Genomic DNA, 260606 nt, shown 5'->3' with positions numbered 1-260606 from the left:
CTGACCCTCTCCATCTCTGATCCTCCAATGAGGAGTGGCTCCTGGACCTCTGGTTTCCTTCTCCTGAAGTCTGTAATATTTTATTTTCAATGCTCTATAACTGTATGTTAAGGGGAAAGAGGCTCCTGCCTTGTCCGTTATTTCATTGTCAATGTCAGCTGGCCAAGATGCAAGATTGCCTCGTGCGAAGCCGCTGCAAAATCAGTTTAGCAAATTTGATTGTGTTGAACAAAGGGAAATCTTGCATTCCTCGAACATTTTAATTTGACAGGCAGTGAGACACCCGCTTTTTTGTAATTAAAAAAATCCAGCCAACACCGTAATGTGGGAAATCCCTGTTTGCACCTCACATGATTGATTTTGGGATTGTATATTGAATGTTATATTTGCATTAACTCTTGAAGTTCATCGTTTTTACTCTCATATAAATCCGATCTGTGATAGATGTCACTCTGAGGGAGCCTCTCTGACTCGTATGTTTTGGTCTTGTCCTCTTCTGGAAAAACTTTGGAAAGATATTTTTGATACATTCTCTACAGTTTTGCACGTTGATTTGCAACCTCACCCAATCACTGCAATTTTTGGCTTACCAATGATTGATCTGCCCTCTGCAGCTCGGCAGATGATTGCATTTGCTACTGTAATGGATAGAAGATCTATTTTATTGAATTGGAAATTCTCCATCAAACAGTGGGAAGGAACCTTTATGGTCTCACCTCAGAAAGTCCATATCTTGGCCTAACATTGCATTGGAATGTGGCAGCACTGACAGTTCTGCAAATTATAGACATAGGAGATTCTGCAGATGCTGGAAATTTGGAGCAACACACAGACAAACACATAATGCTGGAGGATCTCGGAAGGTCAGACAGCATCAGGAGAGGGAAAAGGACTCATGTATTATCTGGCAGCTTACACTCCTCCCTACCACCTTATTCTGCCTTCCTTCTCCTTTCCTTGACGAGTCTCGGCCCGAAACAGCAGCTGTTCACTCCTCTCTCTAGATGCTTCCTGACCTGCTGAGTTGTTTTCCAGCATTCTGTGTGCGTTGCTCTTGGTACCCCACCGGGGTGTCAGCTCGGATTATTAGGTCAACCACGCTTGGAATGGGCTGCCTGCTCAGGACGAAGGTTTATCTGGATGTTTGATCTCATGATCTCTACCGATGTTATTTTGATTCCTATTTAGCAGATTAGATCCTCTTTAATTTAATGGCTTTGCTGTGCTCTGCCAAAATTACAAAGTACATTTATTGTCGAAGTTGGTACACTTTATACAACCTTGGGATTCCTTACAGGTAGCCACAAAACAAAACAAAAAAGAACCTATTTTTAAAAAGATGACTGTCAAACAGGTGTCACGAAGGCACAATTGAGAGCATCCTGACTGGCTGCATCACTGCCTGGTATGGGAACTGAACCTCCCTCAAACACAGGACTCTGCAGAGAGTGGTGCGGACAGCCCAGCGCATCTGTAGTTGTGAACTTCCCATGATTCAGGTGTGTAAAAAGGGCCCGTAGGATCATTGGGGACCCAAGTCGTCCCAAGCACAATCTATTCCAGCTGCTACCATCTGGGAAGTGGTACCGTAGCATAAAGGCCAGGACCGACAGGCTCCGGGACAGCTTCTCCCACCAGGCCATCAGACTGATGAACTCACGCTGACTGAGTGCACATTATATTACATTCACTTTTCTATTTATTATAAATTACTATGATTGCACATTGCACATTTAGATGAAGATGTAACATCAAGATTTTTACTCCTCAAGTATGTGAAGGATGTAAAAAATAAAGTCAATTCAATTCATCCAATGTGCAGAGAGAGAGAAAAAAAACAAAATGTGCAAACAGTAAAAATAAGCGAACAGCATTCAGAACAGAAGGTCACGAAAGTGAACACCCAAGTTGGTGATTCTACTGTGGATTTACTGAGTATTCCCACAAGAAATGTGACAGCATGGTAGTGTAGTGGTTAGCACGATGATTTATGTTACAGGCGACCCCAGGTTCCATTCCTGCCACTGTCTGCAAGAAGTTTATACATTCTCTCCATAACTGCATGGGTTTCCTCTGGGTGCTCAAGTTTCCTCCCACAGTCCAAAGACGTACCAGTTGGTAGGTTAATTGGTCATTGTAAATTGGGGGATTACAGGCAGCATGGCTCAAAGGGCCAGAGGGCCTATTCCATGCTGAATCTCAATAAATAAATTAAAAATTTAAATGAATCTCAGAGTTCTATATCATGACATATATGTACTTTGGCAATAAATTTATTTTGAACTTTGAACCTATGCACTAACTCACTTTCAAGGAATATACAGCTCAATGTTATTTATTTACGTCCTCTATTATTTGCAAGATTTGACTTCCTTTGCCCATTGGTTGTTTGTCAGTCGTTGTTTACGTATAGATTTTCATAAATTTTATTGCATTTTTTATTTTCCTGTGAATGCCTGCAAGAAAATGAATCTAGAGGTAGTATATGGTGGCGTACACGTACCTTGATCATAAACTTACATTGAACTTTGAACTTTGAATGTGATGCCTCATTTTGAATACAACTCTGTGGGAGTTAATGTAACTTGTTCCTGGCAGTCTCGTCTTTAGAATTTATTCCACTATTTGTGTTCTTCCTCTTAGAAATCAAACAGTCTCCCTTCTAACGTGAATGGAATTTTTAAAAATTGTGAATCTTGCAACCAAAGTAATATCTGTAGCCACTCCAGCAGATCATCGCTTTCTTCATTTTCACTTTGGAAGAACTTGCTGCAAGTTTTTGATTACTATATCAAAATCAAAGTAATTTATTATCAAAGTACCTATGTGTCACCATGCACAACCCAGAGATCCATTTTCTTGCAAGCATTTACAGGAAAATAAGGAAATACAACAGAATTTATGAAAAGCTACATGCAACCAAGGACTGATAAACAACCAATGTGCAAATAAAAACAAGTAAATAAATAATACTGAGAACATGAGTTGTAGAGCCCTTGAAAGTGAGTCCATAGGTTGTGGAGTTATTTCAGAGTTGAGGAGAGTGAAGTCATCCATGCCAGTTCAAGAGCCTGATGGTGATAGGGCATTAGCTGTTCCTGAACCTGGTGGTGTGGGACCTAAGACTCCTTAACATCCTGCCCAATGGTAATAATGAGAAAAGAGCATGGCCTGGATGGTGGGGGCCCTTGATAGTGGATGCTACTCTCTTGGTGCAGTGAAATCTATCGAATGTTGAAAGGCCTCGATAGAGTGGATGTGGAGAGGATTTTACCTATGGTGGGGGAGTCTATGACCGGCCTCAGAATTGAGGGATGTCCATTTAGAACTGTGGAATTCGTTGCCACAGGTGGCTGTGGAGGCCAATTCATTGGGTAATTTTTTAAGGTAGAGGTTGACAGATCCTTGATTAGTCCGGGCATGAAAGGTTATGGTGAGAAGGCAGGATATTGGGGCTGAAGGGGAAATGGATCAGCCATGATGAAATGGTGGAGCAGACTCGATGGGCCGAGTGGCCTAATTCTGCCCCTATATCTTATGGTCACACATTGTAAATGTGCTCGGTAGTGGGGAGGGCTTTGCCTACGAAGAACTGGAGGGTATCCACCACCTTTTATTGACTTCACCGTCCTTGGGAAATGTTTTTTTTCCCAGACTATGCCATAATGCAACCAGTCAGGATACTCTCCGGTGTGCATGTATAGAAATTTGTCAAAGTTTTAGAAAGATATCAGTCAGGAAGAGTGGGGGTCCAACCACACCATCCCGGACAAAGTAATTCACATGCCTGGCAACTCGTTCCCTGCACCAACTTTGGCTACAGTCCGTACCATCTCCAGAATGTACTACAGAGCTTGAGGACATGCCCAAACGTACATCACCAAAAAGCGAAAAACAACAGGTGCTTGGGAATGCTACCATCTACAAGCTCTCCTCCATGTCCTATGTCATTCTGATATGGAAATCTATAGCACTTCCTTCCTTTGGCCTAAATCCTGGGAATCCTGACCCCATTTCCATATCAGAATGATGGAACGAAGGAATTGAGGTGACAGTAACTTCCATATTATCTACACCAACAAAATCAGTGACTACGTTGTTGAGGGTTGGCAGTACGACAAGAACACGATGAGTATCTTTGACTTTACGCTTCTTGTTTGCGACCTAAGTGTCACAAAATGCAAATATTATTCAAATTGTTGGGAACTTCTTCAGTCAGTGGGTGGCGCCCTAGCTGGCAGGTGAGAGCCATGGCCCTCCTCCCTCCCTTTCTCCCATGGTCCACTCTGCCCTCCTATCAGATTCCTTCTTCAAAGTTCCAAGTTCAAAGTAACTTATATTATCAGAGCACATACATGTCACCACATACAGCCCTGAGATTCTTTTTCCTGCGGGCATACTTAGCAGATCTATAGAACAGTAACTGTAAATAGGATCGATGAAAGAGCAAGAGCATAGAGGACAACACGCTCTGCAAGTGCAAAAATAAATAAATTGCAATAAACAACGAGAGCATGAAATAACAAGATAGAGAGTCTTTAAAGTGAGATCATTGGTTGTGGGAACATCTCAATACATGAGTGTAGTTATCCACTTTCGTTCAAGAGCCTGATGGTTGAGGCCTATCACCACCCAGCTTCTAACTTCATCCCCCCCCCCCATCCCCCATCCACGTGGCTTCACCTAGCTGGTCCAACTTCCCCTTCCCCCACTTTCTTATTCTGGAATCTTCCCCCTCGTTTCAGGTCCTGATGAAGGGTCTTGGACTGAAACGTTGACTGGTTATTGATTTCTATAAATGCTGTCTGACCTGCTGAGTTCCTCCAGTATATCTTCTGTGCCTCCAAGGATTCCAGCAATACACAGAAGTAAACCATTGAAAGTGTCTACATTTAAACCACGACCTTAGCTTCTGAATTATTACTTGACACCAAGGCTCCCTTCTTACTATCTCTTCTCACCACCTGCCCATCAGCTCCCTCTGGTGCCCCTCCTCCTTCCCTTTCTCCCATGGTCCACTGTCCTCTCCTGTCAGATTCCTTCTTCTTTAGCCCTTTACCTTTTTCAGCTATCACCACCCAGCCTCTCACTTCATCAGCCCCCTCTCCCTGATCACCTGACATTAATTGTCTCCTTCCCTCACACCTTATCCTACACCCCTCTTCATTTTGTATGCATCCATCAAATCTCCACTCATTCTCCTATGCTCCAGGAGGGAGAAACAGTCCTAACCTATTCAATCACGTCCTAAAAGTCAGGTATGTATGGGATGTCTGTAACTTGCCCCTCACCTGGTCTCACCTACCACCTACAAGAGAAAATCTGTAGTTGCTGGAAATCAAAAGCAATGCACACAAAATGCTGTAAGAACACTTCTCCAGCCTTTTATCTCCTTCACCAATCAATTTTCCAGCTCTTTATTTCACCCCCTCGTCCCAGTCCCAGTTTCTGCCACCTGCCACTCTTCACCACCTCCACCCCTGCCTTCTTATTCTGACCTCTCATGTCCTGATGAAGGGACTCAGCCTGAAATGCTGACTGCTTACTCTTTTCCATGGATGCTGCCTGGCCTGCTGAGTTCTTCTCCCCATAGCTTTGACACTCTTAATAATAGTCAAGAACCTATCAACGTTCGTTTTAATTGTACCCAATAACTTGGCCTCCACAGTCACCTGTGGAACTGAACTCCACTGATTCACCACTCCCTGCCTCATCTCTGTTCTGAAGTGATATCCTTCTATATTGAATCTGTGCCCCCTGGTCATAGATTCTTCCACTACAGGAAATATTCTCTCCACGTCCATTCTGTCTGAGCCTGTCCAAATTTGGTAGGTTTCAATGTGATCTCCTCTCATTCTTCTAGACTCTGGTAACTACAGGTCCAGAGCCATCAGACTCTTCTCATACATTGATCCTGTCACCCTGGGAACATTCTCTTCTGGACACTCTCCAATGCCAGCACGTCCTTTCTTAGCTTATGGGGTCAGAAACTGCTCACAATACTCCAAAAGTGGTCCGACCAATGCCTTAGAAAGTCTCAGCATTACATTCTTGCACTTGCATTCTCATCCGTTCAAAATGACTAGTAACATGGCATTTTCCTTCCTAACTGTGAACTCAACCTGCAAATTAACATTCAGGGGTGGGGGAGAGGGAAGAAAAGAACGTTGGATTGAACGGAAAGTCCAGAAGGAGTCCAGCTTTCCTTTGTTATACAAGCATGAAATAATGGAAGGAGGAGGAAAACTTCCTTCTTGCTTACTCGAGCAGTTCCTGACTTTAACGAGAAGATGCATAGGTTTACCTAATAAAGTGGCCACTGATTATAATCCTCCTTGTCTTCATCCTAAAAGTCTAACACCCTCTCACTGTCCAACTCTATGTCCCCATCGTGAGAGGTGGAAATGGGTAAGGCTGGCCAACAGTGCTCTGGCGAAACTGTACAGGCCTATCCTCTGTACAGTGGATACAATGAAATACAGAAATATTGATGAACTCCAACCATACCATCAACTTTGGACAATGGAGATGGGAGGCCATCAATGGCCTATGTTTCACTGGGAACTAAGGGCCCAGGAAGAAGAAGAAGAAGAAGAAGAAGAAGAAGAAGAAGAAGAAGAAGAAGAAGAGATTGAGATATAGTGGAATTGCAATCCTTGGTTTGAGTCCTCTCGGCACAGAGGAAAATCCTTCCTGTGGTCCAACCTGTCAGAATCATGTTCCCATGTTAGGAAATGAGGAACATTAGAAATTGGAATAGGCCAACTGTTCCCTTGAGCTTGTCCTTTCATTCAGTCTGACAGCTGTCTAATTAATTCATCTAGGCTCTCACCGATTATCACTGATTTATATACATAGAATGTTTTCCACTCAAATGCCAATGCCCTTAAATGGAAATTCCTACAAAAAGTACTGGATATGTTCGAGTCCATCATGGGTAAAGCCCGTCCCACCATTGAGCCCATCTACATGAGACGTTGTCACAGGAAAGCAGCATCCATTATCAGGGATCCCACCCCTCAGGACATGCTCTTTTCTCACTGCTGCCATTAGGAAGAAGGTACAAGAGCCTCAGGACTTGCGCCACCAGGTTCAGAAATAGTTATTACCCCTCAAGCATCTGCTTCTTGAACCAATGAGGATAACTTCCCTCAGGTTCATAGAAATGTTCCCAAAACCAACGAGCTAATTTCAAGAACTCTTCATCTCATGTTCTCAATATTTATTGCTGATTTATTTATTATTATTATTTATTTATTTTGGTATTTGCACAGTTTGTTGTCTTTTGCACACTGGTGGAATGCCCAAGTTGGTGCAGTCTTTTATTGATTCTGTTATGGTTATTATTCTATTATGGATTTATTGATTATGCCCACAAGAAAATGTATCTCAGGATGACATGTATATGTACTTCGATAATAAATTTGCTTTGAACCTTTTGAACTTTGAACAGTACAACACAATTTAAGCCCTTGAACCCATGATGTTGTCCTGACCTTTTAACCTTCTCAAAAATCAATCTAGCACTTCCCTCCCACATAACCCTCTATTTTTCTATCACCCATGTGCCTATCTAAGAGTCTCAAATGTCCCTGGTGTACCTGCCTCTATCACCACCTCCCGGCAGCACGTTTTACAGAGTCACCACTCTCTGTGTAAAAAAACCTATCTCTGACATGTCCCCTCTATGGTGGTTCTCTGTCATATCCAACAATGAACAAGGACTTCAGTTCTGAACGCTCTTTGCTTGCTTTTACTCTTTGTACAATTTGGGCTTTTTTTCTCTGCACATTGGGTGTCGGACAGTTTTCTTTTTAATATATCCTGTTGGGTTTCTTTGATTCGTGGCTGCCTGTACGGAGACAAATCTCGCAGTTGTATAATGTGTAGGTACTTTGATAATAAATGTACTTTGAACTTTGAATCTCTAAACTGTCTCCAAAGTATCTGCCCCTGCTACCACTCCTGACAACTCGGACCACACACCCGCCACTCACTGTGTGGAAAAAAACTCTGATTCATCCTCTGCACTTTCCTGCAATCACCTAAAAATTATGCCCTCTTAGCCATTTCTGCTCTGTGAAAAAGTCTCTGGCTGTCCACTGTATCTATGCCTCCTATCAACTTATACCCCTCTATTAAGTGACCTCTCATCCTCCTTCATTACAAAGAGGAAAACCCCACTTCGCTCAACCTTTCCTCATAAGACATGCTCTCTAAACCAGGCATAATCCTGGTAAATCTTCTCTGTTCTCTCTCCAAAGCTTCCACATCCTTCCTGGGGTTTTTGCTCAGTGCTGTACATCCAGATATGATGCTTTCCATAAAAAATGATGGGGGTCAACAGGGACGTGTGGAAGTACAGGTACTGCTGAGCATTCCTGGCCTTGGTGTCTACGTGATTGGACCAGGGCAAGCACTGGTGGCATTTAACGAACAACACTCATTTGCGATGGTATTAAATACAGTCCTGTGCAAAGTCTCCAGTGCATTTATATAGCTAGGGTGCCTAAGACTTTTGCACAGTCCTACAGTAACTTTATGTATTGCACTGTATTGCTGCTGCAAGAAAAAATAAATTTCATGACAGATGTGAGTGATGATAAACCTGATTCTGATATGGGTCTCTATTGTGGACTGAGAGTGGGAAGGGGGCAGGGAGAGGGGAATCATGGTTGGGAAAAGGGGAAGGGAGAGGGGAGGGAGCGGGAAGCACCAGAGAGACATTCTGTGATGATCAATAAACCAGTTGTTTGGAGTCAAGTTATCTTCCCTGGTGTCTCAAGGCTGGGTGTGTCTGTACCTGTGCTAACCTCCTCCCACTCCAGCATTCCCTCTCTGCCCCCTGTTTCACCCCCCACCCTCACCATCCCAACATACTTCGCTCCTGCCAGGTTTACAAACTCACTCTCCAATCCACGTTGACAAATGCAGTACTGTGCAAAAGTCTTAGGCACCCCAACTATATTTAAGTACTTTATACACACACACACACACACACACACACACACACACACACACACACACACACACACACACACACACACACACACACACACACACACACACACACACACACACACCTTTCATAGGCAGGGACCTTCCTCCGGGAGCAGTGGATGAGAGAAAGGGAGGGAGAGAGAGACCATCATAAGTGGACACCTTCCTCCGACAGCATCGAGCGAGAGGCTGCTAGACAGCGCTGAACACCCTCTTACCTTCCATTCTCACCTCGATAATTTCAATCTTCCTCGACTCTTTAATTAGTGAGATCGGTGAGAAGCGAAGTCAATCATGGGCTTGTGCCCTGTCTCCGGGCCACACACTCCATTCCAAACCTCACAGAGCCCCCTTTGGAGATCACTCAATTGGACCGGTAACGCACCGCCAAAAAATGTAGATCACAGGCTCCAACAGCAGCAGAACCACTTTTGAAAGAAAGAAATGTGAAAGAAGTAGTCTCATGAACCGTCTGAAGGATGTTGTCCTTGATTACGTTGGTTTGCCAGCACCATCTTCCCCAGCCAGGCCGCCATCTGTATTTGCACAGATTGCCTTCTTTTACACACTGTTTATTTGTCAGAATTCATTTGTTTTTCACAGATTCCATTGTGTTAGTTCAAATGCCTGCAAGAAGATGAAAGTCAAGGTCGTATGTGGTGGCATACCCGGCTGCTGGTGTAGTGGGATCAGCACTGGACTTCGAGGCAAGTGGTCCCGGGTTCGAATCCGGCCGGCTCCTTGCACGTGCAGGGTTCTCAGATTATTAACTGTTAACTGCATATGTAAAATGGCTTCGCTGTAGCGTTATAATGAAATGGCTTCTTTGTATGTAACTGATGAGGTATTGCTCTGTTTAGTTGAAATGTTTGGGTTATAATTATTGATAGCGGAGCAACTAACCAATGGTAGCAATGTTGTTTTATCTGTACGTGTGGGAACCTGGAGTCAGTACGCGGGTTTTTTGGGAGGAGAACCAAAGAGGACAGACATGCTGGACCCGCTCTGGTCGACCACCGAGGTTGGTCCCAGGCGGTGAGTTGAGGAGGTCGGAGAAGATCAAATGGTAGACAGAAGGCTTCGATAATTGAGCTCCAATGGTTGAGCACGAACTGATTGAACTCTGATAAGTTTTGGCACCCTTTTCTTTCTTTTTATATTGTATCGCTATTAATTACCTAGTTCCAGTAAGATTTATAAAGTGTAATCTGTAAAACGTACATTGTGTGCTGTCTGATATTGTATCAGACAATATACAATATATTGTATATTGGAGGGGCGGCTGGATTCTGTGATGGGCCGAGCTTCATCTACAACTCTCTGCAGCTATTTGTTGCCAGGAAGAGAGCATTTCCCAGCACCTATCAGCTTGTACTCCTTCATCTCCACCCACCATCTTATTTTAGCTTCTTTCCCCATCCTTTCCTGTCCTGCAGAAGGGATCAAAACATTGACTGTTTATTCCTCTCCATAGATGCTGCCTGACCTGCTGAGTTCCTCCAGCATTTTACGTGCGTTGTTTTGTTTACCATTCACCCATTTAGGTCAATTGGTAAATTGGTTTATGGCTGTCACATGTACTGAAATACTTACTCACGTAGCCAGCTGGTGGTGTAGTGGCATCAGCACCGGACTTCGAGGCGAGTGGTCCCGGGTTCGAATCCAGCCAGCTCCTTGCGCGCTTTCCACCCGTGCTGGGTTGAGCGTCGAGCGAGCAACTCGATCTTGTTAAAAACAGACCAATACCACGGAAAATGTTGCTCAATACGCTGTGGAGCACGAGAAGGAACAACAGCAGCAACTTAATTATTTACTGCCCATTTAGGCCGCTGGCATTTAGGGCAGCAATGAAGGTCCTCCATCTCTGGTGGCATTCAGGGGCTTCCCTCATCATGTCAGTAGCTTCCTCCTGGTTTTCATTACCGTCAGTCATCCGAGTCCTGGGTGGAGACTCAGGAATACCGTCGCACTCAGACGTAGGATTCTTCATTGCTGTTTCTGTAACAACTTCTGTAACGACCTGTCAGGGTTGTTATCTCTGGACTGAAACCCTGAAACTGGAGGACCGGTGGACCACTCTGAGTCTGGCCTCTACCCTTTGACCTGTTTGGCCTGGGTGACCCTACCAAGAGCCAAAGCATAAAGCCCTGACTCCAGCCAGCGTAGCTCTCTGGGTCACTGAGGCACGCAAGTTTCCAAACCCTACGACGAAGTTGTGGTCTTCTTGGAGGCTGTATTGAAGTAGAATAAAAAAACATTGTTTTGCATACCGTTCATGCGCATCATTACAGTACAACAGCGCATGAAGGTAGTGCGTGGAAAACATTAACAGAACTCAGAATAAAGTGTTAAAGTTATGGAGAACGTGCAATGCAGGGTGACAGTAAAGTGCAGAGCCATCATGAGGTACATGATGAAAGTATTCACCCCCTTTGGAAGTTTTCATGTTTTGTTTTACAACATTGAATCACAGTGGATTTAATTTGGCTTTTTTGACACTGATCAATAGAAAACAGCTCCTCTGTTCCAAAGTGAAACCAGATCTCTACAAAGTGATCTAAATGAATTACAAATATAAAACACAAAATAGTTGATCGCTTAAGTATTCACCCACTTTGATACGCCACAGCAAATCATCACTGGTGCAGCCAATTGGTTTTCGAAGTCGCAGAGTTAGTTAAATAGAGATCACCTGCATGCAGTCAAGGTGTTTCAATTGATTGTAGTAAAAATACACCTGGATCTGGAAGATCCAACTGGAGGTGAGTCAGTACCCTGGCAAAAACTACACCATGAAGACAAAAGAACACTCCAAGTAACTCTACGAAAAGGTTATTGAAAAGCACAAGTCAGGAGATGGATACAAGATAACTTCCAAGTTACTGAATATCTCTTGGAGTACAGTTAAGTCAATCATCAAGAAATGGAAAGAATATGGACCAGCTGTAAATCTGCCTAGAGCAGGCCGTCCTCAAAAACTGAGTGACCGTGCAAGAAGGGGACTTAGAGAGGGAGACCTTCAAGAGACCTATGACTACTCTGGAGGAGTTACAAGCTTCAGTGGCTGAGATGGGAGAGACTGCACATACAACAACTGTTGCCCGGGTGCTTCACCAGTCGCAGCTTTATGGGAGAGTGGCAAAGAGAAAGCCACTGTTGAAAAAAAAAACTTTCATGAAATTTTGCCTCAAAAGTTTGTCAGAGGGCACGTGGGAGACTCTGAAGTCAGCTGGAAGAAACCAAAATTGAACTTTTTGGCCATCAGGCTAAACACTGTGGCATAAGCCAAACACCGCACATCATCAAAAACACATTATCCCTACTGTGAAGCCTGGTGGATGCATCATGCTGTGGATATGTTTCGCTGCAGCAGGCCCTGGAAGGCTTGTGAAGGTGGAGGGTAAAATGAATGCAGCAAGATACAGGGATATCCTGGAAGAAAATCTGATGCAGTCTGCAAGATAACTGCAACTTGGGAGAAGGTTTGTTTTCCAGCAAGACAATGACCCCAAGCATAAAGCCAAAGCTACACAGGAATAGCTTAAAAACAACAAAGCTAATGTACTGTGGTGGCCAAGTCAGAGTCCAGACCTCAATCTAATTGAGAACTTGTGGCTGGACCTGAAAAGGGCTGTTCACTCATGATCCCCATGCAATCTGACAGAGCTTGAACAGCTTTGTAAAGAAGAGCAGGAGAAAATTGCAGTGTCCGGATATACAAAGCTATCCACACAGACTCAAAGCTGTAATCGCTGCTAAAGGTGCATCTGCTAAATTCCCACTTGAAGGGGGCTGAACAATTATGCAATCAATTATTTTGTGTTTAATAATTGTAATAAACTTCAACCAATTTGTAGAAAGTTGTTTTCACTTTGACATAAAAGAGTCTTTTCTGTTGATCAGTGTCAAAAATGCCAAATTAAATCCACTGTGATTCAATGTTGTAAAACAATAAAACATGAAAACTTCCGGGGGGGGGGGGGGGGGGCTGAATACTTTTTCTAGGCCCTGTAGATTGTGAGGCACAGTGTCCATTTTATTGTAGTAAGGACTGTTCAATGTCTTATAACAGCGGGATAAAAGCCGTTCTGAGACTGGTGCGATGTGCTTTCAGGCCAAACCAAGCACCCGCCAGCTTGTACTCCATCCCCTCCCCCCCCCCCACCTTTTTATTCTGGCCTCTTAACCCCCCACCCCCCTTTCCAGTCCTGAGGAAGGTTCTCAGCCTGAAGCGTTGACTGTATTCTCCCTTTTACTTCCTTTGCGGAGTATGCCCACAGGAAAAAGAATCTCAGGGTTGTATGTGGTGACGTGTATGTACCCTGATAATAAATTTTACTCAGAACCTTTGAACCTCTCGGTAGGTGCTGCCTGGCCTGCTGAACCCCTCCAGCGTTTTGTGTGTGTTACCCCCTCCCTGCAGTTGTTTCTAGGCACTGGGCTGGGGATACAGTGCCCTCTGGTGTTCAGTCTCTGCAAATGAAGCCATCACCTTTGCAGAGGGCATTAAATGTTGCTCACAATGATTGTTGATTATCTTTACTTGTTATACAAGTACATGGAAAGATCAAAACATGTGTGCCAACCACCATACAGTCCAAGGATGTGTGAATAAATATATGTTTTCCATTTTGCAGTGTACCAGAGCCTTAGGACTGACACCACCAGGTTCAGGAACAGTTCCTACCCCTCAGGCATTAGGCTTTCGAACAAAGGGGGTAACTTCACTCACTTTCACTCGCCCCGTCAGAGAGGGAACAATGGACCAATGGGCATGGGTAAGCTATCAGTCAATAAGTAGTGCCAACAGGAGCCGTTGCACTAAATAAACTGTTTAACCATGAGCTCAATTAACTGATTAGAAAGGCTGGCTCTGTTATAGGGGTCAAACTGGACCCTCTGGAGGCTGTGGTAGAACAAAGGACCCCACGAAAAATCCTGGCAATTCTGGAAAATGTTTCTCACCCTCTGCATGCCGCCTTGGCTGAACAGAGGAGCACTTTCAGTAATAGACTGAGACAACTGCGCTGCTCCAAAGAGCGCTGTATGAGTTCATTCTTACCCTCGGCCATTAGGCTCTGTAATGAGTCAACCTATAGCCGGGGAAGTGATGACCCCCTCCTGTTTGAGGTAACTTATTTTTTATTCTTTCTACTTCTTCTCAGATATTTAGATACCTATGTACTTGTAATGCTACTGTATCACTGTAATTTCCTTTGGGATCAATGGAGCATTTATCCATCTATCTATTGTTGGCATACTATGTTGGCACTGGATTGTGTAGCAACACTTGTGGGCTGCCCCAGTATATGCTCAGATCGTGCTGGTTGTTAATGCAAATGCCACATTTCGCTGTATGTTTTGATGGGCATGTGATTAACATATAAATATAATGGTAATGCACAGGACTCCACACACGATGAAAAAGCCCTAGGCAAGGGTGCCTAAGATTTCTGCACAAACTCTACTTGCCAACATGGAGCAGAGAGTGAGTCTGTAAATCTGGCGGGAGCAAAGGATGTTTGGAATTGCGAGGGCAGAGTGCCACGGGGTGTGTGGAAGGTGGCAAAGAAGGAGTGCCAGGGGTGGTGGGGGTGGGGTGATACAGGTGCAGACACACCCAGCCCTGAGACACCAGATACAATTGTTTTATTGATTATCACAGAATGCCTCTCAAGTGGCTCCTGCTCCCTCCCCTGTCCCCACCCCTTTTCCCAACCAAGATTCCCCTCTCCCTGCTCCCTTCCCACTCTCAGTCCACAATAAAGACCCATATCAGAATCAGGTTTATCATCAGTCACATACGTCATGATTTTTTTTTGCGGCAGCAGTACAGTGCAATGCATAAAATTACTACAGTACCGTGCAAAACTCTTAGGCACCCGAGCTATGTACATATGCCTAAGACTTCTGCAAATTACTGTACATGCAGGCAACACTTCAGACTGGGATGAAACCGAGCACAGGTTCTTCACACCCAACTGAAAGAGACAGACACAATGTCAGCTTAACCCACGATCGCACCTTCAACAGTGCGGCATTCTCTCTGCATGGTTTCAAACCCGTAATTCTCTGACTGACAGCACTAACCAGCAAAACCAAATCTGACACCGCGTTCCAGCTCCAAATCTCAGAAAATCGGAATCAAATTTGGAGTTAGAATCAAGCTTATTATCACTGATATGTCAAGAAATTTGTTGGTTTCCTTGTGGCAGCAGTACAGTGCAATATATAAAATTACTGTAGTACTGTGCCTAAAACTTTTACACAGTACTATATGTTTGGAATAAACATATATTGTCTGCAAGAAGGGTCAGAGCTGTCTCTATTTCCTGATGAGACTGAGGTCCTTTAACATCTGCCAGACGATGCTGAGGATGTTCTATGAGTCTGTGGTGGCCAGTGCTATCATGTTTGCTGTTGTGTACTGGGGCAGCAGGCTGAGGGTAGCAGACACCAACAGAATCGACAAACTCAATCGTAAGGCCAGTGATGTTGTGGGGGTGGAACTGGACTCTCTGACGGTGGTGTCTGAAAAGATGCTGTCCAAGTTGCATGCCATCTTGGACAATGACTCCCATCCACTCCATAATGTACTGGTTAGGCACAGGAGTACATTCAGCCAGAGACTCATTCCACCGAGATGTAACACTGAGCGTCATGGGAAGTCATTCCTACCTGTGGTCATCAAACTTTACAACTCCTCCCTCGGAGTGTCAGACACCCTGAGCCAATAGGCTGGTCCTGGACTTATTTCCACTTGGCATAATTTACTTATTATTATTTAATTATTTCTGGTTTCATATTGCTATATTTCTACACTATTCTTGGTTGGTGTGACTGTAACGAAACCCAATTTCCCTTGGGATCAATAAAGTATGTCTGTCTGTCTGTCTGTAAATGCACTGTTGGTTATATGAAGACCAAAAAAACAGGAATCGGCGATAAGGTTAGTGGTCAGATAATGGGGTAAAATGTTTTTGGGATGCGGATAGAAACTGAAGCACCTAGGGAAGGGTGAACAATCAAACTCCACACAGTAAGCGTTTATATTGAGAACATGAGAGGAAAAGTTCTTGGAAAGTGAGTCCATCGGTTGTGGGAACGTTTCAATGACGGGGCAAGTGAAGTTGAGTGAAGTTATGCCTCTTGGTTCGAAGACCTGATGATACTAAAAAGAAAAAAAAAATCTGTTGCTGGAATTGTCCATAAAGTGGGGGCACCTGAATTCAATCTCCAGCCGTCGACCTACGACAATGTCAGATACTGCTGAAGGACGGGGAAATGTCTGTGCAATGTTATAGAAAGGATGTGGAAGCTTTCAAGAGAGTGCTGTTGGGCCTCTGTTATTTACTGATCCTTGGGTTCAAGAATGGCGAGCAGTCTTAATTCTTAGTAATTGTCTATCTTAAAGTACAAACAGAGATACAAATACCAAGCAAGTTAAATAAAAAGCCAAGAAACAAAGCGGAGATCAGTGAACAGCAAAGATGGTCCCTCTGAAGTCTCAATTAACTTTATAATAGAGATAAAAGAAATTCCTCAGATAAGGATAAAGCAATCACCGGTTGCACAATTACATAACGAGGGTAATATGCCAACACTCAGCCAGTGAAAAATTAAAAAGGTGATAAACCGTCAGTTTAACTGCAATACTGCTTTCTGCCCATAGGTGGGGCTGAACCACCACATACTGTGAAAAATATGAGTTTGTTAAAAAAGTCCAAATGATTAAAACTACTATTTTGCTCTTATGTCAATTCATCTATTAACTTATAAAAAGTAATTTTTTTAAAAAAACAGTGTTTTCCAACAATGCAGAGGAGACTTACTAGGATGCTGCCTGGATTAAGGAAGGTGTCTTACGAGGAAAGGTTGAGTGAGCTAGGACTTTTCTCCTTGGAGTGAAGGAAGGTGGGAGGTGTTTAAGATTATAAGAGCGTGGACAGAGTGGGCAGCCAGTACCATTTCCCCAGGAATGGCCAATACCAGATGACATCTGAGTGGAGAAAGCTTAGGGAAGACGTCAGAGGTCGGTTCTTGAAGTGGTTGGTGTTTGGAGTACACTGCCGGGGTAGTGATGGAGGCTGATTCAATAGGGATGTTTAAGGGACTCTTGGATAGGCACAAGGATGTAAGGTAAGTGGAGGGCTATGGGCTGTGTTGGAGGGAGGCGTTAGATTGATCGTAGAGGAGGTTCATTTACTCAGCAGAACAAAGCGCTCATATTGACCTGTGCTGTTCTATGTTGGAGCATAACACCCTAAACCCATAAGACGTAGGAGCAGAATTCGGCCATCAAATCAACAATGCCACTCAATCATGGCTGATTTATTATCCTTATAAGGTTTGTTCTCCTCCCTTCTTCCCGTAATTTCTGACACCCTTACTAACGAACATTTCAACCTTTGCTTTAAAAATACCCAATGACTTGGCCTCCACAGCCATCTGTGGCAAAGAATTCCACAGATTCACCACCCTCTGACTGAAGTTCTTCCTCATGTCTGCGCTTAAAGGACATTTTTCTACTCCGAGGCTGTGCCCCCCCGGTCTTTGACTCGCTGCTTTCAGAAACGTCCTCTTCACATCCACTCTATCTACAACACTGTGCAAAAGTCTTAGGCGCACCTACATAGCTAGGTTGCCTAAGGCTTATGCACTGTACTGCATTTGTCATGGAGTGGAGAGTGAGTTTATAAATCTGGGGAGAGCAATGGGCGTTGGGAATGGCGATGATGGACTGCCGCGGGAGGGGTCTGGGACAGGTGGCAGAGAAGGAGTGCTGGGGTGGGGGATAGTGCGGGTGCAGACACACCCGGCCCTGAGCCACCAGGCCAGGTCATTTGATTCCAACCAATCGGTTTATTGATCATTACAGAATGTCTCTCTGGTGCTTCCCGCTCCCTTCCCCTTTTCCCAACCATGATTCCCCTCTCCCTGTCCACTTCCCACACACAGTCCACAACAGAGATCCATACCAGAACTGGGTTTATCATCACTCACATATGTCATGATTCTTTTTTCGCAGTAGCAAGAGTACAGTGCAATACATAAAATTACTGCAGTACTGTGCAAAAGTCTTAGGCCACCCTAGCTACGCATACGTTTTGTGGCAGGGACGTTTGCACAGTACTGTAGGCCTTTCCGTATTCAGTAGGCTTCAGTGAGATCCGCCCTCGTTCTTCTAAATTCCTGTGAGTGCAGGCCTGGGGCCCTCAGTAGCTCCTCCATGTTCTCTGTGTATGTGACAGGAATGGAAGATTTGGCAGCCGGTTATACTGAGCTATTCCCGAGCTCGCGTTGTCAGTGTGCTCGCCATCCTGTCTCAGACGCAAGCGTACGCACATCAGAGTGGAGAGAACCGACCGGCAAACAGTACGCTCCCTCAAAATGAACAAATAACTCGTAACTCCGACTATAGGTACAATTAAATCATTGTACTGTAAGAATGCAAGCTCTTCCTTGTGAAAGGAAACTGATTAGTAATGTTTGATTTGGATTAAAACTGTGGTAGCTCTCACACTATCGAGTACACCCACGTATGATTGAGATAAAGGGAATGTGGCCCTTCAGTAGATTATTTTTTGTAACGTGAACAAAGTTACCAGAGAGACACTGAAGCTAGTGGATATAGAAGTTGTTTTATTCAACAAAAACGAGCAGCAGGCATCATATTGAGACACTCTCGGAGGAAGATGCCTCCTCGACTCAATATTGCATGACATTTTATATGCTAAAGATCAAAGGTAACAGCCGGACAATTCTATAGTTACAATGCATCTACAATGCTTCCTTTGAATTACATATAGTTTTCAAACAACTCCTTCTTTGCACCCACACTCCAGACACCCAAAATGAATGTTAATCAGCATTTACCAGTTTGCAATCAACTCCAGACTGCATTTGAAATTCAATCTACAATCCACGTTCATGTCTGAATGTTGGTCGCTGGGGAAGTTAATATGTGCTGTATACCCTAACTCCAGAATATGCCCTAACAGGTTCATGGGCTATCCATGATTCGACAGCCTCCTGGTGTTCTTCCCAACTGCAGAGAGCCGATGTGATGGAGAAACTCTGGTGGAATAAACTGCTGAGACCCTCTGTCACGGCTGGAAAGAAAAGGGAGGAGGCTAGGCTACCTCCAGCTGAGGAAATAAATTGAGGAATTGTCAAAGACTGTTGCATGTGAAAGAGAACTGACAAATATCACCTCCCAAAGAAGTATTTCAGAATCAGGTTTAATATCACCAGCATATGTCCTAAAATTTGTTGTCTTTGTGGCAACAATACATAATAAAAACTGAATTATTTATGTATATAATAGTTAAACATAGTTAAATGAAAAAAGGAGTGAGGAAAGCTAAAGTTTCGGCACAGACTAGAAGGGCCAAGATGGCCTATTTCCGTGCTATAATTGTTATTTGGTTGTATGGAAGTGTTTATGGGTTCAATGTCCATTCAGAAATCAGATAACAGAGGGGAAGAAGCTGTTCCTGATTTGTTGAGTGTCTCCCTTCTGTACCTTCTTCCTGATGGTAGTGATGAGAACATGACACGTCCTGGGTGATCCCCTCTGCCGTCAAAATTGGACAATGAACCCATGAATACTACTTCACTATTTGTTTTGTACTCATCGTCATTATGTGCCCAGTCGTATGATGGTGACTTTCCTGCAGAAGTGGTTTGCCATTGTCTTCTTCTGGGCAGTGTCCTTACAAGACGGGTGACCCCCCAGCCATTATCAATACCCTTCAGAGATTGTCTGCCTGGCGTCGGTGGTCACATAACCAGGACTTGTGATATGCACCAGCTGCTCAAACGACCGTCCACCACCTACTACCGGGACTTCACGTGACCCTGATCGGAGCGACTAAGCAGGTGCTACACCTCCCCCAAGGGTGACCTGCAGGTTAGCGGAGGGAACAATCGCCTTACACCTCCTTTGGTAGAGACACATCTCCACTCTGCCACATTTTTGCACTAGTTATTTGATTTACAAGTGTTTCTTCGTACAATTATAGTTTTTTTTTAAAAAAAGTATTATATATTGCAATGTGTCGCAGTGGTTGCTGGCAGTACTGGACCCAGGTGCGGAGGAATGGCAGACTCTGTCATGGTGAGCACTGGCAACATCTGAACCCAGGAGCGGAGGAATGTTAGACTCTCCATGAAGAGACAGAAACGAGATTAGACATAGGGATACCAACAGAGCTTCGGAGGCACCGAGTGACACCGTGAGACAAATCATCTCACCAAGGACACCGACACAGTGCTAAACAAGAGTCTCCATGATCATAGAATGTGGGAAACCCATATCAGTGACAACTAACTTGACAAGATTTAACAGGAAGCACAAGGGCTTAACGTCTCTCATTATGAGAACAATTAGCACACACAGGTGCTCAAGAAACCTATAGCCCAACGGCCTACAGCAAGCTGCAGAGGCCACAGGGCTCACGATGGCAACGTATTGCTGCCACAAGGCAAATTTCGTGACATTTGCCGGTGATATTAAACCTGATTCCGATACCCCCTTGTGGAGTCGGATCCTGGATTTCCTCAGTTGTAGACCCCAGTCAGTCCAGATTGGCAGAAAATATCTCCTCGACAATCTCCATCAGCACAGGAGCACCACGGGGATGTGTACTTGGCCCCCTGCTCTACTCACTTTACACCTGTGACTGTGTGGCTAAGGGTAGCTCCAAAACCACGTACAAGTTTGCTGATGACGCCACTGTTGTGGGCCGTATCAAAGGGGGTGATGAATCATCATAAAGGAGGGAGATTGAAAACTTGGCTGAGTGGTGTCATAACAGCAACCTCTCACTCAATGTCAATAAAATCAAGGAACTGATTGTAGGCTTCAGGAGAGGGTAATCAGAGGTCCATGAGCCAGTAATCATCGAGGGATCAGAGGTGCAGAGGGTCAGTAACTTTAAATTCCTGGGTGTCTCTATTTCAGAGGACCTGTCCTGGACAGTAATATAAATACAATTGAAAAGAAAGCACAACAGTGCCTCTACTTCCTCAGGAGTCTGCGGAGTTTCGGCACGTCATCGAAAACCTTGGCAAACTTTTATAGATGTGTGGTGGAAAGTGTGCTGACTGGTGTCATTATGGCCTGGCATGGGAACACCAATGCCTTTGAGTGGAACATTCTACAAAAGGTAGTGGATTTGGCCCAGTCCATCACGGGTAAAGCCCACCCAACCATTGAGCACCTCTACATGAAACACTGTCGTAGGGAAACTGCATCCATCATCAGAGATCCCCACCACCCAGGACCTGCTCTCTTCCCACTGCTGTCATCAGGTAGAAGGTACAGGAGCCTCAGGACTCGCACCACCAGGTTCAAGAACAGTTACCACCCCTCAACCATCAGGCTCTGGAACAAAAGGGGATAACTACACTCATTTAAGGACTCTTTCATCTTGTTATTTCATGCTCGTTATTTATTGCTATTTATTTATTTCTGCATTTGCAGAGTTTGTTTACATTTAACAGTTCCCGATGTTTACAGTTTATAGTTACTGTTCTATAGATTTGCCAAGTATGCCCGCAGAGAAAAGATTCTCAGGGTTTCATGCGGTGTGTACTCCAGTAAATTTTACTTTGAACTCTGTTTCAGTATTTCTAATCAAAAATGGGAAGTGTGTTCAATCTTGACTGCAGAAGACAAACAAGGCTTGGGCAAATTGTTTTACTCTGAGTAAATAGAAGGCGTTCTTTGAAAAGTTTATCAGAGCAGATATGCGAAATTCTTTGCTCAATTATAGCTTTGATTTCTTAGAGGATGTTTGCTGAGGCTTTTTAAGGCATTGGTCACACCACTTTTGAAGTACTGTGAGCATTTTTGAGCCCATATTTAAGAAAGGATATGCTGGCATGGAGGAGGGTCCAGAGGAGTTTATTGAGAATGATCCCAGGAATGAAAGGTTTAACATATATAAATCCCTGGCTCCTGGTTCATATCTTTACTGTTTTGCTGTATGTATTTCATTCTGTTCAGTTTTCAGCTTGTTTGGGTGACTGTTGAAGATAAGAGATGGGAGAAATGTGTACCATCCAGTTAGGATGGTCGGATTAAGGGGAGGTTTCACTGGTGAGAGACACTAACGTTGGGCTTGAGGCTTTTGTTTGGGGGGAGATGGAGAGAGAAGACACCGGGGAGAACCAGTCATAGCATATGATCTGGTGGGATACCCGTTTGTTCGAGATGGATTGCGAGCAACGTTCAGAAGGTGGCGTGTGCTTTCACGTTGACCGAGGTCCCAGCACGTGAGTGACAGAGAAGTTCAAGATGAGCTCCAACTGGTGCACGTTTGACTGTTGAACTAGAATATGGACCCTTTTCTTTTTGTTATTCTTTACTAACCCTTTAGTTAAGATTCATAAATATAACTCCTTTAATCGTATGCAGTGTACTGTCTGTTATTTCGTGGCACTGACTTGTAACAGGGAAGCAAATTACACAGCACCCACACAAACCGGGGTTTGGGGTGGGATCGAGTGCGCCTCAGTCTCGAAAGTTCTTCCCTAGATTCACACAGCCGAGGAGACCAGGGTGTTTCCCGTATGATTGATGGCTCTGGGCCCGTACTCACTGGAGTTTATAAGAATGAGGAGGGATCTCATTGAAATATTGAATATAGAAATAATGGGAGCATTTAGGAGTCAGAATACAAAGACATTCCTTTAGAACAGAGATGCAGTAATGAGGAGGAACCTCTTCAGCCAGAGGGTGCTGAATCTGTGGGATTCGTTGCCACAGACAGCTCTGGAGGCAAAGTCATTGGGTATATTGAAAGCAGAGATTGATAGGTCGTTGATTAGTCAGGGCATCAAAGCTTACAGGGAGGAAGCAGGAGAATAAGGTTGAGAAGGATAAGAAGTCAGCTATGATAGAATGGTGGAACAGAGTTGATGGGCCAAATGGCCTACTTCTGCTCCTATCTCTGCCCCCAGCACAGTTGGCACAAATAACACATTTTCCTGTATGTTTCGATGTACACATGTGACAAATAAATCTTTTCTCTCATAATTTTTTTTAAAAACCTCTATCAGGTCTCCCCTCTGCCTCCAATACTCTCGGGAGAACAACCCAAGTTTGTCCAACCTCTCCTTATAGCTCTGCCCTCTAATGCAGGCAGTATCCTGGTGAACCTCTTCTGCAACCTCCCCAGAGTCACCACATCCTTCCTCTAATGGGGTGACCAGAACCCCACGTAATACTCCAAGTGTGGTCTGATTACTCTTTTACGCGGCTGCAGCGTAAGACCATAAGGCATAGAAGCAGAGTTAGGCTATTCAGCCCATCAAGTCTGTCCCACCTTCCATTAAAGCTGATCCATTTCCCTCTCGGCCCCAATCTCCTACCTTCTCCCTGTAACCTTTCACACCCCGACGAATCAAGAACCGATCAACCTTCACCTTAAATATACTCAATGACTTGGCCTCCACAGTCACCTGTGGCAACGAATTCCACAGATTCACCACCCTCTGGCTAAAGAAATTCCTCCTCATCTCCGTTCTAAAGCGACACCCCGTGACTTTCTTACTCTTAATCTCTTCTTTCTTTTTCTACCTTTTTATTAAATATTTCAAAAACAAATACATAGCAGTCATAATTGTACAAAAGGAGTGGGATTACATTGTTGGTAATTAACACATGTGAGTAAAAACTATAGGTAACACCAATATAATTGACCTCCCAAACTCTTAACATAAACAAGATACAAGGAAATAAAAAGAGGGGAAAAAACCCCAAACTGAAAAATCAAAATCAAACTAAACTAAACAGAACTAAGACTAAACAAAGCTGGGCTATTCTATTATATACTCTTAATCTCATCACTCTTACCAGTGCAGGTCAACATCCCACACATGCACAAAGTGCTGGAGGTGACTCAGCAGGTCAGGCAGCATCTACAGAGAGGAATAAACAGCCAGCGTTTTGGGCCATACCCTTAATCAGGACTCCTGGTCTCCACAGATGCTGCCTGACCTGCTGAGTTCCTCCAGCATTTAGTGTGTGTGTTCAATTTAATATCAGAAAAAGTATACAGTATACAACCTGAAATTCTCACTCTTCGCAAACATCCATGAAACAAAAAAAAACCTTAGAAAAATAGAGGGCTATGGGTAACCCTAGGTAATTTCTAGAATGAGTACACGTTCGGCACGGCATCGAGGGCCATAGGGCCTGTATTGTGATGTAGGTTTTTCTATGTTTCTAAAGAGTGACAGAAAACGTTAGAACCCAAAGACCCCCCCCCCCCCCCATGCACCGGTAGCAGCAAAAGCATTAACCCTTGCCCCACTTGCTCCAGCAAAGGCATCAGCCCCACCCCACCCCCTAACACCCACCATGCAAGCAACAGCAAAGCCTCCCAAGAGAGCATAGAGTCCATCAAAAACTACTATCCATAACCCAACACTTTGGCATCTCAGACAGGCTGTCTCCCTCATTCACTAACGATGGAGAGGGAGAGGGAGATGCGCAGGTTGACCGTGTGGTTAAAAAGGCATACAGGCCTTCATCGACCGTGGGACTGAATTCAAGAACCAAGAGCTACATAGGACACTGGTCAGACCCCACTTGGAGTACTGTGCTCAATTCTGGTCGCCTCACTACAGGAAGGATGTGGAGACTATAGAAAGGGTGCAGCGGAGGTTTACAAGGATGTTGCCTGAATTGGGGAGCATGCCTTATGAAAATAGGTTGAGTAAACCCGGTCTTTTCTCCTTGGAGCGACGGAGGATGAGAGGTGACCTGATAGAGGTGTATAAGATGATGAGAGGCATTGATCATGTGGATAGTCAGAGGCTTTTTCCCAGGACTGAAATGGCTAACACGAGAGGGCACATTTTTAAGGTGCTTGGAAGCAGGTACAGAGGAGATGTCAGGGGTAAGTTTTTTACGCAGAGAGTGGTGAGTGCGTGGAATGGACTGCCAGCGACAGTGCTGGAGGTGGATACAATAGGGTCTTTTTAGAGACTCCTGGATAGGTACATGGAGCTTAGAAAAGTGGAGGGCTATGGGTAACCTGAGGTAATTTCTAAAGTAATACATGTTCAGCACAGCATTGTGGGCCGAAGGGCCTGTATTGTGCTGTAGATTTTCTATGTTTCTATTTCGCTCTTGCCACAAGTGGCTCACTATTTCAACGTTACGGTCTACTGCATCACTTGTGTGAGTTGCTCCGGATTGCAAGCGTCTGTAGATTAAGCATGCCATACTCCTTCTTTACCACGTTAATGACTTCCGTAATCACTTCCAGTGAATGACGGACCTGGACCCCAGGATCTCTCTATACCTCAGTGCTCCATCATGAGAATTAATTCAAATACTTCTAAAATAAAACCACGGTTAACGTGAACCATTTCTGGCGAGGAAAATATTTGAGATTTTTTTTAAATAGTGAAAACTGTAATCTGTGATTTGCAACATCCAAACAACAGAAAACCTGCAGATGCTGGAAATGAAAGCAACACACACGAAATGCTGGGGAAACTCAGCAGGCCGGGCAGCATCTATGGAAAAGAGTAAACGGTCGACGTTTCAGGCCGAGGCCCTTCTTCAGAACTGGAAAGGAAGGGGGGGGAAGGTGCCAGAATAAAAAGGTTGGGGGGGTGGGGAAGGAGGGGAGCTAGAAGGTGTTAGGTGGGAAAGATCAAGGGCTGGGAAAGAAGGAATCTGACAGGAGAGGCGAGTGGACGATGGGAGAAAGGAAAGGAGGAGGGGACTTGGGGCAGGGAGTGATAGCAGGTGGGAAGAGGTAAAAGGTCAGAGTGTGGAATAGAGGAGGGGGGGGTGAGATTTTGTTCACCAGAAGGAGAGATCGATGTTCATGTCCTCAGGTTGGAGGGGACCCCGATGGAATATATGGTGTTGCTCCTCCACCCTGAGGGTGACCTCAAATATCTATACTCTGAGTTAGAGCCGGTATCATGCTCTGGAAAGCACTCGAGTCTCGATATTAAAATGGCAAAGGGCCAACAATTCCTATCTGGACTACATCTTAGTAAGAAAATGCTGAACGTGCTGAACAGGATCACGTGACTAGTGTGTTAACACCTCGGATGTGGACCAGGTCCGCCACAGTGCAAATCCATAAGGGCCCCCCCATACACAATGCCAGTCCGATGGTTTCCACGTCAAATACTGCTTGACGTGAATCAGAATCAGGTTTATGATCACCGACATATGTTGTGAAGTTTGTCAATGAGTAGTGCAAAATAGAAATAAAGAAGTATTGAGGTAGTGTTCATGGGTTCAATGTCCGTTCAGAAATCGGACGGCAGAGGGGAAGAAGCTGTTCCTGAATCGTTGGGAGAGGATGTGCCCTTTTCTCATTGCTGGCATCAAGAGGAGGTACAGGAGCCTGAAGGCACACACTCAGCGATTCAGGAAGAGCTTCTTCCCCTCTGCCATCCAATTTCTGAATCGACATTGAACCCACGAACACTACCTCACTATTTGTTTTCTCCCTTTTGCCACTACTTATTTAATTTAACTTTTTAAATATATATACTTACTGTAAATTACAGTTTATTACAGCTGAGTAACTCTGGCATTCTGTGTGTTGTTCTGGATTTCCAGCGTCTTCTGCTTCAGAAGATACCAGGGCACAGAGAGAGAACAGGGCCATATATTATCTGGATATGATAAACACAACAGATTCTGAGAGGCTGGAAATCTTGAGCAACACACCCGAAATGCTGGAGGAACTCAGCAAGCCTCCATAGACGCTGCCTGACTTGCTGAGTTCCTCCAGCAATCTGTGAGGACTACTTAAATCATTCTCCCATTGAGTCAGCAAGCATTTAATAGATTGAATCTCTCTGTGGGTCTATGACGTGACAGACATACAACAGACTGCTGGAGGAATTCAATGAATTCTTTTGTTCCAGATTCCAGCATCTGGGCGGCACGATAACGTCGTGGTTAGAACTCTGTATGTTCTCCCCATGACCGCATGGGTTTCCTCCCACAGTCCAAAGACGTACCGGTTGGTAGGTTAATTGGTCATTGCAAATTGGCCTGTGACTAGATTAAGATTAAATTGGGGACTGCTGGGCAGTGAGGCTCGAAGTGCCAGGAAGGCCTATCCCATGCCTTATCTCAATAAGCAAATAAACTAAGACTTGGTTGAAGTGAATTAGCTGTAGTTCAGCTTCAGGCTTCTGTCCCTCCCACTCAGTGGTAGCTGTGAGAAGGTGATATGGCCCACATGGTGGGGATCTTTGATGATAGATGGTGCCTTCATGAGGTAGCACCTCCTGTAGATACTAGCATTAGTGGGCAGGATGTGCCCATGATGTATTGGGCAGGATCCATGACTCTGTGCAGCTTCAAATGTTCCTGAACATTCAATTGTCATTACCGGACCATGAAACAACCAGGTGGGAGTATTTCAAAAGCAGAAAGAACCAAAATTCCTGGGTTTCTGAAGTTCAAGGTCAATTTATTATCAAAGTACATGTATGTCACCATATTGTCACAACCACGGATTCGGCAGCACAGCAAATATGGCAGATGCATTCGTGAATATGAAGGTGACGGTATTTAACTCCATTCTTTTCGTCGTCGTGCTGGTTGAGAATTGAGCAAAGCACAGCAACGCTTTGCTGCCTGCTTGCATTCGGCCTTGCCTGAGAAATTGGACTGTCGGGTCAACGGATTCTGAAGACTAGCAGTATTCGTTTGATATTTAGTTATTCCTTTCAGCTGCAGTGTAGGCTTCGTTTTCCATTTGAGAGTTTTAGTTGATGGCCCCATTTGACCTAGTGTTTATTGTTTTCTTTTCCCTCTAACTCCGTTCACATTAAAGTCTGTGAATTATTGACCCACTTCAGCGTCTCTCACTCCGCACTTGGGCCAAATCTGAACATAGTGTCACATACACAACCCAAAGATTCATTTTCTTGCAGGCATACTAAATAAATCTCTAGAATGATAACCATAACAAAATCAATGACAGTCCGCCCAACTAAGGTGTTCAACTAGAGCTTAGATTATGACAAACTGTGCAGATACAAAAAGAAGAAATAATATTAATAAATATTGAGAACATGAGGTGAAGAATGCATGCATAGTTTGTGGGAATAATTCAATGATGGGGCAAGTAAAGTTGAATAAAACTATCCTGATTTGTTCCAAGAGCCTGATGGTTGAGGGGTAATAACTGTTCCTGAACCTGGTGGTGTGAGTCCTGAAGCTCCTGTACCTTTGTCCTGATGGCAGCAGCGAGAAGGGATGGTGGGGGTCCCTGATGATGGATGGTTCTTTCCCATGACAGAGTTTTATGTAAATGGGCTCAGTGGTTGGGCTGGCTTTACCCGTGAAGAACTGGGGCATACACACTACTTTTCGTAGGATTGTCCATGTTTTTCTGGACGTGAAGGACTCTTCATATCGAGAGGGGAAAGAAGCAAATGCAGAGAGACAGAGAGTGTGGGCGGTGAGTCCAGAAGTAGTTCTGGACAATCTGAACCATTACTGAATGATTTTTTCCCCCAATGTTTAGATCAGAACACTCACGCTTCAGGAAATCCTTTCACACACCATCTCCAGCAAGATTGAAGAGAACAAATAAAGTGAGAATCAGTGGAAATTAAGGGTCTTTGGGGCAAAATACTAGCTTGTGTTCTTTTCCAGTTTTAACTTGAATCCTTCGTACCCAATAGGAAATGAAAGTGCCATTTTTGCTTTCCACCAGCAGGTGGGGCCATCTTCATCTGTCAACAGCCAACATAATTAGCACTCAGATTTCCACCATCCGCATTTTTTCATAAAATTTGTGCGCACAGATTCGTACTTTTAGGCATCTTAGGCTTTTTCCTTGGTGTGGATTCTTGCTTCAGCCAAGGGAGTTGCTTGTCGTCCAAAGTTAGCGAGAAATTCCCTCCTAGAGGACCACGAACTTGTGGGGTTTGGAGGCTTGCTGCCTTGATGACCTGGTGAGCTCCATTGGCTGGAGTCAGGGCTTTATGCTTTGACCCATGTCAAACAGGTCAAAGGGTAGAGGCCAGACTAACAGTGGTTCACCGGTCCTCCAGGTTCTGGGGTTCAACCCAGGGTCAAACAAAATTGTTATGGAAACGGCAATAAAGAGTCCTTCAACATCTGAGTGGCCAAGGGAGAACAGAGATGGAGGACATTCATTGCTGCCCTAAACGCCAGTGGTATAACAGGCAGTAAGTAAGGACAGCATGAATACAGGCCTTTTAGCCCATTTGGTTCATGCTGACAGGCGTGCTTGCCCAGCCTAGTCAATATTCCCTGCATTCAGGACATATCCCTCAAAGCCCCACCCAACTGCATACCTATCCAAGTGTTTCTTAGCTAATACCACTTCCTCTGACAGCTCATTCCATTTCTCTCCACCCTCTGCAGGAAAAGGTTGCCCCTCGGGTCTCTTTGCCTGACCCCATGCCTGGTTTCGGACTCCCATACCATGAGGAAAATAATCAGAATTGGGTTTAATACCACCGGCACCGATCGTGAAATTTGTTAACTTTGTGGCAGCAATACAATGCAATGCATAATAATAGAGAAAAATGTGAAATACAGTATATATATATAATATTTAAATTAAATAAGTAGTGCAAAAATAAAAAAGGAGTGAGGTAGTATTCATGGGTTTCATGTCCTTTCAGAAATCAGATGGCAGAGGAGAAGAAGCTGTTCCTGAATCGTTGAGTGTGTGTCTTCAGGCTTCTGTATCTCCTACCTGATGGTAGCAATGAGAAGAGGGCATGTCCTGAGAGACGCGGGTCCTTCATGATGGATGCTGCCTTTTTGAGGCATTGCTCCTTTAAGATGTCTTAGATATGAAGGAGGCTTGTTCCTACGATGGGGCTGGCTAAGCTTACAACTTTGCACAGTTTACTTCATTCCTGTGCAGTAGCCCCAGACCACCACCCCACCTTACCAGACGGTGATGCGGCCAGCTAGAATGCTCTTCATGGTACATCTGTAGAAATATGCAAGTGTTTTTGGGAACACACCGGATCACCTCAGACTCCTAATGAAATATAGCCACCATCCTACTTCTTTTGTAGCTGCATCGATATGTCAGGCCCAGGACAGATCCTCAATTGGAATTGCTCACTCTCTCCATTTCTGATCCCTCTGTGAGGACTGATGTGTGTTCCCTCATCTTACCCTTTCTGAAGAGTGTTACTATACCTCCCCCACCATTTTATTCTGGCATCTTTTTCCATCCATCTCAGTCGTGAAGGAGGGTCTGGGCCTGAAACATCAGCTGTTTATTCATTTCCAAAGATCCTGCCGTATCGGCTGAGTTCCTCCAGCGTGCGGGGGGAGAGGGGTGTGTGTGTGTGTGTGTGTGTGTGTGTGTGTGTGTGTGTGTGTGTGTGTGTGTGTGTGTGTGTGTGTGTGTGTGTGTGTGTGTGTGTGTGTGTGTGTGTGTGTGTGTGTGTGTGTGTGTGTGTGTGTGTGTGTGTGTGTGTTTTGCTTTGGATTTCCAGCATCTACAGAATCTCTCGTGTAAACGAAGCAACCAGTCAAGATACTTTTCTAAGCAAGAAAGAACCAAAATATCTGAGTCCCCAAAGCTCAAAGTAAATTTATTATCGAAGTATGTATATGTCACCATGTACAACCCTGATATTCAATGTCTTGTGGACATAATAAATCTATAGAATAATAACCATAACAGAATAAGTTGAAGAGCTCACAATTACCCAGAATTCAACATGTTGTTGGATCAAACCAACACACACAAAATGCCGGAGGAACTCAGCAGGCCAGGTAGCATCTATGGAGAAGAGTAGTCGATGCTTCAGGCCGAGACCCTTTGGCAGGACTTTGTTGAATTGTTTCATTGGTTACTATTCCTGAAAAGTGTACAGTACAACTTTAATGTTCAAGGTACGAACAATAGATCGATTTAAGTTCATACTTATAAGATGGTTAAAATGTAACGTAAGCCCTTTGGGTCAGTGCACCATTCTACTCTGGCATTGTGGAGACACAAGGTACCTCATAGGTTGGAACCTATACCTGGAATAACGTATTAAATACTGGAAGAAGTTCAGGCAGCATCCATAGAGGGAAATGGACATTCAACATTCTTAGGTCAAGACCTTTCATTTGAACTTAGTATATATGGTGTTATTATCCAACTTAATGGATGCCAGAAACACTTAGCAGGAGTAACACACAAAATGCTGGAGGTATTCAGCAGGTCCGGCAGCATCTGTGAAGGGAACATAGAATATAGATCAGTACAGCACAGGCCATTCAGCCCACAATGTTGTGCTGAACCAGCTAAAAAACAAATCATAAACAACCAGACACTAATCCCTCCTACCTACACAATGTCTGTATCTCTTCATCTTCCCTATATCCATGTGCTGATCCAACAGTCTCTTAAAAGCCTCTAATGTATTTGCCTCTACCACCGTACCAGGCTGCTCATTCCAGACATCCACAACTCTCTGGGTAAAAAACTTAACCCTCCAATCCCCCTTGAACCTACCTCCTCCCACCTTCAATGCATGCCCTCTAGTATCAGAGACTTCAACCTTGGGAAACAGATACTCACTGTCCACTCTATCTAGGCCTCTCATAATCTTATAAACCTCTATCAGATTTCCCCTCAGCCTCCACCGCTCCAGAGAAAACAACCCAAGTTTATCCAGCCTCTCGTGATAGCACATGCTCTCTAAACCAGTCAGCATCCTGGTAAACCTCTTCTGCACCCTCTCCAAAGTCTCAACATCCCTCCTATAGTGGGGTGACCAGAACTGTGTGCAATATTTCAGATGTGGCCTTACCTGAGTTTTACAAAGTTGCAACATAACCTCCTGTCTTATGAACTCAATGCCTTGACTAAATGGACATTCAACTAACTTCATTTGAACTTAGTATATACATTTCTAATATCCTTCTTAACGGATGTCAGAACCTTTCAGCAGGAGGAACACACAAAATGCTGGAGGAGCTCAGCAGATCAGGAAGCGTCTGCGGAAAAGAGTAAGCAGTTGACGTTCTGGGCTGAGATCCTTCTCCTGGACTGAGAAGGGCGAGGATGCCAGAATAAAAAAAGGATGGGGTGGAGGGGAAAGAGCCAGCTGGAAGGGGATAGGCGAAGCCAGGTGGCTGGGAAAGGTCAAGGGCTGGAGAAGAAGTGGAATTTAGAAAGTCAGGTAGCATAGTGGAGGGGAACAAACTGGCTAAGAGCCTCCATCAGGACTGGAAAAAAAGGAGGGAGAAGCCAGGAAGAGAAGGTTGGAAAAAAAAAAGTAGCAGGAGAATTTATCTGCTTCTCAAAGTAACTCCTGCATTCCTTTTATCTCAGTATCTCTCGTTCTACTACCTGTTACACCGTTGGTGTTCAGGGCAGCAATGTAGGTCCTCCATCTGGCAGTGCTCTGGGCTTCCTTCATCCTGTCAGCTCGGCTTTCACTACTGTCAGCCATGCAAGTTCCAGGTGGAGACTCAGGAATACCGTCACACTCAGATGTAGAGGGTTCTTATTGCTGTCTCCATAACAATTTTGTTTGACCAGTCAGGGTTGTTAGCCCTGAACTGGACCTCCAGACCTGGAGGATCAGTGGACCACTCTTAGTCTGACCTCTACCCTTTGACCTGTTTGGCATGGGTGACCCTACCAAGAGCCAAAGCATGAAGCCCTGACTCCAGCCAACACAGCTCTCCAGGTCATTGAGGCACACAAGCCTCCAAACCCTAAAATTGAGGATTTGTCTAAGTATTCTTCATGATAAATTTCTATACCATTTTAAAAGCGGATTGCCATCTGCACAGGTGCAATGAGAAGCTTACCTGAGACATCACAGACACATAGCTTCAGATAAGCAGTATTCACAAGAAAAAAAACATAAATTATCTTCAATTTGTAAAATAAGAAACACAGTTGGAACAAAAAAAAATCCAAGTACATTTTAGTGCAAAGTCACCAAAGCCATCTATTATAAAGGAAACTAACTAACAGCAGATTATTATATTCTCCTTCCAAGGCGCACAAAATGCTGGAGGAACTCAGCAGGTCAGGCAGCATCTGTGGAAAAGAATAAATAATTGTCGTTTTGGGCCGACACCCTTCTTCAGGACTGAGAGGGAAGGGAGACGATGCCAAAATTGAAAGGTGGGAGGAGGGGAAGGAGGACGAGCTAGAAGGTGATAGGTGAAATCAGGTGGGTGGCTGGAATAAAAAGAGTCTGATAGGAGAGGAGGGTGGACCATAGAAGAAAGGGAAGGACGAGGGGACCCAGGGGGAGGTAATAGGCAGGTGAGAAGAAGGAAAAAGAGAAATAGAGGAAGGAGGGTGCAGGAAATTGTGTTCACTGGAAGGAGACATTGATATTCATGCCATCAGGCTGCTGGCTACCCAAACAGAATATGAGGTGTTGCTCCACCACCCTGAGGGTGCCCTCATCGTGGCACAAAGGGAGGCCGTGGATCAACAGTCGGAATGGGAATGGGAATTAAGATGCTGGGCCACCAGAAAGTCCTGCTTGTGGCGGATGGTGCGGAGGTGATCCACGAATCTGTCCCAACAACGTCATTTTTTATACAACACACACAAAACGCTTGAGGAACTCAGCAGGTCAGGCAGAATCCACGGAGAGGAACGTACAGTCGACCTCTTTCGGGCCGAGCGAAGCTTCCACCCCCGTCTCCCGCCATTTTAACTGAATTTTACCGGAGAATCATTGAAAGCATCCTGACCAGCTGCATCTCCGTCTGGTATGGGGTGACAGAGCATCGGACTGGAAGTCCCTACAAATGACTGTGAGAATGACCAAGAGGTTCATAGGAATCTCCCTACCAACCATTAAGGACATTTATCAGGAGTGCTGCGTATGCAGGGCCTTCAGTATTCCCAAGGATCCCACCCATCCTTCCAGCATCCTATTTGACTTTCTACCATCAGGCAGGAGACTCCGATGCATAAAGACAAGAACGGTCAGGATGGGAACAGCTTCTTCCCTCAGGCCATTAGGATTCTGAACTCCCTGCCACATCGTACTCAAAATGTCACCGGATAATTTGTTCTGCACCCTACAATATTTACTGTATGCATTGTACTTTGTTTATTTATGTGTAATTCACTTGTAGGTTTAATTCTCACTTTCTTAAGTTATTGTGTGTTATATGTGTGTTATGTGTGCTTTACAGCCTGGTCCAGAGAAACCGCTAACGCTCAAACAGTGACTTTTTTTTTAAAAAAACTTTACCTTCTCCATCCAAGTTCAATATATGAATGCCACCATCTTATACCCACAGTACCCTGCCACCCCTCCTGAGCCTGTGCATGCCAACCTAATACTTACAGAGCCCAAATGAACAGAACTCAACAGAAATGTTGTCTCATTTAGTGATGTACATGTATACAGTTAAATGGAAATAAACTTGACTTGATTTGACCTGTGACTCTTCATCAGGGTCCTGATCGGTTCTTGATCAGTTTACTGCCATTCGTATGTACCACCAAACAAAACAATGTTCCTCCATAAGACCATAAGATATAGGGGCTGATTCAGGCCATTTGGCCCATGGAGTCTACTCTGCCATTCCATCAAGGCTGATCCATTTCCCTCTCAGCCCCAATCTCCTGCTTTCTCTCTGTATCCCTTCATTCCCTGACTAATCAAAAATCTATCAACTTCTCCCTTAAATACACATAAAGACGGTCTCCACAGCTGCCCGTGGCAACGAATTCCACAGAACCACTAGTCTCTGGCTAAAGAAATTCCTCCTCATCTCCGTTCTAAAAGGACGCCCCTCTATTCTGAGGCTGTGTCCCCCTGTCTTAGACCCACCCCCCCCCACCACAGGAAACATCCTCTCCACTTCCACTCTGTCAAGGTCTTTCACCATTCCTTCAGACCAAGATGCACAACACAGTACAGATAACTCACACACAACACAGAAAGTAATATTACCACAAATAAAGTAACAAATAATAAGGTACTTGGTGCTATTGATTCCAGCCGCATCATGTAATCATAATGATTTTTCATGCCACTCTCTGTAAACTCTAGAGACTGTGGTGAGTGAAAATCTCAGGAGATCAGCAGTTTCTGAGATACTCAAACCGCCCCATCTGGCACCAACTATCATTCCACAGTCAAAGTCACTTAGATCGTATTTCTTTCCACCCATTCTGACATTTGGTCTGAACAACAACTGAACCTCTTGACCATGTCTGCATGCTTTTATGCATTGAGCTGCTGCCACGTGATTGGCTGATTGGATATTTGCATCGACGAGCAGGTGTAACTAAGAAAGAGGTCACCGAGTGTAGGTAGGGCAATCCATCAACCCAGGTGAGTGTCAGGTAGGGCATCAGCCGTCCTCTCAGCTGAGAGAGAGAGATCCAGCGGCATTCTCTGCGACCAGGGACAATCCCTCTGACTCCACCACCACCACAAAGCAACTGAGGACACCAGACTTCATCACCTAACACTAGTAATCTATAAAGTCATCCAGTCATAAAGCAGTACAGCACAGAGACAGGCCCTTCGGCCCGTTTACTCCATGCCGAAAACCATTTAAACTGCCTAATCCCAACGACCTGCACCAGATCCATAACCCTAATCCACGAAGCTATCCAAACTTCTCTCAAACGTTGAAATGGAACTCGCATTTCCTGCAACGTTTTGAAACTATTCCATTGATCGTGCGTGGAGATGACTTGGGCACTTACTGCGTTTCTGAGACAAACCCGCCACCAGAGATGTTTCCAAACCTTTAGTTTTTAACCAGCTAATGAACACTCGTAGCTCCAACTATACAATAATTCGCACAGTATGATATAACCCAAATTAAAGCTGAAAAACAAACATCTGGAAATCTGAAACAACTAATCCGAAATGCAGTTTTGCTTAATTTGGAGCAGGAAAAATGAGGGATTTTTCTTCCCCCCCCCCCCCCAAACCCAAGATGATTGACGCGGTGAGCGGCCTCTTGCAGGGCGCGTCATGGCTTTGTGTGACCAATCGGGAGGTGATCTTGGGAGGAGGCGGGGCGGGACGTCCAAGAGTTTGCCGGAGATCTGGCCGGCGAATATCGGTCGGATGTGTCTCCTCTCCCGGACAACATGTCAGTGCCCTTGAACTTGCTGCGCTTCCTGGTCTTATCAGCTGCTCCGAGCCTGACAGCTTTAAGGCAGAACCTCGTACAAGGACAGCAAGGTAAGCGTGCGTGCACTCAGAAGTTGCGTGCAGAAAGAAAAATAGTTTTGTCTTGTTTTACTGTAGCCTACTTAGAAATCAAGCTGTTTCCAAAACGATTCATGGTGAAACTCTTGACTTTTCTTGCACTTTCATGGTTATTAAGAGTATGTTGTTCAAAGGACGCACAAACACCTTAAAGCCGATTAATAATTAACCGGTTAACCGGCGCTTTACACCAGAGCTGTGCGTTAAAAGTTGTGAATTCGGCGGCTGAAAGCCGGCTTAGCGCCCGTCAGAGTTGCAGCCCAGTGGCGGGGTGAGTGTAAAATATCAGCACCGGTCATAACACACGCCGGAATTTTCCAAAGGAGTCTCCAGACTTTCGGAGCTCATAGCCGGGTTGGACCACGGCTGAAATCGAACTAAGACCCCGGCGATCGGTTCTGCGAGTTGGCAGGCTCTTTTGAAAAACTGCGGGGCGTGTGTTATTACCGGAGTCGCTTTCTGCACTCACCCTGTCAGTAGGTTGCGTGAATCAATTCCTGGTTTTGCTGGTGTTATTGCGGGATACCCGGTTGTAAAATAAAAAATTAGCTTGAGAAATGTCGTTCTCGAGTTGGAGTGAGATTCCGCGCGGGGCTCGAACCGCCGCTCGATATGGACACTACACTCCTCCGAGAATGATGCTCTAACCCTGAGTGACGCGGGCAAAGTGCTGGAGGGGACTCCGCAGGTCAGGCAGCATCTATGGAAAAGAGACTTAATCAGGAGTGAGACGGAATTAAAAGGTGGGGGAGGAGGTCAGCTGAAGGGTGATGGGTGAGGCCAGGTGGGAGGGAAAGTTAAAGGACTGGAGAGGAAGGACTCTGATAGGAGAGGAGAGTGGACCATAGGAGGAAGGAGGGGGACCAGGGAGGTGAGAGGAGGTAAAAGGCCAGAGTGGGAAATAGAGGGAGTGTGTGGAGGAGATTTCTTTATGGAAGGGGAAATCACTATTCATGCCATCAGACTGGAGGGTTCTCAGGCCATTCTGACTTTTTATTACTTCTCACCTCCCCTCTGGGTCGTCTCCTCCTTCCCTTTCTCCTATGGTCCACCCTCCTCTCCAATCAGATTCCTTCCTCTCCAGCCCTTGACCTTGCCCTCTCCACACCCACCTGGCTTCACCTATCACCTTTCAGCTAGCTCCTTCCCCTCCCCCCACCTTTTTATTCTCGCATCTTCCCTCCCCCCCCCCCCCCCCCACCCACCGGCTTCCTTTCCAGTCCTGAGGAAGGGTCTCCGCCTGAATCATGGACTGTTTATTCATTTCCGCAGATCCTGCCTGACCAGCAGAGTTCCTCCAGCATTTTGTCTGTGTTGAGTAAACAGGCTACAGGATTGAGAGTGGGGGGGGGGGGACACAGAATAAGAAAGTAAGGGGGGGAGGAGGAAAGATTGAATAGGTTAGGACTTTATTGCTCAGAAAGTAGATTGAGAGGAGATTTGATAAAGGTATACAAAATTATGAGGGGTATAGACAGAGTAAATGCAAGCAGGCTTTTTCCACTGAGGTTGGGTGGGACTGCAACTAGAGGTCATGGGTTAAGGGTGAAAAGTTTAAGCCGAAACTACTTCACTCCGAGTGTGGGACCAGATGCCAGCACAGGTGGTGCACATGAGCTCAATTTCAAAGTTTTAAGATGAGTTTGGACAGGTACATGGATAGGAGGGTTATGGAGGGCTCTGGTCCCAGTGCAGGTCAGTGGGAGTCGGCTTTTTTTTAACGGTTTGACACAGACTAGATGGGCTGAAGGTCCTGTTTCTGTGCTGTACTGTTCCATGATTCTGAGTACAAGGTGGAAGGTGATGAGTGAGACCAGGCGAGGGGGAAGATGTTTGGGTGGCTGTAACCATGATTTCCACAAGTTGTTAACACTTTTCCTGGGAGTTGGCAGCTTAATTGGTCATTGTAAATTGTTCCATGATTAGGCTAGGATTAAGTCCTGCCCTACTTGCTTTACACTTTGGCTGTGAGGTTAAGCACGGCTCCAATGCCTTATTTAAGTTTGCTGATGACACCGCTGTCACAGGCTGAATCAACATTGGTGATGAATCAGCTTATAGGAGGGAGATTGAACATCTGGCTGAGTGGTGCCACAACAACCACCTCTTGCTCAAAGTCAGCCAGACCAAAGAGCTGATTATTGACTTCAGGTGGAGGAAACCAGAGGTCCATGAGCCTGTCCTCACCAGCATGCCACTTAGAACTTTGACCAGCATTGACCTGAGCAGATTGTACATTCTTCCTGTAACCTCTATGGTTTCCTCCAGGTGTCAAAGTAATTTTACATTGAAAGTATATATTCAGCTTGACATCTAAAACTTTGACAAACTTTTATAGACGTGTGGTGGAGAGTATATTGACTGGTTGCATTACAGCCTGGTATGGAAACACAAGTGCCCTTGATTGGAAAATCCTTCAAAAAGTAGTGATAAGGCCCAGTTCATCACAGGATGTATTCTATTCTCACTGCTGCCACCAGGAAGAAGGTACAGGAGCCTCAGTAGCAGTACCTCTATTCCATCTGGGTAGCCTCCAACCTGATGGCATGAATATCAATTTCTCCTTCAGGTAAAACAAGCCCCACCCATCCCCTTCCCATCTTCTATTCCCCACCCTGACCTTTAAGTTCTTCTCACCTACCTTTCACTTGCCCCTGGATCCCCCCCTCCCCTTTCTGCTATGGTCCTCTCTCCTCTCCTATCAGTTTCCTTCGTCTCCAGCCCTTGACCTTTCCCATCCACCTGGCTTCACCTATCACCTTCTGCCTATTGTCCTTACCCGCCCCCCTCATTTTTTATTGTCTTCTTCCCCCTTCCTTCTCAGTCCTGAAGAAGGGTCTCAGCTCGAAACCTTGACTGCTCATTCATTTCCATAGATACTGTTGAGTTCCTCCAGCATTTTGCGCTGTTGCGATGTATTACCTGTCTTATAACATCTCATTGAGACACTTGAGCCATTCATCAAGGGATGTGATAGGTGCTGTATAAATGGAGGTTTCTCTTGGTAGGGTTTTGACCAGGTGGGGAGTTGTCAATGAATGTAATATCGCAAATTTTGGTCATTTTTTCTGGAAATACTTAACGAATATTGTATGGCCTAGAGAAAGTGGACCTGCAGAGGATGTTTCCAATAGTAGGAGAATCTAAGACGAGAGGGTACAGCCTCAAAACAGAAGTACGTTGCTTTCAAACAGATGAGTAGGAATTTCCTTACCTAGAGGATGGTGAATCTGTGGAATTGATTGTGACAGCTGGCTGTGGAGGCCAGGTCGTTGAATATATTTAAAGCAAATGTTGATGGGTTGTTGATTAGTATGGGCATCAAAAGTTGCAGGGAGAAGGCAGGAGAACGGGGTTGAGAGGGAAAATAAGTCAGCCACGATGGAGTGGTGGAACAGACTCGATGGGCTGAATGGCCTGATTCTGCTCCTATGTCATGAGATGTCATGGTCAATCTTGTCCATGCGTGAGCCGAGTTTTCAATACTTTTTTTATTAAACAAAATATACTTTATTCAAAAATAAAATTATATACAATAAACCATTCAATGACTTTCAATCCCTTACAACTGTTTCCATTGCTGTCTTTACATTTTCATACTTTTCACCACCCACGTGGCACTCTGTTATTCCATATTTACATACACTTGTTTAGGGGCAAACACCCCGCCCCCTACCCTTCAACTCCCCCAGGAAAAGGACCCTAGACTGTGGTCCTTCCCCACCGGGCCCTTGCGGTGGCTGCATTGAGTTTGAGTGCGTCTCTCAGCACGTACTCCTGCAGCCGAGAATGTGCCAGTCGGCAGCATTCCCCCACGGACATCTCCGTGTGCTGGTAGACCATCAAGTTTCGGGCCAACTTAAGAGCGTCTTTGACCGAGTTGATGATCTGCCAGCTGCACCGGATGTTGATCTACGGGAACAGCCCGTAGGTCAGAGAGTCCTCTGTCACGCAGCTGCTGGGGATGAACCTCGACACTGTCCCTTCCATCCTCCTCCACACCTTCTCCGCGAACCCACAGAGTGCAAAGAGGTGGGTCACCGACTCCTCCTCACTGCAGTCCTCCCGTGGGCAGACGGGTGTGGAGACTACGTTCCGGGCGTACAAGAGGGATTGGACTGGGAGGGCCCCTCTCACCGCCAGCCAGGCGAGGTCTTGGTGCCTGTTGGTGAGGTCAGGCAATGAGGCATTTTGCCAGATGAACTGAGTTTTCAATACAGGCGCCATGTTGTGCTGGTCATTCCAGCTCCCAGGGTACAGATGTTGATGATTATTGGGCATAATTCAGACCTGCCCTTGCCAAAAAGTATTTGCATCTCAAATTAGCACAAGCGTTCCCAACCTTTTTTATTCTATGCACTCTGACTGTTAACTGAGTGATCCACTGCTAACACAGTGGACTAATTCTGCTCGATGTCTTATGGAAATGTTGCTTTGAAATTTCATGCTATGCCTTGGAATGCAGTTCTACATTTCTGTTGGGGAATTTCCTGACACTGCAAAGTTGCAGAGAATTACAACTTATAAAAACAATTGTCCTCCTGCTTTACTGAACTCTAAATATTATATTGTGAACACTTGCTCTGCCGTGCCTCCAGCTATTCTTTACAAAATTAACTATATATCCTACTGTCATTAAACCAATGAAAACACCTTTCCTTTGTATAGTGCCTGTTACATCCTCCGCCGACTGTTTGAGTTGGCAATTGCCTTTTTGAAGACTGGGCTTTTTATCATTCTAACCTGGGAATCCGCTCACTGCAGATAAGCCAGGATGTAAACTCAGTGGTTAGCACAACGCTTTACAGTGGCAGTAACCTGGGTCCGTTTCCTGATCTGCCTGTGAGGAGTTTGATTGATTTCCCTGTGACCGTGTGTGTTTCCTCAGGGTGCTCTGGTTTCCTCCCATGGTTCAAAGATGTACTGGTTGATGGGTTAATTTGTCATTGAATCTGAGCCTAATAACATGACAATTTACAATCAGGGGATTGCTGGGCAGCATGATCCATAGGTCTTGAAGGGCCTGTTTCACGCAGTGTCTCATGGTAGTCTCATGGTTAATGGTTGGGGTCCATGGCATAAAAATGGTTGGGAACCCCCTGCTCTGGAGTTTACAGAGAATGGTGTGAGAAACAAAAACAAAAATCCAGTGGATGGTAACACCTTGTTAATGAGAGATGTCAGAGGAGAATGGCCAGACTGGTTCAAGCTGACGGGAAGGGTGACAGTAATTCAGATAACCACATGTCACAACAGTGAAGAGCATCTCTGAACACACAACGTCAGACTTTGAAGTGGATGGGCCACAGCAGAAGACCACAAACATAAACTTTGAGGCCACTTTCTTAGGTGCAGGAGGTACTTGAGTGTATGAAGAGAGAGCTTGTCATAGAATTAACTCGTGTTTGACATAATCATAGTAAGAAATAGAATTGTTGCAATTCAAATCTTTATTATTATTTATTCTTTTTTTACAAAGCAGCACAGCATATCATAGAGCAGATACAGTACAGCATATTTACACAGCCATCCCATGACAGGAAAAATGGCATTTGCATTTTAATAGATTATCAAAGTTCACAGTTCAAAGTAAATGTATTAACATGGTACCTATATGTCACCATGTGCTAGCCTGAGATTAATTTTCTTGCAGGCATTCACAGTAGAATAAAGAAATACAATAGAATCAAAGAAAAGCTACACACAAACTGACAATGAATATGCAAAAGAAGACGAACTCTGAAAACATTTAAAAATTAATAGTAATATTGAGAACACAAGTTGCATAGTGAGTCCGTGGGTTGGGGAATCCGTTCAGAGTTGAGGTGAGTGAAGTTATCCGCGCAGTTTCAGGAGCCGGATGATTGAAGGGTGGTAACTCTTCTTGAAGCTCATGGTCTGGGACCTGAGGCTTCTGTACCTCCTTCCCAATGGCAGCAGTGTGAAGAGAACGTGGACTTGATAGTGGAGGTCTTTGATGAATGGATGCTGCTTTATTGTGAATGCTCTCCTTGTAGTGCCAACAGTACAAAGATAGGTGAAGAGGCATCTAGTTTTGAGGAAGCAGGGAGTCTGCAGAAACACTTAGATTGGGAGAACAAGGAAAAATATAGTGCAGGGAAGTGTACGGTCATGCACTTTGGCAGAAGGAATAAAAGCATAGACTATTTTCTAAATGGGGAGAAAAGTTCAGAAATCAGAGGTACAAAGGGATGTGTGCAGGCTTCCTTAAAGGTTAACGTACTGAGAACGAGGAAAGACCTGAGGTGATCGATTTAAGTGCTGGGCCAATTTGGAAAGGTTGGGTCGTGGCCATATTGAAATGATGGGGCTGGGTTTCGAGAGCAAAGTACAGCTCGAGGTTTGGACAATTTAAGAGCCAGTCCAGATTTTAAAAATTTAGGTCGTCAGGGCCGGTTCAGGTCACTGCTCCACAAGATTTACTTGTCTCCCCGCTGAACTGAGGTTGTGGCCTGCAACTGGTGGGCTCTTGAATCATCTGGAGTGATGACTGGCTTTGTGGCTGTGGACTCACTTTCATGAACTTCAGTTCTGAATGTTACTTGCTTACTTTTCTTATTTGCGCAATTATTTTTCTTCACATTGTGTGTTTGATGGTCTTTTATTCATCAGTTGTATTTGGGATTTTTTTTTGTGGCTGCCTGTAAGGAGACGAATCTCAAGATTGTATAAAGTATACGTGGTTTGATAATAAATGTACTTTGAACATTGCAAGAGGACTAGAATATAAAAGCAAGGATCTAATGCTTTATGGCTCAGATCGCTGAGAGTATTGTGAGCAGCTTTGAGCCCCTTATTAAAGAAAGTATGTGCTAGCACTGGAGAGGTTCAGGAGAACGATCCTGGGACTGAAAGGGTTAATGTATGAGGTGCATTTGATAGCCCTAGGCAAGTATATAGTGGAATTCAGAAGAATGAAGAGGGAGGAAATCTCATTGAAACCCATCGAATATTAGAGAGGACGTGGAAAGAATGTTTCCCACAGAGGGGGAGTCTAGGACCAAAGGGAGGAACCTCAGGATAGAAAGACCACTTGAGGACAAAGATGAGGAGAAATTTCTTCGGCCAGCGGGTGGTGAATCTCTGGAATTTATTGTCACAGTCGCCTGCAGAGAACAAGTCATTGGGTATATTTAAAGCGCAGGTGGATCGGTCCTTAATCAGTATGGACGTCAAAGGTTACAGGGCAAGGCCAAGAGAATGGGGTTGAGAGGGATGATAAATCGGTCGTGATGGAATAGCAGATCAGAGGCTCAATGGCTGAATTTTGCTCCTATGTCTTATGATCTTGTGTGCCCAGTGATGGGGAGGGCTTTGCCTGTCCTGGACTGGGAAGTGTCTGCTACAAATTTTTTGGTACTGATGCAGCTACAAAGAAGGCGCGACAGTGGCTGTGTCTCATTAGGAGTTTCAATAGATATGGTATGTCACCGTAGACACTCTCAAATTTGTACAGGTGTATCGCGGAGAGCATTCTAACTTGCTGCATCACTGACTTGTACGCGGAGGCTACCGCACAGGATCGGCGAAAACAACAGAGAGTTGTAAAATTAGTCAGCTCCATCATGGGTTCTAGCCTCTGTAGTATCCAGGGCATCTTCAAGGGGCGGTGCCTCAAAATGGTGGCGTCCATCATTAAGGATCCCCATCACCTAGGGCATGCCCTCTTCTCACTGTTACCATCAGGAAGAAGGTACAGAAGCCCGAAGGCACACACTCAGTGATTTAGGGATGCCTTCTTTTCTACTGCCTACTGATTTGTGAATGGACATTGAACCTATTAACACTACTCACTACTTTTATAATTCTATTTTTGCACTACTTACTTTAACTTTTTAGTATTTACTGTAATTCAGTTTTTTCTCTATTATTACGTATTGCGTCGTACTGCTGCCGCAAAGTCAACAAATTTCATGACATATGCCGGTGGTCTGATTCTGGTGAGTATAGTCAGTAACCAAATTGCAGTGACAGGGTTGAAATTACTTCCTGTCTCCATTATTTATTGCAATCTGCACTCTCCCACTCACCGAGGCGGGCTTATTCATTACTGTGTGTGGGTGTTAGGCAGCTATACGACGCCAGATTTTGCAAGACGAATGGCAGTGATACACGATCACTGCAGTATCAAGAAGTGACTGCCAGCCACTGGCTGCAGTTTAAATTGTCCACTGAACGTTCTCTCGTTGACCAGTCCCGCATCGGTACTTACAGTTCTGGTCAGTAAGCTGCAGAACCTGAGCCTCTGTACCTCCCCCCGCAACAGGATCCTCGGCTTCCTAGCTGGAAGACCACAATCTGTGTGGATGAGAAATAACCTCTCCACTTTGCTGACGGTCAACACTGGCGCACCTCAAAGATGTGTGCTTAGTCCACTGATCTTCTCCGTCTATACCTACGACTGCATGGCTAGGCACAGCTCAAATGCCATCTGCAAATTTGATGATAATACAACCATTGTTGGCAGAATCTCAGATGGTGATGCGGAGGCGTATAAGAGCGAGATGTATCAGCTGGTTGACTGGCGTCACAGCGACAACCTTGAACTTGAGGTCAGTAAGACCAAAGAACTGATTGTGGACTTCAGAAAGGGTAAGTCGAGGGATCATACACCAGCCCTCATAGAGGGATCAGAAGTGGAAGGGGTGAACAGCTTCAAGTTCCTGAGTTCCTGACCCAACATATTGACTAAGAAGGCACGACAGTGACTATGTTTCATTCGGAGTTTGAGGAAGATTTGGTATGTCACCAAAAACATTGCAAAATTTCTACAGATGTACCGTGGGGAGCATTCTAACTGGCTGCATTGCCGTCTGGTATGGGGTGGGGTGGGGTGGGCGGGGGTGGAGGGGCTACTGCACAGGATCAAAATAAGCTGCAGAGAGTTGTAAACTCACTCAGCTCCATCATGGACACCAGCTTCCGTAGTATCCAGAATATCGTCAAGGAGCGATACCTTGAAAAGGCGGCATCCATCGTTAAGGACCCCCATCACCCAGGACATGCCCTCTTCCCATTGCTACCATCAGGAAGGAGGCACAGAAGCCTGAAGGCACACTCTCAATGATTCAGGAACAGCTTCTTCCCCTCTGCCATCTGGTTACTGAATGGACATTGAACCCATGAACACCACCTCACCATTTAAAAAAAATTTCTAGTTTTGCACTACTTATTTAATTTAACTATTTAATATACATAATTACTGTAAATTCAGTTCTTTTTTTCTCTATTATTACATATTGAATTGCACTGCTACCCCAAAATCAACAAATTTCATGACATATGCTGGTGATCTGAATCCGGTGGGTATAATCAGTAACCAAATTGCAGTGACAGGGTTGAAATTACTTCCTGTGTCCATTATTTATTGCCATCTGTACTCTTCCACTCTCGGAGGTGGGCTTATTCATTACTGTACGTGGGTGTTAGGCAGCTGTACGACGCCAGACTTTGCAAGACAAATAGCAGTGATACACGACACTGCAGTTTCAAGAAGTGACTGCCGCCCACTGGTGTTCTCTCGTTGACCAGTCCCACATCGGTACTTCACATCTGCTTGAGGCTGACTGCATTCGAAAAGATCATCTTGGATTCCTGTAGTACCTCACACAGGCCAGTTTGAAAACATCCACGCTCACTCACCCCCATCTTTCTGCCACCGTAATAGTGATAGAGTCCCTCTTGCCCTTGCCTACCACCCTATCAGCCTCTGCATCCAACATATTACCCTTCGCAACTTCCAATATCTCCAAAGGGATCCTGCCACTGAGTATATCTTTACCTCCTCCCCGCTCTCTGCTTTCTGCAGCAACGCTCCCACCCCGATTCCATTCATTCCTCCCCACTAATCTCCCTGCAAACGGCCCAAGTGCTACAGCTGCCCGTGCACCACCTCCATCGCTTCCATTCAGGGCCCCAAACAGTCCTTCCAGGTGAAGTGGACCTGCTCGGGCTGACTATTGTCTCCAGCGCTCCCGATGCGGCCTACTCTACATCGTAAGACCCATCGTAAATCTGGGGACCGCTTCATTAAGCACCTCCACACCATCTGCCACTGGGCTCTGTGTCAGGATGAGGTCACCTTCAGGATGGAGGAGCAATACCTTCTATTCCAACTAGATACCCTCCAACCTAATGGCATGAATATCAATTGGTTCTTCTGGTATACAAATTTCCCACCCCCTCCCATTCCCTACTCTGACTTTTTTCCTTCTTCTCACCTGCCTATTACTTCCCCCTGGGTCCCCTCCTCCTTCCCTTTCTCCAACGGTCCTCTCTCCTCTCCTTCCTTTCCACCCTTTATCTTTCTCACCCACCAATCATCTTTGAGCTAGACTCTTCTTTTTCTCCCCCCATCATTTTATCAATGCATCTTCCCCCTTCCTTTCCAGAAGGGTCTCAGTCCAAAATGTCGACTGTTTGTTCATTTCCATAGATGCTGCCTTTCTTGCTTGTGTTCCTCCAGCATTTGTGTGTGCCACTTAGAAAACGTAGAGTGTAACACTATGGACACACACACACACACACACACACACACACACACACACACACACACACACAAACACACACACACACACACTCACTCACTCACTCACTCACTCACTCACTCACTCACTCACTCACCCACTCACCCACTCACCCACCCACCCACCCACCCACCCACCCAACCAACCAACCAAGCAACCAACCAACCAACCAAGTCAGGCAGCATCCACAGAAAGATATTTCAGGCCGAGACCCTTCATCAGGAAAATGTTCTGTAGCCAGAGAGGTACTTTTGTCGCGATGCAAGAAGAATGGCAGCTCAGCTGCCGTGCCATTTAAGCTAGCCTGGATGCTGAGCACAGTCCTGAGGCTCTCTTTGTCCAGTTCTCCTGATATTCCTCCTCGCTCCTCATAAGTAGACAATAGGTGCAGGAGTAGGCCCTACGAACCAGCACCACCATTCACTGTGATCACGGCTGATCATCCACAATCAGTACCCCGTTCCTGCCTTCTCCCCATAAGTAGAATATCTGTCCATGTATGTTTAAAATGTAACTACATGGATGAAGGTGGGTTTGAGACAAATAGTTATCCTTTCTGAAGATATACAAATAAGGACAATGTCCAAGAATATGGAAAGTGCAATGTGAAAATTCCTGTAAGACAGGGTTTCTGACGTTTTTAATGCCATGGACTAAAACCATTAAGCAAGGGGTCCATGGACCCTTGGTTGTGAACCCCTTCTGTAGGATTTGTTTAAAATCCTCTGGCACAGGAGTCATACTTTCAGACAGAGGAAGATCATTCGGCCCTAAATGCAAGGAAGAAGATGGCGCCCGCGAACAACGTGACCTGGAACAACATCCTCCAGACGGTTTACAAAACTACTTCTTCCACTTATTTAATGTGTAATGCTCCCATTCACATGGTTCATATTTTTTCTCTGTTATGCTGTTCCATTCTGTGCAAGCTGCTTGTTTGGGTTACTGTTGAAGATGAGAGATGGGAGAATTGTGTACCGTCTAATTAGGATGACCAGATTAAGGGGAGGTTTCTCTGGTGAGGGTCACTAAGGTTGGGCTTGGGGCATTTTTGAGGGAGAAGAAAGAAGACCCCAGAGAGAAGAGGTTGTAGGAGTCGACCTGGCATGGGGCCGTGATCCAATGAAGCCTGGGGAGATCAAAGGAGGATCGGTGAAGGGATCCTTTCCAACTTGTGCACATGGAAACCATTAAAGTGGGCCCTTTTGCTTTGACTTTACTAACCCTTTAGTCAAATTAAGAATTATTATTAAGCTAAATCTTTTGTATGCGGTGTACTGTCTGTTATTTTGCGGTACTTATTTGTAACAGGGGGAACGAATCACGCAGCATCCACACAAACGGGGTTTTGGAGGGCTTACGCTTCAGTATCCCATGTTTGGCGGGGCCAGAGATTGTCTTCCCTAGATAACGCAGCTGACGGAACCAGGGTGTTTCATAAGTCCTTTTTTTTTCTCTTTCAAATATCACTCATCGGAGCCGGTGATCTACACCTTGGTGGTGTGTGTTTTCGGGCAGGTTGAGAGAACTGACACTTTGATGTCTCCAAGGGTGTTTGTTGAGGTTTCGGGTGAAGCGTGCGGCCTGGAGGCCAAGAAGCCTGAAGAGGGGAACATGAGCTCAAGATCAATTCCATTTCTCGTCGATGAAGATTGAAATCATTGAGGCAAACAAGTGTAGAGCACCGTTCGCCAGCCTCTCGCTCGCTGCTGCCAGAGGAAGGTGTTTGCGTGCAACCGTCTCCCTTCCCCCTCGCTTAATGCTGGCAGCGGATTGTGCTGGAGTCCTGGGTCTTGGACAAGGTTTAACCGACACGGTTTGTGGATTGGACTCTACTTCACATTATGACATGTTTCTGGTCGCTCCATTTATTTGGTGCTATTTTGGGCTATTCTGATCGTGTTGGCCTGCTGATAACCAATGGCACAGAGCTAGACTGAAATGAACTGAGTGTACCTGGACTCTTCCAATTTTGTGTTTCATATTCTGTGTTTTTCTCTCTCTCTCTCTCTGCCATTTGTACGATTTTGGGTTTTTTTGTGAGTGGGGGAGGGGTTTGATTTTCTTTGGGCGGGTTCCATGCTTTTCTTTGTTTCGTGGTTGTCTGTGGGAAGTCAAATTTCAGGGTTATTTAGTGCGTACATACTTTCATGATAAATCTACTGCACCTTGAATCTTGTAGCATTAGATGTTTTGAAACTGGGAGGAAGACCTGACTGGAAACTAGGGATGCACATTAAATGCTGACTTTTTCAACTGAACTCCTCTGTGGCAATATCAATAAAGTAGGTCTCGCTACAGGCCTTCAACCTGAGGGCATAAACATCAATCCTGGATCCCACTCAACCCCATACATTTCCCTTCTCACCACGTCCTCTGATGCCACTGACCAATCAGGATATGATCAATTTCCACCTTAAATATATTCATGGAGAGGATGTGATGGAGTGAGGGGGAGAGAGAGACACACACACACACACCCTTTCGATGTAAGACCCCACTCTATATTACATTTTATGTGCTAAAGATCAAAGGGCATTCCATATTTACAATTTACAATCCACACACAAGCATTACACCTCCCGCTTCACACCCAGATGACGAATTTAAATCAACATTGTCTGGTCTTCCAATTAACTCTGTTCACAACACAAAAACACAACTGCAGATGCTGCGGATCAAGGAATACGTACACAACGCTGGAAGAACTCAGCAGGTCAGGCAGCATCCGTGAGAAAAGAGTAGCCAACGTTTCGGGCCGAGACCCTTCATCAGGAATGGGGGGGAAGAGAGGGCTGAAGCCCAGTAATAGAGATGGGGAGGGGGTAGGGCCTAGAGGCGCCAGGTGGAAAACCAATCAGAGGAAAGATAAAGGGGGGAGGGGATAAGCATGAAAGAACTGTAGAGATAAAGAAGCAGAAAGTTGAAAGGGGAGAGAGGCAGAGAGGGACCTGGGATAGGGGGAGGGGGAGAGAAATACTGGAAATTGGAGAATTCAATGTTCATACCACCAGGCTGGAGGCTACCCAGACGGTAGATGAGGTGTTGCTCCTCCAACCTGAGTTTGGCCTCATCATGGCAGTAGAGGAGGCCATGTATAGACATATTTAGATGGGAATGAGAGGCAGAGTTGAAGTGGGTGGCAACCGGAGGTCCTGTCTATTGTGACGGACGGAGCATAGGTGCTCAACGAAGCGGTCTCCCAATCTGCGTCAGGTCTCGCTGATGTAGAGGAGGCCACACCGGGAGCACCGGATGCAATAGATGACTCCAGCAGACTCGCAGGTGAAGTGTTGCCTCACCTGGAAGGACTGTTTGGGGCCTGGAATGGTGGAAAGGGGGGAGGTGTGGGGACAGGTGTAGCATTTGCGCTTGCAGGGATAAGTGCCAGGTGGGAGTTCTGTGGGGAGGGACGTGTGGACCAGGTAGTCGCGGAGGGAACGATCCCTGCAAAAAGCTGAGAGGGGTAGGGAGGGAAAGATGTGCTGGGTGGTGGGGTCCTGTTGAAGGTGGCAGAAGTTGCAGAGGATAATGTGTTGGATCCGGAGGCTGGTGGGGTGGTAGGTGAGGACAAGGGGAACCCTGTCCCTGTTGTGGTGACGGGAGGATGGGTTAAGGGCTGAAGTGCGGGAGGTGGAGGAGATGCGGGTGAGGGCATCTTTGATGACGCCAGAAGGGAAACCATGATCCTGAAAGAAAGGACATTTGAGAAGTCCTGGAATGGAAAGCCTCATCCTGGTAGCAGATGCGATGGAGACGGAGGAACTGGGAATAGGGAATGGCATTTTTGCATTGGGCAGGGTGGGAAGAGGTATAGTCAAGATAGTTATGGGAGTCAGTGGGTTTATAGAAGATGTCAGTGGATAGTCTGTCTCCAGAGATGGAGACCGAGAGATCAAGAAAGGGGAGAGATGTGTCCGAGATGGACCAAGTGAATTTAAGGGCTGGGTGAAAGTTAGAAGCAAAGTTGATGAAATTGACGAGCTCAGCATGGGTGCAGGAAGCAGCACCAATGTAGTCGTCAATGTAGCGGAGGAAAAGTTGGGGAGTGGTGCCGGTATAGATTTGGAACATAGACTGTTCCACATAACCCACAAAGAGGCAGGCATAGCTGGGGCCCATGCGAGTGCCCATGGCTACACCCTTGATCTGGAGAAAGTGGGAAGAACCAAAGGAGAAGTTATTGAGAGTTAGAACAAGCTCCGCCAACCGGAGGAGTGTGGTGGTGCTGGGCAACTGGTGGGGTCTGTTATCCAAAAAGTAGCGGAGGGCTTTGAGGCCTTCTTGATGGGGGATGGAGGTGTATAAGGATTGAACATCCATGGTAAAAATGAAGCGGTCGGGGCCGGGGAATTGGATGTTATTGATGAGGTGAAGGTAATAACTCTGTTCACAGTTATTAGGAACCCATTGTTCAGAGCTGCGTTTTACTTTTAATCCACAGTTTACATTCAGATCTAAAGACTGGTGGCTGAAGTTATTTGCTATCCGTGCTAACCCCAAAAAAACGCTCTAACAAAAAGTATAGGGGGGGATATCAGAGGGAAACCTTTCATTCAAAGTGCTGGTTGCATGGACCGCTCTGCCAGGTGATAGAGGCCGATACATTAGGAATATTTAAGAGAGTCAGATAGCCACCTGGATGATAGAAAAATGGCAGGTCACTGTCTGTGGGAGGTGTGTTACATGGAAGCAGGTTCACAAGTTTGGTAGGTGAGACAGAGAACACTGACTAAAATAATCATTTATTTACAATAGTAAAATGTTTGACCAAATATCTAAGTCTCCCCCCCCCCCCCCCCCCCCCCCCACCCCATGAAGTTCAGAACTAAATGTTCAACAAGCAGATACCTGGCTAAAATTGTGCACGTCTTTTTTGGTCTGGAGCATACCTTCCCAATGGATTTATGTAGTGTGCCTTGGAAACAAAGGAAGGAGAGAGCAAGCTATTTTATACCGCCAAGGCACCTGGAACCAGAACTTGGTGCTGTGGCACACAAGCCAACCAATAGGAAAGGGCCACTGCCATTCCAAACAGACCAATCAACAACTGACACAGCGGAAGAGGCTTCCGACTGGCAAATTAAGATGCACCTGCCGACGGGTCTCGGCCCAAAATGTCAACTGTTTACTCTTTTCCATAGCTGCTGCTGCCTGGCCCTGCTGAGTTCCTCCAGCATTTTGTGTCTGTTACTTGGACTTGAGGGTAAGGATGATAATGGATTGTCCCCACCACCCAGGCCATGCTCTGTTCTTGCTGCTGCCGTCAGGTGGAAGGTGCAGGAGCCTCAGGACTCGCACCACCAGGTTCAAGAACAGTTACTACCCCTCAACCATCAGGCTCTTGAACAAAAGGGGAAAACTACACTCATCTATTGAGATGCTCCCACAACCAATAACCTCATTATAAGGACTCTTTATCTTGTCATTTCATGCTCTTGTTATCTATTGCTATTTTATTTATAGTGGCATTTGCACAATTTGTTGTCTTCTATGCTCTTGGTCTTTCATTGATCCTGTTTACAGTTACTATTCTATAGAGTTGCTGAATATGCCTGCAGGAAAAAGAAATTCAGGGTTGTATGTGGTGACATGTATGTACTCTAATAAATTTTACTTTGAACTTTGAGTAGGTTGGAACATAGTGGGCTGAAGAGACGCACAGTGCTGCCATGCTCTACGTTCTGTGCTGTGTACCTTCAATGAAACTGCAAACGCCTTTGAGTCATCAAGTTTGTAATTAAATGAAAGGCTTCCCTCTTTCCCATGGCAAGTTCACCATAATGAATGAAATGTTTTCAATTCAAAATTTTGAAAAGGCTTTTTAGAAAAAAAATGACAAAGCAGTTTGAAAGCCTCCAGATTAACGGGGGCCGATGAAGATTCGAATGAACAATGCATGAAAATAATCTTTCTAAAGTATTGCTTAACAACATGTACTTTACAGGTAATTAGCAGATTTTTCTGCTTCAGTTCTTATTGCAACTCAACTGTTGCCAAGCAGATCTAAAACATGTATATCCTGAAATAAGTACCCCAGGCAACCAGCATTCTTTCAAATCTATTTTCCTCAATACCTTAAAGGGAATTGGCTCACCGTCATCTTAAAGGTGCACAAGTTCAGACTGACCTGACCAATGTGTTCAAAACGCCGGAGGAACTTGGCAGGCCAGGCAGCATCTAGGAAAAGAGTACAGTCAACGTTTTGGGCCGAGACCCTTCAGCAGGACTGATCTGACCATTTTGTTTCATTAAAGAAAGCTAAAGCTATAGCAGGTGCACAAATAGCAGCCGCGCATGCTAGACGGAACCTCCACCTCTATCAAGTCACCTCTCGTCCTCCTACACTCCAAAGAGGAAAGCCCTGGCTCACTCAACGTATCCTCATAAGATGTGCTCTCTCATCCGGGAAACATCCCGGTAAATCTCCTCTCACCATCTAAGGCTTCCTCGTCCTTCCTATAATGAGGCAGCCAGAACTGAGCACCTTATTCCAAGTTATTGTATCGCAAACATGAGAAAATCTGCAGATGCTGGAAATCTGATGCAACACACACACACACACGAAATTCTGGAGGAACTGCTGACTTCCTCCTGCATTTTGTGCGTTTTGCCTCCCAAGTCATTGTTCAAGGTGACCTGGGTGTCCTTGTGCACAAATCTCTGTAGGTTGAGGTTCAAAAGTTCATTTCTTGTCAAGGTATACAACTCTGCAGCTCTTCTTCTCCGGATAGCCATGAAACCAAGTCAAGTCAAGTTGCTTTTTATTGTCATTTCGACCATAACTGCTGGTACAGTACACAGTAAAAATGAGACAACGTTTTTCAGGACCATGGTGCTACATGAACAATGCAAAACCTACACTGAACTATGTAAACCAAGAAAGGAAAGAATGGGAGCACGATCATCAGCCCCCAAATCTTCCTTCCCTGCACAAGAAAATGAACAAAAATGGAACAGGCACATCAACATCTAAATTCTCTTCCCCCGCACACAAAAATCGAGAAGAATCAGGTGAAAAGCACAGAAAATTTTTAAAAGAAGCTACAAGACTGAACAAAAAAAATCTATAGTCCAAGTCCATATCCAAATCACAGAAAACCTGGGTAACGGTCTCTGGGGTCAGCGACTGGCCTTTCCCTCTCTGGCAGTGTGCAATCTCCCCTCCCCCCCCCCCCCCCCCCCCCCACCGGCGATCAAAAGTCAGTCTCCCCCTTTCTGGTAGCTGAGCACTTTAGAGCAATTTCCCCCCACGATCTAGAGGCTGCCTGCCTTTTGAATGTGCAGGTCCAGCAAGCAATTGTGAAGGCAAATGGACCTTTGAACTTATTAAGGAGGAATTAAGTACAACAGTGTAGACATTCTTGCTATAGTTGTATAGGGTCCCTGTGACCATTTCCTCGATCCAGCTGACCAATGTGCATTGCTGATCACCCTTCACCAAGCCAGAGGCATTGAGGCCAATAACAGAAATCCAATAGAGCAGTGGGTCCCAACCCGGCATCAAAGTATGTATAAATTATGGAACCTTGAGATTTGTCTGCTTACAGGCGGTCACAAAGCAAGAAACCCAATTTTTTTTTTAAAAAGACCAACACCTAATGTGCAGAGAAAAAGAAAAAAGAACAAATCATTGCAAACAATAAAAGTAAGCAATGGCATTCCAAACCAAATTGAGTCCATTGACCCGGATCCCGGAGCAGCCAGGGTAGGCCCACAGCCTCGATTTTAGTTAATCACACAGCGGGGTAAAGCGCGTAGCAGCAGGAGGAGTTTCGCAGACTCAGCGCTGCGGAGAGAGGAGTGGGCATCGCGGAGGAGCGAGCGGAATCGGCCCGGCCCTTGCCACTGGTCCCGACACCCTGCCTTTTCAGTACACCTGGGCCAGCATTTAAATCGTCCTAACACCGGATCATGAAGAGTGCTAGGAGCCGGGGCATCGCCATAGCAACGCGCTCTGGGCCTAGACCTTGCCACCCAGCCCACAGACCCTTTGATTAATGCTATTGGTCCACGACATACGAAAAAGGTTGGGGGCCCCTCCAACAGAGGGAAGCTCTGATATCTTGGCTCAGCGGGTTGCTGGCTAGACTACAACGTTCAGCTTGCCGACTATCACTTTCTCTTGATGTTTACATGCATAAGGAGCACATTGACTTCATCACCAGTAGCGTCGACCAGAATAAGACTAACTGGATTGGACCTGAATATGATTCAACCTTCGGTGCCAATTGTGCAAGTGTTTAAATTCCTGTGTGTGCAGAGGGGTGGGGGGTTGGGGGTGAAGGCAAAAGGGAGAGGAGTGGGTCATTTGGTTAAGATACTTCCTGGCACTAAGCAACTCTTTCATTTACATTCTGTCTGTAGGTCCTTGTTGAAAGAATAATTCATAGTGAGACGCCGGCTTGCTGAACACAAGTGAACACTGGACTCCTTGTTAAATTGGGAAATGTACCGAATTATTAATTAATGCAAACACAGAGCTATTTACAGTTTATCAGCGGGCAGATAGTCCTGCATTATTTACTCAATAAATCTGTGAGGGGGGTGCAGGATAAGGCTTTCAGAGAAGTGTACAAGATCCTGGACTTTATCAATGGAGCCACAGAGAACAACTCCAGGAAGTGATGAGGGGGCACAGGGGGGAGGGGACTAACTGGATTTAACGCAAGAAGCAGTGGGAGGCGTTGGCCATTTGGCCCTCTTCTGTCAGCCGATAACTTCACGATTGATCTTTTGCCTCAAGGACACTTTTATGCATTAAATCAATATTTCCTGATGCCCTTAAGTACAAAAAAAATTCTATTCACCTATTGACAAAAAAGGTTTAGCCTAAACTTTAGAGAGAGAAAAAGGAGGGCCCTTCGAATAACTCAAAGTACATTTATTATCAAAGTGCGTATAAATGATACAACCTTGAGATTTGTCTGCTTATAAACAGCCTCAAAGCAAGAATCCCAAAAGAACCCAATTTTAAAAAAAGACGAAACTCCCAATGCACAGAGAAAGAGGGGAAAAGAAATGCAAATCCTGCTAATAATAAAAGCAAGCAGCAGTATTCTGAACCAAATGGTGTCCATGGCAGCCGGAGTAGGCCCAAAGCCTCAGCCTCAGTTCATCATTTAGTGGGTCAAATCGCTGCAAAGCTCACAGACACTAAGTGCGGACACAAAGTAAACTGCAGATGCTGTGGTCAAATCAAGACGTACAAAAAAGCTGGATGAACTCAGCAGGTCGGGCAGCATCCGTTGAAAGAAGCAGTCAACGTTTTGGGTCCAGACCCTTTGTGAGTCCTGACGAAGGGTCTCGACCCGAAACGTTGACTGCTTCTTTCAACGGATGCTGCCCGACCTGCTGAGTTCATCCAGCTTTTTTGTACACTAAGTGCGGAGCAGCCTCACCACCTCAGCTCTCCTCTTCCATTTCCCAATCTGGCCTCTTGCCTCTCCTCCTCACATGCCTATAACCTCACCCTGGTGCCCTTTCTCCTTCCCTTTCTCCAATGGTCCCCCTCCTCTCCTATCAGATTCCTTCCTCTCCAGCCCTTTACCTTTCCCGCCCACCTGGCTTCACCTATCGCCTTCCAGCTTGCCACAATGTTCAGCAGAACAGTACAAGCAAGATGAAAGCAGAACAAGACGGCAACACAAGCCCCTTTCCCACCCATTCTCTCACCCTCACACATACACACCTCCAACCCCTGTCAGACCATCTCCGGTACTCTAGTCCTTGACTCCAGCCTCTCACTATTGCAGATTCCTGACCCTGACCTGGACTCTCAGACACTGGGCCTCTGACCACTGATTGAAACTCCAGGCCTCAACCTCTACCAGTACTTTCCTTTCTCCCATGGGTCCACTCTTCTGTCCTATCAGAATCCTTCCACTTCAAAGGAACACACCCAAAATGCTGGAGGAACTCAGCAGGTCAGGCAGCATCTATGGAAATGAATAAACAGTTGATGAAAGCTTGTGAAGCAATACATTTGGCACCTGCTTGGCTCAGGAGCTGCCGGAAGGATGTTCAATGGCGTCAAGCCGCCTTAGGGGCTTCAGTCTGGATTTGCTTTCTGGGTTTACTCCCATAGCCTTCGGCTTTCCTGAGGCTGCCCACAAGGCAGAGGGGCTATTTAAGCACAGCCGGGGAATCTGGTTCACGAGCACCAGGACGAGTCCACACTCCAGTGGGCCTGCGTGCTCTGTCTGTAGGGGCCAGACCTCCTCCCCATCCTCTGGTGTTCAGCCTGAGTCTGAAAGGAGTTCAGTTTCCTTGTGCCGCCATTACAGAGGCACTACATGAGGCTTGCTGTCGGAGAGGCAGAGAGGGGCTTACACATTCAGCTCTCCTGATAGGTAGGTTCCTGATTAGCCAGGGCATCAAAGGGTATGGGGTGAAAGCAGTGGAGTGTGAATGACTGGAAGAATTGGATCAGTGCATGATTGAATGGCGGAGCAGACTCGATGGGCCGAATGGCCCACTTCCGCTCCTATATCTTATGGTCCTTTTCACAAGATAGCTAGCCAGCGGTGGAAGCTGAAAGTGAGAGCGACAAGCAGTGCCCACTACACTACCACACTAGACACATCACAGCAACCATTCTGACACACCTGTAATTGGTGTGACCTCCGTTATATTCGGGTCAGGGTGGCAGAGGCATCTTTGTCAAACGGACAGGAAATTTAGTAAGAGAAATACAAACACCCGCAGGAGTTATGGAAGAGGCGTAGCAACTGGTTAATTCAAAAGATAACCAAGCTACAGAAAAAAAACTTATCACGTGTAACCGCTTCACAGTAATCAAACAGAAAGTAGGTGCTGATTTACAGTGGGAGGCCCCTGAGGAGATTTGCTTTGGAAACTGACAAGGAAACCTCTTCTATTGTGTTAGATGTTTTGTAACTTCAAAAGAGGATGCAGGGAGTCCAAAATGTGAGTCTAACTTTGGGTTTCCTTTAAGTGAGGCAAGTACATACCACGTGGTAGTGTCATGACATATGCAATTCAAATATTCTTACATGTAACCCATAATTAAGTGACGAAGGATGCTTAATGAACCAAGATAAATACAAGATTACTCAAATATTGAAATACTGAATACACATTAGATTGCAATCAGGTTTATCTGTGAAATATGCTGTGGAATTTGTTGTTTTCTGACAGTAGTACAGTGCAAGACAAAGTTTTTAAAAATAAGGAGTGCAAAATGCAAATACTGAGGGTGGGTTCATGGACTCGTAAGTTGTTAAGAAATCTGTTGGCAGAGGGGAAGAAGCTGTTCCTAAGATGTTGAGTCTGGGTCATCTGTGCCTCATCCCTGGTGGCAATAGCAGGAAGAGGGTTCCGTCTCAGGTGGTGAGGGTCTTTTAATGCTGGACACCACCTTCTTGAGAATCCTTTATATAGGCATCCGTTAGTCTCGTGAGACCATGGATTTGCGCCTTGGAAGGTTTCCAGGACGCAGGCCTGAGCAGGGTTGTATGGGAGACCGGCAGTTGCCCAAGCTGCAAGCCTTCCCCTCTCCACGCCACCGATGTTGTCCAAGGGAAGGGCGCTAGGACCCAAGCAGCTTGGCACCGGTGTCGTAGCGGAGCCTCAAGTGCCTTGCTCAAGGACACAACACGCTGCCTCAGCTGAGGCCCGAACAAGTGACCTTCAGATCACTAGAACGATGCCTTATCCACTAGGCCACGCACCAACACTTGAGCAACCACCTCTTGAAGATGTCCTCGATGGTAGACTGTGTTGTGCCCTTGAGGGAGCCGGCTGACTCTACAATCCTCTGCAGCCCCTTATGATCCTGTGCATGGGAACCTCGAGGCGGTGATGCAACCGATCAGTGAGTTCTCCACCAAGCACCGAACCAAAGTTCAAAGTGGTTGGCATCTGTCTGTTTCAAAGGACAATGGGTGATGATCATCATCACAAGCCTGGGCAGAAGGCGCGGAGATCTTGAGATGCCCCAGTCATCACGATCCCCCTCTTGGCCTCACTAGTGCCATCCAAAGGAACCAGGAGCTGCCGAAAGGATGTTCAATGACATTCAGCCGCCTGAGGGGCTCCGCTCCGGATTTGCTGTCTGGGTTTACTCCCGTAGCCTTGGTCTCTCCCCGAGGCTGCCCACAAGGCAGTGGGCCTACTTACCCATAGCTGGGGTTCAAAGTAAATTTATTGTAAAAGTTGCCATATACTACCCTGATATTTATTTTCTTGCAGGCATTCACAGTAGAACAATGAAATTTATTTGTACAGTGATAGAGCATGGAGCAGGTCTTCAACCCCTTCAAGCAACTCCAAACCAGATTAAATACAGGACTACTCACAGTGACTGATTAACCTGCCGATATATCTTAGTATTGTAGGAGGAAGCTAGAGGGGCTGGAGAAAACACTCACATTCTACAGCAAGGACGTAAAGAGTCTCCTTGCAGGAACTGAACTCTGAACTCTACACAGCCTTGAGATTCATCTCCTTACAGGCAGCCACAAAACAAGAAACCCAAAAGGACTTGTTTTTTTAAAAAAAGAAGGACCAACAAGCACCCAATGTGTAGAGAGAGAGAGAGAGAAGTAAACTACAAATTATTGCAAGCCATAAAAGCAAGCAAGCAGCATTCAGAATGAAAGGGAGTCCACAGGCATGAAGCCCAGAGCAGCAGGAGCAGGCCCACAGCCTCGGCCTCAGTTTAACGAAGAACAAATTAAACATCACAGAACAATGAGCGGAACTGGCTCAACCCTCGCCTCTCGTCCTGACACCCTGCCTTTTCAATTCATCCAGTCCAGTGTTTAAGTCATCCGAGCTCTAAGGGTTGTTCCTTGCTCTAAGACCTGGGCCCCACCGCGTCGGCATGCTCTAGGCCTGGACCCCTCAGCCATGTTCCAGGCCATGCCCGACATTTCCAAATCGGCTCAGTGCTTAGATTGATCAGGCCTTGTTCTCGGTTTAGATAGACGGGCTCTTAAACTTATCCGCTCCGACTTTTCTGCACTCCACGTGTCCCGACTCCGTCTGAAACTTGCTCCAACCGTGTCTCCTTGACCTCACTCTGAGTTTGCGTCGCACCCGCACACCTCGGCACCCTCCCCTGCTTACCTCTTCATTGTTTGGGGTGATTGCTTACCACAATTTACCACCTCCACTCTATCCAGGCTTTTCAACATCCGATAGGTTTCAATGAGGTCACCCCTCATTCTTCTGAATTCCAGTGAGTAGAGGCCCAGAAACATCAAATGCTTCTCATCTGACGAGCCCTTCAATCCTGCAATCAGTTTTGTGAAACTCCAATAACAGCACATCCTTCTTTAGATAAGGGGCCCAAAACTGCTCACAATACTCCCAGTGAGGGCCTTGCTGGTGCTTTATAAAGTCCCAACATTACATCCTTTTATATTCTGGTCCTCTCATAATGAATGCTAACATAGCATTCGCCTTCCTCCCACAACCCTGACTGGTCAAATAAAATTGTTATGGAAACAGCAATGAAGAATCCTTCTACATCTGAGTGTGACGGTATTCCTGAGTCTCCACGCAGGACTTGCATGACTGACAGTGAAAACCGAGAGGAAGCTACTGACACGATGAACCCTGCCTGAGATGGAGGACCTTTATTGCTGCCCTAAACGCCGGTGGCGTAACAGGCAGCAAGTCAGTTCCTTCAGGCCTGTGAGAGTTACGTGTCTCCAGTTCCCTTTTGAAAAAGAAAAGCAAACTACTGTTTGCCCGGATTTAGCCCTATAAACTTCTATCCATGTTATTCCTGAAGGATGTCACCGAATTGTGAATTTTTCTGACAGTCCGGTAGTTTCTTGTTTACTATCAAGAGGCAAACTCTTTAAAGTTCAAAGTACATTTATTATTAAAGTATGTACAGTATGCATTATACAACCTTAGATTTGTTGAAAGAGGTGTAGAGGGACTTGGGAGTCCTCGTGCAAGACTCCCAGAAGGTTAATTCACGGGTTGTAAACACAAAGTACAGTGCAGATGCTGTGGTCAAATCAACACGTACAAACAAGCTGGATGAACTCAGCAGGTCAGGCAGCATCAGTTGAAATGAGCAGTCAATGTTTCGGGCCGAGACCCTTCATCAGGACTCGGGTTGAGTCTGTGGTAATGAAGGCAAATGCAATGTTGGCACTTTTTTTTTTTGTAATTTATTTTTTTATTGAAGCTCATCATCAAACAAACATTTCTATAAGATGTATTTCAGACATTGTACATATATATCATATAATCATATGAGTATATATGAATAGAATATAAAAGCAAGGAGATAATGCTGAGCCTTTATAAGACACTAGTCAGGTTACACTTGGAGTATTGTCAACAGTTTTGGGCCTCTTATCTGAGAAAGGATGTATTGTCATTGGAGAGGGTCCAGAAGAGGTTCACAAGGATGATTCCAGGAATGATGAGATTAACTTATGAGAAGCATCTGGCAGCTTTGGGCCTGTACTCACTGGAATTTAGTAGAATGCATGGGGATCTCATTGAAACCCACTGAATATTGAAAGGGCTAAATAGAGTGGATGTGGAGAGGATGTTTCTTATGATGGGGGTATCTAGAACTAGAGGGCACAGCCTCAAAATTGAGGGGTGACCTTTTAGAACAGAAGTAAGGAGGGTTTTGTTTTAGTCAGAGAGTGGTGAATCTGTGGAATGCTCTGCCACAGACTGCAGTGGAGGCCAAGTCCATGGGTATATTTAAAGCAGAAGTTGATAGATTCCTGATTGGACGGGGCATCAAGGGATATGTTGAGAGGGCAGGTGTATGGGGTTGAAGGGGACCCAGGATCTGCTATGATGAAATGGCGGAGCAGGCTCGATGGGCTGAATGGCCTAATTCTGCTCCTATGTCTTCTGGTCTCCTTGCAGGCGGCCACGAAACAAGAAATCCAAAAGAACACGTTTTTTTTTTAAAAAGAGCAACAAACACCCAATGTGTGGAGACAGAAAGAAAACAATTATTGCAAACCATAAAAGCAAACAACATTCAGAATGAAAGTGAGTCTATAGACACAAAGCCCAGAGCAGGCCCACAGCCTCAGGCTCAGTTCATCACACAGTGGGGCACAAAATGTCATGAGGCCTGCAGGCCAACAGCCTTAGCCTCAGTGCAGTGAAGAGTGAAGCAGTGAGCCGAACTGGCTCAAACCGGCCTCTGGTCCCGACACCCTGCCTTTTCAATCCATCTGGCCTGACATTTAACTTGTCCAAACATCAGGTCATTCCTCACTCGAAGACCCGGCCTCCCTCCCGTCGATATGCTCTGGGACTAGACACCACCAACACCACCACCACCTTTCCAATTGGCCCGGCACTTAGACGGCTCTGGGTTTAGGTGGACGGGCTCCAAAACTCCTCCGTTCCACACACTCCGACTCCATTTCGGAATTGCTACGACCTTGCTCGCACTCGCCTGCTTCAAGTCAGCCTGGCCTTCGCTCACCTCTTCATTGTTTGCAGTGATGTTTTTTTAAATAGTTTTCATAGTTTTTTTTAACAGTAAATGTGTTATTAATGAAGTATTCAATTGTAATTCCTATTTTGAGAATCGCCAGTAATTTGTCTCCTGCCTTCAGCAGCGCCATCTCTTTTTTTAAAAAATGAATTTAATTACTTAAATTTAAATTTCCTGGCTGTCTTATAGAAGTTTGAAATTTTGTCTGGATCAGTGAACCAGAACTCTGGTGACTTGACCACTTTGTACCTGTGTCCCCGATTTCGGAGGGGGGGGGGGCGGTGTGTGTCCAGCATTTGCAGACTTCCTTGTGTTTTTAATTTGTCATTGCTGCCTAGACAGCTATTGCCTGTTTAAATAGTAAAGACTTGTCACCTTGTCTAAATCGTTCTAATCAAGACTCTATCTGACATTTCCTGGAGCCTTATTGTCCTCCGTTCATCCCTTTGCAGGTGACGGCTGTGGGCACACAGTTATTGGCCCTGAAAGTGGCACTTTAACTTCCAAGGGCTACCCTGGAACTTACCCGAATCACACCTCATGCAGATGGGAGTTGGATGTCGGTCTGGGGAAGAGTATCATGTTGATGTTTGGCGACTTGGACATCGAGAACACAGAGGACTGCTCATCTAATTCCGTGCGAATCTATGCTTTGGCGACCAACGACAGCTATGGTAAGTCGAGACGAAACAACTTGTAAGATAAAATGAAGTCTCCATATAAGTAGCGTAGCAGTTAGCACAACGCTTTACGGTACCGGGGGGCGACCTAGGTTCAATTCCCGCCGCTGCCTGTGAGGAGTTTGTACGTTCTCCCCGTGACCGTGTGGGTTTCCTCCAGGTGCTCCGCTTTGCTCCCACAGACCAAAGACAAACCGGTTGCTAGGTTAATTGGTCATTGTACATTTTCCCCTGATTAGGCTAGGATTAAATCGGGGGAATGCTGTGCAATGTGGCTCAAAGGGCTTATTTAGTGATGTATCTCAACAAATGATTTTTAAACGCTTAAAATATTAATATCCCACAAAAGGAAGCAAGTGTAACCTGTGAGATGAAATGCTTCTACTGCTTGATGCCCAGGAAGTCTCAAACCCTCTTGATTTTGGAAAAACAAGAGCCTCTGATGCCGATGATGAGGCTATAATTCTCAAGCCAGACAGCATTAAAATTGGCCCTTTAATTCAGGTCAAGATTTATTGGGAGGGCTAGGCCTCAAGCTGGGGTGTCGCCTGTTAACAGCCCCCAGGAGAGTGGCGTCAAAGCCGGTGCACTCCACCGGGGCAGTGTGGAGCAGTGTCCAGGCTAGAGTCAGTTCTTCCCCCCCCCACCCCAGTGTTCACTCAGCAGCTGATGATGGTATCCGCCTGTCTTGAAGGACAATGGATAGCACCACTGGAGTGAACTCTCCAGGACACCAGCCTGAGCGGAAGGTATGGAGATCCTGAGATGCCCAGTCAAGATCTCCAAATCAGCCTCACCAGTGTAATCCAAAGGAAAGTGAAGCAATACGTTTGGCTGCAGCTTGGCTGCAGGAGCTGCCAGGAAGATGCTCAGCCATCTTAGGATCTCCACTCCAGATTTCCTGTCTGGGTTTACTCCCGTAGCCTTCGTCTCTCCCGAGGCTACCCATAAAGCAATGGGGATTACTCGGCACGAAGACCAGCAGTATCGTGGTCGACTGCCGATTTCTGCGGCATTCATGACCCAGGATCCAGACTAATTTCTTTTTATGGGCTGAGTTTTGCTGATATCTTGCGAGTGCTTACCATCTTGTATTGGAACTGTGTTTTACACCTTGATCCTGGAGTAACGCTCTCTTGTTTGGCTGTATTCTTGTGGGGTTGAATGACAACTAAACTTGAATAGAATTTAATTCCTTTGCTCGGGAGTGTGCGTACTCCCCATAGCTGATGAATCTCGACCTTTGCGTTACAAAAACACAATAAGGAGCATCTGATATGGAAAAATTCATTCACTCGTCAGGCGGTGAACTTTTGGAATTCTTTACCTTAGGTGGAGATTGTTAGATTTCTAGATATTAGCAGAAACGGGGACATGGGACAAGTAACTGGTGTCAGGGACAGATGATCTTGATGATTGAAAGAACTGACTCAATGGGCTGTACGGCCTCCTACATTCTTTAAATGTCCCAGGTAGGAAACCAGTCTGCTTTGCACCCATCTGAGGTATTTAACAGGAACACTGCATACGTGGGGCCATTATCGTTGTCGAGGATCTCTCCCATACATCCCATAATCTCTTTGACGCACCCTCTCCCAACCATCAGGCAGGAGATACCATAGCATCAGGACAAGGACTGTTAGGATGGGAAACAGCTTCTACCCCCAGACCGTGAGACTCCTGAACTCTCTGCCATCACCCAGGTCTCATCACATATGAATGTTGAAAGGACTAGGTAGGGTGGATGTGGAGAGGATGTTTCCTATGGTGGGGTATCCAGAACTAGAGGGCACAGCCTCAAAATTGAGGGACGACCTTTTAGAACAGAAGTAAGAAGAAATTTTTTTTTTAGACAGGAATTAGTGAATCTGGCACAGGCTCTGCCACAGGCTGCAGTGGAGGCCAAGTCCGTGGGTGTATTTAAAGCATAAGTTGATAGTTGAGTGGGATCCGGGATCAGTCATGATGGAATGGGGTAGTGGACTGGATGGGCCAAATAGCCTAATTCTGCTCTTGTGTCTTATGGAAACAGTAGGAGCGTTATACTGTTTGCATTTTCACTTGTGTCATAAATGCACCTTATGCTAAATGTTGATCTTGGGGAATATATTTTATAATCTGTTAATTTATTTGTGGTAATATCATTTTATGTGTTGTGTGTGTGAGTTAAATGTACTGTGTTGTGTGCCTTGCTCCAGAGGAGCATAGTTTCATTTGGCGGTATACAGTTGAATGACAATAAAATTGACCTTGCGGTGGGCCGCCTTGAAGCTGCAAACATTCCCCTATTCCCTTTTGAACAGCATCGCAATCAGTGAGAGGGCAGGGCTAGACTCGTTCCTTTTAATGAAATATAATGCACACTTTCGGGATGAGAGGGAGGGAAGTTAAGAAGACCTCGCCCATGATATTTCAGTCTTTGGAACCCGTGTGATTGAGTATGTCAAAACCGGTGAGAAGTTCCGAGCATTGTGTGTGTCTGTGTGAACACGAATTTAACTCCACTCGTACCTTTATGCTTTTATTCGGAAAGGTTTCACGTGGTTGAACTACTGTTCAATAGAATAGAAAACATTCTATTAGAATAAGTCTAAAGTCAAAAGTTCAAAGTAAAATTTATTATCAGAGCACTTACATGTCAGCACATACACCCTGAGACTCTTCTTCCTGGAGGCGTACTCGACAATGCTATCGAAGAGTAACTGTAAACAGGATCAATGAAAGACCAAGAGCATAGAAGACAACAAACTGTTCAAATGCAAATGTAAATAAATAGCAATAAATAACAAGAGACAGCGATAAAGAGTCCTTAAAATGAGGTCCAAACAACAACAACACACAAAAAGCTGGTGGAACACAGCGGGCCAGGCAGCATCTATAGGGAGAAGCACTGTCGAGCTTGTCCTGACGAAGGGCCTCGGCCCAAAACGTCGACAGCGCTTCTCCCTATAGATGCTGCCTGGCCTGCTGTGTTCCACCGGCATTTTGTGTGTGTTGTTGTTTGAATTTCCAGCATCTGCAGATTTCCTAGTGTGTGCTCTTAAAATTAGGTTATTGATTGTGGGAACATCTCAATAAATGTGTGTAATTATCTTCTTTTGTTCAAGAGCCTGATGGTTGAGGGGTAGTAACTGTTCTTGGACCTGGTGGTGCGAGTCCTGAGGCTCTTGTACCTTCTACCTGATGGCAGCAGTGAGATGAGAGCATGGCCTGGGTGGTGAGGATCTTTGACGATAGATGCCGTGTTCTTACAACAGCGTTTCATGTAGATGTGCTCAATGGTTGATCATCATCATCATTATGGCCGTGTTGTACAATGTGTGCGATCTTGGTCTTTCCATGACCATGATTACTCTTGGCAAATTTTTCTCCAGAAGTGGTTTGCCGTTGCCTTCTCCTGGGCAGTGTCTCTACAAGATGTGTGACCCCCAGCCATTATCAATACTCTTCAGAGATTGTCTGCCTGGCATCAGTGGTTGTATAACCAAGTCTAGTGATATGCACCGGCTGCTCATATGACCATCCACCACCTGCTCCCATGGCTTCACGTGACCCTGATCAGGGGCTAAGCAGGTGCTACACCTCGCCCAAGGGTGACCTGCAGGCTAGCGGAGGGAAGGAGTACCACACATCTCATTTTGTATAGATGTATCTCCATCCCACCACCTAGATACAAAATAATGAGGGGTGTAGATAGGATGAATTCAAGGAGGCTTTTTCCACTGGGGTTGAATAAGACTAGATGCTGTCTATGCTATCTCAGTGGCAGAATTGAACCCAGGTCACTGGCACTGGAATTTGAGGCCCTCCGCTGGTCAAGGTCATCCATGGATGGTGGATCCCAGTTATCTACATGAATGCAATCCAGGACAGTAGGATATGGAGAGCAAGCTGTTCCCCTGCAGCAGCCCCCACCCCCTCCACGCAGACAATGAATCTGAAGGAATGGCAGACTAAGGGTGAAAGGTGAAATACTTAGGGCTTCTGAGGGGGAATTTCACTCGGAGACCGGTGTGAGTGAGGAACAAGTTACCAGCAGAAGTTGGGGGTGTGGGTTCCATTGTAACACTTGAGAGGAGTTTGGATAAGTACATGGATGGGAGGGGTATGGAGCGCCATTGTCCAGCTGCAGATCGAGGGGACTGGGCAGACAAGTTTGGCGCACAGGAGATGGACTTGAAAGGCCCTTTTCGTACTGTAGTGTTCCATGACTCTACATTTCATTAACAGCCGATGCATCTTTCATTATAAGATGTGGGAGTGGAATGGCACAATTTGGTCCATCCAGTCTGCTGCACCGATCAATCATGACTGATTTATTTTTCCCCTCACAACTCCATTCTCTTACCTTCTTCCCATAATGCTTCACACCATTACTAATCAAGAACCTATCAACCAGCACTTTACCAATAAATAGGCATCCACAACAGTTAGAACGAATTCTGCAGATTCATCACCCTCTGGATGAAGAAATTCCTCCTCATCTCCATTCTAATAGGACGCCCTTCTGTTCTGAAGCTGTGTCCTCTAGTCCTTGATGCTCACACTATTGGAAACATCCTCTGCATGTCCTCTCTCTCGGACTTTCAATAATTGGCAAGTATTTCCTGAATAAGTGTGGGCTCAGAACCCAAAAGACCATGAGACCGTAAGGCATAGGAACAGAGAGAGGTTGATAGGTTCTTGATTAATTAGGGAGTCAAAGGTTATGGGGAGAAGGCTGCCAATTTGATTTTTGTTTTGGAAGTAGTGAAATATCTCTCTGATACTTTTTGTTGTTCCTTTTTGCGTCTTTTGCAAATCCCAATTTTGCCGTTTTCCATAGCATTTGACTGTTGTTAATGAGGCAGAGTTCCTAGCTCAACGCTCAACCCAGCACGGGTGGAAAGCGTGCAAGGAGTCGGCCGGATTCGAACCCGGGACCACATGCCTCGAAGTCCGGTGCTGATGCCACTACACCACCGGCTGGCTCTCTCTGATATTAATGTTGAATATTTGGCATCAATGGTCCATTAATAAGATTATACATAATTGAAGGTCAGGAGGTTATGTATAAATGAGCCAGATTTTGCAATTATGTTTGCCGTTCTAGTTAAATAATTATTGAGGTAAAGAGTTTGGTTACGCCCTTGGAGATTTTAAATGGCTTCTGCCCCTTCCCAGAAATTCTTCTGCTGCTGGGACTTTGCAAATGAGACTCACGATGTGAAAGGACAAACAGTTTTTGTATAATCTTGTTTAATGGTTATAAACCACAAGACTTTCCTAAAGGCAATACAAATCTTTGATCAATGTGGCAAAGTCAAACCCGGAATTTTTTTTTTTGTCTCAAAAAAATCCAAAATAAAATTACAGGATAATCAGGGGGGGATCCAATAAAACCGAAGCTTCCCCTTTTTTTTGACAGTAACGTAACATTAGTCTTCTAGATGAGAATTCTGATCGCTGATCTCAAACCTCTGCTGCCTTGCAGGGGGAAGACTACAGTAGTAAACCCCCGGGGGGAATAAAACCCAGAGCTGAGGTCCTCAAGGCAGACATACACATTGAGTTCAATGCTGACTGGCTAATTCTGTGACACTGTTGGAGCCAAACTTTCAGTCTGCCTTTCCTTTGGATTCATTGGCTGCGTGGAGGGGGTAGGGGGGCTGCTGCTTGGGCAACAGCTTGCTCTCCATATCCTACTGCCCTGGCTTGCATTCACGTAGACAACCGGGATGCACCATCCATGGATGACCTCGACCAAAGGAGGGCCTCAAATGCCAGTGACCTGGGTTAGATTCTGCCACTTAGATAGCATTGAGAAGTTTGGATATGCTTGAGAACATGAAGAAGAAGAAGAAGAAGAAGAAGAAGAGGAAAAAATGGCAGAAGCAGCTCAGAAATGGCCACCAAGTTGTCATGGCAACGTAGAGGTTTGAGCTATTACATAACCTGCTACACAGGTTCAATTCCTGCCGCTGCCTGTAAGGAGTTTGTACATTCTACTCATCACCGTGTGGATTTCCTCCAAGTGCTCTGGTTTCCTCCCACATTCCAAAGACATACTAGTTTCTAGGATAATTGGTCACATGGGTGTAATTGGGCACCATGGGTTTGTTGGGTTGGAAGGGCCTGTTACAGATCTGTATCTCTGAATGAATTAAATAATTACAGCTGCACGGAGAGGCAATTTTTAGCTTTAACAGCTGAATTCAATTTAGTCTGGAAACCATTTGAATTTTTCAGGGAATTTCCAGTGACTGTTTATTGGCTTTGATTTTATTTACACTTGGAACAGCATAGTGATGATGTTAGGCGAGTTGCTTCCCCTCGTCTCCAAGTGGCCCAGATCCGGCCTTTCCACCCACCCCCTCATCTTCAAGTGGCCCAGGTCCAGCCCTTCCACCCACCCCCTCATCTTCAAGTGGCCCAGGTCTAGCACATTTCCCCTCATCTCCAAGTGGCCTGGATCCAGCCCTCGTCCCCTCATCTTCAAGTGAACCAGGTCCTGCCCCGTCCCCATATCCCTCCCGCTCTGGCTTCTTCCCCCTTCCTTTCCAGTCCTGATGAAGGGTCTCCACCGGAAACGTCGACTCTGTATTCCCCTCCATATTTGCTGCCTGACCTGCTGAGCTCTTCTGGCCTTCTGTGCGTGTTGCTCAAGATTTCTAGAATCCGCAGCATCTCTTGTCATAGAGTCATAGAAAAGTACAGCATTGGAAAAGGCCCTTTGGCCCATCCAGTCCATGCCAAACCATTTAAACTGCCTACTCCCCTCGACCTGCACTGGGCCCATAGCCCTCCATACCCCTGCCATCCATGTACCTATCCAAACTTCTGAACGTTGAAATCGAGCTTTCATGCACCATTTGCACTGGCAGCTCGTTCCACCACCTCACCTCCCTCTAAGTGAAGAAATTTCCCCTCCTGTTCCCCTTAAGCTTGTCACCTTTCACCCTTGACCTATGACCTCTTGTTTTAGTCCCGCCCAACCTTTGTGGAAAAAGCCTGCTTGCAATTATCCTATCTATATCCTTCATAATTTTGTATAGCTCTATCAAATCTCTTCTCAATATTCTACATGCCAAGGAATAAAGTCCTAACCTATTCAATCTTCCCTTATAATTCAGGTCCTCCAGTCCCATCAACATCCTTGTAAACTTTCTCTCTACTCTTTCAACCTTATTTACATCTTTCCTGCAGACAGATGTACAGAGAAAATCTACAAGGATGTTGTAAAACTGCACACAGGACTCCAAATTAGGCCTCACCAACGTCTTGTACAACTGCAGCATAACCTAACATTGCGTTGAAGTTAACTAAGAAACAAGTTTGTGTAGGGTGACTGGTAAAAGGACCAAAGGGGAGTTGATAACGATGGCAAAGAGAATAAGTTGCAATATATAGGGCCATGAGGAGAGATGGAATGGCATTGCCTTGGAAGCTGGTAGGAACTTGAGGGACTGAATAGCCTCCAGTGCAGTGAAGCACTTTGAAATATTCCAAGGCTGAGGAAAGCAGTATAAAAATGCAGCAACATTGAAATAAAATAAAGAGTTGGCGTTTCGGGGCTAGACCCTTTATCCCGACGAAGGGTCTTGGCCCAAAATGTTGGATCTTTATTTCTCTCCATTGCACTGTTTCACTTGCTGAATTCCTCCAGCATTTTGTGTGTGTTACTCAGGATTCCCAGCATTGTAGAATCTCTTGTGTTTCTAACAATGCAGGTCTTTTTCTCTTGGATATTTACTTTGAAAGAATGCAGAACAGATACACTCTTAAAAAAATCTTTTTGTGTCTTGGGTTGATTTTACTACAGACTTTCAGTCTGCAGTTGGACTGTGGCGTGCTTGTCAGAAGTACTTCCGCCGAGGAGTAGGAGGTGTAATTGCGATGATATATTCAAAACACAAGAAGCCATGGCATGAGTAATGTTTGTCAAACGAACATGTTGTCACAACTGGTTATGTTATGAACTTTGCTGCCTGTTCAATCTCCCAGGGGAAAGTTTTGTATAAATACCTCCCATTCCCTAAATTCTCTTGCCTTCATTATTCACCGCTGTCAGAGATGGCAACAGCCCCTGTGCCAGAAGAACTTTGTCACACCGCCACTATTGAAGGATTGTAGCCTGCACCTTCCTCAGCCTCCCAGCCAGTCGCAAGCCCAATTTTCCTTGGACGTTGGCCAAGAAAGACACCAAGATTCCTCCTTAATCTGCTCCATTGCTAAAATAAGCCAAACTCCACAACTCACTGAAACTAATCTAATCCCTCCAGAGTACATTGTTATCTCCGGGAAGGATATGGAGATACGAAGTATTTTACACCCCTCGTACTGACCCTGACACTGTCACTGACCTACTGGGCCCTGCTGCAAAAGGGACACAGTAAAACAGACTTCCTTTTGCCAAGAGTCACACTGTCACTTTCTCATTTCCTGTCAGTGTCACCTTGCATACAGATACTCCTGCGTCTAGCGTCATTTTAGTCATCGAGTTTATTGTCATCTAACTATATACAGGTATCCTGTCAAACGAGATGACACTCCTGCAGACCAAGGTGTAAAGCAGATAACAAGAATATAGATAAGCCGTTTGGATAAGCAAGGCAGCACTGTGAGGATCATGTTTTTTGATTTCTCAAGTGCCTTCAATATCATACAGCCCTCATTACTGGGTGAAAAGTTCCCTTCAATGCAAGGTTGGTACTTCCATTGTATCCTGGATAATGGACTACCTGAACAGCAGGCCACTTTGTGCGGCTTCAGAGCTGTGTGTAGACATGGCTGCAGGCCTCACTGGGGCCCCACAGGGGACTGTATTGGCTCGCTTCCTGTTTGCCCTGTATACCTTCGACTTCAGATACAACACTGAGTCATGTCATCTGCAGAAATTCTCTGATGACTCAGCAATAGTTGGGTCTATAAAGGGAGGACAGGAGAATGAATGTAAGGCTCTGGTGGAGGACTTTGTCAAATGGTGCAAGCTGAATCATCTGCAGCTCAGCATCAGTAAGACAAAGGAGATGGTGATGGACTTTAGGAAGACCAGGCCTGCAGTGCCCCCTGTTACTATTGATGGTGAGGACATGGATGTGGTGAGGCTGAGGAAAGTCCAACTCCCACCCCCCATCCTCATCACATTCTACGGGGGTTGTATTGAGAGCATCCTGAGCAGCTGCATCACTGCCTGGTTCAGAAATTGCACCATCTCGGATCGCAAGACCCTGCAGCGGATAGTGAGGTCAGCTGAGAAGATCATCAGGTTCTCTCTTCCCGCCATCATGGACATTTACACCACACGCTGCATCCGCAAAGGAAACAGCATTATGAAGAACCCCACACACGCCTCATACAAACTCTTCTTCCTACCGTCAGGGAAAAGGCACAGAAGCATTTGGGCTCTCACGACCAGACTATGTAACAGTTTCTTCCCCCAAGCTATCAGACTCCTCAATACCCAGAGCCTGGACTGACAACTTTCCCTACTGTCCTGTTTATTATTTATTGCAATGCCTGCACTGTTTTGTGCACTTTATGCAGTCCTGGGTAGGTCTGTAGTCTAGTGTAGTTGTGTGTTGTTTTTACGTAGTTCAGTCTAATTTTTGTACTGTGTCATGTAACACCATGGTCCTGAAAAACTTCTCATTTTTACTATGTACTGTACCAGCAGTTATGGTTGAAATTACAAAAAAAGTGACTTGACTTGACCTACAGGGGTGCTCCTGGATGACAGACTTGAGTGGAGCACAAACACAGAGGCTGTGTACAAGAAGGGCCTTAATCGCTTCTACTTCCTGAGGAGACTGAGGTCCTTTGGAGCATGCAGGCCTCTCCTTCACATGTTCTACCAGTCTGTTATCACCAGTACAATCTTCTTTGCGGTGTTGTGCTGGGGCAATGGCATCAACATGGGTGATGCCAACAGGATCAATAAACTGATTAGAAAGGCCGGCTCTTTTATAGGAATCAAACTGGACACACTGGAGGCTGTGGTAGAACAAAGGACCCTACGGAAAATCCTGGCAATTCTGGACAATGTTTCTCACTCTCCGCATGCCACCTTGGCTGAACAGAGCTCTTTCAGTAATAGACTAAGACAGCTGCACTGTTCCAAAGAGCGCTGTATGAAGTTATTCTTACCCTTGGTTCTGTAATGAGTTAGCCTATAGATGGGGAAGTGATGGCCTCCTGTAAGACTGTTATTGATCTCTGTTCACCTGAGCTCTGTTAAGTTCTGTTTAGCTCTGTTTACCACACCCTGCGCAATACTACCATCACATGTTATCTGGACAGTGTGAATGTGCGCCCATTACTGTACGAGTATAATATTACAGTAAATCTTGCAATACCATCTTAGCATAAATTTGGAAATCTTGGACATCTTATTTTTAATTCTTTCTTACTTCTCTTCGAATACAATGCCTATAAAAAGTATTCACCCCCGTGGAAGATTTCATGATTTTTTTATTTCACAATATTGAATCATAGTGGATTTAGTTTAGCTTTCTTAACACTGATCAACAGAAAAAGACTCTTTTGTTTCAAAGTGAAAAAAACTCTACCAAGTTATTTAAATTAATTGCAAATATAAAACACAAAATAATTAATTGCATAAGTATCTCTCTTCCCCCCCCCCCCTTAATATGACACACCAAATCATCACTGGTGCTGCCAATTGGTTTTATAAGTCACAGAATTAGTTAAATGGAGATCTGTTTTTGGAGACCTGTGTACAGTCAAGGTGTTTCAATTGATTGTAGTAAAAATACACCTGTATCTGGAAGGTCCAACTTTGGTGAGTCAGTATCCTGACCAAAACTACACCATGAAGACAAAAGAACACTCCAACCAACTCTGTGAAAAGATTATTGAAAAGCACAAGTCAGGAGATGGATACAAGAAAATTTCCAAGTCACTAAATATTGCTTGGATTAGGGTTAAGCCAATCATCAAGAAATGGAAATAATATGGCACAGCTGTAAATCTGCCTCTTACAGGCCATCCTCAAAAACTGAGTGACCGTGCAAGAAGGGGACTAGTGAGGCCACCAAGAGATCTATGACAACTATAGTAGAGTTACAAGCTTCAGTGGCTGAGATGGGAGAAGCTGTGCATACAACAACTGTTGCCGGGTGCTTCACCAGTCGCAGCTTTATAGGAGAGTAGCAAAGAGAAAGCTACTGTTGAAAAAACTCTCATGAAATCTTGGCTAGAGTTTGCCAGAAGGCATGTGGGAGACTCTGAAATCAGCTGGAAGAAGGTTCTATGGTCTGATGAAACCAATATTGAGCTTTTTGGCCAGCAGACTAAACGCTATGTTTGGCATAAGCCAAACACCACACATCATCAAAAACACACCATCCCTACCATGAAGCATGGTGGTGGCTGCATCATGCTGTGGGGATGCTTCACTGCAGCAGGTCCTGGAAGACCACCCAGGAATAAAGCCAAAGCCGCCCAGGAATGGCTTAAAAACAACAAAGTTAATGTCCAGCAGTAGCCAAGTCAGAGGCCAGACCTCAATCCAATTGAGAATTTGTGGCTGGACTTGAAAAGGGCTGTTCACTCATGATTCCCATGCGATCTGACAGAGCTTGAGCAATTCTGTAAAGAAGAATGGGGAAAAATTACAGTGCCCAGATGTGCAAAGCTGATAGAGACCTATCCACACTGACTCAAGGCTATAATTGCTGTCAAAAGTGCATCTACTAAATACTGACTCAAAGGGGGTGAATACTTATGCAAGCAATTATTTTGTATTTTGTACTTATAATTAATTGAGATCACTTTGTAGAGATTTGTTTTCACTTTGACACGAAAGAATCTGTTACTGTTGATTAGTGTCAAAAAAAGGCCAAATTAAATCCACTGTGATTCAATGTTGTGCAACAATAAAACATGAAAACTTCCAATGGGGTTAATACTTCTAATAGGCACTGTATTTGTATATTTGTGCACTTGTAATGTTATTGTAACACTGTACTTTCCTTTGGAAACAATAAATAATCAACATTACCATATAATACACGATAATTTAGGAAAGTAAGGATAAAATCTACAGATGAATTATGCATAAATAAACAAAGTAAATGGCATAAATTAAATATTGTAAGGTACAAAATAGATTAACACTTTGAATACGATGCGGCAGGGAACTTAGAATCCTCATGGCCTGAGGGAAGAAACTTGTTTCCCATCCTGACCGTTCTTGTCTTTGTGCATCGGAGTCTCCTGCCTGATGGTAGAAAGTCAAAGAGGATGCTGGATGGATGGGTGGGATCCTTGATAATACTGAGGGCCCTGTGTACGCAGCTCTCCTGTTAAGTGGCCCGAATGGATGGTAGGGAAACAATAGACAATAGGTGCAGGAGTAGGCCATTTGGCCCTTCGAGCCTGCACAGCCATTCAATGTGATCATGGCTGATCATCCACAATCAGTACCCCGTTTCTGCTTTCTCCCCATATCCCTTGACTCCGCTATCTTTAAGAGCTCTATCTAACTCTTCCTTGAAAGCATCCAGAGAATTGACCTCCACTCCCTTCTGAGGCAGAGCATTCCATAGATCCATAACTCTCTGGGTGAAAAAGTTTTTCCTGAACTCCGTTCTAAATGCCTACCCCTTATTCTTAAACTGTGGCCTCTGGTTCTGGACTCCCCCAACATCGGGAACATGTTTCCTGCCTCTAGAGTGTCCAATCCCTTAATAATCTTATATGTTTCAATCAGATCCCCTCTCATCCTTCTAAATTCCAGTGTATACAAGCCAATGACACCCATGATTCTCTCAGCTATTCTCACAGTCCTTTGTCGGAACTTGTGGTCCGATGATCTTTTGCTCCCATACCAGATGAAGATGCAACTTCTCAGAAAGCTCTCAATGGGGCTCCTGTAAAAGTCAGTTAAGATGGAGGGTGGGAGCATCGCTTGCCTCAATCTCCTCAGGAAGTGGAGGTGCTGCTGTGCCTTCTTATTTCGGGGAAGTGGTATTGAGGGACCAAATGAGGTAATCCGTGATGTGAACTCCCAGGAACTTGGTGTACTTAACTCTATGGAGGAGCCATGTATTTGCAGAGGGGCATGGTTCACCTGCACCTTCCTGAACTTCAGATGGTCTAATTTATTATCAGAGATCGTACACAGTTATACAACCTGAAATACTTGTCTTCGCAGACATCCACGAGAAACCGAAGAACCCCAAAAGAATGAATGACAGAAAAACATCAGAACCCCAAATCCCCCTCTCCCTCCCCCACTCAAGCAATAGCAAGCATCAACTTCCCCCTCCCCCTGCCCATTTGAGCAAAAAACCATCAGTGCCCACCACCCACCCAACAACAGCAAGGTGCTCAGAGAGAAACAGAGACCATGATCCGTAGTCAACAAAAACTATTGTTTACTCAACAGTTCGACATGCCACAGGCTCACTGGCACTAACAAGGGACAGAGAAATGTCACCCATTTTTCACGGTCGCTGTTTTGTTGTTACAGTCCGCCACACCACTTTTTTATTCAGAGATTCTCGACGCGAGAATTGGCAGCAAACTCTTCCATCCGCTGGGATGAAGAGAAGAAGAATGTGACTGCTCGACTACAGAGACATCCGTCCGTACATCCACCTCAGCAAAATCCTGATGTTCCTTCTCCCACGTCGCCTCAGTTTGGCAGCACCAGCCTGGAATCTGTCATCCACAGGGCCACACACCCTGGAGGCACCATTTTTCAAGTCGTGACTGGAGAATGTCATACAACAGTCAGCCGCCAAGCTCCAGTAACGGGAACTCATCCGCCATTAAACAAAACGCAGTTTGAGTGCCATTGCAGACCAGGACCTCAATAGTACCCCAATCACCTTGAAAAGTGAAAAACAAGATATTAAAGAGAGGAACTTAAACTCTTTTCGCAGAAGCAGCAGCCACCTGGCACCATCTTAACTCCACAATTATTTCCTTGGTCATCTCCTTGTTCAGACTTGGGATGTTGTTCTCACACCAGCCCACCAGCCGCTCCGCTTCCTCTCTGCCCTCCGACGCATCATCAGCGTTGATGAGTCCGACCACTGTTGTATCATCAGCAAACTTGATGACACGGTTTCAGCTGAATCCTGCAACACGGTTCTGCGTCTTTATGTAGACAGTAGACAGTAGGTGCAGGAGTAGGCCATTCGGCCCTTCTAGCCAGCACCGCCATTCACTGTGATCACGGCTGATCATACACAATCAGTACCCCGCTCCTGCCCTCTCCCCATATCCCTTGACCCCTCTATCTATAAGAGCTCAATCTAACTCTCTCTTGAATGCATCCAGAGACTTGGCCTCCACTGCCTTCTGGGGCAGAGCATTCCACATATCCACCACTCTCTGGGTGAAAAAGTTTTTCCGCATCTCTGTTCTAAATGGCCTACCCCTTATTCTTAAACTGTGGCCTCTAGTTCTGGACTCACCCATCAACGGGAACATGCTTCCTGCCTCCAGTGTGTCCAATCCCTTAATAATCTGATATGTTTCAATCAGATCCCCTCTCATCCTTCTAAATTCCAGTGTATACAAGTCCAGTCACTCCAATCTTTCAACATATGACAGTCCCGCCATTCCGGGAATTAACCTTGTGAACCTACGCTGCACTCCCTCAATAGCAAGAATGTCCTTCCTCAAATTTGGAGACCAAAACTGCACACAATACTCCAGGTGTGGTCTCACCAGGGCCCTGTACAGCTGCAGAAGGACCTCTTTACTCCTATACTCAATTCCTCTTGTTATAAAAGCCAGCATGCCATTAGCTTTCTTCTGATGTACCTGCATGCTTGCTTTCATTGACTGATGTACAAGAACACCTAGATCTCGTTGTACTTCCCCTTTTCCTAACTTGACTCCATTTAGATAGTAATCTGCCTTCCTGTTCTTGCTGACATTTATCCACATTAAACTGCATCTGCCATACATTTGCCCACTCACCCAACCTGTCCAAGTCACCCTGCATTCTCATAACATCCTCCTGACATTTCACACTGCCACCCAGCTTTGTAGATACAGTGTATATACTGTATAACTGTATATAAGATACCCTGTGTCCGTACAACCATAGTCAAACATTTACTTGTACTTTGTTTCATTGAATTATTTTTTAATACTTATTGCAATCTTAAAAAATTTTTAAAATTGCTTTCCTTATGCTTATTGTGTTTTTTTTCTCTATGTTGCATCAGCAGATGGAATATAGTGTCAGGAAGTGTATGGTCATTCAATCTGGTAGAAGAAATAAAAGGATTACCTATTTTCTAAATGGAGAGGAAATTTCAAAAATCTGAGGTGCAAAGGGACTTGGGAGTCCTCATGCAGGATTCCCTAGTTTGCAGATGGAGTTGTTGGTGAGGAATGCAAATGCAATTTCAAGAGCATTCACTTCAAGAGGACTAGAATATAAAAGCAAGGATGTAATGTTGAGACTTTCAAAATAGAGTATACAAATGTTCAAATATTCACAATCATTGCAAACTGAGCACCATTTAAATAAAATTCTCCAAAATAAAATGAACAGTTAAAACCACTTGAAAATAGCATTGGCTGACAATTCCTGAGATTAAGTATAACAATAGGAAGTAAAAACAGCTTTATAAAAGCAAGGATGTAATGTCGAGACTTTATACAGCATTGGTGAGGCCTCACTTGGAGTATTGTGAGCAGTTTTGGGCCCCTTATCTTAGAAAATATGTGCTGAAATTGGAGAGAGTTCAAAGGAGGTTCATGAAAATGATTCCAAGATTGAAAGGCTTGTCGTATGAAGAGCATTTGATGGCTCTCGGCCTGTATTTACTAGAATTCAGAAGGATGAGGAGTGACCTCATTGAAATCTGTTGAATGTTGAAAGGCTTCGATAGAGTGGATGTGGAGAGGATGGGGAAGTCTAAGACCAGAGGACACAGCCTCAGAATAGAGGGGCATAATTTTAGGATAGAGATGAGGGGGAAGTTCTTTAGCCAAAGAGTGGTGAATCTGTGGACTTCGTTACCACGAGGCTGTGGAGGCCAAGTCATTGGGTATATTTAAGGCAGAGGTTGATAGATTATTGATTAGTCAGGGTGTGAAGGGATATGGGGAGAAGGCAGGAGATTGGGGCTGAGAGGGGAAATGGATCAGACATGATGGAATGGCAGTGTCGACTCAATGAGCCAAATGGCCTAATTTTGCTTCTAAATCTTATGGACCTGGAGTAACAACCATTTTGTTCTCCTTTAACCCATGTACTGATGAATGTCAGTGAACAATCTCGAATCCATATTTGTTCTCGCAGCCCTATGCTTACCCTTGACTATACTCCTGACTTTAACTAAGTAGCCAGCGTTTGAGACAGGCGTCACCTGGCAACTCGTTGACTGCTTTACAGGGGTTTTCTTCTGGCGTTCAAAGAGCAACTGTCCAGTGGATTCTGAAGGGAAAGCTTGCTTGTGGCAACGGACCTCAGCTTGCAATTTTAGCACAGGAAACAGAAAATGGAACAGAATCAGATTTAATATCTCCGGTATATGCCGTGAAATTTGTTAGCTTTACAGCAATAGTGCAATGCAATACCTGATAAATATAGGGAAAAAACTGAATTACAGTAAATATATACATAAATAAAGTGTGTGTGTATATATATATATATCTTAAATAGTTAAGTTAAAATAAGTAGTTCAGAAACAGAAATTAAAACAAAGTAGTGAGGTAGTGTTAATAGGTTCGACGTCCATTCAGAAATCGAATGGCAGAGGGGAAGAAACTGTTCCTGAATTGTTGAGTGTGTGCCTTTAGGCTTCTGTACCTCCTTCCTGATGGTAGCAATGAGAAGAGGGCATGACCTGGGTGATGGGGGTCGTTTTGAGCCACTGCTGCTTGAAGAAGTCTTAGATACAATGGAGGCTAGTACCCATGATGGAGCTGACTAACTTTACAACTTTTTGCAACTGGCTTCGACCCTGTGCTGTAGCCTTCTTCTCCCCCCCCCCCCCCCACACACACACCAGACAGTGATGCAGCCAGTCAGAATGCACTATGGCACACTGTATAAGCCCTTCAGCCCAAGATGTTGCTCTGACCTTTCAACCTACTCTAAGATCAGTCTAACCCTTCCCTCCCACATAGCCCTTCATTTTTCTATCATCCACGTGTCTAAGAGTCACTTAAATGTTCCTAATGTGTCTGCCTCTACCACCAGCTCTGGCAGGGCATTCCATGCACTGGCCACCCTCTTTTAATAACAACTTGCCTCTGACATTCCCCCCCCCCCATGCTTTTCTCCAGCCATCGTAAAGTTATGCGCCTTGTCTGTAAGGAGTTTGTACTTTCTCCCCGTGACCGAATAGATTTCCTCTGGGTGCTCTGGTTTCCTCCCACATTTCAAAGACATACCAGTCGGTGGTTTATGGGCGTTATTGGATAGCACAGGTTCATTGGGCCAGAAGGACCTTGTTACTATGCTGTATCTCTAAATAAAAGTATTTTGTTTACACATGCATAAAATTTGAGAGTTAGTTTTCAAAGTGGTTTACTTTTCAAATTCATTCTCATGATTCATATTCAATAAGCGGTAATTTATCTAAATGACGTGTATTCTCAGCATAACCAAGCCAGCTATATTTATGAGACGCTGCAGTATTTCGAAAGGCAAGACAAATATTTTTAGTAACGGGCTGTATTTAGGCTACCTGTTTTGCCAAGACATTTTTGTTCTATGATTTCAGTAATCATAATCAGCCTTTCTTTACAAGAGTTACAGCATTTCCTATATCTATTACAATTCTTGTTGTCTTTTCCTGTGTACGTGTGAATTGGAACACACTAAGGAGAAGTAATGAACCGCCTCATTGCTCCTCGAGGGTTTTTAAGGGACAGTGCTATAGTGTTATCATAGCTGGTATTTAATTTTTCAGTGAGATGACCACATACTCTTAGGCAGAGGTAAAAAAAAATTGTGGCTGACTTCTCAAACAGTTGCTTTGAGATCTCTGGTGCAAATTCAAAGTTTACTGCCTCAAAATCTTCCCCAACCCCAACACACTTTTTATTCTGGCATCTTCCCCCTTCTTTTCCAGTGCTGACGAAGGGCCTCGGCCTGAAACGTCGACTGTTCTCACTTTATCCCCCCCTCCCGATCCACGTGTCTTCTCCCATCATCATCTTGCTTATCCTCTTTACCCTCTCCCCCAGCTCCTTATTCTGGCTCCTTCCCCCTTCCTTTCCAATCCTGAAGAAGAGTCTCAGCCCGAAACGTTGACTGTTTATTCATTTCCATGGATGCTGCCTGGCCTGCTGAGCTCCCCCGGCATTTTGTGTGTGTGCGCTTTGCTTTGGATATCCAGCGTCTGCAGGCATTATCTTGTGCTTACAATATTCCAAACGTGGCCTAACCAGGGCTTTATAGAGCCGCAAGTTACCTCACAGCTCTTGAACTAAATCCCCTGACTGATGAGAGCCAACACGCCATAGATGCTGCCTGACCTTCTGAGTTCCGCCATCATTTTGTGTACGTTACTTTGAAGTTTCAGCATCTGCAGACTATCACGTGGTTAAGCTTCATTTTATTTTAGGCAGGGTGTATCATGCTTTGTCCTGAAGAGTCCATTTATTTAGAGAACAGCACAGTCACACGACCTGCCAGCCGGTCAAACCCGTACGCCCAATTACACCCACGTGACCAAGTAACTTACTAACGCGTACGTCTTTGGACTGTGGGAGGAAACCGGAGCCCCCAGAGGAAACCCATGTGGTTATGGGGAGGATGTACAAACTCCTTTCATAGGTTGCTGGGACTGTAACAGTGCTGCATGAACCCGTATGGTACTGTGGTGCACAGTGTAGTGCAGAGTGAACTAAGGCTTTTGTGGGAATATAATAGCCAAACTGTGCACAGTAATATCTGCACTCATCATTCCAGTCATTTATTTCTCACTTAGAAGGAATGGCTAGTGTAGGGTATTTAATATTTCAATAGTATTTGAATAAGTGTGTGTGTGTGTGTGTGTGTGTGTGTGTGTGTGTGTGTGTGTGTGTGTGTGTGTGTGTGTGTGTGTGTGTGTGTGTGTGTGTGTGTGTGTGTGTGTGTGTGTGTGTGTGTGTGTGTGTGTGTGTGTGTGTGTGTGTGTGTGTGTGTGTGTGTGTGTGTGTGTGTGTTTTTTTTTTTTACCTGGGTTACAGAGTAAGGTTGAACAAGTTAGGTCTTTATTCTTTGGAGTGTAGAAGGTTGAGGAGGGACTTGATAGAGGTATTTAAAATTATGAGGGGGATAGATAGAGTTGATGTGGATAGGCTTTTTCCATTGAGAGTAGGGGAGATTCAAACAAGAGGACATGAGTTGAGAGTTAGAGGGCAAAAGTTTAGGGGTAACACGAGGGGGAATTTCTTTACTCAGAGAGTGGTAGCTGTGTGGAACGAGCTTCCAGTAGAAGTGGTAGAGGCAGGTTAATTTTGTCATTTAAAGCAAAATTGGATAGGTATATGGACAGGAAAGGAATGGAGGGTTATGGGCTGAGTGCAGGTCGGTGGGACTAGGTGAGAGTAAGCGTTCGGCATGGACTAGAAGGGCCGAGATGGCCTGTTTCTGTGCTGTAATGGTTATATGGTTATTCTTGTTCACTTAATTAATTATGGATTATATGTGTGCGTATAGGTGATGCGTGCGCACCTCACTTAAACTCGAAGTTAGACCCACATTTCAGACTCTTGTTCCTTCCTTTAAATTAGCTCAATGTTTTGAAGTTATAAAACTTAACAACTAGGGCTCCCCGGATGTCTTTCCTACTGTTGTGCAGAAGAGCACCGTGCGATCTGTCACAACATCCAAGTCAGTGTCTTACTTGGAGATTCAGTGAGGAACAGTCCGTTCCAGCCCAATGAGCCGCACTGCCAGCAACCCACCTGTTTTAACGCTCGCCTAACCACAGGTCAATTTACAATGGCCAATTAATCTACTAACCCTTACGTCTTTGGACTGTGGGAGGAAATCGGAGTACCCGGAGGAAACCCACGTGGCTCATGGAGAGAAGACAATAACACCTTACAGACGTCACCACAATTGAACTCCGAGCTTCAGAATGCTCAGATCTGTAATAGTGTGATGCTAACCACTACGCTACCGTCGTGCCCGACTTCACCAAAAAAACTGACGTCTTCAGCAGCCCAGCTGTGCGGAGTAGCTTCACAAGGGGTGAAAGATTATCTTTATCAAGCTAACTAGCTTTATTAAGACTGGCCTATTGCCGCGTGCGTCGAAACAAACAGTGAATGCGTCGCTTAGCGTTAATGACCGACACAGTCCAAAGATTATGCTGGAGGCAGCATACAGAACCACAGCTTACTGAAGTGTGTGTCTTTGGAGTGAGAGAGAAAAGCGGGGCACCCGGAGGAAGCCCACGCGGTTATAGAGGGGAGGTATAAACGCCTTACAGGGCACATCTGGAATCAAACCCCAATCGGTGATCACTGGCACTCCAAAACAGGGGGTTCCCCACAGACCCCTGCCATTATCCGAGGGGCCCGTGGACCCCAGGTCAGGAAATCCTGCTCTAAAGTGACTGCACTCCCATGCTGCCCTAAGATTCTGGAGATGAGGGGGTTAACTCATGAATGGAGAGAGAGTCGCCTGGGGCTATACTTGCTGAGATTCAGAAGAATGTAACGGGATCTTGTAGAAGTAAGATAGAGGCAGGAATTCCACTAGTAAGTGTGACTAGAACTAGGGGACATGTCCTCAAGATTGAGGATGGAGATGAGGAGAAACTACTTTTCCCAGAGGGGTAAGTTGAGGAGATTTGGTATGTTACCAAAGGCACTTGCAAATTTCTACAGATGTACCATGGAGAGCATTCTAACTGGCTGCGTCACCAGCTGGTATGCGGGGTGGTGGGGAGGGGGGGGGGGGGGGGAGCGGCTACTGCACCGGTTTAAAATAAGCTGCAGAGAGTTATAAATTCAGTCAGGTCCATCATCAGTACTAGCCTCCATAGTATCCAGGTCATCTTCAAAGAGCCTTTCTTCAAAAAGGAGGCATCCATCTTTAAGGACCCCCATCACCCAGGTCACACCTTGGTCTCATTACTACCACCAGGGAGGAGGTACAGGAGCCTGAAAACACACACTCAATGATTCAGGAACAGCTTCTTCCCCTCTGCCATCCGACTTCTGAATGGACATTGAAACCATGAACACTACCTAGCTACTTTTTTTATTTCTTCTTATCCCCCCTTGACCATCCCATGTTACTTCACTCCTGATGAAGGGTTTTGGCCCGAAACGTCGTCACTACCTCCTCCCATAGATGCTGTCTGGCCTGCTGAGTTCTGCCAGCATTTTGTGTTTATACTTTTTTTATTTCTATTTTTGGCACTACATATTTAGTTTAACCATTTAATATAAATATACTTACTGTAATTCACATTTTTTTATTATTATGGATTGCATTGTACTGTTTCCACAAAGAGAACAAATTTCATGACATATGCCAGTGATATGAAGCCTGATTCTGATAGTGAATCTGTGGAATTCTCTGCCCAGGGAAGCAGAAGTGGCTAACTCATTAAATACATTTAATACACAGTTAGATAGATTTATTGCATAGCAGAAAAATTAAGGTTTTGGAGGAAAAGGCAGGTAGATAGAGCAGAGTCCATAGTCAGATTAGCCACTCGGTTGCAGGGTAACGTAGCAGCTAGTGTAACGCTTCCCAATTGAACCCAGGCTGTAAGACCGCCTGTAAGGAGATTGTGCGTTCTTGCCGTGACTGCACAGGTTAGACCAGATGGGCCGAATAGCCTAATCCTGCTCCTATGTCTTATGGTCTTGGGGGTTAGGCTCAGTAAGTTGTGGGCCCACTCTGCTGGTGACAGAAGCAAAGCCACAGACAGGGAGCTGCCCGCAGCACATCCTCGGACATATTGGCCACTGATACAAACAACACACTCCTCAGTACGTTTGTGGCAAACAGAGCTCATCTTTCATCTTTATCATCTCATTGAGTGACGGGGCAGGCTCAATAGGCCACCATAATCGCATACTTGTGATTACATTTATGTATAAATATTTTATTTATATTATGTTTATGTCTTGCGTTTATCCGCCACAAGCGGGACTTCCCAGTGGCCAAACATAATAATCCCGGTTCCCATTCCCATTCCGGCATGTTGCTCCATGGCCTCCTCTTCTGCCAAGATGAGGCCACACCTTATATTGCATCTGGGTAGCCTCCAGCCTGATGGCATGAACATCGATTTCTCCTTCTGGTGAACAAATTCCACCTGTACTTTCCCCCCCCCCCACCCCCCAATTCCCCACTCCGACTTTCTACTTCTTCTCATCTGCCTGTCACCTCCCCCTGGGTCCCCTACGGAAAATCCTGACAATTCTGTACAATGTTTCTCACCCTCTGCATGCCACCTTGGCTGAACAGAGGAGCACTTTTAGTAATAGACTAAGACAACAGCACTGCTCCACAGAGCGCTATATGAGGTCATTCTTGCCCTCGGCGTTGGCACGTGGCCAAGTGGTTAAGGCGTTCGTCGAGTTATCTGAAGGTCGCTAGTTCGAGTCTTGCCTGAGGCTGCGTGTGTGTCCTTGAGCAAGGCACTTAACCACACATTGCTCTGCGATGACACCGGTGCCAAGCTGTATGGGTCCTAATGCCCTTCCCTTGGACAACATCGGTGGCGTGGAGAGGGGAGACTTGCAGCTTGGGCAACTGCCGGTCTTCATTTAAAAAAAAACCCTGCCCAGGCTTGCGCCCTGCAAACTTTCCAAGGTGCAAATCCATGGTCTATCGAGTCTAACGGAGGCCTACACACCCTCGGCCATTAGGCTGTATAATGAGTCAACCTATAGCCGGGGAAGTGACTCCTGTTAGACTGTCTGAGGTAACTTATTTTTTATTCTTTCTTACTTCTCTTCTAACATTTGTATAACTGTGCACTTGTAATGATGTATAACTGTGACACTGTAATTTTCTTTGGGGGCAATAAAGTATCTATCTAATCTTTCTACTCTTTCCCTTTCGCACCCACCTTCCAGCCAGCCTCTTTCACCTTCCCCACCCCACCTTTTTATTCTGGCATCTTCCCCCTTCCTCATCAGTCCCGAAGAAGGGTCTCAGCCCAAAAAGTCAACTGTTTATATATTTCCACAGATGCTGCCTGACCTGCTGAGTTCCTCTGGCATTTAGTGTGCATTTCTTATGTTTCTGTTATGATGATGAGTCACCCTGGATTGGCAAGTTTCCGGTGTCTGGAGAGAGACGTGGATTTTGCAATCCTCTGACTCGGGGGAGAAAGTGCCCGTCCACAGTTCTCGCTGATGTTTTTTTTTTGTTCCCTCCACTGACCCCACCCTCAGCACGTTGGCGCCCGTGCAGGAGTATAATCGTCGTGGTGACGCATGGAGCGGGCCACTCTGACACTGCTGTCATCGCGCTGAGTGACCCTGAGATCTTCCAGGCACCTCGCAGTAGCAGCCTGACGCATTGTGTACAAAATAGATCAGTCCAGAAACTCAGTGCATGCGAAAAGGCGACTTAAAAGGCTGTGCGGTTCTCATGTGAGGCCCCTTGTCCCTGTTCCTGGAACTTGGATACGTGGAAAGGGCAAAGTTGAATTAGGGACTTTATTCCCTGGACCGCAGGAGAATGAGGGGAGATTTGATAGCGGTATATAAAATTATGAGGGGCATAGATAAATATGGGTGGTGGGATGGAGATATGTCTCTACCAAAGGAGACGTAAGGCGCTCCTTCCCTCCGCTAGCCTTACACCCTTGGGCAAGGTGTAGCACCTGCTTCCCCCCCCTTCCCCCCACCCCTGATCAGGGTCACATGAAGCCATGGGAGCAGGCAGACAATGTCTAAAGAGACACCGCCCAGGAGGAAGCAATGCGAACACCGTTATGGTCTTAGGAAGAGCATGATGACCTACTTCATGTGATATGGCACGTAACGCACAAGCAATGTTGTTGTGGCGCATCGGGCAGCATTTTTTATTTTGCCGTTTCCTTAGCATTTGTCTGTTCTTACGAGGCCGAGTTGCTAGCTCGAGGCTCAACTCAGTGCGGATGGAAAGCGTGCAAGGAGCAAGCGGGACTCGAATCCCGGGATCGTCCGCCTCGAAGTCCGGTGCTGATGCCAGTACACCAGCCGGCTGGCCAAAACAAAGGCGCGAGAGATAGGGTAAATGCAGACAGGCTTTTCCTACTGAGGCTGGGCGAGACTACAACTAGAAGTCTTGGGTTAAGGGTGAAAGGTGAAATATTGAAGAGGAACACGAGGGGGATCTTCTTCCCTCAGATGGTGGTATGAGTGTGGAACGAGCTGCCAGTGGGTTCAGTTGCAACATTTAAGAGAAGTTTGGTTTAAGTACATGTGTGGGAGAGGTGTGGAGGGCTATTGTTCAGGTGCGGATCAATGGAGCCAGTCAGAATAATTGTTTAGCATGGACTAGATGGGCCAAAGGGCCTTTTCCTGAGCTGTAGTGTGTGTGAGGGAGCCTTGCAAGGGTAGGGTGATTTTATACATGCAGAGACATTACTTCCCTCCATGGTATCCTGCAAGTGCAGAGAGTGGAGAGGAAAAGAGGCAGGGGAGAGAGTTGGCTGGATGTTGACTAATAGGGGAAGAGACCCAGAGGAAGGAGGGCTGGGCAAAAGGGGAGATGGGCCAAATCAAGTTAACAAGTTTATTGTCATGTGAGGTTACAACAAAACCTAGAGATGTAAAGACAGCAAATGTGGTCAGTTTTGCAGATGATACAAAGATAGGTGGAGGGGCAGGTAGTGTTGAGAAGCATGGAGTTTTCAGAAGGAGGTGGACAGATTAGGAGAATGGGTAAAAGAAGAAGCAGATGAAATGCTGTTGGGAAGTATATGGCCATGCATTTTAGTGGAAGGAATAAAGGTGAAGATCATTTTCCAAATGGAGAGCGAATTCAGAAAATGGAAATGCAAATAGACTTGGGAATCCTGTTTACTTACTGATTGTTACGCCAGTGGCGTTCAGGGTAGCAATGAAGGTCCTCCGTCTCTCTCTGTCCATCCTGTCGCACACAGATATAGAAGGATTCTTCATCGCTATTTCCTAATGATTTGTTTTTTGACCAGTCAGGGTTGTTAGCCCTGAACTGAACCCCCGAGCCTGGAGGACTGGTGGACCACTCTTAGTCTGGCCTCTACCCTTTGACCTGTTTGGCATGGGTGACCCTACCAAGAGCCAAAGCATAAAGCCCTGACTCCAGCCAACACAGCTCTCCGGGTCACTGAGGCACGCAAGCCTCCTAACCCTGCGACAAGGTTGTGGTCTTCTTGGAGGTTGGGAATCCTAGTGCAGATTAACTCGTAGGTTGAGTTGATAGTGAGGAAGACAAATGCAATGTTACCAAGAGGACGAGAATATAAGAGCAAGGATGTAATGCAAAGGCCTTGTAAGGTATTGGTCAGACTCATTTGGAGTATTGAGTACTTTTGGGCCCCATATCTAAAAGATGTGCTCGCATTGGAGAGCATCCAGAGGTGGTTCATGAGAATGATCTTGGGAATCAAAGGGTTAAGGTATAAAGAGTGTTTGATGGCTCTCGGCCTGTTCTCTCTGGAGTTTAGAAGAATGAGTGGGGGTGGGAGGGAGATCTCATTGAAACCTACCAAATATTGAAAGGCCTAGATACAGTGGGAGAAGTTAAAACAAGAGGGCACAGTCCCCCTATAGTAAAAGGTAAAAGGACACCACTTTTAAACAGGTGAGAAGGAATTTCTTTTGCCAGAGGTGGTGAATCTGTGGAACTCATTGCCACCAGCGGCTGTGGAAGCCAGGTCATTGGGTATATTTAAAATGGAGATTGATAGATACTTAATTAGTAAGGGGAGCAAAGCTTATGGTAATAAGGCAAGAGAGGGAAGATAAATCAGCCATGATTGAATGGTGTCCTAATTCTGTTTCCCATGTCTAATGGATTCTGTGGTGCGGGATTCTGTTTGTTTAAAGCAGGTGAGAAAGGCCACAACGCTATTTGTGACAAGGGCACAATAAACTTAACTTTAACAAGCCATTTAAAACAAAATCTTCACGCCATCTTTGAAGTTTCTCCCTCCAGGCAGTTAATCTTATCAACCATTCTGATTAGCCCCCCCCCCCCCACCCGTTCCATCTATTACCTCAGTTACTGCACAGCAGTGTAAACACTTCAAACTACTTCTTATAATTGTTTACATCTATAAATACATGCTGGTATTTATGCATTCTTATTCCATAACTGGGTTAGAGGGGTGGAAATACGTCTGTGCCAAAGGAGGTGTAAGGCACTCTTTCCCTCTGCAGGTCACCCTTGGGCGAGGTGTAGCACCTGCTTAGCCCCCTGATCAGGGTCAGGTGAAGCCATGGGATCAGGTGCTGGATGGTCGTATGAGCAGCCGGTGCACATCACAAGTCCTGGTTATGCAACCACTGACTCTTCAGTCAATCTCTGAAGAGTATTGATAATGGCTGGAGGGTGGGGGGGGGAGGTCACCTGTCTTATAAAGACACTGCCCAGAAGGAGGCAGTGGCAAACCACTTCTGTGAAAAAATTTGCCAAGAACAATCATGGTCACGGAAAGACCACAATCGCCTACATCCCATTAGGAACAAACAAATCCATAACTGTACTTTATCCTCTAATTTTATTTTTTCTGTGATTCTTTGTTGTAGTTATCGAGTGGCCTTGTTTTGTTGTAGCGTGTCGCGTCAATTCACCATAGCAAATCCCACATAAATGTATCTGGTGAATAAAGTTGGCCCTTAATCCTTCTATCTCGTATCTCTAAGATCACCAACCATGCATGCCCCACACAAGCAGTTTTCTCCACAACTTGCCTTTTTTCTCAAGCTCCCAGCAACCTCTGCAAGCGATCTACCTCCTACCTTTTGGACCTACCTGTCTGGGTATGTGCTCCAGAGAACCACAATGTCCCATTCACACTGCAGGGTACTCGGGGAAACGCCACACTGGCCTTCCTGCCCATAGTTCCATCCTCTTTAAATCCCCTGCAAACAGGTGCCAAACAAATATCCATGCTGCAAGTCTCATAAGGGTAGTCTCGCGCTTCTTCCCCCAGGCGGTTGGACTTCTTCAACACCCTGCTGCCACCTGGCACATACGTACACCCTGTCTGAATGCCCTGCCCTCCCAATTCTCCCCAACTCAGACACACTCTCATCCTGCACTGGTCACTTTTCATCCTTTATTGCTGCCATTTCATATATTTATATGACTGTTTTATTGTAATAGTGTCAGGAACATTATACTCTTACACTTCTATTTTAATCATCATCATCACTATGTGCCATGATGGACAGACAACATGGGCGACTATGGTCTCATGATCATGATTGTTTTTGGCTAATTTTTCTGCCGAAATGTTTTGCCATTGCAGCTCATTTCCGCACTCACACCACCCTCTGGGTGAAGAAGGTCCCCCCTCATGTTCCTCTTCAATATTTCACCTTTTACCGTTAACTGAAGACTTCTAGTTGTGGTCTCACCAAAGCTCGGTGGAAAAAGCCTGCCTGCATTTACTCTATCTATTGCTCGTTCGTTTTAGCCAGCCTAAACGATGCAGTGGCATCAGCACCAGACTTCGAGGCGAGTGGTCGTGGGTTCAAATCCGGCCGGCTCTTTGCGTGCTTTCCATCCGTGCTGGGTTGAGCGTCAAGTTAGCAACTTGGCCTCATAAACACCAAATACTAAGGGAATGGCAAAAATGCTACCTGATATGCCAGGAAACGACAAAAGGTACAACGTTTGTTAAGTGCGTATGACATGGGTGATCATGGTCTTCCCTTGACCATAAATGTTCTTACAGAAGTGGTTTGCCATTGCCTCCTTCTGGGCAGTGTCTTCACAAGATGGGTGACCCCAGCCATTATCAATACTCCAGCACCAGTGGTCCCATAACCAGGACTTGTGATGTGCACCGACTGCTCATACGACCATCCACCACCTGCTCCCATGGCTTCATGTGATCCTGATTGGGTGGGGACGGGCTAAGCAGGGGATAACAAGGGTGATCTGCAGGCCAGTGGAGGGAAGGAACACCTTACAACTCCTTTGGTGGAGACATATCTCCACCCTGTCACCCAATTATAATAGCGCCAATAGCGTTATACTGCCTTACATAAACATTCTCCTTGCACTTTATGTCAAACTGTAAATCTTCAGGCCGTACCCATCAGAGACTCGTGCTAAAATTATTTTGTGATTGGATCATAGCTATGTGTGCTTTGTGTGACTATATGTACTGTGCCTAGTCTCAGAGGGACAATGTCTCATTTAGCTGTGTGCATGTGTATAGTTGAATGAAAAATGTTCCTCAGGAACTCTTAGCCATGCCAATATATCAACAGATACTCTGTGGAGAGGCAAGTGTGTTAAAAGTGAAAGCAGCCGGGAAATAAATTGTTTGACTCTGCTCTGGAAAGTACACGGACCACATTATTGAGTAACGGATTTATAACCAAGAGCAACACACACACACAAATTGCCGGCAAGCACAGCAGGTCAGGCAGGATCTATGGAAGTGAATAAACACACACAAAATGTTGGAGGAACTCGGCCATCTCCAAAGGGATCCTGCTGCCAAGCATATTTTTACCTCCCCCTCCCCCCTCCTCCCACTCACATTCCGCAGGGATCACTCCCTCCACGATTCTCTCGCCCATTTGTCCCTCCCCCCTGATCTCCCTCCAGGCACTTATTCCTGTAAACTGAAGTGCGTTACCTGCCCAAGTATCTCCTCCCTCACCCTGCATTCAGAGTCCCCAGACAGTCCTTCCAGGTGAAGCAACACTTCGCCTGCCAATCTGCTGGGGTCGTCTATTGTGTCCAGTGCTCCTGACGTGGCCTCCTCTACATCGGTGAGACCCGTCGTAAATTGGGGGGGGGGGGGGGTGACCGCTTCGCACCTCCGCACAATCCACCACAGGCAGGAATTCCCGCTGACCAAGCATTTTAATTCCTATTCCCATTCCCGTTCCGCTGGGTTGAGCCATGGCCTCCTCTTGTGCCAAGACGAGGCCACCCTCAGGGTGGGGGAGCAAAACTTTATCTTCTGACTGAGTGGCCTCCAACCTGATAGCATGAATATCGATTTCTCCTTCTGGTAAACAAGTTCCGCCCTCTTCTCCTCCCCACCCCCCCCCCCCCCCCCCAATTCCCCATGTTATGTTACTTCTGTTTAAACGTACCGTGGGTTAACAGTAAAGAATCATATTCTGGAAGAATTAGAGAACTCTTGTTTACAGTAATAAACAAACACGTCTTAACCCAGAATACGTACACAATGCTGGAAGAACTCAGCAGGTCAGGCAGCATCCGTGAGAAAAGAGTAGCCAACGTTTCGGGCCGAGACCCTTCATCAGGAATGGGGGGGGGGGTGGAAGAGAGGGCCGAAGCCGACTAATAGAGATAGGGGAGGGGGTAGGGCCTGGAGGCGCCAGGTGGAAAACCAATCAGAGGAAAGATAAAGGCTACGTGCTGGAACATTCTGGCAATCCCGCGCGTGCTCAGTGCTCTGTCCCATCATGTACTGGCTCATCATCGTACCTGATATCACCACACCCCTCTCTGCCCTTTTACTACTTCTCACCTGCCCATCACTCCCCCCTGAGTCACATCCCCCTTCCCTTTCTCCTGTGGTCCACTCTCCTCTCCTGTCAGAGTCATTCCTCTTCAACCCTTGACCTTTTCCACCCACATGGCTTTACCAATCACCTTCTACCTATTCTCCACCCTCCTCCCCCCCTTTTCTTTTTTATTCTGGCATCTTCCCCCTTTCTTCTCCATCCTGAAGAAAGGTCTCAGCCCAAAACATGCACTCTATATTCATTTCCATAGATGCTGCCTGACCTGCTGAGTTCCCCAGTTCTCCGAGTAATCCTCGGAGGTCAGCGGTTTCTGAGACGCTCAAACCACCCCATCTGGCACCGGCAATCAATCCACGGTCAGAGTCACGTAAATCGGATTTCTTCCCCATTCTGATGTTTGAACTGAACCTCTTGACCATGCCTGCATGCTTTTATGCATGGAGTTGCTGCCACGTGATTGGCTGATTAGATATTTGCATTAATGAGCAGGTGTACCTAATGAAGTGGCCACAGCGTGTATTTAAAGTCTTCAGATTCCAATCCAATGTAATTGACTGAACTTTCAAGCCTTGCCTGGACTCAATGACAAGTAACCGGTGAATCTAAATGCCCGGAACTCTCTAAGCATTTCAATTGCCCCTACACTGTGCACTTTTTTCAGTTTCTTTATTCTCTTGGTTCCTGTCTCACTGAGTTTGGATGGTAGTGCGATTGCCCGACTCGAGTATAATGCTCTCCTAAGGGATTATTCCTCTATGGGGAACACCTGTGCGTGACTTTGCCTAACGTGGGGAGACTGATGTACGGGCAGCCACCATCCGGTCCTTGACGATCGGGTTCAGGATCCAGTGGCACGGAGTGCAAGGTGACTAGGGACCCTTCACCGTTGCAGCCTTCCCCCGTCTTTTGTGCCGTTGTGATGTGACATCATCTTCTGCCAACCCCAACTGGCCAGGTTTGGACAGGTACATGGATGGGGTGGGGTACGGAGAGAATGGGGTGCGGGTTGATGGGACTGGGCAGAGTTATAATTTGTCCTGGACGAGATGGACCAGAGGACCTGTTTCTCTGCTGCAGTGCTCTGTGACTCTATCTCAGCACTGGGCTACACAAGAGCCTGTAGATGATTTAATTGTGAGCAAAACCCAGGAGGAACCCTGTTGGAGGAACACGGCAGGTCAAGCAGCATCTACGGAGGAAAATAGACCATCGACATCTGGTTCAGCGCCCTCAAGTCAGTCCTGGTGAAGGGGCTTGACACAATTCATTGACTGCCCATTTTCTTCTATAGATGCTGTCTGACCTCACGCGTTCCTCCAGCATTCACTACGTTGCTTTGGCCTGTGGTTCTTGGCCCTGAACTCTATGAATTCGGAGATTTTCTTCCATGGTACCTATGTAATTGTAGAATTTAAAATTGCTCCACACCCTTCAAACGCAAAGAATAAAGGGTTTAGTTTACCTTCTCTAAAAGACTAAAAGGACATTTATTAGCAAAGTATGTTTGCAGCATACAACCCTGAAATCAAAAGGCATATTTCAGTTAAGTCCAGTTCAGTGTTCTTTACCTGCAGGCCACCCTGATTCAAAAATCGCCCAAAAATGGCAAAAAATAAGGAGAGACCATAAACAGGAACACATCATCATGTGAATTAGAGACCAAGTCTATAAACTGTGGAGATTAAACCTTGCTCCGGCATCATCCTCCAACAGCTTTGAGGGCGAGGGAGAGATCATTGGAATGCAAGGACGTTCCCTTGGGAGCAGCAAGTGAGAGGGAGAGATGAGCGGCCACATGCAGGCCCCGCCTCCGGCAGCCGCGAGCGAGAGGCCGGTAGATGGTGCTGAACACTCATTTGCCCTCCACGTCCACCTCTGTCTTCCGCGGCACTTTAATCGGTGAGAGATGAAGTTGCTCGTGGCCTAACGCCCGTCACCAGGTTTCCGGGCTTCCATGCCGCAAGCCTTGGCTGCAGCCTCTTGGAACCCTTTCGGAGACAGCAAAGTGCCCGAAATCATATCACCAGAATGTAGATCTCAGGCTCCAACAGTAGCTGAACTACATCAGAAAGAAAAGGAAGGCATAAAAGAAGTGAAAGAAGTTGCTTCATTAACCATCCTGAGGAGGTCACCCTTGTTAGCGTTGTTCACTGGTACCACCTTCTTCCGCCATCTTCCTTTGTACTGAGGAGGTTCACAAGGATGATTCCAGGAATGAGAGGGTTATCATATGAGGAACGTTTGATGGCTCGGAGTCTGTACTCCCTGGAATTCAGAAGGGTGAGGGGGGGAATCTCATTGAAACCTTTTGAATGTTGAAAGGCCTACATAGAGTAGATGGTGGGAGAGTCTAGGACAAGAGGGCACAGCCTCAGGATAGAAGGGTGCCCTTTCAAAACAGAAGCGAGAAGAAATTTTTTTTCGCCAAAGGGTGGTGAATTTGTGGAATTTGTTGCCACATGCAGCTGTGGAGGCCAGATTAGGTCATTGGGTGTATTTAAGGCAGAGCTTGATAGGTTCTTGATTGGACATGACATCAAAGGTTACGGGAAGAAGGCCAGGAACTGGGGATGAGGAGGAGATAGAAAAAGGGATCGGCCATGATTAAATGGCGGAGCACACTTGGTGACCAGATGACCTAATTCTGTTCCTATGATTTATAGTTTAATGATCTTGTGGTAATTGCAGAAATTAAAATTTGTCCCCACCCTTCAAACATAATCAATAATTTGGATTAGTAATAAAATGGATGAAGCTGATTGTTCCAAGAGGAATATTTAATTTCTCTCCAGCATCTGTCCAGATTTGCATCGACCTGCTGTAAATCCAAGTGTGCTGAGTGGCAGATTCAGGCTTACTTTTTCACTCTTTTCTGTCCTTGAACTCTAAAACTACCTGAGTGGACTTGTTTAATCACCCACAGATCTTCCAGTATTATGGCGTCGCAGTTTAACTTCACAAGCCCACACCAATCAGACACACGATCAGAGGTCCAGTTCCTTTAAAATTTAGTTTCCTGCCAAGGAATTAGACGGACTCATTCACTTACCTGCTGTTTTAATTGTTTCTTGGTGCTTTTAATGTGCTTTTTAAATACCTCTTTTAAAATAAAATACATTTTAGTGGTCCCTGAATTAAAGAACTATTTAAAACTTTTTAAAAATCTTACCTAGCCTAGCAGTTAGCACAAGGCTATTGCCAGAAAATACAGGAGCAGGGCATAGAATGTAGAAATCTACAGCACCTTACAGGCCCTTCATCCCACAGTGTTGTGCTGACTATGTAACCTACTCTAGAAACTGTCTAGAATTTCCCTAGCGCGTAGCCCTCTATTTTTCTAAGCTCCATATACCCATCCAAGAGGCTCTTAAAAGACCCTATTGTATCCGCTTCCACCACAGCCACCAGCAGTGCATTCCACACACCCGCCACTCTCTGTGTGAAAAACTTACCCCTGACATCCCCTCGGTCACTATTTCCAAGCACCTTAAAACTCTGCCCCCTCGTGTTAGCTACTTCAGCCCTGGGGGGAAAAAGCCTCTGGCTATCCACACGATCAATGCCCCTCATCATCTTATACACCTCTGCTCCTTTGTCGCTCCAAGGAGAAAAGGCCGAGTTCACTCAACCTATTCTCATAAGGTACGCCCTCCAATCCAGGCAACATCCTCGTGAATCTCCTCTGCACTCCGTGGGGAACCATGCCATTTGGGCTATAAAGTCTGCTCTGCAACTCGGGGAGTTGAAGTTCAGAGTTTAATTTTGGTGCCTTCGGTAAGAAGTGAGCGCACGTGTTTGTGGGTGCTCTGGTACATTAGGTTAATTGGTCCTTATAAATTGTCCTGTGATTCGGCTGACTTTAAATAGGTGGGCTGCTGGGTGGTGCGGTGGGGTGGGGTGCTGCTCCGTCCGCACTGTATCTCTAAATAAACTAAAACTTTTGCCCTCGGTTGAAGGCTGTCTGAAGTTCTATGAGAGCAGTATGAGGTTCCCAGGGAGGGGTAGCACTTCTGGTGAAAGGGTTTGTCGTAAGCACTTATCTTTGGTCCGGAGCGGACGCTCAGCTCTCACCTGTGGCTCCAAGTAGCTGACTGCATGTGACAGCTGCCACACCCCGGTACACCGCCTCGACAGGCGGGTAAACAGGGAGAGAGTAGCCGGCAGCCTCATACCCAGGTGAGGCAGAGACATGCCTGTTCCAGCATGCGAAGTCAGCTCCAGCGGACTGGGCGGATGAGATCTACAGTGAGATCCAACGGCCAGGAAGGCGGTTCTGCAACGCTCTGTGGAGAGCGAAGGGCGTGACAAGGCACAGAAGACGTCACGGTCATCCACTGCAACCAAGGACGATCCCAGTTTGTGACGCTTGGTTGTACCACCGGACCTGGACTTCTGAGGTCGAGAGAGTGGAACTGCCCCAGTGAAAAGGCTTTTCCACTTTTAAAAACTCTCACACGCAGGTCACCTGTCATCTCTGCCATTGGGTGATGGGGGGGGTGTTGTTGGGGGAAATGGGGTTTAGGAGGATATCATACGTGTCCTGTCCTGGGACTGAGAGTCAGGACGGGTAGCAGAATCCATTTTGACTAAGGCCCTATGCGGAGTTTCGGTTCTTTGCTCAGCTCCCATCCTTCACTCACACACAGATTGTGGCCTCCAACCCAGGACGGGCTCCAGGGCCTAGCCCAGGCTTGCAGACATCCTGCTTCTGATTTCGAGACATGCCAATCCAGGGTCACATTACTGTGGTTTCTAATTACAATAATTATCAGTTTGCTGCCTAGTCATGTTGCATAGTACTTTGCCACAGTAACTGCAATTATTACTGTAGTACAGACAAAACAGACAGGCAGCTTGGATATTAAACTGCAAAATCGCTAGCCTGCAGGTCACCCTTGGGCAAGGTGTAGCACCTGCTTAGACAACCCCCCCCTACGATCAGGGTCACGTGAAGACATGGGAGCCGATGGCGGATGGTCGTATGAGCAGCTGGTGCATATCCGAAATCCTGGTTATGCGACCACTGACACCAGGCAGACAATCTCTGAAGAGTATTGAAAATGGCTGGGGGTCACCCGTCTTGTAAAGACACTGCCCAGAAGAGGGCAACGGCAAACCACTTCTGTAGAGAAATTTGCCAAGAACAATCATGGTCATGGATTGGCCATGACTGCCCATGTCATATGATATGGGACATAATGAACGTAACAAATCTGCTTTTTGTGTATCTTGACCAAGGAAAGAACAGTTTTGGATTTACTGTCTTTGTAATAGTTTCATCGACACTGCAGAAACCAATCCGAGTCGGGGGACATAAGGTGATTGTCTGCTCTTGAGATGCGTGTCACTTTAATTACAGATCCCTCTCCTCTTCTGACCATTCTCAAATTGGAATTGGTTTATTATTGTCACATGTACAGTGAAAGGCTTTTCTTGCACACTGTTCCAAGAGATCATATCATCACCATTAGACAAAAAGATATAGGAGCAGAATTAGGCCATTTGGCCCATCGAGGTCTGCTCTGCCGTTTCATCATGACTAATCCATTTTCCTCTCAGCCCCAATCTCCAGCCTTCCCACCTCATCCCTCCATGCCCTGATTAATCAGGAATCTGTCAAACTCTACCTTAAATATACCCAAAGATTTGGCCTCCACAGCCCCCTGTGTCAACGAATTCCACAGATTCACCACCCTCTGGTTAAAGAAATTCCTCCTCATCTCCGTTCTAAAAGGATGTCCCTTTTCTCTAAGGCTGTGTCCTCTGTTCTTAGACTCCCCCACTATCGGAAGCATCTTCTCCACATCCATTCAATCTCGACCTTTCAATGAGGCCACCTCTCATTCTTCTGAATTCCAGTGAGCAAAGGCCCAGAGCCATCAAATGCCCCTCATATGACAAACCTTTCAATCCTAGAATCATTTTCGGGAACTTCCTTTGAATCCTCTCCAATGTCAGCACGTCCTTTCTAGGTAATGTTTCCAAACTGCTCACAATACTCCAAGTGAGGCCTCACCAGTGCTTTATAAAGCCTCAGCATTACATCCTTGCTTTTTATATTTTAGTCCTCTCAAAATGAATGCTAATTACACAGTTCACTGAGGTAGAACAAAGGAAAGCAAAAAGGAACAGCAATGCAGAATAAAGTGTAACAGCTGCAGAGAAAGAGTAGTGCAGGTAGATGTAAAGGTGCAAGATCATAACAAGGTAGTTTGTGAGGTCAAGAATCTATCTTATTGCATGTAGGTGCAATCATGGTCTTTCCATGACCATGATTGTTCTTGGCAAATTTTCTACAGAAGTGGTTTGCCATTGCCTTCTTCTGGGCAGTGTCTTTACAAGATGGGTGACCCCAGCCATTATCAATACTCTTCAGTGCTTGCCTAACCTGACGTCAGTGGTCACATATCCAGGACTTGTGATATGCACCAATTGCTCATACGACCATCCACCACCTGCTCCTGTGGCTTCACAATACCATGATTGGGTGCTACATCTCGGCCAAGGGTGTCCTGCAGGCTAGAGGAGGGACAGAGTACCTTATATCTCCTCTGGTGGAGATGTATCTTCACCCCGCCACCCACTTATAGCCCTTGCAAACCATTGAATTGTCTACGACAGCAGGGTAGAAGTTACCCTTGACCTTTGGGCTTTCCTGCTTCTGTATCTAAAGCCCTTTGGCAGCTGGGAGAAGAGGGAACGTCGGGTGGATTTTGCTGGCTGTTTTACAGAGGCAGCAAGGAGCATAGAGTGAACCGTGTAATGGAGGCTGCATTCTGCGATATGCTAAGCTGCGACCATGAATGATTTCTCTACACTCATCCCATTTACTGGCAGATAGACCGCAGTTCTGGACCACTAATCTGTAGACACATGCCTGAGTCGTACCATGACAAGTCAGAATTTAAAAATCGAGTGGTTTAAATGTCTGCGTAAAATCTCCAGAAACTTTTGGTTGGCTTCAAACCCCACATCTAGTGCACAAGTTCAAGGGAACAACTCGTGTGTCTTTATGGTCTTATGGTCTTTAGCCAGTTTGGTCTCTATGTGACGCCAGGCAGCACGAGCTGCTGTCGGAAGGCCCCTGTAGTCGAGCGACCTTCCCCTCTCTCTCTCTCAATGGTGAGTGAGAGTCTGTTGGTCCCTGGGGTGGGGGGGGGGGGGTTTGCTTGGACAAGCAACAGGGAAGATTATAATATGGAAACAGCCAGCTGTTGGTCTTCCCTCTAGTCTGTTCCAGGAGCAACAACGTGTTGGGATGGGCAGTAGTTCTTGATGGACTCCAGCTCGTGTTCTCTTTCGGGGACTTTGCCGTTGCTTGCATGGTTGGTGGTGGGAGTTTGTTCATGGTTTTGCAGGAGGGGGAGGGTTGATACTTCTGCTGCTGCTTGTATGTGGGAGGGGTGGGGTGGGAGTTTGGGGCACTAATGTTTCTGTTATTCATTCTTTGGGGTTTTTTGTTTTGTGGATGCCTGTGAGGAGTAAGAATTTCAAGTTTAATACAGGTCCACAATCCCTTATCCGAAATCCTTGGAGCCAGTTGCATTTCAGAATTCAGAATTTTTCAGATTTCAGAATCCCTCCTTATTGGTTCTGGGACCCCCTGCCCCCGCCCCGCAGATACTAAAAAACACATATGCTCAAGTCCCTTACTTTAACCTGACTCAGTGCGGGTGGACTTTAAGACCCGGCGGAGCTCCGGACCCATGCACATCTTCCTGTATACTTAAAATCATCTTTAGATTACTTAATACAATGTAAATGCTAAGTAAATAGTAGTTATACTGTATTGTTTAGGGAATAATGACAAGAAAAAAAATTATTTCCAACAAAAACATTCAATAAAACATAAAAACATTCAGTAACTTATCTTTCTGTTTCTTTAAATCATATACAGTGGTAGTTCTGACACTATATTCTTCAGTAAGACACTGCACAGACACACCACGATCAAGCTTCTGCAATAACTCCACTTTCTGCGTTATTGATAACGATAGATGCTTCCTTCTCTTTTTCTCATTGTTACCCATAGGGGCATCTGCAGTTCTTTTTGACATTTTCACAGTGAAATTAAACACAAAGTCAACAGTGAACACAAAATATCAGCGAACAGCAAATGCACGTGTAACCAGTACGAGCGCGGAGCCACAACCGACGTCTGGCGGCCTCTGCTGGTGCTGCCGCGTCACACCTGGGTGACGTCGGCTGTTGGCGACAAAAGCTTCGGTTTTCGGAGCATTTTGGATTTCAGAATTTCGGATAAGGGATTGTGGACCTGTACTGTGTACGTTCTCTGATATTAAATTGATCCATTTTAACCATTTGGGTTAAGGTGTCCCCACAGGTCAGGGTTAACGACAAGTGAGCAGTAAATATCGGCACTGCAGGAATGGTCATATCGCATGGACAAATAAATCATCATAATCCAGGCTAAATGCTCGCATTGCACATGAGCACTCAGTAATTAGTTGTGATTGCTAATATGCTGAGTATTTGAGGCTTGGATTCCATTAGCTAACCAGATAGTCTAGAAATCAGCAGCAGATACCAGACAAAGCCACAAGATGAAACTATTTAGTCTGTAGAACATTGCATCAAAATGCCAACATGAAGCGTGGACACATATACACAGATCAGTTGTCGCCTCTGTCTGGTAAACCACTTCGACAAGCACGTTGCATGACACCATTGTTTAGTGCACCGGCATTGATGTCCCAATCAATTAAAGGCCAGAAAGCAAACATCTAGCATATTGGTAGACTAGTTCATCATCTTCTGTTTGATAAAACATCCTTTCTTTGAGAGGAGCAGTTAAGTTGCTAATGTGTTAGCTTGGAAGAGGGTGGAACTGTTAACACTGCACAGAAGTTTTTTTCGAAAGTGGTGCTTCCTCAGTAATATTATGTGGTTACGATAGACCTCTTGAAGCTGAGCACCTGCCTTGTGGTTATCATGAAGAGAGCCTCTTCATGTGCTTCTCTAAGTGCCTCTTCAGCTCCTCTGTCATATTTGGCTCCAACACCACCCCAGGCACCCACCACTCTCTCTGCAAAACACACCGGGCAGCAAATGTTTTGGGAGATGTTGCTTCCTCAGATGTTTTGTTTTGTTTATGACAGACTGCTTGAAGCTGAACACAAATATAATTTCAGACGGCTTGCATCTCGTAGGAACTTGGAGAAACAATAAACTAACTTTTACTGAACATAATGTGTTTAGTTGCGTAACAGTGCTGATGCTTTGCGATAGTTCAACTAAGCTAAAAATGTTTTGGTGATGATTTTTCATTAGTACGCAGTATCTGAGGCTTCTCACTTAAGTGTCCAACAATAATCAGCCAGTATTGATGGATTCCAGTTGCCCTGATACTGTTTCTCCGTGACCGCAATGTCCTGGTGAAACCTTTCACCGTGCTCGTCACTGACAGCGCCGAGATTTGCAGGGAAGGAGTCTAAATGGGAATACAGAAAATGAATCTTTAGTGACAAGTTGCACTTCATGGTTTTGTATGCTTGAAGCATGTTGTCAACCAGCTGCACGTGGCATGGTGCCCTGTAGTTGCCAAGAAAATTTTCAACAACATCCTTGAATGCCTTCCATGTGATTTTCTCCGGTCCCACTAGAAGTTCTTCGAATTGACTGTGATTGATGACCTGTTTGATATGTACTTGCTGTCTGTTACGCCGCTGGTGTTTAGGGTGACAGTGATGGTCCTCCATCTCTGGCGGTGATCAGGGCTTCCTCTTGAATTTTGCTTCTGTCAGTCACGCGAGTCCAGGTGGAGGCTCAGGAATACCGTCACACTCAGATGTAGAAGGATTCTTCACTGCTGTTTCCATAAAAATTTTCTTCTACCAGTCAGGGTTGTTAGCCCTGAGCTGAACCCCTAAACCAGGAGGACTGGTGGACCACTCTTAGTCTGACCTCTATCCTTTGCAACACACACAGCAGGAACTCAGCAGGCCAGGCAGCATCTATGGAAAAGAGTAAACAGTCAACCTTTCAGGCTGAGATTCTTCATCGGGACTGAAGAAAAGAGATGAGAAGTCAGAGTATGAAGGTAGGGGGCGGGAGGAAAAAATACAAGGTGGTAGGTGATAGGTGAGACTGGGAGCGGAAAGAGGGTGAAGTAAAGAGCTGGGAAGTCAATTGGTGAAAGAGATAAATGGCTGGAGAAGGGGGAATCAGATAAGAGAGTTCAGACGACCATGGAAGAAAGGGAAGGGGGAGGATCACCAGAGGGAGGTGATGGGCAGGTGAGGAGATAAAGTGTGAGAGGGAAATGGGAAAGAGGAAGGGAGGGGTGGAGCCATTACCAGAAGTTTGAGAAATTGATGTTCGTGCCATCAGGTTGGAGGCTACCCAGACGGAGAATAAGGTGTTACTCCTCCAATCCGAGTGTGGCCTCATCACAGCAGGTGAGGAGGCCATTGGACTGTCATGTCGGAATGGGAATGGGAAGTGGAATGAAAATGGGTGGTGACTGGGAGATCCCGCTTTTCCTGGTGGACAGAGTGTAGGAGCTCGACGAAACGTTTTCCCAATCTATGTCGGGCATCACCTATATACAGGAGGCCGCACTGGACACAGTAGGTGACCCCAACAGACTCACAGGTGAAGTGTAAGGGCAGGTGTAGTACTTATCTGCTCGCAAGGGTTAAGTGCCAGGAGGGAGATCAGTGGGGAGCGACAACTGGACAAAGGAATCGCGTAGGGTGCGGTCCCTGCGGAGAGCAGAAAGTGAGGGGGAGGGAAAAGTGCACTTGCTGGTGGGAGCCCGCTGGAGATGGCGGGAAGTTATGGAGAATTATGTGCTGGACGTGGAAGCTGGTAGTTGAGGACAAGAGGAACCCTATCCCTGCTGGGGTGGCGGGAGGATAGGGTGAGGGCAGATGTGTGCAAAATGGAAGAGATGAGGGTGAGGGCAGCAATGATGGTGGAGGAAGGGAAGCCCCTTTCTTTGAAGGAGGAGGACATCTCCTTCATTCTGGACCTGTCAGGCAAAGAGCCAAAGCATAAGACTCTGGCCAACGTAGCTCTCCGTGTCATTGAAGCACGCAAGCCCCCAAACCACAACAAAGTTTTGGCTCTCTGGGAGGAATTAATATAGACTCCCCACCCTCCCCCAGGCACAAATAACTAACACAAAGGGGGCATAATTTTAAAATGATTGGAGGAATACATAAAGGGCAATTGCAGAGGTAATTTTTTTTTAACAGAGTGGAGGGTGTATGGAACTCACTGCCAGGGATGGTTTTGGAGGCAAACACATCAGGGAGCTGTTGATAGTGTAGGGGTTAGCACAGTGCTTTACAGTACCAGTGACCTGGGTACAGAGATGAGGAGGAATTTCTTTTGCCAGAGAATGGTGAATTTGTTGCCACAGGTGGTCGAGGAAGCCAAGTCATTGGACATTTTTAAGGCAGAGATTGATAGATTCTTGATTAGTCAGGGCATGAGGGATATGGGGAGAAGGCAGGAGATTGGGGCTGAGAGAGAAAATGGATCAGCCATGATGAAATGGCAGAGCAGACTCGATGGGCTGAATGGTCTAATTCTGCTCCAATGTCTTATGAGTCCAGGTGAGATGGAGGTGATAAGCAGTTGAGGGAGTGAGTGAGAATGATGTAAGGAGCTGGGAGGTGATCGGTGGAAGTGGCAAAGGGCTGAAGAAGATGGAACCTGAGAGGAGGGGAGCATGAACTAGGAGGGAGGTGAGGAGGGGAACTGGTTGGAGGAATGTGGATGATGGGCCAATGGGCGGGGTGGGGGAGGGGGAAGAAATGCCCTTGGGATGAGGAGAAATGGGGGAAATGAGAGGAGAGTGGTTGCCAGAAGTTAGATAAACCAATGTTTGTGGCTACCAGGGGATCCCAGCCGGGGGTCCAGGGACCTGTTGCTTAATGGTATTGGTCCATGGCACAAAAAAGGCTTGGACTCCATGACGGAGTATGAAGTACTGTTCCTCAACTTGTCAGTGGAGGAGGCAATGGACAGACATGTCAACCGCGGCCCCTTCTTTTCACAGTTATTTTATTGGTTCAGTTAACTCCTCCCTCAGCCCCAATGCCAATCTACCCTCACTTCCCCAGCTTCCGATGGCCCCAAATGTCCGCCAACGTTAGTCACAAATATACTCCAGTGCAAAGCATTTGTGACAGTCTGTGGAAGGAATTCCAAAGATTCCTGTGCCCGTGAAGGAATTTCTCCTCACCTCTGTTCGAAGTCAGTCAGTGCCTTATCGCGTGATTTTTGTTCCTTATTTCTGACGCTGCAATTTAACAAAAGAGCTTTTTGTTATATTGCCTGTCAACGACTTTGAGGATTTTAGTTGTAGGTTTAGAACAGCCCAGAAGCAGGCCCTTCTGCCCATCTCATCCATGCAAACCAAGCTGCACATCTAAATCCTTCTGAAGGGTTTTGGGCCGAAACGTCGACTGTGCTTTTTTCCACAGCTGCTGCCTGGCCCGCTGAGTTCCTCCAGCATTTTTTGTGTGTTGCTCGGATTTCCAGCACCTGCAGATTTTCTCTCGTTTGACATCTAAATCAGCCCCGTTTGCCAGTATTTCATCAATTCCCCCTCTTCTACATGTACCCAATATGCCAGCTGGTGGTGTAGTGGCATCAGCACTGGACTTTGAGGGGAATGGTCCCAGGTTCGAATCCAGCCAGCTCCTTGCACACCGGGTTGAGTGTTAAGCTAGCAACTCCGCCTCATAAAAATACAGACAAGTGCTAAAGAAACGGTAGGGTTGCTGTCCAATGAGCCACAAGGTTAGGAGCCCATTTTTAAGTACGTGGGTTATGACTGAAGGAAAAATATGGCTGGAGTTGCTTACAAGAGAGAATCTGCAGATGCTGGATATCCAAGCAACACACACAAAATGCTGGAGGAACTCAGCAGGCCAGGCAGCATCTGTGGAAAAGAGTAAACAGTCGACACTTCGGGCCAAGGATCTTGACTCTGCAGGCCCGGAGCATCGGCTATTTACGCTTTTCCATAGATGCTGCCTGCCGGCTGAGATCCTCCAGCATTTTGTGCGCGTGTTGGCTGGAGTCGCTTAGCACTTTCATGCGAGTGTGTGTTTATTCAATGTGTCAAAAAATCAAACTTACAAAAATTAGCAGAAATAGAGAAAAGAAAGCAGCCAATGTTTATGAAAAGATATTAGACCATAGAAAAAATTGTAGAATTAGGCCATTTGGCCCATCGAGTCTTCTCCGCAATTTCATCATGGCTGATCCATTTTCCCGCTCAGCCCGTCTCCTGCTTTCTCCCCGTAACCCTTCAAGCCCAGACTAATCAAGAATTTATTAATCTCTACCTTAAATGTACCCAATGACTCAGTCTCCACCGTCTCCTGTAGCAACGAATTCCACAGATTCACCATTCTCTGGCTAAAGAAATTCTTTCTCATCTCCATTACAAATGGGCATCTCTCTACTCTGAAGCTGTGCCCTCTGGTCTTAGACTCCCCCACCATAGGAAACATCCTCTCCACATCCACTCTATCGAGGCCTTTCAACACTCGATAGGTTTCAGAGACAGGTGGCTGCAGGGAATGCACTGCCAGGGGTGGTGGCTGAGGCAGATATACTGAGGGCATTTGAGAAACTCTTAGGCATATGGATGATAGAAAAATGGAGGGTATGCAGGAGGGAAGTGTTAAATTGAGCGTAGAGTAGGTTAAAAGATGAGCACAACATTTTGGGCTGAATGGCCTGTACTGTGCTTTGATGTCCTGCGTTATAAGTCTCCATTCTCAACAACAATTTGAAAAGAAGAAAAAGGAAACACCCTCTCCACATCCACTCTATCCAAGGCTTTTCAATATTCAACAGGTTTCAATGAGGTCACACCTCATTCTTCTGAATTCTAGTGAATAGAGTACCAGAGCCATCAAATGCCCCTCTTATGGTAAACCTTTCTACCTCAGACTAATTTTCATGGACCTCCTTTGAACAGCTCCAATATCTACCAGAAAACAGAACAAATAGCTCCATATTTTATCCAGGATGAACTTCCGTCTGTCTTGATATCTCTCCCCTCTCTCCCTCTCCCTATATCCCCCCTCCCCTCCCTCCCTGGATTAGAGAGGGTTCAAGGGAGGTTCACGAAAATGATTCCAGGATTGAAAGGCTTGTCAAAATTATGAGGGGTATAGATGGGGTAAATACAAAGGTATTTTTCCACTGAGTTTGGGTGGGATTACAGCCAGAAGTCATGGGTTAAGGGTGAAAGGTGAAAGGTTTAAGGGGAACGTGGGAAAACTTCTTCACGTAGAGGAATGAGCTGTCAGCACAAGTGGTTAAGATTGGATAGGTACATGGATAGTAGGGGTATGGAGGGCTATGGGCCCTGTGCAAGTCAATGGGAATAGCCAGTTTAAATGGTTTGACATGGACTAGAGGGGCCAAAGGGCCCTTTTCTGTACTGTACTTTCTATGACTCCGGGGTCTTTGGTTGTTTGGGGTCTTTCAACATCAGACAGGCTTGACCAGGAGACCCAGCCAGGGTTGATCAGGCTTGTGTCCCAGCAGGATCGATCCAGGGGTCACACCTCTTGATCCACAGCAATCTGGGGGCTCGCCCAGCAGCCTCTGTGTCGATCCTGATGGCCCTTTCCTTTGCAGCCTGCCCCCCAGTATTGCCAAGGAGAGAGTAGGTTCTGCCCAGTGGGCAGCCAGCAGAACCTTTCCACCCCACCTCTATAGGCTCACGTCGTTCCCTCCACCCCTCTCGCTGGCACTGCTCTACCAGCTCCTGGTTTGTCACTCTCCGATTAGCTGAACAGGTTTTAAGAAAATGCTCTTAGTGCATAATTTGTAAATTTATTCATATTTTCTTGCTGGAACAATTCAGTTTTGTGTGGGAGGCTCTGTAAATCTCAAAAGAAAATGAAAAACAGGAGGCTTAAATCACGTTTCTATGTTAAACAAGAAACACTAATTCATAAAATATGTAATAACAACTGCTTTGCACAGGTAGATAATTCTGTGACTATAGAAAATTAATTCATGATCATAGCACGCTCGTAAATTATTGGTCTCTCAATGGCATGTAATCTGAAATAACTTTTTAAGTCGACATCAAATGTCAGGCAAATTCACAAACATCAAAGTTCCAAGTATGTTTATTATCAAATTATACAGCCTTCAGATTCATCTGCCTGCGGGCTGCCACAAAGTAAGAAACCTAAAAGAACCCAATTTTAATAAAAAAGACTAACACCCAATGTGCTGAGAGAGGGAAAAAAAACACAAATCGTGCAAACAGTAAAAGGGAGGAATTGCATTCAGAACGAAAGTGGGTTCATAGACCTGGAGTAGGCCTCAGTTCAACAGAAGGCGAGGCAAATCACCATGAAGCTCGCAGATTCGGAACCTGGTGCAGCGCCGAGCGAGCGGAATTAGACCAACCCTCGCCTCTGCTCCCGACATCCTGCCTTCTTAGCCTCCCTTGGCCAGCATTTAAATCGTCCAAGTAAAGGGTCATCCCCCACACTAGGACTTGGGCCCCTCCATAGCAACCGGCTTTAGGTCTGGACCCCTCTGCCATGGTCCGGCCTATACTTGACCTTTCAAAATCGGTTGGGTCCCTAGATCGATCCAAGCTTGCTCCCAGTTTAGGTGAGTGATGCTAAACCGTACATTTTCCCTTTGTCCATGAATAGAAGATATGGGACAGGGATGTAGATATAGCTGCGACTGCTTTGAGTAGGAATGGCTGTGCCAAGAGAACATGATGGTATGGAAATTAGTCCGTCTTCCACCTGGATCCGTGGGTCTAGTATTAACTCTGTCGAATGACCTCTCATCCTCCTTCACTCCGAAGAGAAAAGCTCTAGCTCACGCGATCTTTCCTTATCAAACATGCTCTCTAGACCAGGTAGCATCCTAGTTAAATCTCCTCTACACCCTCTCTAAAGCTTCCACATCCTTCCTATAACAAGCCTACCAGAACCGAACACAATATTCCAAGTGTGGCCTAACCAAGGTTTTATAGATCTGCAACATGACCTCATGGCTCCTGAACTCAGTCCCCAACTAACACATCTTAATCATCTTGCGCAGCAGCTCTGAGAGATCTATAGACGTGGACCCCAAGATCCCTCTGTTCCTCCACACTGCTAATAACCTCACCATTAACCCTGTACTCTGCCTTCAAGTTCAAACTTCAATGAATAAGGATAAAGCTTCTCAGTTCCCCAATATCTTCTAAGTCATTCTGTGGACTTTTGTGTGACTGCCAAACAAAGAAATGCAAAGTTCAAAGTAAATTCATTCTCAAAGTACATATGTATATGTCTCCTCATACAACCCTGAAATTTGTTTTCTTGCAGGCATACAAGAAAATGCAAGCATTCACAGTAGAAATACAATAGAATCAATGAAAAACTATACACAAATAAAGACTGACAAGCAAACAATCTGCAAAAGAAGGCTAATTGTGCAAATTCATAATAAATACTAATAATAATATTGAGAACGTGTGGTAGAGTTCTTGAAAGTGAGTCCATTGTTTGTGGGATCAGTTCAGCATTGAGATGAGTGAAGCTATCCACACTGGTCCAGGAGCCTGATGGTCTTCGAGGATTATAACTGTTCATGAACTGAGAGGCCTGATGATTTTATCATTGTGCATTGAATGTTTTGGTAAAGTTCTTGTAACAGCCTATAAGTCTGTCACCTCACTCCAGGAATGAAATTGTGATATGGCCTTGGTTAGTGATCAGCCGTCTAATGAGGAGGCAGGTCACGCCTGTCAGATTGTTGTTGTGTTTAGGTCGGGAGGAGACATAGGTCTGTTGGCTTGTTGGTTTTATTTATTTATTTGTTTGTTTATTTATTTATTGAGGCACAGCGCAGAGAAGGCCCTTCTTGCCCTTTGAGCCGTGCTGCCCAGCAATCCCCTGATTTAACCCTAGCCTAATCACGGGACAATTTGCAATGACTAATTATCTGACCAACCAGTACGTCTTTGGACTGTGGGAGGAAACTGGAGCACCTGGAGGAAACCCACACGGTCAAATGGAGAACGTACAAACTCCTTACAGGGAGCAGTGGGAATTGAACCCGGGTCACTGGTACTACAAAGTGTTGTTTTAACCACTATGCTACCATGCTGCCCTAGATATAGGACAGAACAGTAGCATAGTGGTTAGCATAACGCCTTGCAATGCCAGAGATCAGGGGTTGAATACCCGTAAGGTGTTTGTATGTTCTCCCCGTGACCGTGTGGGTTTCCTCCGAGTGCTCCAGTTTCCTCCCACAGACCAAAGACGTATGGGTTAGGGTTGGTGAGTTCTGGGCATGCTCTGTTGGCATGAGAGCTTGGTGACACTTGCGGGCTGCCCCCAGTGCAGTCTTCGGACTGTGTTGGTTGTTGAAGTAACCAACACAGTTCACTGCACGTTTTGATGTGACGAATAAAGCTAGTCTTTAACTGAGAGAACATGCTCCATTGGGATCTTTTCAGGTTGATGCCTTCAAATTGTGCTGAGGCAGGGGTTATGATGGGGTCACTTCCAAGTGGCCAGAGGTTGCTGCCAACCATCCGAACACCATTGCATCCAAGTGTTGCATTACGTGATGCTGACCAGCACCACACATGTTCGAGGTCGCCATTTTGCTTAATGCACAGAATAACCCACACTGAAACACAAAGGACTTTGACCTGAAGAGCATTCGCTCAATTTTACCTCACAACTTTATTTTTTTATACTAATTTGATCGTGCAGCACACAAAAACCTGGTTGTGTGTCTTCAGTTCTTCTCAATTCAAAATTTGGTGCTGCAAACATCCTTTGGTATTCTGTTGAAGGAGTGTAGAAGAGTCTTGGGACAAAGGACGTCCGTGGCCAAAGGCCGGATGACATCCCCCAGGTCGGCAAGTCATTGGCAGGTTCCAAGATCCATGCAGGCAGTAAACACGAGTGAAAGTGACCCCCCCAAGGCACACAAATCGGTGAGACCAGAGTCTGAGGCCTAGTGTTCAGGGTCCCGGTCATCAGAGAGTTAGGCATTCAAGGCCTGGAATTTGGGATCCTCATCCAAGGTCCTCACTCATCATCAGCAAGTTCTGGGGTCAGTACCAAAGACTGAAGTGTGGATCGATTTGAATTCGAAGCCCAATGTCTGTAAATCCACTGGAAGCCGGAGATGACCTGTCTGGGGTTGGAAGACTGTGTATCTACATGGATGGGAGGGAGAAATGGGACGTGATTTTGCCGGTGTTGTTTTGTTGCTTTGAATAGGTTCTGTTTCATCGTCTTCTGGATTGTTCTGAGCATTGTGGGTGTGTGACAACACTTGAGGTCTGCCCCCAGCACCTCCTCAGGTGTGATGGCTGTTAAAACAAACAGCGCATTTCACAGCATGTTTCGATGTACCCATGATCGATAATCCGAGTCGTGCCAGCTTTCAAGCTGATAATCAACATCTCTAAGAAACCCAGTCATTGCTGTCGGTGGGAATTCACTTCATCGAGCACCTCCAAAAGCAGAAATTCCCGGTGGCCAGACATTTTAATTCCCATTCCCAATCCGATACGTCGATCCATGACCTCCTCTCGTGCCATGATGAGGCCACCCTTAGGGTCGGGGGGGGGGGGCGTGCAACATCTGGGTAGCCTCCAACCTGATGGTATGAATATCGATTTCTCTTTCTGGTTAAAAAGAAATCCCTCCCTCCCCCTCTCCCTCCATGCTGCCTGTAAAGAGTTTGTACGTTCTCCCTGTGACAGTGTGGGCTTCCTCCGGGTGCTCCGTTTTCCAAAGCTGGTTAATTGGCCATTGTAAATTGTCCCATTATTCGGCTGAGGTTAAATTGGGGGCTAGCTGGGCAGCATGGCTCGAAAGGCTGGAAGGGCCTATTCTACTCTGTATCTCACTTAATAAATAATAAATCAATATATACACTCCCCGCTCTGGCCTCTCACTTCTTCTTACCTGCCTCTCACCTCCCCCTGGGTCCCCTCTCCTCTCCTATCAGATTCCTTCCTCTGCAGCCCTTGGGCTTTCCCTCCCACGTGGCTTCCCTTACCACCTTCCAGTGGTGGACGTACATAACAGGGAGCGGATAGAGTGGAGTGCCTCAGGGAGGACCTCCTGCCATCGAGAGACCGGCAACCCTTTTGACTTAAGGGCTAAAAGTGTGGCCTTCCACACTGTGGCATTCTCCCTCTTCCCACCTTCTTATTCTGGTTTCTTCCTTCTTCCTTTACAGTCCTGGAGAAGGGTCTCAGCCCAAAACACCAACTGTTTACCCATTTCCGCAGAGGCTGCCTGACCTGCCGAGTTCCTCCGGCATTTTGTGTGAGTGGCTCTGGATTTCCAGCATCTACAGACTTTCTCGGGTCTGTGATTCGCTGTGCACTGCCGTGCTTCGTATGCAGTAAATGATTGTGCCCGTAATTTGCTTTCAAGTGCTGCTGTATATGCTGAGTTCATGTTTGTTCTCCAGGACTTTATTTAACAGACCGGTCACCCACCTTAATCACTTCTGCAGTAAAATTGAAATCACTGATTTACAGCTAACAGCTTTGGAAGGTCACACAAATCAAATCTGCCCACGCAGCAGCTGTTAAAAGTTGTGCAGTAACTCTCGTTCTGGCAAAAGATGTTGTGCTATCGTACCGACTCCAGTATTGATATTGGTTTATTATTGTCGCGGTGAAAAGTCAAGTCAAATTTATTGTCATTTAACTATATACGTGTATACCATCAAATGAGACAAAGTTTCTCTGGACCAGGGTGTAAAGCACAGTCATACACATAACAAACGCACATCACGCAAAAACTTGGGAAAGTAAGAATTAAATCTAGAAAAGGCTTGAGATACGAGGAGTGTTGGATGGCTCTAGGCCTGTACTCACTGGAATTCAGAAGAATGAGGGGACATTGAAACATTGAAACCTCTCAAATATTGAAAGGCCTCGATGGAGTAGATGTGCAGAAGATGTTTCCTGTGGTTGGGGTCCAAGACCAGAGCCTCAGAATAGAGGGCATCCTTTTAGGATGGAGATGAGGAGGAATTTCTTTAACCAGAGAGTGGTGAATCTGTGGAATTCGTTGCCATGGGTGGCTGTGGAGGCCAAGTCAATTGGGTATATTTAAGGCAGAGGTTGATAGGTCTTGATTGGTCAGGGCATGAAGGAATACATGGAGAAGGCAGGAGATTGGGGTTGAGAGGGAAATTGGATCAGCCATGATGAAATGGCAGAGCAGACTCAATGGGCCAAATGGCCTAATTCTGCTCCTGTATCTTATGGTTGAAATGAATTATGCATTGATAAACAAAGTAAAGTGCATAAATTAAATATTGTAAGGTATGGAACAGATTGACTGATGACACTTTGAATGTGATGCGGTAGGGAGTTCAGAATCCTAATGGCCTGAGGGAAGAAACTGATTTCCCATCCTGACCATTCTTGTTTTTATGCATCGGAGTCTCATGCCTGATGGTAGAAAATCAAAGAGGATGCTGGATGGATGGGTGGGATACTTGATCATACTAAGGGCCCTGGGTATGCAGCGCTCCTGATAAATGTCCCCGATGGATGGAAAAGCTTGCCCTGCTCTTCATCCAGATGAATTCATTATGTTGGTGCATTGAAAAGAACTAAATATTAGGATAGAAGTCATGAATAAATCTACAGGGTGAAACTTGCAATGAGTTGCCACACTCTAGTGCCTTTTTGCATCTATCTATCAATCCGTCTGCCCGTCTAACTATCCATCCATCTGTCTGTCTATCTGCCCATCTGTCTGTCCGTCTATCCATCTGTCTGTGTGTCCACCTGTCTGTCTGTCCGTCCGTCCATCCATCTATCCATCTATCTATCTATCTCTATCCATCTGTTATCTATCTGTCTATCAGTCTATCTATCTGTCTATCAGTCTATCTGTCTGTCTATCTACCTATCTATCTGTCTATCTCTATCCATCTATTTATCTATGTATCTATATCAATGTCTGTCCATCTATCGCTATATCTATCTGTCTGTCCATCCATCTATCTATCTAATCTATCTATCTATCTATCTACCTACCTGTCTGTCTGTCTATCTATCTACCTCTATCCATCTGTTATCTATCTATCTATCTGTCCATCTATCAGTCTATCTGTTTGTCTATCTCTATCCATCTATTTATCTATGTATCTATATAAATGTCTGTCCATCTATCGCTATATCTATCTGCCTCTCTGTCCATTTTCTGTCTATCTATTTATACCCATTTGTCTGTCTGTCTCTGTCTACCTATCTTATCCCTTTTATCTCTTACCTCACCTGTCTCATCGGTCTTATGAGAGCTGCTGTATCACAGGTCCAGAGACCCTGGTTCAGTCCTGGGCCCAGGTGCTCTCTGCACAGTCCCCCTGCGGCCGCTTGGCCTGGCCCTGTTCCCTCCCCCGTCTGATTTGGTAGTTTAATTAGCCACTGTGAATGGGCCCTGGTATGTGGGACCTGGAGGAGTTGATTGGAATGTGGGGAGAATAGCGTTCATTGTTGTCACATGCACCAAGGCGCAGTGAAAAGCTTTTGCTCTGCACGCCATCATTCTGTGCATCAGTACATTGAGGTAGACCCAAAGGAGAATGGAGTGAAGAATATTAGTGTTAGGGTTATTGAGAAAGTGTCCTGCTGGTAGACAAATACCACCATCACATAAATTGGAAGATCAAGTTCATCTTTGTTACACAAGACACAGAGGCAGTATTAGGCCATCATTCCATCATGGCTGATTTATTATCCCTCTCAACCCCATTCTCCTGCCTGATCCTCAAAACCCTTGACTCCCTTACTAATTAAGAACCTATCAACCTCTGCTTTAAGTATACCCAACAACCACTGCCACGGCTGTCTGTGGCAACAATTTAACAGATTCGCCATGCTCTGGCTGAACTGTTCTAAAGGGACATCTCTCTCATCTGAGGCCGTGTCCTCTGGTCCTGGACTCCCCCACTACAGGAAACACCCGCTCTATCTTGGCCTAAATATTTGATACGTTTCAATGAGATCCCTCGCCCAATCTTCTAAACACCAGCGACTTGAGGCCCACAGCCATCAAAGCCTTTCATTCACAGGATCATTCTTCTGAACCCCTTTCCACGGCCAGCACATTCTTTCTTAGGAGAGGGGCCCAAATCTGATGTCAATACTCGGTCTGGCCAATGCTTCATAAAGCTTCAGCTTTACATCCTGGCTTTTATATTCTAATCCTCTCAAATGATACTAAACCGTACATTTTCCCTTTATGGACCATTGCATATTTTCATTGAAACAGATGTGGTCACATATGGTAATTCTGATTTCTCCGAGTGAAAATAATATTTCCCTCTCTCTCCTCTCTTCTGTCCCTACACTGGCCTCTGACCTCTTCTCACCAGCCTATTGCCTCCCCCCCCGGGTCCCCCTTCCCTTTCTCCTCTCAAATCAGATTCCTTCCTCTCCAGCTCTTGACCTTTCCCACCCACCCAGCTTCATCTATCACCTTCCAGCTATCCTCCTTCCCCACCACCCCCATCTTTTTATTCTGGCATCTCCCCCTCTCCTTCTCAGTCCCAGTGACGGGTCTCGGCCTGAAATGTTGACTGTTTATTCTTCTCCATAAAGGCTGCTTGACCTGCTGAGTTCCTCCAGCACGTCGTGTGTGTTGTTTTTGATGCTACAGTGCCTGAGTGCGTACGTTTTTGTTTGCAGGTCCTTACTGTGGAAAAATGAACAGAGATCTGCCGGGAATACAACTACCATCCAGCTCAGTAATTGTGCAGTTCCAAAGCACCACTCATCGAACTGGAAGAGGATTTCTGCTCTCATACGCTACAACCGACCACTCAGGTGAGGGCCAGGGCATTTCTTTACCCCTTGGAGGTGAGATGTGAGAGGAAGGTATGCAATAACCTGTATGATCCTTAGACAATTGACATTCCGAGGTCTTGGGGTGGACGTCCGTAGATACCTGAAGGTGGAAACATTTCTGGACCGGTGATTCCGGTTAATTTATGTGTCACAATGTACACGTTAAAAAATCGATATAACCCTCCACCCACCTTTGTATTCAGGCATCTTCCCCCTTCCTGCTCAGTCCTAAAGAAGGGTTTCGACTCGAAATCTCGACTATATTTTCGCCTCTATCGATACTGCGTTCCTCTGGCATTCCGCGTGCTTTGGATGCTGCTTTGGATTTCCAGCAGCTGCAGATCTTCTCAGCAAAATGTGTCATTTGCGGTAAAAAACCAACTCAATCTGAGGATGCTCAGGGGGCAGCCCACAAGTTTTGCCACACATTCCAGCGCCAACATAGCATGCCCGCCACGTTCAGCAGAAGCCAACACCCTGATGCACAGTGGTGTATTCAGACTGAGGAGAAGGAGTTTGCTCACCAAGGTCGGTTGGGCAATAATGTTAGATGCCAAACTGAAATCCAGAAACAGCATTCAGACATAAGTCTCTTTGTTTTCTAGGTGTGTCAGGGTCAGGTGAAGACAGATGCTATGGCATCTGTCTTAGAGCGGTTCTGTCAGTAAGCATATTGTCTAGTGTGGCAGGAATGGAGTTTTGATATGTGTTCAAAACACTTCTTGATGATTAGTGTCAGAGCCACCCAGAAGTAGTTATTTAGTTCTTAAGGTGTAGAGTTCTTTGGCAATGGGATAGTTTTGAAGCACAAATATTAACACAGGAAATGCAAGCAATACACCTGCAGAAACAAATAACAGACCAAAAAGGATCATTAAACCTCCTCCAAGACTGATTGAAAGTTGTGAAGTGGATAAGGGATTGTACTTGTTCATTAAAATTGAAGTTGAAGATCAAAAAAAAAGGAAAAGAGACAGGCTACAGAATGTTGATCTCTTTGTTGGAAAAGATTATTGTTCCTTGCAGGTTTATGAGGACGTAGTGTCGTGTTAGTTTTTCTTAAAAGGGGAAAGGTGTGTTATGATTTATGCATAATAAAGTACTTCATTTCCCGGTAGGTAATGCGTGCGGTTCACCTGGAACCAAGAGCTACAATGGTGAGCAGGTCACACGCACTCTGTGTTGAGCAGGAGTTCAGGAATAAAATGTTCTAACATAAACCCACACCCAAGTTTGTCTGGACGAGTGAAGTGTTCAAGTTGTCCATGAAGACGTCAGTGAGCTGGTGTGCACACTCCTTGAGTACTTGGTCTGGGATGTTGTCTGGGGGTTGAACCTATGCAGAGTCCTTCTCACACCTGCTGCTGTTATAGAACGTCGCTGTTCACTTGGGAGGGGAATAGCTTTTGTGGTCAGCGTTGTGTTTCATGCCTCAAAGAATGCATAAAATTTGTTGAGGGCACCAGAGAGGGAGGCGTCTCTGGTTTGGTGGATGCTGCTTTTTCTTGCGTAGTCAGTAGTATACTTGATGCCCTGCCACATACACCGGAGGTCACTTTCGGGGAGGTGTTCCTGAATTTTTTGTGCATGGGCAGACTTTGCTCTCTTGATGCCTAAGACGAGATCCTGAGAGCTGTTCCCTCTCCAGATGAAGGCAGCATCATGGGATTTTTGTAGGGAGTGCCTCTGCGTTTAGCCAGGGCTTCTGGTTGGCCTGCAAGATGACCATTTTTGAGGTACTCCACACTTACTGGTATAGCCTGTGACAGGTGAGGCATATTCCTCAAGATTTGTGGTAGCCTCCTTGAACGTCTGCCAGCTGGTTTGTTCAAGCAGTCCTGAAGCACAGTGATTGTCTCGTTAGGCCATCCAGTGATGGTCCTCTTGGCTGGTTTCTCCATTTTCAGCAGCAGTCGGTGTGCTGGGATTAACGTTGTAGTGAAGTGGTCAGAGAGGCCAAGATGAGTGCATGGGATAGGCCGTGTCTGTCTGTAGAAACCTAGTCCTCTGTTTGTTCCTCTAGTAGCTATGAGATGTCTTGATAGAATTTGGGTAAAATGTCCTGCAGTTTACCATTATTGAAGTCTCCTGCAATTATGAAGAGACCATCCAGATGCTTGTTTTGTCGAGAGCTGCTTGTAATATAAAGCTCTCCCAGTGCGTCCTTGGTGTTCGTACTTGGGGGATGTGGACAGCAGTGATGAACACAACAGCTGAACACAACTCCCTGAGCGGGTAACGTGGCCGCGATTTAAATTTAAGATGTTCAGTTGCCCCAGGACAGTGACTGCTATAAGAGAGATGAGTTTGTGCAGCAAGATTTGTTCATGTACGCACAAACTCCACCTCCTTTGGATTTCCTCAACGGCAAGTTTCTGCCTGCACGGAGCAGAGTAGTCCCATTGAGCTGAGTCGCCAGGTCAGGCACGTGGCTGCTTAGCCATGTTTCAGTGAAAATCAGACTGCAGCAGTTTCTCATCTCTTTCTGTGTGCTCATCCTGAGTCTCAGTGAGTCCACGCTTTTGGACATGGAAGAGTGACGGTACCGTCAACCTGGTCGGGTTAGCCTTCAGCCTAACCTAGTGCTGCCCCACCTCTCTAGTTGTTATTCTTCCCAGTGTAGGGATGTCAATTGCAAGAGGACAAACATTTAAGCTGAGTGGGAGGGAATTTAAAGGAGGTGTGCAAGGCAAGTTTGTGTTACTGGGAGTTGTGGGTGCCTGGAATGTATTTCCAGGGGAGGGGGTAGAAGTAGAGTGAGCATGATGGGCCAAATGGCCTGTTCTTGTGCACTACTACTTTGTGTTCTGTATATTCTAGTACCAATCACAGAGCTAGTAGTAAGTCAGCTCTGTGATTGGTACCAGAATATAGAGGTTATGATGGGTAAGGTTGGGTGGAACTACAACTGGAGGTCATGAGTTAAGGGGGAAAGGTGAAAAATTTAGGGGGAGCATGAGGGGAAACTTCTTCACTCAGAAGTCATGAGAGTGCATGTGAGATTGATCTCAATGCTTAAGAGAAGTTTGGACAGGAACATGGATGGTAGGGGTATGGAGGACTATGGTCAGGGTGCAGGTCAATGGGAGTAGATGGTTTAAATGCTTTTGCATGGACTAGATGGGACAAAGGTCCTGTTTCTGTGCTGTACTTCTCTTTGACCCTGACTCCAAGTCTCATCATTGAGAAGAGGGCGTGTCCTGGGTGATGGGGATCCTTAAAGATGGACACAGCCTTTTTGAGGCATCGTTCCTTGAAGATGTCCTGGATACTATGGAGGCTAGTGCCCATGCTGGAGATGACAAAGCTTACAACTCTCTGCAGCTTACTTTAATCCTGTGCAGTCACTGCCTCCTCCCCACCACGCCCCTCCATACCAGATGGTGATGCAGCCAGTTAGAATGCTCGCCAGGGTGCATCTGTAGAAATTTAAGAATGTTTTAGGTGACAAACCGTTCACTGTAAATACAAAGAATCAATGAAAGACTGCGCCCAACAGGACGGATAGACAACCTTTGTGCAAAAGACAAACTGTGCAAATACTAAAAGGAAAAACTAGTACTAATAATAAATAAATAAGCAATAGATATCAAGAGCATGAAACAGAGTTCTTGAAAGTGAGTCTATAGGTTGTGGGAACAGTTCAGTGTTGGGGTGAGTGAATTTATCCCCTCTGGTTCAGGAGCCTGATGGGTGTGGGGTAGTTACTGTTCCCAAACCTGCTGGTGAGGCACCTGAAGTTCCTGTACCTTCTTCCTGATGGCAGCAGTGTCTAGTTAGGACAATCATTATCAATAAAAGTTGAAGGCCTAGCTGGAGACATTTGATGATCAATTTCTTAATTTTTTTTAAATATTCCTTGACAACAATGACAGAACTTCAAAGTTAAAATTGAATTGACTTTATTTCTTACATCCTTCACATATATGAGGAGTAGAAATCTTTATGTTGCATCTCCATCTAAATGAGCCATGTGCAATCATATTAATTCATAATAATTTATAATAAATAGAACAGTCAGTGTAATATAGAGTACACTCAAGTCAGCGTGAGTTCATCAGTCTGATGGCCTGGTGGAAGAAGCTGTCCCAGAGCCTGTTGGTCCTGGCTTTTATGCTGCGGTCCCGTTTCCCGGATGGTAGCAGCTGGAATAGATTGTGGTTGGGATGACTTGGGTCCCTAATGATCCTACGGGCCCTTTTTACACACCAGTCCTTGTAAACGTCCTGAATCATGGGAATTTCACAACTACAGATGCACCGGGCTGTCCACACCACTCTCTGCAGAGTGCAAAGGCAGCGTGGTCGCATAGTGGTTAGCACGACGGTTTACAGTATAGGTGATCTGAGTTCAATTCCTGCCACTGCCTGTAAGGATTCTCCCCGTGACCGCGTGGGTTTCCTCCAAGTGCTCTGGTTTCCTCCCACAGTCCAAAGACGTACCAGTAGCTAGGTTAATTGGTCATTGTAAATTGTCCTGTGATGAGGCTAGGATTGAATTGGGGAATTGCTGGTCGGTGGGGTTTGAAGGGCCAGAAGGGCCTATTCCCTGCTGTATCTCAAAAAATTAATTAATTAATGCACCCTAAATTAGATTTCATATCCAGGTTTCATATGATGCGGGAAACTGCTCGGGAAACAAAATGGCCGGTTTGAGGATTCAAGGCAGTTTGGATTGCTCTAGAAAAGATTGTGATTTGGAAACTAGTTTTCTCATCCCACACTGATCGCCCCTCTGAGGCGCTTTGCGGTGTCAGATTCTCAATTTATTGGAAACAGCATGGTTGAGAATGAAAGGACAGGGTTTTGCTCTCTGATTCATTCATTCGATGATGAATATAATGTGTGGGTTAGCCTGTCATAAGCTGCAGTGTTTTGGAATACTCGGCTATTTTACTCCTCAGGGAAATCTTTTCCACGGAGAAAAGAAATGGAAAATTCCTCTCAACCTTCCTGTCAGATTGATTACTTCTGTTGCACTCTTTCATAAACTGTACGGTGCTTTGCACTTACTGAGAATAATTTAACTGTTTAATTGAACAGTGTGTGTTTTACAAGCCTATTTCAGCATTCAAATAGATTTTATTTTCTTCTCTTGACAAGCAGTGCAGAATGGGCCTTTGAAGCCCTTCGAGCAAATTGACCTTGGTAACTATACAAATGCCACAGAATGTTATTGTTGTTCTCTCTCTGGAGTGTGGTGGTACAATCACAAGTGGAGGGGTGGCATGGTAGCGTAGTGGTTAGCACAACGCTTTACGGTGCCAGCGACCCAGGTTCAATTCCTGTCACTGGCTGTAAGGAGTGGCTACATTCTACCCCAAAGAGAGCATGGGTTTCAGATATCCCATTGAATATTCTTGGAATATTGATGTTAATGAACCAGATGTTCAATTCCCTGTAGACCCATGAGTCCTGGCAGCATCATTGTAAATCTCTCGCGCACGTTCCAGTTTAGTGATGTCTATTTAACAGGGCGACCAAAACTGCTCACCACACTCTGTGTGGTCTCACCAATGTCTGGCGCTACTGCCAGACTTGCCGGTGACTCACAGGTCCTGAAGGATAGGCAGGTTTTTAATTGCAACGGAGTGCAGAGCAAAATGAAATCTTAGTGCAGTCATACAGGACCTTGGGGAAATCAGTACCAGTTCAGTGGTTTCATTTATACAGTGTACAACCTGAAATTCTTACACTTCACAGACATCCATGGAACAAGAAACCCCAAAGAATGAATGATAGAAACATCAGGTCCCTGAAGACCCCTCCCCATCCCACGCACAAACAGCAGCAAACGCATCAACCCTCCCCCTTTACTGTATTTTAGCAAAAGCATCAGCCCCCCCACAATGCAAGCAACAGCAAAGCCCCCAAAGAGAGACCATGATATAGAGTCCATCAAAAACTACTGTCCATCCCGACACTTCAACATCTCAACTCTCTCTCTCCCTCTCTCTCTCTCTCTCTCTCTCTCCTCCTCCTCCTCCTCCTCCTCCTCCTCCTCCTCCTCCCCCCCCTCCCTCCCTCCCTCCCCTTCTACTTTACAAAAGACCACTCAACAATTTTATGGCCAAAAGAGCATCTTTATCTGGGACGGCAAATGATATTTACAATACAGAGGCTTCCCGGTACCTCGTGCGGCATGGGTGGAGGAACTATATACAATGCATACCGGGAGTCTCCCCGATTAGTATTAACTTACTTTTAATAATACTCACATTACAACACTCACTAACGAGGGAGAGAGAGGTATCGCTCCTGCCATACTGAGAGGGAGACCAACAGCTCGCTGTTTCGATGTTACAGTCTGCAGCGTCACTTTTATTCAAGTTCCCCTGACTTGAGATCAGCAACAAACTCTCTCTCGCCACCGAGAGAGCGAACGCTCAAACACAAAGGCTTTCGACAGCCGGACCCCCTGCCCTGATGTTCCAATCTCCTGCAGTACCTTGATTGCCAACACCGGAGAGGCATCGAGTCCACAGTTACTCGTGTACTGTATGTAACTCTTGTCTTGTGAAAGCATGTGTTTGGCATGGCGATACTGCTCAATAGTTCCATCAAATTATTCCTGAGATAAGAATGTATCCTTTGAGGAGGAACTGTCTGTGAATCTTTTGATGGCGAGTGATGGCGTGTCCGTCCTTGAGTTGGGGGGGGGGGTGTCTTGGAGAAGCAACACAGAAGATTGTAGCATTGGAACGGTGTGCTGCTAGTCTCCCACTCTCATTATAGGGGCAACTCCTCACCCTCACCATCACCATCCCCTCACCCTCAACCTCTCACCCCCTCTCCCTCTCCTTCTCCTCTCACTCCCTCACCCCCTCCCCTTACCCCTCCCCATACCCCCTCCCCATCCCTTCTCCCCTCCCCATCCCTTCTCCCCTCCTTCCCTCTCCCCCTCCTCCCCTCTCCCCCTCCTCCCCTCTACCCCTGCCCCCTCCCTATCCCACCTCCTCATTTCCTCCTTGCCCTCCCTCACAACTCTCGCCCTTCTGCCTTCCCCCTCTCTTCCCCTCTCCCTCCCTTGCCAGCAAGGGAGAGCCTGCCTGAGATATCAAGGTATTGGCTTATGGACTGTAGTTTTTGACGGATTCCAGATCAAGGTCCCTTTGGAGGTGGGGGGGGGGGGTGCGATGCTCTTGCTAGTGCAAGGAGGGAGAGGGGGGAAGGGAGGGTTGATGCTCATACTGCTGTTTGTGCGTGGGAGGGAGGAGGGGGCCTTCGGGGTCCTGATGTTCCTGTCATTCGTTCTTGGGGGTAATCTGATTTTGTGGATGTCCGTGAAGAGTAAGAATTTCAGGTTGTGTACTGATTACATTCTCTGATATTAAATGGAACCGTTTGAACATGTGCACTGGGAACCAACATTCTGGGGATGTCTGAGAATGTGAAAGTGAAGTCACAAGGCAACCATATTCCTAGAAAAACGGCCTAACAAGTTCAAGAAGCCAAACAGCTAATGTTTACGTCAATTTTCCACGATTCAGTGTTTATACTAGTCATAGAAAGCTAAGGCACAGAAATAGACCCTTCATCTCATCCAGTCCTTGCCAAACCATTTAAACTGCCTACTCCCATCTACCTGCACCTAGGCCAGAGCCCTCCATATCTCTCCCATCCATGTACTTATCCAAACTTCCCTTGAACCTTGAAATCGAGCTCGCACGCACCACTTGCGCTGGCAGCTCGTTCCACTCTCTCACACCCCTGAGTGAAGAAGTTTCACTTCGTGTTCCCCTTAAGCTTTTCACCTTTCACCCTTAACCCATGACCTCTAGCTGTAGTCCCACCCAACCTCTGTGGAAGAAGCCTGCTTGCATTTAGATAGATAGATAGATACTTTATTCATCCCCATGGGGAAATTCAACTTTTTTCCAATGTCCCATACACTTGTTGTAGCAAAACTAATTACATACAATACTTAACTCAGTAAAGAATATGATATGCATCTAAATCACTATCTCAAAAAGCATTAATAATAGCTTTTAAAAAAAGTTCTTAAGTCCTGGCGGTAGAATTGTAAAGCCTAATGGCATTGGGGAGTATTGACCTCTTCATCCTGTCTGAGGAGCATTGCATCGATAGTAACCTGTCGCTGAAACTGCTTCTCTGTCTCTGGATGGTGCTGTGTAGAGGATGTTCAGAGTTATCCATAATTGACCGTAGCCTACTCAGCGCCCTTCGCTCAGCTACCGATGTTAAACTCTCCAGTACTTTGCCCACGACAGAGCCCGCCTTCCTTACCAGCTTATTAAGACGTGAGGCGTCCCTCTTCTTAATGCTTCCTCCCCAACACGCCACCACAAAGAAGAGGGCGCTCTCCACAACTTTACCCTATCTATACACCTCATAATTTTGTATACCTCATGAAATCTCCTGTCAATAGTCAAGTCAAGTCACTTTTATTGTCATTTCAACCATAACTGCTGGTACAGTACATAGTAAAAGTGAGACAATGTTTTTTTAGGACCATGGTGCTACATGACACAGTACAAAAACTATTCCAGGTTCTTAAGAATTTAATAGTTCTTAAGAACTATTCAATCTTTCCTTGTAACTCAGGTCCTCCAGATCCAGCAACATTCTTGTAAATTTTCTATGTACTCTTTCAACCTTATTTACATCTTTCCTTTAGGTAGGTGACCAGAACTGCACACGATACTCCAAATTAGGCCTCACCAATATCTCATACAAATTCGACATAACATCCCATCTCCTGTACTCAACACTTAAATCTATGAAGGCCAATATGCCAAAAGCTTTCTTTATGACCCTATCTACCTGTTATGCCACTTTCAATGAATTATGGACCTGTATTCCCAGATCCCTTTGCTCTACCGCGCTCCTCAGTGCCCTAGCGTTCATGTGTAAGACCTACCCTGGTGGGTCCTCCCAAAGCTCAACACCTCACACTTGTCTGCATTAAATTCCATCTACCATTTTTGAGCCCATTTTTCCAGCTGGTCCAGATCCCACAGCAAGCACCAATAGTCTTCTTCGGTGTCCACTACCCTAATCTCAGTGTCATCCACAAATTTGCTGATCCAGATAACCACATTATCAAACAAATCGTTGGTTTAGATGACAGACATCAATGGGCCCAGTGCCAGACTCTGAAGCACACCATTAGTCACAGGTCTCCGGTCAGAGAGGCAACCATCCACTGCCACTCTCTGGCTTCCCCTGCAAAGCCAATGTCTAATCCAATCCAAAAGCAAGAGAAAATCTGCAGATGCTGGAAATCCGAGCAACACACACAAAATGCTGGAGGAACTCAACAGGCCAGGCATCATCTATGGAAAAAGTACAGTCGATGTTTTGGGCCAAGACCCCTTCAGCAGGACTGGAGAAAAAAACTACTTTTTTGTCTTTTCTTCTTTTTTTTCTGCTGTCCTGCCAAAGGGTCTTGGACCAAAACGTCAACTGGACTTTTTTCCATAGATGCTGCCTGGCCTGCTGAGTTCCTCCGGCATTTTGTGCGTGTTGCCTAATCCAATTATTGGGGTTTGTTGGTAAATTAGAGAAGATAAGTTGGTTTATTATCATTACATTAGAATACCAAGATACAATGAAGAATTTGTGTTGCAGTTAAATTCATTACAGGTAGCACAAGGGAAAACAATAACAGAATGCAGAATGAAGTGTTATCATCAGAGAAAGTGCAAACAGACAATAACATACAAGGTTAAAACAAGGTAGATTGTGAGCTCAAGAGTCCATCTTATCATATGATATTCTTGGAAAGGGTAGAAGCTGTCTTAAAGCTTGTTTCTATGTGTTTTCAGGCTTTTGCATCTTCTGCCCAATGGGTGAGAGGAAAAAAGAGAATGTCCAGGGTGGTTTGGAGGGCACACAAATATCAAGAAGTTTCAAAATGTATCAGAACATTTTGAATAACTTGATTATTATAACTGTGAGTGTTTTGGAGATTTATGGTGAGTGCACTGCTTGGGGACTGTTAAGCCCCAGAGAAATGTTGAGATGGGGCCACATCAGTACCCCAGGAGAAATGTCAATAGTGGGTCCTCCATGGTATCCCAGGAGAAATATTGATAGAAAGATCATTCATGGTATCCCAGGACAAATGTCAGTAGAAGGTCCCTCCATGGTATCTCAGGACACATATCGATAGAAGGTCCTTCCATGGTATCTCAGGACAAATATCGATAGAAGGTCCCTCCATGGTATCCCAGGACAAATGAACAGAATTCCTTTCACTTTGCCTTATTAATTGCAGTCTTTTATTCCGTCTCAGGCTGTGGACCTCCCAGGAAAAGTGAGCAATTCACACCCATCCATAATTTTACTTCCTTTCAAGCTCCTGGCACATCATTGCTTTGCTGGGGGGGTGGGGGGGGGGGGGTCAGGATGTGTGCCCCTGAGGTGCAGGAAGTGACCGGCCTAATTCCCATCGAGTCACTTTACCTGACCCCGTTCCAACGCGGACGTGTCTGATAGAGTGAAAGTGTGTGTGCCTGTGGGGGTACAATTGCTGGGCACATCATGCCTGTTGGATCCTGTTGTTTCTGTGATCCAAGTGTTCCTCAGAAGTCAAGAATGAGGCATGAAACTTGCTGCTTATGATCATTTTAATGCGCGTTCCAAAGGCAATGAAGGAGCGGAAGAAAAAGAACAGAGAGAGACAGAAGAAAGAAAAATCTAAAATTAGTTGTTGTCTTTTCATACCAGACTTCTGGCAGCAGAAATTTCCATTGGTAACAGTTAACCAATGAGGTAGCCAGCTTCAAATAATAGGATACCCAACACAGAATGGAAGAGGTTTCCAGAAAAATACAGAGGCAAGTGCAACATAGTTACTGGAAAATTTACTCAGCAGTCACTTGTACATGCACTCAGTGACCACTTTATTAAGTACCTCCTGTGCCTAACAAAGTGGCTACCAAGTTTACGTTCGTGGCCACCGAGTTTACGTTTGTGGCCTCTGCTGCTACAGCCCATCCACTTCAAGATTTGGCGTGTTGTGCATTCAGAGGTGCTCTTCTGCACACCACTGTTGTAACCCGTGGTTATTTGGGTTACCATCAGCTTGAACCAGTCTGGCCATTCTCCTCTGACCTCTCTCTTCAACAAGGTGTTTTTGCCCACAGAACAACCACTCACTGGATGCTCTTTTGTTGTTGTTTTTGGCACCACTCTCTGTAAACTCTAGAGACTGTAGTGATCAGCAGTTTCAGAGATACTCAAGCCACCCCATCTGGCACCAACAATCATTCCACGTGTGTCAAAGTCGCATTCTTTCCCCATTCTGATGTTTGATCTGAACAGCAGCTTGAACCTCTTGACCATGTCTGCGTGCTTTTATACATGATTGGTTGATTAGGTATCACATTAACAAGCGTGCACCTAACAGAGTGGCCACGGAGTATATATAGGTGATTATATAAAACTGAGAAACAAACATAAGAAAGTTAAACTGCAAAAAAAAAAAAAATTCTACACCCCCAATCCAACAAGCCCTAACCTCCAGAGTGGGGATTCCCAACCTGGGGCTGTGAACCTCTCAGTTCATGGTCTGAATCCATGGCATTAAAGATCTGGGAACTCGTGCTCTAGTGGATATCCTAATGAATTTAAATGCTTCAGCAATATCAGTCCGCTTCACCACTGCATTGCCAGCTCTTCCTGCGGGGACCCCGGCTGGTGACGCTGGCCATGACTAAGGTGCTCCCTGATCTTCGAGCAGCTGGGCATTTGACCCTGGCTCTGCTTCAGGTTAAATCCGAGAGCCCCCTGTGCAAAACCCGCTGCCTCCCAGAACAAAAATATTTAAACTGAATTTTCACCCTTCGGAAGTTTTTATTTTAAGAACTAGTCCCAAATAGAACAGTACAGCCGCTTTGCCCGTGACGTTTATTATTCACAGATTAGTTGTCTTTCGTGCGTTGGTTGTCAGTCGCTATGTGTTGCTTTTCATTAATTCTATGGTATTTCTGTGTTGTACTGTGAATGCCTGCAAGAAAATAAATCTCAGGGTAGTATATGGCGACATATTCGTATTTTAATAATAAATTTGCTTTGAACTTTGACCTTTTAACCTACTCCAAGATTAATCGAACCCTTCCCTTCATCATAACTTCCAGTTTAAGATGGCGCTGCTGAAGATGGGCAACAGCTTACTGGCAGTTCAGAAGGCAACAAATATGACTAAAAGCATTATTAACAACATTTTTTATGAGGTAAATGTGGTAAACTGTCACCGCAAACAATGAAGAGGCGAGCAGAGGCGAAGGTGACTCGAAGAATGAGCCATCTGCGTGCGTTGCAGAGTCGGCGCAATGCGTTTGAGGTGGTTTCAGAGACGGAGATGGAGTTGGAGTGAGCGATTCAAAGAGGAGTTGAAGTGGAGAAGTGTTGGTGCCCGTCCACCTAAACCAGGTGCGGGGTTGCATCGCGCTAAGCACCGAGCTGATTTTGGGCTGGGCGGCGAGGTCTAGGCCCCGTGCCAGGGCCCAACAGGACACGACCCAGTGTTTGGATGATTGAGACGCCGGCCCAGATAGACTAGAAAGACGGGGTACCGGGGCCAGAGGCGAGGGTCGGGCCAATTCCGTTCACTCTCCCGCGATGTTCACTCCTTACTCCACAGTGCTGAGGCTGTGAGTCTGCTCCCACTGCTGCACACTTAGTCTCTGTGAGCTTCGCGGCAGCTTGCCCTGCTATCTGATGAGCCCGAGACCCAGGCTTTGGGCCTACTCCGACTGCTCCAGTGATTCAGGTCTGTGGACTCAGTTTGGTTTGGAATGCTGTTTCTCGGTTGTGTTGTTTACATGTTTTGTGTTTTTTTTTCCTCTCTTCCACTGCGCACTGGGTGTTGGTCTTTTTTTCCCAATTAGATTCTTTCAGGTTTCTTGCTTTGTGGCTCCCTGTGAGCAGACAGATCTCAAGGTTGTTTAATTTATACATTCTTTGTTAGTAAATGTACTTTTACTTTGAATCCTTATTTTTATTTCATCCCTGTACTTAACCTAAAAGCTTCTAAAATGTCCCTAATATATCTGCTTCAAGCGCCTCCGATCTGATTTTATTGTTCTGTGTTGTTGTTCGTGTTGTTCCGCTGTGATAGCACTGAAAACGAGTGCTTTCTCTGGGGCCAACAGGGACACTCTGAATTCCTTTGCCGTCCTGAGGTATTAGCGGCGTTTGCTGTGCTTTCTTGACCGTGATGTCAATCTGGTTGGATCAGGAGCAGGCCAAGGGTGAGATCAGGCTTGGGCGAGGTTGTGTATTTACTCGGTTTCTCTCTCTCTCTCTCTGTTCTCGTTTGTTCATTCCTCGTCTGTTAGGGCATGGTAGTTTAGTGAGAATGGCTCCAGGGGCCTGTGTTTGGGATGTGGGAAGTCTGGGAGACCTCCAGTCCCCTGGATAAACACATCTGCACCAGTTGCACCAAGCTGTAGCTACTCAGAGAATGGATTTTTTTTTTCTTGATTTTTTTTAATGCATTTTCTACAACACTACAAATAAAAAACAACCCCAAAACAAAGTAGAAAATTAGTACAGTGCAAGATAAACATACAATAGTAATATAATACAAAATAAGATAATTGAGAAAGCACCCAAATTGAAGTCATGTAAAGTTAGTATCCTCCCCCAAGCCCCACAACAAAAAAACTCCAGACCAACCAAGACAAAATGTAGAAAATATAAATCAGAACATTCAAACCCCCAAAACTGTAAATACACTTGAAAACAGAAGATAATAATGCCTGCTACCAAAAAAAAAGAGCTGAAAGCAAGGGACTGAAAAAAAAACTTAATTAAGAGGAAAATTATGAAAATACTCAATAAAAGGACCCCAGACCTTATGAAACTTTATATCCGAATTAAGAATTGAATAATGGATTTTTTCAAGGTCTAAACAGGACATGATATCATTAAGCCATTGAGCATGCGTGGGTGGGGCAACATCTCTCCATGTTGGATTAAGAGAATGGATTAAGGAACTGGAACTGCAGCTTGATGACCCTCGACTCGTACAGGAGAGTGAGGAGGTGATAGACAGCAGCTACCAGGTGGTAGTTACCCCTAGGTTGCAGGAGACAGGTAACAGGGTGACTGTCAGGAGAAGGAAGGGAAATGCACAGTCACTGCAGAGTGCCCCTGTGGCTGTTCCCCTCAATATAACTTTAGGTACTATTGAGGGGAATGACCTACTGGGGGAAGCCACAGTGACCGGATCTCCGGCACTGAGTCTGGTGCTGTGGCTCAGAAGAGCAGAGAGGTGAAGAGGACTACAAAGTTGATAGGAGATCCCTTAGTCAGAGGAACAGAAATGAGGTTCTATGTGTGCGATAGACACACACACACACAGATGGTATATTGCCTCCCTGGTGCCAGGATCCGGGATGTCTCCGATTGGGTCCATGGCATTCTCAAGGGTGAGGGTGAGCAGCCAGAAGTAAATTGACACCAGTGACACAGGTAGACAAGGTGAGGAGACCCTGAAGAAAGATTTTAGGGAGCTAGGTAGAACGCAGAGAAACAGGACGTCCAGGGTAGTAATGTCTGGATTGCTGCCTGTGCCACATGCCGGTGAGGATAGAAACAGGATGATTTGGCAGGTAAATGAGTGGCTGAGGAACTGGTGCAGGGGTCAGGTGTTCAGATTTATGGACCATTGGGATCTCTTCTGGGGAAGGTACGACCCTGTACTTAAGAGATGGGTTATACCCGAACCCGAGGGGGTCCAATATCCTTGCGGGCAGGTTGGCTAAAGTTGTTTGGGAGGGTTTAAACTAATTTGGCAGAGAGATGGGAAGCAGAGTGATAGAGCTGAAGATGACCTAGGTGGTTTACACACAGAGACAATGTGTGGTGAGGGGAGGCTGCTGATGGGGCAAAATTGCAGTCAGCAGGGTGAACTTCAACATAAAAGGCGGACAAGATCGATAAGCGTGAATACAGCACTGAAGGTGTTATAGTTGAATGAGCACGGTATACAGAATAAGGTGAATGAACTTGCAGTACAGTTACAGATTGGCAAGTATGATGTTGTAGGCATCACTGAATCATGGCTGAGAGAAGATTATAGCTGGGAGCTTAATGTCCAAGAACACACATTGTATCGAAAGGACAGGCAAAAAGGCTGTTAGGGGGGCTCTGTTGGTGAAAATGAAGTCAAATCATTTAGAAAGAGGTGACATAGGGTTGGGAGGTGTTGGATTACTGCAGATAGAGCTGAGGAACTGCAAGGGTGAAACTTCCCTATTGGGAGTTGTATACAGATACCCAAACAGTAGTAAGGATGTGGTCTACAACGGGAGACAGAAAATGCATGTCAAAAGGGCAATGTTACAATAGTCATGGGGGTTTCAATATGCAAGTAGATTGGGAAAATGGGTTATAGGAGGGGGATTTCCAGAGTGCCTACGAGATGGCTTTTTAGAGCAGCTCATGTTTGAGCCCACTTAGAGGATCAGTTATTCTGAATTGGATGATGTGCAATGAATGGAATTGATTAGAGAGCTTAAGGTACAAGAACCCTTCCGGGAAAGTGATCATAATATGATTGAATTCACCCTGGAATTTGAGAAGAAGCTAAAGTCAGATGTATCAGTATTAAAGGGAATTACAGAGGCATGAGAGAGGAATTGGCCAAAATTGATTGGGAAAAAATCTCTGGGAGGAACGATGGCAGAACACCAATGGCTAGAATTTCTAGAAGCGATTTGGAAGGCACAAGATATATACATCCCAAAGAGGAAGAAGTATTCTAAAGGCAAGATGACACCACCGTGGCTAACAAGAGAAGTCAAAGCCAGCATAAAAGCCAAAGTGATGGCATATAATAGAGCAAGAAACTAATGGGAAGTTATTGGGAGGCTTTTAAAAACCAACCGAAGGCATCTATAAAATGTTGTTAAGAAGGTAAAGTTGGAATATTGAATTGAATTCCAGTTTATTGTCATTTAGAAACCACAACTGTAATGCAGTTAAAAAATGAGACAACATTCCTCCAGAATGATATCACAAAAGCACAGGACAAAACAGACTACACCAGAAAATCCACATAACGTTTGGCAATCCCCAAATCCAGAGTCCGGAGAGGCTGCTACGTATTAATATCGCGCTACCGTCTTAGCGCGTTCCCCGGAAAGGAGCTCCAAACCCACCAGACAAAACAAGTATATGAAATAAGAAGAAGAAAGTAAGCTAGCCAATAATATTAAAGTGGATACCAAAAGTTTCCTCAGGTACATGAAGTGTAAAGGAGAGGTGAGAGTGGATATCGGGCCGCTGGAAAGCAATGCTGGAGAGGTAGTAATGGGGGACAACGAAATAGTGGGCAAACTGAATAAGTATTTTTCACTGTGGGAGACATTATCAGTACGGTAGAAGTTACAGGATGATGAAGTGTGTGAAGTTACCAATACTCAGGAGAAGGTTCTTGGGAAACTGAAAGGTCTGAAGGTAGATAAATCACTTGGACCAGATGGTTTGCCCCCAGGCTTCTGAAAGTGATGGCTGAAGAGATTGTGGAGGCACTAGTAATGATCTTTCAATAATCACTAGATTCTGGTATGGTTCCAAAAGTCTGGAAAATTGCAAATATCATTCCACTCTTGAAGAAGGGAGGGGGCAGAAGAAAGGAAACTATAGGCCAATTAGTCTGACCTCAGTGACTGGGAAGATGTTGGAGTCAATTATTAAGGATGGGGTCTCAGGAAACACGTAATAAAATAGTTTCCTCAAGGGAAAATCTTGCCTGACAGATCTGTTGAAAATCTTTGAAAAATAACAAGGTAGACAAAGGAGAATCGGTTGATGTGTAAACTTGGATTTTCGGAAGGCCTTTCACAAGGTTCCACACATGAGGCTGCTTAACAGGCGATAAGCCCATGGTACTGTATTACAGTAAAGATTCTAGCATGGATAAAGCAGTGGCTGATTGGCAGGAGGCAATAAGTGGGAGTAAAGGGAGCCTTTTCCGGTTGGCTGCTGGTGACTAGTGGTGTTCCACAGGGGTCTATTTTGGGACCGATTCTTTTTACGTTAAATGTCAGTGATTTGAATGATGGAACCGATGGCTTTGTTATGAAGTTTGCAGACAATTTAAACATAGGTGGAGGGGTAGGTAGTTTTGATGAAGTAGAGAGGCTACAGAGGGATTTAGACAGATTAGAAGAATGGGCAAAGAAATGGCAGATGAAATATAGTGTCGGGAATTGTGTGGTCATGCACTTTGGTAGAAGAAATGAAAGGGTTCATTATTTTCTAAATGGAGAGAAAATACAAAAAAAAATACTGAGGTGCAAAGGGTCTTGGGAGTCCTTGTGCAGGATTCCCTAAAGGTTAATTTGCAGGTTGAGTTGGTAGTGAGGAAGGCAAATGTGATGTTGGCATTCATTTCAAGAGGACTAAAATATAAAAGCAAGGATATAATATTGAGGCTTTATAAAACACTGGTGAGGCCTCACTAAGAGTATTGTGTGCAGTTTTTTTGGGGGGGGCACTTATCCCAGAAAGGATGTGCTGAAACTGAAGAGGGTTCAAAGGAGGTTCACGAAAATAATTCCAAGAAATAACCACGGAGATAGTGGGCCGATAATTAGACAATGATTCTTAGTCTATAATTTTGTGATTTGGCCTGGGCTGCGTTTTTCGTGAGTCACCGAATCAGTATCATCGCTGCCTGCTGACCTGACCACACGAACGGACTGATTGGCTCATCAGCCGTCGTTAAGTAAATTACAGATACTGTAAAAGTTTTTCCTCTGTGTGACTCATTCAAGTCAGACAGCTTAATGTAGCATCCACGTCGTACTAAATCATACGTCGTTAGTATTTGAGAATTAAGGGTCAAGTGGAAATCCTCTGGGGTAGAACAAGTTTATGTCGTAGTTAAAACAACCCTCTTCCTTTTCTAAAAAAAACGTTAGAGCCTTGGTCCAGTGATAAGCTGTTGGCATCGCTCCATGTGGCCAAAGGCGAAGAGACTTTTAGCAATGGACGTTTTCCCTGAATTCAAGTGAAACAGCTGCAGTTTACTTTGGACTCTTAAGAAAGTAATTAGATGTGAAGCACAGTCACGCTGAGACCTTTCATGCTGGCCCATGTCAGTGGAACTTCCTTTTCTTTTAAGCTGCTCAATTACAAAGAGGTAAACAGTCAGAATTAATTTACTAATCAAAAGTACATTGAAAGACTTGAAATGCATCGTTTGTGCTAACAACCAACGCAACCGAATTATGTGCAGGGGCCAGCCCGCAAGTGTGGTGGATTCCCTCGAGGTTTCTTGCTCTGTGGCTACCTGTGAGCAGGCAAATCTCACAGCTGCATAATCTATAATTATATTTATAATTTATTCATTCCTGATGAAGGGTCTCGGCCCGAAACGTTGGCTACTCTTTTTCTCACGGATGCTGCCTGACCTGCTGAGTTCTTCCAGTGTTGCGTATGTATAATTTATTCGGCCGCTGATAATGAACGTACTCGAACGTTCTGGCGCCAACAGCGTGCCCACACTCGGCAGAACAGAATGAGCTGCGAAAACAACAACAGCAAAACAAATACCCTTCCTCTCTCCCACACACACACACAGACAGTCATCTAGATCCAGGCCTCCAGCTCTAGTGGACTTGCAGACTTGCAGACCACAGGCCTCCGACTTCCCAAGTGCTCACAGACCAAAGCCTTTGATATCGGTCTTCGACTTCGGGACTTTGGTTCTCATTACTGACCCTGAGATTGGCCAGTGACTGCAGCTTTCCCCCTGCACCACTTAAAGGAAATGGTACAGGATTTACGAATGGCAACTGAATTTCTGCCTGCTGAATCATAAATTGGAGGAGGCGATCTGCACCTTGCAGTCAGTGCTGGATCATTGTCGATGCACATAGCTAGTACGAGCTCCTGCCTTTTCCCATAACCCTTGTATATCTTTCAAGTGCTGATCCAATTCCCTTAGGGGAACTGCAACTAACTCTGCCCCCAGCTTCCTGTCAGCCAATGCCTTCCAGATGCAACTCACTTGCATTGCAAAGCCGAGAGCTATCTTTGATTCTAAAGCCAGACCCCTATATTTTTCAGAATCAGGTTTAATATCACTGGCGTACGTTGTGAAATTAGTTAATTTTGCGGCTGCAGCACAATGCAATGCATGATAATAGAGAGAAAAACTGAATTACAGTAAATATATATATTTTTTAACAATTATATAAAAGTTAAATTAAATAAGTGCAAAAAAATAGGAAATTTAAAAATAGTGAGGTAGTGTTCATGGGTTCATTGTCCATTCAGAAATCTGATGGCAGAGGGGAAGAAGATATTCCTTAATCGAGTGTGTGCCTTCAGGCCCCTGTACCTCCTTCCTATATTCTAAATCTGGTCATCCAGAGTCCTCTCACCAAGAAGGATATCTTCTCTTGATCTATCCATCTGGCCTCAAATCACCACCAATGTGCTGGACAAACTCAACGGGTTGAGCATCAACTGTGGGAGGGTGGACAAAGGAGTTGTTTTTTTTCCCACTATTTCTTGTTTTATCCCCACTAGTTTTGCTCTAACCTCACTATTTTGCTATCTTTTTTTCATTACTTATTTAGTTTTTATACATATTTCCCATGACGGAGCTGACTCATTTTACGAGTTTCTGCAATTTATTTCAATAAGTTGCAATTCCCTACCCATATACCGGACAGTGATGCAGCCAGTCAGAATGCTCTCCGCAGTACATTTGTGGAAGTTGTCAAGTGTTTTATTTGACAAAGCAAATCTCCTCAAACTCCTAATGAAGTATAGCCGCTGTCTTGCCTTCATTACAATTGCATCAATATGTTGGGCACAGGTTATATCCTCAGAGATGTTAACACCCAAGAACGTGAAATTGCTCACTCTCTCCACTTCTGATCTCTCTGTGAGGGTTGGTTTGTGTTCCCTTGTCTTGAAGCCCAACGTCAGCTCTTTAGTCTTGCTGAAGTTGAATGGAAAGTTGTTGTTATGACACTACACACCAACTGGTATATCTCACTCCTGTACGCCCTTTCATCGCCAACTGAAATTCTACCAATAATGCTTGTATCATCAGCAAATTTATAGATGCTGTTTGAGCTATGCCTAGCCACACAGTCATGGTTGTAGAGAGAGTAGAGCAGTGGGCTAAGAAGACATCCCTGCTAGTGTTGATTGTCAACGAGGTGGAGATATTTTTTCCAATTTGCACAGTTTGCAGTCCTCCAGTTAGGAAGTTGTTGATCCAGTTGCAGAGGGAGGTACAGTGGCTGGAGTATTATAGAACTGCAAAATTGCCTCATGTTTCTTCAGCTCAATCCCCTGATTAATGAAAGCCCACACACTAACCCCTTCATAACCATCCCATCAAGTTGTGAGGCAACTTGCAATATGTGGAATTGGATGGGCAGTTGAATCCTTTAGGGAGTGGACCAGTGTCCCAGTGGGTTAAAGTTTGTGGGTGGCTGTGCAGATGGAATCCAGTGAGGGAATGGAGAACCAGGATTGATCAGAAAGAGAGAGAAAGAAGTTTTCCATGAAACTGGACAATCCAGCATTCATTCCATTGGGCTGTAGACTACCTGTGTGGAATATGAAGGGGTATTCTGGTTTGCATTTGGATTGGAAGATTCCAACCAATACTGCAACACCCACAGAAATGAAAATCCTCTGCAGGAGAGAACTTGAAGATTTCTGTAATGTATTGAAGTGACTAGCAGATGAAAAGTGGGAATTGAAATTTCAGATACAAAAGTAGAAGTGCCTCAAAGTTCAACAGATTTATTATCAAAGTCCATGTGTGTCACCATATATATCATTTTCTTGCAGGCATTCACAGTAGAACAAAGAAATACAGTAGAATCAATGAAAAGCTACACACAAAAACTGAGAGCCAGTGTGCAAAGGAACACAAACTGTGCAAATACAAAATAATAATATTAATAAATAAGTAATACTGAGAATATGAGTGATAGAGGCCTTGAAAGTGAATTCATAGGTTGTGGAATCAGTTCAGTGTTGAGGTGTGTGCAGTTTCTACACTGGTTCAGGAGCCTGATGTTTGTAGGATAATAACTGTCCCTGAACCTGGTATTGTTGTACCCAGGCCTCCTGTACCTCCTTTCCAAATGCAGCAGTGAGAAGAGAGATTTGGATTGAGAGATTGTAGTCAGTACAGTAACACACACACACACACACACACACACACGCACTCACGAAAGTCATCTGTGGGAAAGAACTTGGGGATTTCTGTAATACATTCAAGTGGTGACTAGTAGAGGAAAAGAGACAACTCAGAATTTGGACTTAAACACACAAATTTCTTAAAGTTTCTTAACCCAAACTAAAAACAGCTGTAGGATGAATTCAGTTCACTTTTTCAACTTGGGGGGCGGGGGGGTCCATCTTCGTGTTATGTTTTGTAACTCCAGAACATAAAAACTAATTAAAAGAAAAACACAGAGCCAGATGATAGCATTTAGTTTTGTTTTTACTTTAGTGAGATGAACACGTATGTCATGGTGGCATAATGACGTGTGCCATTTACTTACTTTTACATATAACCTGCAATGCATTATGTAAACAATAAAGAACACTTAATCAAACAATATATTTGCAATATTACTCAAATATTACAGAAGTATCAAATACACAACCCTGCTTAGCTATAAACTCCAACTCAATATAGAATGCATCTCAACTTATGTACATACTGTACGTGGTGAGGTGACGGCTTCCGTTGGTCAGACTGGACCATGGATATTGCATCCTAGCTGTCTAGATTCGTAAGCCTGGGCAGTACGATATGGAGATCAAGCAGTTGCCCATATAGCAAGCTTCCCCTCTCCACACATCTAATGAACCCAAAGGAACGGCAGAGACCGGTACAGGTTGGTACCAGCAGCGTCACCGGAGTTTCCAGTCAGCATTGAACTCAATGTAGGACTTCATTAGGAGCTCCAGCTCCAGATTTTTCTCTCAGGGTTTACTCCGAAGTCTTCCCCATGAGTGTGTATAGCCACGAGGCAGGGGAGGTTTGAGATCAGAGTTTTCCTTCTAGATGAACTACCAACCATGACTGATGAGCCCCATCTGCCCAAAGCGACTGGTTTTAAGGTGCCAGTAACCTGCCTTCATCCCATCTCCTGTCAGTAGAAACGGTTCCACCAGGCTTAGTAGCTAAGCCACACGTGAAGGCCAGGAGCTGGACTCAGTTGTCAGAGGCTATTTGAGACACCATCTGGGAGCATTTAATAGGTGGTGGAAACTCCATTACTACCCCCAACTATAACAAAAATCTCATATATACAGACTACATATATGTATATACACATAAATACAATGTGTGTGTTTGTGTAACTGTCCAATTCAGGCCTAAGGATTTAATCTCTGTGGAGGATGTTTTACACTTCTAGGATAATGACTCTCCTGACAAGGGGTGGTGAGGGTGGTCACTCTACTTGGCAGGAGAGACTTATGACTGTGAAACAATCTCAGGTTCCAGGGCCTCCTTTGTGGTGGTTTAGGAGTTAACTCTGATTCTGCAGGAAGTGGCTCTGACAGCTCTGGACGCCTGGATGCATTGGCATCGTAAGCATTGCAGGCAAAGCTTCACTGGACATTGTAGATCATAAAATATGAGAACAGTGTCTGACATCACCATTTCCTTTACCTTTTGGAAAGCCACCTCACACCGCTTTGTCCGTTGCCGTTTCCTCCCGATCTGTATTAATGAGTTCGAGGGCTGGTGGACAGTAGCTAGGTTTGGCAGGAACCTGGTGTAGCAATTGACAAATCTTAAAAAATGACCACAGCTATTACACATCCTTTGGCCCTGGGGTATCCACCGCTGCTTGAATTTTCTCAGCACACTTGCCTTATCCTTGTACGTTGACGGTGTGAGCACAGTAAGTGATGCTTGTTTTAAAGAATTCACAATTGTTGCATCTTGCTCGGAGCCCATAATCTTCCAATCTTTCTAACACTGTCTTGAGATTTTGGAGATGTTCTTTGTCAAGGTAGCGATGATAGCATCCAGGTAACACTGAGCACCTGAATTGCCTTGAAGCACCTGGCTTTCTGCCAGAGAGCAGGTGCAGATACTACTCCAAAAATAAGTCTATTATAGCGATAATGTCCTTTGTAAGTGATTATGTTGAGAATCTTCCATTCCTCTCTGTAGGTAGGCCTCAGCTAAGTCCACATTGCTGAAGTGTTTTCCTCCAGAAAGGCTTGCAAAGAAATCCTGTATCCTGGGCAGAGGGTATTGATCTACTTTCAGTACTGGGTTGATGGTGCCCTTCAAATCACCAGAGGCCCATTCTTCTTGGCTGCTGGTTTCATTCAGCGAAACTGGCACCCAATTCCCAACAGCTTTTCTACTTGCTTTCAAATACTGTTCAATTCACTCAGTATACAAAATCCAGTTATCTATTGTGTAATCGAATGTATCTATCTTTCTGATGTAACCAGCCACTTATGCTCTTTTTTTACCTTTTTTTTATTATTAGCACCCAGTGCTCACTATTTATGAACCCATGAATTGATCCGTTTTCTGCCCTTTTGTAACCCAACCACGTCTTTCCTTGCAAAGAAAACAAAGCGCTGCGTTGCTCTTTTTTTTCATTCGACTGTTTCTCGCTGTGCTTTTTTTTTTACTTGAAAATCTTGCTGCCCTTCAACTGGTGGGTAGTTCATTTAAAACTTTCTCATCGCCACCGTTATGTTTTGTAACTCCAAAACATAAAAACTAATTAAAAGAAAATCACTGAGCTGGGAGATGACTTGTGTACGTTTAGTTTTGTTTTTTACTTCATGTGAGGAGAGCATGTGTAACACGGTGACATGATGACGTATGTCATTTACGTACTTTTACATATAACTCAATGCATTATGTAATGAATTAAGAATGTCTAATCAAGCAATATATTTACAATATTACTCAAATATTATTGAAATATTAAATACACAGCATTTCTTCTCAAGCCCATCACCCCTACTGGAGAGATGCTGTTGGATGACCAATAGCATCTCGCCAGACTCCTCAATCCTAGGTATGAGCTGCCAACGTAAATGGTGCATGCAAGCTCAATTTCAGTGTTTGCATGGGTACATGGATGGTAGGGGTATGGAGGGCTATGGTCCCGGTGCTGGTTGATGGGAGTAGGCAGTTTAAATGTCTCGACACTGACTAGATGGGCTGAAGGGCCTGTTACTGTGCTGTACTTTTCTGTGACTCTAAAGTAGTTCAGTTACTGGTTTGATAAGATGACTGGGACAGCTGGGGAATTTAAATTCAATTAAGAAAGTCTTCAGTAAGAATCTGAACTGCCAAAAGTTGGGCAAACCATATCTGCCTTCTCTGTCTGTGAGTGTGACTGCACACCCATTCTTAAGAGCCCTCAGGAAGGACTATTAAGCTTAAATAGCAACTGAAAGGCAGTTTTGAACACGCGTTTGAAGGCTCTGCCTCTTTTTTTTTGCACATTGGTTGCTTGTCAGTCTTTGTGTGTATTTTCATTGATTCTGTTGTATTTCTTTGTTCTACTCTGAATGCCTGCAAGAAAATGAATCTCAGAGTAGTATATCATGACATGTACTTTGGTAGTAAATTTACTTTGAACTTTTAAGAAGGCAGCATCAAGTATTCCTACCATCTTGGCCATGCCATCTTCTTGCAGCTACCGGTAGGCAGGTCCCACACCAGCAGGTTCAAGAACAGCAGCTTCCTTTCAACCATTCAGTTCCTGAACCAGCCAGCACAGCCCCGATTGGTATACTGCAAAAGGCAAGATCTCAAGTGGTCTCCCATTTTAATTCGACATCTCATTCCCATTCTGACATGTCTGACCATGCCTCCTCTACTGTCATGCTGAAGACAAACTTGGGTTGGAGGAACATGACTTTATATGCCGTCTGGGTGGCCTCCAACCTGATGACACCAACATCAATTTCTCAATCTTCCAGTAAATTCTCCCCCTCTTTCCCTTCTCTTTCTATTCCTCACTCTGGTTAACCTCTCACCCCTTCTCTTCTCACCTCTAGTTGCCCAATGCCAACCTCCAGTGCCCCTCTGCCTTGTCTTTCTTCTATCACATGAAATGAGGCCCTCCATTGGTCAGGGTTGACCGTGCATATTGCGTCCTAGCTGTCTACGTGACATGCAAGCCAATGTGTAAACCAAGGGCGTACGATATGGCACGATAAGGGCTGTCGCCCATGTAGCAGGCTCTCCCTCTCCACGTAGCTGGTGAATCCAAAGGAATGGCAGAGGCCAACACAGTTTGGTGCCAGCGGCGTCATAGGAGCTGTCAATCAGCGTTGACCTCAGAGTCGATCTGCCTTGGGGACTCCAGCTCTGGATTTTTTCCCAAAGCCTTCCTCATGAGTGGGTATAGTCGCAAGGCAGCAGAGGTTTGAGGTCAGAGTTTTGCTTCTCCTAAATGAGCTGCCAACCATGGCTGCTGAGCCCCATCTGCCCAAACTAACTGGTTTTAAGGCACCAGTAACCCACTTATGTCCCTTCTCCTGCCAGTAGAAATAGTTCCACTGGGCTTAGTAGCTAAGCCACATATGTAGTGTTTGTTAGCTGTGTTTGCTAGGGTTTGTTGGTCCTGTTTAGAGTAGTGTTTGGTAGGGTTTGTTAGTCCTGTTTGGAGTAGTGTTTGGTAGGGTTTGTTGGTCCTGTTTGGAGTAGTGTTTGCTAGGGTTTGTTGGTTGTGTTTGGAGTAGTGTTTGGTAGGGGTTGCTGTTCGTGTTTGGTGTGGTGTTGGTAGGGTTTGTTATTCCTGGGGATGACACCAAAGGAAGGTTTGCCCCATTCATTCCTGACATTCTGGGCTTGGTGATAGTTGTTTAATCTGTTTAAAAGATAAAGATCAGCTTTTTTTGTCAGATGTTCTTCAAAACATCCAGTAAAATGTGTTGTTTATGCCGACAACCAGCACAGTTGAAGGATATACTCGGGGTAGCCCACAAATATTGCCAGGCTTCCGGCACCAACATAGCATCCCTACAACTTACTAACCTTAACCTCTACGTCTTTGGAATGTGGGAGGAAAGCCGAGCATCCAGAGGAAATCCACATGGTCACAGAGAGGATGTACAAACTCTGTATGGACAATGGCAGGAACTGAACCCCAGTCTTACAGCTGGTATGCTACAGCTTTGTGCTAAATGCTAAGCTAACTGTGGCACCCTGCTGCACTGTCTTTCAGTGACCTCCGTTGAACCCGCATACTGTGGTACACAGAGGAAGTCTGCCATGAGCGGCAGAAGCAGAAATGGCTGGTGAATTTGAAATTGGGAAGGTGACATTGCAAGTCTTCGAGGGGTGAGGGCAATGGACCAGATGCTTCCACGGGGAGCCGGTAGAAGTCCTCTGCGTCATCGTAACTCAATGCATCTGTGAAAAATGGGAACAGCACACACAAAATGCTGGAGGGGCTTAGCAGGTCAGACAGCATTTATGGAGAGGAATAAACAGTCGATTTTTCGGTTCCTCCGGCATTTTCTGGATTTTCAGCGACTGCAGAATCTTTTGCGCTAATGAAAAATGGAACTCAGTGGAGTCCAAGTCCAGCCGTGATCCCATTTAATGGTTGAACAGTCACAAAGGAGTTATTGTTCATATTTCTGCCAGGTTCAAGTAATTCCTCTAAAGTCTCCAATGTATAAATTCACCTCTTATTGTGCGAGCAATCTGCTCAAAGCCAGGATACTAAATTCCAGAGCAGATTTCAATGTGCAGCACAGATCAAAATTAGAATCAGAATCAGGTTTAAAATCAAAGTTCAAAGTAAAATTATTCTCTAAGTACATAAATGTCACCTACAGTTCTGGTCGCCCCATTATAGGAGAGATGCTGAGGCTTTGGAGAGGGTGCAGGAGAGGTTTACCAGGATGCTGCCTGGTTTAGAGGGCATGTGCCGTCATGAGAGGCTGGATAAACTTAGGTTGTTTTCTCTGGAGTGTCGGAGGCTGAGGGGAGATCTGATTGAAGTTTACAAGATAATGAGAGGCATAGACAGAGTGGACAGAGAGCATCTGTTTCCCAGAGTTGAAATCTCTAATACCAGAGGGTATGCATTGAAAATGAGAGGGGTTTGTTTCAAGGGTGATGTGAGGGCTAAGCTTTATACTCAGAGAGTGGTAGATGCCTGGAATGCACTCTGGTGGTAGAGGCAAATACATTAGAGGCTTTTAAGAGACGTTTGGATGGGCACATAGATGTGAGGAAGATGGAGGGATATGGACATGGTATAGGTAGGAGGGATTAGTGTTTGTGTGTTTTTCATTAGCTTTCATTGCCAAACCAGCTAAACACATTTACATTTACATCATTTATTATTATATTGTAATTTGCCCTTTACTGTGCCTATTGTCTTGTTTATTAATTATTGTACTGTCTTGCACTGTTTTGTGCACTTTATGTAGTCCCGTGTGGGTCTGAAGTCTAATGTAGTTTTGCGTTCTTTCAGGTAGTCGAGTGTAGTTTTGTGTTGTTTCAGGTAGTCGAGTGTAGCACCATGGTCCTGGAGGAATGTTGTTTTGTTTTTACTGTGTACTGTACCAGCAGTTATGGTTGAAATGACAGTAAAAAGCGATTTGACTTGACTCGACATTGTGGGCCAAAGAACCTGTTATTACTCTGTTCTATATACAACCCTGGGATTAATTTTCTTGTGGACATACAGCAACACTGACATATGTCATTAAATGAGTTGTATCTTAGCAGGAGTACATTGTAATTATCAGCCACAATAAGAAATATATTGAAGTAATAAATCGTGCAAAAAGAGAACAAAAAAGTGAGATAGTGTTCATGGGCCATTCAGAAGCTGTTCCTGAATGTGTGTCCTCAGGCTCCTGTACCTCCTCCCTGATGGTGGCAATGAGAAGAGGGGTCTTCAGGCTCCTGTACCCCCTCCCTGATGGTAGTAATGAGAAGAGGGGTCTTCAGGCTCCTGTACCTCCTCCCTGATGGTAGCAATGAGAAGAGGGGTCTTCAGGCTCCTGTACCCCCTCCCTGATGGTAGTAATGAGAAGAGGGGTCTTCAGACTCCTGTACCTCCTCCCTGATGGTAGTAATGAGAAGAGGGGTCTTCAGGCTCCTGTACCCCCTCCCTGATGGTAGTAATGAGAAGAGGGGTCTTCAGGCTCCTGTACCCCCTCCCTGATGGTAGTAATGAGAAGAGGGGTCTTCAGGCTCCTGTACCTCCTCCCTGATGGTAGTAACGAGAAGAGGGGTCTTCAGACTCCTGTACCTCCTCCCTGATGGTAGTAATGAGAAGAGGGGTCTTCAGGCTCCTGTACCTCCTCCCTGATGGTAGTAATGAGAAGAGGGGTCTTCAGACTCCTGTACCTCCTCCCTGATGGTAGTAATGAGAAGAGGGGTCTTCAGGCTCCTGTACCTCCTCCCTGATGGTAGTAATGAGAAGAGGGCATGTCCTGGATGGTGGAAGTCCTTAGTAATGGATCCTTAATGGTATGTGTTGTAATGTGAACAAAGTCACCAGAGAGAGGCTGAAGCTAGCGAATACATAAGTGGTTTATTCTACAAAAATAAGTGAAGGTCATCACATTGAGACCCTTTTGGAGGAGAAGACCTGGCATTACATGACCTTTCATATGCTAAAGATCAAAGGACAATTTTATATTTATAATGTATCTACAATGCTTCCTTTGAAATACATATAACTTCCCCATCTCCTTCTTCACTCCCACACTCCAGACGCCCAAAATAAATATTAGTCAGCATTGTCTGGTTTTCCAGTTAACTGCTGTTCACAGTTCTAGGAACGTATAGTCCAGAACTGCATTGTAAATGTAACCTACAGTCCACTTTCAGGTCTAAAGGTTGGTTCCTGAAGTTAGTTGCTGAAGTTAATATTATAAGTCCAGAGTATGTCCTAACATTATGCATAAACAGAGGATATGGCAGGACTTTCATATGAAGAAAGACTGGATCGACTAGGCTTATACTCACTGGAATTTAGAAGATTGAGGGGGGATCTTATTGAAACGTATAAAATTCTAAAGGGATTGGACAGGCTAGATGCAGGAAGATTGTTTCCGATGTTGGGGAAGTCCAGAACGAGGGGCCACAGTTTAAGGATAAAGGGGAAGCCTTTTAGGACCGAGATGAGGTAAAATTTCCACACAGAGAGTGGTGAATCTGTGGAATTCTCTGCCACAGGAAACAGTTGAGGCCGGTTCATTGGCTATATTTAAGAGGAAGTTAGATATGGCCCTTGTGGCTAAAAGGATCAGGGGGTATGGAGAGAAACCAGGTACAGGGTTCTGAGTTGGATGATCAGCCATGATCATACTGAATGGCGGTGCAGGCTCGAAGGGCCGAATGGTCTACTCCTGCATCTATTTTCTATGTTTCTATGATTTCCATGACTAATATAAATTCCTTTAGTCAGACGGTGGCGAATCTGTCTATCATTACCACAATGGCTGTGGAGGCCAAGCCAAATTTCAAAGTATTTTTATTATCAAAGTACATATATGTCACCATACACAACCCAGAATTTCATTTTCTTGGAGGCGTGCTCAATAAATCCATAGAATAAGAGAATAAATGAAAGACTGCACTAACTTGGTGTTCAACCCGAGTGCAAAAGACCGCAACTGTGCAGATACAAAAAGAAAGAATTATTAATAATAAGTAATAAATGTTGAGAACATGAGATGAACAGACCTTGAAAGTGAGTCCGTAGGTTGCGGGAGCATTTCAATGATAGGGTTAGTGAAGCTGAGTGAAGTTATCCCCTTTGGTTCGAGAGCCTGATGGTTGGCAGGTAGTGACCCCTGTTCCTGAATCTAGTGATGTGAGGCCTGAGGCTCCTGTAACTGCTTCCTGATGTGAGAAGAGAGCATGACCTGGGTGGTGGGGATTTCTGATGACGCATGCTGCTTTCCTGTAACAGTGTTTCATGTTGGTGGGGTTTTATCCATAATGGAGTGGGCTGTATCCACTAGTTTCTGTAGGGTTGTTCATTCAAGGGCATTGGTGTTTCCATGCCAGGCTGCAGTTGTCATTGTCAATGGGTGTGCTGAAAGCTGGGGATGATAGATTCTTGATTCGTAAGAGTGTCAAGGATTGTGGGGCAAAGGAGGAGAATGGGGTTGAGAGGGAGAATAAATGACGGAGCAGACTTGATGGGCTGAGTGGCCTAGTTTCGTTCCTGTGCCTCATGGCTTTGATAACTATTTTGATGAAGAAACAATCACATCTGGCAGCTGACGACTTAAATTGGAATGTGGCTGATATTTATAACTCCGCATTCCCAGAAATTGCCTTTTTAAAATATCTCCTCTGCGCTCTGTGAGGCAGCTGAATGGAATCTCTTCACATTTGAGTCAATTAATTTGAAAATGAATGCCAAGCTTGTTTACAGTGGCGGGTGAAAGTCAGAGTTCAGATTCGCTGGGGTTGGGGCAGGGAAGGCGGACAGCTGGTTTGCATCCATGCTGGATGCCCCAAGGGATCCCGTTCCATACCTTATGTTAAGGGATCATGTTGCTGGAAGCCTTGAGCCAGCTGTGGTGCAGAGTGTGGAGTGGAGACCTGTTCCCAAGCCTCCACCCCCGTCAATCTGCCTTAGCCACAGGAAGGTTCATAACACCCCAGAGTGTGGTCTTCCTCAGCTGTGTTCCCATGGTAAGTGAATTGAAATCGGTTCATTACTGCCACACGTGCTGAGGTACCGTGAAAAGCTCGTCTTGCATACTGTTCGTTCAGGTCAAATCATTGCACAGTACCTTGAGGTAGAAAAAAGATAAAACAATAACGGAATGCAGAATAAAGTGTTACAGTTACAGAGAAAGTGCAGCACAGTTAAACAATAGGGCGCAAGACCATAATGGTTCAACTGTTTGCTTTAATATCGGAGAATGGATACAGTATACAACCTGACGTTCTTACGCTTCACAGACATCCACAAAACAGAAGGGGAAAAAACCTTACAGGATTACAGAAAAGCGTTAGAACCCCAAAGCCCTCCACCCTTGCTCAAGCAGCAACAAAGCATCAACCCTCCCCCTCCTCGCACTCGTTCGACCAGAAAACATCAGCACCTCCCACCACCACCCTCCAAGTCCCCAGAGACCTTGATCTTTAGACCGTCAAAAACTACTGCTCATCCTAACACTCTGACGTCTCGACAGGCCCTCTCTCTCACTGAGGGGGAGAGAGAGAGAGAGGGATACCGCTCGTGCTACAGCGTAAGGGTTTGTTGTAACGGGATAGATTGTAGATCAAGAGTCCACCATATCGCTCTAAAGGACAATTTAATAACACACACACACACACACTCACACACACTCACACTCACACACACACACACTCACACACACACACACACACACTCACACACACTCACTCACACACATACTCTCTCTCACACACACACACTCACACACACACACACACTCTCACACACACACTGTCACACACTCACACACACACACTCACTCACTCACTCACTCACACACACACACACTCACACTCACTCACTCACACACACTCACTCACTCACTCACTCACACACACACACACTCACACTCACTCACTCACACACACTCACTCACTCACACACACACTCTCTCTCACACACACTCTCTCTCTCACACACACTCACACACACACACTCTCTCACATACACACTCTCTCTCTCTCACACACACACTCACACTCACACTCACACACACACACACTCACACTCACACTCACACACACACACACACTCACTCACTCACTCACTCACTCACTCACTCACTCACTCACCCACCCACCCACCGGGGCCAGGCAGCATCTATGGGTGCTGTGGTCGGTTAGCTGTTAGCACAACGCTATTGCAGCTTGGGACATTCGGAGTTCAATTCTCGCTGCTGCCTGTAAGGAATTTTGACATTCTCCCCATGGCCATGCGGGTTTCCTCTGGGTGCTCCGGTTTCCTCCCACAGTCCAAAGACTATGGTCATTGTAAACTGTCCCGCGTTAAATAGTTGGGTTGTTGGGGATTGCGGCACACTGGACCAGAAGGACTTGTTCTGTGCTGTGTCTCTAAATTAAAGAATATAATAATTAAATAAACGGTCAACATTTTGAGCTGAGGCCCTTCATCAAGACAGAGCAATTTCCGATTTTAAAGTGGGCGATGTTAGACTACCTTGTGACTCGTACTCTCTTTTCACCAGCAGCAGTGCTGCGTTTGTCCACTTCCAGTCCAGTGTCTGATTGATTTTGAAGGATACCAACCAACGTGTCTGCTGCCTCTGCTGCTCCCTGCAGTGCACGGGGATACACAGCTTCTGGTCCCAGAGATTCACGGTGCTTAGCTCCATCTCCGTCGAAGCACCGGGGGTGCACCCTGTCCCGATCCGTCACGGCTTGGTATGGATGCTCGGCACGTGACCGCGAGAAAGTGCAGAGCGTTGTGGACACAGATCGGCACATCACTGAAAGCAGCTCCCCACCACCGTAAACCCTGTCTGCACATCTTGCTGCCTCGGGATATCAGCCAGCATAAACAAGGACAGAACCCACCCCAGACATAGTTATTGAGAAACAGTGCGGAATAGGCCCTTCCGGACCTCCGAGCCACGTCACCTACCAATCCCCGATTTACAATCACCAATTAACCTCCTAATTTGGACTGTGGGAGGAAACCAGAGCACCCCAAGGAAACCCACTCAGTCACGGGGAGAACATACAAACTCCTTACAGGCAGCGACGGGAATTGAACCAGGTTCCTGTACAGTAAAGTGCTGTGCTAACCACTGCGCTACCGTGCCATTGTAATTCATCCTGCATTGGCTCCCTTGGGGCTCCCATCGCCCTGACTGGGCGAAAGCTCTCCCGACTCCTCTGTCCTGGCCCAGCCTTTCAAGTTGTTGCCCGGTGTAACCCATCCTCAGAGATGCTTCCCGTCCCAGGGAGGAGGTCTTCGGGGCTCCTGTTGCCGTTTCTGTAGCACTTTTTTTTTAACAGGATGAGTTTGCTGGCTCCATACCCAATTCCCTCCTTCCGCAGCCGGGCTTGGGGCTGTCCGTGGCAGGGTCGTTCCTCGGGATTAACATTCCACCATGTTACTTCTTCACGTGCTTGCAGGGAAGATCCCAAAGTACGATGCTGAAGAGTTGCTCACTTTGTGAAAACACACTCCCTGCTCGTTATCACCGAGCTGTTTGCGTGATCTTGCTGTGCCACAAGCCATCTGCCGGGCCTCCTCGGCTACATCATCAAAGCTGGCAAGTGCTCTGCAGATGTGGCAGCTGCTATAGAAATGAAAGTGTTTTATTTCAGAGTTGAACTGCTTTTACGTGGGAGAGGACAGGGCAAACCATTACTGAAGTTATTCCGAATTCAAGATTCGAGTTTATTTATCATGTGTACAGGTACAGTACAGTGCGAAGGTTACAGTATGTTCTGTAGCTAGAGCACCCGAGCACTTTGCAGAGTACTGCGCTTGTCAACGTGGGGTGGAGAGCGAGTTTGTTGCATGTACAATACTGTTCAAAAATCTTAGGCACATATATCTAGCCAGGGTGCCTAAGACTTTTACACAATACGGTAGTAATTTTATGTATTGCACTGTACTGCTGCCACGAAAAGAAACAAATTTCATGACATGTGTGAGTGATGATAAACCTGATTCTGATTTGGGTCTCTATTGTGGACTGAGAGTGGGAAGGGGGCAGGGCGAGGGGAATCATGATTGGGAAAAGGGGAAGGGAGAGGGGAGGGAAGCAGGAAGACATTCTGTAATGATCAATAAACCAATTGTTTGGAACCAGACGACCTTTGCCTGGTGTCTCAGGGCTGGGTGTGTCTGCACCCACGCCACCCACCACCCTTGGCACTCCTTCTCTGCCACCTGTTCTACACCCCTCCCGCAGCACTCCACCCTCACCAGTCCCAACTCCTTTGCTCCCACCAGATTTACAATCTCATTCCAGGCTCCACGTTAACAAATACAGGACTGTGCAAAAATCTTAGGCACACTACCTCTATATAAGTAAATCAATTACAGTCTCTCTCTCTCTCTCTCTCTCTCTCTCTCTCTCTCTCTCTCTCTCTCTCTCTCTCTCTCTCTCTCTCTCTCTCTCTCTCTCTCTCTCTCTCTCTCTCTCTCTCTCTCTCTCTTCTCTCTCTTCTCTCTCTTCTCTCTCTTTTCTCTCCCCCCCCCTCTCCTTCTCTCTCTCCCCTCATGGGTTAATGTCCATTCAAGGATCAGATGGCAGAGGGGAAGAAGTTGTTCCTGAATCACTGAGTGTGTGCTTTTAAGCTCCTGTACCTCCTCCCTGATGGTAGCAATGAGAACAGGGCATGTCCTGGGTGATGGGGGTCCATAATAATGGACACAGCCTCTCTGAGGCACCGCTTCTTGAAGATGTCCTGGATACTATGGAGGCTAGTTCCCATGATGGAGCTGACTAATTTTACAACTTTCTGTAGCCTCTTTCAATCCTGTGCAGTAGACGCATCCCACCCACCCCCCCCCCCCCCCACCTTCCCGGAATTAACAGCAAAACAAGTCTGGTTTCTTCCTCCCACCTATGCACCTACACATACAATGTAATCCAGCATTAATGTGCTTTAAAGAAAGAATTCTTTTACATTTCCTGGTAGGAGTGCAGTATGTAATAATGTCTTTCTTCTTTATGTTCACATCTGTTTGCTTTAGAAGGCAACATCTGGCTTTCTGGCGCCAGTAACATGCAAGTCCCCTGTGGCCTTCTCCTTCACGCTGAGCAGGAGATGATGAGCCACCCACCATTATTGTACTTTGCATCGCTGAACTCTTCCCCCCCCCCCCCCCCATGCTGGTGCCTCTTTCTGTGAGTTCTTCGTGTAATTAGTATTTGCGTAATATGTTTACAGCTTTTGAGTCTCCCTGGGTTACGACAGGGTTCCATCGCTGCGAACTCCTTGTAACCCAAATAGTTCACAAGTCGGGAATGGCAGCTAGGAACTGAATTCCCGCATGGCAGAATTTTAAGGCAGTAGCACAGAGGCTAGCGTGACCCCAGTTCAATTCCCGCCGCTGCCTCTGAGCTTGCACGTTCTCTCCGTGACCGCAAGGGTTTTCTCCGGGTGCTCTGATTTCCTCCTGCGTCCCAAAGATGTACTGGTTAGTTGGTTATTTGGTCTCGTGTGTGACTGGGCGTCGCAGGCTCGTGGGGCAGGGAAGGCCTGGATCTTTAAATAAATAAAACAAATTCCTGCAGCCACTAAATCCGCCCGTTGGTCTCCCAAGCACTCATTTGGTCGTGCTGGATTCCTGTTTAATTTCTGATCCGGGAGTCAGAGATGATGAGCCGTCTTAATTCCAAGATTTCAGTTTATTTTAGAGTGCAAACATAGAAATACCAAGCAAACTAAATAAAGAGCTGAGAAATGATGCTGAGAGGGAAATTGGTGCTAAGGGGTGTAAGACAAAGGAATAAAGAAATAAAAGATGGCACTTCTGAACAATCTATCACTTTTATAAAATAAGAGAAATTCCTCCAATAGTGATAAATTAGCTAATAGACTACATAATTAAAAGAATTACATCACACGGTAATGTGCTGATATTTAGCCAATGTAAAATGAGAAAGGTGATAAACCGTTAGTTTAGCTGCTATACTGCTTTCTGCCAGTGAGTGTGAAAAATACACAAGTTTGTTCAAAAGTACGAATCTTATAAAAAGTATTATTTAAAAAAACAGTGGGTTCCATCCATCATATGAGCTATACATTAGTTTGATGTTCTTAAACCGGTGAGCATTATTCTAAATATTGTGCCTCAAGCCCTTTTATATGCAACTCTGCGTAAACTCAAGGTAATCCTAATCTCTGTTGATATCGGGTCCCATTACAGCAACGCCCCACCACCACCACCACCATTGCTGTGTTTTCTGATCTATGGCAGCTCCTGATGTTAACACAAATCTCCATTTTAAAGTGCTTACCCTTTTTCATATACACACTAGTCACATGTACATTGAAAGTCTTGACTTGTATACCAAGTTTATTCGCTCGTTACGCGTTGTGTTGTATAATGTAAGCAATCATGGTCTCCATGACCATGATTGTTCTTGACAAATTTTTCTACAGAACTGATTAGCCATTGCCACTTTCTGGGCAGTGTCTTTACAAGACAGTCTGTATCAATACTCTTCAGAGATTGCCTGTCTGGCGTTCAGGGTCGCATAACCAGGTCTTGTGATCTGCACCAGCTGCTCATACAACCTGCTCCCAAGGCTTCACGCGACCCTGATCGGGGGGCTAAGCAGGTGCTACACCTTGCCCAAGGGTGATGTGTAGGATAAGAGTGCCTTACACCTCCTTTGGTAGAGACGTATCTCCACCCGGCCACCTACGCCCGCAAGGATTCTGATTCCGATTCTGTGCTGGGGTGTTTATGTGCTCCCTGTTGCAATTCCACTTTCTTCCAGGATCGGCAATTGCTCTGATCTGCCCCAAAATTTGTTCGGTCCTCGTTCCTGCTACACCCCTTTACAGACGTCCACCTGCTCCTCGGGGTGAAAACTTTAAAAACTCACTGGCTGAAAGAAAACTAATGACACCTTTCCCCCAGCTAACTGGTGTGTAACATGTTCAGGATGCACATCCAACTTTTAGTCCACACCGATTGTAAAGGACCGATGACTTCATAGGAATTGATCAAATAGATCAATATTGATTTATTGAGATACTGCGTGGAGTTGACCCTTCCGGCCCTTTGACCCGCGCCGCCCAGCAATCCCCTGATTTAACCCCAGCCTAATCATGGGACAATTTACAATGACCAATTAAACTACTAACTGGTACATCTTTGGACTGTGGGGGGGGGGAACCGGAGCACCTGGAGGAAACCCCACAATGTCATGGGGAGAACGTACCATCTCCTTACTGTAGAGCGTTGTGCTAACCGCTACACTACCGTGTCAGGTGATTAAGAAGGTGCATGGTGTATTGGCTTTCGTTGCTTAGGAGATTGAGTTCAAGAGCCGTGAGGTAATGTTGCAGCTCTAGAAAACCCTGGTCAGACCACACTGGGAGTATTCTGGTCACTTCATTAAAGGAAAGAGGTGGAAACTCTAGAGAGGGCGCAGAGAAGATATACCAGGGTGCTGCCTGGATTAGAAATCATGTCTCACGAGGATAGGTTGAGCGAGCTAGGGCTTTTCTCTTTGGAATGAAGGAAGGTGAGAGGTGACTTGATAGAGGTGTACAAGATGATAAGAGGTATTGATTGAGTAGCTATCCAGAAACTTTTCTCCAGGGCAGAAATGGGTAACACCAGGGGGCATAAATTTAAGCTGATTGGAGGAAAGTTTAGAGGGCTTGTCAGAGGCAGTTTTTTGACAGAATAGTGGGTGCATGGAATATCCTGCTAGGGATGGTGGTAGAAGCAGATACATTAAGGACGTTTAAGAAAATCTTAGACAGGCACATGATACTATGAAAAGCCGTAAGACACAGGAGCAGGATTAGGCCATTCGAACCATCGAGTCTTCTCCGCCATTCTATCATGGCTGATCTATTTTCCCTCTCAACCCAATTCTCCTGCCTTTTCTCCCTTTAACCTTTGACATCCTTACTAATCAAGAACCTATCATCCTCTGCTTTAAATATACCCAAGGACTTGTTTTCCACAGCCTTCTGTGGTGATGAATTCCACAGATTCAACAACCTCAGGCGAAAGACGTTCCTTTCATAACTGATCGAAAGGAACGTCCTTGTATTCTGTGGCTGTGCCCTCTGCTACCCAGACTCCCACACTATGGGGATCGTCCTCTCTGCATCCACTCTATCCAAGCCTTTCATTATTTCAAAGCAACACACACAAAGTGCTGGAGGAACTCAGCAGTCCAGGCAGCGTCTGCGGTAAAGAATAAACAGGCGATGTTTCAGGCCGAGGCTCTTCATCGGGATTGTCCCATGTTCCTTTTAATATTCGATAAGTTTCAATGAGATACCTCCCGTTATTCTTCTAAACCCCAGCGAGTACGACAGGTCTCATCAGCAAGAACGACGAGTCAGCTTACAGAGAGAAGGTGCAGTGGCTAGCGGACTGGTGCAGAGCCAACAACATTCTCTGAATGTGAACAAAACAAAGGAGATGGTTGTTGACTTCAGGAGGGCACGGAACGACCACTCTCAGCTGAACATCGATGGCTCCTCCATAGAAATCGTTAAGAGCACCAAATTTCTTGGTGTTCACCTGACGGAGAATCTCACCTGGCCCCTCAACACCAGCTCCTTAGCAAAGAAAGCCCAGCAGCATCTCTACTTTCTGTGAAGGCTGAGGAAAGTCCATCTCCCATCCCCTCATCCTCATCACATTCTACAGGGGTTGTATTGAGAGCATCCTGAGCAGCTGCATCACTGCCTGATTTGGAAATTGCACCATCTCAGATCGCAAGACCCTGCAGTGGATAGTGAGGTTAGCTGAGAAGATCATCGGGGTCTCTCTTCCCGCCATTACGGACATTTACACTACAATCTGCATTCTCAAAGCAAACAGTATTATGAAGGACCCCACGCACCCCTCATACAAACTCTTCTCCCTCCTGCCATCTGGCAAAAGGCACTGAAGCATTCGGGCTCTCACGACCAGACTGTGCAACAGTTTCTTCCCCCAAGGTATCAGACTCCTCAATACCCAGAGCCTGGACTGACACCTTACTGCCCTATTGTCCTGTTCATTATTTATTGTAATGCCTGCACTGTTTTGTGCACTTTATGCAGTCCTGGGTAGGTCTGTAGACTAGTGTAGTTCTTTCTGTGTTGTTTTTACAAAGTTTAGTGTAGTTTTTGTATTGTTTCATGTAGCACCATGGTCCTGAAGAGCGTTGTGTCGTTTTTACTGCGTACTGTACCGGCAGTTATGGTCAAAATGACAATTAAAAAGTGACTTGACTTGAGTGCAGGCCCAGAGCTATCAAATGCTCCTCATAGGTTAACCTTTCCATTGCAGGGAACATTTTCATGACCCCTCTCCAATGCCAGCACATCCTTTCTCAGATATGGGGCCCAAAAGCTGCTTATAACACTAAGTGCAGTCGGACCAATGCCTTATAAGCCTAATATCACAACCTAGTTTTTATATTCTGGTCCTCTCAGAATGAATGCTAACATTGCATTTGTCTTCCGTACCACCGAATGAACAAGTTAAAGACTGATGGCTTTATTGGAACTGATCGATCGTGTTCAATATATTGTACCGATTACCGATTATGGCACTGATATTCAGAAGTTTGGCAGTTGCCAGAATGACGTTGTGTGGATTATCCATTGCGGGTCAGGTTGCAGTGTTCTGTGTGCATCAGCGAGTTCAAACCTCTAACGTTTTAATGCTCTGTTTTATGCAGATATGATTTCCTGTTTGGATAAAGGAATCCATTATTCTCAGCCGTCTTTCACGTAAGTTGGAATCTCTCTGACCTTGTTCGTATTTGCAGTTCACGTTACTGAGGCTTGACCCACAGTTTTGTGCTGATGTGAAAACAGAATCACATGTTGACTTAGCGGAACGGAAGTGTGCCTGGAGAGGAGCAGGACAGTTGCTAACAGGCAGCCGTCAAGAAGGGGGCTTGCTGTGGGATTCCACGGGATGACGTCTGGTGACAGGAAAGTGAGTCAGCCAGAATTCCTCTTTCAGGAATACTCCCTCTGCCAAGTTGTTCTCTCTCTGGCCTCCCTGCCGAAGTGCTGGTGACACTCGAGCAACTTGGAATCCAACTCGGAGTCAGGTTTATCATCACTGATGTGTGTTGCGGAATTTTAACCACGAGGGTCTGCAGATGCTGGAAATCCAAAGTGACACACACAAAACGTTGGAGGAACTTGGCAGGTCAGGCAGCTTCTTGATACTTCTTGTTTTGTGGCAGAGGTACAGTGCAATATGTAAAAAAAAAATACTCTAAATTTAAAACATAGAAACATAGAAAACCTACAGCACAGTGTGGGCCCTTCAGTCTGCAATGCTGTGCCAAACATCTACTTACTTTAGAAATGACCTAGGGTTACCCATAGCTCTCTATTTTTCTAAGCTCCATGACCTATCAGGAGCCTCTTAAAAGACCCTATTGTATCCTCCTCCACCACCGTCACCGGCAGCCCATTCCACACACTCACCACTTTCTGTGTAAAACAACTTACCCCTGACATCTCCTGTATACCTACTTCCAAGCACCTTAAAACTGTGCCCTCTCGTGTTAGCCATTTCAGCCCTGGGAAAAAGCCTCTAACTATCCACACGATCAATGCCTCTCATTTATAATAATAAATATCTGTAAAAAATTAATTTAAATAAGTAGTTAAAAAGAGGGCAAAAATAGTTAATTAGCTGGTTCATTGACAGTTCAGAAGGGGAAGATTAACAATATCCGATTATTCTAATTATTATTCCACAGTATTATAATTAGGCTCTGATTAACAGCATTGGGGTTGCTAATGTAAGGAAGTTTGGATGGCTTTGAGGAAAGTGTAGAAGATCCATGATGGAATTCTCTTTCTGAAGGTATGGTAGGCAGGCTTCTCTTCCCTGCAGCATGATCGATGAATCTTTAATAAGAACATCAGTTACAGGCAACAACGTAGGGTTGCGGTTAGCACAACACTTTACCAGCAACCCGGGTTAGTGAGACCTTTCATTCACTCCTCATGTTCAATATCTCATAGGTTCTCACCTGGACCCTCCATATCAATGCAGCTACAAAGAAGGCACGACAGAAGCTATATTTCATTAGGAGTTTGAGGAGATTTGTATGCCTGCAAAAACCACTTGGAGCTGTCTACAGATCCACCGTCTGTAGATCACCGTCTGGGGAGTGTATTGCACAGGATCGAAATAAACTGCAGAGAGTTGTAAATTTAGCTCCATCATGGGCACTAGCCTCCATACTACCCAGGACATCTTCAAGGAGTGATCCCTCAAAAAGGTGGCATCCATCACTAAGGACCCCCAACACCCAGGACATGCCCTCTTCTCATTACTACAACCAGGGAGGAGGTACAGGAGCCTGAAGACACACACTCAATGATTCAGGGGACAGCTTCTTCCCCTCTGTCATCTGATTTCTGAATGGACATTGAACCCATGAACACTACCTCACTACTTTTTTATTTCTGTTTTTGCACTACTTATTTAATTTAACTATTTAATATCTCTATACTTACTGTAATTCATGTCTTTCCTATTATGTATTACATTGTACTGCTGCCGCATGACATTGCCAGTGATATTAAACCTGATTCTGATTCTATGTCCAATGGTATTCCGACACATTGCCATTTATATCAGTTCCCTAAGTCAACTGCAATCTCCTCCAGCATTGAATGAAAAGAACTGCTTGTGTATTGTGGTCCCGGTTTAAACCAGTTCTGTGCACGAGCTAATTAATAATTTTTCACGTCGCTATCGAACAAGGCTGAGTAAACTTAGTTTGAAGCCAGTAAAGAAAATAAACTGCGGGGGGGGGGGGGGGGGGGGGTCGTCAAATGGGCTGTGGAATTGCTAGCGCCAATTTTGCACAGTTGTACGAAAGCCACAATACATAAAATCCAATTGTTATTTAGCGGTTTGCGTTTGTGATCTTTCATCAGAAATGTTTGAGCTGGTCACGTGTGCTGAAAGCAAACAAAATCCAGCCATCCAAAATTCCGAAGTATTTAGCTCCGTTCTGTCACATTTCACAAATAAAGTACTAGGTGTAAATAATTGCACAAGGGTGCAAGGACATGTCTTGAACTTATTAAATAAAATTCAAAAACTGCAGATGCTGGAAATCTAAGTGGAAAATGATGAAAATGTTCGGCAAACCATTCAGCACCCGTGTAAAGAAGAACGGAGTTAACTTTTTAAAGGCCATTTTTCCGAACAGGGAAAGGGAGAAATTAGCTAACGGTTCTGATTTCGGCTAAATTCTCAATAGAGGAACAGGAAGGAGATTCTGTGGACATGATGAAATGTTGCCTCCCAGGTGCCAGGGTCAGGGATATCTCAAGTCACATCCACAGCATTTTGGAGGGAGTGGGAGAGGAGCCAGATGTCTTGGTACATATTGGTACCAATGACGTAGGAAGGAAAGAGGTCCTGAAGAGGGAATTTAGAGAGCTAGGCAGAAAGCTGAGAAGCAGAACCTCCAGGGTAGTAATTTCTGGATTGCTGCCTGGTGCCACACTCCAGTGAGGGCAGAAACAGGATGATCTGGGAGGTAAATGTGTGGCTGAGAAGCGGCTGCAGGGGCCAAGGCTTCAGGTTCTTGGATCATTGGGATCTCTTCCAGGGGAGCTATAACCTGCACAAAAGGAATGGGTTGCACTTGAACCCAAGGGGGGCCAATATTCTAGTGGGCAGGTTTGTTAGAGCTGTTGGGGAGGGTTTTTAACTAATCTGGCAGGGGGTGGGTACCGGAGTGAAGGGACTCAGGATAGGATGGATGGTAAAAAGGCAAAGATGGAGTCAGATGTCAGGAAGGGCAGGCAGACGATAGGGCTAAATTGCAGCCGCCACAGTGAGTATCAGTGAATTAAGGATGCAGAATCAAAAAAGGTAGCAAATACAGTACTCAAAGTGTTATATCTCAATGCACGGAGTATAAGAAATAAGGTAGATGATCTTGTTGCACTTTATGGATTGTCAGGTACAATGTTGTGGCCATCACAAGATCGTGGCTGAAGGATGGTTGTAGTTGGGAGCTGAATGTCCAAGGTTACACGTTGTATCGGAAGGATAGGAAGGTAGGCAGAGGGGGTGGTGTGGCTCTGCTGGTGAAGAATGGCATCATGTCATTAGAAAGATGTGACATAGGATCGGAAGATGTTCAATCCTTGTGGGTTGAGTTAAGAAACTGCAAAGGTAAAAGGACCCCGATGGTAGTTATTTTCAGGCCTCCCAGACAGTAGCTGGGATGTGGACTACAGATTACAATGGGAAATAGAAAATGTATGTCAAAAGGGCAATGTTATGATAGTCGTAGGAGATTTTAGCATGCATGAAAATGCTCATAAAATCACTCAGCACCCACATAAAGAGGAACGGAGTTAACTTCTTAAAGGCCATTTATCCGAGCAGGCAAAGGGAGAAGTTAGTTGACAGTTCTGCCCTCAGCTAAATGATCAATAGTTAGAGAACAGCCAGGAGATCTTGTGGTAGTTATCCCCCTTCTATTCCAGAGTCTGATGGTTGAGGAGTCGTAACTGTTCTTGAACCTGGTGGTATTAGTCCTGAGGCTCCTGTACCCTCTACCTGATGGCAGCAGCGAGAAGAGAGCATGATCTGGGTTATAGGGATCTTTGATCGTGGATGCTCCTTTCCTGCAACAACGCTTTGTGTAGAGCTGCACGTAATTTACAGCCTGCGTATTGACAGGAGACAGCACGTACAGCAGGAAAAATATCTACCAGGTTCTATCCCAGTCCGAAGCCAGGGTAACGTGGCGGTTAGCACAAAAACTATTACCCCTCAGGGTGTCGGAATCTGGAATTCATTTCTGACGTCCTCTGTAAGGAAGTTTGCACATTCTTCCTGTGTGTTGCACGGGTTTCCTCCGGGTGCTCTGGTTTCCTCCCACTGACCAAAGGCTTGCCGATTAGTAGGTTAATTGGTCATTGTAATCTGTTCCGTGATTAGGCTAGGCTGAGTCGGTGGGGTGCTGGGTGGCGTGGCTCGAAGGGCCAAAGTGGAGTCCCTGGACGTCCCTGGAGTGCTTCACACTCCATCTTCAACTATCCAACTAGATAGACAGACAGACATAAATAACAACTGAATCATCAGCCGAGTGGATATTTCCACGGGAGACTAGAGTGTACAGAGCTACAGGGTTTAAACTTACTGGTAGAGTGCGACCTGAGGTTAAACAGTCATGTTTCTATCAGACACTGCAACAACTTCACAGTTAGAAGCTGGCAGGGATATTCAGGAGGCAGGCCACATATGTTTTCTGTTCTTGGGTTGAGTTTGAAGGTGTGAGTGATGTCCTTGCTGACAGCTAACCGCCGGCCTGATTCAGACATGCAAAGTCTGTAATCAGTCCTGCTATGGAAACGTGCACGTCCTGGGGTCTGAGAAATTTTGTTGGAGTGAGGTGGATCTCACTCTGGGTGCAGGGGAGCAGATCGGCACAGCATGCGTCAAATGACAGAAGATCTCGAAGCAGTTCCACCAGACGAGGGGTGTCACAAGCTGTATGTCTCAAAATCAGCCAATGTGATTACAGTCAGTGAGTTACACTTAGACCATCATATTTTGTGTGTGTTTGACATGGGCACACACACACACACACACACACACACACACACACACACACACACACACACACACACACACACACACACACACACACACACACACACACACACACACACACACACACACACACACACACACACACACACACACCTCACCCCCCCCCCCCCCGCCTCCTTCTTCTTCTTCCCGGAATACAAGGACGTCCCTGTAAAACAGAAATGAAAGGAATTTCTTTAGCCAAAGGTGGTGAATTTGTGGAATTCATTACAGACGGCTATGGGACCATGTCATTGGGTATATCTAAAGCAGAGCTTGATCATCGTCATTATGTGCCATGTTGTATAATATGGGTGATCATGGTTTTGCCATGAGCATGATTGTTCTTGGCAAACTTTTCTACAGAAGTGGTTTGCCATTGCCTTCTTCTGGGCAGTGTCTTTACAAGACGGGTGATCCCAGCCATTATCAATACTCTTCAGAGATTGTCTGCCTGGTGTCAGTGGTCGCATAACCAGGACTTGTGATGTGCACGATCTTCTCTTACGACCATCCACCACCTGCTCCCGTGGCTTCATGTGACCCTGATCGGGGGGCAAAGCGGATGCTACACCTTTTTCAAGAGTGACCTGCAGGCTAGCAGAGGGAGAGAGCGTCTCACACCTCCTTTGGTAGAGACATATCCCCACCCTGCCACCCCAGGAGGTTGACAGGTTCTTGACGAGTAAGGGGGTCAAAGGTTAACAGAGAGAAGTCAGGGGAATGGGGTTGGCAGGAGAAATAATCGAATGGCAGATCAGACTTGATGGGCCGAATGGCCTAATTCTGCTCCAATGTCTTGTGGTCTCATGGTTTCTGGGACAGTGTGAAATTCCAAATCTTAAAATGAGGTCATAACTTGAACGTGGCTTGAAATTTGTATGAGATCATAAAAATACTGGGGTAGCTGACAGGCGATAGAAGTTGCTGATTCCTGTGATAAAAGTACAGGTTTGTATTCTTGAGACAGAAGACCCATACTACAACCTCCTGAAACTGAGGGAGCTGGACGGTGTGGATCGTGCCGTTGCGTGTGACAGAGACACGACAGAGGAGTCGGTGCATGAAGTGGACAGCCTGACAGCGAGCGATCATACGAGTGGCCTTTCTTGTGATCGCAAGACCCTGTTGGGCATCGTTAATGTGGGATGCTGCAAGTCCGATTCGCTGATTTATTGCGGGCCTCGGTCGTAGCCAGGACTGGGCCTCAAGCTGAAGTGTCTGCCCGCCTGTTTACATCTGCCAGGAGAGAGGCACCAGAGCCGGTGCACTCCACCGGGGTGGGGGGGTGGGGGGCAGTGTGGAGCAGCATCCAAGCTGGAGTCAGAGCTGCCCCCTAGTGTTCACTCAGCAGAAGACAAACCATATTATGTTTGCAGATTTTCCGCAACATTCACAGACTCTAATTTTTATGTGACTGCTCAAGTCCACAATCCCTTATCCGAAATTCTGAAATCCAAAAATCTCCGAAACCGAAGCTTTTTTTGCCAACAGCCGACGTCACCCAGGTGTGACATGGCAGCACCAGCAGAGGCCGCCAGACGTCGGTTGTGGCTCCGCGCTCGTACTGGTTACACGTGCATTTGCTGTTCGCTGATATTTTTGTGTTCACTGTTGACTTTGTGTTTAATTTCACTGTGAAAATGTCAAAAAGAGCTGCAGATACCCCTATGGGTAACAATGAGAAAAAGAGAAGGAAGCATCTATCGTTATCAATAACGCAGAAAGTGGAGTTATTGCAGAAGCTTGATCGTAGGTGTGTCTGCACGGCATCTTACTGAAGAACATGGTGTAGAAACTACCACTGTATGTGATTTAAAGAAACAGAAAGACAAGTTACTGAAGTTTTATAGTGGCAGTGACTTATTCCAATAAGTAATTTACCATGTGTTTGATTCAGTTCATTTGAAGCTGTATATTTTTATGTTTTATTGAATGTTTTTGTTGGAAATAAAAAAACATTTCTTGTCATTATTCCCTAAACAATACAGTATAAACAACTATTTACATGGCATTTACATTGTATTAGGTATTATAAGTAATCTAGAGATGATTTAAAGTGTACAGGAGGATGTGCGTAGGTCCGGAGCTCCGCCGGGTCCTAAAGTCCACCCGCACTGAGTCAGGTTAAATAAGGGACTTGAGCATACGTGTTTTTTTAGTATCTGCGGGACGGAGGCGGGAGGGTCCCAGAACCAATAAGGAGGGATTCTGAAATCTGAAAAATTTTGAATTCCGAAATGCAACTGGCCCCAAACATTTCGGATAAGGGATTGTGGAATTGTATTTTGCTGATATCTTATATGTGGTTTGTGCTGTGTGTGACTGTTGGTACTATGTTCTCTTGTCTGGCTTTATTCATGGGTATTCATGTACAGATGAATGACAAGTAAACTTGAACTATTGACAATGATACATTGATCTAGACTGTGCTTTGACTTGATGTCTTGTGGTCACTATTTCTTGTTTTCATTACAGCAAATATTGTCCGGCAGGCTGTAAAGGTGTTAGCGGTGATGTCTGGGGAAACCACCAGGAGGGCTATCGTGATGTAAGTATAAATCAAATGTAAAGATACCTTCATTCCATGGCCCAATCTCCTCCCCATCAGACTACTTTTTCTTCAATCCTTGACCTCTTCCACCTATCTCCTCCCAGCTTCTCAATTCATCCCCCTCCCCCACCCATCTACCTCCCCCCCCCCCCCTTACCTGCCAGCTTCTACTCCTTCCCCTGCCCCCCCAACCACCTTAGTCTGGCTTCTTTGCTCTACCTTTCCATTCCTGATGAAGTGTCTCAGGCTGAATCGTCCACTGCTTATTCCTCTCCATAGATGCTGCCTGACCTGCTGAGCTCTTCCACCATTTTGTGGGTGGTTCCTTGATTTCCAGCTTCTGCAGAATCTCTTGTGTTTATAATGCAACATCAAAGTTTTCTTAGTGTATCTGGGTGCAATCAAAATTCCATTTACTGCTTAATTAAATTGGTCTTAATTTCTGCTTTTGCGCTGCTGGTTTAAGAGATTTGACAGATGTGGACAATTAAACACCATACAGAGCTGCTTGCATAGGCGTTTGGTGCAGATCTGATTGGGACTACGGGTATTTCTGACAAGTGTATAGAAAACAGCTTCCTAAGGTTGTTATGGCCAGGGGTGGTAATAGGGATAAACTCCCACTACCTATTAAATGCTCCCAATGGCATGCGTCTCAATTAGCCCTCTGACAACCAAGTCCAGTTCCTGGCCTTCACGTGTGGCTTAGCTACTAAGCCTGGTGGAACCGTTTCTACGGGAGAAGGGGTAAAGCTGGGTTCCAGCCAGCAGCCTGCGAGTGTTGGGTGATGTTGTACTTTTATGTTTATTCAGCAGGAAAGGAAGAAAGGAAGTAGTTTCCACGTTGTAGACACCTTTGCCATTTCATTAGATCATGGCTGACTCTCGACCTTGTCGACATTTGTCAGAACTCCATATTCCCCGAGTCTCCTCTGCCAATCCCAGCCTGGAATATACGGTGGGGCTGTGAATTGGTGGCTCTCTGGGGAAGAGAATTTGAAATATCTGTAACCTGCAGTGTGGAGATTTATCTTCACCTCATTAAATGACCAACTTTACTAGAGATACATCTCTACCAAAGGAGATGTCAGGGACTCCTTCCCTCTGCTAGCCTGCAGGTCACCCTTGGGCAAGGTTGTAGCATCCAATTAGCCCCCGGTCAGGGTCATATGAAGCCACGGGAGCAGGTGGTGGATGGTCGTATGAGCAGCTGGTGCACATCACAAGTCCTGGTTATGTGACCACTGACGCCAGGCAGACAATCTTTGAAGAGTATTAATAATGGATGGGATCACCCATCTTGTAAAGACACTGCTCAGAAGAAGGCAATGGCAAACCACTTCTGTAGAAAAAAAATGCCAAGAACAATCGTGGTCATGGGATATGACACGGTGCATAATGATGATATCATATGACACAGCGCATAATGATGATGATTCTTCCCTTCTGCCATCAGATTTCTGGAAAGTTTATGAACTAATTAGCTCTATCTCAGACTTCCCTTGCACTGTTTCTTTCAGAATTTATAGCATTTTTTTTGTCTTTGCACTGTACTGCTGCCACAAAACAACACGTTTTATATCATATAAGTTTGCAATAATAAACCTGATTCTAATTCTAATAAATCAGGATTATAGGCCAGTCAAAGTCGAGTCTATTGACAATAAATGACATGTAATGTCATTTGCAATAAATACCACAGGTTTTTTTATTGGACCTGTGCTCTATGTATTCACAGGTATGTCATAAAATAAGATTTATTATCACTGACTTATATGATGTTAAGCCTTTTGTTTTGAGGCAGTGGTACAGTGTTCAGACAAAAAAACTACTATAAATGAGAAATATATAAAGAATGTAACAAAGGACTAGTGAACAAGACTAGGGATGAGTTGCGGAAGAGTCTGATCAAGTTACACAGATTAAGTATGACGCACTTTTAAGGTTTTAATTACTGAAAATTCTGTCAGAATGGGGCGACACGGTAGCGTAGTGGTTAGCACGTACGCCTTACAGCGCCAGCAATTGCCGATCGGGTTTCAATTCCCAACCATATCTGTGAAGAGCTTCTCTCCATAATCCCGTGGCTTTTCTCCGGGTGCTTCCAGTTTCCTCCCAAATTCCAAGGGAGCACGGGTTAGTGAGTTGTGGGCATGCGACGTTCGCAATACTTGTGGGCTGCCCCCAGTACGATCTGCACTCTGTGTCTGTAGCGGCACCGCAACCAAGCCAGCGTCGCTGCTGGCGACCACACAGAGAGTTTTCCCGTATGGCGTGCCCCCTGATCAATCCAATGATAATCTTCCAAAGAGCTGAAGAGATGTATTCAATCCTTTATTAGCAACTAGCAAAACATATAATCTTGAAATGAAACTGGTCGCCCCACTATAGGAAGGATGTTGGGGCTTCAGAGAGGGCGCAGAGGAAGTTTACCAGGATGCTGCCAGGCTTAAAGAGCATGTGCTCTCACGAGAGGCTGGACAAACTTCGGTTGTTTTCTCTGGAGTGGCAGAGGCTGAGAGGAGATCTGATAGAGGTTAATAAGATTTATGAGAGGCATAGATAGAGTGGAGGGAGTATCTGTTTAATAGGTTTTAATATGTCTAATACCAGAAGGCATGCATTGAAGGTGAGAGGGGTAGGTTCAAAGGGGCTATGAAGAGTAAGGTTTTTACTCGGAGTGGTGGATGCCTGGAATGCGCTGCCTGGTATGATGGTGGAGGCAAATACATTGGAGGCTTTTAAGAGATGTTGAGGTAGGCACATGGATGTGAGGAAGATGGAGGGATATGGACGTTATGTAGGATTGGAGGGATTAGTGTTTGTGTGGGGTTTTTTTTAACTTGCTTTCCAGCTGGTTCAGCACAACATTGTAGGCCAAAGGGCCGGTTCCTGTGCTGTACTCTTCTATGTTCTGTATTCTTTGCTTTGAAACTAAAACCAATGATATTAAATGTACTTAAGTGTGAAGTAAGTGATTTCAAATATAATTAAGCAAAGTTAAGTGGTCAACAAAAGATATGATGCCCGACAGTCCCCAGCTCTAAAAATTCTTTTTTTTAACTTATTCATTTATGGGATGTGGGAGTCGCCAACTGGCTTAGTTGCCCATCCCTAGTTGCCCATGAGAAGGTGGTGATGAGCTGCCTTCTTGAACCGCTGCAGTTCCTGAGGTGTGGGTTCACCCACGGTGCCATTGGGGAGGGAATTCCATGATCTTGACCCAGCCACAGTGAAGGAGCAATGATATGTTTCCAAGTCAGGATGGTGAGTGGCTTGGAGGGGGATTTCCAAGTGGGGGGTGTTCCCAGGCATCTGCTGCCCTCATCCTTCTAGATGGTAGTGGTCTTGGGTCTGGGAGGTGCTGCCTTAGGAACTTTGGTGTGATGTTGCAGTGTATCTTGTAGATCATACACACTGCTGCAACTTGCCAAGACATAACATGAGCATCCTAAACCCTACTCATGTGACTAGCTACCACAATAAACGCACAACACAGAATAAAATGCACAAGTGACGCATTTTCATTGTATGTTTCCATGTACACATGACCAATAAAGCTAATCTTTAGAACAATTCAGGAGGCCACCAGCTGAAGCTTCTACTGAAGATTCCAGGGCAGAGGAAACCTCATTCAAAAGATGCTGATAATTTTTTCTTGAGTAATTTGTAGGTTCTGACTTTCTTTCCGCTCCGTAGACCTCGGTTCTGTGTAAGGCGGCTGTACATGCAGGAGCAATAGCAGACGAGCAGGGAGGCCAGGTGTCGGTGACACTGAAGAAAGGCATCACTCTGTACGAAGCTGCTTCTGCAAATGGGATTATAACCAGGAGGTAAGTAAAGAATTTAATCACTTCAGAAAGGCAAAAAAAAAAAGAAGACAGGGAGATCATTGCTTGTCAGACGTCGGAAAGTGGTAATAAAGATTAAAATTGAGGAAGGTAAGCCTTATTTATCACATTCACATCAAAACATAGTGAAATGCGCCATTTGCATCAATGACCAACGCTGTCCGAGGGTCTGCTGATGCCACACCGTATGTGTCACTACACATTCTTACGCCAACGTAAAAAGATAAAGATTAAACGAGGGACCATCTGCAGGTGCTGGAGATCCAAACAGCACATACAAAATGCTGGAGGATCTCAACAGGCCAGGCAGCATCTTTGGGGGAAAAAAAGTGCAGTCGACGTTTTGGGCCGAGATCCTTCGGCAGGACCGAACGTCGGCCCAAAATATCGACTGTACTTTCTTCCATAGGTGCTGCCTGGCCTGCTGAGTTCCTCCAGCACTTTGCGTGTGTTGCTAAAATAAAGATGAACTTTTTTTGTGCCATGTACGTTGAAACAAATGAATCACTTGCATCAGCAATTAACAAATTCTGAGGATGTGGCATGCAAATATTGTCATGCTTCCTGCATCAACAGCGAATGCCCACAACTTACTGATCCTAAATTGTACATCTGCAGGATGTGGCAGGAAACCAGAACGCTCTGAGGAAACCCATGGGGGTACGTAGAGGCACGTGATAAAATAGGCCGTAGTCAGCATGGTTCCTCAAGGGAAAATCTTGCCTGACAAATCAGTTGGAATTCTTTGAAGAAATAACAAGCAGGACAGACAAAGGAGATTCGGTTAATGTTGTGTACTTGGATTTTCGGAAGACCTTTGACAAGGTGCCACACATGAGACTGCTTAATAAGCTATGAGCCCATGGTATTACAGGAAAGATTCTGCATAGATAAAGCAGTGGCTGACTGGTAGGAGGCAAAGAGTAGGAATAAAGGGGGCATTTCTGGCTGGCTGTTGGTGACTAAAGATGTTCCACAGGGGTCTGTGTTGGAGCCGATTCTGTTTGCGTTACGTGTCAATAATTTGGATGCTGGGATTGAAGGTTTAAGGAAGTAGAGAGGCTGCAGAAGGATAGACAGATTTGGAGAATGGACAGAGAAGTGGCAGATGGAACACAGTGTCGGGAAGTGTGTGGTCATGCACTTTGGTAGAAGAAATGAAAGGGCTGACTATTTTCTAAATGGAGAGAAGATACGAACATCTGAGGTACAAAAGGATTTGGGAGTCCTTGTGTAGGATTCCCTAAAGGTTAATTTGCAGGTTGAGTCTGTGGTGAGGAAGGCAAATGCAATGACAGCATTCATTTTGAGAGGGCTAGAGTATAAAAGCCAGGGGTTTGATATTGAGACTTTGCAAAGGACTGTTGAGGTCTCACTGGTGAGTAGTATGAGCAGTTTAGGGCCCCTTATGTTAGAAAAAATGTGCTGAAACTGGAGAGGGTTCAAAGGAGGCTCATGAAAATGACTCTAGGACTAAACAGCTCGTCATATGAAGAGCATTTGATGGCTCTGAGCCTGTAATCACTGGAATTTAGAAGAGTGACGTCATTGAAACCTATCAATGGTGAAAGGCCTTGATGGGGATGTAGAGAAGATGTTTCCTATGGTGGGGGAGTCTAAGACCAGAGGACGCAGCCTCAGAATAGAGAATATCCTTTTAGAATGGAGATGAGAAAGGATTTCCTTAGCCAGAGAATGGTGAATCTGTAGAATCTGTTGCCACAGACAGCTGTGGACACCATCTTTATGTATATTTAAGGCAGAGGATGTTAGATTCTTGACAGGTCAGGGCATGCAGAGATTTGGGGGCAAGGCAGGAGATTGGGGGCTGAGGGGAAAAATGGATCAGCCATGATGAAATGGCGGAGCAGACTTGATGGACCAAATGGCCTAATACTGCTCCCATGTCTCATGGACTCTGAAAGATTCATGAAGATGTTACTGAGACTGGAAGGGCTTGAGTTACAAGGAGAGGCTAGATGGGCTGGGGTGTCTTCTCTGGATCTTCAGAGCCTCAGGGGCAACCTTATCAAGATCTGTAAACCATGAGGGGCACAGGTAACGTGGATGGTGATGGTCTTTCCCCAGGGTAAGGGAGTCTAAAACCAGAGTGAGAACAAAAAGACTTAAAAGGGATCCATTGTTAACATTTTCAGTTAGAGGGTAATATTTCAGTAATATATTACTAATACAGGTGTTCCCCCCACCCCCTTTACAAAGGTAGAGCATTTCTATGAAACCTTTCTTAAGCCGAAATGGTGTAAAGCGAAGAACCATTAATTTATATGGGAAAAAATTTTCATAAAAGCGAAAATCCTCTTTGCAATGCAAAAACAGGTTACTTATGTAGGTCCTTTGTAAAAGTGAAGTGGCATGAAATAAACATTCGTAAAGCGGGGGACGCCTGTATTGTAAGTATATTGTTTGATTAAGCGTCCCTGGTCATTTCAATAATTCATCACAGGTTATATGTAACAATACGTGAATTTCATATGTCATGATGCTACCATGTCATACCAAGCTTGAAGTATAAAAAGAAGCCCGCATTCCTGGCTCCTTTGTTTTCCTTTCAATTAGTTTTTATGTTTTGGAGTTACAAAACATAACAGTGGCGGTGAGGAAATTGAAAACGAACTCAAGCTGACTACGTACTTGTTGAAGTGCAGCAGGACATTTGATTTTTTTTTAAAGCGCAGCGAGAAATGATCGAGTAAAAAAGAAACAGCATGGCATGTACTTCTTCAGGAGGAGAAAATGTTCACATTTAAGAAAAGGCCGAGAGCTGACCAAGTTCATGGGTTCATAAATTGTGAGTACAGGATGATAGTAATCATAAAAAATGAGCAGAAATGGCTGGCCGCATCAGAAAGATTGACATCTTTGATTATATATAACTGGATATTACATATGGAGTGGATTGAACAGTATTTTAAAGCAAATGAAGAAACCAATGTGAAATAGATACCAGTTTTGCTTAGTCCATTGGGTTTAAAGGCATACAGTTTGCTTTGATGTTTAACTGCTCCAACCAAACTAGCCGAAATGAGCTTTGCTGATATCATGAAAGTAAGGCAGGAACATTTAGAACGAAAGCCATTGTTGATTGCAGAATGCTTTAGGTTTCATAATCAGAAGTAAGGGGAGTCAATTTCAGTGTCAGTGGCTCAATCGAAGAAGTTGTCTGAGCATTGTCAGCTCCGTAATGGGTGTAATAATGCCCTGAGAGATCATTTAGTTCGTGGAATCTTACATGAAAGCTTTCAAAAACGGCTCCTAATTGACGCACAACTTGTGTTTAAAAGAGCAATTGAAATTGCTGTATCAATGGAAACAGCAGACAGATGAAATCAAGTTCCAGTTAAGAATGAAAGTGAGTGTGAATAAAATTGCAACCTCCATACTGAAACCGGCTTGGCTGAACAAATTGTGTTACTGCTGTGGAAAGGGCTCACATAACACCAGACCAATGCAAGTTTAAAGGTGTCTGATAATGATGAGACTGACACAGGACTGGGTAGCCTTGAGATTTACAATGTAAAAGCTAACAATAGACATGCAATATTGATTAAGCCAGAAGTGAACAGCAAATTAATTTAAATGAAATTGGACACTGGCTCGGCTGTTCCAGTAATTTCACAAACTGAGATTAAATAACATTTCAAAGGTACTGAACTGAAGCCTGCAGATATCCAACTAAAAACTTAAACTGGAGAAAAGATTACTCCTGTGGGAATGAGATTTATAACAGCGAAATACAATAACAAAGAAACCACTTTGCATTTGTATGTGGTAAAATTAGGAGGGCTGATATTATGGGGGCCAGGATTGGCTGAGACAACTACAGCTTGATTGGAGATCCATCCACGTTTGCATGTCGCATCCCCTGCTATAGACTCAACTGGAAGTGAATTAAGAAAGGTACTGGATGACACCACAGCAGTGCTCAAGGATGGCATTGGAAAATTCAAACATATCAAGGGTAAAATATTGTTAAATGAAAAGGCCACAGCCGAATTTTACAAACCCTGTCTGGTTCCTTATACTATATGTGATAAAGTAGCCAGTGAGCTAGATCGTATGGAGGCTGAAGGAATTCTGTCCAAGGTTGAGTGGAGCCCGTGGGCAATGCCAGTAGTCCCAGTAGCCAAGAAGAATGGGTCTGTTCAGATCTGTGGTGATTTTTTAACGTCACCGTCAACCCAGCACTGAAAGTAGATCAATACCCTCTGCCTGGGATAGAAGATATCTTTGCAAAGCTTTCTAGAGGAAAACACTTCAGTGAAGTGGACTTAACTGAAGCCTACCTACAGATGGAGAAGGAAGAAGAGTCCGAAGAGTTTCTCGCCATAAATATTCACAGAGGGCTTTTTCGCTATAATAGGCTTTTTTTTGGAGTAGCATTTGCACCTGCACTCTGGCAGAAAGCTGTAGACCAGGTGCTGTGTAAGGCTGTCTGGCCACCCACTATTTCTTGGATAACATATTTGTTTCCTGTGAGGATCACATGGAATCCCTCCAAAATCTCAAACAGGGTGAAAAAGACAGTGCGATTATGGGCTCAGAAGAGCAAGGTGCAACAAGTGTGGATTATTTAAACCAAGCATCACTTACTTGGACACCCCATTGACATGCAAGGATTACAATAGTGTGCTGAGAAAATTCAAGCAACGGTGGATTCCCCAAAGGACATTTCACAGTTGTGGGCCTTTTCAGGATTTGACAATTACTATACCAGGTTCCTGCCAAGCCTGGCCACTGTGCCCCTCCCCTTGAACTCATTACTACAGATCAGGAAGAAATGGCAACGGACAAAACAGTGTGAGGTGGCTGTCAAAAAGCAAAAGGAAATGGGTGAGTTGACGAGAAGGACACGTGTCTGTGACATTGTGACTATTTGCATGCTCCCCAGTGTCGTAGACGTAAATGGTCACAAGGTTATGGTGGGCAGCACAGTAGCATAGTGTTTACTTAACACAACACTTGATTGGTGGATCAGGTTTCAATTCCCACTGCTGTCTGTAAGGAGTTTGCACGCTCTCCTCGTGCCCTCCAGGTGCTCTGGTTGCGGGCATGCTGTATTGCTACGGGAAGCATGGCAACTCTTGGCGGCTGCCAAACACGTCCTCAGATTCTGTTGGTCGTTGATGCAAAATATGTATTTCATTGTATGTTTCGATGTGCGTGTGACAGGTAAAGCTAATCTCTAAAACATCTTGGGGTTCAGTTGTTAGGGTAACAAGATTTGTTACTGCCTGCTCCTGAGTCTAGTCCGGATACTGGAGGTTAAGAGGACATTTTCACAGCAGAGGTTGGGCGCCATGGTGACATAGCGGTTAGAATGATGCTAATACAGCTCAGGCGGTCGGAGTTCGGAGTTCAAAATGGCGCTGCCTACAAGGAGTTTGTACGTCCCTTCCCGTGTGCATGTGGGTTTCCTCTGGCTGGCTGCTCTGGTGTCCACCTACACTCCAAAGGTGCACGAGTTAGTAAGTTAATTCATCATTGTAATGTGATTGCTTACTGTCTGTTAAGCCGCTGGTGTTTAGGGCAGCAATGAAGGTCCTCCATCTCTGATGGTGTTCAGGGCTTCCTTCATCATGTCAGTCGCTTCCTCTCGGTTTTCACTACTGTCAGTCACGCAAGTCCTGGGTGGAGTCACAGGAATACCGTCACACTCAGATGTAGGATTCTTCATTGCTGTTTCCGTATCAGTTTTGTTTTACCAGTCAGGGTTGTTATCCCTGAGCTGAAATCCCAAACCTGAAGGACAGGTGGTCCATTCTTAGTCTGGCCTCTACCCTTTGACCTCTGTGGCATGGGTGACCCTACCAAGAGCTGAAGCATAAAGCCCTGACTCCAGCCAACATAGCTCTCTGGGTCATTGAGGCACGCAAGCCTGCAAACCCTACGACAAGGTTGTGGTCCTCTGATTAAGTTAGTGTTAACTAGGTGAGTTGACCAGCTTTCTTTTCCATTGATAACCTGAAGCACTGTCCATTTTCTTCCAGGGGTCCCTTGTCTGAGAAACGCATCAAGATTAACAAAGGTAAATAAACAGACATGTTATTACTGTGATTTACTTCTCTCAGGCTGTGGACAGTAATGGTAACTCTGCAATTCACTGCCTCAACTAATGTCGGTGGGATGGGAGCTGGAATCATCTGTAGGTGGAGATGGGAACATGGCAGTATGCTAGCATAGTGGTTAGCACAATGCTTTACGGTACCAGTGACCTGGGTTCAATTCCTGCCACTGCCTGTAAGGAGTTTGTACATTCTCCCCATGACCGCATGGGTTTCCTCCCCAATCAGGGCCATGAAAAGCCATGGGAGCAAATGGTGGATGGTCATGTGAGCAGCTGGTGCATATCACAAGTCCTAGTTCTGAGACCACTGTGACACCAGACAGACAATCTCTGAAGAGTATTGATAATGGCTGGGGTCACCCGTCTTGTAAAGACACTGCCCAGAAGAAGGCAATGGCAAACCACTTCTGTAGAAAAATTTGCCAACACCAATCACGGTCATGAAAAGACTCTGATCGCCTAGGTCATGTGACATAATGATGATGTCATACATCACAGCCCATCGTGATGATGAAGACCAATTGGGTGGTATAGTGGCGCATCAAATCAAGCCACTGCCTCGGAGCACAGAGACCTGGGTTCAACGAATCAAAGATTCAAAGCACATTCATTATCAATGTTTACAGTATACAACCCTGAGATTCGTCGTCCCACAGACACCCACAAAACAAAGAAAAACCCTAGAACCCGTTCAAAGAAAACCATCAAACCACACACACCATGGGCAAAAAAAAACCAAATGACGCAAATAGCAACAAAAAAAAAAGAATGGAAAACACAGACTATAAAACACAAAATTGAAGGAGTCCAGGCATATTCAGTTCAGCTCAGTGTTCATTATCTGTAGGCCACCCTGATTCAAAGTCGCCCAAAATAGCGACAAAAAAAGGAGCGACCAGAAACCAGAAACACATCGTAACGTGAACTACAGAGTCCGATCCACAAATGGCATCGATTAGACCTTACCCAAGGCCCAGAACTCTGGCACCATCCTCCAACAGCGTCGAGTCAGAGGGGTTGAGGGGTGGGGAGAGGGAGAGAGAGAATGAAAATTAATCAGAATCAGAAAATTAAAACGCAGGGACCCTGCTTCAGGAGCAGCGAGTGAGAGAGACTGTCACACTCAGAGTCCCCACTTGGACAACAGTAAACAAGAGGCTGGTAGACGGCGCTGAACACCCGCTCACCCTCCGCTCGTGCCTCGGTGATTTCAATCTTCCTCAGCTTTCCAGTGGGTGAAATCCGCGAGAGACGGAGTCGATCATTGGTCTCCGGGCTTCTCGGCCTTGAAGACGCACGGGGTCCTCGCTTGACCCCTCACAGAACAGCAAAGCGCCAGGTCGCTCAATCATACCACCAAAGTGTGAACTACAGGCTCAATCCTGTCCATTGGTGCAATCTGCGTGGAGTTTGCATGTTCTTCCTGTGACTGTATGAGTTTCCCCTGAATGCTCCAGTTTCCTCCCTGTCCCAAAGGCATGTGGGTTAGTCGGCTAATTGGCCTCCGCAAATTAACCACTAAATTAAGGGTTAATTACCCACTGTAAGTTGCCCCTGGTGTAAGTGAACGGTAGAATCCAGGGAGTGGCGCAGTAGCCGAGTGGTTAGCTTAACGCTTGGAATCTTCCAGCGATTGGAAGATCGGGGTTCAATTCCCACCACTGCCTGTGAGGAATTTGTACTTTCTATCTGTGACCATGTGGGGTTTCCTGCTGGTGCTCCACTTTCCGCCCTCACTCCAAAGATGCACAGGTTAGGGTTAGTGAATTGTGGGCATACTGTGTTGGCGTTGGAAATGTGGTGCCACTTGTAGGCCGTCCCCCCCCCCCCCCCCACCCTGTACAGTGCAGTAACGTGTTGGTCATGACACAACAGACACAGTTCATTGGATGTTTTGATGTAAAGTACAAGTGACAAATAAAGCTCATCTTTATCTGTAACCTTTATCACTGTGGGATGATGGTGGACAGCACAAACTCAGTTGGCCATAGTCCTTATTACAACATATCTCGCAAACACAAGGAAATCTGCAGTCCTGACGAAGGGTCTTGGCCCGAAACGTCGACTGTGCTTCTTCCTATAGATGCTGCCTGGCCTGCTGCGTTCCACCAGCATTTTGGCTATGTATCTCTCTGGAATTCTCAACTAGCAAACCTCATTGGGCACTTCTGCCAATCAGATTCAAGACTGCTTAATATCAATTCCAGTACTCAAGTGCTGAGGAGAATGAAATAACAGTTACTCAGGGTCTAACGCAGCACAAGAAAACACAATAAGATAAAGAACCTTCCGTCCTGCCGAAGGGTCTCGGCCCGAAATGTCGACTGTTTTTTTCCCACAGATGCTACCTGACCTGCTAGTTCCTCCAGCATTTTGGGCATGTTGCTTGGATTTCCAGCATCTGCAGATTTTTTTCTAGTTTGTAAGATAAAGAACGCAATAGTTAAAAAAAAATACACACAATAAATATAAATACCTACACGAAATAGCTTATAAACATAGATTGATTATCTCTTTCTCTGTGTCTATCCCCACCCGGATCCGCCCGGCTCCAGATCGGAATAGAGCCACGCATCTCAGCCATCCCCCAATTTAATCCTAGCCTAATCACGGGACGATTAACCTATAAAATGTCAGACCCACACGGTCACGGGGAGAGCGTACAAACTCCTCACAGGCAGCGGCAGGAATTGAACCCCGGGCCTTTGGCACTGTAAAGCGTTGTGCTAACCGCTATGCCCAGGTAAATGGTAAAGGTGCGGTGGGGTGGGTGAGTGGGTGGAGAAAACGATGTTGCTTTCACCGCTCTGTCACTGCCACAGTTGAAAAGGAGATCTCCGCAGATTGGAAGGAAGTTGGAAAGGGATTACCCCTGATGAGAATCCAACACCGAGCAACACTGCATAACATCGCAGTTATCATCTCTCTGTCTCCCCGTAGATTGCAGTAATGCTCTGGACAGCAGGCACTTCACCGCCTCATCCTTTTGGGCGGAGAGGAACAGCATTGGAGAGGTGACCTTCTGGTCTCCTGACAAAGCCCAGACCAGCAGTAAAGGACCGCCCTGGGCCTGGGCCGCCAGCTCTCGCAGCAACGAAGAGTGGCTGCAGATAGACTTGGGAGAACGGAAGAACATCACAGGTTGGTCAAATGAATCAGAATCAGGTTTAACATCACTGGCATATGACATGAAATTTGTTAACTTTGTCGCAGCAGTACAATGCAATACGTGATAACAGAGAGGGAAAATAAATAAATACAGTAAGTATTTACAGTGCCTATAAAAAGTATTCACCCCCCCCCCTTAGAAATTTTCAAATTTTATTGTTTTACAACATTGAATCACAGTGGATTTAATTTGACTTTTTTGACACTGACCGACAGAAAAAGACTCTCTCGTGTTAAAGTTTTCTACAAAGTGATCTGAACTGACGTTGAATGCAAGGTTGTTGATGCAACACCACTTAACTGGCTGGTGTATCTCACTCTTGTACGCCCTCTCGTCTCCATCTGAGATTCTCCCAACAATGGTTGTATCATCAGCAAATTTATGGATGGCATTTGAGCTGTGCCTGGCCATGCGGTCATGGTATAGAGAGAATACAGCAGTGGATTAATCACACATCCCTGAGTGTTGATCGTCAGCGAGAGCCATTATATCTTCCAAAGCACATTATTGGCTGGGTAGTCTCCAACCTGGTAACATCAATTTCTCCTCATAATTCTCTTTTATATATTCCCCATTCTGGATGCCCTCTTATCCTTTATCTTCTCCAAACTAAGCAGGTGCTACACCTTGCCCAAAGGTGACCTGCAGGCTAGTGGAGGGAAGGAGCACATTACACCTCCTTTGGCAGAGGCGTATCTCCACCCCACCACCCCAACTGATGCTGCTTTAAGGTCAAAAAGAGGTCCAGACTTCCAGTTTGCTGCAGCTGACAGTCGTTTCAACCACGTGACTACCTTGGACCTCTTCTCAACTTCTGAGCCTACTTCATCCACTGTTTTTACCCAAGTTTCAAAGTAAATGTCATTAACAAAGTACATACATGTCACCATATACAACCCTGAGATTCATTTTCCTGCGGGCATACTCAGCAAATCTATAGAATAGTAACTGTAACAAGGTCAATGAAAGATCAACCAGAGTGCAGAAGACAACAAACTGTGTAAATGCAAATATAAATGAATAGTAATAAATAATGAGAACTTGAGATAATGAGATAAAGAGCCCTTTAAAGTGAGATCATTGGTTGTGAGAACATTTCAATGATGGGGCGAGAGAGTGTCCCCTTTTGTTCGGGAGCCAAGGTGAGAGTTGTGAAACTGAGGAAGTTTTGACAGGGACTTATTTCAGTTTATGGGAAATGTTTGTTACTTTGTCAGAACCAGGTTTAATATCACTGACGTACTTGGTGCTGTTTTCAACTTGACCCCAGCTGACAAACTCGTTTCCACCTTGGCTCAAGGCCCACTGCGACTCGGCTGTAACTTACCCTCTGATGAAACCCTCATCGATAGATTTTCTATCTCCAGCTATTGTGTTCTCTGTGTGACTGAACATTTCTCTACATCTTCTCCACTTCCAGGAATTGTGACCAAGGGCAGCACCAACAATGGATATAACTTTTATGTGAAGACATACAAGATTTCCCACAGTAAGGATGGAGGAAATTGGAGAGTGTACAGGTGCAAGAACAGCAAGGAAGACAAGGTGTGTCTTAACTGAATTTAATCGGGGCAGACATGGTAGTGTAGTGGTTAGCACAGCACTCTACGCTACCAGTGACCCGGGTTCATTTCCCACCGCTGCCTGTAAGGAGTTTGTACGTTCTCCTTGTGACCGCGTGGGTTTCCTCCGGGTGCTCCGGTTTCCTCCCACAGTCCAAAGACCTCCCCAGTTAGTCAGTTAGTTGGTCATTGTAAATTGTCCCATAGATAGATGCAGTATTGAAACAAACCCTTCAGCCCACTTAGTGAATGCCAACCATCATCCACCCAATTATACACTAATTCTATCCCATCGCATATTATCCTCCCCACTTTCCCATCTGCCCCAACCCCTAATTTTACCCCTCTCCTGCACAATAGGGGAAATTTGCAGTAATCAGCCAACATACCTTTGGGATATGTAAGGAAACTAGAGTAACTAGTGGGGGCTGGACTCCCACACAGTCAGCAGGATCGACATGGCTGAGGGGATTTGGAAGTACAGGTTGAATACCCCTTATGTTTGAGGCCGGAAAAGTTTCAAGTTTCGGATTTTGGAATATATAATGAGATAGCTTGGGATTGCCATCATCTCCGACTCTGAACTTGTCTGCTACTCTAAAGCAGTCATAGTCTTTACACTTGTTCATCACACATCTCATTGAAATCTATTGAACATTGAAAGGCCTCAATAGAGTGGAGGTGGAGAGGATGTTTCCTGTGGCAGGACCAGAGGGCACAGCCTCAGAATAGAGGGATGTCCATTTGGAACTGAGATGAACAGTACAGCTGGGTCTTACACAGTGAACGGTAGGTCACTGAGGAGTGTGGTAGAACAAAGGAATCTGGGAATACAGGTCCATAATTTGTTGAAAGTGGCGTCACAGGTAGATAGAGTTGTAAAGAAAGGTTTTGGCAGATTGACTTTTATAAGTCAATGTATTGAATACAGAAGATGGGATGTTATGTTGCAGTTGTATAAAACATTGGTGAGGCCTGAATTGGAGTACTGTGTGCTGTTTTGGTCACCTACGTACAGGAGAGATTGAAAGAGTACAAAGAAAATTTACAAGGATATTGCCAGGTCAGGAAGACCTGAGATATAAGGCAAGATTGATTAGATTAGGACTTTATTCCTTGGAATTTAGAAGATTGAGGGGAGATTTGATAGAGGTATACAAAATTATGAGAGATATCAATAGGGTAAATGCAAACAGGCTTTTTCCACGGAGGTTGGGTGGGTCAACAACCAGAGGTCATGGGTTAAGGGTGAAAGGTGAAAAGTTTAAGGGGAACATGAGGGGAAACTTCTTCAATCAGAAGATCGTGTGCATGTGGAACGAGCTGCCAGCACAAGTGGTGCATGTAAGCTCGATTTTGAAATTTAGAAGTTTGGATAGGTACGTGGATCGTAGGGGTATGGAGGGCTATGATCCTGATACTGGTCGATGGGAGTAGGCAATTTAAGTGGTTCAGCACAGATTAGATGGGCCAAAGGGCCTGTTTCTGCGCTGCACTTTTCTATGACTCTATGGCTCCATAATGGCTGGGGTCACCTGTCGTGTAGATACTGCCCGGAAGAAGGCAATGGCAAAGCACTTCTGTAGAAAACTTTAACAAGAACAATCATGGTCATTGACCATGATTGCCCATGTCATACGACATGGTACATCATGATGATGTCATATGACACGGCACATAATGATGATGATGACTAATGGAATGGGCTGGACCGGGTGAGTACTCCTTTGCTCTTCATTGGGAATGAATATAGAGGCGTGGAACAGGTATATTTTTGGGAAATACAGCACAGAAATGGGCCTTTTAGCCCATCGTTTTCATGCTGACCTCTTGGTTTCCCCTTTGTACGCTAACCCCATTGACTGCACTAGGCCCATACCTTTCTGCGCTTATTCAAGTGCTTGTCTCAATGTCTCTTCAAAGTATTTGAACCCTTTTAAATACCAGAAGGACTAACTTGGTTCCCTAATTTTATCTTCCTGCAAAGATTTTTCAAGGGAACATGAACAACCATCAGCTGGTTCGCAATAACTTTATCCCGTCCATCGTGGCGCGGTACATTCGCATCATTCCGCAGCAGTGGCACGAAAGAGTAGCTCTGAAGGTGGAGGTGCTGGGCTGCAAGCCGTCACAGAAGAGCCGCAAAGCTGGTAAGGTTTCAAACTCCTCTGCTTCGTGGGCTTAGGGGTGGGAATTCCAGTGATACAGCACTGTGCAAAAGTTTTAGGCACATATACAGAGCCAGGGTGCCTAAGACTTTTGTACTGCACTACAGTAATTTTATGTATTGCGCTGTATTGCTGTCGCAAAAAAAAAGCAAATTTCGTGACATATGTGAGTGATGATAAACTTGATTCTGATGTGGGTCTCTATTGTGGACCAAGAGTGGGAAGGGGGCAGGGAGAGGGGAATCGTGGTTGGGAAAAGGAGAAGGGAGAGGGGAGGGAATGGGAAGCACCAGAGCGACATTCTATAATGATCAATAAACCAATTTTTTGGAATCAAATGACCTTGCCCAGCATCTCAAGGCTGGGTGTGTCTGCACCCACACCACACTCACTGCCCCAGCATTCTTTCTCTGCCTTCTGCCCCACACCCTTCCCGCAGCGCTCCACCCTCACCATTTCAAGCATCCTTTGCTCCTGCCAGATGTACAAACTCGCTCTCCACTCCAGGTTGACAAATACAGTACTGTGCTATACTGTATATATGTGCCTAAGGCTTTTGCACGGTACTGTAAGTACTTCTCTGGTGCTGTGCAAATGTCTGACTTTGCTCTCCTGCCTATAATTCACATAGTTCACAAGTTCAAGTTCAAAATTATTGTCATTCAACCATATGCATGTATCCAGCTAAACAAAACATTCCTCTGGGGCCAAGGAGCAAGGCACAGTACATATAGTCACACACACCACACGTAGTTATGATCCAGCCCATACAGTCACAAAATAATATTAGCACCAATCCCTGAGTGACATGGCCTGAAGATTGGTGGCATCCGTTAGTCTCGCGAGACCATGGATCTGCGCCTGGAATGGTTTCCAGGGCGCAGGCCTGGGCAAGGTTGTATGGAAGACCGGCAGTTGCCCAAGCAGCAAGTCTCCCCTCTCAACGACACCGACGTTGTCCAAGGGTTTACTCCCGAAGCCTTTCCCATGAGTGGGTCTGGCCACAAGGCAGCGGAGGTTTGAAATCAGAGTTTTCCCTCTCTTAGATGGACTGCCTTCCCAGGCTGATGAGCTCCATCTACCCGAAACTGAAGATTGACAGGTTGATATAAAGCGCAAAGTGCGTATTTATGACAGACAGTATAATGTTACTGACACTAGCATAATAAAACAAGCAACCGTATAAATATGTGAGACGGCAGCAATAAATGATGAGAAGTGACCAGTGCAGGATGAGAGTGTGTCTGAGAGTTGGGGAGTGCAGGGGGTGGGGAGGGGGTGCTCAGGGTGTGAAGAAGTCTAAAAGCCTGGGAGAAGAAGCCCGACATTTCTGCTTCTTATGCTGCGGTTCCTCATGCCTGGCGGTAGGAGGTCAAATCCCAATAGGTTTCAAAGCTACATTTAATGTCCGAGAAATGTAGACAATATACATCCTGAAATTATTCTTCTTCGCAAACATCCATGAAAACAGAGGAGTGCCTCAAAGAATGAATGACAGTTAAACGTTAGAACCCCCCAGAGCCCCCCCAGCTCCCCCTCCCATGCATAAGCAGCAGCAAAGCAACAACACCCCCCCCCCCCCGCAACCAGCAAAAAAGCATTGGCACCCCCCCACCCAAGCATTAATAAAGACACAGACTTGCAGTACCCGAAAAACTACTCGTTCACCGGTATTTGACATACCACAGGATCTCTCTCTCCCTAATAAGGGAAAAAGAGGTGTCCCCATTTCACAGCGAGAGGGGAGACATTAACAAAGCAACTTGCTGATTTATGGTGTTAAAAGCCTGTTGTGTCGATTCTTCCGAGCTCTGTGCCCAAAGAACTCGGGTCCCTGGGCACACAGACAGCAGCCAGCTCACTGCTTTCGATCTTCTGTCTCCCACGATGCATCAGGCGGCAGCACCGGCCCTGAATCCGCCCGCCTCGAGAGCCACGGAAATCCGGCACCCTGAAGGTGCGTTAGTCTTCCAGGCCGTATCCTTGGCATATTGAAAAGCGGCCGGTCGTGAGGCCCCGAGAGCGGGTCCCATTTCCGCAAAGAACCGAAGTCAGCGTGTAACTCCAGGTCAGGGTCTTCAAAAGAACCTTGAAAAGACAGAGAGATAACAAAGCTAGAAATAGAGCCATTTCCGAAGATGCAAGCAAAGGAGTCCCCATTAGGAGCCATCGTCCTCCTAATCTCATTGCCTCTCCAGCTTATGAGCCAATAATATTCACGGATTCCATGTGAGAAAAAAGAAACAAATGTTGGAATGTTGGGAAAAATAACCTTTATTTCCTTCGGAAGAGGACAACACAGAAGTCTGCATCGGAGAATGACGCTATTCCGCCATCGGGTGGAAGGAAGCCAAAACAAAATGTTAGGTTAATGTCCCTTCCCTGCTCTTGGAGCGTAACCCACCAGCTTTAGCTCCACAGCTGAAGCTGGCGCATTAGGTAGTGCAGTGGTTAGCATGGCGTTTTACGGTACAAGCGATCCGGTTCACGACGCTTTACAGTACAAGTGAGCCAGGTTCAATTCCCACCGCTGTACGCTCTCCCTGTGACAACAGTGCTCTGGTTTCCTCCCACACAGTGCAAAGACCTACCAGCTGGTAGGTTAACTGGTCATTGTAAATTGTCCCGCGATTAGGCTAGGATTAAATCCGAGGGAATTGCTGGGCGGCGTAGCTTGAAAGACCTGACAGGGCCTCTTCCAGACTGTACCTCAATCAATATAAATAAGTAAATAAAGTGCTTGTCCAGGGGTCACTGCAAGGTAGCAGGAGTGTCTGTCTCCACGATCCTTCCAGGGAATGAGTTCCAGATCCTGCTGCTCAGGATTGGAATGCTTTTTATCCAACCTCTCTCTAATCTTCTACCAGTGGACTCGGGTCTGTGCTCCCTGCCTGTTGTGTGTTTTGTTTCAGGCTTCAATCAGCATTATTATCACTGACGTACGATGTGAAATTTGTTGATTAGCGGCAGCGATACGTAAAAATCTAGCAACTGCAGAAATAAATAAATAGTGTAAGGAGCATGAAAGAGGTGCCAGTGATTTCAATTTCAACGCTCAAGAGAATATGGATGGGTTACATGGATGGGAGGGGTATGAGAGCTATGGTCCGGGTGCAGGTCGATGGGAGTAGGTGGCTTAAATGGTTCAGCAAGGACTGAATGCGCAGAAGGGCCTGTTTCTGTGCCCTGGTCTTTTATGACTCTATAAGAACAATGCAACAAGGTAGTTTTGATGGGTTCATGGACCATTCACAAATGTGATGGTGGAGGGGAAGAAGCTGTTTCTGAAATGTAGAATGTTGGTCTTCAGGCTCCTGTCCCTCCTCCCTGATGGTAGTAATGGGAAGAGGGGTCTTCAGGCTCCTGTACCTCCTCCCTGATGGTAGTAATGAGAAGAGGGGTTTTCAGGCTCCTGTACCTCCTCCCTGATGATAGTAATGAGAAGAGGGGTCTTCAGGCTCCTGTACCTCCTCCCTGATGGTAGTAATGAGAAGAGGGGTCTTCAGGCTCCTGTACCTCCTCCCTGATGGTAGTAATGAGAAGAGGGGTCTTCAGGCTCCTGTACCTCCTCCCTGATGGTAGTAATGAGAAGAGGGGTCTTCAGGCTCCTGTACCTCCTCCCTGATGGTAGTAATGAGGAGGGGTCTTCAGGCTCCTGTACCCCTCTCTGATGGTAGTAATGAGAAGAGGGGTCTTCAGGCTCCTGTACCCCTCTCTGATGGTAGTAATGAGAAGAGGGTTCTTCAGACTCCTGTATGGTAATAATAAGAAGAGGTTGTGTCCTGGATGGTGAGGGTCCTTAATGATCGATGCCACCTTATTGAGGCACCACCTCTTGTTGATGTCCTCAGTTTTGTGGAGGGTTGAGGTCATGATGGATCTGTCTGAGCCTACAATCCTCTGCAGCCTCTTTGGTGTCTCCATATCAGCCTGTGATGCATCCAGTCAGAATGCTCTCCACCATACTTCTTTAGAAACTTGTAAGACGTTTGGGTGGCATACCAAATCTCCTAAACTCTGATGGTGAGGAGGAGGTGCACAGGAGTGGGATAGATCAGCTGGTTGAGTGGTGTCACAACAACAACCTTGAACTCAACAGCAAGACCAAGGAATTGATTGTGGGATTCAGGAAGAGGAGGTTGGGAGATCACACACCAGTCCTCACCAAGGCATCACTGGTGTTATTTTTGTTCATCCTCTTTGGCCAGCCATTATTTTACACAACTGATTTCTCCTTTCACTGAGTCCGAACTGTGCAGTTCACTCCCCAACAGCACTGAGGGAGAATCTTCGACACGCAGACTTCAGCAGTTCAGAAAAGTCTCTGGACACCTTCCCAAGAGATAACCGGTGATGAGCAATGAACTCTCACCCTGACAACAATGACTACATCCTGTGGAAAAGGTGAATAAATAACATGGCATGTGTTTTGTTCCCAAACCGCACCCTTCCTTTATCATAAATCAGTTAAAATATTAACTGAGCATAGCACAGGAGCAGGCCTTTCAGCCCACAGTGTTGTGCTGAGCTAATTAAGTTAGTAATCAAATGGGCAATTAACCTGATCCTTTCTGCCTGCGCAGTGTTGATATCCCTTCATTTCTGACTTACTGAGCTCCTCGCTTTTGTGGGCACTGCTCAGCATTTCCAGCATCTGCAGAATCTGTTATGTTTATACAAAAGGCGGTTAAAGTTTGTCCTACCAGGCAGGAGGTATCACAGCATTAGGACAAGGACTGCTAGGGTGGGAAACAGCTTCTTCCCCCAGGCCGTGGGACTACTGAACTTCCTGCCACCACCCAGCTCTCATCACATATGAAACGCCAGTGGCGTTAAACTCTGTACCTTTTGACTTGTGTCGTAAATGTACCTTATGCTAAATGCCAATCTTCTGGAATATTATTTTATTACTTATTAATTTATTTCTGGTAATATTACTCTATGGGTGGAGATGTGTCTTTACCAAAGGAGGTGTAAAGTGCTCCTTCTCCCTGCGGGCCTGCAGGTCACCCTTGGGTAAGGTGTACTGTGTGCTTAGCCCCCCTGATCAGGGTCAGGGTCACATGAAGCCATGGGAGCAGGTGATGGATGATCGTATAAGCAGCCGGTGCATATCACAAGTCCTGGTTATGCGATCACTGATGCCAGGCAGGCAAACTCTAAAGAGTATTGTTAATGGCTGGGGTCACCCATCTTGTAAAGACACTGCCCAGAAGAAGGCAATGGCAAACCACTTCTGTAGAAAATTTGCCAAGAACAATCATGGTCATGAAAAGACCGTGATCACCTACGTCACCTACGTCCATTGCTTAGTAGCAATGGAAATTAATTCAAAATTGTCTTCCGATAGAACATGGATTTCCTGAGAATGCTACAATATTAGCGTGCCAATTTGTGGGTGATGTTCGATGACTGTTTCTGCCTCTTTCTAGCTGCTCCGCGAAGTCCAAGACCTCTGCCAAAGCCAACCGATGTTCCTGCAGAAAGCAGTACTCCGCCAGGTCTGCCAATCGTAGAGGAACATCAGCCAGGTAATGTGCAGGTTGCAAAAGACAGATATAATGACACGTTGTTGACACCAGAAAATGAAAAAGAAACATAGTGGAGATCCACAGTTCATTCCTGTCAGCTCCTGAACAGTAGTGACTTGTATTTGCACGTTGTTGTTGACTAAGTGAACGTACTTCAAACAATTGTTTAAAGATTGAGGTTGATTTTGAGGTGAAAACATTAGAGAGAGAATTACAGAGTTTAGGGTCTTAACAGATGAAGGCCCAGCTACCCCTATTGGTGAAGGGACTCTGTTTAGGGACAATTCAGAAGCCAGAATTAGAGGGAGCTCTATAGGGTTGATGCGGTTACGGAGCTGGGAGAGTGGAAGTTCTGGAGGAGTCTGAGAACTTTAAAACTGTGAGGTTGCAGAGGGAAGCAAGTGTTAGTTAGTGAGCATGGGGCAATGAATGAACAGAGCTCAGAGCAAGTTACAGCACAGCAGGGAGTTCGTGGTAACTTCAAATTTACAGAGTAGAAGGATTGTGTTGTATGCATGGGTGGGTGGGGGCGGAGGGGAAATTGATGGGTGATGTAGCTTGAACAACAACATGTAGAGAAGATGAAGGAGGTGGCCAGGAGTAGGAGGGACTGATAGGAAGGGTTTAGGAGGGGGCAGCAATGCCATTGCATGCAATTGTTGAGTTGCAACTGATTACATTACAAAGGAACCAGCTAAGAATCCACCCAGCTAGAAATTGACTGGGAGGGGATGGTGTAATCACCCACATCAATGATATACATAGGCTACTAATCACAGGAAACAGGCAGACCATTCAGTCCATTGTGCCTGCCCCACTATTCTGTAAAATGGTGGCTTGATCATTTACCTCAGTGCCAATTTCTTGCACTAATCATGGAACCCATGATTCCCCTTCATATTTAAAAATCCAGAGCAACACGCACATAAAACGCTGGAGGAGCTCAGCAGGTCAGGCAGCTTCTACGGAGAAGGAATAAACAGTCTTCGTTTCAGGCTGAGACCCTTCTTCAAGATGTCAGTGGTTTTCTGTCAGTTTCATTAGGTATCACCGGGCCTCAAGTAGCTGAGGACTTAGCGACATCTCTCTGGGGAATCAGCGCCTTTAGAGTGACGCACTAGCTTGATATTCTCAGATCGACTTAGAAATCGGTTATCATTAACAGATTGGCTGATTAACCAATGGTATAGTCTATGCTCAACTCCAGAGAACTCAGGCGCTTTATTTGAGCCTCTTTCTTCCTGGATATGCAGAGGAATCTCTACTAGACCAGGTCGCACTAAGACTTTGGATACACATCCAAAATACTTTGTTGGGTATAAGATGCATTGGGAGGTGAAAGGCATGGGAGATATCCTGTTTTCCTTTTCTCAGCTGAGTTTCAATTTGATGCATTAGTTGGAGGGACCACGGTGCAGCTAGAGAGTAAGAGATCAGGACTGAAACTGGGTTGTAATCCCTCGACATCAGAGACCCAGGTGAAATCCATAGACCATTAGACGTGGGAGCAGAATTAGGCAAAATGGAGATTAGTATATCACAGGGCTCATTCCCTACCTCCTCCCCCTCAGCCACCTCTCAAGTAGATATGAAAGATGTCATTGTTTTGAAGAGAATCGGTGGTGTTCTCTAAAGCATCCTGGTCCCAGTGCTCCTCCTCAATCAGCGACAAGTCTGAATGAGAATCAGAAACAGGTTTAATATCATCAGCATATGTTGTGAAATTTGTTGACATGCAGCAACAGTACAATGCAATACATGATGGTAGAGGGAAAAAAAATCTATGAATTATGGTAAGTGTGTGTGTGTATGTATATAAATATATAGTTAAATAACTTGGACAAAAAACTAGGAAATAAAAAAGTAGTGAGGTTGTGTTCATGGGTTCAATGTCCATTCAGAAATCAAATGGCAGAGGGGAAGAAGCTATTCCTGAATTGCTGAGTGTGTGCCTCCAGGCTCCTGTACCTCCTCCCTGCTGGTAGCAATGAGAAGAGGGCATGTCCTGGGTGGTGGGGGTCCTTAACGATGGATGCCGCCTTTCTGAGGCATTGCTCCTCGAAGATGTCCCAGATAGTACAGCGGCTAGTGCCCATAATGGAGCCGAATAAGCTTACAGCTCTCTGCGGTTACTTCAATCCTGTGCAATAGCCCCTGCCCCACCCCACCCCAACAGATGGTGATACAGCCAGTTAGAATGCTCTCCACACACATCTGTAGGAATTTGCGAGTGTCTTTGATGACACACCAAATCTCAAATCCAAATGAAGTAGAACCGCTATCTTTCTTTGTAGCTGCATCAATATGTTGGGTCCAGGATAGATCCTCAGAGATATTGACACCCAGAAACTTGAAGTTGTTCACTGTCCACTTCTGATCCCTCTATGAGGATTGGCTTGTGTTCCTTCGTCTTACCCTTCCTGAAGTCCACAGTCAATTTTTTTGGTCTTACTGATATTGAGTGTAAGGTTGTTGCAGCGACACCACTCAACTAACTGATATGTCTCGCTCGTGTACACCTTCTCGTCCCCATCTGAGATTCTGCCCGCAGTGGTCATTGTCAAGTTGTTGTCTGTGGGACACATTTTCTGTGTTACAGCATTAACTGCAGTTCAAAAACTGCTTCATCAGATGCAAAGTATGTTACAGCAACAACCTTGCCCTCAACATCAGAAAGAGGAAAGAAGGGATTGTGGACTTCAGAAAGGGTAAGACGAGAGAAAACACACCAGACACAACAGCGGCTATATTTCACTCAGAGTTTGAGGAGATTTGGGATGTCACCTAAAACACTTGTAAATTTCTACAGATGTACAGTGCAGAGCATTTTAACATCATCATCTGGTATGGGGTGGAGGGAGGGGGGGGATTGAAATAAGCTGCAGAAAGTTATAAACGCAGTCAGCCCCATCATGGGCACTAGCCTCGCCAGCATCCAGGACGTCTTCGAGGAGCGATGCCTCAAAAAGGGGACATCCATCATGAAGGACCCTCATCACCCAAAAACATGCCTCCTACTCATTGCTACCAACAGGAAGGAGGTACAGGAGCCCGAAGGCACAAACTCAGCACCTCTTTACCCCCTCTGCCATCCGATTTCTGAATGGACATTGAGCCCACGAACACTACCTCACAACTTTTTAATCTTTATTTTTGCGCTACTTATTTAATTTAACTACTTAATAAACATACACTTACTGTAATTCAGTTTCAGATGACAAATTTCACAACATGTGCCAGTGATATTAAATCTCATTCTGATTCTGAAGGAGATGTCAAAGTTGTGATGGAAATGCAAGATTTTGAGAGGTTTTAGAAAAGCTATGAAGACAGATGTCAATTCATGTTCTACACCAAGACCCCAAGGATAATGTGTTCCATGAATACCAGTTATAAAGAATACAGAAGAAATGAACCATCACTGTCAGGTCACAAGAAGTTCATGAAGATGAAAGCCCCAGAGAACATTGGAAGGTCTATGAATTAAAATAATTACACATAAATAACTAACTTTATGCTTAATTACGCAACAATTAAGACCCAGCATCTGGTAGCAATTAATAGGGAGGTTCTAGAGAGAGCAAAGGAATGTAGCAATAATGATATCTCAATTTAGATCTCCTAAAGTTATTGAGAAATACAGCACAGAAACAGGCCCTTTGGCCCAACTCATCCCTGCTGACCATGCTAATCCTATTAGAGGGACAGGATCCCCTTAATGGGTGGCAGGGTGGGGTTATGTCTCTACCAAAGGAGATGTGAGGTGCTCCTTCCCTCTGCTAGCCTGCAGGTCACCCATGGGCAAGGTGTAGCACCCGCTTAGCAACCCCTACCCCCACCCAGATCAGGGTCAGATGAAGCCTTGGGAGCAGGGGTGAATGGTCATATGAGCAGATGGGTCATATCACAAGTCCTGGTTTTGTGACCACTCCACCAGACAGACTATCTCCGACGGAGTTTTGATAATGGCTGGGGTCACCACAGTGCCCACAAGAAGGCAACAGCAAATCAATTCTGTAGAAAAATTTGCCAAGAACTATCGTGGTCATGGGGATCACTCATGACACGGCACATGATGATGATAAAGGTGTTTCCCCCCCCCCCCCCCTTTACAAAGGTACAGCATTCCTATGAAACCTTTCTTAAGCCAAAATGGTGTAAAGCGAAGAACCATTAATTTATATGGGAAAAATTTTCATAAAAACAAAAATCCTCTTTGTAATGCGAAAACGGGTTACAAATGTAGGTCTTTTGTAAAAGCGCAGTGGCATAAAAGTGAACATTTGTAAAGCGGGGGACACCTGTATTCCCTGATATGGGTCTCTATTGTGGTCTGAGAGTGGGAAGGGGGCAGGGAGAGGGGAATCATGGTTGGGAAAAGGAAAAGGGAGGGAGCAGGAAGCACCAGGGAGACATTATGTAATGATGAATCAACCAATTGTTTGAAATCAAATGACCTTACCTGATGTCTCAGGGCTGGGTGTGCCCAACATCTCCTACATTCCAAGGAACAAAATCCTTGTTTAAGAAGATGGACTTGGTCTCGCACAATCAAAACACTTGAGGAACTTACCAGGTCAGCCAGTATCTATGGAGAAGAATAAAAAGCCAATGTGTCAGGCTGAGATTCCTCATCAGGACTCGTGAATGAAGGATCTCGGACCGAAAAGTCAACTCTTTGTTCCAGTCCATAGATTGCTACCCGATCTGTGAGCTCTGTTTGCTCTGAATTTCCAGCATCTGCAGAATCTCTTGTGTTTAGACTTGGAGTCACTCATTTTGGTGAGGTTAAGGCCAGGGGCAAGATTGAAGCTTCTCAGACCCTATTACATATGGATAAGGTAGTCTAAACAAAACAACAGTAAGAAGAAGCATTTAAGAAATTAGATTTGTGAATAAATCCTGAAGGATATTGTCAAATTTTGGTGTCATCTCAAATAACTTAATGTAAACCTAATTAGTATGGCAGGATTATAAGACCACAAGATACAGGAGCAAAATTCGGCCCATCGAGTCTGCTCCGCCATTTCATCATGTCTGATCCATTTCCTTCAAAGCCCCAATCTCTTCTCTTCTCCTTGTATCCCTCATGCCCTGACTAATCAAGAATCAATCAATCTCTGCCTTAAAAATACCCAATGACTTGGCCTCCACAACTATCTGTGGCAACAAATTCCACAGATTCACCACCCTCTGACCCAAGAAACTCCTCCTCATCTCCATTCTAAATGGATGCCTCTCTATTCTGAGGCTGCGTCCTCTGGTTCTAGACTCCCCATCATAGGATTCACCCTGTCCACATCCACTGTACTGAGGCCTTTCAATATTTGATAGGTTTCAGAGGGAGATTTCAATTAGGTCACCCATCATTCTTCTGAATTCTAGTGAATAGAGGCCAAGAGCCATCAAACGATCTTCATATGACAAGCTGGTCAATCCTGAAATCATTTCGTGAACCTCCTTTGAACCTTCTCGAGTGTCAGCACTTGGATATGTCTCATTCAGAACAACTTTAGAATTAATCAGGAGCGTGGCATTACATTCAGCTCTTATTGGCCACTGATTCACTACCCACAGGTCTATGTGCTTGAGAGGTAGGCCCCAAGATGAACTTGAACTTAACCTATCTATATTAATGTACTCTTTAACAAATCAGTCATTCTAACTATGATGATCAGTTTCCGACCACGATAATTAGTTTTATGACTATGTTGATCAGTTTCCAAAACAACTTGTGTCAAGTGGCATTCTGATCAAAGATTCAAAGTACATTTATTATCAAAGTATGTCTGCAATTTACAACCCTGACATTCGTCTTCCAAATTCTTCATTTCCACAGCTGCACCTTGTGATTTCAAAAGACATCATTGCTTGTAACTTTCAATGGAAAGTAGTAGTTTGCTAGCTCTGTCATTCACTTTTGGGCATTTAAATATTTTAATATGTTTATTAACGTTATGTTAAGACTTACTGTTTGTTTATTCGGTGGTCAAAAGAGATGGCCTTAATGGTATTCATCTTATTTTCCCTCATGAATACTGAGACCCATCCTAGTTGGGGGGGGGGGCGGGGGAAGAAAGAAGGACTTTGAGTAGTTAGGCCCACAGGAGGAGGAGAATTTTCTTGGAGTTTTTTTTTGGTAAATCATATGAATCTCCTGTGTCTTCAATTCTCCTGAGAGCGCTCTCAGCCAGGGAGGGCAAAGAATGAAATTGCACCATCTAGTGGCTTAGTTGGGTGGTGGGGTGGAGATACTTCTCTACCAAAGAAGGAGTCAAGTGCTCCTTCCCTCTGCTAACCTGCAGGTCACCCTTGGGTAGGTGTCTCAACCCCAGCCTTCTGCCTTCTCCCTGTTCCCCTTCATGCCCTGACTAATCAAGGATCTATCAACCACTGTCTCAATGACTTGGCCCCCACAGCCGCCTGTGGCAACATATTCCACAGATTCACTGCCCTCTGGCTATAGAAATTCTTCCTCACCTCCATTCTAAATGGATGTCCCTCTATTTCGACACTGTGCCCTCTGTCCTGGACGTCTCCACCAAAGGTAACATCCTCTCCACATCCACTCTATTGAGGCCTTTCAACATTTGATGGGTTTTAGTTGGAAGCCCCCACATCCTACTGAATTCCATTAGTAACAGGCCCAGAGCCATCATACGGTAACTCTTTCATTCCCGGAATCATTCTCGTAAACTTCCTCTGAACTCTCCAATGCAAGCACATCCTTTCTCAGATGTCGTTTAGATGGATTTCAGACAGGCCTCTGCTAAGGTTCCACATGGCAGGCTGCCCTGGAGGTTTAAATGCATAGAATCTATGCATTAGAGGTACGTGAGCCAAACACTGGTAAATGGGACTTAATTGAATGGGGGATTTTGTTTGGCTTGGGCCAACTGGGCCTGATAACTAAGACTTGTGTAAATTGAGGGTCCTCATCATCGAGCATCTCCGCTCCCTCCGCCAAAAGCAGAACTTCCAGGTGGCCAAAGTTTTAATTCTCATCCCCTTCCCATTCAGATATGTCAGTACGTGGCTTCTTCTTGTCCCTCAGAGTGGAGGAGTAACACCTTATATTCCATTTGGGTAGATTCCAACCTGATGGCATGATTATAGATTTCTCTTTCTGGTTAAAAAAAATTACTTCCCTCTCCCTCCACTTTTCTTCTATTCCCTACTCTAGCCTCTTCCCTTTTCTAACCTGCCTGTCACTTCCCCCCGGGTCCCCTCCTCCTTCCCTTTCTCCACTCTCCTCTCCTATCAGATTCCTTCCTCTCCAGCCTTTAAACTTTCCCACCCACCTGGCTTCACCTATCACCTTCTAGCTATCTTCTTTCCCCTCTCCCGTCTTTTTATTCTGGTGTCTTCCCCCTTCCTTTCCAGTCCTGAAGAAGTTTGTTGGCCTGAAAGGTCTATGGTTTATTCATCTCCATAGATGCTGCCTGCCCTGATGAGTTCCACCAGCATTTTATTTGTGTTGCAGAATTTCTGGTGTTTATCTAAGTCATGTTTCTTTTGTGAACTACGTATTGCATTAGAATTAAAATGGATGCTAATTAATTTTGTTTCCTTTTGCAGGTTTAAATTTGATTGTGGTACTTATTTCGGTTAGTTTTCTGGTAATGATATCAACAGCACTCCTATTACTGTGTCTGTTCTGGAAAAGAAGGTGGGTCACTCTGGCAAACAGTTGTAACTTACTATTCTGTAAGTGAACACGTATACTTTTGCACACTTGTTAAACACCCAAGTTAGTGCGGTCTTTCATTGATTCTATTATGGTTATTATTCTGTTATAGATTTGTTGCAAGAAAATGGATCTTAGGGTTGTAAATGGTGATGTAGGTGTACTTTGATAATCAAATTACTGTGAACTTTGAAAATTGACTTAAGATGTAAAAATGGATCCTGTTTGTTACTCAGGATGACCTTATGTAACCTTTACATTAATCAGACACTAACCAAAATTAGTCAGCTTACCCATGATATATGTATTACTTGTATGCTGAAGAAATCACACTTCAGGTTTCACAGAAGGATAGTTGGTTTGGACTATTTTGTGACCATCAAACAGATTCTACACAGTTACAGTTGAAGTCAGAAGTTTACATCTACCATAGCCAAATATATTTAAACTTAGTTTTTCACAATTCCTGACGTTTAATCCTAGAAAACATTCCCTGTCTTAGGTCGGTTGGGATCACTACTTTATTTTAAGAATGTGAAATGTCAGAATAATAGTAGAGAGAATGATTTATTTTAGCTTTTATTTCTTTCATCACATTCCCAGTGGGTTAGAAGTTTACATACACTTTGTTAGTATTTGGTAGCATTGCCATTAAATTGCTTAACTTGGGTCAAACAATTTGGATAGCCTTCCACAAGCTTCTCACAGTAAATTGCTGGAATTTTGTTCCATTCCTACAGACAGAACTGGTATAACTGAGGCAGGTTTATAGGCCTCCTTGCTCGCACACGCCTTTTCAGTTCTACCCACAAATCTTCTATCGGATTGAGGTCAGAAAATGATGACAAGTCTGGTTCATCCTTGGGAGCAATTTCCAAACGCCTGAAGGTACCACGTTCATCTGCACAAATATAAGCACCATGGGACCACGCAGCCATCATACCACTCAGGAAGGAGACGCATTCTGTCTCGTAGAGATGAACGTACTTTGGCGCGAAAAGTGCAAATCAATCCCAGAACAACAGCAAAGGACTTTGTGAAGATCGGTTGCAAATGGGTCTTCCAAATGGACAATGACCCCAAGCATACCTCCAACGTTGTAGCAAAATTATTTAAGGACAACAAAGTCAAGGTATTGGAGTGGCCATCACAAAGCCCTGACCTCAATTCGATAGAAGATTTGTAGGCAGAACTGAAAAAGCGTGTGCAAGCAAGGAGGCCTATAAACCTGACCCAGTTGCACCAGTTCTGTCTGGAGGAATGCAACAAAATTCCAGCAACTTATTGTGAGAAGCTTGTGGAAGGCTACCCAAAATGTTTGACCCAAGTTAAACAATTTAAAGGCAATGCTACCAAATACTAACAACGTGTATGTACACTTCTAACCCTCTAGGAAAGTGATGAAAGAAATAAAAGCTGAAATAAATCATTCTCTCTACTATTATTCTGACATTTCACATTCTTAAAGTAGTGATCCTACCTGACCTAAGACAGGGAATGTTTTCTAGGATTAAATGTCAGGAATTGTGAAAAACTGAGTTTAAATGTATTTGGCTATGGTGTATGTAAACTTCTGACTTCAACTGTACCTCCTGTATTTGTGGTCACATACTGATTCTATCATCTCCCTGATAGTTTCTCAAGCTCCAGTAGCAGGTACAATCTCTTCCTTGGGCTATATAAAATAGACTTCCTTATTAACGTTGATGCTTTAGAATTAACTGAACTTACGGACTTCATTGGGAGTCCTGAAGAGCGTCTCCACCTGAAACATGGCTGTTTATTCATTTCCAATTTCCATTGATGCTGAGTTCCTTCTGCATTTTGTGCGAGCTGTTCCAGATTTCCGACATCTGCAGAATCTCTTGTGTTTATTCGTTGGGAGTCTCTTGTACGAAGACAAAATTTGGATTCAAATAGGATTTCAAAGTCGTTGTCGAGTTTATTGTCATATGCACAAGTACATATTGTTGGGAGAGTCTAGGAGCAGAGGGGACAGCCTCAGAGTAGAGGGGCATCCTCTTAGAATGGAGATGAGGAGAAATTTCTCCAGCCAGAGAGTGTTGAATGTGTGGAATTCATTGCCACAGGTGGTTGTGGAGGCCAAGTCTTTGTGTATATTTAAAACAAAGGTTGATAGATTCTTGATTGGTCAGGGCATGAAGCAATGTGGGAAGAAGGCAAAAGATTGGGGCTGAGAGGGAAAGTGGATTGTAGGTTTTTGCAAATAAAATAGTGGAGGTGTTTTATGTTTCAGTAAAGTGGTAACGACTCATTTATTGAGCACCAAAAAAACTGAACTCAAAGCTGGCTAAAAACCTTCATCAGACACCCTCGCCCAAACGACCCAGCTAGAGTTGATCAGGCCCTGGCTTGTGTCCCAGCCGCACTGGTCCACGGGTCATGCTTCTTGATCCACAGCCATCTGGAGGCTCGCTCAGCAGCCTCTGTGACGGGCCCGATGGCTCTTTTCTTTGCCACTCCCATAATGCGAAGAAGACAGTAGGTTCTGCATGGTGAGCAGCCAGCAAATCCTCTATACCCCACCTCTACAGGTTGGCATCGTGCCCTCCACCCCTGACTCTGGCACCTGCTCTACCAGCTCCTGGTATTTGGCTTTCTTACACTCAAACGCCTCCTCAGTCTGGTCTTCCCAAGCGACTGACATTTCTACCATGACCACCTGCTTCGAGGTTTCTGTTAGAATGACCATGTCAGGCCTCAGGGGTAAGACCATAAGATATTGGATCAGAATTAGGCCATTGAGACTGCTCCACCATTTCATCATGGCTGATCCATTTTTGCTCCTCAGCCCCGATCTCCCGCTCCTTCATGACCTTGTTAATATTGATTCCGAGGAAATTACAGTGTCACAGTAGCATTGCAAGTGCACAGATATACAAATGTTAGAAGAGAAATAAGAAAGAATAAAAAATAAGTTACCTCAGACAGTCTAACAGGACGGGGGTCATCACTTCCCCGGCTATAGGTTGACTCATTATACAGCCTAATGGCCGAGGGTAAGAATGAACTCATACAGCGCTCTTTGGAGCAGTGCAGTTGTCTTAGTCTTTTACTAAAAGTGCTCCTTTGTTCAGCCAAGGTGGCATGCAGAGGGTGAGAAACATTGTCCAGAATGGCCAGGATTTTCTGTAGGGTCCTTTGTTCTACCACAGCCTCCAGAGTGTCCAGTTTGACCCCTATAACAGAGCCAGCCTCTCTAATTGGCTTATTGACCCAGTTGGTATCACCTAGCACACCACTGCATAGAAGATAGTACCGGCAACAACAGACTGTTGGAACATGTGAAGGAGAGGCCTGCATACTCCAAAGGACCTCAGTCTCCTCAGGAAGTAGAGGTGACTCTGGCTGTTCTTGTGCACAGCCTCTGCGTTGGTGCTCCACTCAAGTCTGTCATCCAGGTGCACCCGTGAGTACTTGTAGGTCCTCACTGCATCCACATCCTCACCATAAATAGGGCATTCTGAAAGAATGTCCCTCTATTCTGAGGCAGTGTCCTATGGTTTTGGACTCCCCCACCTTAGAAAACATCCTTTCCACATCCACTCTACTGAGTCTTTTCAACATTCGATAGGTTTCAATGAGATCACCCCTCATTCTTCTGAATTCCAGTGAGTAGAGGCCCAAAGCCATGAAACACTCCTCATATGACAAACCTTTCAATCCTGCCATCATTTTTGTGAACCTCCTTTGAATTCTCTACAATGACAGCAATTCCTTTCTTAAATAGGGGGCTCAAGATTGCTCACAATACTCCAAGTGCAGCCTCACCAGTGCTTTATAACATTACATCCTTGCATTTATATTCTAGTCCTCACAAAATGTGTGCTAACATCACATTTGACTTCCCCATCACCGACTAAATCTGCAAAATAACCTTTAAGGAATCTCTGTAAACTCTAGAGACTATTGTGCGTGAAAATCCCAGATCAGCCAGCTTGTCTAGCACCAACAATCACTCCAAGGTCAAAGTCACGTAGATCACATTTCTTCCCCATTCTGATATTTGGTCTGAACAACAACTGAACTTCTTGACCAGGTCTGCATGCGTTTATGCATGGAGTTGCTGCCACATGATTGGATGATTAGATATTTGCATTAATGAGCACTTGCAGAGGTGTATCTGATAACATCGCTACTAAGTGTATATTCTGTTCCATTACTCCAAATATTGATTTGTCGAATATATATGATTTGTGTCATATAGAAATATTTATTTTTGACATTTTATTGTTTGTAGGAAGTCTGGAAAAAGGATGCACTGTTTGTCCCTAAAAGGTGAGTTATTTTGTTCTTAACTTCAATGTGTGAAAACATTAGATACCTTTTCATACTTTAAATAATCTGTACACCCTCCCCGACCAAATGTTATCAATCTGCCCCAAGACGTCTTCAGCTTTTTTTTCACTTTTTTTTATTTTTATTGAACACAAACAAAAACCAAAACACTAAACATATGCTAACGAAGCCAGGGAATCACACATAAGCAGCAACAAATATATAATGATTAACTTTAAATAGACAAATAAACAAGAAAATCCACTCTGAATACTGTTGGACAGAAGGAATATCTAAAAGGAGTCACAAAACAGAAACATTTCCAGAGATAACCCGAAATGTTGACAAATTTGTACAGTCTTTACAGCTTTCTGGTTATGGGAAGTTTTCAAAGTATTAACATATAGTTTGGACTCTGACATAAAAAATATAAATTAAGGTTTCTTATTGCTGTATTTGCATTTATGGATAAAAAATTTGCTGTAACTTAACAAGATTTATGATAAAGAAATGATCCCTATGAGATTTGGTATTATTAGTAAACCCAAATAAGACATTTTCAAAACAAAAAGTAAAATCCACATTAATATATTGATCTATAAATTGACAAACATCAACCCAAAATGTTTTAACATATTCACAAAGCCAAAACAGGTGAAATAAATCCACTGATTTTAAAACCCTACAGTGAACAATGAAAAGAATCATAAGGAGGAAAAAGGTGAAATAGTATTAAAGCAAGCTAGCAAGCAACGTCAAAGTGTAAAAGCTTTGTCAAGTATGTAAAAAATAAAAGAGAGATAAGTGTGGATATAGGACCGCGAGAAAATGAGGTCGGAGAAATAATAACGGGTGACAAGGAGATGGCAGATGAACTAAATGAGTATTTCGTCTCCGTTTTCACTGTGGAAGACACTAGCCGGATGGTGAACGGTGTGAGGGAAGAGAAGTGAGTTACATAAATGTCACCATATGCAACCGAGAAATTCATTTTGTTCAGGCATTCACAGAAGTGCAATAAAATCAATGAAAGACCGCACGTAACAAGACAGACAACTGATGTGCTAAAGACAACAAACTGTGCAAATACAAGCAGAAAAATAATAATAAATTAATGTAACACTTAACCAACAGGCTGGTATATGTCTAGGGGAAAAGGAGATCCAGCCACACACCAACCCCACCTCCCATACACGTGAGAATCAAGTTTATGCCTTGCTGTTTATGAATCAAGTTTATGCCTCGTTTATGCTGTGAGAATCAAGTTTATGCCTCGCGCCCGCACACAGTATCAAATTCACACCAGATACCGTTATGAAATACACTTTAAAGAGTTTACTAAAACTAAAAGAGTACTAGGCAATACAATATATATGAAAGGAAAGAAAAAAAACAAAAGGCGCCAACTTATCAAAGTTCAGTCAGTTTAGTGCACATCGTTGGAGCTCAACTCTCGAACCATTCGACCCCTCGTCGCTTGCCTCCGACCTCCAAGTCTTCGCACCTGGGACCACCCCCGGTGGTCAACCAAGCAGTGCAGCGCACGTCCACCTTCCTCGGTGTCTTCCTCTCGACTCTCCTCAAAAGACCGCGAAACCACCCCCCCCCCCCAAGTTCCCAGCCTCACAAGACAAAATAACATTCCCCATTGGTTAACAAATGAATACAATCCCCATATCAGCAAGTCTAAAGCTAAACAACTGCGAGAGAAACACTTATCAGACAAAGAAGCATTCCTACTCTTAACAAACCAAAGAAGCCATTTTGAGTAACATACACAGGACATTGTACATTAATAAGCAATAAATCTCAAGAACATGAGATGAAGTGTCCTTGGAAGCAAGTCCCTAGTTTGTGGGAACATTTCACACTGTGCGCGTTCACTGTCCATGTGTGGACTGGAATGAAAGCATAACGTGGATCCCAACGTGGTGAAAGTGGTGACCGTAAAACTTTCCAGTGCCAGTACAAATGAATGGAAACGCTGGAGGCTGACACTGTTGAACGTCCTGCCTCCGGTGACTGTAAGGTTTCCAGGTGAACGATGAGGTGCTGCCCCCTATAGTGATCTTGGCCTCTGCATTTCACAGCCACTTGAGCCGCTTTGAAGTGCCGATCATCGGAGCAAACTGCATGAAAGTCCAGAATGAGGTTTAATATCACCAGCATATGTCGTGAAATTTGTTGTTACGCAGCAGCAGAACATTTAATTTTTTTTTAATTTTATAAAGATACAGTGTGGAACAGGCTCTTTCACCCCTTCGAGCCACACCACACAGCAACTGGCCAATTTAACCCTAGCCTAATCACGGAACGCCGGCTGATGGTGTAGTAGCATCAGTGAAGGCTCCCGAGTTCGAATCCAGCCGGCTCCCTTGCACACTTTCCATCCGTGCTGGGTTGAGCGTCGAGCTAGAAACTCAGCCTCGTAAAAATAAGAAAGCCTGCTAAAAAAAATGTCGTCACGACGGCATCCCGATGACTCCACTCAGAGTTATGGGCTTTCTTTTCTTCTTCTAATCACAGGAACCTTTACAATGACCAATTAACCTATCAACAGGTACATCTTTGTACTGTACATTGCAATACATAGGTAGTTTAAACTGTTAATTATGGTAAGAAGTATATACTGGTAAACATATTTAAAAAGTTAAATAAGTAGTGCAAAGAAAAGAGAAAAAAGTATTGAGGTAGTGTTCATGGGTTCAATGTCCATTCAGAAATCAGATGGCAGAGGGGAAGAAGCTGTTCCTGAATCATTGAGTAAGTGCCTTCAGGCTCCTGTACCTCCTCCCTGATGGTAGCAATGAGAAGAGAGCATCTCCTGGGTGATGAAACTACCAAGTGAAAAACTACCAAGGCTGTTTATACGTCTCCTTGTTCTTTCTTCAGTTTGTGATACATCAATGAAAGGGCAGAACTGTCACAGGAGTCAACTGCAGCCAACAGAGTCAGATATCATCACCTTCACCAGTGAGGAGGGATCATGCAGGAGCATCACTGGAAACACCTTATCAGGTAATGGATCTATCACCTGATCAGTAAATATCAATTAGAACACTTTCTGACACTCAGGTGATTTGAGGGAAATAAAGGGAATGAAGGGCTTGTGATATGAACGGCATTTGATGGCTCTGGTCCTGTACTGGCTGAAACTTGTTAGAATGAGGGAGAATCTCATTGAAACCTATCGAACGTTGAAAGGCCTAGACAGAGTGAATATGAATTGGATGTTTCCTTTGGTAGGGTAGTCTAGGACCAGAAGGCACAGTTTCAAAATAGAGGGGCATCTATTTAGGATGGAAATGAGGAGGAATTTCTTTAGCCAGAGAGTGGTTAATCTGTGAAATTCATTGGCACGGGCGGCTGTGGAGGTCGAGTCATTGTGTATATTTAAGGTAGAGGTTGATAGGTTCTTGATTAGTCTGGGCAAGAAGAGTTCTGGGGAGAAGGCAGGAGACTGGAGTTGAGAGGGAAATGGATCAGCCATGATGAAATTCTGCTCCTATGTCTTATAGTCTTACGTCAGAGGTATATTTTTTTACACAAGACGAATGAGTGTGCGGAACATGCCGCCAGAGTGGTGGTAGATGCAGATACATTTGGGACCTTAAAGAAAATCTTAGATAGGCCAATAGATGATCGAAAGATGGAGGGCTATGTAGGAGGGAAGAGTTAAATTGATCACAGAGTAGGTTAAAAAGGTGGGTGCAACATTGTGGGCCGAAGGGCCTATACTGTGCTGTAATGTTCTATGTGTATCTATAAAAATTGGTCAGGGTCAATGGGAACATGCTAAATTTCTTTAGCCTCTTGAGGAAGTAGAGGCACATGGCACTTTCATGGCCATGGTATCTAAATAGTTGGACCGGGATCAGCTTTTGGTGGTTTATTCTAGCTACAGTTCATCTTTTGAGTACTTAAGGGCCTGTTACCGTGCTGCATCTTTAAATAGAATTTTTAAAATAAATTAATTAAAGGGAGTGGAGTTATCCTCAGTATGTCACGGCCATCTTTTCCCATTCAGTTATGATATGCACTGGTTGTAAGAATCCAAAGCAACACACACAAAATGCTGGAGGAACTCAGCAGGCCAGGCAGCAGCTGTGGAAAAGAGTAAACAGTCGACGTTTTGGGCTGAGACCCTTCGTCAGTCTTGTAATCCTTGTGCATCGATGGTGTGACCACAATAAGTGATGCTTTGTTTAAAGAATTCACACTTGTTGCATCGTGCTCTGAGCCCATACCTTATAATGTTTTTAATGCTTTTTTGGGGGGATTTTGGAGAAGTTCCTCGTCGTGCTTGCCAGCAACAATGGTGTCATTGAGTGCCTGGGGCAGCCTTGCAGCAGCTAGTCTGCCAGAGTGCAGGTTCAGATGCCACTACAAAAATAGGCCTATTATAGCAATAAAGCCCCATGTGAGTGTTTATGGTGAGAAACACTTTGGACTCTTCGTCCATCTCCATCTGTAGATAGGTCTCAGCTAAGTCCACTTTGCTTAAGTGTTTTCCTCAAGAGAGGATTACAAAGATATTCACAATCCTGGGGAGAGGGTATTGATCTGCTTTTAGTAGTCAGTTGATCATGACCTTAAAGTCATCACAGATTCTGACAGACCCATTCCTTTTGGCCATTGGGACCGCTGCTGTTGTCCATGGGCTCCACTCAACCTTTGGAAAAGAATTCCTTCAGCCTGCATGTGATCTAGCTCACTGGCTACTTTATCTTGGATGGTATAAGGGACCAGATGGGCTTTGTAAAATAATTTTCATTTAAAACCATTTTGCTCATGTTATGGTTGAGTTTTCCAATGTCATCCCTGAACACTGCTGTGGCTTCATCCAGTACTTTCCTTTATTCACTTTGTTGATGAGGCATGCAATTGGTGATGGATCTCCAATCTCAGCCAATCATGGTCGTACAAAGCTGACCCTCCTGTTTTTACCACAAGCAAACCCAATGTAGTTTGTTGGTTGTTGTAGTTCACTGTTAAAAAGGTCATTCCCACAGGAATTATCTTTCTCCAGTATAAATTCTTAGTTGGATATCTGCAGGCTTCTGTTCAGTATCTTTTAAATGCCATTAAAACTCATTTTGTGGAATAACTGAAACAGCCAAGTCAGTTTCCAATTCCATTTCAATTAATTTGCCATTCAGTTCAGTTCAGCACAAAACATACTCCTAATAAACAATGCTTCAGATTGGTCATATCTCTTTTACTTCTTGGCCACAGGTTCATTTTCAGAATTATCTGAAGCCAGTGTAGATATGTTGGGTCTCTGTTTATTTTCTGATCCTTGGGGTTCTTTACATTTGGAAATGCATGGCTTAATTTGGGACAGCCAACATGGCTTTGTGCAGGGCAGGCTGTGTCTTAAGTATTGCCTACAGTTGTGGTTGCCCCACTATAGGAGGGGTGCAGAAGAGGTTTACCAGGATGCTGCCTGGTTAACACAGCATGTGCCATCATGAAAGGCTGGATAAACTAGGGTTGCTTTTCTCTGAGCAGCTGAGGTGGTAAGCAATCTGATAAAGGTTTCTAAGATTATAAAAGGCATAGACAGACAGGGAGTATCTTTTACCCAGGGTTAAATGTCTAGTTCCAGAGGGCATGCATTTACAGTTAGAGGGTGCAGGTTCAAGTGTGATGTGAGGGGCAAGTTTTTTACTCAGAGAGTCATGGATGCCTGGAATGCGCTGCCTGGTATGGTGTTAGAGGCAAATACATTAGAGGCTTTTAAGAGGTGTTTGGATGGGCACATGGATATAAGGAAGATGAAGGGATATGGACATTGTGTAGGTAGGAGACATTAGTGTTCGGGTGCTTTTGACTTGCTTTTTAGCTGGTTTGGCACAAATTGTGGGCCGAATGGCCTGTTCCTGTGCTGTAGTCTTCTATGTTCCAGGAGTCAGGAATGACGAGTAAATTGTAAGATTTCAGTTTATTTTTAAATACAAACATATAAAGAGCAGAGAAACGATGCTGAGAGGTGAATGGATGCAAAGACAAAAGACAGAAAAGAAGCCAAGAAAGCAACTCTGAAAAACTCATCACTTTTACAGAGAAGGCATAAGACATTCCTTAGATAAAAATAAACATACTAATAAGCTATGTAGGTAAAACAATTACATCATGTGGGTAATGTGCTGATACTTGGCCAATGAAAAATGAGAAAGGTGATAAACCGTTAGTTTTGCTGCTATACCACTTTCTGCTAGTGTGAAAAATACGTTTGTTAAAAAGTACAGATCTTACAGAAAGTATTATTTTTAAAAGAACAGTGGTTTCCAACAGATACGAAGGGCCAAATGAGTTTGTCCTGTGAGTCACTATTGTAGACTAATGTACAAGCACTATGTATTTGATTGTTTAACATATGGCTGTCTTTGCACAATTGTTCCAGTAGAGTACGCAGAACCAGACATTCTTCAGGGTGGAATTACGGCCCAAAAGGCCTCATCGACATTCAAGCCTCCAAATGACGATGGTTACACCATTCCGCTCGTTGTGAGTCACTACGACGTTCCATTCTCGTGCAAGTACCACGAATACGCTGAACCATTTCTGAACCAGGAACCAGAATATGCAACTCCATTTGTTGAACCAAGTGCAGAGGTAGAAACGTCCTCAAAGAAAAATGTCTGTATAGTAAAGGTTATCCCGCCAGTGCAAGAAACACTGTAAAAGCCTTGGTATGTCCAGTGCCTTGCAACACTTACCTGACCATTAAACTGATCTGTGTTGTGAACTGAACCATCAACAAGGTGGGCACGAAGCAGCCCAGCCAACTAGGAAAGTCAGAATGGAAAGCAAGTTACATCAAAAGAAAGTCGTCAATGTCTGATGATTCTGTGGTGCTGGTGTACCATTAAGCACTATGACTTGTGAACAATCGGCATGCGTAGGTTTTAAAACCTACATCACGTTCCCGAGCAATGAAGGAAGTTGACAATACAGCAATATTTATGCAGTCAGGTTTAAAGAACGTGAACTGGGGGTAAACCATTGTCTCTGGCAGTAGATCCAGAGCAAGCAGACTGCATGATTACATTCAAACCACTGTGAAAGCTTTGAACTTTATAAATGCAATGCTGTCTACGAGGAAAGTTTTTGCAACCTCTATTTAATGTATTTTTTAAATATTATATAAAAGCACTTCTTAAAATAGGATTGGATAGTTTCATTGTATTAATTGCTATCCATATCTGTTACAGAATATTTTTTTTGCTACCAAAAAACTGCTGGATTATCTAATTGGTAATTAAATGATTTGTATTAATAAAATGCAGTATCTAAGTTTCTATGTAACCTTGTTCCATTGTTCAAAGTGATAGGATTTGGAACTCTTAAAGTGTGGAAGTTTTATTTACTGCCTATTACGCTGCTGGCGTTTAGGGCAGCAATGAAGTTCCTCCCTCTGTCTGTCCTTGGCCACACAAACGTAGGATTCTTCATTGCTGTTTCTGTAACGATTTTGTTTTACCCATCAAGATTGTAAGCCCTGAGCTGAACCCCCAAACCTGGAGGACTGGTGAACTGCGCTTCATCTGGCTTCTACCCTTTGACCTGTTTGGCATGGGTGACCCTACCAAGAGCCAAAGCATAAAGCCCTGACTCCAACCAACATAAACCTCCAGGTCATTGAAGCATGCAAGCCTCCAAACCATGACAAGGTTGAGGCCCTCTTGCAGGGAAGTCTTGAATGTACAGCACAGATTAAAAGCGAGGGCAGAATACTTGACCTCCTGACCCATTCAGCAATTAATTCTGTACATTAGGCCACTTTCCCACAGATCCATTGATAACTTATTGTCCGTATGTACTGTATACTAATTGATCATTCACAGCATTCAAGTAGAGAATGCTAAACTTTTACAGCCGTCTATATTAAGCTAGGAGTACCTAATCAAGAGGCCACCTAATATATTTACTTTTAGAAATTCTTCCAAAATTGCATGGTCCTTATATCACCTTGGATAAGAGAAGCTGGACAACCTCCAGTGGGGAAAAGTTTCTTTATTCTTTATCCATTTTCTAGAACAGCTGGCTTGAGACTGACGGAAATGAAGGTGTCAAGTTTGGGCTTAGAGTGGAATAGGCTCTTCTGGCCCTTCACACCACACTGCCCAGCAATTGACAATTTGCAATGACCAATTAACCTACCAACCAGTACGTCTTTGGACTGTAGGAGGAAACTGGAGCACCCGGAGGAAATCCATGGAGTCACAGGGGAGAACGTACAAACTCCTTGCAGGCAGCATTGGGAACTGAACCCATGTCTCTGCTACTGTAAAGCGCTGTACCAACCACTATGCCACCGTGCCACCCTAACTTAGTTAGGCCTAAACTTCTGACTCCAGGCATAGGGCTATGGAATTGAATCTTATCTCACCCTGGCATGTCAGTTAGTTCAAATGTAATTAGGTACCAACAATAAGCCAGAAATGTTTATTTTTGTATACTTTTTCCTGCACTCCAAGGACCACAACCTTGTCGTTGGGTTTGGAGGCTTGCGTGCCTCACTGACCCAGCGAGCTGCATTGGCTGGAGTCAGAACTTCATGCGTTGGCTCTTGGTAGGGTCACCTATGCAAAACAGGTCAAAAGGCAGAGGCGAGACTAAAAGTGGAACACCAGTCCTCACAGTTCGGGGGCTCAGCTCAGGGCTGACAACCCTGATTTGTCGAACAAAATTGTTACGGAAACAGCATTGAAGAATCTGTCTACATCTGAGTGCAACTGGTATTCTTGATACTCTACCCAGGACTTGCACAACTGACAGTAGTGAAAATTAAGCAACTGACTCAATTAAGGAAGCCCTGAACGCTGCCAGAGATGGAGGAACTTCATTGTTGATCTAAACACCAGCAGCTTTATGGGCAATATGTTTTCCTGCATCCTTTTCTGTATATAATTGCTAAAGTTATCTGACAAAAATTATAAGAAGTGAACATATTTGGAAGCCAACATTATTTGAAATTGTTTATTACAAATATATAGTTTATGCATCATATGTTGTATATTGAGAAGTAGTGTGTAATTGGGTACTATTATTATTAGTTTCAATTGCTATCCTTATAAATAAGCAAGCTGCACAATCTATATAGCAACAGGTAAATGTATCTGCCAAGAATTTCAAAATCAAGTTTATTATCACCGACTTGTTGTTATGGGGAAATAATAAACACGAGAAAATCCAAAGTCTCACACACAAAATGCTGGAGGAACTCAGCAGGCCAGGCAGCATCTATGGAGAAGAGTGGACATTGGAAACAGTCCGACTGGAAACAGTCGACATTTCAGCCCTAAGACCCTTCTTCAGGACTGAGAAGGAGAGGGGAGATGCCTGAATTAAAATAATATATAATAATCACAGGTCAGTAAGGATTTTACCAAAAATGTGCTTTATACTAGTTATAAATGTCAGTAGTTAATGCTACAGAAACTAAAGCTTCAAGTTCAAGTTTATTGCAATACATGTATACGACCAAACGAAATGAAGTTCCTCTGGACCAGAGGTGCACAACACAAATTGACATATAACTCACACACAACACATACAGTAATATTCATCATCCTTACATGCCGTGTCATACGATCTGGGCGATCATGGTCTTTCCATGACCATGATTGTTCTCACCAAATTTTTCTACAGAAATGGTTTGCCATTGCCATCTTCTGGGCAGTGTTTTTACAAGTCGGATGACCCCAGCCATTATCAATACTCTTCAATAGACAATAGGTGCAGGAGTAGGCCATTCGGCCCTTCTAGCCAGCACCGCCATTCACTATGATCATGGCTGATCATACACAATCAGTACCCCATTCCTGCCCTCTCCCTATATCCCTTGACCCCACTATCTATAAGAGCTCTATCTAACTCTCTCTTGAATGCATCCAGAGACTTGGCCTCCACTGCCTTCTGGGGCAGAGCATTCCACATATCCACCACTCTCTGGGTGAAAAAGTTCTTCCGCATCTCTGTTCTAAATGGCCTACCCCTTATTCTTAAACTGTGGCCTCTAGTTCTGGACTCACCCATCAGCGGGAACATGCTTCCTGCCTCCAGTGTGTCCAACCCCTTAATAATCTTATATGTTTCAATCAGATCCCCTCTCATCCTTCTAAATTCCAGTGTATACAAGCCCAGTCGCTCCAATCTTTCAACATATGACAGTCCCACCATTCTGGGAATTAACCTTGTGAACCTACACTGCACTCCCTCAATAGCAAGAATGTCCTTCCTCAAATTCGGAGACCAAAACTGCACACAATACTCCAGGTGGGGTCTCACCAGGGCCCTGTACAACTGCAGAAGGACCTCTTTACTCCTATACTCAATTCCTCTTGTTATAAAAGCCAGCATGCCATTAGCTTTCTTCTGATGTACCTGCATGCTTGCTTTCATTGACTGATGTACAAGAACACCTAGATCTCATTGTACTTCCCCTTTTCCTAACTTGACTCCATTTAGATAGTAATCTGTCTTCCTATTCTTGCCACCAAAGTGGATAACCTCACATTTATCCACATTAAACTGCATCTGCCATACATTTGCCCACTCACCCAACCTGTCCAAGTCACCCTGCATTCTCATAACATACTCCTGACATTTCACACTGCCACCCAGCTTTGTGTCATCAGCGAATTTGCTAATGTTACTTTTAATCCTTCATCTAAATCATTAATGTATATTGTAAACAGCTGCAGTCCCAGCACCGAACCTTGCGGTACACCACTGGTCACAGCCTGCCATTTCGAAAGGGACCCATTAATCACTACTCTTTGTTTCCTGTCAGCCAGCCAATTTTCAATCCATGTCAGTACTCTGCCTCCAATACCATGTGCCCTAATTTTGCCCACTAATCTCCTATGTGGGATTTTATCAAAAGCTTTCTGGAAGTCCAGGTACACTACATCCACTGGCTCTCCCTTGTCCATTTTCATAGTTACATCCTCAAAAAACTCCAGAAGATTAGTCAAGCATGATTTTCCCTTCATAAATCTATGCTGACTTGGACTGATCCTTCTACTGCTATCCAAATGTGTCGTAATTTCCTCTTTTATAATTGACTCCAGCATCTTTCCCACCACTGAATCTTCAGAGATTGTCTGCCTGGCGTCAGTGGTCGCAGAACCAGGACTTGTGATGTATATAGCCTGCAGCTCATACGACCATCCACCACCTGCTCCCACAGCTTCATGTGACCCTGATTATCATCAGATGCTACACCTTGCCCAAGAGTGACCTGCAGGCTAACAGAGGAAAGGAGTGGCTTACTCCTCCTTTGGCATAAAGTAATATTACCTCAAATAAATGAACAAATAATAAAATATATTCCAGAAGATTGATATTTAGCATGAGGTGCATTTATGACAAAGTTAAAAAGTAAACAGTATAACACTACTGGCACTTCATTTGTGATGAGACATGGTTGGTGGCAGGAAGTTCAGTCATCTCACAGACAGGGGGAAGAAGCTGTTTCCCATCTGAACAGTCCTTTTCGTAGTGCTATGGTACTTCCTGCTTGATAGTAGGGGGTCAAAGAGATTGCAGGAAGGATCACTGACAATGTTAAGGGCCCCGCGTACGCAGCGCTCCCAATAAGTACCTAAGGTGGAAGAGAGAATCCCATGGTCCTCTCAGCAGTCCTTACGAGCCTTCGCAGGGTCTTGCAATTTCCGTACCAGACCACGATGCAGCTGCTCAGACCATTCTCGATGGTGCTCCTGTAAAAGCTGGGGACCACTTACTTGCCTCAGTCTCTTCAGGAAGTGGAGATGCTGCTGTGCTCTCTTTACCAAATAGTTGGTGTTGAGGGACCAGGTGAGATTGTCTGTAAAGTGCACTTTTTTAACTCCTAATTCTCCTCATGGAGGAGCCATTATGTGCAGTGAGGAGTGGCCTGCACCTTCTAAAGTCCACTTGCTTTCTGCCCATTGCGCCACTGGTGTTTAGGGCAGCAATGAAGGTCCTCAAAATCCATCTGTCCACTTGCAAACAGATGTAGGATTCTTCATTGCTGTCTCTGTAACACTTTTTATTTGACCAGTAACCGTTGTTAACCCTGTGGCGCTGGGGGGAGGGGAAGCGAGGTCTCCACTTCCTCTGACCAGCGATCACTGCCCCCCACCCGGCTGCCTGAGGATGAGGAGAACCTCCCACTCCAGAATGAGCCTACCAATCACTGCCATCAAATTAACACCCTCCCCCCGAACCTCTGACCCCCATCAACCCTCTGACCTCCCCAACCTCAGACTCTCACCCCCATCGACCCTTCCACCCCAAACTGAGCCTACCAATCACCGCCATCAAATTAACACCCCCCCGAACCTCTGACCCCCATCAACCCTCTGACCTCCCCAACCTCAGACACTCACCCCCATCGACCCTCCCACCCCAGTCTGAGCCTACCAATCGCTGCCGTCAAATCAACACCCTCCCCCCAAACCTCTGACCCCCCATCAACCCTCTGACCTCCCCAACCTCAGACTCTCACCCCCATCGACCCTCCCACCCGTCTGAGCCTACCAATCACCGCCATCAAATTAACACCCTCCCCCGAACCTCTGACCCCCATCAACCCTCTGACCTCCCCAACCTCAGACCCTCACCCCCATCGACCCTCCCACCCCAGACTGAGCCTACCAATCGCCGCCATCAAATCAACACCCTCCCCCACCTGCCCATTGACCATCCAACTCCCAGCAACAACACTGACACCCCGCCCAACATCACTAACCCTTCATTCAACTGACAACCCCAAATCTCAGACCCTCACACAAACCCTCCAAACTCCCCACAACACCAAACCCCCCCACAACCTCCGACTCTCACCCCTTTCAGCCCAACGACCCCCCCCACCACACCCACCCTCCTAACCTCAGACCCTCATCCTCATCAGCCCTCCGACCCTCCACACAAGTCCTAACCTAAGACCCCTACCCCACCAAACCCCCTAACCTCGGACTCTCATCCCTACTGACCCACAACACCAATCCTCCTAACCTCAGACCCTCACCCCATTGACCCTCCGGTCCCCCTGTCCTAACCTCAGACCCTCACCCTATCGACACTCCGATCCCCCTGTCCTAACCTCAGACCCTCACCCCATCGACCCACCACAACACCAACCCTCCTAACCTCAGACCCTCACCCCATTGACCCTCCGATCCCCCTGTCCTAACCTCAGAACCTCACCCCACTGACCCACCACAACACCAACCCTCCTAACCTCAGACCCTCACCCCATTGATCGTCCGATCCCCGTCATAACCTCAGAACCTCACCCCACTGACCCACCACAACATCAATCCTCCTAACCTCAGACCCTCACCCCAATGACTCTCCGATCCTCCTGTCCTAACCTCAGAGCCTCACCCCATTGACTCAACGATCCTCCTGTCCTAACCTCAGACCCTCACCCCATCGACCCACAACACCAATCCTCCTAACCTCAGACCCTCACCCCATCGACCCACAACACCAATCCTCCTAACCTCAGACCCTCACCCCATCGACCCACAACACCAATCCTCCTAACCTCAGACCCTCACCCCATCGACCCACAACACCAATCCTCCTAACCTCAGACCCTCACCCCAATGACTCTCCGATCCTCCTGTCCTAACCTCAGAGCCTCACCCCATTGACTCAACGATCCTCCTGTCCTAACCTCAGACCCTCACCCCATCGACCCACAACACCAATCCTCCTAACCTCAGACCCTCACCCCATCGACCCACAACACCAATCCTCCTAACCTCAGACCCTCCAACTGCCCCCTCCACACTGACCCCACTAACCTCCGACCTCCCCCGGCCCCGTCCCCGTCCCCAACACCACACCATACCGAGCCCTCTCACCCACACCCTCGGAGCGCAGCCGACCCGGCGCGACTGAGAGCCGAGTGGGCGGGGAAGTTCTGGTCACTTCCGCTTCCGGCGGGCGGGCGATGCTGGGCACGGGCGCGCAGGCCTCAGGCTTCCGGCGGCTCTGGAGTTTTGGCGCCGCTGCGGGCGACCGGGCCGGTATGGGCGAGTAGTGGCTGTGCTGGGTGAGTGAGTGCACTGGCTTTGGCGGCGATGGCGAGTACGGTGCGGGGTGGTTTGTGTGTGCAGGCCGGACCCCAGTCCCCAGCCCCGGGTGGGGTGTTACGCCTGATACCGAGACCCCCGGGCTCCATCTGCCCGCCTCACCTCGCACAAGAGCTCCGAGCGCTTCTCTGTGGTTTCCAGGTCTCCTTTTACCGAACTGAAGGCTGTCTATCTAGTGAAGTAGGGTGGCTTGTGGAAGGCAGGAGACCGTTCAGCCCGTTGAGCTCCTGCCTGCTCCTATCTTATCAGTCCGCCCCTCGTATCGTTTCTCAGCAATTTGAACTGTTGTTTCTTGGCGGCCCCAGTTGAACCTCCTTGAATTCCTCGTTACAGGTTTTTGGAGAGGGTGCAGAAGTTGTTCATCAGGATGCTGCCTGGATTAGACAGAGCTAGAAGCAGAGGTTGGGTTTTATCTGGACGGGTGGGAGGGTAAGAGGGTGACCTGGTTATAATATTAGATGGTATAGATGGTGTAGATAGCCGCTATCCTTTCCCCAGGGTGTAGAATTATCTATAATGCTAGAAAGCATGAATTTGAGATGGGGGGAGGAGTTCAAAGGTGATCTGTGGAACTAGTTTGTCTTTACAGATGTCGGTTTTTGAAGGCAGATATGTCAAATGAAGAGACTCATAAATATGCAGGGGAAGAGGGATATGGATCATTTAGAGGCAGCAGTGATTGGTAAACTTAAGCACAGTGAGCCAAACTGCCTGTTTCTGTGCTTTACGGTTTGGTGTTCCAATTGATTCTTATTTCTGTTCAAAATCAGAACTGCTCTGTGTTTTAAAAAAATGGTTTTCCTTATATTTCCCCAAAATATGATGGTAGCTATACCAACTTTGTCCATATTCTGTAACTGAGTGTTCAGAGAAAAAGTTTGCAGATATTAGAAATCTGAAGCAAAAGTTCAAAGTAACTTTATTACCGAAGTACATATATGTCACCATATGCAACCCTGAGATTCATTTTCTTGCGGGTGTACTCAGTAAACCCATAATAGAACAATGTCCTTTTAAGGATTTATTAAATATGTGTAAGTACCCAGAGCCCCAGTGAATGTCTGAACGGAAAAGACTATTAAACAGAGTAACATATACAAACTGCTAGCGGAACACAGCAGGTCTAGGCCTAAAATACTGACTCGTTTATTCCTCTTCACAGATACTGCCTGACCTGCTGAGTTCCTTCAGCATTTTGTGTGAGTTACACTGGATTTCCAGCATCTGCAGAATCTCATGTCAGTGTAGAGAATTTAACACTTCAGATGTGAATCCTTGACTATTATATTATGAACCCTAGATTTATTGTGATGTCCTTTGGATCTCATGATGAGCCATTGTTTTATTTATTGAGATAACAGCACAAAATAGACCCTTCCAGCCCTTTGAGCCATGCCGCCAGCAACCCCCAATTTAACCTTAGCATAATCACGGGACAATTTACAATGAGAAATTAACCTACCAACTGGTTTATCTTTGGACTGTGGAGTTTCCAGAGGAAACCCTCTACTCACTGGAATTCAGAAGAATGGGCGGGGGGGTGTGGATTTCATAGAAACCTATCGAATATTGATAGGCCTCGATAGAGTGGATGGGAGAGGATATTTCCTATTGTGGGAAAATCTAAGACCAGAGGACACAGCCTCAGAATAGAGGGGTGTTCTTTTAGACGGAGATGACGAGTAATTTCTTTAGGCAGAGAGTGGTGAATCTGTGGAATTGGTTGCCACAGACAGCTGTGGAGGCCAGGTCTTTACATTTAGAGGTTGATAGATCCTTGATTGGTCAGGGCATGAAGGGATATGGGGAGAAGGCAGGAAATTGCGGCTGAGAGGGAAAATTCATCGGCCCTGATGAAATGGCGGAGCAGACTAGATGGGCCAAATGGTCTAATTCTGCTCCTATATCTTATGGTCTTATGAAACCCACCCGGTGCCAGAGAGAACGTACAAACTCCTTATAGAGAGGCTCACCCACGCTGGAAACATCTTCCAATCAAATTTTTTATTTTTTCTTAGTAGTTCACCTCTTGGCCTTCTTTTCTGAAGAGCAGTGCTCCAGCCTGTTAACTCTTTCTTAAGGAAAAACTTCAATTCCAACATTGATAACAACATTATAAATTCTGCCCATTTTGCAATGTGTAAAGTGTAGAGAGCAGAACTGTGTAGAGCTACACGCACAATGCTAGAGGAACTCAGCAGATCTGGCAGCATCTATGGAAAAGAATAAATTGTTGACATTTCAGGCCAAGACCCTTCTTCAGGACTGAGAAGGAAGTGGGAAGATGCTGAAATAAAGGGGGGGGGGGGGGAAGAAGCTAGCTGTAAGGTGATTGGTGAAGCCAGGTGGGTGGGAAAGATCAGGGGCTGGAGAAAAAGGAGTCTGATAGGAGAGGACAGTGGACCATTGGAGAAAGGGAACTGCCTAGAGCAGTCAGGAACTTACTGGTGTTAGAGTTTGTGAAGCAGGTCCTTTTGCCCATTGTGTCTGCACTGATTATCAACCCTTCATTTATACTAATGTGCCATTTAATCCCCATTTTTATTTACTTCACATTCACAAGCCACTCACCTAGGAGCAATTTACAGTCACCAATTAATCTGCCAACCTGCACATCTTTGAATGTGGAAGGGACCTGGAGCCCCCAAGGAAAACTTGTACAGTTGTTGGGAAAGCAGTCTCCAGAAAGACAGCGACCCAGATGTCTGGCACTGTAAGGCGGCAGCTGCACAACTGTGCATGGCTCTGCATGCTGTGATTAGTTTGAAGATGTGTGAGATCTGAGACCAGAACCCAAGGTGGACAGCATTACAGGGTGCAGTGGGTAATCACTGACTGCCTGGTTTGTTTGAAATTCCTTCTGTCTAAATCCGGGGTTCCCAACCTTTTTTATGCCATGGACCAATACCATTAAGCAAGGGGTCTGCAGTCCCTGGATTGGAACCCCTGGTCAAGTCTGGGGGGAGTCTAGGAGCAGAGGGCACAGCCTCTGAATAGGATGCCCCTTTAGAACAGAGATGGAGGGAATTTCTTTAGCCTGAGGGTGGTGAATTTGTCGAATTCATTGCCACAGATGGTTGTGGAGGCCAAATTATTGGGTGTGCTTAAAGTGGGGGTTGATAAGTTCTTGATTAGTCAGGGTGTCAAATATTATGGGGGAGAAGGCAGGCGAATGGGGTTGAGAGGGAAAATAAATAGGATCACATGACATAGGAGCAGAATTACGCCATTCAGTCCATAATCAGCCAATACAGAATGGTGGAGCAGACCTGATGGGCCAAATGGCCTAATTCTGCTTATGGGCAGATACAAAGTTTCAAGATAGGCATTCCAAACTTTAGTGATTTGTCAGCTGTCAATGATGGAGAACTGGTAAATTTTATGGTGGGTCAAAGGCCTGGATTGGTGGACTGTAGATTTCTCAAAATATTGTTTGGCTGTGGAAGATATGATTACATTCAGTGAAATGCAATATTTTTTCTATGAACTTTAGTTTTTGCTTCTGTTGCTGCATCTGTTCTATATTAACCTTGCGTAATTTTTTAAAACATTCAGGAGGATTTGTGAATTGGAATAGTAATCCAAAAGTATGGACAATTGTTCTTTGGACGGGAATTTGAATCCCACAGCAACTAGTTAATTTAAATTCAGATAATTATGTAACTAGAATATAGTTGTGGTGACTTTGAAAACTTATGGATATTCATTTTCAAATCTCCGCTAATGAACTTTCAAGATGGAAAGACACCCTCTGCAGGTTTGGTCTTTATGTGACTTCAGATCCATAGCATTCTAATAATTCTAAACAATTTTCAGAAATAACCCACGTTCAATTATATAAATTAGGCACTAGCACACAGATTACAATGGTGCAAGAAAATGGCTCATTGGGCATAATAGTTTGACCATTAAATGATAATCTTCCCAACATTGTTCATATCCAGTAATTGAATGTTCAGTGAGAATGCTGCAGAGAGAAATCCAACACAAAAGCAGCACTCTGGCCTCTTACCGCTTCTCACCTCCCCTGGGTTTCCTCCTCCTTCCCTTTCTCTTATGGTCCACTCTCCTATCGGATTCCTTTTTCTCCAGCCTTTGACCTTTCCTACCAACCTGGCTTCACCCATCACCTTCCAGCTAGCCTCTTTCCCCTCCCCACACCTTTTATTCCTTGCATTTTTCCACTTCCTTCTCAGTCCCAAAGAAAGATCTCGGCCCAAAATGTCAATGCCCAAAAGCATTCATTTCCATAGATGCTCCCTGTCCTGCTGTGTTCCTCCAGCATTTTGAGTATTGCATTGAAGTCGAAATCCATCTCACTGAGTATGTCACTTGTAGATCCCTGTAGTTGCTGTCAGTAGTATCTCCAATACAAGCCAGCCTGTCTTCACCCTAACATATCCATGCTAATGTTTGATTCTCCTCCCCCTTCAACTGTATCTATGCTGATCTGCTCTGTAGCAGCCAATTCCAACCAAACCACATTGCCACCTCTGGCGACCCCCATGGATTTGTTACACTTGTATGATGTGCCCTCAACTCCGATAATGATTGTTCCGAAAGACAAAGATATGTATTCGATCCTTTATTAGCAATTAACAAACACGCAGTCTTGAAGCGATGAAACTTAAGTATATCCACATGTAAGTTAAGCATAATTGAGTGGCCAGCAAAAGATATGACATCCATCAGTCCCCAGCCCCAAACTGCCATGAACAAAGCACAAATTCATAACGAAATCCCTTTGCTTTTTCCACCCCACCACCCACATGACTAGTCACCATAACAAGCACACAACACAGAATACAAAGCAGGTAGAGAACAGATACGTGGCTGCTACAGGCTCGTAGTGTTGGTAACTTCCACATTCTCATTACTTTGGGTAAGAAGTTTCTCCTGAGCTTCTTATTGGATTACTGTTCGTGATGACCCTCATTATCATGAACCCTAGGTTTTTTTTAACTGCCCATTGCGCTGTTGGTGTTTAGAGCAGCAACGAAAGTCCTCCGTCTCTGGCTCGTGGCTTCCTTCATCGTGTCAGTAGCTTCCTCTCGGTTTTCACTACCGTCAGTCATGCAAGTGCCGGGTAGAGATTCGGGAATAGTATCGCACTCAGATGTAGGATTCTTCCTTGTTGTTTCCACGACTACTTTGTTTTACCAATCGTGTTTGTTAACCCTGAGCTGAACCCCTGAACCCAGAGGACCGGTGGGCCACTCTTCGTCTGGCCTGTTTGGCGTGGGTGACTCTACCATGAGCCCTGACTCCAGCCGACCTAGCTGTCTGGGTCACTGAGGCACACAAGCCTCCAAACCCTACAGGAAGGTTGTGGTCGTCACAGAGGAATCCTAGGTTATGCATCTGCAAAGCAAATAGCATTATGAAGGACCCCACGCACCCCTCATACAAACTCTTCTCCCTCCTGCCGTCGGGGAAAAGGCACCGAAGCATTCGGGCTCTCACTACCAGACTATGTAACAGTTTCTTCCCTCAAGCTATCAGACTCCTCAATACCCAGAGCCTGGACTGACACCTTTCTGCCCTATTGTCTTGTTTGTTATTTATTGTAATGCCTGCACTGTTTTGTGCACTTTATGCAGTCCTGGATAGGTCTGTAGTCTAGTGTAGTTTTTTTTCTGTGTTGTTTTTTACGTAGTTCAGTCTAGTTTTTTTGTACTGTGTCATGTAACACCATGGTCCTGAACAAACGTCTCATTTTTACTATGCACTGTACCAGCAGTTATGGTCGAAATGACAATAAAAGTGACTTGACTTGAAAATAAATTGGCCAAGATCAAATGGTGGAGCAGACTCAATTGGTCAAATGGCCTAATTCTGTTTTATGTTCTACCTCGTTATGATCTTGTACCTTATTGTCTCCCTGCACTGCATGTTCACAGTAGCTGTTACACTTTATTCTGCATTTTGTTATTGTTTTGCCCTGTACTGCCTCAGTGCACTCGAGCTACTGACACAATGAAGGAAGTCCTGTACACCACCAGAGACTGAGGACAGTGCCAGTGATGTTACAGGAACCAAGACCTCAATGCACAGTATAACAAGATGATCCGTATCAGTATGCAAGACAAGTTTTTCACCGTCCCTCAGTACATGTGGCAAAAATTTTGGGTGGCATGGTAACATAATGGTTAGCACAACTCTTTACAGTGAGGCCAAACCAGGTTCATTTCTTGCCACTGCCTGTGAGAAGGGCCGTGCTGCATCTGAATTTAAAAAAAATTAAAAATAAGCCCAAAAAAATCCTTTACCATCATAAAGTCATTGTAAATTAATCAACTGTATAAATCTAGGGGATGTGTCAAGTATAGTTGTCAATAAACTATTCTTGCATTATAATGTTAACCTGCAGCAATAAGTGTATGTAGACCTTTTTAAGTTTTCACATTGGAGAGGTTTATTTAATCGTACTGTGGCCTAATCCTTGCTGTTTGTTTCTAGGCAGCATGTCACAATGAACCCTTCATTAACCGGGCCTACAGCAGTAGCTGATGTGATTAAAGATCTAGACACCCAGATAGCAGTAAGTAGTGGTTGATACAGAATGTAGCATAAAGCTCGGACAGGTCTTTTGCTGCGAAACAGGGGTTCCCAACCTTTTTCTTTATGCCATGGACCAACACCACTAAGCAAGGGGTCCATGGACCCCAGGTTGGGAAGCCCTGCTTTAGAATTTGCTTTCTGGTTCAATAAGAATTGTGATTGCGTACAATGGCTTATGAGCCCAATGTGATATTTGTTTTGGGGGGGGTGGTTGTGGGCAGCAAGTGTTAAGGTTCTTATTAAATTGGTCATAAAATAATATTCCTATTTCTGCAGTTCCTTTTCTACCATCAAGTGGAACCAGTGGGGTCCACTGGTCATGTGTTGTTAGGAGGGTTAACGTGACCACAGAGGGTTACATACTCAAAACTGACCTGGTTCTTCTGAAATTCCTCCAATGTAGATCATCCTTAATGGGAACTGAAAAGATGACTAAATTCCTCTTGCTGGTACACCACTGGTATTCAGATTGAGTTTAAGAAATTCAGAGAGCCCTGAAGTCCAAAATTTGACTTTCTGGTCTACATTGTTCAGACACTTGCCGTGTTAAATAACTGACCTATTCCATAAGATATAGGAGCAGAATTTGGCTGTTTAGCCCATCAAGTCTGCTCAGCCATTTCATCATGACTGAACCATCTGAGCTCTCGGCCCCAGTCTCCTGCCTTCTCCCCATATCCTTTCATGTCCTGACTAATCAAGAATCTATCAACCTTTTTGCCTTAAATATACCGAGTGACTTGGCCTCCGCAGTTGCCTTGGCAACGAATTCCACACACTCACCGCTCTCTGGGTAAAGAAATTCCTCCTCATTGCCATTCTAAAAGGAGACCCCTCTATTCTGAGGCTGTGTCCCCTGGTCTTAGATTCCCCCACTATAGGAAACATCCTCTCCACATCCACTTTATCAAAGCCTTTTACCATTTGATACATTTCAATGAAGTCTCCACTCATTCTTCTGAATTCCAGTGAGTAGAGGCCCAGAGCCATCAAAGTCTTCTCATATGACAAGCCTTTCAATCCTGGAATAATTTTTGTGAACCCCCTTTGAACCCTCTCCAATATCAATACGTCCTTTCTTAGTTAAGGGGCCCAAAACTGCTCTCAATACTTCAGTTGTGGCCTTACCAGTGCTTTATAAAGCCTCAATATTACATCCTTCCTTTTATATTCTCATTCTCACATAAAGAATGCTAACATTGCATCTGCCTTCCTCACCACAGACTCAACCTTCAAATTATCCTTTAAGGAATCCTGCACGAGGAGTCCCAAGTCCCTTTGCAGCTCAGATTTTTGCATTCAGAATTTTGAATCAAACACTGAACAAGAGAAATGAGCATACTATGAGTTAATCATTAAAATAAAACATTGGGAAATGTAAAAATGATGTAAAGAGCCAGGAGAAGAGAGGAAGATCTTGTTGTTCCTTAAAAATAATGTTTCTATACTCTTAAAACTACTCTTCAGTACTGAGAATGAGTTGTGTTGTATTGAATTTCAGAGTAATAGTATTATTATTAAACTACTTTTACAGTGCAGCATTGTGCTATACAACATATATAAAATGTTCATGGACTGTTGAAAAATAAGCTAAGTTTCAATATATTGGCACAATAATGGGTGGCAAGGTGGAGATACATCTCTATCAAAGGAGGTGTAAAGTGCTCCTTTCCTCCAGTAGCCTGCAGGTTACCCTTGGGCAAGGTGTAACACCTGTTTAGCCCCCTAACCTGTCCCTCCCATTCAGTGTCACGTGAAGCCACTGGAGCAGGCCGTATGAACAGCCGGTGCACATCACAAGTCCTGGTTATGCGACCACCGACGCCAGGCGGACAATCTCTGAAGAGTATTGATAACAGCTGGGGGTCACCCGTCACTGCCCAGAAGAAGGCAATGGCAAGCCACTTCTATAGAAAAACTTGCCAAGAACAATTGTGGTCATAGAGAGACCATGATCGCCCAGATCATATGATGCAGCACATAATGGTGATGATGACAATTGTGTATTCATCTAGCATTTAGATTCAGCAAAGAAACTGACTCTAATGTCCAATTGCAAAAAAAAATTGTCCTATTAGTACAGTAAATGTTTTTCATTGCACCACAGAGAACTAAGTCCAACTGCAAATGATATTTTACTTGCTGTTAGTGATTAAAATTATTACCTGTAATAACATCCAAATTAAATAGTCAGTTTCAACATTGCAGAGTTAACAATCCGTACCTAATTGTTCAATTGGTTGCCCTCTAAGCTGTGCATTCATGCAGTAACATTGCACTCTTGCTTATCAAGTCTCATCTACCTCTGTGTTAAAATTATTCAAAAATTCTATTTCCACTGCCTTTTGAGAAAATGAGTTCCAAAGACACCCAACCCATGATTGTTGAAATTACACCTCATCTCTCTATTAAATGGATAATGCCTTATTTTTTTAAACTGTTACCTTCAGATTCTTCCACAAGAAGTTAAAGAGCAGGAGTAAGATATTCAACTCTGAGCTTGTTGCTGCCAGTCAGTAAAATTGTAACATCATCCTAATTCAGTATCAGACTACATCCACACTACGCCGGACAAATCTGTAACCAAAGCTTTTTCTCTTCGTTTTTACCCTCTGTCCACACTAAAACGGCGTTTTCATCCCCCGAAACCGGAGCTTTGAAAATGCTGCTCAGGCAGATCAGTGTGGACGGGGAAACCGGAGACTTCTGAAAACGCTATCAGACGGCAGCGCGCTACTTCATTGTTTTCTTGAATGCAACCTAACAATTTCAGAATAGACGGCAACGAGACTGAAGCCAGAAGAGTTAGAAACGTACTCACCAAATACTTTGACCCATAACTTACTGAATAAGTAAATATACTCACTTTGCCGTTTTCTGTCCTTGCTCGTATGAAGGTGGTTTACCTATTTATGCAAGTACTTCTCTGACAATAGATGTGTAACAGCCTAATGTAATGTTGTATGGAAATGCAAGATAATACTGATGCAGACATGCTTTATACATTTAACAAGGTGCTTTATTAATGCAACAGAGTTAGTCAGTTTTTCAATGTTCGTTGTCGTCCAGGTCATTCTGTCCGTGAACTCCCTGTCAGTTGCCTCCGTACACGTCAGTATTTGTTTCTTTTACTTTTAAATTCTCCTGCGCAAGAGCCAACAGTTCTCTGTCGTTTTAAGTTTTCTAGTCTGTAACTGGACAAACGTGCACTTTTACGGCGAGATTCGACACCAAACGTGTCGCTTGTTTTCGGTAAATGTGTCCTGCGCATGCCCAGTAGGAGGAGATTCGTCGAAATCTCCATTTCAATGTGGATAAAGATATTTTCAAAAACGCATAGTGTGGATGCCTATCGTTTTTACGCGAAACCGGCGTTTTCAAATTTATCCGGTCTAGTGTGGATGTGGCCTCAGTTTCCTGCTGCTTTCCCCCACTTTGCCTTCTTTGATTAATGATTCCAGGATTGAACAGCTTGTCATATGAAGAGCATTTGAGGGCTTCTAGTCACTAGAATTCAGAAGAATGTGAGGTGACCTCATTGAAACCTATCAAATGGTGAAAGACCTTGATACAATGGATGTGCAGAGGATGTTTCCTGTGGTGGCAGAATCTAGGACCTGAGGATACAGCTTCAAAACTGAGGGGCATCCTTTTAGAACGGAGATGAAGATTTTTTTTTTAGCTAGAGTGATGAGTCAGTGGAATTCATTGCCACAGGCAGCTGTGGAGGCCAAGTCATTGGGTATATTTAAGGCAGAGGTTGATAGATTCTTGATTGGTCATGGCATGCAGTGATACGGGGAGAAGGCAGGAGATTGGGGCTGAGAGGAAAACTGGAGGATCAGCCACAGTGAAATGGCGGAGCAGACCCAGTGGGCCAAATAGCTTAATTCTGCTCCTATATCTTATGGTTCTGTGGTAGAGAATTATACAAGTTCACTACTTAAGTGAAGAGATTTCTCTATCTCAAAGATTCAAATTACATTTATTATCAAAGTATGTTTGCAGTGTACAACCCTGAGAGTCGACTTCCCCACCGACAGCCATGAAACAAAGAAAATCATGGACCCCGATCAAAGAAAAATAATCAACAGCCCCCCCGCCCCCATGCAGAAAAAAACAAATCAAGCAAATGGCAGCAAAAAAAAAGTGAGAAACACAGAATATAAAGCACGGAATCAAGAGAGTCCAGGCAAATTCAGTTCAACTCAGTGTTCATTATTTACAAGCTGCCCCGATTCAAAATCACCCAAACTAGCAACAAAAATAGGAGCGACCGGAACCCAAAAAAAGATCATAACGTGAACTACAGAATCCATTCCACAAAATGTGTTGATTAAACCTTGGCCAAGACACATTTCTACAGCACCGTCTATCCTCAGACAGCATCGAGGGAGAGAGAGACCATCCGAATGCAGGAACCTTCCTCCGGGAGCAGAGAGAGAGAAACAGTCACATGCTGACACCTTCCTCTGGGAGCAGCAAACGAGAGGCTCATAGATGCTGCTGAACACCCCCTTGCCTTCTGCACACGCCTCAGTGATTTCAGTCTTGCTCGACTCTTTAATCGGCGAGATCGGCTCACACCCCATCTCCCAGCCTCTTGGCCTCGAGGTCGCATCTCGAACTCGGTCCTAAACAGCCTACCCTGTCCTTAGATTGTGATCCCTGCTTCTGAAATTCCCATCTTTGTGAATAAACATTTTTCTATAGTTTGTCGGGTCTCATTGTGATCTTATAAAGTTCAACAAAGTTCCTTGTCGGTCTACTAAACTCTAGTGAATATAACATCACAGCACAATATAGGCCCGTCAGGCCTCAATGTTATGCCAACCTTTTAACCTGCTCTAAGATCAATCTCATCCTTCCCTCACATATAGTCCTCAATTTTTCTTTCATCCATGTGCCTGTCTTTAAATGTCCCTAATGTATCAGGCTCTATCACCTCTGGATCAATGTGCACAACACACTACATATAACTTACACGTATAACAATTAGTAATATTACCGCAATAAATCAACCAATAAAAAGGTGCATATACGATACAAATTAAACAGTATAACCGCTATTGGTGCTTCGTATGTGGTGAGACAGGTGTTCAGTAGTGTTATGGCCTGGGGGAAGATGTTTCCTGTTCTAATTATTCTTCTGGAAAGATGATGACACGTGCAAACGTAGTGCCTGTTTGGGGGCCAACCAAAGGTGCTGTTTTCTTTGTAAAATTTGTTTTGTACAATCCAAAGACAATTCTTCTCACAGACCATCAGGTACTGCTCGCTGATCGGAGTAGCTGGACTAGTGTTGGCAGCGGGGTCGGCCAAGGTGTCGGGGGAGCCGGTTTGGGTTCAGAGTTGACCTGAGCTGCAGACTGTGTTGCTGCCCGCTACCCGGAAGCATCGGAGTTGGTGCAGTGTAACTGTGGAAGATTGTCTCGGACATTTCACTTTCAATCACAAGATTCTGTTGGGCAGTTGCCTCAGGCCTGTTACCTTTGTCTGGTGGAGTGACAGTCAAGGTGGCACCTGTGTAGCCTCAGTTATAGCGAGAACTAGGCCTCAAGCCTCAGGTTTGCCTGCTGCTGCAAACCAGGTGAGAGACTTGGAAGCGCTACAGCGTGGTTGAGCTCAGCTGGGGCCTGCCTGTCAGTGCAGCCCTTCCATGTTTGAGATGACAGGCTGGATTGCGTGCGTCTGTACACTGCCAGGAGACTGTACTATCAATTGCTGGACGTTGTCGCTCAGGATCTTGGACTATATATGCTTATTTTTTGAATGAATATGCTTCTTTACTTGAAATTTTGAATTATGTTACTCACTGTTTTTGAACGTTTGCTTGTTATTTTGAATGTTTTGCACCTTGGTCCCAGAGGAACACTGTCTTGTTCAGCTGTGTCTATGTAAGGCCTGAATGACAATTAATCTTGATTTAATTTGATTTTGATTCGTCTCTAATACTACGGTACCTCCTGTTGGATGGTGGGAAGGATCATTGACAATGCTAAGAGCTCTGCCTGTGCTGCGCTCCTGATAAATATCTCTAATGAGTGGAAGAGAAACCCTGAAATTCTGCCAAAAATAGTTGTGTCATCTGAAAATGTATGGATGGCATTTGAGTTGTGCTGAGTCACACATTCGTGGTTGTAGAGAGAGTAGAGCAGTAGGCTGAGCACGTTTCCTTGAGGTGCACGAGTGTTGATTGTTGGCGAGGAGGAGATGTTATATCCGATCTGCAACTACTCTGGTCTCCCATTGAGGAAGTCAAGGATCCAGTTGCAAGGGGAGGTACAGAGGCCTAGGTTTTGGACCTTGTTTGGAACTGAGGGTATGATTGTGCTGAATGCTGAGCTGAAATCAATAAATGGCAGCCTGAGGTAGGGATTGCTGTTGTCCAGGTGATCCAAAGCTGAGTGGAAAGCCAGTGAGATTGCATCTGCTGTAGACCTATTGTGGCAATGCACAAATTGCGGCAGGTCCAAGTCCTTGCTTAGGCAGTAGCTGATGACCAACCTCTCGAAGCCCTTCATCACAATAGATGTGAGTGTTCACCGAGTCAAAGCAGTCCTGTAAGCACTTCTTGACTACACATTGTTGGTCCTCAGCAGTGGTGTTGTGGTCTTTAGTCTCTGCCTGACTTCCCCAGTTGAGGGATGGCATGTTAAAGTGTTCTTGATGGTGATATAACAGTGATCAGGTGTGTTGGCTCCTCTGGTGCCTAATGTGATATGTAATGGTACTTGTTCAGAGACCTCTTCAAGCTGGCCTTGTTGAAATGTCCCCAACAATGATAGGAAGGCATCAGGAAGTGCTGTTTCATGCCTTCTGATTGTGTTCCTCAGCACTGAGCCGGTCTAATGTTGGCCTGAGGTAGAACGTACACTACTACCGGGATGATGGCAAGAAGTCCCTCTTTTGGAAGAGGACAGCGAGGCTTTGAGAAGAAGTGCGGCGGCGGCCATTTTCAAATTGCTTCTCAGATCAGAGTTCTGAGAGGCGGGACTGCGCAGGCGCGTGAAGGAGGCCTGGGAAGGAGGGAAGATATAAAAAGAACGCAGCCTTAAGCAGCGGGCAGCTTCGTTTGCGGGCAGCGGAGTGAGCCGGGAGCAGAGTGTAGGGCTTGGGCTCAGAGGGCTTAGGCGGAAGAGGGCACAGTAGGCTTATCTTTTAGTTCTTGTTATTTTCAGTTATTCGGGAAGTATGAGTGTGAGGGCAGCTTGGTGTTCTCGGTGTCGGATGTGGGAGATCCTGGAGTCTCCGAGCCTCCCGGACGTCCACATCTGCGCCAGGTGTGTCGAACTGCAGCTCCTGAGGGACCGAGTTAGGGAACTGGAGCTGCAGCTCGATGACCTTCGCCTGGTCAGGGAGAGTGAGGAGGTGATAGAGAGGAGTTACAGGCAGGTGGTCACTCCGGGGCCACGGGAGGCAGATAGGTGGGTCACGGTCAGGAAGGGGAAGGGGCAGGTACTAGAGAGTACCCCAGTGGCTGTACCCCTTGACAATAAGTACTCATGTTTGAGTACTGTTGGGGGGGACAGCCTACCTGGAGGAAGTGACAGTGGCCGGGCCTCCGGCACAGAGGACGGCCCTGTAGCTCAGAAGGGTAGGGATAGAAGAAAGAGGACCATAGTAATAGGGGACTCGATAGTCAGGGGTTCAGACAGGCGGTTCTGTGGAGGTGATCGGGAGTCCCGGATGGTAGTTTGCCTCCCTGGTGCCAGGGTCCGGGACTTTTCTGATCGCGTCCAAGATATCCTGAAGTGGGAGGGTGAGGAGCCAGAGGTCGTGGTACATGTAGGTACCAATGACATAGGTAGGAAAGGGGAAGAGGTCCTGAAACGAGAGTATAGGGAGTTAGGAAGGCAGTTAAGAAGAAGGACCGCAAAGGTAGTAATCTCGGGATTACTGCCTGTGCCACGCGACAGTGAGAGTAGGAATGGAATTAGGTGGAGGATGAATGCGTGGCTGAGGGATTGGAGCAGGGGGCAGGGATTCAAGTTTCTGGATCATTGGGACCTCTTCTGGGGCAGGCGTGACCTGTTCAAGAAGGACGGGTTACACTTGAATCCTGGGGGGACCAATATCCTAGCGGGGAGATTTGCTAGGGCTACGGGGCAGACTTTAAACTAGTAAGATGGGGGGGGCGGAAATCAATTTGAGGAAACTATGGGAGAGGAGGTTAGTTCACCAGTAGAGCAAGTAAGTAGACAGTGTGTGAGGGAGGACAGGCAGGTGATGGAGGAGGGATGCGCTCAGTCCGAAGTTGTAGGGGAGAAGAAAGAAAAGGATAATAAATTTGAATGCATTGCTAGGGATGAAAAGAGAGGAGGAGGTGGAGAGTATCTTAAATGTATCTATTTTAATGCTAGGAGCATTGTAAGAAAGGTGGATGAGCTTAAAGTGTGGATTGATACCTGGAATTATGATGTTGTAGCTATTAGTGAAACATGGTTGCAGGAAGGGTGTGATTGACAACTACCGTAGATTCCGGACTACAGAGCGCCGCTGGCTCTAATTTTAGAAAGAAAATCAATTTTGTACTTGTACAGGCCGCACCGGATTTTTGGCCGCAGGTGTCCCACGTTGTAATATGAGATATTTACACAGAAAGATATTACACGTGAGGATTTTTTAACTTTTAATTAAATCCATATGGTAACATAAACAAATACATATTGCAAATGCTTTTTTTCGAACCGTGCCTGTAATGCGGCTACTTTTAAATATACGTTGCGTATACTTTTTTACTGAACAACATTCCAATATCTCCTAACGACTGGTAAAAAATATATATACTGCAGCCTACCAGGAAAAGTTATTGATCGCCTTTAACTTAAAAGCAGCGTTCGCTCAGATCCAATGCCGCTCGCCCCCACCTTCCCGTTTATCGCAAACCGGTATCCCACAAGACGCGGCGAAACCGGGTGTGACGTCATAGCATCCCGCGATGTAGTACAGAAAACAAATATAGTTAAAACACTTCTAACTTTAACTAGAAAATGAATTACTAAGCGAAAATATTATAAACTAAATAACTGCCATAAAGGCAGCACAATGCTTTTCTTCGAGTGTTTTCCATGTTGATGAGAGTGAGTACAAATGACTGATTTACAATAATTTAATTGTGAAAGTGCGCTTGATTTATCGTACAATTTCATTGGACCTCTGTGAACTACTCATCAATTTTATTGGTCTACTGTTACGAGGCAAAATGTTTTTGGCGGCATGAAAAAAAATCATGCATTAGCCGCACCGTAGTAAAGGCCGCAGTGTTCAAAGCTGTTCAAAATGTGGGGAAAAAGTAGCGGCTTATAATCCGACATCTACGGTAAATATTCCTGGATTTAGTTGCTTCAGGTGTGATAGAGTAGGAGGGGCCAGAGGAGGAGGTGTTGCATTGCTTGTCCGAGAAAATCTTATGGCGGTGCTTTGGAAGGATAGATTACAGAGCTCCTCTAGGGAGGCTATTTGGGTGGAATTGAGGAATGGGAAAGGTGTAGTAACACTGATAGGAGTGTATTATAGGCCACCTAATGGGGAGCGTGAGTTGGAAGAGCAAATGTGTAAGGAGATAGCAGATATTTGTAGTAAACACAAGGTGGTGATTGTGGGAGATTTTAATTTTCCACACATAGATTGGGAAGCTCATTCTGTAAAAGGGCTGGATGGTTTAGAGTTTGTGAAATGTGTGCAGGATAGCTTTTTGCAACAATACATAGAAGTACCAACTAGAGATGGGGCAGTGTTGGATCTCCTGTTAGGGAATGCGATAGGTCAGCTGACAGATGTATGTGTTGGGGAGCACTTCGGGTCCAGTGATCACAATAGTATTAGCTTCAATATAATTATGGAGAAGGACAGGACTGGACCTAGAGTTGAGATTTTTGATTGGAGAAAGGCTAACTTTGAGGAGATGCGCAGGGATTTAGAGAGAGTGGATTGGGTCAAGTTGTTTTATGGGAAGGATGTAATAGAGAAATGGAGGTCATTTAAGGGTGAAATTATGAGGGTACAGAATCTTTATGTTCCTGTTCGGTTGAAAGGAAAGGTTAAAGGTTTGAAAGCGCCATGGTTTTCAAGGGATATTAGAAACTTGGTTCAAAAAAAGAGGGATGTCTACAATAGATATAGGCAGCATGGAGTAAAGGAATTGCTCGAGGAATATAAAGAATGTAAAAGGAAACTTAAGAAAGAGATTAGAAAAGCTAAAAGAAGTTACGAGTTTGGTTTGGCAAATAAGGTGGAAGTAAATCCGAAAGGCTTCTACAGTTATATTAAAAGCAAGAGGATAGTGAGGGATAAAATTGGTCCCTTAGAGAATCAGGGTGGTCAGCTATGTGTGGAGCCGAGGGAGATGGGAGAGATTTTGAACGATTTCTTCTCTTCGGTATTCACTAAGGAGAAGGATATTGAATGGTGTAAGGTGTGGGAAACAAGTAAGGAAGTTATGGAACCTATGACAATTAAAGAGGTGGAAGTACTGGCGCTTTTAAGAAATTTAAAAGTGGATAAATCTCCGGGTCCTGACCGGATATTCCCCAGGACCTTGAGGGAAGTTTGTGTAGAGATAGCAGGAGCTCTGACGGAGATCTTTCAGATGTCATTAGAAACAGGGATTGTGCCGGAGGATTGGCGTATTGCTCATGTGGTTCCATTGTTTAAAAAGGGTTCTAGAAGTAAGCCTGGCAATTATAGACCTGTCAGTTTGACATCAGTGGTGGGTAAATTAATGGAAAGTATTCTTAGAGATAGTATTTATAATTATCTGGATAGACAGGATCTGATTAGGAGTAGCCAGCATGGATTTGTGCATGGAAGGTCATGTTTGACAAACCTTATTGAATTTTTTGAAGTAGTTACGAGGAATGTTGACGAGGGTAAGGCAGTGGATGTAGTCTATATGGACTTCAGCAAGGCCTTTGACAAAGTTCCACATGGAAGGTTAGTTAAGAAGGTTCAGTCGTTAGGTATTAATGCTGGAGTAATAAAATGGATTCAACAGTGGCTAGATGGGAGATGCCAGAGAGTAGTGGTGGATAATTGTTTATCGGGATGGAGGCCGGTGACTAGCGGGGTGCCTCAGGGATCTGTTTTGGGCCCAATGTTGTTTGTAATATACATAAATGATCTGGATGATGGGGTGGTAAATTGGATTAGTAAGTATGCTGATGATACTAAGGTAGGAGGTGTTGTGGATAATGAGGTGGGTTTTCAAAGCTTGCAGGGAGATTTATGCCGGTTAAAAGAATGGGCTGAACGTTGGCAGATGGAGTTTAATGCTGAGAAGTGTGAGGTTCTACATTTTGGCAGGAATAATCCAAATAGAACATACAGGGTAAATGGTAGGGCATTGAGGAATGCAGTGGAACAGAGAGATCTAGGAATAACAGTGCATAGTTCCCTGAAGGTGGAGTCTCATGTAGATAGGGTGGTGAAGAAGGCTTTTGGAACGCTGGCCTTTATAAATCAGAGCATTGAGTACAGAAGTTGGGATGTAATGTTAAAATTGTACAAGGCATTGGTAAGGCCAAATTTGGAATATTGTGTACAGTTCTGGTCACCGAATTATAGGAAAGATATCAATAAATTAGAGAGAGTGCAGAGACGATTTACTAGGATGTTACCTGGGTTTCAGCACTTAAGTTACAGAGAAAGGTTGAACAAGTTAGGTCTCTATTCATTGGAGCGTAGAAGGTTGAGGGGGGATTTGATCGAGGTATTTAAAATGTTGAGAGGGATAGATAGAGTTGACGTGAATAGGCTGTTTCCATTGAGAGTAGGGGAGATTCAAACGAGAGGACATGATTTGAGAGTTAGGGGGCAAAAGTTTAAGGGAAACACGAGGGGGTATTTCTTTACTCAGAGAGTGATAGCTGTGTGGAATGAGCTTCCTGTAGAAGTAGTAGAGGCCAGTTCAGTTGTGTCATTTAAGGTAAAATTGGATAGGTATATGGACAGGAAAGGAGTGGAGGGTTATGGGCTGAGTGCGGGTAGGTGGGACTAGGTGAGATTAAGAGTTCGGCACGGACTAGGAGGGCCGGAATGGCCTGTTTCCGTGCTGTGATTGTTATATGGTTATAACAGATAAAGCAGATTTGCATTTGACCATTAGATGCTGAAGGTCGGATGAGCAGGACTGAGACAGAATTGCCGCGTCTGTGCACCACTATGAATTAATCATAAACCACCTCTTCTACCGTGAACAGACTGAGCTATCCTGGAATAATGAAACCAAATGACCGGGGTGGGTTGGCGTTGGCGTTAGCCATGTTTCAGTGAAGCAAAGTACATAGCAGTTCCTGATGTCCCTCTGGTAGTTTAATCTTGCTATGAGATCTTCCGTTTTATTTTCCAGAGTCTGTACATTTGCCAGCACAGTAGTTGCGAGTGAGGGTCTAAAGCCTCTGTGTTTCAATCATACATGCAGACTGGCTCACCTTCCACACTTCTGTATTCTTAAAGGAGAACTGCACTCACAACCTGAGTCTACCATCCAGGGTCTTCTGATATCACTAGATTTGAGTATCGATAGATTCTTTAAATGTCTTAAAAGGATGATGCTTATTGATGTGCATGTGGCTGTATTTGTGGATTTCAGTCCTAACTGGGAATATTTGATGGTTCCCATCGGAGCTGCATTTGAAGAGTCACCACTTATCGGCGCCATCTTGAGAAAAGCCTTCAATCACATTAAGATTACGCCCACTCGATTTGGCCATTTCCACCCTCGGAAAAAGCCTCCGACAGTTCTCTTACATTTGTACATTTCTACCACATCAGGTCTCACCCTCCTCTCCAAAGAGAAAAGCCCTGCCTTTCTAAACCTATCTTCATAAGACATGCTCTCTAATCCATATTGACCCAATTTTTAAAAATATTGTCAAGGACCGAGTGAACTTTTACTATTTACTTTGCAACGCACCCATCCATTTTATAGTAAAGTAAATATTATTTGTCATATAAAGTCTTATAAACTTGTGCAATTGTTATATGCCCACATAGGTCAGCACAATTTGAAGATCTTTCACTAATCATCACATCTGAACTTGCAGTCTAAACTAATCTGTATTTAGTATAAAAGACTTCACTCTAGAATTTTAAAAGAAATGTCAGATGAGACAGATAGCTGGTATTATTTCTATTTTCCAAAAGGTTCTATTACTTTGGAAACTAGCAATTTATTCAAAGTAGGTTGAACACTGGCCAGTAGTTTCAGCTTTCTGTTTTGAATTATTGACAGTCTCCAGTCTTTTTTTGTGCAAATTCAAGATAATTTCAGTCACAGCAGGTTTAATTGTGCTGGTTAGCGAAAGCTCTTCAAATTCTGCTGATGTACTTAGTCACGTAGCCACAATAGTAAGTATTCAAAGTCCCTTTCAGTGGTTGTTAAATCTGGCCACTTACAAGTGGGTGTCTGAAGACTCCAAATGCTTATTTTTTCAAAAGCCAATAACTTTTAAATAGAGAGTCTGATCTGTTTTTGTACGCTGCCTGATTGAGCAAGTTCATAAACTGATAATTCCATTTTTGATTATGGAAAATTTAAGTGGAAAATCTGAATTGCAACCAAACCAGTCCATGTTTATGTGCATTTCATGCCCAGTTTCCCAATTACACACAAAATAAAAACTATACTGCAGTTTTTACGATCAGTTGCAGATGCAGTTTCCTCATTGTGGTGGAATCTGTCTGAAGTGCTGCCAAACCGCGTATATTTGCCCAGTTTCCCAATTACATTCAAAATGAAAGCTGTACCATAATGGAATTTGCCTGAAGTGTCAGCACTTGTAATAGTCATGAGCTGTCAGGTACCCTTTCACAACGTCTTATAACAAGTAACAGTTAACTCAGAGTTGATCAATCATAAGAGCATTTATTTCTCTTGCAGCAAGGGCAAACTAGCACCACACAAGAGCTGATGATGATAGATTCAAAAAAAAAGAAGACAGCATAGTCACATCTTTATACATGAGTGTTAGCTACCCGCATCAGCTCAACAACAGGGTGTGTTCTGTTAGTCTGTTTAATTAGTGTACTTCGCATTCTTCCAGTAACTGAATCAGCTTTTCTTTCTGCACTTTATCATACTCAAGGTTCATCAGTATAATGTTGCACAAACATTATTAGCAAAGCACTGTGGTACAATACAGGTTCCATTTTGTTACAGACAATATTACCAATTTTGTTAATACAAGTACATTTCCACAGAGCTATACCGAAGAACTATATTGGAACACAAAACAATACAGCACAGAAAAAGCCCCTTTGGCCTACAATGTTGTGTCAAACATTATGCCTAATTACACTCACCCCTGTGCCTACACATGATCCACATCCCTCCATATTTACAAGAACCTCTATAAACATTCGATATGTTGCTGATCTCGGTACTTGAATACCGAGAAGAACACCACTTGAATTGGGACACCAAGGAGGTTCTGGCGCAGATACCAGAATTTTTAGAAGCATGGTTCTCTTCTGATAACTCCGTAAACAAACATATCGAAATAGACACCATAGACCAGAGTAGAATTGGGAATTTTAAATTTTTTTTTAGTGAAAGTGCTGTGACCAAGAGAAATGGAAGTGATTGGGTAATTCCCCTGGTTGAAGTTATGCACATGATTTATATGTAATTATCCTCCATTCTCCTTGTTTTTCTGGACAAATTATTCTGCTTTTATTAGAAGCAGTATCTGCTTCCTCTGACTTGTTAAGTATACTCAGTATTCTGAGAATGTTAACTTATTTTTGCTGTGCAAGAGATCAGTTGTTGCAACTTAGAGACACCACCTCCATCTTATTGCTCAGTTTCCTGAGCGGCTTGCTGACTTGAAGCATGAGTGTGTGCCCTTAACTCCTGGTGGAGTCATTGGGGCGCTGTTATGACAAGCTTTTTGTACTGAACTTTTTGGTGATTGCTCATCTGAAACCTGGCAGAGCCCATCCCTCTCCAGGTTTTTTTTTCAAGGTTGAGTTGCTAGCTCGACACTCAACCCAGGCACGGATGGAGAGCGTGCAAGGGAATCGGCTGGATTCGAACTCAGGACCTCTCGCCCCAAAGTCCCGCGCTGATGCCACTATGCCGCCAGCTGGCACTGAAGCATGAGTGTAAAAGTTCAAAGTACATTTATTATCAAAGTATGTATACATTATACAACCTTGAGATTCATCTTCTTACGGGCAGCCACAAAACAAAGAAATCCAAAAGACCTCCCCACTGCAGTCTGTAGGGAGTTTTTAGGTTCTCCCAGTGACTGCTTGGGTTTCCTCTGGTTTCTTCCCACAGTCCAAAGATGTACCGGTTGGTAGATTAATTGTTCATTGAAAATTGTCCTGTGATTAGACTAGGGTTAAATCAGGGGTTGGTGGGCAGAAGGGTCTATTCCGTGATGTGCCTCTAAATCAAAAAAATAAACTCATTAAAAAAGAACCATCCAACACCCAATGTGCAGAGAGAGAGATTTAAAAAAATAAATCATGCAAGCGATATATGTAAGCAAAGAGCATTCCGAACTAAAATGAATCCATCGACATAAGGCCTGGATCAGGCCACACCTCAGCCTCAGCTCATTGCAGAGCCAAGTAAACATCACGGAGCCTGTGATATAATATTAAAAATACATCTAGTACAGCTATTAGCCAGAGATTCTTGGTGTTCGGAATGGGAGGAAAAGGGTGAGTGGACCAGTGGGCGAATCAAAACAGAACAGACATTGTGGGATGAAGCATCTGTTTGCCTGAGGGTCCTTAATCTGTTCTAAAACACAACTTGTTACTAAGTGGGAGGCATTATCCATGCTGATTCCCAGCAGAGTACTGTAGTCAGTCCCCTTTCCTTGCATTCCTGCCACTATTCTCTTCCAAGTGCCCATCAGCTCCTATCCGCTACTTATCAAAACTAAGGAGTAATTTACCGCATCTTTGGGACGTGGGGTAGAGCAGGAGCACTCAGATGAACCCCACAATAGTGCCTCCCACCCAGTAACAAGTTGTGTTTTAGAACACATGACAGTACAGCACAGGAAGACACATTTCGTCCCTCAGTGTCTGTGCCAGTCATGGTGCCAAATTAAACTAAACTCATCTGTCTGTACAAGATCCACATCGTCCATCCCCTACGTGTTCTAAATGCCTTTTAAATCATTGTCGTATCTATTTCCACATCCACCCTGGCTGCATGTTCCGGGTACCTACCTTGTCGGTCCATGGCCGCCTCTTGTGCCAAGATGAGGCCACCCTCAGGTTGGAGGCGAAACACCTTGTATTCCATCTGGGTAGCCTCCAAACTGATGGCATGAATATCGATTTTCCTTCTGGTAAACAAATTCTGCCTCCTCCACTCTTCTTGCCTGTCTATAATTTCCCCCTGGGTCCCCTCCTTCCTTTTTTCCTATGGTCCACTCTCCTCTCCATCCTCTCCAACCCTTGACCTTTCCCACCCACCTGGCTTCACTTATCACCTTCTAGCTACCCTCCTTCCCCCACCCCTCCCCCCAGCTTTTTACTCTGGCATTTTCCCCCTTCCTTTCCAGTCCAGTCTTGGCCTGAAACATTGACTTCATTCATTTCTATTGATGCTGCCTGACCTGCTGAGTTCGTCCAGCATTTTTTGTGTGTTGCTCTGGATTTCCAGCATCTACAATATGATCTACCCCCTCTATTTGTTTAATTTAATAAAAGCTTGTCCTGCACATCTCTTTTAAACTTACCCCTCTCATCTTAAATACACGTCATCTAGCAATTGACATTTCTAGTCCAGAAAAAGACTATGCCTCTCGTAATTTTATAAACTAATCCAATCCCCTCAGCCCAAATTTTGTGTCCATTTTGGAAGGATATTGAGACTTTGGGGAGAATGCAGAAGAGGTTTAGCAGGGTGCTGTCTGATTCAGAGGGTATGTGCTGTCACGAGAGGCTGGATGGAATTGGGTGGTTTTCTCTGGAGTGCCAGAGAGTGAGGGGAGATCCGGCAGAGGTTTACAAGATTATGAGAGGCGTAGATAGAGTGGACAGAGTATCTGTTTCCCAGGGTAGAGGTCTAATACTAGAGGGCATGCATTGAAGATGAGAGGGGGTAGGATCAAGGGGGATATGAGAGCTAAGTTTTTTTACTCAGAGTGGTGGATGCCGGCACTGTGCTACCTGGTATGATGGTAGAAGTAAATATATTAGAGGTTTTTGGATAGGCACATGAATGTGAGGAAGATGACGGGATATGGACATGGTGTTGGTTGGAGGGATATGTGTTTGGGTGTTTTTGATCTTTTTAGCTGGGTCGGCACAATATTGTGGGCTGAAGGGCCTGTTCCTGTGCTGTACTGTTCAATGTTCAGATGTGTCCATGTTTAAACTGATATCACAGAAAAAGTTTTAGGTTTAAACCCTTATTGGAAGGGTTTAGTAACTACTATCTATGATATGATTATGAAAATACAGCCAGATATATCTGATAAAATTAAAAATGAATGGGAAAGGGAACTTCAACTTGTATTACCGATAGAGAATTGGGAGAAAATTTTTCAATTAGTTAACTTTTCCTCTGTGTGCTAAACATGCGTTAATACAATTTAAGGTGGTGCATAGGGCCCACATGTCTAAAGATAAACTAGCTCGTTTTTACTCTCATATAAATCCTGTCTGTGATAGATGTCATTCTGAAGTAGCTTCTTTGACCCATATGTTCTGGTCTTGTCCGCTTTTGAAAAGATATTGGAAAGATATTTTTGATACTATTTCAACAGTTTTGCATAATGATTTACAACCTCATCCTATTACCGCAATTTTTGGCTTACCACTGTTGAAACATAGTTAATTATCCTCCTCAGCTCGACGGATGATTGCTTTTGCTACATTAATGGCTGGAAGATCTATTCTGTTAAATTGGAAAGAGATTAACCCTCCTACTATTCTTCAAAGGTTTTCCCAAACTATATCATGTTTAAGTTTAGGTGTTACTTTTGACCCTGCGGTCGATTTTGAAGAAACTTGGAGACCATTTATTCAACACTTTCATATGATGTAACTTGACCTTTCTGAATTCCTTTTATCAACCTTAAATATATGGATAGAGGTGTGGAACTAACGACGTTAATGATTCTATCCGATGTAATATAATAGCCCAGCTTTGTTTTGTTTAGTTTAGTATACTTTTTTTTCCCCCTTTTTCAATTTGGGTTTTTTTTTCTTTTGATATTTTTTCACTTTTTTATCATGTTTAATTACATTAAGAGTTTGGGAGGATTACGTTATTCCTAGTTTATATTCACATATGCAGTTATCAATGATGTAATCCCAATCTCTTTGCACTATTACTGTTGTTATATATATGAATTTGAAAATTAATAAAAAGATTGAAAAAGATTTGTCCATGTTTAAATACTTCCATCAACTGAAAACAAATGGCTTGAGTCAACTTTTATTATAAGAGTATGTTGTTTTGAGGTTATTAATATAAATTGTATGCTAAATTCTGCCTATTATTGCTAAAAACCCTGACTGGTCAAACAGAACAGTCTTGCAGAGCAGACTCAATGGGCCAGTGGCCTAATTCTGCTCCTATATCTTATGGTCTTACACTCTATTATGGATGCGGACATTATAAATTGTATCGGTAAAGGACTGTATACGTGATCTGTTAAATGACAGCATAATACACAGCAATGTGAATTATGCTGTCATTTTCACTCTGAAAGCAACCCTTTGAAAGCAAAAGCTTCTTGGAATATCAAACAGATATTATAACTGTTGAAATATGCTGTTTTTTAATTGTCAAGATCTTAAACATTGTGTGCAAGTCCCAGCCGGAGACTCAGGAATATTGTTGCACTCAGGTGTAGAAGGATTCTTCATTGCTGTTTCTGTGACAATTATTGTTTTACCAGTCGGGGTTGTTAGCCCTGAGCTGAACCCCCAAGCCTGAAGTGCCAGTGGACCACTCTTTGTCTGACCACGGGTCTGTTTGGCATGGGTGACCCTACCAAGAGCCAAAGCGCAAGGCCCTGACTCCAGCCAACATAGCTCTTGTCACTGAGGCACGCAAGCCTCCAAACCACAACAAGTTTGTGGTCCTCTTGGAGGTCATGTGATTAGGCTGGGGTTAAAAGGTGGGTTACTGGGCAGTGCGTCTCGTTGGGTCAGAAGGGCCTGTTCGGTGCTGTATCTCTGAATAACTAAATAAAGCATAGATTTGGAACTTGCTATATTTAACACTTACCCCAGAAATAACATTGTACTTTTTATGTTCAAACAGCTAATTGGTCCTGGCCCACACACCCCGAAACAGAAACAGGATTTGGAGAAACTTAATGATTTAAAGGCCAAAGCCCAACAGATTATGAACCAGTTTGGACCTGCAACTCTAATAAACCTGACAAATTTTCCCTCCGTGAAGCCGGATCCATCAAGTACACCTCCTCCAAATACAATGGCTAACAGTACTACCCTGGTAAAGATTCCTGGAACACCAGGCTCAGGAGGGCGCATGAGTCCAGAGGGTAACCAGGTACAGTCAGTTTAATATTTGATTGTTACTTGGTATCCATTTCAGTTGTAAGTGTTGTTTAATAAATCAAAATTAATTTATCTTTGATTTGATACCAGTATGAATTTGTGCAATAATGCTCAACATTCAAAGTAAATTATCAAAGTACATATATGTCACCCTGAGATTCATTTTCTTGTGGGCATTCATAGTAAATAGAAAGAAGCACAAAAGACCAGGGGTACCCAACCTTTTTTATGCCATGGACCAATACCATTAAGCAAGGGGTCTGTTGATTCCAGGTTGGGAACCCTTGCAATAGAATCAATGAAAAACTGCAATCGAAAGAGACGGACAAACAGCCAATGTGCAAAAGAGAACATTGTAAATACAAAATAATAAATAAATAACCAATAAATAGAGAACAGGAGTTGTAGAGTCCTTAAAAGTAAATCTATAGGTTTGGGATCAGTTCAGTGTTGTCATGAATGAAGTTATCCCCTCTGGTTGAAAAGCCTGATGATTGAGGGGTAATAACTGTTTGTGGCGACCCACTTCCCAGCGCACTCGAACCGGCTCGCAAAGCGGCGCGCACCGGCATTGAGGCCGGTCCCAAAGAGGGTGCCAAGCCTGCTTCACCAGCAAGGGGAAAAGCCCGCGCGCGGGACGGGACTGTGAATACAGCATTCCTGCCCGGGGAGGGCGGGATCAGGAAGGCTTTAAAGCGAGGCCGCGAAGTTTGAATAAACCTCTTTTGTAACTGCAGCTCACCGACTCCGTGTCGTTACTGCAGCGCAGCGTGTAGCACACCGCTACAATTGGTGACCCCGACGGCCCAAACGATATTTGGACCGGAGATGAACGACGCCGCATCTGTTCATGCAGTTTCGTTAAAACTGCCAAGCTTCTGGATGCTGCGACCTCACCTATGGTTCCAGAAAGCAGAAGCCCAATTCCACATTCGGCAGATAACCTCGGATGCCACACGTTACTACTACGTGGTGAGCTCCCTCGACCAGGAGACAGCCGCCCGGGTTGAGGAGTTCATACAATCGCCCCCAGCGGATGGCAAATTCACAGAATTCAAAGCCTTGCTCATAAGGACTTTCGGACTCTCACGGCGCGAGCGAGCTGCCCGCTTACTGCACCTGGATAGTTTGGGGGACAGGCCACCGTCAGCTTTGATGAACGAGATGCTCTCCCTGGCTGGAGGTCACAAGCCCTGCCTCATGTTTGAGCAGCCATTCCTGGAGCAACTGCCCAAGGACATACGCCTGCTGCTGTCCGACGCGGATTTCAGCGACCCCCGGAAGATGGCAGCCCGGGCGGACGTGCTGTAGAAAGCCAAGAAGGAGAGTGGGGCGTCCGTCGCACAGATCACCAGGCCACGCTCTCAGCAGCAAACCAGACCAGGCCCGGCTGCAGAGCCCGCTAACCCCGGAGGCAGGGGTGAGGAGACCAACGAACAATTGTTCTTCTACCACCAGCGGTGAGGTGCAGAAGCCCGCCACTGTAGCCCGCCCTGCAAGTTCCCGGGAAACGCCAGGGCCAGCCGCCGCTGATGGCTACGGCGGCTGGCCATCGGGATAGCCTCCTGTATGTCTGAGACAAGCTGTCGGGACGCCGCTTTTTGGTCGACACCGGAGCCGAGATCAGCGTCTTACCTCCGATGAGTTACGACACCCACAACAGAGAACCGGGTCCCACCCTGAGGGCCGCGAACGGCAGCACAGTAAGGACCTACGGCACCCGTACGGTGCGGCTACATTTCGGCTCCAACTGGTTCACGTGGGACTTCACACTGGCCACCGTAGCCCAACCGCTCCTGGGAGCGGATTTTTTGCGAGCTCACAGCCTACTGGTCGACCTGCCCAGGAAGAGACTGGTCCACGCCGAGACCTTTCAAACATTCTCCCTGGGTGAAGCCCAGTTGCCGGCCCCACACCATCACGCTGTCCGACAACGACTTCACCAGAGTCCTGGCGGATTTCCCATCGGTTCTGGCATCACAGTTCACGGCAGCCATGCCCAGACACAGCGTACAGTACCACATCCTGACCCAGGGACCATCCCTCCACGCCCATGCTCAAAGGCTTCCCCCGGACAAGCTCCGGCTGGCAAAGGAGGAGTTCAAGAGGATGGATGAATTGGGGATCATACGGCAGTCCGACAGCCCATGGGCCTCCCCCCTGCACATGGTGTCCAAAGCAACAGGGGGCTGGAGACCATGCGGCGACTACCGCAGGCTGAACGAGGCTACAACACCGGACCGCTACCCTGTGCTGCACATTCAGGACTTTGCAGCAAACCTGCACGGTGCACAGATCTTCTCCAAGGTAGACCTCGTCCGGGGATACCATCAAATCCCGATGCATCCGGACAACGTCTCCAAAACGGCACTCATCACCCCTTTTGGCCTTTTCGAGTTCTTCCGCATGCCATTCGGCCTAAAGAATGCTGCACAGCCGTTTCAGCGGTTAATGGACACGGTGGGACGCAACCTGGACTTCGCTTTCATCTATTTGGACGACATCCTCATAGCCAGCAGCAGTCGTCAGGAGCATCTGCCCTACCTCCGTCAACTCTACGCCGGACTGAGTGAATACGGCCTGACAATCAACCCGGCCAAATGCCAGTTCGGGCTCGACACCATCGACTTCCTGGGCCACAGGATTACTAAAGACGGGGCAACCCCTCTGCCTACCAAGGTAGACGCGGTCCGCCATTTCCCCCGACCCAACACAATCAAAGGCCTTCAGGAATTCGTGGGTATGGTGAATTTCTACCACCGCTTCCTCCCTTCAGCTGCCTGAATCATGCACCCCTGTTCGCCCTGATGTCGGGTAAGGGCAAGGACATTACCTGGGACAAGGAGTCCGCCGCTGATTTCATTAAAACCAAAGAAGCCTTGGCAAACGCCACGATGCTAGTGCACCCCAGAACGGACGTCCCTACCACCCTCACAGTGGACGCATCTAACACGGCAGTCGATGGAGTGCTGGAACAACTCATCGAGGGTCGCTGGCAACCCCTGGCGTTTTTCAGCAAACACCTACGACCACCCAAGCTCAAATACAGTGCTTTCGACCGGGAACTGTTGGCGCTATACCTGGCAATCCGGCATTTCAGGTACTTCTTAGAAGGTAGGCCCTTCACCGCGTTCACGGACCACAAACTGCTTACCTTTGCGTTCACGAAAGCATCCGACCCCTGGCCAGCAGCGACATCTGTCCTACATCTCTGAATTCACGACGGATACCCGGCATGTCTCAGGAAAGGTGAATGTCGTGGCGGACGCCCTCTCCCGCCCTAACATCCAAGCCCTGTCCCAGGGCGTAGACTGTGAAGCACTGGTGGAGGCGCAGCAGGCAGACAAGGAGATCCCTAGTTACAGGACTGCAGTCTCCGGTTTGCAGCTCCAGGACTTCCCCGTAGGCCCAGGTGAGAGGACCCTACTCTGTGACGTCACCACCGGCCAACCCCACCCCATCGTTCCGGCAGCCTGGCGGCGGTGCGTTTTCAACTCCATTCACATCTTAGTGCACCCCTCCATCAGGACAACCGTCCGGATGGTAGCCAACAGGTTTGTTTGGCACGGACTCCACAAGCAGGTCAGTGAATGGGTCAGAACGTGCATGCACTGCCAAACAGCCAAGGTGCAGCGGCACACCAAACCCCTGCCGCAGCAGTTCCACCCCACCCGCCGGCGTTTCGACCACATTCGCGAGGAGCGCGGCACCTCCTGACTATCGTGGACCGGTTCACAAGATGGCCAGAGGCGGTCCCGCTCACCGACATCACCTCCGAATCTTGCGCCCGGGCACTGATTGCCACCTGGGTATCTCGCTTTGGTGTACTGGCCCACATTACCTCTGACAGAGGCGCCCAGTTCACCTCCAGCCTGTGGTCAGCTATGGCCAGCCTTTTGGGGACACAGCTGCACCACACAACTGCCTACCACCCACAGTCGAACGGACTAGTGGAGCGTTTCCACCGTCACCTGAAGTCGGCTCTCATGGCCCGCCTCAAAGGGCCTAACTGGGTGGACGAGCTCCCCTGGGTCCTGCTCGGAATCCGCACAGCGCCCAAAGAGGATCTGTACACCTTGTCGGCCGAGTTGGTGTATGGCGCACCCCTGGTTGTCCCAGGAGAGTTCATACCAGCCCCAAGGGGGCAAGAGGAAGAACCCGCAACAGTCCTGGGCAGACTATGCGAGAGGCTCGGTAACCTGGCCCCCATACCCACTTTACAGCATGGGCAGAACCCGAACTGCGTACCCGAAGATCTGCAAAACTGTCAGAAACAATGGGTCCACATTCATGCTGGACATTGGGGGGAAAGAGGAGGTTTTCACAGTGGACCGACTCAAACCGGCCCATGTGGACTTGGCGCAGCCGGTCAAGATTCAGGCACCGCGGCGCAGAGGCAGACCTCCCAAATAGAGTCCGACCCAGACTGTGGACATTGGGGGGTGTATCACCGGTTCGGGGGGGGGGGGGGTTATGTGGCGACCCACTTCCCAGCGCACTCGAACCGGCTCACAAAGCAGCGCGCGCCGGCATTGAGGCCGGTCCCAAAGAGAGCGCCAAGCCTGCTTCACCAGCAAGGGGAAAAGCCCGCGCGCGGGACGGGACTGTGAATACGCACCCCCTACAGCATTCTCGCCCGGGGAGGGCGGGATCAGGAAGGCTTTAAAGCAAGGCCGCGAAGTTTGAATAAACCTCTTTTGTAACTGCAGCTCACCGACTCCGTATCGTTATTGCAGTGCTGCGTGTAGCACAACGCTACATGTTCCAGAACCTGGTAGTGTGGGAATGTAGTGAATAAATTACCAGACTGGCATTCACATTCCTATACAGTACTGTGCAAAAGCCTTGCGCATATATAGCTAGGGTGCCTAAGAGATCAATACCATGATGTAGTAACTTTATGTATTGCACTATACTGCTATTGCAAAAAAAAAATCAAGTTTCACGACTAATGTGAGTGATGATAAACCTGATTCTGATGTGGGTCTCCATTGTGGGAAGAGGGCAGGGAGAGGGGAATCATGGTTAGGAAAAGGGGAGGGAGTGGGAAGCACCAGAGAGACATTCTGTAATGATCAGTAAACCAATTGTTTGGAATGAAATGACCTTGCCTGGAGTCTCAGGGCTGGGTGTGTTTGCACCTGTTACATCCACCCCTCCCCGGCACTCCTTCTCTGCCACCTGTCCCCCACCCCTCCAGCTGCACTCACCATTCCCAACTTCCTTGGCTCTCACCAGATTTACAAACTAGCTCTCTGTTCCACATTGACAGATACAGTACTGTGCAGAAGTTCAGGCACCCCAAGAGATTTGACCTCTCACATAACTTTTACCTAGGTCTCAGACCTTAATTAGCTTGTTAGGGCTCTGGCTTGTTCACAGTCATCGTTAGGAAAGGCTAGGTGATGCAAATTTCAAAGCTTTATGAATACCCTGACTCCTGAAACCTTGTCCAAACAATCAGTGGCCATGGGTTCCTCTAAACAGCTGCCTAGCATTCTGAAAATTAAAATAAATGAGGCCACAAAGCAGGAGAAGGCTGTAAGAAGATAGCAAAGCGTTTTCAGGTAGCCGTTTCCTCAGTTCGTAATGTAATTAAGAAATGGCAGTTAACAGGAAAGGTGGAGATCAAGTTGAGGTCTGGAAGACCAAGAAAACTTTCCGAGAGAACTGCTCGTAGGATTGCTAGAAAGGCAAATCATAACCCCCGTTTGACTGCAAAGACTTTCAGGAAGATTTAGCAGACTCTGGAATGGTGATGCAATGTTATACTGTGCAGCGACACCTGCAAAAATATGACCTTCATGGAAGAGTCATCAGAAGAAAACCTTTCCTGCATCCTCACCACAAAATTCAGCGTTAGAAGTTTGTAAAGGAACATTTGAACAAGCCTGATGCATTTTGGAAACAAGTCCTGTGGAGTGATGAAGTTAAAATAGAACTTTTTGGCCACAATGAGCAAAGGTATGTTTGGAGAAAAAATGGTGCAGAATTTCATGTAAAGAATACTTCTCCAACTGTTAAGCACGGGGCTGGATCAATCATGCTTTGGGCTTGTGTTGCAGCCAGTGGCATGGGGAACATTTCACTGGTAGAGGAATGAATGAATTCAATTAAATTCTGGAAGCAAACATCACACCATCTGTAAAAAAGCTGAAGATGAAAAGAGGATGGCTTCTACAACAAGGTAATGATCCTAAACACACCTCAAAATCCACAATGGACTACCTCAAAAGGCGCAAACTGAAGGTTTTGCCTTGGCCCTCACAGTCCCCCGACCTAAACATCATTGAAAATCTGTGGATAAACCTCAAAAGAGCAGTGCATGCAAGACGGCCCAAGAATCTCACAGAACTAGAAGCCTTTTGCAAGGAAGAATGGGCAAAAATCTCCCAAACAAGAATTGAAAGACTCTTAGCCGGCTACAGAAAGCATTTACAAGCTGTGATACTTGCTAAACGGGGATGTTACTAAGTACTGACCGTGCAGGGTGCCCAAACTTTTGCTTTGGGCCCTTTTCTTTTTTTGTTGTTTTGAAACTGTAAAAGATAGAAATAAGAAAGTAATCTTGCTTAAAATATTAAAGAAATGTGTCATCTTTTAACTTTATGCCTTTTGGAAATTAGGTCATCTTTTACTCGCTTAGCTATTCACAGTAACAGAAATTTTGACCAGGGATGCCCAAACTTTTGCATGCTACTGTATGTGCCTAAGAATTCTGCACAGTATTGTATGAACAGCATGTTGGTCTGAATTTGATTTTGATAAATCTAGGACTTTTGAAAATGTAGGAATTGTGTGGCAGCACAGTTGCCACATACACCTGTTGGATAGACTAATTTGAATCTGCTGATCTTAACCGGTCTGACTAAGTTTGATTGCAAATGTCCGACTTGCCCTAGCAAGCTGTTAGGTTTAAAGAATAATTGTGTTTGCACAATAAATGCTGATTTCACCAGAAGTACCTGCATCACATGGACAAATAATGTTCTGTAAGAATAATTTTAAATCAGTGATATTGAATGCCAAGAACTCTTGGACCAATATTTTACTGTGTAATTTTAATTTTGGAAGTTACTAGCTCCAAAGGTTAAAACAGTAACTTGAGCAAAGCTATTATATTGGAAAATCATCGTTCTTTTCAGTGCAAAAATATTACTTAGTATAAAAGAGTATACCAGTGACCAGGTTGTTCATTTGTGATATATATCAGGGATCAACTTTATTCACAATATGCATTTACGTCATTGATTCCCAACACAGGTGGTTTCCTGTCCTAAGGGGGCATTAGGGGAAATAGAAGTCATTGGAGGGCGTTCAAGATTCTTTGGGGGAGGGGGAGGTGGTAAGCGGCACCCTAACTTAAGGCACGAGACCCGGCCAACTGTGTCAACTTGCTGCTGTCGTCAACTGCATTCCCAGTTCAAGTTAATTTTTAATTTTAATTTAGCCTCAGTAATGATGGATGAATACATACAGTGCGATCTCTATGAGCCTGAAGATGGTGAAGCCTTGAATTCTAATCCTGTTAAGAAACAGAAACTATAAAAAGTACCTTAATACAATGTTACATACCTGGAGTATGGTTTTATTCCATTACCGTCAGATCATTGACGCCCCATGTGTCTTACTTGTGTAGTTCATCATCAATACCTCGCCCCCAAAAGCCTCAGCCAGCAACTTTTTTCAAGCATGACTCTTGTAATATCTGCTGTCAACAAAATTAAAACTCACCCATTAATTTGCAAAATATGTTGTCAGCTATGCCAAGATAACAATGAAGAGCTTGAACACTTGCTTCTTCACACGGAAATGCGATGGCTGTCAAAAGGCTGCTGCTTAAAATGTTTATTTGATCTTTTTGACACTGGTTGAATTTTTGCTCAACAAGAGCTTGGGAAACAAACTTCTACATAGAGGTGTGGCTTGCCTAGCCGATCTGTATGACAAAATAAACATTCTAACTATGAAACAGCAGGGTGAGAATTTCAGTTTAATCCAGGCAAGAAGTGCAGTGTCTGCTTTCAGCAAAAATTGGAAATGTATAAGCAAAAGATTGGGATAAAAATGTTCTCACAGTTTCCCTGCATGGAAAGTATGGTACTCTTTCACAGATGGTGATTTGCGAGAGTCCCTCCAGCATTTTGTGTGTGTTTTGCATTGGATCTGCAAACTTTCTGGTGTCTGTATAATCATTTTTATTGATGTTGACCAAGAGAAGTAAATATCTGGGTGCCAGGAGATGTATCCTCACTTTATTCAAACTAACGATGAGAGAAAATCTTAATCTGCTGTGAAGGCCTTGGATTAAGAATCAATCCTACTAAATTCTGGCAATTTAGACGGGGGATCCCTTTGAGAATATGCTTGCTTCCCTTATCTGGCAAAAAAAAGAACTAGAATCAGACAATTGCTGCAAAAATATCAGTAGTGAGCAGCAGAAATATCATACTTTAATAAATCAAAACACTTTTGACAAAAACCTAGAATCTTGACACGGCATTTGAGCCGTGAAAATGCTCAATATTTAGATATCTGATCACTTGTATTGCTTTGAGTCCCCTGGGGGAAAGGAGTGGTTGGGGTGTGGGGAAGGTGAGTTCATGCTCAGAACCTGTTAATGGTGACTTAATTTCCTTTTTTTTAGAGCAAGTTATCTACTAGAGCAGAAGTTCGCTGATGACACAGCCATAGTGGGGTGTGTCAGGAATGGACAGGAGGAGGAGTATAGGAAACTGATACAGGACTTTGTGATATGGTGCAACTCAAACTACCTGCGTCTCAATATCACCAAGACCAGGGAGATGGTGGTGGACTTTAGGAGATCTAGGCCTCATTGGAGCCAGTGATCATTAATGGAGAATGTGTGGAGCAGGTTAAGACCTACAAGTATCTGGGAGTACAGTTAGACGAGAAGCTAGACTGGACTGCCAACACAGATGCCTTGTGCAGGAAGGCACAGAGTCGACTGTACTTCCTTAGAAGGTTGGCGTCATTCAATGTCTGTAGTGAGATGCTGAAGATGTTCTATAGGTCAGTTGTGGAGAGCGCCCTCTTCTTTGTAGTGGCGTGTTGGGGAGGAAGCATTAAGAAGAGGGACGCCTCACGTCTTAATAAGCTGGTAAGGAAGGCGGGCTCTGTCGTGGGCAAAGTACTGGAGAGTTTAACATCGGTAGCTGAGCGAAGGGCGCTGAGTAGGCTACGGTCAATTATGGAAAACTCTGAACATCCTCTACATAGCACCATCCAGAGACAGAGAAGCAGTTTCAGCGACAGGTTACTATCGATGCAATGCTCCTCAGACAGGATGAAGAGGTCAATACTCCCCAATGCCATTAGGCTTTACAACTCAACCGCCAGGACTTAAGAACTTTTTAAAAGCTATTATTAATGCTTTTGAGATAGTGATTTAGATGCATATCATATTTTTTACTGAGTTAAGTATTGTATGTAATTAGTTTTGCTACAACAAGTGTATGGGACATTGGAAAAAAGTTGAATTTCCCCATGGGGATGAATAAAGTATCTATCTATCTATCTATCTATCTATCTATCTACTCTGTAAACGCTGTTCACCATTATTTCTAAAAGGTACACCAGATAAATTGTATACACTCTGTCATTTTGTCATTAATTACCTGTACGCTTTTGATATCATCAGGTCCTGAGCAAGAAGAAACTCCAGGATCTAGTACGGGAAATTGATCCAAATGAGCAACTTGATGAAGATGTCGAGGAAGTAAGCTTTACTTTCAAACTCTTAGCTTTAAAAATACTAAACCTTGATTCACTGTGTACATTGTGTTTCCTTTAGGTAAAAATTGATACCCATTTCGTCCTTGAAATATTCTGGGAGAATATTCTTCCCTTCTCAATTGCTCTGTCACAAGACGAAGCCATTATTCCCATTGTGCAGGGTGGCACCATAGCATAGTGGTTGGCATAACAAAATAATACAGTGATCTGGAATCAGTTCTGCTGCTGTCGGTGGTGTTTGTACATTCTTCCCATGACCGTATGGGTTTCCTCTCACGTCCCACAGACCTACGTGTTCATCGATTAATTGGTCACGTGGGTCCAATTGGGCAGAATGACCTCATTGGACTTGAAGTGCCTGATACCATGCTGTATCTCTAAATAAAATACTTGCTACCTTTTATATCACTGGTGTTTAGGGCAGCAATGATGATTCTCCATCCCTGACAGTGTTCAAGGCTTCTTTTACCGTATCAGTCACTTCTGTGTTTGCACTACCGTCAGGTATGCAGTTCCCAGATGGAGACTCAGGAATATGATCACTCTCAGAGTTGAAGGGTTCTCCATTGCTGTGTCCATAACAATTTTGTTTGACCTGTCAGGGTTGTTAGTCCTGAGCTGAACCTAGAGGACCTCTAAGAAAAATAAATAATATCTTTTCCATTGCAGACCTCTTCTCCCTTCCAACTATTATTTAAAAAGCCTTAAAAATTGGAACATATTACTTAATCTCCACAATTTCACCCATTTTGTCATCTCCTTTACTGACAATTTTGCATTTTTACCCTTTAGATTTTCACTTAGGTTTGCTGATCAATATATTCAGTTTCTTCATTATTTTGACTGTTGCATAATCCCTATTCATGTCAATTTCAGCAGCAGATTTTCCGTTGTTGCTTTACAGAGGGCAAAAGATAATATGTATGCAATAAGAAGTCGTTGGGGCTGGAAAAGGACCAGTGTGTGAATGCACTTTACGGTGTTAAGCTGTACAAATGCTGAAGGTTCAGTACCTGTTTATATACTGAAGAGAGTTCTGTGTCTGCTGCTCCTGAACATTGCAGAAGTACTTGGTGAGAATGCTGAGAATCTAAACAAGTTCAGCTGTACTATCTCCTGTATACAGTTTTGATTGGAGAGAGTGAGGCCTCTGCCGATCGGGGTCGACCACAGATGTTGTATCCTAGCAGTCTAGATATGCAAGCCAGGGCAGTACAATTTAGAGACGAGCTGTTGCCCATGTAGCAAACTCCCCCCTCTCCAAGCATCTGATTGAACCAAAAGGAACGGCGGAGACCAATACTGTTTGGCACCAGGAGTTGCCTGGTCAGCGTTGAACTCAACAGCGTTGAACTCAACCTTAAGGACTCCAGCTCCGCATTTTTCCCTCAGGGTTTACTCCTCAAGCCTTCCCCATCAGTGGGTATAGCCACAAGGCAGCAGAGGTATGAGAACAGAGTTTTCCTTCTGGATGAGCTGTCAACTGCGGCTGGCGAGCCCCATCTGCCGAAGCGACTTGCTTTAAGGTGCAAGTAACCTGCCTTTTGCCCCTTCTCTGATCTGTAGAAACAGTTCTGCTGGGCTTGATTGCTAAACCACACATGAAGGCCCGGAGCTGGTCTTGGCTGTCAGAGGGTACTTGAGACACACACCATTGGGAGTATTTAATAGTGAGAGCTGATCCCCACGACAAACCCCAGCTATAACAACCTTAAGGAACCTTTGATAGGAAAGACATGGTTAAACTAGAAAGTGTGCCGAAAAGATTTATGATGACGTCGGCAGGATTGGAGGGCCTGAGTTGTAGGGAGAGGTTGGCCTGGCCAGCTCTTTATTCCTTGGAGCATGGGAGAATGAGGGGCAACCTTATAAAAATCTTTAAGATTATGAGAGGCATAGATAATGTGAATGGTAACAGTGTTTCCTCAGGGTAGGGGTGTCCAAAGCTACGGTACATAGATATAAGCTGAGGGGGGAATGACTTAAAATGGTCATGAAGGACAACTTTTTCACACAGAGGGTGGTGAGTGTACAGAACAAGCTGCCAGAGGCAAGTGTTATTTAAGAAGCGCATGGACTCATTAAACTGAAGGACCTGTATCCTTGACTCTATATGCCATAATCATTTGATTAAGGACAGTCAGGCCTAAGAATTCTGTGAAATTCTCTAAACCAGAGGTTCCCAACCTGGGACCCCTCAGTTCATGGTGAGGCTCCATGGCATTAAAAAAGGTTGGGAACCACTGCTCTGAGCCGTTCAAATGTGATGTATCTGATTGAAAAAATGTTTCTCTTTTAAAAAACCTGCACACTAGAGGGAGCTGATACCTATTGTTATGTACGTGTTTGTATTATAGCAGTGATGCCAATGTGTATTGTAAGATTACAGGGTGATTTCTTTTACATTTGTCCTTGCTACGAGAACTGTGTAATCTTGCTGTAAATATTTGGGAATAATTAAGTGAATTGCAGTTTTATCTTTATTAGTAATATTGGCATGTAACCCCTCAGAAGGTCCAATTCCCAATCTAAAAAGATAAGACCAGGAACTCTGGTGGAGAAATCACAATTATGCCATCGGACCCATTGAGGCTGCTCCTCCATTCGATCATGGCTGATTTATTTTCTTTCTCAACCTCATTCTTGTCCCTTCTCTTTGATGCCCTTCCTAATCAAGAACATATTAGTCTTCACTTTTCATATATCCAGTGACATGGTCTCCACAGCTGCCTGTGGCAATGAATACCACAGATTGAACACCCTCTGGCTAAAGGAATTTCTGCTCAGCTCTGTTCTAAAGGGATGTCCTTGTGGTCTTCTAGTCCAAGATTCCCCCACTACTGGAAACGTCCTCTGCAATCTATCTAGATCTTGTATGGCTGATCTAATTTTACAGTTGCATGGTTGGTTTGAGTTGCTCTCCGATCTTGGCAATCCATTTTCAAACATTTCGTCACCAGTTGAGGAGACGTCATCAGGAGCTGGACTCCCTAAGGCTGACTGGCTACTCCTGCATTGCTTCTGGTACGAAACTATATCAGTCTCTGCTGTTCCTTTAGATTCATCAGATGCGTGGATGGGGGAGCTTACTACATGGGCAACAGCTTGCTCTCCATATTGTATTGCCCAGGCTTGGGTATCTAAACAGCTAGGATGCAATATCCATGAGCCTTGCAAATAAAAATAAATAGCAATAAATCGTCGTAGTGGCTATCCCTCGAAGTGAGGATGATGGTCTTCGTTCGTTTCCACAGAGCGAAGACGCCTGTGCGTGTATTTGTTTAACATGCATTTGATGTTGCACGCCAAGAAGCACACGATACTTCACACATCAACCGACTGATTCCAATGGCATGGAAACCACGACGATTGGAGCTGACGGATTTGTTGCAGCCTTCATCCGCTTTCACAGCCATTGAGTTCAAAGTAACTTCGTCCGCCTGTTCCACCGTTGAGGTCTTGGTTGGATTGTTCTTTGTCAGGGACCTCACCCTCGACCTTACCGCCATGGGTGACCCTACCAGGAGCACAGCTCCAGACGGCATCGCTCTCGGGATCTCAGGACCACACGAGCTTCTCCACCACGACAAGGTGACCATCCACGGAGAAGAATAGCAATAAATAACAAGAACCTGAAATAACAAGATAAAGAGTTCTTAAAGTGAGAATCATTGGATGTGGGAACACCACAATAGAAGAGTGTAGTTATCCCCATTTGTTCAAGAGCCTGATAGTTGAGGGGTAGTAACTGTTTTTGAACCTGGTGGTGCAAGTCCTGAGGCTCTTGTACCTCCTACCTGATGGCAGCAATGAGAAATGAGCATGAGTTGGGTGATGGAGATGTCTGCTGGTGGATGCTGCTTTCCTATAACAGTGTTTCATGTAGATGCACTATACTGTTAATGAAAGAGCCTTTAATCCATGTTTCTCTTTCCCCTTTCAATACAGATGCTTTTGCAGATCGCCGATGATTTTATTGAAAGTGTGGTGAGCGCTGCTTGTCAATTAGCACGTCACCGGAAGTCAAACACACTGGAAGTCAAGGATGTTCAGTTGCATCTAGGTATGTTTTGCATTAATGTTTTTATCATAAACATGTCAGCACATGAGAAAGAAAAGATTTCATAAAATATTTGGCCCAACTCTCCTCAGCCAATCAAAGCTTTGGATCTGTGGTCAACAGACGTAAAAAGCACACATTGAGGCTGCACGGTAGTGTAGTGTTTAGTACAACACTTTAAAGTACCAGCGACCCTGGTTCAATTCCTACCGCTGCCTGTAAGGGGTTTGTACATTCTCCCCATGACCATGTGGGTTTCCTCTGGGTGCTCTGGTTTCCTCCCACAGTCCAAAGATATGCTGGTTGGTAGGTTAATTTGTCATTGTAAATTGTCCTGTGATTAGGCTGGGGTTAAATTGGGGAATTGCTGGGTAGTGCAGCTCCGAAGGATCTATTCCACACTGTATCTCAATAATAATCAAATGCTGGAGGAACTTAGCAGGTCAGGCAGCAGCTATAGAGGGAAGTAAACAATTGGTGTTTCGGGCCAAGTCCCTTCATTTATTCCCAAAGAGTCAACTGTTTATTCCTCTCCGTAGATGCTGCCTGACCTGCTGAGTTCCTCAACCATTTGGTGTACGTTGCTTAAGATTTCCAGTATCTGCAGAATCTCTTGATTCTAGGGGTACAAACTAGTGTTTTCCTGAAAATGGCAGCACACATACAGCAGACAGGGTGGTGGTAAAGAAGGCATACGGCATGTTTGGTTAGGGTGGCAAGGTAGTGTAGCAGTTAGCATAACCCCATCGCAGTGCCAGCGACCCAGGTTCGATTCCTGCCGCTGTCTGTAAGGAGTCTTTACATTCTCCCCATGACCGCATGGGTTTCCTCCAGGTGCTCCGGTTTCCTCCCACAGTCTAAAGGTGTACAGGATGTCAAGTTAATTGGTCACATGGGTGTAATTGGGCTTGTTGGGTCAGCAGGGCCTGTTACCGTGCTGTATTTTTAAATGAACATAAGGAGTTGTGACATCATGTTACAGCTGTGTATGACATTGGTGAGAACACACCTGGAATATTGTGTGCAGTTCTGGGAAGCAAAGCTAGAGAAATTGCAGACAGGATTCATAAGGATGTTGACTTGAAGGCACTGGAACAGTTTTCTTTGAACTCCATGGGGCAGCACAGTCACATAGTGGTTAGCATGACGATTCACAGCGCAGGCGACCTGGGTTCGATTCCCGCTGTTGCCCATTGTATGTTCTCCCCATGGCTGTGTGGATTTCCTCTGGGGTCTTCTCACAGTCCAAAGATGTATAGATTTCCAGAATCTTCAGAGAATTGTCTGTTGGATCTGTGGTCACTGTTGCGGTTTAGGAAATATAATGAGCTATTTATTTGCAAAAATATTAATATAATAATGACTGGATAATTTACTTACGGCATTCCTTTTTATAGTTACCCGAAGCATAACTTCCAAGATGGATAGTTATCAGGTCATCAGACATGGTAACCATCGAGGTGGTAACAATTACTTGGGATGGGCAACAAATGGCAGCTTAGCTGGTGATGCCCACATCCTGTAAATATTTTTAAAAATTTTTAAATTAAAATGGAATGTTTTGCCTCACAATTCCATTTGAGAATGCATGGAAGGTGTAGCATATTTGTTGTTGTTCCTTTCCATACAGCAGGCGACAACCTTGCTGTTTCCTTAGCGTTTGTTTTTTACAAGGGTGAGTTGCTAGCTCGACACTCCCAAGCATGCAAGGTGGCGGCCAGATTCAAACCCGGGACCATTCAACCATCCCGCCTTGAAATCTGATGCAAATGCCACTCACCAATCGGCACATAGCATGATTTTCATTTCTAGAACCTAGGATCCAAGGACACAGCTTCAGAGTAAAGGGACATCCCTGTAAAGTTGAGATGAAAAGGAATTTCTTCACCCAGAGAGCCTGTGAATTTGTGGACTTCATTGCCATCGAGGGCTATGGAGGCCAAATCATTAAGTGTATTTATGATACAGATTGTTAACGTTTTGATTGGAAAGGAAGTTAGGGGTTATAGGGAGAGAGTGGAAGAATGGGGTTCCTTTGTGTCTGGAGTCGGAGGCCAAATCGGGAAAAGAAATTTCCTTCCACAAAGACACCAGAAGAGCAATTATTTCAATCCACTGGTTTTAAAACCACCACTAACAATTGTTTTTATTCCAAATTTGTTTAATTAGCCGATTTAAGTTCCACATTTATTGTGGTGGAATCTAAACTTGTGTCTCTCTCTGTACCATCCAGATCTCCTAACCGCTTACATAACTGTACCATGATGTTGAGTTGAATTCTCAGTGTGATCCCTTAGAATTACTGATAGTTTATTATTTGGGATGGGGTAACACATTAATGTTGTGTAGACTTCTTAACGACATTGATGTATAAGTCCATAATACATGGGAGCAGAATTAGGCCAAACGGTCCATCCAGTCAGATCCACCATTTCATCATGGCTGATTTATTATCCCTCTCGACCCCATTTTCCTGCCTTCTCCCCGTAACCCTTCACACCCTGACTATTCAAGAACCTACCAGCCTCCACTTTAAATATACCCAATGACTTGGCCTCCAGAGGTGTCTGTCACTATGAATTCCACAGACTCCCTATCCTCTAACAAAAGAAATTCTTCCTCACCTCTGTTCTAAATGGACGTCCCTCTATTCTGAAGCTGTGTCCTCTGGTCTTGGACTCCCCTCACCACAGGAAGTATCATCTCCACATCCACATGGAGCCTTTCAACTTCCGATAGGTTTCAATGAGGTCTCCCCTCATTCTTCTGAGTTCCAGTGAGTAGAAGCCCAGAGCCATCCTCAAATGACATGTCTTTCAATCTCGGAATCATTTTCATGAGCCTCCTTTGAACCTTCTCCTGTTTCAGCACATCCTTTCGCAGATAAGGGGCCCAAAACTGATCACGATACTCCAAGTGAAGCCTCACCAGTGCCTTATAAAGTCTCAACATTACATTCTTGCTTTTATAAAGTTGTTATAACCATATTGTTTTACTTAATCTCAGGAGTTGTTAGCCAATGTGATTTTCAAGTGCTATTAACCAATAATTTTATTTTGGAGATTTTTTTTTAAATGGTGCTCAGTTTGCATGCAGTTCTAGTGACTCTGGATATTTGAATTTTTGCATGTTCTATTTTAAACAGAACGTCAGTGGAATATGTGGATACCAGGATTTGGTTCAGACGAAATTAGGCCGTATAAGAAGGCCTGCACAACAGAAGCTCATAAACAGGTTGGATATTTAATTTCTTTAAAAATATATTTTAAAGCTGTGGTAAAATAGTAATGAAAATATAAAATATCTAATAAAGTGTATAAGCAATTGACCTTTTTCATAAGCCACGTGTCGTTCTGATGCTCAAAGGCCTGGATTAAGTGCATGCAGAGAGAGGGGATGTTTCCAATAGTGGGAGAGTCGAAACAGAGGCCACAGCCTCGAAATAGAAGGGCGTCCCTTTAGAACTGAGATGAGGAAGGAATTATTGAACTAAATGTTTCTGAATCTGTGGAATTTGTTGCCCCAGAGGGTTCTGGAGGCCAAGTCATTGGGTATATTTAGGGCAAAGATCGGTAAAGTGGTTAAAGGTTATCCGGTGAAGGCAACAAAGTGGTGTTTTTAAAAATCAGTCATGGCTTGATTCTTTTTATATATTTATTGAGATACAGCGCAGAATAGCCCTTCTGGTCCTTTGAGCTGCTCTGTGCAGCGACTCCCAATTTAACCCTAACCTAGTCACAGGACAGTTTACAGTGACCAATTAATCTACCAACTGGTACACACAAAACCCTGGACAAACTCAGCAGATCAGGCAGGAAACGAGTAAACAGTCGATGTTTCGGGCTGAGACCCTTCATCAGGACTGAGAAAGAAGGGGGAAACGCCAGACTAAAACGGTGGGGGGGGGAGGGGAAAGAGGTTAGCTGGAAGGTGCTAGGTGAAGCCGGGTGGGTTAGAAAGGTAAAGGGCTGGAGAATAAAGAATCTGATAAGAGAGGTGAGTGAAATAGGAGAAAGGGAAGGAGGAGGGGAACCAACCAGTACTTGTTTTTGGGCTATGGGAGGAAAACCACAGTCATGGGGAGAACGTACAAACTCCTTACAGGCAGCAGCGGGATTTGAACCTAGGTCATTGGTACTGTAAAGTGTTGCGCTAACCACTACGCTACTGTGCCGCTTATGGTTTTGTGCCCCTTTGTCAGCATAATCAGAGTTTTTATTCTTGCCCCACCCACGATGAATTTCTTCTTTTGAGTGTCTGTGAAGCTAGAAACAGATATTTGCCCTTCTATAGAGCTCTATTCCACCATTAACATTTATAGAAATGTTTAAAATTTTGAGACGGCCTTATAGAAATGCCAAATATAATGAGAGGCATCGATAATAAGATGGACAAAAACAGTCTCTTTCCTACGAAAGGGAAGTCCATAACTGAGATTCTAGGATGAGAAAGATTAAAAGTGGAACTGAGGGGCAAATCTTTTAACGCAGAGGGTGGTGAGTACATGGAATGAGCTGCCAGAGGAAGTGGTTGAGGCAGGTACAATAGTGTTATTAAAGAAGCACTTGGTTAGGTACACAAAGGAGCAAGGCTTAGAGAGATATAGGTGGGAGCTGCAGTTAGGATGGACTTGTTGAGCCAAAGGGCTTACAATACTGTACAAATGTCTTGGGCACATATATATAGTTAGGGTGCCTAAGACTTTTGCACAGTACAGTATTTGGCAACTTGGAGTGGAAAGCAAGTGTGTAGGTCTAGTGGGAGCAAAGGATGTTGGAAATGGTGAGGGTGGAGCCCCATGGGAAGGGTGTGAGACAGATGGCAGAGGGGGTGGCGTGGGTGCAGATGCAGACACACCTGGGACACCAGTCCGGGTCATTTGATTCCAAACAATTTGATTATTGATCTTTACAGAATTTCCTTCTGTTCCTTCCCACTCCCTGCCCTCTCCCTTCCCCTTTTCCCAACCATGATTCCCCTTTCCCTGCCCCCTTCCCACTCTCAATCCACAGTAGAGGCCCAATCAGTTTTATCATCACTCACGTGACATGAAATTCATTTTTTGTAGCAGCAGTACAGTGCAATACATAAAATTACTGCAGTACCATGCAAAAGTCGTAGACACCCTCACTCTATATATGTGCCTAAGATTTTTGCACAGTCTATGTTATAAACTTTTAAAATTTATTTTTAATTTATTTTTATTGCACTCTATTAGTAGAGTGCAATACATAAAATCACTGCAGAACTGTGCAAGAGTCTAGGCACCCTAGTGATGTATCTGCCTGAGACTTTTGCACAGTACTGTATATTCTGTAGTGTATTGCTTTCTGATTCTGTTTGATAATCAACACAATAGTCAAGTAAATTAATCACCTTTAACAGTTATTAAAGTTGGTGCAAGGTCCTTTTGTTTTTGAATTTGTCTGAAGATTATAGATAGTATTAATTTCATTTATTTGAACTCCGTTAATCGGAGCAGCATGGTAGCGTAGTGGTTAGCACAAAGCTTTATGCTACAGGCGACCTGTGTTTAATTCCCGCCTCTGCCTGTAAGGAGTGTGTACGTTCTCTCTGTGACCATGTGGGTTTCCTCCCACAGTCCAAAGACCTACTGGTTTGTAGGTTATTCAGTCATTGTAAATTGTCCCTGGGCCTCTTCTGCGCTGTATCGCAATAAATTAATTCTAACAATCAAATTAGTGGCAACCGTTATTTTAGTATAGGGTTGTTTTGTTACCCTGGGAATTAATTCTGTTAATAGTATGTGGCATGCTAATTTTAAAATAGTTTATACATAGAAACAGGGAAAGGTAGAACATAGGAGCAGGCATAGGTAAGCCAGCCTTATGGCACTGTTCAGTATGGCTGATCGTACTGAACATTGTCACAGGTGAGGAACAAAAATAATATATGAGCTAAACACTGCTGAAACCCGAAAATACTGAGCCCAAACTCTTTCAGTTCATTTACGATCGCCTTTAATTGTGAGGTCAGAATAGATAAGTAGGGAATACAGGCCGTCGCTATGGACTTCAGCTACAGTGAGGGTCAGAAGCCGAAAAGTGGTTCGACCCTTGTCATGCCAATGCCATTCCACCATCTACAATGCACGTCGGGTGATTAAAGGCAGAAGAGTTCGATTGCAACATTTAAGAGGCATTTTCGATACATATACAAATGGGGGGTAGCTTGGTCCACATATCCACCATGAAATTAGCCAAGTGACTGGAAGTGTATCATTGGCAGTAAATTCTTACCCATTCCTCAATGCATAGACCTTGGGGGACTTGTTCAGATAATAATTTCACAAACCTTTAATGGACTGAGGAAATAGGGAACAAACTTATTCTAATATCTTCGTCGAACTGTATCAATTTCAGTTTCAGAAATTACACTTCTAGATGGCATGTTTTCAGTTCTAATGGTTTCCTGTGAGAAATGTAAAATAAATCGTATCTTTGCTTGACCACGCACTTTTCTTTCTTACAGAGAATGGCACTAATACGCAAAACAACCAAAAAGTAAAGTTTGGATGAAGAGATAATTTCTACAGCAAGGTTCCGGACATCACAATACATTCTCAGGCTTAAACCCCCCCCCACCTCCCCCAATTCCGTCAAGGAACCTGGAACAGCTGACGGTGTGTTTATTGTGAAAATGAACCAAAATGACGTGACTTTGTACTTGTAACCTACACACTGTAGCAAACTCGTTCGGTGCTTGACTCTCCTGAATACAAACTTTAAGGACTTGTACAAAACGAATGGTGTGTGTGCGCGTGCGTGAAACTGTGCCGTTTCTTCGTTGATTAATGGTAGTGTGATCTATTGGGACTTGGTGGAGTGTTAAGTAGTTGGTTTTCATATCTTTGTATGGAGGAAATGTTGACCATTTTTGCCAATAAAATATTACTCGAGTGAAAGTAGTACGTTTATAACCCATGCTGTTAAAATCCTACTGCTGCCAGGGTAATTGTGAAAAACTCTCCAATATTGCTTGTAGGATGAGACTTCTCTGATGATTTAAAAATTTTAAAAATCTGTCCCTGTAATGGCTATAGGTCGTTCTCCTCTTTATTATTGAGATACAGCACAGTAACAGGCCCTTTGGCCCAACAGTCTTGTGCTGCCCAATTACACCAATGTTTCCAAGAGTGGGGGAGTCGAAGACCAGAGCACACATCCTCAGAATAGGGGGCTGCCCTATTAGAATGGAGATGAGGAGGAATTTCTTTAGCTGGACAGTGCTGAATCTGTGGAATTCTTTGCTACAGGTGATTGTGGGGGGCTAAGACATTGGGTATATTTAAGGCAGAGATTGATACAGGGAGAAGGCGGGAGATTGGGGCTGAGATGGGAAAATGGATCAGTCATGATGAAGTGGCTCAAGGGGCCTAATTCTACTCCTATATTTTTTTCTTTAGAATGTGGGAGGAAACTGGAGCATCTGGAGGAAATGCACACAGTCATGGGGAGAACATAAACTCCTTAAAGACAGCAGTGGGAATTGAACCCAGGTCACTGACACTGTAATAGCTTTATGCTTACCACAATGCAACTGTGCTGTCCCAAAGGTACACAACACCTTTACTAGCTGGATTTTCTTATCTAGGACTTGCCCTATTAATTTTCTGTACAGATATCGCCACCCTTAATTATAACACTAACCTGAATTATTGTGCTCAGTGGTATTGATCTGTAGTTAACTGGTTACCAGTTAATCCACTGATTTCTCCCTCCAGCTTTTCCTCCCAGGCTCATACCCAATAATTACTGTAGCACACACATTAAAGTCCTTGTGAATTTTTTTGAGCAGCTTAATGTTTCAAAGTAAAATTTATTATCAGTATATACATGTCACCACATGTAGATTCATTTCCTGCAGGCATACTCAGTAAATCTATAGAATAGTAGCTAAAACAGGATCAACAAAAGATCAACCAGAGTGCAAAAGACAACAAACTGTGTAAATGCCAATATAAATAAATAGCAATAAATAACGAGAACATGAGATAATGCAATAAAGAGTTCTTAAAGTGAGATTATTTGTTGTGGGAACGTCTCAATGCGTGGAGAAGTGAATGTAGTTTAGGCCCATTTGTTCAAGAGCCTGATGGTTGTGGGGTAGTACCTGTTCTTGAACTTGGTAGTGCAAGTCCTGAGGTTCTTGTGGCAGTACCTGATGGCAGTTTCTTCTTCTTGCACCCTTAACTTCTGGTGGAGTCGTTGGGGCGTTGTCATGACAAGCTTTGTACCAGTCTGTTCCATCTGTCACGGTTATGTGCCAGGGCCTGGGTCACCGCAAATGTTTTCCCTTTCCTTTCTTTAATGTCCGTCCATCTTTTCCTGTCTGCCTCTCATTTCCCTTCCACAGTTCCTTGTAGGACGGTCTTTACAAGGCCACTGGATCTTGTTATGTGGCCGTACCATCTCAGCTTTCTTATCTTCACCGTTGTGAGGTCTTCATGGGGGCCAACGTGGTGCCGGATGGTCTTGCGGACCTGCTGGGTTGTGTTGTGGTCCAAGTATGAGATGCCCAAGATGTTGCGACAGCATCTCATTTCCAATGCCTGTATCTTCCTCTGCAGCTGTGCTGTGAGGGTCCATGTCTCTGATGCGTACAGGAAGATGGAGAATACCAATGCGCGCAGGAGTCTGATCTTGTACTTCTTGGTGATGTTACTGTCCCTCCATATTGTCTACGGTTCTTGCCAGGACTTCTGGTCTTGATCCTTCATCACTGATGATTGCCCCCAGGTATTTGAACTGCTGCACTGTCTCAGGTTTCTGACCATGGACTGATGGCAGTAGCAAGAAAAAGGCATAGCCTGGGTGGTGAGGATCTCCGATGATTGGCGCTGCTTTCCTACAACAGCTCAATGGTTGGGAGAGCTTTACCCGTGGTGTACTGAGCTGAATCCACTTTCTGTTCGAGGGCATTAGTGTTTCCATACCAGACCATGATGCAGCCACTCAAAGCACTCTCCACTACACAGCTATGGAAGTTTGTCAAAAGTTTTAGATGTCACACTGAATCTCCGCAGAATCCTGAAGAAGCCAGCCTAGAATTGTACAGATTAATTTATTACATATACGTCAAAACAATCCGTGAAATGCACTGTTTACGGAACAACCAGCATACCCAAGAAGGCAGCCAGCAAGTGTCAGTGCCAACATAGCATGCCCACCATGCTCGGAAGAGCACAAGATATCAACGTACCTAGCAACAACAGCAAAGCAAGCCCCATTCCTCTCCCCTTATTGCTCACCCATGGGCATACACAGTCCTGTAACCCTAGGACAGGCCATCTTCAACCTCCAGCCGCCAATGGGATTTGTTGATTCACAGACTTTGAGCCTTTGACTTCTCCAGGGCTTCAGCCATCGAGTCTTGATGGCTCAGAGCAATCCCATCCCCGCTTATTTCCTTGCAACAAGTTCTTTTGCCTCATTTACAAGATAATTCAGTGCCACTTCTCTCTGCTTGGAACTTAACAGCAGTAGCAACAGATTAGACAGAGTGAAGATTTTTCTTCATGGAGTCATAGAAATCTGCAGCACGGTAACAGGCCCTTTGGCCCATCTAGTCCATGCCAAACCATTTAAACTGCCTATTCCCATCAACCTGCACCCGCCTAACTCTCCATAGCCCGACCATCCACGTACCGATCCAAACTTCTCTTAACCATTGAAATTGAGCTTGCACGCACCACTTGTGCTGGCAGCTCGTTCCACACTCTCACCACTCTCTGTTTCCCCTTATGTTCCCTTAAATATTTCACCTTTCACCCTGAGCCCATGACCTCTAGTTGTAGCCCCACCCAACATCAGTAGAAAAAGCCTGCTTGGATTTACCCTATCTATACCCCTCATAATTTTGTATGCCTCTATCAAATCTCCCCTCAGTTTTCAATCTTCCCTTGTAATTTAGGTCCCCAGTTCCATCAACGTCCATGTAAATTTTCTCTGTACTCTTTCAAACTTTTTACATCTTTCCTATAGGTAGGTAACCAACACTGCATTCAATACACCAAATTAGGCATCACCAACATCTTCAACATAGCATCCCATCCCATCTT

General features: G+C 45.0%; 2 protein-coding genes across 5 annotated transcripts; both read left to right on the top strand.

The window, feature by feature from the left end:
• Nucleotides 1-36040: 36040 nt before the first annotated feature.
• Nucleotides 36041-203854, top strand: LOC140715876 (discoidin, CUB and LCCL domain-containing protein 1). 2 transcript variants are annotated; one of them, XM_073028362.1, is made up of 15 exons: nucleotides 36041-36192; nucleotides 62679-62900; nucleotides 115213-115350; nucleotides 154719-154770; nucleotides 162116-162188; nucleotides 165891-166024; nucleotides 172051-172088; nucleotides 175068-175268; nucleotides 176717-176841; nucleotides 178846-179008; nucleotides 184459-184557; nucleotides 192136-192226; nucleotides 196506-196543; nucleotides 199436-199561; nucleotides 202953-203854. In XM_073028362.1, the coding sequence occupies exons 1-15, from the start codon at nucleotides 36099-36101 to the stop codon at nucleotides 203228-203230; spliced, it is 1872 nt and encodes a 623-aa protein (XP_072884463.1). In that variant the 5' UTR covers nucleotides 36041-36098; the 3' UTR covers nucleotides 203231-203854. The 2 variants fall into 2 exon arrangements, with proteins under 2 accessions (XP_072884463.1, XP_072884462.1); XM_073028361.1 differs by having other exon boundaries at nucleotides 202950-203854.
• Nucleotides 203855-210477: 6623 nt separating this feature from the next.
• On the top strand, nucleotides 210478-257450 carry taf12 (TAF12 RNA polymerase II, TATA box binding protein (TBP)-associated factor). 3 transcript variants are annotated; one of them, XM_073028358.1, is made up of 7 exons: nucleotides 210478-210602; nucleotides 217102-217183; nucleotides 236450-236701; nucleotides 246371-246448; nucleotides 250414-250528; nucleotides 253671-253759; nucleotides 257018-257450. In XM_073028358.1, exons 2-7 carry the CDS (start codon nucleotides 217115-217117, stop codon nucleotides 257051-257053), a joined length of 639 nt encoding a protein of 212 aa, XP_072884459.1. In that variant the 5' UTR covers nucleotides 210478-210602; nucleotides 217102-217114; the 3' UTR covers nucleotides 257054-257450. The 3 variants fall into 3 exon arrangements, with proteins under 3 accessions (XP_072884459.1, XP_072884461.1, XP_072884460.1); XM_073028359.1 differs by having other exon boundaries at nucleotides 210491-210602; nucleotides 217106-217183; XM_073028360.1 differs by lacking the exon at nucleotides 217102-217183.
• The last annotated feature ends 3156 nt before the right edge of the window (nucleotides 257451-260606 follow it).

Source organism: Hemitrygon akajei, chromosome 24, assembly GCF_048418815.1.
Source record: "Hemitrygon akajei chromosome 24, sHemAka1.3, whole genome shotgun sequence".
Taxonomy (NCBI): Eukaryota; Metazoa; Chordata; class Chondrichthyes; order Myliobatiformes; family Dasyatidae; genus Hemitrygon; species Hemitrygon akajei.
The sequence above is the reverse complement of the archived record's forward strand: the minus strand, read 5'-3'. Positions and strand labels throughout refer to the sequence as shown.

Coding starts and splice junctions, on each gene's coding strand:
- LOC140715876 (XM_073028361.1), top strand. CDS start 36,099: ATGTCAGTGCCCTTGAACTTGCTGCGCTTCCTGGTCTTATCAGCTGCT. Junction 179,009..184,458: donor ACAGAAGAGCCGCAAAGCTG/GTAAGGTTTCAA, acceptor GCCTCTTTCTAG/CTGCTCCGCGAAGTCCAAGA. Junction 192,227..196,505: donor TGTCTGTTCTGGAAAAGAAG/GTGGGTCACTCT, acceptor TATTGTTTGTAG/GAAGTCTGGAAAAAGGATGC.
- taf12 (XM_073028358.1), top strand. CDS start 217,115: ATGAACCCTTCATTAACCGGGCCTACAGCAGTAGCTGATGTGATTAAA. Junction 217,184..236,449: donor ATCTAGACACCCAGATAGCA/GTAAGTAGTGGT, acceptor ATGTTCAAACAG/CTAATTGGTCCTGGCCCACA. Junction 246,449..250,413: donor TTGATGAAGATGTCGAGGAA/GTAAGCTTTACT, acceptor CTTTCAATACAG/ATGCTTTTGCAGATCGCCGA.